We start from the raw sequence: 288,358 nt of genomic DNA on the forward strand, positions 1-288,358 counted from the left end.
CTGACGTTGGCTTGGTAAATGCTGCCACCACCCAAATGCAAAAACCCCCCTTTGAACCGAGGAAAGAGCACCTGGGAATTTCTCCCTGTGGGGTACTCTCAAGCCCTTTCATCCCCGCTCCCCTCCGGGGAAGAGCTGACAAAGAAAACAAAGGAAATTAGCTGTGGCTATCAGCTAATCAAACAACATGCACAAACCTCTTAGGACACCAAAAATCCAATTCTGTTCTTAAAAAAGCTAAATTTTATTAAAAATAAAAAGGAAAAAAATACACCTGGAACTTAGGCTTTTTGCTAGATCTTAAAAGAAACAATTACAAAAAATAACCACCCAAACTAGCTTTCTTGGGGGTTCAGCTTAAAGGTTACAAGCAAACAAAAGCATCAGGGGTTAGCACAGAGGAGATCCACAAGCCAAAATAAAAAGTAAACCTGATTGTGTGTAACTAAACATTCCCTATCCAAATAAATTTTTCTAGGTATGGAAGATGATTTATTTGGGGATTGGTCCTGCTTTGAGCAGGGGGTTGGACTAGATGACCTCCTGAGGTCCCTTCCAACCCTGATATTCTATGATTCTATGAATTTTCATAGCTGGTTCAAACCTTACACAGCACTCCTGCTTATAGCATTGCTGCTCTGTCCCTGCTTCTCCGGAGAACAACAGACAAAGGGAAAGTTTCTTTCCCAAATTTAAAAGTCCTAGCCTTCCCATAGGCTCTTTTGGTCAGGTGGCCACTCCTTTTCTTTTACTTGTGGGCTTGTTAACCCTTTACAGGTAAAGCAAGCAGAGAACAGACACCAAGAGGGATTTTACAGCTAACTGGCTGGCTGGGTGTTCATAAATGGGGGCTGCTTCCCCTTCATTTATCAGAGTGGTCATTTACAGTTAATACATTGTTTCTCCTTCCCCCTCCCACCCCCACTGTTCCTCCTGTACTCACCAAATGTCCTGTCCCACCCTCGACAATTTCCCTACTTCCTCTTCTTCCCCTTGCCTAAATCCATCCTAACACCTCACTTTCCCACTGCTGACCTTCTCACCTCTCCACTGCTCTATTGTGTCCCATCCAAAGCTGATAAAAATCACACAAAAATACCAATAGGCAGAGTTTATTTACCAAAGTCGGAAATGGAGAGATTTGTATAATATATTCCACACTATTTTTTAACAGACTATTCACAGATTATGAGGCCCAAAGGGACCCCTGTGATCATTTGGTCTGACCACTAGTACAACATAGGCCATGAAGTTCCCTGAATTAATTCCTGTTTGAACTAGAGCGGGAATTGGCAACCTTTGGCACGCAACCAATCAGTGAAAGCCGCTGGCGGTCCGGGACAGTTTGTTTACCTGCAGCTCAGTTCGGCCAATTGCAGCTCCCACTGACCACGGTTCGCTATCTCAGGCCAATGTGGAGCTGCAATTGGCCGAACCCACAGCCCCCATTGGCCTGGAGCGGTGAACTGCGGCCAGTGGGAGCTGCGATTGGCTGCAGGTAAACAAACCGTCCCGGCCGGCCAGCGGATTTTCCTGACAGGCCATGTGCCAAAGGTTGCCGATCCCTGAAGTAGAGCATATCTTTTAGAAAAACATCCAAAGTTGATTTAAAAATTGTGAATAATGGGAAATCCACCATAAAACTTACCGTTCCAATGGTTAATTACCCTTCTCTGTTAAAAATATATACTTTTTTTCTAGTCTGAATTTGTCCGGCTTCAGCTTCCAGCCTTTGGATTTTTTTAGACCTTGGTCTGCTAGACAAAGGAGTCCCTTATCAAATTTTTGTTCCCCATGTACATACTTATAAAGTGTGTAAATACATTATTGTACTAGGGCTTCCCTCATTTACCTTTACACTGCCTTCCTTTGTTTCCTCCGGTCTTAAAGTAAATTGTGAATTATTAGGGGCAGGGATTGTATTTTAGTTCTGTATTTGTACATCATCTAGCACAAAGAGGCCCTAATCTGTATTGATTAGGACCATCAGAGTAACAGCAATAATCTGTGTATTATTGAGTTTAGAATTGTGGTCTGTTATATCTACAAATGTGTATTGAGTTATACTTCCTATTGTGAAATTTTAAAATTAGGTGAAATTCCCAGTACTTAAGATTGGAAATTTTGTGGTTTTGTAAAAGAAATAAAAATTAATACACTTTAATGGACTTGGAATCCTTGTGTTTTCTGCATGCAGGCCACGGCAGAGTTGGTTGCTCCTGTCCCCATTTCAGTCTTCTCATCTAAAAAATGTTCACCATTTCTACCAGGTATAATTACATATTTTTCTGTTACTTTGATCTCTCAGGAAAACACCTAGGATTCACTGGGCCAGATCCTCAGCCATTGTAAAGCTGTGGCTCTGGCCCATTAGCCCTCTCTCTTTCTCTATTCCTTGATCTATAGATATACGATATACCATATACAGATCATGAACCCTTTGTACAATATAAAACCATTCTCAGGAGCCAAGTTGTTTGTGTTTTCTCAAGAGGTACTGTGATAACAAGGGTAATAATGATAAGACTACCTAGTACATTAAACTTTATAGGACTCTTTTATGATGTCAAAATCTCTGACAGAGAGAGATGCACTGTGAGGGGATACTAATAATGTTTAGCTGTTAGGTGTTTATACTGGGTAGGTTTGAGCAGAGAACTTCCTGAATAGGTGCAGTCTTTGGAAAGTCTAAAATCTGGAGCTGATTTTATGGATGGAGAGACACCTTTTATAAATCTTTGGAGCATGAGCTGGCTACACTAAAAGTAAGTTTAGAAGAAATTGAATACGAGTTGAGAATAAACCTTCTACAAATAGCTTCAATAATAAAGAAAAATATAATTAGCCAATGTAGCTTAATCTCTGATTTATGGATATTTTATCTCATCTCCAAAAGCTAATGGCAGAATCTCTTATTATGATCTGCAGTGTTCTTGGATACAAAGGGTAATATTGTCAAGAAATACTTATTGTTGGGGGTAATTGCCAAAAAGAGGAAAGTAGAACAGAAGGATAGAGATGAAGAGAGAAGGTATTGGTAAACCTTATACTTATGAGAAACATTATACTTCAGAATAAGTGTTTGTAACACAATAGCCTAGTGATTCAAGATACAAGATTCAGTCATTTTAAACCCTCTTATTCATGAGATAAGCAGTATCTTTAGGCTTGAAACATATGTTAACAGAGACAGTTTTAACATGAGATATTGTCATTGTAAGGTAGTGATTTTTATGTCAAAAAAGTCATTATCCTCCAAAGATATATAGACCTTTGAGGGAGGACTCAAAATATTGAATGAACTTAAAAGCTTTCTTGTACTACTCTGTGTTTTTGCATGCATTGCTTTATCTTAGAAATTCATTGCCAGTAAAAAAGCCCTTCATTTTGTATTAGATTAAAAAATCATCATTACAATTTTAGTTGTTGTTTCTGCTGTGTTTTTTAAAAAAATGTAATCAGTAATGCATAAATACATAAAAATTATAAATGGTGAAGGTAGCAATGCCTGTGGTAAAGGCTGCTTGACACTTCCCATTATAAGACCCTTTTTCAGTTGTTTATAACTTTGCCAAACTTAAACCATCTGGGCTGAAATTTTCAGTGATGTGCCTCAGGCTGATTTTTTTAAAAAAATATTTCAGTAAAAATAGTTCAGCCATATCCAAGAACAAGATTGGGGAAAATGTGTCATTTTGTTCATCTTAAAAATAATAATAATAATAATAATAATAAAAAAAATCTTACAACTGTTTTGCTGAGAAGCTCTAGTGACTCCATGCTTTGGAGCAAAGGTTTTGAAATTTGGCAGAGGGCTCACCTTACTGCTGGGAAACCATCTTTTGCCAACCTTATGAAAATTTGCCCACATTAAAAAAGCTTTTAAAAATAAAATTAATCATAGTTTGTACATGATTAGTAAAGACTTGTTAGAATTTGGCACCTAAATTGTCTGAAGCTTCCAGCTGTGATGAACATGCTCCTTCCCCTCACAGCCGTGCTGACCAGACTGCACATATGCCATCTCCACAGAGTGACTCAGCATGCTCTGTCCTCGGACTGCAGGGCTGAGCTGGACTTCCCCTGAAATTGCTGCTGCTAGACTCCAGGGTCACAGGGTAGCTGAATTAAGGGTTGCACCTTAATTTTGGCATTTCCAAACTTTCAAGTGCTTGACAATGTTCTTTTAACGTATTTTTTGGATATAATAATAATAGAAAATATACAATGAGAAAATACTGGTAATTTGAGGCTTGAAATGCTTCAGAAATAAGTAATTGTCATAAACCATTATCATGTTTATATGGGGCTCTGGATATCATGACAGAGTCTAAAAAGACAATGCTTTTAGGTTTTCATCCCCCAAAGATTTAAGCACGTGCATAAATCTTTTCAGGATCTTGGCCTTAGTTAATTCCATGTGCTGACATTAGAAGAAAATGTTTCTTTTAGAGGTGGGGGAACATACAGAAAGACTATTTGAGAGGAATTTGGTGCATTAGATACTGAATATCAATTCAACATGAGTGGCATGACTTTCTGTATTTTTTTTTTTTTTTTTGTGAACATGCATTTGAGCAAGGTTTCTTCACATGAATGCTCATGGAAAACACATTTTAGGCCACTGCCCATGATAAAACAACTTTTGTTTCAGAGAGAAGGGGAAGTAGCACAGAAGCCATCTAGATGAGGGCCCATAAATTAAATTACATAAATATATAAAGCAGATGAGGAAGGAGAAGCAATGTCATTCCCCTTATACCATATACAGGACATCACAGTCTTCCGTTTTTCATATGCTACATCCTCCTTAGCTGCTATTCCAATGTGGCCAGCCCGGTAAGGTAGACTAACAAATTGTCCTAATCCCAGCATAGTGCAGACATTCAAAGGAATGGTCATACAATCTGATTACCTACAGCTCATCTGTGCTATAAAATACATGGAAAATAAACTAAATCTGCTAAATAGATGTGAAATGTGGCTACTCCTAGGCGCCCGTTAACCGATTCTATACACATACAAAGAAAGAATAAAAGAGACAGACAGACGGACACAGATTTGCAAAGTGTGCAAAGTAGAAAGGTCAGGTTGTGAGGATGAAGCTGTGTTGAAATAATTCTTGTTCGTCTTGTCCCCTGGTATATGCACAGAGCTCAGATACAAATTTCTTACTCCCCTTTTCCTGCCTCTCTTGTTTACTGTGCATGCTGATGACAGCAAAGACACCTACAAATAGAACAAAGGTTAATTAACACAAAAGAAGGACAAAAACTTATTCAAATGTTCTGCCAGACTAGGACATGGAGATATTATGAGAATTTGACTGCACCCTTCCTGACTATGACAATGTACATACATTCATGCTGAAATTACTAATTTTTTGTGAGAATTACTGTGGGAAATAATGGCATGAGAAGTAACTGAAGACCAGTAAATACACTAGATAATATGCGTGAAATGTTTAAAAAACTAAACAGGATGGGGAGAGAATATGTTGCCAATTCCCCAGACCTGGAGCTAGCTAATTTAAATGCGAGGCAATGTATATGAGGCACTCTTTACAATAGGACCACACAACTCCCCCAACCAGAGTCCTGACACACAGATACTTAAATAAGTCGAGCTAGAACCTGCTCACAGACTTCATAGCCAGGACTCTGCATGAATAGTTATGCTCAGTTACTTTTTATAAATATGCTGAGACAAAATTAAATTTTAATTCTGACTGACACAAACCAATAATATTACAATAGCCTAATTTTTCTAGCAGTGATTTCTCAGGCAAGGCCTATTCAGGTAACCTAGAAAGAAAATTCCTAATCTGGCTGGCCAAAGGCTTCCCAATTTCAGAAACTCCAGCTCTTTCTGAGACAGTGAATGACCCAGTGAATTGTCCTCTTGCTCTTTGTTAGCGTCACCCGGCCAGCCAGGGACCAGAAACAATACCACATGATTAAAGTGACTAACCACATAGTGGAAATGAATGAGTAGCAAATAATATAATGAACACAAAATACACGAATAATGTAAAAGCAGAAAAAGGCCCAGATTCATTGTGTAACTTATTCACTATGAATAGTTTGCTTTGTTTTGTCTCTTGTTCTTTTTCTTTGTTGTGAAATTAATGGTGGACAAACTGATTTGGATGAAATAGGATTGACGCCAAATGAGAATTGGGCAAATAACTGATTTTTCTCTTCAGTGGCAGTTCCAAAAAACTGGAAAAAAAAAAAAGAAAAAAAATTGGTTTGGGTTGAACTGAACATGAAGTTTTCCAGAATTTTTGGTGAATTGAAAAAGTCTGTTTGGGGACTGTTCCACAGTGGGGATTCAAACCTGAGTCTCCCACTTTCTCATTGAGCATCCTAACAGCTGGGCTAAATGTTGCGGCGAGGGGGCAGTATCATCATCATCACCATCCCCATCATCTTCCCCTCTGGTCATTTTGTGAATGGTTGAAACTATTTTTGTCAAATTTGCAAATAGTTTTGGGCCAACCGAAGGAGCTATTTTTAAACCATTTGTTCAAAAATTTTTGCCGGCTTTTCTCCAAACACTTCACTCAGTTTTAGAACCAACCCCAAACTGAATCAAAGTTTCTGAAATGTGCAGAAAAGTGATTTTTTTCACTTGTAGTTTATGGTGGGGTCTGGAAACAGAAGCATCAACATATCATGAAAAATGATGTTCTCTCAATTCTGCCAACCAGGGCCAGAAGTGCCAGAAATCTTGCAAGAAAGCCTGTTGTCTTGAAATGTGTCCTTGTTGCCAAGAAGGCTAGTGGCATATTGGGCTGCATTAGTAGGAGCATTGCCAGCAGATCAAAGGAAGTGATTATTCCCCTCTATTCGGCACTGGTGAGGTCACATCTGAAGTACTGTGTCCAGTTTTGGGCCCCCCCACTACAGAAAGATGTGGACAAATTGGAGAGAGTCCAGCAGAGGGCAATGAAAATTATTAGGGGGCTGGGGCACATGACTTATGAGGAGAGGTTGAGGGAACTGGGTTTATTTAGTCTGCAGAAGAGTGAGGGGGGATTTGATAGCAGCCTTCAACTACCTTAAGTGGGGTTCCAAAGAGGATGGAGCTAGGCTGTTCTCAGTAGTGGCAGATGACAGAACAAGGAGCGATGGTCTCAAGTTGCAGTGGGGGAGGTCTATGTTGGGTATTAGGAAAAACTATTTCACTAGTAGGGTGGTGAAGTACTGAAATGGATTACCCTAGGGAGGTGGTGGAATCTCCATCCTTAGAGGTTTTTAAGGCCCGACTTGACAAAGCCCTGGCTGGGATGATTTAGTTGGAGCTGGTCCTGCTTTGAGCAGGGAATTGGGCTAGATGACCTCCTGAGGTCTCTTCCAACTCTAATCTTCTTTGATTCTGTGATACAATAGAGATATATAAAATCATGAATGGTATTGAGAAAGTGTTATTTACCCCTTCACATAACACAAGGACCAGAGGTCACTCAATGATATTAATACACAGAGGTTTAAAACAAACATAGAATCATAGACTGGCAGGGACCTTAATAGATCATCTTGTCCAGGCCCCTGCTCTCTTGTCAGGACTAAGTATTATCTAGACCATCCCTGAGAGGTGTTTGTCTAAAAATCTCCAATGATGGAGATTCTACAACCTCCCTAGGCAATTTATTCTAGTGCTAAGCCATCCTGACAGTTAGCAAGTTTTTCTAATGTCCATCCTAAACTGCCTTTGCTGCAATTTAAGCCCACTGCTTCTTGTCCTATCCTCAGAGGCTAAGGGGAACAATTTTTCTCCCTCCTCCTTTTAATAACTTTTATGTACTTGAAAATGGTTATCATATCCCCTCTCAGTCTCTCTTCTCCAGTCTAAACAAAACAAGTTTTTTCAATCTTCCCTCATAGGTCATGTTTTCTAGACCTTTAATAATTTTTGTTGCTCTTCTCTGGACTTTCTCCAATTTGTCCACATCTTTCCCGAAATGTGGCTCCCAGAATTGGACAGAATACTCCAGTTGAGGCCTAATCAGTGCAGAGTAAAGCAGAAGAATTACTTCTTGTGTCTTGCTTACAACACTCCTGCTAATACATCCCAGAATGATGTTTGCTTTTTTTTTTTGCAATAGTATTACACTGTTCAGTCATATTTAACTTGTGATCAATATAATTAACATAAGGAAGTGCTACTCCATACAATACAACACAAGTCAACCCATGGAACTTGTTGCCTGGGGATGTTGTGAAGACCAAAATAACAACTTGGTTAAAAAAAAGAATTACACAAATTCTTAGAGGTTAGGTCCCTCACTGGCTATTAGCTAAGATGCTCAGGGATGCAACCCCATGCTCTGGGTGTCCCTGAACTTCTGACTGCCAGAACCTGGAGCTGGATGAAAGGGATAGATCACTCTATAATTGCCATGTTCTTTTCATTCCCTCTGGGGCATCTGGCACTGGGTACTGTTGAAAGACAGGACACTGGGATAGACGGACCATTGGTCTGACACAGTATGGCCATTCTTTTGTTCTTATGCACATAGCCTCATTTATCAAAGAAGCAACTGGTAACACTTAACCGATATTTGGCTTTCCTAACATTTTGCTCATTTCTTTGAATTACTTGGAACTTCATCAAAAACCTTACACATTTTAGCAAAAATAATGAGGAGTCCTTTTGGCATCTTAGAGACTACCAAATTTATTTGGGAATAAGCTTTTGTGGGCTAAAACCCACTTCATCAGATGCATGGAGTGAAAAATACAGTAGACCTATATACCATTAAATTTATATATAAACCATTAAAATTAAATTCCACTATCCTTCCCCATATCTTTCAAAGTATACCAATTAGATTTTAGAGTGGAAAGATCATCTTGTTCATCGTGCATTTAAGGAAGAAGTTAGGTGCTTTGCTGACTCAGGTCCTAAGGCACTGTTCTGGGGCTCAGGACTTATAGGTTCAATTCCCACCTATGCCACAGACTTTCTGTATGACATCAACAAATCACTTTAAAATGGGGATAATAAAAAATGTCCATTCTCCCACCCTTTGCCTCTTTAGACTGTAAGCTCATCAGATCAGAGACTCTCTTACAATGTGTAAATACATACAGAGTTCAGGGCAATGGGACTGTACTGGTATCACGGTCATCCCTCCCACTCTAGGTCAGAGGGAGGCCACACTGCCTCTCTATGTCACCAGGATCATGGCCTAGTGTCAGGGAAATTAGCAGAGTAGGCATTATTGTCCTGACCTTCGTAACAAGGTGGAACCCTAAACAGTCAATAGGCCCTGGACCTTCAGGCAGGGCTGGGCTAACAAGTAGTCTATCGGCTCTAGCCCTCAGGGGTGGGGTGCCAGGGGTAGGGGGACGCAGGCCCAGCCCACTCCACTGCATCCCAGCCCAAGGCCCTAAAAGGGGGGGGTGTCCCGCCACTGGGTCAGTGGGGATCCTCCCGCAACACACTGATCAGCTGTTAAGTCACAATCCCACCAAACTGAAGTCTGGTTTCCCTAGGCTACTTCCTACCAGAGTTCCAGATCAGGCTCCGTGGTCTCAGGATCCTCTGCTTCGTCCAGTACTCAGCCGCCGGCAGTCCCACCAGCCCCTGCCCAGCCTCAGTCCTCTCTGAGTCCAGGGTGCCGCCCGGTTTGGCCGCAGATTTGGCGGGGCTGCAGCCAGCAAGGCACGTCTGTCTCCTTTTTGTACTTTCTGCCCCGCCTCTCAACTTCTAGTGGGATGGCTAAGCCCGGCTTGACTCTGCCCACCTGGGCAGAGAGAGTGGTTCCTCCACCTATGGCTCAGAGGCCACACCACCTCACTACAGGGCCCCTAATCTGAGCTAGGGATAGTAGATACTACTGTTATGCAACTAAATAATATTTTCTACTTGTCTGTTGTCAATAGTGATACTTTCAGGCCTTTTTATTTTTTTTTCTATTCAGGATAAATTGTTTATTTATTTTTTCTGAAAAAGGGGAAACCACAAAGAACACCTAGGCCAAATGATGGCTTGCAATACCACATCCATTCTTCACAGTAGTAATGTTTTAATTGTTAGAGAACTTCTTGTTAGAGAACTGACTGAACTTCTAGAGGCTAGCTATAAATGAAGTTCAGTCAGTCATAAAACTACATGCCAGCTCACAAAGTAAATTATGCCGAGACACACCTTAGATGATTTTTATCCAGTTTGCCTTTAGTACCATAGGAGGGTATTATAGTGGGGATTACTGTTGTAGTAAGGTTTTGTTGTGGAGATTTAGAGACGGTCTTGTTTTATTAAAATATTTGTTAATGGCTCTCTCTTATTGGGGGCTGAGCTATATTTGATATTCCTGAATAATTTAATGTTACACATTTATATTTTTAAGATCCGACAAAGGGACCCTTGATTGCTCATACTGAGTAACACTTACCCCTCTAGTACTCCAAATGAATAAGGGCTTCAGAATTGGGTCCAATATATGTCATACCCCATGCACACCACTACTTAAAAAGTAAAGAAAGACTCCATATGTAATCACTGTGACTTTCACAATTTAGAAAGCCTGGACATGAGGGTGTTGAAGCACAGAAGACTTCCAGGGAATCAAGAAGAATGTAATAACCTGATCCAGTAAGTAGCATTGAATAAACTCCTCTTTGAATGACGCAGAGATAATTTCAAGGTAGTTTTAAGGAGAATCTTCCAAGTGGGTTAGTTTGAGGTAAAAGTAAATAGTGTTACTTAGTACTGCTTTCCCATTTTATAGTTATTAGAGGCCAGTTAGCCCTCCTTTTGGTCTGTGAAATGTCATGCATGCACATGGTACAGTAGAGATAAAACAGGAGTATGGTCAATTATACTTTTAGTAATAATATGTTATTATATTACCTCTTACAATATGTATGATATTTCTGCTTAAACATGTATCTTCAAATTGGAGGGATTACTAGTAGTTCATCATTAACTTTTTGGAAGAGCAATGCTCTTGGAGTAGAAGGTATATCATCATCATCATCATCAATAAAGATGCTACCATTTGCTGCCTCTGTAGTTTTCTACATTTGGAGACTCCTCAAAATTTAATCTCGAGTCAGTGAGATAACCTTTATTTGGAGTGACAGCTGCTCTTAAATCTCACAGAGCATGTGACCTCTGAGAGAAGATTGAAAAAACTGGGTTTGTTTAGTCTGGAGCAGAGAAGACTGAGAGGGGACATGATAACAGTTTTCAAGTATATAAAAGGTTGTTATAAGGAGGAGGAAGAAAAATTGTTGTTCTGAACCTCTGAGCATAGGCGCCGACTCCGTGGGTGCTCCGGGGCTGGAGCACCCACGGGGAAAAATTGGTGGGTGCTCTGCACCCACCGGCAGCTCCTCGCCCCGCCCCAGCTCACCTCCACCTCCACCTCCTCTCCTGAGCACAGCGCAGCGTCCTGCTTCTCCCCCCACCCTCCCAGCGCTTGCTGCGCAAAACAGCTGTTTTACTGTGCAAGCGCTGGAAGGGAGGGGGGAGGAGGAGGAACACGGTGCGCTGAGGGAAAGAGGCAGGGCCGGGGCGCGGATTTGGGGAGGGGTCCAATAGGGGCATGGAGGGGGTGGAGTCGGGGCGGGGCCGGGGGTGGGGGAGCCTGTGCCTCTGAGAATAGGACAAGAAGCAATGAGCTTACATTGCAGGAAGGGAGGTTTACGTTGGACATTAGGAAAAACTTCCTAACTGTGAGGGTGGTTAAGCACTGGAATAAATTGCCTAGGGAGGTTGTGGAATCTCCATCATTGGAGGTTTTTAAGAGCAGGTTAGACAAACACCTGTCAGGAATGGTCTAGATAATGCTTAGTCCTGATACAAGTGCAGGGGACTGGACTACATGAGGGGGGATTTGATAGCTGCTTTCAACTACCTGAAAGGGGGTTCCAAAGAGGATGGATCTAGACTGTTCTCAGTGGTAGCAGATGACAGAACAAGGAGTAATGGTCTCAAGTTGCAGTGGGGGAGGTTTAGGTTGGATATTGGGAAAAACTTTTTCACTAGGAGAGTGGTGAAACACTGGAGTGCATTACATAGGGAGGTGGTGGAATCTTCTTCCTTAGCAGTTTTTAAGGTCAGGCTTGACAAAGCCATGGCTGGGATGATTTAGTTGGGGATTGGTCCTGCTTTGAGCAGGGAGTTGGACTAGATGACCTCCTGAGGTCCCTTCCAACCCTGATATTCTATGATTCTATGATTCTATGATACATGAACTATCAAGGTCCCTTCCAGTTCTGTGATTCTATGAGTGCTGTTGAACAACAGAAACATCATTGGAAGTAGAATTCTAAAACCTTTCTTGGAAGTTTCTAGAATATTTAAGAGGAGAAACCTAGCCTGTCCTTGGATGCATAAATAACAAACTGCATAAAAACTGTTGAAAATACCATTAAACAACTATTATTTTGCTCGTATAGGACATATTGGCCTCAGAACCTAGATGAAGTTGGTATGGCAAAGTTGCCTCCATGGCAAAGGGGGTCTAACTGTAGGAATGGGTCCACTAAAAAAAAAGGGGTGGGGGAATTCTCTCTGTCTTCCAACCTAAATCTTTGTCCAGAACCCACATCCAGCCTGAACAGAAATTTTTGCAAGATTCAAAAAGGTACCTTAGTTAGGATTTTCTCCCTGTTGGCTTTTGTTTTTAAATGTTACTGCTTTTAAAAACTTGCTACCTTTCTGAGCCTAGGTAATTTAACAGAATCTCATATAGATGTCTGTTTTTATGAGATTTCCAGCACAAGTTCAATTTCACAATTTGCATTTTCCAAAGGAAATTGTAGTAGAATATAACATAACAATATTAACATAATAACCATTTCCAAAACAATATGGTTCAGTTATTTTCAGTTAAATAAGTGACTATTTGGATGCTTATCGCAATCAGTCTGACTTCCTGAGGTCACCCACCACTTGCTTTTATTAGGGTGAATAGAATTGTGCTGATTTTGCAAACTGATCTGTGTATACAATTTGGAAAGTAAATAATTTCAGAAAAAAAAGTATGTCCACATTCAGACAGTGCACTGACTTGCTGATGCACATCATGATTACTGTGCATGTGGGTTTTTAAAATGCCAATATCCATTTTTAGAAGTACAATGCTGTCATAAATATAAAGGGAAGGGTAAACACTTTTAAATCCCTCCTGGCCAGAGGAAAAATCCTTTCATGTGTAGAGGGTTAAGAAGCTAGGATAACCTCACTGGCACGTGACCAAAATGACCAATGAGGAGACAGGTCAGAACTCCTGTAAAGGGTTAATCAGCAATCTAGTTAGATATGCGTTAGATTCTATTTTGTTTAAATGGATGATAAAATAAGTTGTGGTGAATGGAATGTATATTCCTGTTTTTGTGTCTTTTTGTAACTTAAGGTTTTGCCTAGAGGGATTCTCTATGTTTTGAATCTGATTTGTCTGTAAGGTATTTACCATCCTGATTTTACAGAGGTGATTCTTTTACTTTTTCTTTAATTAAAATTCTTTTAAGAACCTGATTGCTTTTTCCTTGTTCTTAAGATCCAAGGGTTTGGGTCTGTGTTCACCTATGCAAATTGGTGAGGATTTTTATCAAGCCTTCCCCAGGAAAGGGGGTGTAGGGTTTGGGAGGATTTTGGGGGGAAAGACGTTTCCAAGCAGGCTCTTACCCTGTATATCTGTTAGATGCTTGGTGGTGGCAGCAATAAAGTCCAAGGGCAAAAGGTAAAATAGTTTGTACCTTGGGGAAGTCTTAACCTAAGCTGGTAAAAATAAGCTTAGAGGGTTTTTCATGCAGGTCCCCACATCTGTACCCTAGAGTTCAGAGAGGGGAAGGAACCTTGACAAATGCACTTATTTCATTTCAGAACATGATTTATCATAAGAAAAAATAAACATGAAAAAAAGACATCCCTTCTTAAAAATCTGTTTTAGTTGATGAGTCCTGTCATTCTGAAGTCATATAAGCTGATTTTTCACCCTTCCAATACACAGATATTTGGGGGCAGGGGAGACAGCGGGAACGTACAGTTTTAGCCTGGCTTTCAGAGAGTTTTTACAAAGGTTTGCTCTTTCCAGGGAGGGGTAAATGCTAATTCCTTTTTAGGGTGGTCTCTAAACTGGATTTCAATTTGTGGTTAGTGCAAAAATACAGTGTCTCTCACAGGTGGCTTGCAGTTGCCTATGTATATGCCTTTATTGCAAAACCATTAAGACCACCAATAGAGAAGACATATACAGGCCTTCCCCTGGGAAGCTGTCAGCATAATTGCTGTGTTGGCATATGCTGAAGACTCAGCTGTCTTTCCATTCACCTATATCAATATATTCCTCCCAGGCTCCTGGACCCCCCGGCTACTAACTTGCAGCTTCCCTTGCAGTCTATCCTTCAGGGGCTGATACTGAAAATCAACCCTGCTGCTTTTAAAGATAGCATCTCTCCTGAAGGCAAATGATCACCATGAGCTGCATCCGATACTGGAGAAACGAAAGAAAAAAACTCTCCAAAATGAGTTCATCTATTTGCAGGCTCCAATCACCTCTGCAGATCCTGAGATCAAATGTACACAGCTTTTTATGCCTGCAAATCAATCTCTTTTCAGGGAGATTCAAATTAGAGTCCATGAACAGTCAGGGAGACCAGGCAGAAGCATCTGAGCATTCAGTTCTTATTGCTTATCTCTTTTCTGTCATTTGAATTTCTCAGCCTTTACTTGGCTGTGAAGCTGAACCCCAAATACTCTGCTTGTTTGTTTTCAAACAGCAGAAAAGGCACCTTAGTAGTGGTACAGTGCCTCCATTTCATTTTGGGTTAATACGTTCCCTATTATACTTATTGTTCTACATTTACTCTATTGCCTGGTACTGTAATACACTGCTCTCAGTATTCTAATGGGATTTCATGGGGTTGCCATCACTAACTTGATTTGTAACAGGAAGCTAGGACAATAAAGGCTTTGAGAAGATTAATGTGAGAAATGCATGCTTCTGTAGAGGGGCATCAATGCAAAATGAAAAACAACACTGTCTCCCATTGCTTGTTACTGCCATCTCATTTTCACCAGTAAATAACTAGTGCATTTCGCTCCACAATGAACACAAACAAAGGGAAGACAGCCTCTATCAACAATGAATGCACTATAAGAGGAGAGAGAGAGGGCAGCATTCCTTTGGGGCATTTAATATTCACCTATCAACTCTACCCTCTCCCTAGACTTATATGTTTAAAGAAATGTCCTAATTTTGTATCCAAGGAAACACCCTTCTCCCCCTAAAAATCAGCAACTTTCTATCAGAAAATGCACAGCATGTTGTAATTGGTCTAACAAAAGATTGGGCAATTTAGCAGCAGGTTACAATTGTAAGCTCATGTACATACTCTGCTGAAACCACTTTGTCTCCCAACATAGCTTGGATGAGAAATTGCATTTGGTAGCACAGCGTGCACAACTGTGTTGTTGACCTGAAAGCAAATAGCCAGCCCCAGAACAAAGTGGCCCCGAGAAAGCAGCCTCTTGTCTTTCGCCGGGTATAAATTATGGTTATGCATGATGCACACTAATAGAAAGTCATTGGGTGTTTTTAGGGTTTCTTAGTTAGTGTCTCTGAAGGTCTTTGAAAATGTAAAGTGCTATATAATTTCCAAGAATTATTAATTATTATCAATTAGAATTTCAGCTATGGTATTACTTCTGGACAAAAAGAGAGGGTGGGGGACAGAGAAAGGGGAGAGATGATACATTTACTATTGTTTTATAGGAAAAGTCTCTGTGGGTATGCAGAAATCATCATGATTACAGTTCAGATCATCGCCTGCAGTGTCACACCAACCCCAGGGTGACCTTCTGTAACTTCTCCTTGAGAAACAAGAAAAAAAAGTTTTCACACCAACAGAATAGTTGACTGGTAACAGACTGATCAATCTGGGCTACCATTGAGCCAGCTCAGAACAGAGCTGATTACTTCTCTGTGGAAGCAGCCACGCCCTTGTTACCTCCAGGTTAGACTACTGCAATGCAATTCACTTGGAGCAACCCTGGAAAAAACTGGGAATTTTCAGCTAATGTAGCCCACCTGCTCAGCAGTGTAAGTTGTACTGAACATATTGCTCCACTTACTTTTTATCTGCTTCTGAGTGCATTTCCAAGTGCTGGCTTTAATCTATAAAAGCCTGTGGGTATGTCTATATTACAAGTGCTAGAGTGGCAAAGGGCTTTTCTTTCACTATAGTAAAACCACCTCTCAGAGGCCATAGGTAGGTCAACAAAAGAGTTCTTCCATTGATCTAGCTTAATCTACATCAGGGGTTAGGTTGACCAAATTATGTTGCATATTTTTCCACGGCCCTGAGCTAGGTGAACCTATGGCTAGGTGAACTTAAATTTTAGGTTTACACAAGGCTTCCAGAATTTGGGTTCAGGCTAATAAGAAGGTCACACCTTTTCCTGTGTGCCATTTCTACCACTGAGATATGTATGGATGCTTCTGTTGATCATCCTTGAATCAGACTCTGGGAATCTGGAGGCAAGACATACTCAATAGAGAATCCTCTTGCTTTCCACTGGTTCACCAAAGTCGGAGTTTATTAACCCATGGTACAAGAGTCATGTTTGCTCAAGTATTTGTTTGAGGGTGGGTTGGATTACGTATCAATTGGATCCTCTGAAAAGTTTATATGATGGCTGTATGCTCATAAATTTCAGTGTAAATAAATAAATGATGGGGAATTCAGAGAGCAGAGAAACTTTTGCCTTCTGAATGCCAGGTGGCAATGGATGCTGGGAAAAGCATTGTAGGTCCACTCACTAATTACACCAACACTGAGGTATGTGCAGATACCATATTTCTTATGCACCCTGTACAAGTGTTCCCCATCACCACACCCATAATATCTTGTTATGAAAGCAACAACAAACAAGCTGCTTTGTGATACATTCCTTTCCTGAAGTCAGCTAGAGGGATCCTAAATTGATTTAGGTATAACTTGGTCTTTAACTGGATTAAAGTCTGCACTCCATTAAAAACCAATCAACTGATATGCCTTGCAGGAATTTTACTTTATGAACTGTACTCTGCTTTAGAGCCCGCATTTTCCAAAAGACTGATTTTGTCCCGTTTTTTTCCTCATCAGTTTCCTACCATCGAATGAGGGCATCAGTAAATTACAGAAATCCTCTTGGCTATTTCATTGTTTTTCTGTGTGGAGCAGAATTCACTGCATATTGCACAGGTGTGCTAATGCAAATTGCAGTTGATTGGTATAGTCCTAGGAAAGTTTTGGTTAATAGAACATCATCAATAACCCTTTGAGGGCCTGACCCTGAACCCAATGAAGTCAGTGGAAAAACTCCTGATGACTTCAGTGGACTATAGCTCAGCCTCTTAAATGCCTTGCTTCTGATACAAATTTGGGGGGGGGGGGGACAAAAAACAAACAAACAAAAAACAACAACAAACAAACAAAACAACAAAAAAGCCTATAGCAATACAGAACCCAAAATAGACTGAATTTTAAAGGACATTTAGAACTGTTTGTTGATTGGAAACCTATAACAATAGTTGATTTTGTAAAGCAGAAGGTTCTTTGAGGGGGCAGTGTTTGTACAAGCTTAAAATACAACTGAATTCAGAAATGCAGCTCCTCGGTGAACTCTGAGTGTATATACTTGAAAGTGTTAAGTAGAGCATTCCAGAGGAATCAGAAATTGAAAAATTGTCATATACCTGATTTTTTGTGTGTGTGGGAGGACGGACCAAAATAAATAAATATCCATCTAGTCCTTTCATTAGCAGGTGGTTTTTACCAAGCAGCAGTTAGAATGAATTTAAGGTTGCATTAATTGCACTGTCATGTGCTTTAGACTGTTCTGGTCGGTTGCCAATTTGTTGCCAAGTGATACTTTGAAGTATGCCTAGCCCGGAAATGATAACAAATAGAACTCCAATGTTTCCCTGTTCCTTTTTTACAGTATTTTTATTGGAAAGTTATTTTTAATTTATTAGTTTTTATTTCTGTAGTTTCTATTTTGCTTGGTAAATAAAGTACATCTTCCAGAACTGAAAAAATTTAAATACAAAAGCCTTGGAAAGAATAAATGGTTTGCATACAATTTCAGGGAGACAATTTCAGGAATTTTCTGTTGAAGGGGAGCACTTCTCTACTACCTTTCATTTTCTACATGGAATAAGATCTTTGTACACCTAACTGTACCTTTGTTTACAGCACTTTTCTTGATTACATTGTTTTAATGGAGGAAAAGAAATTTGTATCCAGAAAACCTTCTTCTGCAGTTAAAAAGAGTGGTCAGAAATATATCACATTACAAAGGGAAGAAGACTACTCTGTGTGTTGCTTTGGACCACAATCCTCCAGGTTGCATATACCTATCTACCTAGGTCCACGTATGGCCCCCCACCACCACAGCATCTGAGTGCCTCACAGACATTCATGAATGTATCCTCACAAGATGCCTTTGAGGCAGCAAACTGAGGAACAGACACATTAAAGGCAACATTTTCTAAAAGACCTATGTGATTTAGGAGCCTAGGGCCCCATTTTTGAAAGAGATTTACGCACCTAAGATTCTATATCCTACTGAAAGTCAGGCCAAGTGCCTAAGTCACCTTTGAAAATAGGACGTAGGCTCCTAAGTCGTGTGTGTGCTTTTGAAAATGTTACCTAAGTGACTTACCCAAGGTCACATAGGAAGTCTGCCGAGGAGCCAGAAGAGCTGGGTTCTGTTCCTGAGTGCCAGTCCAGTTCCTTTCTAACTAAGTAATTCATTGTATTGCACAGGTGTTATAATGCTGCCATGCATCCCCTTCTCCCATTTATCCTTTCCTATATGAATAACCCTATGTACTTGTGTATACAGGGGTTCTCACTATTCTGGAAGGGTACAGGCCTCAGCATGAATATCAAACATACCCACAGGGATTTCTGGAGCAGAGGCTGTGTGTGAGCCTGGTTATACAGCACACTCCCAAACGGCCTGGAGGACATCTTAAAGTTTTGGATAACTGGATGTTCGGATAAATGGAAGTGCTATTAACTATCATAGGGTTACATGTGGGACACACTGGATCTGGATAACTAGGATTTTTGGATCAAGGGAATTTGGATAACTGGAATTATACTATATATGCAAAGTAGATTTTCATCTGATATTTCACCCCCACCCCCTTTTTTTTCTCAGTCTCAGACTTTAAATAGTGACCTCCAGAGGCGGTGCTAGCCTATTTGGGGCCCTAAGCAGGAATATTTTTTGGCCCACAATACATCGTAAAAAAAGCAAATGGGGGTGGGGGTAGGGGGTGGCCTTGAGTGGCTCAGGGCCCTGAGCAATTGCTCTGATGACCTCTTGTCTGGTCAGGCAGCACCTGGAATATCAGTGGTAAGAATGAAGCACTGCTCTATTTGGAGAGCCTAACTAAAATCCTTTGTGCCAAGAAGGGATCATATGTCTTTCCTGGGTATATTGAACAGTGCTCTAATTACTATACATTTTGCATACATTCACAAGTTCTGAAAAGCCTTGATTGGTTTCTCAGGATAGTTCTCAAACTGAAAGCAACTTCATATTGAGAGAACCTGGCCCTGTCATACAGACAATCTGTTATCATTTTTTTACATGCCTCACAAATCTGGGGGATTAATTTTTTTAAACTCTGTGATACAGCAGTTTTAATGAACATGAACTAAAAAAATAAATAAATTAAACCACTAAAAGCCATTGGCATTCTCATGTACTCAGAATGCTTTGATAGTGCCTCTGATCTACCAAGGGGATTATATATACCAAGAGTGTATGGTCTAACTGCACTTTTAAGAGTGCACGGATTATTCATATCTATAGACTTGAGTCTCCTTTCACAATGCTGACATAAATCAGCAGTTACTCCACTGATGTCAATCAAGGTACACAGATGTAAAACCCATTTTAAATGAGAGGAAAATAACGCTCATATACATCTGCATACCTACAAATATATTAGGTCTGATTCTCCTTTCACTTATTCTGGTTTTATGCTAGAGCAAGTCCATTGGCTTCAGTGGAATTTCTCCTCATTTACACTGGGATAAATTAGGGGAGAATCAGGCCTCTTCTGTTAAACTCACAAGAACAGATTCTTTGCCATTGCTCCGCTCCATTTGTACTGCTCACATGGTGCAACCAGGAGTGCAGACTGACTGCAGCCCTCCAGCTGGGGATACCCTTGGCACGAGGATGACTCCTGTACATAGTGATCCAGCATAACTAGCTCCTATGTCTCCCTTCCTACTTCCCCATTACCAGGGTAATTAGGGGTGTGTGAAGGGGCATGCTGGGGGCAGGAAGGAGGAATGGCTAGAGTGATGTGGTCCATCAGTCCCAGCCATGGGGACCATAGACAGCTGCCACAGGCTACAGTAAATCCCAAGCTACTCAAGCCTGTGTCTGGGGCTAAGGAGAGAATCAAGGGGTAATAGTTAGTTCCCCCATGGTCTCTCTTCACCGTTTCGCTAAATATAAGCCAGAGGCCAGAGAGACTCTGACCTATACTCTCTGAAAATATGGCTTTATAACTGGAAATATTGGCTCTATTTTAACTATAGCAGTGTGTAGTGTGAACAGTATCACTGCAATATATAAGGTTAAATATCTCATTAATGCACAGCTCAAGTTTTGTCACTTTTAATAATAGAGGACCTAAATTGGGACCTTGTAGCTTTACCGTGCTAAAATGATCAGATTTTTGTTCTGTCTTGACTGTTTTCGGCCTTGCTGTGTGTCCAGAGTATAACTGTTTCTCTGAGATACTCTACTTGTTCAACTGATGGAATTGAGCAGTTGCGAGATCAGTATATACTAGCTAGGCTTCAGATGCCTGAGGATGTGGCAGTGCATTACTTTAACTGCTCCTTTTGTTAATTAGCATTCTTCAGGGAACGATTGCTAGGTGTGTTGTGAAAGAATCAGAGATTTTGTAATTAAAAAATACCAACAACTAAACCAGCTCTTTCATTTCTGTGAAAGGCTGGAGCTAAGAAGTCAGCTAGCTATGGGCAAGTGAATGTCCTTCACTTAAGTTAATCACACAGGGACAGATTCTGATAGTTTTACTCACATTAAATTGTACCCTGTTCTGGGACACACACCACTGATTGCAACCAGACTGCTTGAGGAGAAAGGAAACAGTCTGAGTAAGGATATCAGAATCTGTCCCTTAATACTTCTTTGTGGTATATAAACATATTGGGCCTGGTTCACCCTTGGGTTACTTGAGTTTTATGTCAGAATAACTCCACTGAAGTCAATGGAATTACACCAGCATAAAACTTGGGTAACATAGGGCTGAATCAGGCCTAGTAAATCTGGAAGTTGGTTTCTTTCCTTCCTTTTAAATGTAGTGGCTTGTGAAAGCAACCAGCCTGACAGCTTTGGACACTGTGGATTAGATCCTCCACTTGTGTATATTGGCCTAAGTCCATTGACTCCAACAGAGCTAGGCTGATTTACCCCAGCTGAGGCTCTGGTCGCCTGAAATTCTAATTATCCAGCATGGACTCTAGAGGGACCACCTTTGATGCTGAGGTTCAGCCTCAATCTCATTTCTGTCCTTACTTTCTGCCAAGAGTGTAAAGAAGAGTGCACCAAAGCTACCACGTCGTTTCCCATACTGTAAGCCACCAGACAGCCACTGATACTATCTGAAAGTTAGTACTATCAGGTAAAAGGCTCTGTATCCCATTACCCATTCCTGGAGCCATCCAGTCCCTCCATCATGCAGTTTTCTCTAAACTCATGTTTGCACATACATGCCGCTATATAATGTATATTCCACATTAGCTTTTAGTTTAATCCATCAAATATGTCTCAAGGTCTGGTGCTTTTTGCCTCTCTGTAAAATTGTGCATATATTAGAGACGTATCCCTAGGTTCAAATCATGCTTTTTCAAGAACTCTAGCAAGTTTTGTTTTCAGACTATCACGTTTCTGTCCTACTTTCTTCCTTCCTAATTTCACCTAATTAACATCACTACCAAACTTACAAATAATGTAGAAAGCTTAGCAACATGAGGGGTCAGATTTCTTCTTGGTCTTCAGTTTCTGAATTTTTAATACTCAGTTCCTGCTTGAACAGAAAGCTTTAATCTTTCCAGTCCAATAGTAAAGTGACTTATTTTTTTTTTCAGGTACATAATTTGAGAAAAGAATCATTCCCACTGCTGATGACTAGCACATAATCTAGAACTAGGAGAATTAAAACATGTATTATGATAAATTTAACTAGCAGTTTGAGTACTGTTTTATTTCAGGCCTTGTCTATGCAAAGTTTTTGTAGGAATGTAAATAGTTTAGTTAGGGGTGCGATTTTCTACCAAACTAGCTGAATCAGTACATCCCCTAGTATGGGCACAGTTACATGAGTCTAAAGGTGCTTTATGCTGGTATAGTTTATTCTCCTTCCATTATGAGAATAACCCATACAGGTATAAGTACTGTATAGTAGTACAACAGCCAGTCGAGTTAAAGCAGCATGATTTTTGTGTGTAGACAAAGCCTTAGTTTTCTCTTGGTCTCTTTTTCTCTCACATACACAATACTAACTAACATTATATATGGCATACATATAAGCTTAATTAAAATGCAGCGATATCCTGTTAAAAGGAATTTTTAAAAGAAAAAATAAAATAAAATGGAAGTTTAATTTTAAATCAACTAGCAAACAGGAGCTATGTTTGTATAGGAAGCCTGCTAAACAACCAGTGGGACCATTGGACGATTGAGATGCTAAAGGAGCACTCAAGGATGATAAGGCCATTGTGGAGAAACTAAATGAATTCTTTGCATTGGACTTCACGGCTGAGGATGTGAGGAAGATTCCCAAACCAGAGCCATTCTTTTTAGGTGACAAATCTGAGTAACTGTCCCAGATTGAGGGGTCAGAGGAGGTTTTGGAACAAATTGATAAACTAAACAGTAATAAGTCACCAGGACCAGATGGTTTTCACCCAAGAGTTCTGAAGGAACTCAAATGTGAAACTGCAGGACTACTAATGTCGTCTGTAACCTATCCTTTAAATCAGTTTCTGTACCAGATGACTGGAGGATAGCTAATGTGACACCAATTTTTAAAAAGGGCTCCAGAGATGATCCCGGCAATTACAGGCCAGTAAGCCTGACTTCAATACTGGGCAAACTGGTTGAAACTATAGTAAAGAACAGAACTGTCAGACACATAGATGAACATAATTTGTTGGGGAAGAGTCAATATGGTTTTTGTAAAGGGAAATCATGCCTCACCAATCTACTAGAATTCTTTGACGGGGTCAACAAGCATGTGGACAAGGGGGATCCAGTGGATATAGCATATTTAGATTTTCAGAAAGCCTTTGACAAGGTCCCTCACCAAAGGGTCTTAAGCAAAGTAAGCAGTCATAAGGATAAGAGGGAAGGTTCTCTCACGGATTGGTAACTGGTTTAAAGATAGGAAACAAAGGGTAGGAATAAATGGTCAGTTTTCAGAATGGAGAGAGGTAAAGAGTGGTGTCCCCCAAGGGTCTGTACCGGGCCCAGTCCTATTTAACATATTCATAAATGATCTGGAAAAAGGGGTACACAGTGAGATGGCAACATTTGCAGATGATAACTATCTTGAGTAGTTTTGTAAGTCTTAGGCAGATTGCGAAGAGCTACCAAAGGATCTCTCAAAACTGGGTGACTGGGCAACAAAATGGCAGATGAAATTCAATGTTGATAAATGCAAGGTAATGCACTTTGGAAAAAATAATCCCAATTATACATATAAAATGATGGGGTCTAAATTAGCTATTACCACTCAAGAAAGATCTTGGAGTCATTGTGCATAGTTCTCTGAAAACATCCACTCACAATGCAGCAGCAGTCAAAAAAGCAAACAGAATGTTGGGAATCATTAAGAAAGGGATAGATAATAAGACAGAAAATATATTGCCTCTATATAAATCCTTGATATGCCCGCACAATGAATACTGTGTGCAGATATGGTCGCTCCGTCTCAAAAAAGATATATTGGACTTGGAAAAGGTTCAGAAAAGGGCAACAAAAATTATTAGCTATATGGAATGGCTGCCATATGAGGAGAGATTAATAAGACTGGGACTTTTCAGCTTGGAAAAGAGACAACTATGGGTCGATATGATAGAGGTCTATAAAATCAGGATGGGTGTGGAGAAAGTAAATAAGGAAATGTTATTTACTCCTTCTCATAACACAAGAACTAGGGGTCATCAAATGAAATTAATAGGCAGCAGATTTAAAACAAACAAAAGGAAGTATTTTTTCATACAACGCACAGTCAACCTGTGGAACTCCTTGCCAGAGATGTTGTGGAGGCCAAGACTACAACAGGGTTCAAAAAAGAGCTAGATAAGATCTTGGAGGATAGGTCCATCAATGGCTATTAGCCAGGATGGGCAGCAATGGTGTCCCTAGCGTCTGTTTGCCACCAGCTGGGAATGGGCGACAGGGGATGGATCGCTTGATGATTACCTGTTCTGTTCATTCCCTCTGGGGCACCTGGCATTGGCCACTGTCAGAAGACAGGATACTGGGCTGGATGGACCTTTGATCTGACGCAGTATGGCCATTCTTATGTAGTTTATTGACTTAAAAAAAATACTTCAGCCAGCTTTGTACTCCAGATCTGAGGTGCACAGCAGCTAAAAGGATATGGGCGATAAGACTCTAACCTACATTTTTGGCATGGGCAATAGACCAGCTCCCAATGACCTCATACTGTGACAAGACTCATACAGAGAAACACATAGGCCCCAAACTGTTCCCCAACTGTATAAGTCATCAAAGCAATTTTAAAATCAATTTGATGTTTGACAAAGAGCCAATGCAGCTCCTTCAAGATTAGTGACCGCAGCATTTTGACAGTGCTGGAAGCTATGCAGCATTTTCTCAGGAAAGCCATAAAGTAAAGCAGTATAATAGTCTATTTTTTAAGAGATCAGAGACACATGCACTACATCAGTCTGTGATGATAGCATTGGCTAAATTCCAGCTGTGTTCTGTGAGTGACAAACTAGCCAGATAGAACAGTCTGTAGCACAACCTTGCCCACATTTTAAACAGCAGAAGGAAGAATATGATCAATTTCAACAAATTGTTTATATTGGGGCCCTCCATTTAGTCATGCTATATGTAGGGAGCTGGAAAAATAAGAATAATTTTGATCACCAATTCAAGCCCAAATCCTTTTCCATATTCCTATTGGATTGGTAGTTTGGATAAATATAACTCTATGCCAGCAAAGCACAATTCTTTCCATAATGACTCTGTACTTATGCCAATACCCTGCAGTTTCCATTGCAGCATCTGAGCAAATCTGATATCAGCTAGTCCAGTAGAGATTACATCATGTGATAATATTACAGAATCACTAAAAGCTGCTCCCTTCTAACACTGAAGAAGGAATTTTTATTAGAATAAGGAAACAAAAAGCAGTGTAATTGCTCTGTCTGCTTTACTGTACACACAGCATCTGCTTAGAACCTTCCCCAGCTTCTTCCTCATTAGCTTTGTGTTACAGTTTTAAATGAACAGTACACATCCTCACTGCTATTTTCAGATCTCATAGGCTCAGAGTTTTCTGCAGTAAAAGCTACGTCAGAATCATTATGCACCTCTGACCAGGGAGACAGCTCAGAGAATGAGTGTTTAGAAATACAAGGGTCACATACTTGTGCTGGCCAGCTGCATATGAAATAAACAAGGGAAGGCCAGTAAAAGAAATTTCTTCTCCATTAAACCTAGGCAAATAACTGCAGACACGTTTTTGTGAATATCTGCTTGACTTTCTTCAATGAACTCAGCCTTGGCCATGTTTGTAGCCCATTCTGAATTTGCTTTTCATGAACATTCATGCAAAATTTTTTGTCTGTTGAGACCAGACAATAAAGTATTTTTAAAAAATTGTAAAAAATATTGTGAACTATTAATACTGTTGAGAAAATCATGATATTCTCACCAATAATCCAGAAGCTAAAAAAAAAATATTGAAGCTGCAAATTATTTCTCTGCTCACATACATGTTCTAGACTTCCCAGGAGGATTCTATAATCAACTGTGTTAAATGCCGCTGACACCACTCAAACCAATACGAGTCAGAGATAACAGCACTTCCTCAGTATTTTGTGCTCATTGCTATTCTACACTTCTGAGAATTCAGTTCAGAATTTTCCAGCCTGGATTTAATCTGATGAACCTCATTTTTAAAAGAGCATTACTTTTTCTTCCACCCTTGTTCCCATATTTATAAATTCAGATATTCTGCAATACTAAAGCTTTATGAGACACATTCATATGGATTCTCCAAACAGTATGATGGCTTGTTCAGAATATGAAAAATGCAGTTTTGAGAGTTAATTATCAGTGTTATTCAGAGAATGTTTGAAAGCATTATTCTAGGCTGGCATCGTGGTAAAGAGGTAGGGCTGGTTGAGATCCATAGTCAGAACTGCCAATTATTTTTAAGCATTAAGAAGATGGATAGCAGGAGACTAACTAAATTGAAGTATAAAACAGTAAGAGTGAAGTAAACATGATAAGAAAGTGATCAGCAAATCTATACGCAACACAAATTAATAGAAGCAGAACCAAATATCAAAATCATTTCAAGCCTATCCAGCGTGTAGCGTGTAAGGCGAATGGGGAACATCATGTGAAATCAAGCCATTTCATAAATAAAGTGAAGTATTTTGACAACAAAGTTGTGTTATGTGTCAACATGAAAGATGCAATATTTTAGTACTGAAAGAGTAGAAGACTTCATAGCATTCATGGGAATAAAATCTGATTATTTTTATATGACTCCTAAAGGACTTTAGAGGGTGTGTCATGGAAGGTTAAAGGCGACAGGAAGTTATTAAATATTCAAAGAGCATGTGAGGAAGATGCACAGTAGAAATAATAATTGTAATAACTTTACAATAAAAACAATCACAATCTATGCAAAAAATACAGGCAAGTAGAACATGTCAGATAAAAGGAAGATCATTAAACGACAGTCTAGTTGTTTGAGTGTAATCATTTATCAGTAAAAAAATTTTTTGATCTAGTGCTAGGCAATATCAGACTAGTCTTAATGGTGATTAAACAGGAGGATGAAACTCCATGGCCAGGCAGGGGTCTATGGTGAACTCTCAAGTACTCAAAGGACAAGCAGTATAAATTATTGCAGAGAGAATCTTCCTTCTATGTGTCATAGAATCATAGAATAACAGAGTTGGAAGGGACCTTTGGAAGCCATCTAGTCCAACCCCCTGCCCAGAGCAGGACCAATCCCAACTAAATCACCCCAGCCAGGGCTTTGTCAAGCCTGACCTTAAAAACTTCTAAGGAAGGGGATTTCACCACCTCCCTAGGTAACGCATTCAGGTGTTTCACCACCCTCCTAGTGAAAAAGTTTTTCCTAATATCCAACCTAAATCTCCCCCACTGCAACTTGAGACCATTACTCCTTGTCCTGTCATCTGCTATCACTGAGAATAGTCTAGATCCATCCTCTTTGGATCCACCTTTCAGGTAGTTAAAAGCAGCTATCAAATCCCCCCTCATTCTTCTCTTCCATAGACTAAACAATCCCAGTTCCCTCAGCCTCTCCTCATAAGTCATGTGTTCCAGACCCCTAATCATTTTTGTTGCCCTTCGCTGGACTCTCTCCAATTTCTCCACATCCTTCTTGTAGTGTGGGGCCCAAAACTGGACACAGTACTCCAGATGAGGCCTCACCAGTGTCGAATAGAGGGGAACGATCACGTCCCTCGATCTGCTGGCACGAACGATCACGTCATGTCATGTTTTCCCCCTTGAGGATTCTTCCCAAGTCAGGTTGGAGAGCTCTTGACAACATGTCTTCTGGGAGAACCGTGCTCTCTTTGGCAGCCAAGGCCAGGCGGCAATGCAGAGGTAAAGGGTCCAGTTCAGAAACCCGTTGCCTCTTGGGGTTCTGCAGTCGGGGTGGGGGGGAGAAACTGCCCCAGTACTTCTGCTAGATGAGAGAGAAGGCAAGCACCTTCTCCCAAATGAAGGAATCCCCATGATTTGAAACCCAGGGAAGGTTGGGGCCTTAAATTACTAGAGATATCTATTAGAAATATTATTGTAGCCTTTCCTAAGGAGAAAGGCTGGGGTGGAGGAATAGCATCATATGTAAATCCATAGAATCTGAATAAGATTCTGAATCTGGAACTATGTCTCTGCCCATCTACACCAGAAAAATGGGTAAAGCACAATGATAAACTGTGTATGTCAGCCCTTGCCGTCAGAGAGTTGCTGGATGTCTGCTTTGTAGGGTTGGGGGAGGGGAGGGGGGAGAACCAACAACCCACCAAGCCCACAGAAAGGCCCCAGGGTTGGGGGCGGAAAGATGTTGGAATTTGATATTTAGTATGGAAACCCAAGGAAACTTAGCTAACATGTGTGTCAGAACAAGAAATCCTCCACTCATTTCAATTACTCAAAATCTTGGTTAGCCATTGAAAGTGCATTTTTGAAACTTATGTAATTAAAAGGAGAGCAAGAGCCAAAAGGGAAATTACAAAAACTTGTAAGCCGAATTGAGAAACTAAAATCATGATTCCTTTACATATCTTGCCACCATCTTATACAGATTTAGACAATAAGAAGAGAGCTTTTGATGGGCCAGATTTAGACCAATGTAAAACTGCACTAATTCTATAGGTTTCAGAAAACTTTACTTTGCACTTACACTACATACCTCACATCATAATCTGCCCCATTGTTAGTAGAGTGCTTTGAACATGTAAAGCATTATATAAATGCTCAGTTTTACTAAACTGGAAACACAGATCAGGCCTGTTGAAAGGTTTGTTAAGGTTTACAGACTTTTAGGGGTGAATCTGTACAGCACATTGGGAAATGCGGAGACAGTAAGACAGGGCTTACCACACGCCTTTCTGCCCTCTCCAATATTGGGAGCAGCTGCGAGTCCTGTTAGCCATGTCAGAGTTGCTCTGAATTGTGCCATCTTGTATCATTCCCTCAAGGACTATCAAGCTGGTGGAGACTCCTTGAGCACAATGCACTGCATCTGTGCTTTGACCCCTTTCCAACACTGCCACTATGTTGGGGGGCTGGGAGAAATCTTCAGCCTCTCACTAAGAGCAGTTTTGATTCTTCTGTCTGACAAAAGGGACTCCGCGGGGCCTAGTATCTCGTGAACCTCTGGGAAGGTTGAGTGAATCTGGGCTGAGTTATAGTTTTATGGAAAGTTGCCACTGTGACAGTATTTAGCCTTGAAACTTTGGGTTAGTTTGAAACCCGCCTGAATTGAAAGGGAAGAAACAATTCTGCTGACATTCTGCAAACAGAACCACAGAAGTTCACTCATAAGTTTACCTAGAAGTCACACTTACAGGCAAAACTACAGTGTTCCCACAAGGAAGAATATTCTTTATATTCTTCTACTAAAAGTGCAAGAGAAAAACTGTACCAAGTTCTTCACATAAGACTGTCACCCTTTATGCACTGATAATTACATCAGCTGAAAATTAAAAATCTAGATTACTAAAAGCACGTTTTCCTCTGCTGTTTTCAGTGGAAGGGTTTGATTTCTTTCTGGCTTTGCAGCATTTCATATTTGTTTATAGAATTAGTAGAAATGACAGACCTCTCTCTTTTTCCATAAATAAAATTAATTAGTAAATGTAACTTGCAGAACAAACAAACAAAGACTCATTTTGGGTAAATATGAGAAGAAGGGGGGAGAGAGAGCTAAGTGGTCTCACCAAGCACTGTGTACAAGCAGAAATGATAAGATGCATTTTATATCACACAATGAAAGCTCTCCAGTTTACACACAGTATTTATTGTTTGAGTTTCTGTTGGTGAAATGGACTGCTATTTTTTTTTCTAGTTCATATCTATTTGATTGCTATTTTGTTTAGTTGCAGTTTCAGTGCATTTGGTGATTAAATCTTCCTGTAGGATGTGTTTTCCAAATGCAAACAGGCTAGCGAGGCTATCTTTGTGTGTTAATTTAGATTTCGTATATTTTGGCAGGTGGCAGTTTTATGTATTATTACTGTATATAATGAAAAGACTGTCTGGACTGTAGATTGGGAGAATTACTGGGTCAAGTTGTCTGCTGCTATAAATAATCAATAGAATTACGCCCAAGGGAGAATATGGTGTGTTGAGTCCGAGGGCCTTATTCTATCTCACTTACCCTTCAGTCTGCAGAAACTTAGCTGAGTCAAAAGAGTTACACTGGGTAAAACTGAGGAAAATGAGATCAGATTCAGGCCCTAAGTGCAGTAAAATCAGCTTCCAATTATGGAGCGCACCCATTCACAAAAGAGCAAAATTTAGCTTTTACCATGTGGAGTCAGAGATGGGAGGAATGGATCAGTGTTGACTAGTTGTTAGACCTCAGAACCATCTTTCCTGTGCAGAGCACTCATTATATGTCACTGAGCATGGGGATGGGAATTAGGAGGGCAAGGGGGAAACGAGGCAGTCAACATGATGTGAAGTACAGCTTACCTTTTAAAATAATCAGTGTGTACAACTGCCTGGTGTTTGCTGCACACTATAGCATGCATGCAGGGGAGCTGATCCTTCACCCTCTCAAACACCTGGCTTCACCAGCCAGGCAGTAGCCACTCTCTCCCCCTAGTGTTTGATGGTAAACCTGATACGTTCCTGAATAGGGTTGGTGGGGGTGGAAAGTGGCTCCCTTCACCCTCTTCCTCAATTAGGGCACCCATGCATCAGAGGACTGGGACGTGCCATTACTGTTAGGAGAATTACAAAGAGCTCCTTCATAATTCAGGTATATTATAATATACAATTATATATCATTAAAATGGTATCATTTCATTTTAAAGTGCAGGAGTTATCATGTAATTAATCTGGGATAATATGGAATAAATTGTAGGTTAATATCCTAGGGCTTTATTGACCAGGACATTTTTCCATTCTTTCTTGGACTGATACCTGTACAGTATGACACCGTTTCAGGAAATAATGGGCTTTCTTTAGGGTGAGCACAGAGGTCTTGCCTTTTCTACTCTCCCTTCTCGCTCAGGTTGGCTGTGCAAATCTGCTTCTAGCTGTTAGGTTTTCCAGACAAAAGAGCTACTATGTACCTTCAGTCCGAATGCCACTTATCTTAAAGAGGAACAACAAAACAAGATGGATCAAGTGGAGCTGCACCACCGTGTATCAGCTGAGGATCTGGGCTAAAGTCTCTTTGTATGGGTCCTCTCTGCAACTGGGCGCATATGAGCTGAACACAAAATGGCAGAAAATCATAACAATTACAAAGCTATCTACATCACACTCATTAATTAAAAAAAACTTACAGAGCCAGTAGCAATGCATTATTGAGTGATTTGCAATTAATTTTACAATATACTTCTCTATACATGCAGCCAGATATACCTCTCAAGCTTGAGTGTTGTCAGGTTTCAACCCATGCAGACTCAGGCCAGGTAAATGTTTGCATAGGGACAACTTCTAGGAGAAACACAGTGGCTGGAGGAAGTGGTGGTAGTGACTCAGTGGGAAGTACTCTTCCCTACAAGGTGGGGCATTAGTTAAAAGCTTTCGTGGTGGTTGGAGGTATCAGGGATGGCTACAGCAAATGGGTCAACCAAACATTCAATAACTATTTTAATTTATTAACTTTTTAGTACCTGTTTGTAGGTGTTACATACCGTGGGCTCAGTTCTCAGCTGCCCCTAATCAGATCTGACACAGATGAGGAAGGGAAGCTGTGAAGGTGATTGTGCTGTTCCCTGATCTTGCAGCTGGTTCTACTCTGTCCACATGCCCAGCATATTTTTACTGGCCTCAAGGCTGATCTCATCAGGTGGGGTTTGCCAGAGAGCAGTGGTGCTCCTGCTACAATCCCTTTCTTCCTGGTTATATGCCCAACACATGCCATAAGGGGATTACTGAAAAATGCTTGATTGTGCAGGATGATTTTCTGACCCTGTTGTGTTACTGGAGCAGTGAAATGGGTGGGAGCAGGACCCTGAGGATCTGACCTAGCATTTGCCAGTTTGCCTAGAACATAGAACCCCTGCAGCTGACACAATGGTGTTTGTTTTTGTATGAGTCATAAAACTGTGACCCTGACTACTTGTGGTAATTAAAATCCAATGATTGAAGAGCCCAAAGATCCTTACAAACTTCTTCTTTCTGAAGGAAGCACTTAAATGTAGACATCTCTGGAGCAAAATGCACCAGCCCGTCGAAGGTCGGCTCTGACTCCCATTGACTGGGTTTTGGATCAGGTCCAAAGCAATGCTGTTCCTCAGTTGTGGACAGGAAATGAAGAACACCATATCCTATTAAAATTTCAGGGGAAATTTACTGGAAGTGGGCAGAACATAATTACCCAAACTGGAATTCAACTATGGCACTAGGATGAAAGCCTCTACTTTTGTCAAAAATGCCACGGGATTTTAAGTAACCACAAGTGTTCAAGACCTCTGTTTTACCTCTCATCCAAAAAACAGCACCACTATGCCAGCTATAGGAATTCTGCTTCCCTAGGCAGTCTGGCAAACACGTAGCTACCACAACTGGCCAACAGTCTCCCACAGCATTAGTGAATGCTCCAATGATTCCGAGAGTCAGCATCCCACCCCTTTAGTTACCATCTGAGGGGGGGAGAGCCATAGCTCAGGTTACAGCTTTATGTGACATCACTATGGACAGTTCCAAGAGATTCCCAGAATACCTCCAGCAGAGAGAGAAATACGGATCAAATATTTCTCATGGAAAATGCAAACAGAAATGTTTTAAAAAAAACATACTTTGCCCAGCCTCTATACATGTTAAAGAAATAACAAAGGAAAAATTTATTTATAAAAAATTTATTAATAAATTTAATAAAAAATTTATTTTGCATTGCATTTCACTCTTAAAACTTGAAAGCTGCAGAGAACCTTAAAGTTTATATGAAGCCTTTTATAGTGACAGTATATTTATTATGAGTGAGCCAGATTCTTTGTTGGTGTAAACTAATGTAGCTTCATTAAAGCCAATGAACTATGCCAATTTGCACTAGCTGAGGATCTGGCCTATTATTTGTTGATAATGCTCAAAATGGACATGGTACTGTCCACCTGCACCAGAAGACACAATCCATGGCCCAAACAGTTTACAATCTAAGGCCCCAGTCTACACTCTGAGCTGAATGAATGGACTTTTGCATCTGTGGGTAGGGTCCTTGACTTCCGTGGAACTCTGTCTGTGCACAATGGTCTGACCGTATGGATCAGATTGTGGAACTGGGGTCTAAGAAGAGAGAGAACATATGGAGATTGGTGGGAAAGACAAAGTCAAAATATATATCCATATTTTATATGCATTAAATACGTTTTATGTACATTGTTGGCCTGATTTTCAGAGGTGCTAAACACCACAGTTCCCATTGACTTCACTTGGAGTTTTGGGTAGTCAGCACCTTTGACAGTCAGGCTCTACATAAAGTTTTTTGACTAAATCAATTTGCATGAGCTATATCTTACAGCCTCCCACCAAGATAATTATTACAGCATTACAATTTTGTGTACCCCTCACAGAAAGAGTGGATCTGAAAAAGCTGTTAATTTACATACACCAGTAAAAATAGAAACATACCAAATAAACCGTCATCCTGATTAGCAGAGGTTCACAGACTGCATTGTGCTGTTAGATGCTCACTCTTATTTCATTAATTGTTTTAAAGATACACATAGTTGAAATCAATTAAAAATAAATGTTTATGTAAAATCAGCAACAAGTCAGTCATAGCATGATTTAGCAGCCACAACTGAACTAAAAAGCAGCATAGAATCATAAGGCCTAATTCACCACTGAGTAACTCATTTCATGCTACTGTAACTCCACTGACTGAAGTCAAGAGGGTTACAACGGCACAAAAGTAGACTAAGAGAGTGGTGAATAAGGCCCATAGAATCATTTAGGATACAAAGAGACCTCTAAAAGACTAGTTCATTCCCTACCTTGTTGCAGGATCCTAATATCCCTTAAATCATCTGGATCAGCTGATCAGAAGGGTCTTGATATGAAGACTTCCACTGATGATTATTTCAACATTTCTTTTTCAACCCTTCCATACCCTAACTAATCCTCTGGTCCTAAAGCAATGATGTGCTGAAGAGGTGGGGAGAGGGGTGTCCTCAGGGCTCCTTGCTAAAATGTTACCACCAAATAAAAGGTGAAATTTCCCTGCGTAATTTCCTGATTCTAATAGAGTTTATCTTCAGTTACTACTAAATTATCCTTGATAAGGAGAGAACATTGTGATATTGCACCACATATTCTTCACAGTGATATTATGATATGATTATAGCATAATTATGATATATTTTATGCAAGATGGGTTGTGTGAGGTGTCATTGGAAAAGTTATGATTTGTTGAATATGATTTTCCTATTTGTATGCATGTATCATTTTTGTATCTGAAGTTATGATATTGACTAGGGATCTGTAATTCAAATGGTCTTACTCTGGAAAACACCCACAGCCAGCCTTTCAGGGACAACAGTGAAGCCAGATGGAGCTGATGGCCCATCAGCAAAGACAATGGACTGTGGAATAGCTTAATCTGCCTGTGGGCATTTTGACCAGCCTGTAAGGAATGGCTGCTATAACTCTACAAGGATACGTGGCCAGGTCACGTGATGCTGCACTCCATCTTGGAATGTCAGTATTTTTTCACAAACTGGTCTGGGAACCAAAGGGTTCCCGCCATATGGTAAAGCTGTATAAGGCAGGGAGTGACATCATCTGTTGTTCTTCACTTCACCCACAAGAGGACTCCTGGAAACACCTGACAAATAAAGACTGAACTAGGGAAAGTGCTGGGCCCAGGCTAAAGGAATTTCTAGCCTGTGTATGAGGACCTGAGAAACCCAAGCTGTAACGCTAATGCAGCTTGCGCCTTAAGAATCTACAAGTCTGCCCGTACCATCAATTAGGGTGAAAATCTGCTAATTCATATCCAATCTATCTAGTATATTAAGCTTAGTTTGCATTTTTGTCTATTTGCTAGGTAATCTGCTTTGATCTGTCTATCACTTATAATCACTTAAGATCTATCCTTTGTAGTTAATAAATTTATTTTATGTTTTAATCTAAATCAGGGAGTTTGGAGTCAAGTGTGTGGGAGTCTTAGCTCAGAGGGGCGGTTGCACTTCCTCTCCACATTGAGGGGGGTGAACTCTAGGAGCTTGCGCTGTACAGTTGTGCAGTGCGCGACAGCATTGTGACATTCTGTATCTTGGGGGAACACCTAGCACCCCCATGTTCATCCTTATAATATGATTGTGTGGTATCTAATGCAAAGTTTGTCATGTCGGGTGTCTTCAGAAGGCTCATGATTCACTGAACATTGTTGTTATAGTAATGTTATAGGTTGTAATTTCATGTATATAGTTATGAGGCGATATACATAAGGGGCAGTTCACACCTCATCAGGGCATGTATGGGACAAACCCACCCCAGCCTCACAGAAACAAAGGATACTGGCCTAGGCAACAATAAAGGATCTATTGGACTCTCGAGTGAGTCACCCCCCTTCCTTTGGTCAGTTTGGGACTGTGATGAGGTAATGCTCACCTGACTCTGAAGGGGGGAGAGAGGGCAAAGCCAAGAGTGAAGAAAGGACATGATAAAATGGAGAGATGTTTGCCATGCTCTTCCTCTCTCTTCCACCTACTTCTACAGACATCACCACCAAGCAACTGAAGCGCTGATCAAAGGGGAGAGCCTGGCTGAAGGGGCAACCAGCTAGCTTGTGGTGAGAAGCATCTAAGTTTGTAAGGGCATTGAAAGTCTTAAGATCAGCTTAGAATGCATTTTGCTTTTATTTCATTTGACCAAATCTGACTTGTTATGCTTTGACTTAAAATCTATCTTTGTAGTTAATAAATTTGTTTGTTTATTCTACCTGAAGCAGTGCGTTTGGTTTAAAGCATGTCAGAGACTCCCCTTGGGATAAAAAGCCTGGTGCATATCAATTTCTTTGTTAAATTGACAAACTCATATAAGCTTGCAGTGTCCAGTGGGCACAACTGGACACTGCAAGATAGAGGTTCCTAGGGTTGTGTCTGGGACCAGAGATATTGGCTAGTGTCATTTGGTTGCCCAATCCAAGGAGCAGCTTACATGCCAGAGGCTGTGCGTGAACAGCCCAGGAGTGGGGGTTCTCACAGCAGAGCAGGGTAAGGCTGGCTCCCAGAGTCAAGGATTGGAGTGACCTAGCAGATCACTGGCCCAGATAACACCAGGGGAACATCACAAGTATAATTTTGGGTTTATGCTCCAGAGAGGGTGCATGCTTGAGGAGCTGAGAGTTACCTTGGCTTTAACCTTTCTGCTGTTAGTCCTAGGCTGGAAATCTGGTGGTTATTTTGGCGGTAGCCTCTCTATTGTTGGTTCGTGCAGAGGCTGGTCAGAGAGCCTGCTTGTAACTCCACCTGGGTGTGTCCCTACCTGTGTGTATGCTGGTGAAAGTGTAAGAGTATGTCTACACTATGAAATTAAGTTGAATTTATAGAAGTCAATTTTTAGGAAGGGATTTTATACAGTCGATTGTGTATGTCCCCACTAAGCACATTAAGTTGGTGGAGTGCATCCACAGTACTGTGGCTAGCATTGAAGTTCGGAGTGTTGCACTGCGGGTAGCTATCCCACAGGTCCCGCAGTCTCCGCTGCCCATTGGAATTCTGGGTTGAGCTCCCAATACCTGATGGGGCAAAAACATTGTCGCGGGTGGTTTTGGGTACATGTCATCAGTCACCCCTCCCTCCATGAAAGCAAGGGCAGACAATCATTTTGTGCCTTTTTTCTGTGCAGATGCCATACTGCTGTCAGCAGACGGTGCAGTAAGACTACTAACCGTCATCATCCACCGCTTCCACTGCAACTCTGCTCTCCTGGTGCCATGAATCCACCTTGCAGGTCCTCTCGTTGTTCTGTATAAATATCTATTCTCATGGCATCCTTCGTCATCCACTGCTTCTGCTGCAACTCTGCTCTCCTGCAGACGCCATACCATGGCAAGCCTGGAGCCTGCTCAGCTCACCACTGCTGTTGTGAGCATTGTAAACACCTCGCACATTATCCTGCAGTATGCACAGAACCTGCAAAAGCAGGCGAGGAGGCGACATCAGCGCGATTATGATAGTGATGAGGACATGGACACAGACTTGTCTCAAAGCATGGGCCCTGGCAATTTGGACATCATGGTGGTAATGGGGCAGGTTCATGCCGTGGAACGCTGATTCTGGGCCCGGGAAACAAGCACAGATTGGTGGGACTGCATAGTGTTGCAGGTATGGGATGAGTCACAGTGGCTGCAAAACTTTCATATGCATAAGGGTACTTTCATGGGACTTTATGACTTGCTTTCCCCTGCCCTGAAGTGCAAGAATACCAAGATGAGAGCAGCCCTCACAGTTGAGAAGTGAGTGGCAAGAGCCCTCTGGAAGCTTGCAACGCCAGACAGCTACTGGTCAGTCAGGAATCAATTTGGAGTGGGTAAATCTACTGTGGGGGCTGCTCTGGTGCAAGTCACCAACGTACTCACTGAGCTGCTGCTATCAAGGGTAGTGACTCTGGGAAATGTGAAGGTCATAGTGGATGACTTTGCTGCAATGGGGTTCCCTAACTGTGGTGGGGCGATAAACGGAATGCATATCCCTATCTTGGGACCGGACCACCTTGGCAGCCAGTATGTAAAATGCCAGGGGTACTTTTCAATGGTGCTGCAAGCACTGGTGGATCACAAGGGACATTTCACAGACATCAACGTGGGATGGCTGGGAAAGGTGCATGAGGCTCGCATCTTCAGGAACTCTGGTCTGTTTGAACAGCTGCAGGAAGGAACTTACTTCCTAGACCAGAAAATAACCATTGTAGATGTTGAAATGCCTATAGTTATCCTTCAGGACCCAGCCTACGCTTTAATGCCATACACAGGCACCCTGGACAGTAGTAAGGAGCGGTTCAGCTATAGGCTTAGCAAGTGCAGAATGATGGTAGAATGTGCATTTGGACGTTTAAAAGCTCACTGGCGCAGTTTACTGACTAGGTTAGACCTCAGCGAAACCACTATTCCCATTGTTATTGCTGCTTGCTGTGTGCTCCACAATATCTGTGAGAGTAAGGGGGAGACGTTTATGGCGGGGTAGGAGGTTGAGACAAATTGCCTGGTGGCCGATTATGTGCAGCCAGATACCAGGGCGATTAGAAGAGCACAGCTGGGCGCCCTGCGCATAAGAGAAGCTTTGAAGTTTCGTGACTGGCCAGGCTACAGTGTGACAGTTCTGTTTGTATCTCCTTGATGAAAACCTGCCTGCTTGGTTGACTCTACATCCCTGTAAGCCAACCGACCTCCCCTCTTCGATCACCACTTTCAGAGGCAATAAAGTCATTATTGTTTCAAAATCATGCATTCTTTATTAATTCATCACACACATAGGTGGAAAATTCGCAAGGTAGATTGGGAGGGGTGGGTGAGGAGGGAAGCACCAGGTGAGGTGGTGAATGAGGGGAGGAGGGAAGGACAAGGCCACACTACAGTTCAAAACTTATTGAATGCCAGCATTCTATTGCTTAGGCAATCCTCTGGGGTGGAGTGGCTGGGTGCCTGTAGCCTCCCACCCCATGTTCTTGGGCGTCTGGGTGAGGAGGATAGGGAACTTGGGGAGGAGGGCAGGGAGTTGTACAGTGGAGGTCTGTGCTCCTGCTGCCTTTCCTGCAGCTCCACCAGACACCTGAGCATGTCAGTTTCCCCCCCATTAGCTCAGCATTGCATCCTGCCTCCTCTAAGTGTGCTCCTCCCTCCTCTCATCGTGTTCATTTAACGCTTTCCTGGATTCTGCCATTGTTTGCCTCCACTCATTCTGATGAGCTCTTTCAGTGAGGGAGGACTGCATGAGCTCTGAGAACATGTCATCGCGAGTGCGTTTTTTTGCCTTCCAATCTGTGCTAGCCTCTGAGACGGAGATGATAGGGGGAGTGTAGAAACATTTGCAGCTGTGGGAGGAAAAAAAGGGAGAGTAGTATTTAAAAAGATACATTTTATAGAGAACAAAGGGAAGACTATTTCACACTGAATCAAGTGATTCACATTACATAGCATATGTGCTTTTGCTACAAGGTCGCATTTTGCTTCTTATATTGAGTGCCTGCCGGTTTGGTGTGAGACATCACACATGCTCAGCTGGGCAACAGAATTCAGCTTGCAGGCAGCCATGGTAAGGCAAAGGTTTCGGCTTCTTCAACCTTCATAACAGCAGAGCCCTCCTTTCCCATACCAAGCAAAGCCCGTTGGGTTGACCATTTAAAAGGAGGAATTGCAGTTTTAGGGTGAATGTGCAGCACAATCCAAACCGCCTCCCCCTCAATTCTCTGGGATGATTGCCTCCCCGTCCCTCCCCCCCGCACTGTGTGGCTAGTATCATGGAAGATCCCTGTCAGCCAAATGCGAACAGCTCAGCATGAACGGGCCTCTCCCCACCGCGTGTCTAACAGCGGGGATGATTTCTTTTCAGCCAAAGGCAAACAGCCCAGCAGGAACGGGCACCTCTGAATGTCCCCTTAAACAAATTTCCCATATTTCAACCAGGTGACCATGAATGATATCACTCTCCTGAGACTAACACAGAGAGATAAAGGACGGATGTTGCTTGAATGCCCGGGCCCATTTGCTGCAATGCTTTGTTCTGCAGTGATTCCAGACTACTTGCTACTGGCTTGGCGTGGTAAAGTGTCCTACCATGGAGGACGGAATAAGGCTGCCCTCCCCAGAAACCTTCTGCAAAAGCTTTTAGAGTACCTTCAGGAGAGCTTCATGGAGATGTCCCTGGAGGATTTCCACTCCATCCCCAGACACGTTAACAGACTTTTCCAGTAGCTGTACTGGCCGCAAATGCATCCCAAGTCTTTAGGGCAAATCAATCATTAAACACGCTTGCTTTTAAACCCTGTATTATATTTACAAAAAGGTACACTCACCAAAGGTGGCTTCTCTGGCTTCATGGTCTGGGAGCCTGCCTTGGGACGGTTGGGAGGGTATTGGCTCCAGTCTGATGAACAGTTCCTGGCTGCTGGGGAGAAGGGATTCTCCGCTTGCCTGCTGTGCACTATCCTCAACCTCCTCCTCATTTTCCTCCTCCAAAAAATCCTCGTCCCTGTTGTGTGAGATTCCCCCCTTGCAAGTGTCCATGGATAGTGGTGGGGAAGTGGCAGAGGCCCCCCCGAGAATTGCATGCAGCTCATCATAGAAGCAGCAGGTATGGGGCTCTGACCTGGAGCGACCGTTTGCATTCTTTGTTTTTTGGTAGGCTTGCCTCAGCTCCTTAACTTTCATGCGGCACTGCTGTGTGTCCCTGTTGTAGCCTCCGTCCATCATGCCCTTGCAGATTTTGGCAAATATACTGGCATTTCGTCTTTTGGAACGGAGTTCTGCCTGCACGGATTCTTCTCCCCATACAGCGATCAGATCCAGTACCTCCCGTTTGGTCCATGCTGGAGCTCTTTTGCAATTCTGGGACTCCATGATTACCTGTGCTGATGAGCTCTGCATGGTCACCTGTACTGATCAGCTCGCCACGCTGGGCAAACAGGAAATGAAATTCAAAAGTTCCAGGGGCTTTTCCTGTCTGCGTGGCCAGTGCATCTGAGTTGAGAGTGCTGTCCAGAGCGGTCACACACTACCCCTAATTTGAGCCAGCAAGGTCAATTTTAGCGCTAAACCCCTCGCCAGGGCGGAGTACAGAAATCAATTTTAAGAGCCCTTTATTCAACAGAACAGGCTTGGTCATGTGGACGGGTGCAGGATTAAATTGACCTAACGCTGCTAAATTCGACCTAAACTCGTAGTGTAGACCAGGACTGAGAGTGGATCTGCAGCTTGAACAGCAGCAGAGTGAGAAAGGGATCCCAGGCTGGTAGGTCAGACGGCTCAGCAGTACCCCAGTTCCAGGTGGCACCCTGGGGGAACCCATCACAAACATCTCTGGAATTAAAGTATATCTGGATAAGTTTCTTGCAGTTGGGATGATCAGCTTTGGCCAAATGGAAGATCTATTTCCAAGTATTTCAAGTCCCTCTTATAATACACTCAGTCCCTCCTATAAGCTCTTCATTCAACCCATTCTCTTAATTTCACAAGTTGAACGCTGTGCAATATCCTCAGTATATCATTCAGGAATAAAGTATAACCTTTTCCAGGATGTGATGCTCAGGGTTAAATTTTCAAAAAAAAAGGTTTTTTTGGTGTGACAAGCAACTGTCCCTCAGGACACCTTCTTGTGATATGTTGTGGCCCTTCTGATGCACTGCCCTCTACTCCCCCATTTGGATTTTGTAAAATCACTTCCAGAGCAGAATTCCTCCTGTGAGTTCTCTCATTTATTAAGTCTCTTACACCATAACAATTAATCTTTTGCCCTTCAAATTCAGCCCTTGGTCCTCTCTGGACTCAGGGCTCCCATAGCCCTCCTTCTGGGTCTGTGTGATACTCAGAGAAGATTCCCTTCCCCTTAAGCAAGAGCCCCACCACCCTGCTCCATTGGCCTTCATTGTAACTGAGGCTGACTGCAGCCTTGGATCAGCTTCTCTGAGCTGGTCCCTTTTAATTCTATCCTTCTCCCTAGGCAGCCCTCTTTCAAGCTATCTGCTCACTCTCTCCTGGTTGGCTTTCTAGGGGCTCCTTTATTACCAGGCCTGGACTACCTGTCATGTGGCTGTGATAACTTTCATCACTCCAGGGAGGAGAGCTGAGCGAGGTACAGTGGGGCTGGACCCACTACCTTTCAAAGGGGCCAGTCACCCTGTGACAAGGTGTGAAAATTGTTAATTGCAAAACTAAGTAGCAATCAGAACACTCCTACCTCTCAGTACCTGAGCCATGCCTTTAGTTAGGTAGACAAAGGGCAGTTCCTCTGATTTGCTCTTGCATTTGAAGTGCAGGTCCAAATTCCTCTCTCAGTTCAAAATGTGGGAGAAAACAGTGGGCTCAAATTAGGCAAAGTCAAACTGCTCCCATAAAGGAAGGCTGGGGCTTTTGAAAATTGGCACTTGAATGTGTTTGTTTGCCAAGTGGTATTGTCTTAGTTATGAGAAAGCATTTCTCCATGGCCAAATTGAGACAAGATTTTCATGAGAGTTCATCATGTCAGAGGCTGAGTTTTTTTCAAAATGTGACTATAAGTATTACAAATGCACTGCTGGCTACTGGGCGGTTTTGAAAAACTGACCATTTTTTTGGTGCCTCATTGATAGCTGAGCTCTTTTGAAAATCTGGGCTTGATTGTACAGGCTGAGCTCTCGTAAAAATCTAATACTGTGCTTCTTTGAAAATCTAGTGCCCATCAGCAGTATCAAAGCTTCAGAAATTTGATACCAATGTGCACTCCTCAAGTTCACTTGGAGGCATCGTGAAGTTATTTTGCTCTGAGCTAGTGACAATGTAAGCTTCTGTAATGGCATGAGGGTATTTGTATTTGCAATACAACAATTGTACCCAGTTATGTTAGCCTAAAAGTACTGGATTTTGGTCCTGTACCTCTCTAACTACTTAAATATTTGCATAAGAAAACCAAAAAAGTATTTTCTGAGAGATTTGAAGGCCCATTGTTGTCATCCTTACTCATGAGTAGTCAGTTGGAAGTCAATAGAACTACAGGCATTGTAAGTTACTACGCAATTTTAGTAAGGCTGGCAGAATTGGGCCCAGAGAGATTATATGGTTAATTGTAGTCTGTAATCAAGTATTATCCACCTTCTGCAAGATTAGGATTGCACAGAATTTACATAGAATTCCGCAGTAATCCCCAATAAATTGTCAATTTTACAGGAATTGCAGATATATGTCAGTTACTGGCTAATTAAAGAGAAGGGGCATCTGTGTATAGTACTATAATGCTATATCACATATTCATTGAAGTTCAATGATGTGCTGTCTGACTTGTTTCCCATAAGACTCTTAAAGAGAGAAGATATTGTGGAAAACATTTTCAGTGCATCTTCATTGTCAGCTAATTTATAACATATGGGGTGAGGGAGCTACATATATGGCGAGTAGGATCTCTTCCCTGCCCCCTCTCCCCCCAGCTGCATTTTCAGCCTGTTGAAAAAAATCAAGCCCACAGCAGGGTTTAAGTCATTAATACATTTATTAGAATATATCTCCTATTTGAATGGTTATAAATCAAACCTTGGAAAAAACAGGGAAACTGAAAATGGGCACATAGAGTTTCATTCTTTCTGTATTCACAACTAAATGTATACTGTAATCTAAGTCAGGATTTAAATAGCTGATTGTTGCTGGGTGTGTTTCCTTTTGCTATCACTATCTATATGGATTTCAGAACTATATAGTGTGAAATTTATGGGGCTGAAAACAATCAATAGCTGTTTGTTTTAGAAAAGACCAATATACAATAAAAAGAGCTTCCTCGTTGAACGTTAACCACTTCTGTCCAATGGAGGAGAACTAATACAGTCCTACATATACACACTAATCCAACATCACCCTAATTTTGAAAGGTATGGATTGGTGCTAAGGGCAGAAGAAAGGGTTTAAGATGAAATAACTATTAATTTATTTTTACCATTGTGAAAGTGGCCACCAGACTTCTAGGAACTGAGCAGAGCAAAACAAAACAAAATTCTGTGATCTCCATTTATTAGAGGAGTAGCAAGGGCATGTGAAAGGCATCCTAGAAACACTCCATACCATAGTTCTGACTCCTAATAAAACGTGTTACCCTCACCCTAGCTGGCACAGCATTTAACAATACATGAGGAGAAAGATGCAGAAACAGGTTTCTTGGCTGATTTCTCAGTTTTTCATTCATTCACTGTGGTCCGAACAATGGCCTTGTCACTTCATGCAACTGTATGGCCCACACAGCCTATGCCATGTGCTTTGGATTGCAGGAAGGATTTAAGACTAGAATGTGCTGTGTGTGTGGCAAGCATAGCAGTTTACAATTCATGAGTGGTTGAAAATCTCTTGCTTGCCAAAAATGCTGTGCCTTTGTTTGAGACTGCCAAAGGGGATACTACTGATTCAAGGGTCACTAGCTCAGCAAGGAGCAAATACTTGCTTCAACAATAAAATAAATACATGATTATAAAATGCATTATCTTTACTGCACACTGTGTTGTAATGTTGCAGCCTGCCAATAATTTGTGGTCCCTTACCTCACATTCATAGGAGATGTAGCAGCTGAGTGGTTCAGGTGCTTGGGTACAATCCTGGATGTTGTAGGTTCAAGTCTTGCTGATCTTATGCAGAAGGACAGACAGTCTCCTTTGTGTACTTGTGGCTTTAGAAGCCAGCATGCCTTAACATTATCAGCCCCGTGAACTGCATGGGACAGACTGACTTTATGACCTCATGTTCTTGTCACTTCATGAGGTACCATGTATTACAGGGTGTAATGGCATGCCTTTCGGGTGGCTCAGTGAGGAAATGTCTGCGTTGCTTGTATTCTAAAAAGCATCAGAGTACTGCTGCCACAAGTCATCTGTTCCTACATGACATTTGTTTCACTAAATAAAAGCTGTAGATGAGCAGTAGGGCATTATTGATACCTGAAACAACATGGTAACAAGTAAACCCCCCGCCCTTAAGAAAAAAACGCCCACCCTATTATTCTCCATGAAGTGCCTTGCCAGAACTCACTGAAGTCAATAGGAATCTTTCCATTGACTTAATGGCTTTGAATCAGGTCCTATTTGCACAAAACATTACAGTGAAATACAGCTTTACTTTGTCAAGTGTCATTCCTATGAATTATATCCCACAAATGATTACAGATTCAATAAATCAATTACAGAGATAAATATTACCAAAGGGGGAGAGAAATGAAGAGTTACAGACAAAGGAGGAAAGAGACTTTCAAATCTCAGCTAAAACTAAGGCCTTGTCTACATGCAAATTTGGCAGGTTAAGAACAAAAGAACAGCCATACTGGGTCAGACCAAAGGTCCATCTAGCCTAATATCCTGTCTTTCAACAGTGGCCAATACCAGGTGCCCCAGAGGGAATGAACAGAACAGGTAATCATCAAGTGATCCATCCCCTTTCGCCCATTCCCAGCTGGTGGCAAACAGAGGCTAGAGACACCATCCCTGCCCATCCTGACTAACAGCCATTGATGGACCTATCCTCCAAGAACTTATCTAGTTCTTTTTTGAACCCATTTTGAGGTTTGGGGGGGTGGGGAGAAAACCTGGATTTGTGCTGGAAATGGCCCACCTTGATTATCATACACATTGTAAGGAGAGAGTGATCACTTTAGATAAGCTATTACCAGCAGGAGAGTGGGGTGGGGGGAGAGAAAACCTTTTGTAGTGGTAAACAACCATTTTTTCATGGTCTGTGTGTATAAAAACATCTTCTATATGTTCTACAGTATGCATCCGATGAAGTGAGCTGTAGCTCACAAAAGCTTATGCTCAAATAAATTGGTTAGTCTCTAAGGTGCCACAAGTACTCCTTTTCTTATTAGGTACCTAGGTACTTTTGAAAATAGCACTAGGTACCTCTCTGTCCCTTTAGGCACAGTCATCAAGCTATTGCCTGGTGGGACAGGATGACCTGACCACTGTAGGAAAAAAAAAAAAAAGAGAGATAGGAGGAAGGAAAAGTAGAAATAAGGTAGATACTTATAAAAGAGTATATCAATTTTTAGTTTGTCATCTACACCCAAAGTCTTTAGTCATTTCCCCACAAATTCTCTTTCCTCTCAGGCAAGTCCACACTTTTCTAGGGAAGCAGGCCCCACTTGATGTCCCACCCTCCCTAAACTCAGTACCTTCATCCCAAGACAATGAGCTCTCCCAGTGCTCTAAGAAAACCACCTCCACAAGGGGTGTAGCTCCCAGCGCTGGAGTACGGTCTACACTGGCGCTTCACAGCGCTGAAACTTGCTGTGCGGGGGGGGGGGGGGGGGCTTCGCACCCCTGAGTGAGAAAGTTGCAGTGCTGTAAAGTGCCAGTGTAGACAAATAGTCTTGGTTATAGTTATCACATGGCTGCCTTCTGGGAGGTTCTACACCCTCCTGATACATCTAGTGCTTTCTACTGTCAGAAACAAGATACTGGACTCAATGGCATTTGAGTCTGGACCAGTATGACAATTCCTAAATTAAACTGATTTAATTAATCTGGCACTAGTTTGTGTGTAAACACCCTTATTTCAGTTTAAGAAGAGTATATTTTGGTTTAGCTTAATTAGTACAGGAACCAATTTAAAAGTGACACCCTTGATCAAAAACACTCACAGACCTTAATTTACGTTAATTTAAACCACACAAACTCAAATAATAATGTCTACACACAAACTTGCACTGGCTTAACTAAATCAGTTTAAAAATATACCTTTAGTTTGTATGTCAACAGCCCTTGGGGTTAATGAGGTTGAGATGTACTTAGATTGTGAGCTCCTTGTGGCAGGACCTATCTTTTTTGTTACACTTTAGTGCCTTGCTAAATCGGGTCACAGTCAATGATTGGGGTCCCTATGTGCTTCTGCAATACAAATAAATTCTTCTTCATAATAAAAATATTAAAGGGATTCTCAGATGACAAGAAATGCAGAAGCAAAGGCTCTTGCACTGCCAGTGGCCAGATTACACAGTGACAGAGAGGAAGCCAATGGCAAACGTATAGTGGGATGTGGAAGGGAAGTAGAGAGAAGGACTGGGAATTCCCCCCACCCTTTAAATTAAGAATAAATTATATTAAATTGGATCCTGCAATCAATGAGAAGCCACTAAATGTGTCAGGGGATGGGAGTCATATGGTCATGCTTACTTGCATGTGTGAAAATGCTACTAGAAGCGATTCACCACATGCTGGTCAGTGGAAATATGAGAGAAGAGAGAGATTTTTAATAGCTCAGGTAAAATCATATGGTTTTACTAAGTGTACTACCTCAGTTCCTTAATCTGTAAAATCGGGATAATAATACTTACTCCCCTATGTGACAGGGATTAATTAATGTATGTAGTGTTGTTGCTTCCAGACTATTAAAGAAATAAGGTGGATGAGGTAATAGCTTTTATTGGACCAACGTCTTCTGGAGAGGGAGGGAGAGAGAGACACAAGCTTTTGAGCTTACATAGAGCTCTTCAGGTCTGTGAAGAGCAGCTCTGTATAACCTCAAAAATTTGTCTCTCACCAACAGAAGCTGGTCCAATAACAGGGATTAATGAGTGTTTCAAAAGTGCTTTTAAAAGGAAAAGATGATGCTATAAAGTGGTAAGGATTATTATTATAGCTTTATTAAGTATTATTTTTAAAAATAAGTGAATCTTTTTGTGAGCCAGAGCTTCCAAAAGCCTGAAATCTCTACATTAAGAGTGAACCAAATGGAATCAGCTTGAAAGTACAACAGTTAAATAAGCAAAATTTCTACCCCCATAAAAATGCCTTGTAACAAACAGTAAAAGTCTTATGTAAGCATAAAGCATCAGCTGTATGTCTTGTTTAAAAGGAGGCAGTTGCCAAGGCAAATACTCTGCATTTGTGTGTTGACGTTCATTTTCCACGTCAGCTCTAGCCCATAAAAAAGTATGTTGACTACTATTTGTGAGCAGCTCATTAAAAAGAATAGTTCTCAACTCAATAAGGAGGAGCTTGTAAAGTTTACAGAGTCCAAAAAGCCTTCATGGGCCAAGCTGAATGTTGGGAAAGTAATTAATTGCAGGGCAGCTTGAATACCCTGTCCCTTTTGTCCAGACAGTTTGGTTGTGTTCTGTCCCAGAACATGGAATGGTACAATCATCATCTATGGCCTGATGCTTCTGTGCCTTCTTGACTCTTGAATGTTTTACATTGCTAATACAACTTTAATGCAATATAATTAATTAGACAAGGACCACCGGAGTGAGTGGTTACAGCAGCTCAGGTGGAGGAGTGACTTCCCCTCTCCTTCCCCACCATCTCTCTCACTTTCAGTCCTGGATTTTAATTATGCTACAACACCTTGCACAGAGATGTGAAAATGCTATAAAACCCCTATGCTTGCAAATAAAGTTAACCAGACACAGTAATTAAGGAGAGGAGAATAGCTGCAATGTGTGTGTTTTCCAGGGGTTAGGGCTCATGTGTGGGGAAAAAAGAAAAAAAGATCACCCCCCCCCCCAAAAAAAAAAAAAACAGACAAAAAAAAAAAAACCTCACGCACCCAACCAGGATTGCATTTAATTATCCTGTGATCCCAGGTGGCCTTCACTTTTCCATGCCTGTTAGCCACTGAGTGCTATCAGAACTGCTTAGCTGAAAGCTCCCTTTTGCATGTTTGATGGGCATTGCAAATCCTCCTGCAGAGTTCCTTTTCATGTCAAGACAATAGCAAGCACGGTGAAACATCACCGTATGTCCTTAACTCTACTTCCCCCTTTGCTTTGCAGATTATAGTCATCACTCTTAACTATGACCAATGATCGATTTGCTTGATTTGGCTTATGCCCAGCAGCTTCCCTGGTGAACTCTGCATGTGTGTAAAAAGAACAAGGAGTACTTATGGCACCTTAGAGACTAACAAATTTATTTGAGCATAAGCTTCCATGGACTAAAACCCACTTCATTAGATGCATGCAGTGTAAAATACAGTAGGAAGTATATATATAGATAGATAGATATTATATAGTGACAGGGTTGGGAAGATGACTACAGGAGAGTAATAGAAGGCAGATATATTAGCCCCAGGATAAGTAGGTCCCTTTTCCCTGGGTAAGGTAACAGGGAAGGTTCCAGAACAATCAGGAACCTTCTGGAGACAATTAAGACAGGCTGATTAGAACATCTGCAGCCAATCAAGCAGCAGCTAGAATCAATTAAGGCAGGCTAATCAGGGCACCTGGGTTTTAAAAATGAGCTCACTTCAGTTTGTGCTGTGCGTGTGAGGAGCTGGGAGCAAGAGGCACTAGGAACTGAGAGTGAGAATGCAGACTGTTGGAGGACTGAGGTGTACAAGCATTATCACACACCAGGAGGAAGGTCCTATGGTGAGGATAAAGAAGGTGTTGGGAGGAGGCCATGGGGAAGTAGCCCAGGGAGTTGTAGCTCTCGCATAGCTGTTCCTGGAGACACTCTAGACAGCTGCATTCCACGGGGCCCTGGGCTGGAACCCGGAGTAGAGGGCGGGCCCGGGTTCCCCCCAAATCCTCCCAACTCCTGATCAGACACAGGAGGAGTCGACCTGGACTGTGGGTTCAGAAAAACGGCCAAGCTGAGGGCTGCTGTGAAGCTCCAAGGTGAGCAAATCCGCCAATAAGCGCAAAACCCACCAAGGTAGAGCAGGAACTTTGTGTGTGTATATATATATATATATATATATATATACACACACACACACACACACACACACAGAGAGAGAGAACATGAAAAAATGGGTGTTGCCATACACACTATAATGAGAGTGATCAATTAAGGTGAGCTATTATCAGCAGGAGAAAAAAACCTTTTGTAGTGATAATAAGGATGGCCCATTTCCAACAGTTGACAAGAAGGTGAGAGTAACAGTGCGGGGGGGGGGGGAGGATAAGGGGGCTCCCCCCCCCCACTGTCAGAGGCTCGTTCACCTGCACATCTACCAACGTGATATATACCATCATGTGCCAGCAATGCCCCTCTGCCATGTACATCGGCCAAATTGGACAGTCTGTACGTAAAAGAATAAATGGACACAAATCAGACGTCAAGAATTAGAACATTCAAAAACCAGTCAGAGAACATTACAGACCTAAAAGTCGCAATATTACAACAGAAAAACTTCAAAAACAGACTCCAATGAGAGACTGCTGAATTGGAATTAATTTGCAAACTGGACACCATTAAATTAGGCTTGAATAAAGACGGGGAGTGGATGGGTCATTACACAAAGTAAAACTAAACTATTTCCCCTTGCTTATTTCCCCCATCCCCCCCGCACTGTTACTCTCACCTTCTTGTCAACTGTTGGAAATGGGCCATCCTGATTCTCACTACAGAAGTTTTTTCTTTAAGGTGCCACAAGTACTCCTCGTTCTTTTTGCTGATACAGACTAACACAGCTACCACTCTGAACTCTGTATGTGTGTGTTTGTCTACACATGAAATAGCGAGTGGGGGTGGGGCTGCTCACAGCCTTAATTCAAGATCCTCCTTTTTATCAGAAGAGGATAGCAACATCTGCTACTTTGAAAATTAGAGTAGGCACTCAGTGGACAATGTCATTCCTTTCTACTTTATTAATATTTATATCTTTAGATACAAAAAAAGTGATCTCAAAGCAAAACAGCTATTTTCCACCTTATTTTTCTTTTACTTCTGGTTATCATGTGTCATCATCATCTTGTTTCATGACAACAAGAATTATTGTATTATCATCCCATATACCCTGACTCCTTTGGGGGTGGGGTACCTATATTCACCAAGCAAAAGGCAAATTAAAACAACTTACAATCCATGATTTATAGTCCAATTCTTATTAACCTGATCTAATTTTGGACTGTGAAAATCTTCTACAAACTATAATTTTGTGTTAATACTGGATTTATAAAGATTAGGGGGAGAAAAATCCACTTGGGAGCAGTTACTACTGCCACTGGAATTGTGCTGAATTTCTCATTTCTGTCCATTTGATTGGAAATTTAAATCATCTTGCATTTCAGGATATTGGTAGCTTCATAAGATACAGAATCTGACAGTTTATGGCCTCAGTCTATATCTTGCTGTCTTTAAAGGAAAGGTAGTAAAAATGAAATTACAGAAAACAGATAAATGCCAAAATCCTTTGATGGTGTATCTTGTAATTATCACATCTGCTGCAAAGCATCTGAAAAATGGCTCTGGAAGCCTGCCATGCTCCAAAACAACTCACACAATGAAGGGGATCAGGACAGTAAAGGACAACTGATAATGAGTTTTTTAAATGAAAGTTTAACCTTGTAGCAGTAGGTCTTGCTTGCTCCCTCTTTTGTTGTTGCTTCTGTTGGATTTTCAACTAAAATCCATGATCGCCCCCCCCCCCCCACACACACACTTTGCAATGCCATCTGATGGCATGTTTAGGAAATGTAGCATGGGAGCAAATTCATCCTTGAAGAGGATGATGGGCTGGTGGGGGAAGAGAATGAGCTTTGTCTTTTCATTCCCCTAAGCTGCATTTTTCAATATTATAAACTCATCTGTAAAGCTGGAATCTGGCTGAAACTTCTCTGCAGTAATTTTTTAAATTTTTTGTTAGATGTAGTTTAGATTGGCTAAGTGTGTGCGTGCGTGCGTGTATGTATGGGGGGGGGGAACGGGACGATGATTTAAACATTATGTGATTTAGAGTCTGCAGTAAGAACAGCCATTTTGGGTCAGACCAGTGGTCCATCTAGCCCAGTGTCCTGTCTTCCAACAACGGCCACTGCCAGATACTTCAGAGGAAGTGAACAGAATAGAGTAATTATTGAGTGAAGCCATTATTAGTGTATATGCTGTTTCAATAAGCAGATTTTGGGGAAAGATTTGGAACATTCTACTTTTGTGTTCTTGTGTTTTGTCTCCATTTGCATATTTGCTTGTTTTATTACATTTCAAAATATGACTAAAATATTAATATGTAGATTAAACACTAGGTGTGACACTCTGTACTTCAAAGTAGCACCCTGGAATCCCCATATTCACCGCTGTCATATAATTATGATGTTTTGTACAAAGTATGCCTCGTGAGGTATCATTTTAAAAGTATTTATCTGTTAAACATTAATATCCTGGTGGATTTTATGTGCTATCATTATATGTGGACTTATGAAACATTACTATATGTGCTACTGAAATATGAGAGAGGCTGGGAGATGTCCACAGCCAACCTTTCAATTGCAACAAAGGAGCAGCCAGACACCTGCTGATGGCTCATGCAAGGGAAACCACTCTCCTAATGGCCATTCCAGAGACTTCTCAGAGAAAGCATGTATGCAATGGAGACTGCTTGACCAATGGGGACTGCCTGATCCCCACATCACAGCAGAGACCTTTCCAGCAAGCTGGAAGAAAATATGAAAGAGGAGAAGTAATATCATCACTTGGTTTCACTCCCCTCTGGAAGAAAGAGACTTTGAACTGGTACCAGGCTGGAAAAAGAGTCCCAGTCTGTGTACTGAGGAACTGCAACCTACTTGTGCCATCTGTCAGGGTGAGACACTGCTTGATTCAAATTCTGTTTGGTTTGAAGAAATAAAAATAAATTCACAGTCTAAGTTCTAAAGTAACCAACTTTGATCTCTATGCTTGCTTATAATGGCTTAAAATCTTTCTATAGTTAATAAATCTGCTTTATATTTTACCTAAAAACTGCGTTTTGATGGAAGTGCTTGGGAAATCTCAGCTTACAAAGGTTGGTGCATGTCCACTTTCCTTTGAAGGAGTGGCAATCTAGGTAATGAGCTTACACCGGCAAGGTTTCTGACCAATGCAAGACAGTACAGTTCTGGGGTGCAAGACTGGGGAGCTCAGAGGAATTAGCTGGAGCTTCTCTATTGATCATTCATATAACACAGTTGGGTGTGTCCCTGCCTTTGGATGTCTGTGTAAGTGCAGTGCCCGTCAGAGGTTTGTAGCTTGACATCCGCATCACAGTGTGAGAGGCAGGCCAGGTTGGCGGGTTTGGAGGGCTCAGCAGTCTCACAGTCCAGGTTGCACCCTGGGGGCCCATCACACGAGGGGGTCTGATTTTGAACTCGTTATACTGATGTAAATCTGGAATAAGTGCACTAATGACAGTGGAGTTACTCTGTATTTACACCAATAAAACAGATGTGTATGACAGCTGGACAGATCCTTTCTTTGAAATTGAAGCCATTGCATTCTCAATGGGGGAATAATGTTGTTCATAATAAGGTGCCATACACTATCTCAAAGACAATTTTCCTCCCTATTTCTTTTGTACAACTCTTTCTCCTCTCCCAAATGAGATTAGACACAAAAGACCAGATAATGCTATCCTTATAATGGGAACTTGCAGAGTTGAATGCTACCGAGCATGCTACTGGGCTCAGAATCTGCCCCAAAACAGAGTGGTGAAATAGCCTTATAGGCATTCTGTGAAAGGCAGGAAGCTTATGTTTACAGGGTCTTTCTATTTCCTAGCCTTTCATGCAGAAGTGCTGCAGGAATCAAAGAAAACACTGTTCTTCCATACCATATGTTACAGCACAACACCTTCTGCCGTGCCACGGCTGCAATGGTGTGAGCACAAGAAGGCAGGAGAGCCATAACTGTGAATTAATTGGCTGTGTGCAGAGGTAAACCAGACAACATTTAGCAGCTTTTCCCCATGCTTAATTATAGATACAGAATAGGCATGGCAACATCAAGCAGCATAGCTCAACACAAGGGAAAGAGTGTGTGTTATCAACTGTGTGTGGCAATTTGGGGGTCAGGGACTGTTTATATTTCATGTGTGTGAAGTGCTTAGCACAGCGCGGCCCCGCTCATTCACTGAGGCTTCTAAGCATTACAATACAAATAAATGATAATGCTAATTGGAGCTGGGCAGTAACATTAATGCTGTTTTAGCAAAGGCCAAAGTTGAATAGTAAAATCAGGATGTTCCAGGGCTGGTAGTGTAGGAGGGTTTATTTTCTGCAGTAACAGTTGTGGTAAAAGTGTATTTTTGCTGCTCCTTCAACTTTTTATGAGAAATCCTAAAAGCCACATCTCCAAAGCTAGAGACTTGGCAGCATGACAAGAGAGAATGTTGCCCCATTCTCATCCAAGTGGTTTCTGAGAAGATGGCCAAGGGAATCATTGTGCATGATAAAGGAGTCAGCCTTCTGATTTTAATGTGGTAAGTAAAAATCCTAGAATGAAATAAAGATGTCTGTATCTCTCTTCCACCATTTGCTTTCGGGAAACACTGAGCACCTGCTTGTAAACGATCCTGAGTTTATACAGCTGACAAAGGAAAAAAAAAAAAAAAAAAAAAAAAAAAGGTGTTCAACTAATTCTTTTAATTGATGCAGTACAGACAGCACAGGCACCCTTTATGAAGCCTGAAGTGAATAGTCAGGATGTTTTTAGAACCTATTCTCCCCCCTTGTTTTTCCACTCGAGAGGCTTGGTGAAGATGCATCTAGTGACATCAGAATGCTCTCAGAAAAGCTGATAGTGGTGTAGCAATGAAAACCTGCTTGAAATCATTCCTTGATAGGTCCACTCGGGCTTCAGAGTTCCCATTGTAACATTAATCATAGTGGTGTTTTCTTTAGCGTACCAAAGAAAGCCAATCTGATAGGAAAGCAACACTGATGTTGTATTTGGTTGCAAAACAATAATCAAGGTAGAAATAGAAAATAAATCACTTCCTCCCCACAAATATGTGGCAAGCTTTGTACTTTTACCATTTTGCATTTAAGTTGTTTGTCTCTCATCTATCTAGATAGAGAGATCTTTGGGAAGGACTCAAGGGGCTAGATTTTTAGATGCCTAAAAATGCAGATAGGCATTTAGTGGAATTTTCAACAGGAGAGTGGGTTTTGGGGGTGGGGAGAAAACCTGGATTTGTGCTGGAAATGGCCCACCTTGATTATCATACACATTGTAAGGAGAGAGTGATCACTTTAGATAAGCTATTACCAGCAGGAGAGTGGGGTGGGGGGAGAGAAAACCTTTTGTAGTGGTAAACACCCATTTTTTCATGGTTTGTATGTATAAGAACATCTTCTGTATTTTCCACAGTATGCATCCGATGAAGTGAGCTGTAGCTCACAAAAGCTTATGCTCAAATAAATTGGTTAGTCTCTAAGGTGCCACAAGTACTCCTTTTCTTATTAGGTACCTAGGTACTTTTGAAAATAGCACTAGGTACCTCTCTGTCCCTTTAGGCACAGTCATCAAGCTATTGCCTGGTGGGACAGGATGACCTGACCACTGTAGGAAAAAAAAAAAAAAAAAGAGAGATAGGAGGAAGGAAAAGTAGAAATAAGGTAGATACTTATAAAAGAGTATATCAATTTTTAGTTTGTCATCTACACCCAAAGTCTTTAGTCATTTCCCCACAAATTCTCTTGCCTCTCAGGCAAGTCCACACTTTTTTAGGGAAGCAGGCCCCACTTGATGTCCCACCCTCCCTAAACTCAGTACCTTCATCCCAAGACAATGAGCTCTTCTCCTTCCTCTTTCTGGAGCTACCCACCTTCACACTTCCTAGGGCTCCCAGTTTTCTTGAGTGTCACTCATCTTGCTCTCTCCCTTTGAAATGAGCTGGATCTTATTTATTTGGGTTCAGACCCTTCTCATTCCCAGCAGCCTCGGTGAGGACTGGCTAATTGAAATCAGCTGCTTAGGGACTGGTTTTCTCTCCCCCACCCTCATGTGACAGTTCACTGAGTCATACCTGTAGCAATCTGGCCCCTACCTGACAATCGGTCCTGAGTGCATAGTTGCACTGCCCCCCAAGCAAAACAGATTTAGTCACGCTTCAACCCCAGCTTCTCCCATACTCCAGAAGAGAAGTAAAACTACATGAGCTCTTTTCCTGGCACAGCTCACTTCCTCCTGTTGCTTGTCTCAGCTGCATAAGGTAGTTTGGTAGGGGTTGAGCTAAGTCTCAGCTCTCTACCACCCCTGCTCTCCCACTCATTGCACACCTGTTCAGGGCAGTGCTTAGCAGCCCAGTGGCAGCTCCCTTCCCCACTGCCTTACCACTCGTGATACAAGTAGCCTATGCAGGGGAGTGAAGTGGCTCCTTATATTCACAGCTTCCTCTGCACAGGAATGCAGCCAGGGTTACATTCTGCCCCTGTGTTTGTACAATGCCTAGCATATGCTAACTGCTACCCCATAATATTGATCAGAGACTATGTGTAATAGTTTGATTACTAGAGTTTCCTGTAGATGAGAATGTTGTATCTCTTCGGGCATGGCTACACTGGAAACTTTAAAGCGTTGTCGTGGGTGCGCTCCCATGGCAGCACTTTGAAGTGCGGGTGTGGTCACGCTCGAGCGCTGGGAGAGAGCTCCTGGTAGTCCACCCCCACTAGGGGATCAGCTCCGAGCACTGGGAGCCTGGCTCCCACCGCTCGGAGCCTGTCTACACTAGCGCTTTAAAGTGCTCTGACTTGATACACTCAGGAGGGTGATTTTTCACCCCCCTGAGCCAGCAAGTTAGAGCGCTATAAAATGTAAGTGTAGCCAAGCCCTTAATATCAGTTAACTAACCTATGACTCTTCTGAGAAGGAATTTGCAAATGAACTTTAGAAATTTCAGAGGAGGTGATAACAAGCAAGATGTGAGCACAGTGGCATTTATTGTATATTTGTATAATCAGCATTTAAAGAGCACATCTAATTGCACAGCTTCACCTACTAGGCAGGTCTGATCAGAAGGCGAACAGATGGATTTTTCCAGATTGTGGGTGCACCCTGGAGTGGCATGGAGTGGGGTTATTGCAAAGAGACATCTGCCCCCTTACACACTGTGCAAGAAGCAAGCAGAATTGCACTCTCTGAGCTGAGGAGAGTGGCATCTCACAGCCAGGAGACAAACACTGAGTGTAGGGGGATGCAAAGGTGCTGGGGAGAGATCTCCTTTTCCCAAGAAGCCAGGAGATATGGCCAGGTTCTGCCCCCTTTTACATCCTTGAGAAGTGAGAAAGAGAGTTGTGGGCTGGGGAAAGGTGGTGTGTACAGCCCATGCTTAAAGTGGTCTGTAAGGAGTGATTGTGTGTGTGTGTTTGTATGGAGCCCGGGGGGAGGGGGGAAAGAGAGGGGTTCTCTCATAATCTAGGAGCAGTGACATTGGTAAAACAATGCTTAAAGTACACTCCCAGCTCAATTAATAAGGTTCCTTTGCCCCATGTCTGCAACTCCCTGTGACACCCTCTTTTACTATTTCCTCACCCCTCACAAACTGAAAGTGCTGGGAACAGCAGCCATGCACCAGAAAGTTGAGAGGATCAGACTTCTGCCTTCCTGCAGGGGACAAGGAGTGACAAAGTTCATCGTCCTTGCAGGCAGCCAAGGAAACATGGGGGAAGACAGAAAAAGTGATCAGACATTTATTCATTAAAACCAATACATTAGATGGAGTCTCTGGGCAAAGTCAGGACAGCCCTCCCGGTGGGAATCCCAGTGTTTCTCTCCCAGAAACTGGAATTTTTCACCAGAGCTCTGCCCCTGAACTCAACTGGTGGAGCTCCCGTCTTTCATATCTGCTAGGCTACTAGGCTTGGGGTCCAGGTGTGTAAGCCTGAGTTCCAGGGTTATTCCTTACTTACATGAGTAGTTGCATTGAGATGGAGTCCCATGGGGGCTACTCATGTGAGTAAGGGTACCAGGACTTGCACCAGGAAAGTTTCTCAGGCCCTGTCAATAGGAAATATAAATGCCTTTTCTTTGTAAAAATTAGGAAGGTGAAAAATGTCTTCTTACTAATTTACTCACCTTATATATCCTTTTCACAATATTTCATAATTAAACTCTCCAGTAAGGAACAATGTTCCAACATTTAAGCAAACACTTTGCAAACCAATGTATTTCTCCAGAAAATGGACAAGAGAGGTGTTGTGAGATGCTGTGAATAAGAAACAACCTTCATGACAGTGGCAATAGAGTGGACATTTAAGAGGACTGGATGGCTCAGGAGACTGGTAATAGACCGTACAGCCTTTCAGCTTCAAGACTGGGATTCAAATTCAAGCTAAATTAGAAGTGACAGTGCTTGGTTGTTTGCTAACCTTTATGAAATGAGTTCTGTGGTCTCAAGCCAATTTCCAGTAGTCAATGGCCTGGTCCAAAATACGTAAAAGATCCTCACTGACTTCTTTGGGCTTGACTAACAAATAATATTGTGTCCTGTTCCCTAGTTAGGTGAACTAACATTATCAGAAAGGTGGCAGCATGCTCAGCTCAGCAGGCCTTTGAGGGGGGAAGTTGGGAGGACTTCAGGAAGACAGAGAAAGGAGGAGGAGATGAGACTTGGGGATTTTAGGAAATTTTAAAATCCTCATCATCCACCTTGAAGCCTTAACATTTTGTTGCTTATTTGAACCCTTCATTTTAATATACTTGGATTCCTTCCTTACCCTGGGAGATATAAACCTCTTTATACTGACTGGTAAGCAGGTAGAGTTTTAATATTCAATTTTTCTCTTGTCACACATCAAGTGGTTGCACTGTGTTTATGTGTGCATAATCTCATTTGCAAGAGTGCTCTGCAGCTCACTATAGCTCTCTCTGAGTTGATACATTGTCCCAGGAACTGTTTCTGGGGGCAGAACTGGTGTGTTGTGTTCTATCCCCATCCTACAACAATGGAGTATTCCCGTGAAGTTCAGTGACTGAAAGACTGATCTCCATTTCCTGTCACCACTCACTGCCATCATTTTTATGTAGTGTAGTAGTCACATGTATGAGTGTGGTCCTATCTGCAAAAAGCATGGGGATCAAATGAATTTATAGTGTTTATTTTTTAAAAATACCTTTTTTGCAGTGTTTGTTCAAGTTTATCCAATGGAGACAAAGAACTTAGCAAGCTTCAAAAAAGTAGACATTTATATGTATAAAAATAATATCCACACTTACACTGGGGGGGGGGGCGGTGTCAAAGATTATAAAGTAGAATCAGTCCTCTTGCTTTAGGAGATCAAACATAAGAGATTAGGCTTAGAAATAATAGATTTCCCCTCTGGCACATTATTGCCCAACTGTCTCTTACACCTTTCCCTAAAGTATCTGGTACCAACCTCTCTTGGACACAGGCTACCAGATAAGATAAATCATTGGCCTCATCTGGCATGGAAACTCTTATGTTCTTAGCTCCTGACAGGCTGAAGTCCAGAAAGGAAGAGTGGAGCAGGGGTGCTGGAAGAATTTGTATAGTGGGGGTGCTGAGAGCTATTGACCCAAACTTCAAACCCCTTATATGATGGAAACCACTTCAAGCCAGGGTTGTGTGGCACTTTTCACCAGTGCTAAGTTTACACCATTGAAAAAAAATAAATGAAGAGTTGACATACTACATAGGGAACATTTAATATGGTGCAGTTAAGTGAACACTGTCATTTGGGATTTGTGCACAGGACACACAAACCTACATTTTCAAAAGTGACTCGTAATTTTGCAGGCTCAGATTGAGACACATTAAAGAGACTTAATTTTCAGAAAGTGCTGAACACCTGTACACTGAAAAACATCTGGCCTTTTTTATGATGTCTCAAATCAAGCACAAAAAAACAGGAGCACCCAAAATTACTGTTCACTTTTGAAACTCTAGACCTTTAATATGCTTGCATTCCTAGGGACTTCATCTGTCACTATAGCTGAATCATGACAATGAAATCTCCTCACAAAGGAAACAATTTCAAGAGGATAACCAGGAACAGTTTATTGTGTTCTGAAGCTGATGCTCCTGCACTTGCATCAAAAGCCCCTAATGAGCATGCTGGCTGGAGGGTATCCTCTCACGGCCACCTGTGAAAGATTAATGGAATCAACTGATGCAGCAAAAATGTCATCACCAAACCTTATGCTTTTACTACTCAGTATCATTTAACCCCCCCAAAAATGTGAATGAATAAACAAACCCTTCTTCCTCTGCCTAACTTAACACAACAGTTTGAACCAAATCCCTTATCCTTTATTTTAAATATTAAAGAATCTGATTTTCAGGCTTATTTTCTTCATTATAGCAAAAGAAAATAATTGCTTATTTGATTCGTAAACTGTTTGTGTCACTGCTCCAGTTTTATTTTTATATATTATATATATGAAAAAATAAGTTAGTGCAGTAGTGCACACAAATCAAATAAGCAATTATTTTCCTTTGCTATAATGAGGAAAATGTAGTGTATAGATGGCGAGAGAGTTTAGGCAACAGATATGTGTGCATGTCCTATGCTCTGCCATCTATACAATTAATCAATACACATACAGGCATTGTCAGAACAAAAGAGAAATGGTTTGACATGCTAGATTCCAGAGTCAGGATCCGTTCATTAATTTTAGGAATACTTTAAAAAACCTCCCTTCACAGAAAACCAGGACATCATGGCTGGCAGACACTTTAACCCTTTTTATTGTTGAAAGTGTATTTCACACTAAAGGTCACTTAACCCCATGCCCCCAGGTTCTTTATGTTTAGATGTTGACTCTCTCTTTAGAGGTTCTTCATTAACCTGTTTCTCATCTTGAGTTAAATCTCCCAATGAGAAAGCCAAGAAAAAAAGGCTAAAAACCCCATGATGACCTCTATGTTGGTCGGAGTGTGCACAGTCTGTCTTTCGCAAAAAGAAAAGGAGTACTTGTGGCACCTTAGAGACTAACCAATTTATTTGAGCATAAGCTTTCGGACAGCTCACGAAAGCTTATGCTCAAATAAATTGGTTAGTCTCTAAGGTGCCACAAGTACTCCTTTTCTTTTTGCGAATACAGACTAACATGGCTGTTACTCTGAAGTCTGTCTTTGGTGATCCTATTTCTTCCTCGTGTTGGAAAGAGGCTATGAGAGTGCACTCAGCAATAAACATCCACATAAACTTGTGTATCAGCATAACGCAAAAGCTCTGACTCCCTTTCCCATTTTGCTGCACTGTGTATCCTGTATGGCAATTTAATTTTGTCACTCAGTACTATATTTAATATGTAATCCCTTTCTGTGGAAGTTTATCAACCTTGGCAGACTTATATGAGAAGCCTTTTGGCAACTTTTGGTCCTGTGCTAGCTCTGAAGACATGTCAATATTGTACAAAGCATTTCTCAGGATATGTCGTGACCAGCCATACCCAATTAGCTACCAGCTGAAAAGCCTCAGAGTAATGAATTGGCTAATCAAGATGAAACTTCAGAGAAACTCTCACTTAGGTTAATTGTCATCAATATAACTCTTTCAAATGACTTGTTCATTGTCCTGCTTCACATTGATTAATGCATCCCCAAATGAATTAGTCTGAGACACCTTTTACTTGGATTTTCTCCCATGTACTGTACCCATTCTCTAATATGTCTCTGTTTACACACTAGGAATAACTGGGTGATGTTCTACTTGCTACACTTTCAACACATTTCCATTTAAATGTAAACCCAGCTGCCTAAATACATTAATTAACTTGAAAGCAAACTGGAAACCCAAAAGCTAGAAGTCAATTAATGAACTTCAGTTTCATTCAATGCATGGGAATATTAGAAAAGCACTTAAAGACATCATGGTCTGCCAAAACAAACCCTTTGAATCCATATACATGTTCTTCTTCATGACAAGCAGACCTATTGTTAATGGGTACTATCCCCTCAATTTATAAATGCAGCAAAAGATTCTTTTCAAAGCATTCCCCTTTGCAAGATGAATATTCCATCCCCTTTTCAACTAGGTATAATTATCTTAGGGAATGTTTACTACTAACTCTCAGAACACATTTTTAAAAGGAATGGAAGGCAAACAGTTAAATGTCTTAACTTCTCCAGTTTCACTCATATCACCCCACTTATACATATACTTCTTGAACAAAAGGAGCGCCAAAAGGTATCCCTACAGAGAGTCAATCTGTCCCAGCTTCTCTAAGCAGACAGGGGACTGGAACAATGAAAAGGTTACCATAAGTCAACATATGGGATAGAAAATAAATAATTAAGAGACCTTTTAAGCTTCATAGTACTTTAGTGTGAATAAGCCAGTGAACCAACAAAGCAGGCCCCACAGCACCTGGAAAAAGGAAATCCCTCTGGGACGGTCTACTATGGCCAGTTTAATGTCTCCTTCAAAGTGAAAAAAATCTGCTCACTGTGAAAAAACATTTAATATGCAGTTGTGCTTCCTTAAAAGTGCATGATGAATAAACTTTAAAACAGTTTCCATTAGTTGATTTCTTTCACCTTACTTTAGAGGATATATACAGACAGCTTAATACAAATCAGCAATCAATGCATTTTGCTAAAATGTGGGTGCACTACCATATATTTAATTTACAAGTATCTCTTAAAAGCATGATTAGTAGTTAGATTGTTTTTTGTTGGCAGTACAGAATAGGTGTTAGCATGACTCTGTATGCTTTCTGCCCCTGGATGTCATAGGTTCCTGTTGCATAACAGGATTTGGGTTCATACCCAGAGTTTATGCTGCCCTACAGTACTAGAGGGGTGCCAAGCTCTTTGTTGAGAAAAGACAATGTTTACTGAAGAAACCACCCATGCATTTATGACAGTCAGCGTGATCTGGGGAAGCTAGAAATGCACTGAAGTCAATAGCAATGGTAGTTGATAATTTATTCAGGTGCCTAAACATTGGTTTAGGAGCCTAACTTTAGGTATCCAAGTTCAGAAATTCTGGACCTCACCATTTCTTTGCAAAGATAACCTGGAAAATGCAAACCAGATTAAAATGATATATATCAATTACAAGGTCTGAAAGAACAGTAGCTTGTCTCCACTTTTTGATGAGGAGGAAGAGGGGGACCTAAGGATCCCATGCACATGCACACTGTCTTTAAGATGGATCAGTTAACTTTGGTATCTATCCCCTAATAATCATCTCACTGATTCTCTGCATAATTCTTAGTCTAGTTTTATGCATAGCAATATGATGATGGTGGACAGGCAGGGGTGACATTTGGAGATGGACAACAAAAATACGGTTTCACAGGCTGTCCAAAAATGCTAAGGGGAGCTCTGTAGATTAGCATATCTAATTACCACAATAGCATGCACAAAACATATATTTATATTGCACATTGGGATTTAAGTGTTTAAAAACCCTTTGAACATGTAAATACCCAATGAGCATATTCAGTTATGTTAACTATATGTGAAAATATAAGTGCAAATGCACCTTTCACCTCTATAGTACATTAAAAATACCAGCCCTTAACTTCTCTGTCCCAGCTTCCCCATTGGTAAAACAGAGATAAAACATACTTTATCACAAAGGTTTGGGGCCCGACTGGGAACCTTTTACTTTCATGCCCATAAGTAGTCCTATTGGAGGTAAAATGACTCATTGTGGGAATAAAATTGTTCACTTTAGGGAGTAGGGGTTTCACAGTCTTTGTGAGGATTAATGCATTGTTTGTAAAGTGTTTTAAAGATATTCAGCTTTGCATAAGTGCTTTATTACTGACGATGATATGCCCTGCAGTTTCCCCTGGCTCTGCCACACAATTAATTGCATGCATACTTTAAGCCCCTGTCCCCTCATCCGTGGTGCTTGTCAGTTGAAAGACAAAGATCCAATTGCTATTTTCTAAATGGACTGGTGACAGCACCACAACCCTGGCCAATGTTCTTTCTCTCAATAAAAGCAGTTTCTAATGTCAGTGTCTAATGTGTGAGCTATTGTTGAGTACATAATGACTGCTGCGTTTTGCTTGCATAGTCACCGCACTTTTAAGGCCTAATTCTGATCTCACTTTCAGCAGTACACAGTGACTTAATTCCATAGAAGTAATCTGTAGTACACCTGATTTACATACCAGTAAACAAGGAAAAAGGCCTATAATATTTAACTCATCATTTTGGAAAGCAGTATATAAAACCTGTCTATTTTCTTCTCTTCTACTATGTCACTGCGTGATATCTATTAGTATTTTAGATGAGAATGAAAATTTTAATGGTCAATAAAGGTGCCCAGAACATGAAATGAGTTTTATTGATTGAATGCATTGTTTACAAATCAAAATAACTAACTCAATAATTCAGTAGAAACTGATAAATATTTAAAGGTAATTTTTTAATTTGATTTATGGAGGAGATTTACATGAATAAATCCACAAGCAACCACATCAGATTATATACTGCACAGGTCTGTGCAAAACTTTGGTAAAGAAACTTCTGCTTTTCATCGTGAAAGTGGATTTTGCTGAGGTTCAACAAAAGGCCTATTGAACTTGTACTAACTATTAAGCAAACTTTATGGAGCTTCACACCAGGCCCATACAGAAAAATAGGTGAGTTTTACCTGGTTAGATTTAGACCTAGCCAGCCTGGGATCCCAGCATACGTTTGTTTCTCAGCTCTAACAGTTAGCAGGCAACTAAGCCTGCCTACTCCGAAAATGGGAAAAGGTAAGAGGAAAAGTCAAGGCCTGTTACGTGTAAGGAATAAGACTTGTGACTCAAGTCTTCTTACCCCATGTTGTGGACTGGGATATAGGTGGTCAACAGCAGTGGTCAAAGTAGGATTTGGGAGCCAGGAGTCTCCCACTGGAGTCAGGGGTCAGCCATAGGAGCACAGATATGGAACAAATCAGAAGGGCAGGACGCATGAACCAGGAAGAGAACAGAACTGGAAGGCAGAAATCAGGAACAAGGCAGGTCTCGAGAGTCAGGCAAGAAAACAGGATCCAATGTAGCAGCCAGACAGGAATTTAACTACTTGCTCAGACAACTTCCTGTGCCTCCTTCTGGCACAAATAGTGAATCTGAGCCAGAGAGGCTGGGTGTCTCCCCAAATTATGAGCTTCATGGGTGGTGTCTCTTGTGAGCTAGGGTCTACCAGCTGACGCTCCCTGCTGGTACCAGCAAGCTGCCAGGTGGTGGCTGCGATTTGAGGACTGCCTAGGGACCTGTGATCCCTCACTCCCCAGCCCCTTTGTGGGTCTTCTCCTCTGTTCCTGTTGATGGCTGGTCAGGGCTGTTGTGGATGATAAAAACCAAGAAAAACATGGTGGTTTTGGTTAATTAATACAATACAATAAGAATAATGGGAATGAAGATCATATTAACAGTGGGGATAATCAAATATTGCAACAATTTACAGAGGGATATGGTAGATTCTCCATTGCTTGAATTCTTTAAATCAAGACCTGATTTCTTTCTAAAAAATATGCTGTAGCTCAAACAGAAGTTATTGGCTCGATGCAGAAATTACTAGGTGAGGTTCTTTGGCTTGTTTTATGAAGAGGGTCAGACTAGATGTCAAAATAGTCCCTTCTGGCTTTAAATGCCATGAATTGCAATTTAAAAATGTTGGGTACTTTTGAACTGGAAAAAAAAAATGAATTGAACCCAATATAAAGGAAACAACATCATTTTCCCCAGCTGTAATTCTATCCATCAAGGTTCTGTCTATGGACAACTCAAGAACTTTACACAATGGGTTTCTAGTATAATGTGACCATAAGAAATGTAATATCCACAAGTACATCCAGACCTGCTATTCCTAGTCACCATCCCTATGAGCTCTGTCTAACTTTGCTCCTGATGAATGAGAGTACACACTTTAAAAGGAGAAACAGGTTGTAAATGTGACTCTCCCTGCTCTCATGAACATGGGATGCTCGGCGAACAACCACCCTTACCTTCTTTCTCCTTTCAGTCCCATGCTGATCTCTGCTCTGTAGGACCTGAGGATTGGTGCCAGATTGCTCATTAGTATTATCCTTGTTTCCATGTCATATTCTGAAATTCATAAGCCGAATAATCATAGAGAAACTGCTTAGATACTGACACTATTTTGGAATAATGGTGCCATATATCCCACATAAAAGGGAGATTTGTGTTTTACTAATTAATTCATCAGTGGAAGTGTGCTTTGATGACAGATTTTTTGGATGAGGTTCAATGGCTCACTAGCATTAACCATATTAACCTAGTGCATTTATTTATATCAGGCAGAATAAAGTGTGACACTAGATCACAGGAAAGTCTTCAGGAAGAAGGACATCTTTTAGGAGGAAAATGAACCTGGACTTCTCTGATATTGCCTCTTCTTGCTAGTTAAATAGCATGATGCAATAAACAAACCAAGAAGAAATCACCATCCATGCCTCTTAGGGTTTGTCAAGAAGCAGCTACATAAAACCAGCATTGAGGCTGAGAGTTCTGACCTCCCACTTTCTGAAAGATAATAGTTAAACCTTATTGGATTACCTTAAAAGTAGACACTCACATATTTAATTTTGGTCTAGATACAGCGTACAGCTGACATCAGGGCTCTGGACCTCAGCATCTAAGAGTCAGTACTCACGAGCCAAATCCAGTGTGCTTATGAATTTTGCCCACACCCCCAATAGGTCCAGTAAATCATCTACTTGGGGTATGGAGTAAGGATCAGGCTGGGTGATAGCACTTAGCTTCCTGTAATCTACACAAAAGGTTTTGTCCTTTTTAGGTATCATCACAATAGGAGACATCCAGGGGCTTTTTGACTTAGTGATTAGCCCCATTTTCAGCATGCTTTCAGCCTCCTCCTGGATCTGCTTCTGCATTTCCCCTTTGGCCCACTATGCTCTGCTAGGAGCAGGGGCAGGGCCCAGTGGTTTGAATGGAGTGTAGAATCCTGTTAGTCAAATCTGGCCAATTGGAAAATACCTCTGCATTGTGCTTTAAAGGGGCCAACATTTCCTGCTTTGGGGTTAGAGTTAATCCCTTCCCAAACTCAATGCTTTCCAGAGGAGTTTCTCCCCTGCTCTCTTTGACTGAATAAATTAAAGGGGTGGAGAGGTTTCCTCATCAGCACAACATATCATGTTTACTGCTATCTCCCTTTAGTGGTAAGCTTTTAATCTATTGAGATGCACTGTTTGCACAGATACTCTGGCAATAATCGGCAAACGCTTCTGATGTAAATCACAACTTTTGCAGTAATTTTTTACTGTTTCAAACATAGGAGGCCAATAGAATTCTGCTTCAGCCTGTCTTAGGTTTTTTCCACTACCAGCTGTCCTGTGAATGGGCTATTTGGGCCAATTCTCTCCTATATGCCTCAGGCACAACTACTTGCTTGCAAATCTCACTCTTCTTCCCCACAGGGGCTTCTCAATACAACAAACCTTCTTGCATAGAAAGAAAAAATCTACCCTTTCCTTCCCCAGCTGGGGTATCATTCTGCGCTGCACATCTCTCACGTTCCAAAGTAGGATGAGTTTGCTGAGCAGACACAAATTCCCTTTGTGCTTCACTTAAGTCCAGAGCTGATTCTGGCACAACAGAAGAACTTTACAATTCCTTCTCAGCAGGAAACTGCTATTCTCAACAGACAAAGGCTTGAGGGGATTTTGCTCCCCTTCACAGCCTTCTTCGCTGACCACAGAGAAAGCAGGTGTTTCCCTGGGACCTGGTTATAAAACATTAATATGTTTAGACATTGCTAAAATGTTATTACCTAAGATAGCAAATTCCTAATGCCAACCACAACATCACCCTTAAAATCTTCCCACTCAACATGGCTTTAGCTGGAGGAACAGTCACAGAAAATTCAGCCAAAGCTAAAATATTCTGACTTGCCAGGTAGTCTGTCTTCTTCCCTCACAAAACTTTTCTTAATTAAAGTGACTTGAGAGGCAGTGTCCCTCCACCCAGTACACTCCATGCCATTTACTCTCACACTCTTAATAAATTCTTCACTACCACCCCAAGACTCAGTTCTAATACAGTTTATGAGGTCACCCTCCTACTCCACAATTTCCTCTGGGATCAAGGTGGTAGCATTGGCACTTATGGTGAGGGTTGGGGGTGCAGACTGTGGGGTCATTAAGTTTGAGGCAATTTGGTTTTATATGGCCAGGAACGCCAGAATGATGGCCGATTGTCTGTTTTCCCTTAGAATAAGAGGTTCTAAAAAATCTGGATTTCCTTGAGGTATTTTAACAAAGTTGGGGTTTGAGAATAAACCTTTCATCCCTTCTAATCTGGAGAACAGAGGGATTACCCTTCCCCTTAGGTTTGCAGCCCTCCCAAGTTCTTGAATCAACCTATTCACAAGCAATTTCTGCTGCCACCAAAACCCTGGAAGGTTTTTTGTCACAGGGCATGTCTATACTGGCAGAGTTACATTGCTGCCAGTTACAGCGCCGCTCAGAGCGCGCTGAAGGGAAACCGCTTTTGTGGGTTCACACTATCAGCTGCCTGCGCAATAGCGTCTCACTTGCGGCACTAATCGGAGCGGTGCACTATGGGCAGCTATCCTACAGAGCACCTCTTTCTCTTCTGCCGCTAAGACTTGTGGGAAGGTGGAGGGGGTCGCGGGGCATCCTGGGTCCTGTCCCAACGACCCGTGATGCATTGCTTCGCATCCCAGCAATCCCTGTGCTTCTGGCTGAATTTGGCGCCATATTTCAACGATTTGTGTACTGCGCGCTCTGCCTCTTCGGTCTGCAGGAATGGATCCCAAACTGCTGACCAGTATGCTGCTCGCTCTGACCAACACATCACGAGCGGCAGTGGAGTTATTCCTTAAGCTACAAAGGCAAGAGGAGTGCGACATTGATCTCGCTATGCATAGTAGCTATGACATGAGATTGCTTGTGGCATTCACGGAGGTGCTGATCACAGTGGAATGCCGCTTTTGGGCTCGGGAAACAAGCACTGAGTGGCGAGATCACATCGTGATGCACGTCTGGGACGACGAGTGTGGCTGCAGAACTTTCAGATGAGGAAAGCCACATTCCTGGGACTGTGTGATGAGGTCGCCCCAGCCCTGCGGTGCAAGGACGTGAGAATGAGAGCAGCCCTGCCGTTAGAATCAACCAGGGGCCGTTCTCCTTCTGACCTGCTGCTTACAAACAGGGAAGAATTGGTAGGGGAAGTGGAAGTGGGTGGCAATCTGGGCAGCAGTGACCATGAGATGGTTAAGTTCAGGATCCTCACAAAAAGAAGAAAGGAGAGTAGCAAAATACAGACCCTGGACTTCAGAAAAGCAGACTGACTCCCTTAGGGAGCTGATGGGAAGGATCCCCTGGGAGGCTAATATGAGGGGGAAAAGGAGACCAGGAAAGCTGGCTGTATTTTAAAGAAGCCTTATTGAGGGCACAGGAACAAACCATACCGATGTGCAGAAAGAACAAGTATGGCAGGCGACCAGCTTGCTTAACAGTAAAAGTTTTGGTGAGCTTAAACTCAAAAAGGAAGCTTACAAGAAGTGGAAAACTTGGTTAGATGACTAGGGAGGAGTAAAAAGATATTGCTCGAGCATGCAAGGGTGTAATCAGGAAGGCCAAAACACAACCGGAGTTACAGCTAGCAAGGGATTGGAAGGGTAACAAGAACTGTTTCTACAGGTATGTTAGCAACAACAACAACAAAAAAAGGTCAGGAAAAGTGTGGGACCCTTTATGAATGGGGGAGACAACCTAGTGACAGATGATGTGGAAAAAGCTGAAGTACTCAATGCTTTTTTTTGCCTCTGTCTTCACAGACAAGGTCAGCTCCCACACTGCTGTCCTGGGAAACACAGTATGGGAAGGAGGTGAGCAGCCCTCAGTGGTGAAAGAACAGGTTAAGGACTATTTAGAAAAGCTGGACATGCACAAGTCCATGGGTGCAGATCAAATGCATCCAAGGGTGCTGAGGGAATTGACCGATATTTATTGCTATGCTCAGGAATGCAGTACTTGTAATGCTAGGAGGTGATTGTGATTGGTGCAGATGATGCACTATGAAGGTTTAAGAAAATTGCCTGTTGCTTTGCAGGAGTCTGTTTGCTTTCAAACCAAAACAATTTTATTAAAAATGCCACAACCAACAACTGGAAGAGACAGAGAGAGAGAGAAACAAAAACAAAAAACACATCAGCACTGTGGGGAATGGGGGAAGGGAGGGTCCCAGGAGGAGGTGGGGGTCTCGGGATGGTTAAAGATTTGTATATGTCCAGTACCATATGCAACCTTCTCCTCTGGAGTACAGTACAGCAGGTACTGTACTTCAGCAGGGCTAAACTGCAGTGGGTGCTGGGAGTCCGCAGGGCTGGAGTGTGATGGGGCAGGAGTGGAATGCAGCGGGTACAGACTGGAGCCAGGAGGTTGATAAGAGTATGTTGGTGGTGTCTGGTGGGTGCATGAGAAAGAGTTTTGCGACAGCAGCTGCACGGGAAGGCAGGCGCGGAGCTGCTTGGTTTGCAGTGCTAGTAGCGCCTGGAGCACGTCCACTCGGCTCTCCATAATATTTAAGAGCTGCTCTGTGGCTTTGTTCTGGTGTGCCGCGTTCTCCTTTTGGTCCCTCTTCTTACTGTCCCGCAATTCCTTCAATTATTGTTTTTCGGATGCGGAGTGCATCATGACATCATGCAGAAAGTCCTCTTTAATTCTTCGTGGCCACTTTCTAATTCTGCACAGCCGTTCAGCCGGCAACAACAAAGATGGAGGCTGGGCTCCCAAAGTCATATCTGTGAAGCCAAAATGCAACATTTTACAGAAGCAGTATTGTTTGCAGACAGACCGACCACTGGTTCAGTGATTTAAAACACAGCCACTATTCACACACACCTGTCACTAACTGGCTGACCCCAAGCAAGCACGCATGAGCCACAAGACCCCAAAATGGTGAGTAACTGCAGGGGCAGGGGAGATCAGTGTTCCAGGACTGCACTGGACACGTGGTTCTTAGAGAGAGCCAACACTGTAGGATGGGCCTGATAATCATAACTGTTCCCATCTTTTCCACAGGCTGTGTTCATTATGGAAGATATCTTGCTGCTGAGGGTGAGCAGGGAATCCAAGGAGGGTCTTCTCCAAGACTACAGCTTCTGCCCTGGCCCTTATGCAGCTTGCTTGTGTGCTGCAATGGTTTCCCCCCTTCCCCACACAGTGATGGCAGAGCGGTGCGGGAAAGTCATCCTTAATGGGGCAAGAAACAAAACATCTCTGCCAAAGAACCTGTGGCAGCAAATTGCCCAGTATCTCCATGAGAGTTTTGTGGCGATCTGAGGCAGGTTCCCGTGAAGCGAGGGAGTAAAAACACCCTGTTCTGCCACTCAGACTAGACATGTGGTTGTACGTGCATCATATAGACACAAGCCTGCTTTCTGCAACCCTCTTGCCCCCCAAAAACTTGCTTCAACTTGCTTCCCAAATTCAAAACTACTTACCAGGGGCCTCCTCTCCTGTTTAAGCTTCGCTAAGCTCCGACAGCTGTGACTGGCTAGACTCCTCCGGGATAGAGAAGAGCTCCTGGATGCACGCATCTCTGACCTCTGAGTCATCCTCTGCGTCTGGTCCCCCTCCACATCCTCGTCCAAGATTTCCTCCTCCTGGCTTGGTCCACTCTCGACTGGCACACAAGCCACTGAAGTATCCACAGTAGCCTTTGCAGTGGAGGTGGGGTTGTCACCAAGTATCACTTCCAGCTCTTTGTAGAACCAGCAGCTCATGGGCACAGCACTGGAGCAGTGGCTTGCCTCCTGCACTTTGTGGTAGGCGTTCCGCAGCTCCTTCACTTTGACACTGGACTGCACTGTGTCCCAGTCATGGCCCCTTTCTGTCATGCATCATGAAATCTGTCCTTAGGTATCATAATTCCTATGGCTGGAGCGCAGCTGGGACTGCACAGCCTCCTCTCCCCAAATGCTGATGAGGTCCAGCAGCTTGGCATTACTCCAAGTGGGGGAATCACCTGGTGCTTGGAGCAGGCATCACCACCTGCAAAGATGCACTGAGACCACTGCACACGTCACTGAGCAAACAGGAAGGGGACTTTCAAAATTCCCAAGGAATTCAAGGGGGGCTCATTGTTGGTCACCCAAGGGCAAGGCAGTAGAGTTCAAACTGATGACCAGAGAGGCGAGAACAGGCATTGTGGGACACCTGCCGGAGGCCAATTGCAGCGCTGTAGTCGACCAGGGTGTCTACACTGGCACCATGGCACTGTAGCCCTGGCGCAGAAAGCTGTATGCCTCTCATCAGGGTGGTTTTTTTACAGTGCTGCAACTGTGCAGTTTCTGCGCACTGAGTGGCTTGGCAGTGTGTGCACCTCGGGAGTTACACTGCAGAAAGCTGCTTTACTGCACAGAAACTTACCAGTGTAGACAAGACCATAGATGGCCACTTTTACTTCATCAGTGACCACCAATAATAATTGCTGTCTCACCAAATCTAACAGCTTGTCAAAGCTACCATCAGCCCCTGTCTGAATCATCCATTTTTTAAAAACATAACTACACACTTAATGCACATATTCCATGAGTATGTGCAGTTATGAGATTTTGCTGTATGGTTGTTTACTGAAATATGTTGTAAGTTTGAGAGTCTATTACTAGGTAGTGATTCACTCCCAGGAGGGTGTTAAGTGACCATTAATCAGCAGGGGAGCTGTAAAAAGGGATTTTCAAAACTTTAAAGAGGGCTGCACAAGCACCACACAATGGGGGATTGCTCAACTGTGACTCGGTAAAGTCACAGTAAAGTCAGTAAAGACATGTCTGGGCTACAGTCTTCCAGACTAAAGCTATAGAATAGGGGACAGTGGCATCATGCGTTGGGCTTTCTCCTCCCCCACCTACAATGGAAGCAACAACAATGCTGGGAAGACAAAGACTTGAACTGAGGACACTGACCTGTTCACTTCATTCTAAAAGTAGCAGCAGTGTGACCATACATTCCACATTCTGCACCTGTTACATGTTTGGAATGCAAAGGGGAAGGTATGTGTACAGAAGGTGAGATCATGACTGGCCCTTACGTGGCCATGTAGGGGGGGGCGGGACTGAGTAAGGAGCTTCTCACCCCATTAGCATGGTCTATGTGAGGGTCAGCTAGAATTGCAGCCCCTATGCTCAAGGGAGGCCTGGGATTGCTGTCTAGATATTCCCACCAAAGGGCAACTCAGCTGGAAGGTAGCAGGAGGGAATGGAGAATGGAGAGAAGTAGGCAGAGCAATGGCTCTGTTCCCCCCATGCAAGCAGTATCATAATGTAACCCTTAAAGACGTGTAGTCGTCTGTGTACTCCGCTCACACACTGGGAAAGTTCTCAGAGACTAGGGTTACCATACGTCCATGTTTTTAGTTCTTAAACCACCATCTGGGAGCAATTTTTAAATATCTCAAACGTCCGGGATTTTGCCACATTGGTCGGGACGCCCTTTGTCCTGACATCGGGGACCGCTCACCTCACCGCATGCACCAAAGTCCGGGACTGGCGGCACTTCGTGGGGCAGCTACTGGCACCCGCCCACTGGCAAGAGCCTGCAGTATGGGTGACCCCTAGGCAGAGAGTGTCTCTGCATGCTGCACCAGTTCCCTCCTGCCCAATCAGAGCTGCGTGGGCGGTGCTGGCAGTTCACAGAGAGCCCTACACCCCCCTGCCACAACCCAACCCTAGGAGGAGCCAGAGGGACCTGCCAGATGCTTCCTGGGAGCTGCCCCAGGTAAGCACTGCCAGGACTCCCCACCTTGCCCCCCGGCAGGTCCCTCTGGCTGTTAGGGTCAGGTCGGATGTGGGGGTTGGGGGGGCGGAGGGCTCTCTGCGCACTGCCGGCCTGCAAGCCCCGCTCCGCGGCTCTGGCAGCTCCCATTGGTGCTTTCCCCGTCCAATGGGAGCATGGAGCTCACACTTTTGGTGGGAGCAGCACATGGAGACCCCTTGGATGCCCCTGATCCTAGGAGCCAGAGGGACCTGTGGCAGGAGGGGTGAGTAGGTGAGTGGGGTGGGGTGAAGAGGTGAGCGATGAGCCAGCAGTGAGCCGGAGGCGGTGGGGTGGAGAAGAGGCAAGCGGCAAGAGAGCCAGTGGTTGGCTGGCAGACAGGCGGGGAGGCAAGTGGCGTGTGGGGAGGGTGAAGAGGCGAGCGGCAAAGGAGCCAGCAGTGGGTAGGGTCCAATGGGGCAGGGAGGGGGTGGAGACTTTGGGGAAGGAGTTGCAATGGGGGCAGGGGCATATGAGAAAATACCAACCCCCTGGAGTGTCCTCTTTTTTGAATGTTCAAATATGGTAAGAGACAAAATGCCTCATGGTGCTCCTCCCATGCACTTTCTGCAAGGCAGAGTAGTGGCTAAATGCTACAATATTACCCCAAACAATACAAAATATGCCACAGACCTCTGCAATGTATTTGAGAAGGGACTAAGGACTTGATTTTACCAGACTTGCTCATACGGAGAAGTCCCCTATTCTGTGAAAGGTCACATTGAATTAGGTACTATTCATGCATCGGGGCAGCAGAGTGAGACCTAACATTTGAATTGTTTAGTTATCCAACATTAAGCATTAGTCTGCAGGGTAGCAGTGTTCAATGACCTTTATAATCAGTTTTTCATTCCTCTGAGCGCTAAAGTTGGGCTTCTTTATGTTTGGGCTGCAAAGACCCAAACAGAGACAAATGTTGTGCAGGCCTGCACTGAGGGAGAGCAAAAACAGCAGGAAGCTTAGAAACAATGGAAAGCAATAGCTAGACCAGGCTGCAGAACTGAACTCTTATGTGAGAATGCTTTGAGCAGTGCCAGTTCAAGTGCTCTAAAAGGGTAACTAAATGAAGAGAAAAGATATTTCATAGAAAGATTTGTGCCCAGTATTATAAGTTTACCTTACTGATGCTTTGTCTTACCTATATTTTATTGATTTGGCACAATCACTAGTTAACTGCTTTCAGCTTTACATGTCTCCCTCAGCAGCAGAAATGTCAAGGAATTCTGAAAAAATGGGCATGGCAAGAAACAAACCAGTTTTCTCCAATGCACTCAAGCATGATCTGCTTTTCTTCCCTGCAAATCTTACCCCTCACGATATACGAAGGGCCTGATTCTCACCTTCTGTATGTTGGTGTAGGTCAGTCGTGACTCTGTCGAGGTAAAACTAGGGTACACGTTGGGAGTTTCTCAGTGGTATTGATTCTAAGTAGATACAGGTGTGGTAAGTTTTGACATGTTAAAATGAAAAGAAAAAATCCTTTACGAAAAAATGTGAGGCTCTTTCATGATATTCTGTCATTCCTTGTTTAGATCCTAACGGCAGTGCACAGTCCTCAAAGGAGAGGGGCTGGAAAGGGCAAGAGTGCATCTAAAACTACCTCTACACCTCCCCCAGTCCTGGTGCTGGTGGTGATTGAAGCTGGTGGTGATGCAAGCCACAGGGCCATTCTAAGATAGAATAGATAGAAGACGGTTTCACTGGCCATGGTTGGGTGGAACACATTGTGATTCAGCTCTGCCTCTTTTCACGTCCAGAAAATACCCACTTGATCCTGAGTGGCCCTGACATCTCAACAGCGGTGGAGGCAGTAGGGACTACATATATATAGTCAGCTCTACCAGCTTTTGACAGCTTCCTTAGGAGGAGACAAGCATAGTGAGGGATGGCACTCAGAGGGAAATGGACCTGCCCAACATTGTTTGGGGGTGTCCTCAGCTGCCCTTTGAGAGCAGCTTTAGCTGAGTAGAGAATCTGACTTGGCGTTTTTGTCCATTACGACTGCTTACAAGTGGGTTTCTTTTCATCCTCATGAACGGTCAATGGGCCACCGGTCTGTAGTGTCTGAGCAGCAGTCACTCTCTCCCACACACAATAGGTCCTATAAAGGTCTTGTCTTCACTTCTAAAAAAAGGTTTGTAATAGTTACCCTGAGGTAAAAAAATACACGAGACAATGAAAACCAGGCAGTTTAGTTTTACCATGAGGTAAATTCATTGAGGTCAACCCCTGGAGGAGTAGAGGGCTTTTTACCTCAACATAAAACTAAAGTGCCTGGTCTTCATTGTATTTTTTAATGTCTGAATAGCTCATACAGGTTAGTTGTCCCAAGCTGTGGGGTGGGGGAGAAGAAGAGAAAAATCACACCTTTTTAAATCAGTGAAGACAAGGCCTAAGACTTTGACCTGGTGGGACCTATTTTAGTGAAATTTCTCTTTCTAGCAGAGAGAGAGAGAGAGTTTACTGAGACTGAAGATGTTCCATACACCCAAAAGCTCAAAGAATTTGGCATGTGCAGCACAATTATTAAAATGCCCAGAATAATCATAAAGACAACCATTATCACCCCTAACTGTGAAACCTGAATCTCCTACTGGTTCACCAGCATAGCCATTTTCTGCAGGCAGTTGCTCTTTTCCAACTTGCATCCTTATAACAGGGTGGGCTGTTTAATCCGGGGGCCTAGTGTTCCAGGCCTGACTCCAGTATGTCATATTGTCACAGGGTGCTTTAGTCAGCTGGCAGGCCCGCTGGCCTTGGCGTCCGACTCCAGCCCTCCTATTAGTCTGAAGCAGGGTTGCTTGGGTGGTCAGCAGGCCCTTTGGTCTGGGCCTCCAACTCCAGCCTTTAGTTCATGGTATCCCCATCCACGGCATGAAATCTTAGGTGGACTGGCCTCTTTGATGGGAACCCCCAGCCCATTCCTCCTTGGGACCAGAGCTGTAGTTCTAGGCTGGGTAGGGGGACCTGGGCCCTTCCTCTCCACCAGGTCCTGGCCCAGCGCCCCGAAAGTCAATCTGCATGCACCAGCCTAAGTTCAGATGGTCCACTTAGTCACCTTCCCTTGGGCCACTTCCAACCACCCCTGCATCTCAGTTTGGGGGGTGGTCACAGTGCACTTCCAACCCTCCCAAACTATGGCTGATGCCTGCAGCCTTCTCCAACTCCTGCCCTTGACTCTTCCTCCCTCTTGAGGAATGTCTAGGAGGATGTGGGAAACTCACAGTCAGGTCCCCACGATAGAAGCTTACTCTCCTGTTGCTACAGAGCAGAACTCCTCCAGGAAAGGGCCACCACTACCTGGGAAAAAGATTTGGGGGTCATGGTGGATAATCAGCTGAACAGAAGCTCCCCATGTGACACCAGCCAAATGAGCTAATGTGATCCTGGTTGCATAAAGAGGGGTGTCTCAGTTAGAAGTTAAGATGTTCTTTTACCTCTGCATTTGGCACTGATGTGATTGCTGCTGAAATACTGTGTCCAATTGTGCTGTCCAGAGTTCAAGAAGGATGATGACGATGAGTTGGAGAGTGTTCAGAGAAGAGCCATGAGAATGATAGATGGTATAGAAAAAACATACCTTCTAGTGATAGACGCAAGGAGCAATCTATTTAGCTTAACAAAGAGATGGCTCGGGGTGACTTGATTAAAGTCCATCAGTATCTACATGGGGAACAATTTGATAATGGGCTTTTCAATCTAGGATTATGTTGTTACACCTTTCTTTACAATGGTTGGAAGCTGAAACTACACAAATTCACCCTGGAGATAAGGCCTAAATTTTTAAGTGCGGGTAATTTACTCTTGGAGCAATTTCCATCACTGACAATTTTTAAACCAAGATTGGATGTGTTTCTAAAAGATCTGCTCAAGGAATTATTTGGGGGAAATTCTATGGCCTTGGTTATACAGGAGGTCAGACTAGATGATTACAGTGGTCCCATCTGGCCTTGGAACCTGTGAAGAGGTTAGAATTGTATTAGGGATAACGCCTCATGCTTCAAGGCACGTTCAAGCAGGCTTCTAAACTTGCTCCACCAAATGTTGTGTGCTTATTCAGGCAAACAGGGGGGTATATGAGTTTAGAGGCTCATCTGAAAATCTGGTACTTACTGTCTATTTTAGTATGTTTCACTAAAGCACTCAGCAGCTTTCATGATGGGTTTCACAGCTTCTGTCTCAGAATGTGATCAACAGTCCAGATGCTACCTCCAAGCAGAGAGAAAAGGTAATTGTTCTTAGGGTAGGCTGGGAGCAAGTTCTGATTTGCATGAATATAACTGCAATCAGAGTCTAGCCTTGTGTTTGATAGATGGGGCCTGATCCTAAAATGTGCTGAGGAACTGTAAAATTTGAGAGAGCTCAGAACCAGTCTGGATTGGTCTTCATATGACTACAGAGTCACTCCCTCACAGATGTTGGCAAGGAAGTTTCTTTTTAGATCCATCCTCTTTACCATCCTAACAGGCACACATCTTTGTGAAAGATGTTTTCTTCATGGGAAAATAGCATTTAATTTGTGAACTTTGACAGGATTGTTTTCCACAGTTTGCTGTAGAGGTGAACAGTTCACTGAAGCTTTGATGCTCACCCAAACACAATTATGCGGATTACTAACAGCAATTCTTAATTTTGAATTGTGTGCACACAAACCGTGCATTCATGTTTCACCATAGATCCAAGACAGAGAATAACAGAAATTTTTCAGATCCATGAAGCCCATGCAGGGTTGGAAAGGTCAGAAAAAGCTAGATTTTTTTCCCCACACAGCAGATTCAGATTGACTGTAAAAGAGGTGGATTTACTACAATGACAAAAGGACCCCTTCCATTGATGTAGTGTTTTACACTACAATGGCACAGCTACAATGCAGCTGTTGTAGCATTTCTAGTGTAGACATGCCCAAGAAATTTACAGTCTAAGATGCCCAAACTTGCACTTTGATCCCTGTGTTTAGATCCCTGTGTCTACATAGAATCCCACTGTGGTTAATGGGGCTGCAGGGGTCAGGCTTTTTGGATTAGATTGCAGAATTGGGAAGTGTGTCAGACAAGAGGCCGTGGAGGGGTACAAAAAATGATGTGAAGCAGTTATGGGAGAAAGTATAAGAGCTAAAACAATGAGGTTAACAGAAGCTAGCATGGTGGGACACAATTTTTTTTTTAAAAAAGATCTAAAACGCCTTTGTTGACTCATTACTTGTGGGTATCATGGCAAACAAAAGTGAGTGTAGCAAACATACTTGAATGAGGAGTGCATAGTGGGAAGAGGGCAGGGACGCTAGTTAACAGATAACTTTTGCTCCTTGTATTGGACTACAGTGCAGAATGAAGAGTCACTACATACTTTCTGGGAAACACCCTTTTCCTTACAGATTATAATTGAATAAAATACTTTTATTGCTTCATCTTAAACTATCCATGATTGAAACTGACTGCATAAGTATCCATTTTAATCCAAACAATTACCTTTTTCAAATTAAAAATTGCCAATATATTTAGCAATATCTTCATACTAAGAATATCTATGTGGCTAAAGTGATCTGCCACATCAATGTTTAATATGTGTGTGTTTATCAGAAGTACATCTTTTGGTTTACAGTATCTTTCCTTATTATTAGTATATTGCCTAATTGCATATGATTGATTTTATTGTCCTAGGTTATGCAAGGCATCAAGGACAGGAAGACAGGCTGTGACTCTAAACTACTCCCATAACTATGCATGGACAGACAGCTGTAGCTCAGTTACAGCTCAATTGGATGTCATCATTAATTGAAGCTGAGAAAACAGATTATCAGCAGAAACAATTATAAATAGAGAGACTTAACATAAATTCCTTAAATATTTTGTGTTATACTACACAAACTAATTGGCAGGAGCACACACACACACAACTAAATTTAGAAAAGCACAGAAACCAAGTGATTTACAGCTTGTGTGTGTGCACAAACAAGTCCCAGATTCTGCCCTGAGTTATAATATTAGGTTTCAGAGTAACAGCCATGTTAGTCTGTATTCGCAAAAAGAAAAGGAGTACTTGTGGCACCTTAGAGACTAACCAATTTATTTATGCTCAAATAAATTGGTTAGTCTCTAAGGCGCCACAAGTACTCCTTTTCTAGTTATAATATGGTGATTCCTTGACTTCAATGGAGCTCACTTTCTCTCCCTTTCCTCCTGGGTCTCAGACCCACTCTTTCTCCTTGCAATCACAAGTTGGTCAGCTCCCCACTCCCTTTGCCTCTACTTTCTCCCAGTTGAACCCCACTGCTGCTCCAGAGGTGTGAGCAGAGAACTATACTGGGGCTGTGCTTGCACCATCACTCCTTGGGGATACCCCCTGATTCTGCCCCAAAGAGGAATGAGAAGGCAGCCAATGTGCATGTGCAACTCTTAGCACTACTGTATACTTTCAACAGAGGGAGGAGCTCTCAGGGACTGGAGTGTACTAGTCCTACTTGCTCCTCCATTCATGGACTGCATTTTATGGTACTAGTATATTGGATATGCTAGGAGAGGAAGTCAGCCCCTCCTTGTCCGACTGCATTCTGTGGGACATATTGAAGGGGCTAGAATCTGTCATTCCTCCTTCCACCCTTTGTTGTACTGCTGGTGAGGAGAAAGGAGCAAATTGTCACCAAGGGGTTTTCTTTAAAGAAATAAAAGGGACTGGATTTAACAAGTGGGGCTTAGCTCCTTGTTACAAACCACCACCACCACCGAAAGGGGTGAATTTCACCCTTTAAGGTGTATTGTGGTGATGCAACCATGTTGGTAAAAATATCAGAATACTTTTTGCAGACCGAGTGACACTGAAAAGCCCCTCACCAGGTTTCTTACACCACGGTGGTCACAGTAGACTCAAAGCAGTGAAAAAATATTTCAGTCAAAACAATTCATTAAAGTTGCTTATGAAAAACATCCAGTTATTAGGCTCAATATAAGGCAAGTGAGTGCTATTCTATGGCCTATATCAGAGTAGATTATCTAATAGTCCCTTCTGGACTCTGGTATAGGCATCTCTTAATCTCTTCATTGACTATGATGTTTTACACCAGCTGATGATTTGCCCCTTTGCCTTTGATAGAGCTGAGCAAATAATTTCTTGGTTTCATTTCCCCTTTGTCTGTGAAGAGTCGAGAAGCACCTTATGATGGTCTCAGATTTATTTGCTAGTCAGTCAGATCAGAGCTAAGTTTATTCTTGAACTGGTACGCTGTACTGTGAGCATTTAATATTCAGGAGCAGAGCTGAGTGGCTGGTCACCTACATCACATGGTAGGCACCTGATCAGAATTTAAGATTTGCCTTTTGTGATCATTTTCCAAGAATTGTTTAGTTGTCTATTTCCACGAATATTCCTGCCAGCAGACTTATTCACTAGAATATTTTCAGAAAATGAACATAAAAGGGATGTGTACACCCCCAAAAGTGAATCTCTTGAAAAGTATGAATATATGCTTAGCTCTAGCTTTATGCTAACGATGGTCTCATGTTAAGGTACTAGTAGCTGAAAGCCTGTGCTGTTGCTTGGTTGTGGCAGTTGGGCCAAGTAATCCACCATTTCCCTCATACAACCAATGAATTCATTGCATGCAAGTTAGCTATAGAGTAAGGGTGGTGATTGATTGAGTTACCGCCGATATCAGAAGGGTCTAGAACTCTTGGCATGGAATAGATTCCTGCGTTACAGAAGTACACCATGGTGGTGTAATTTGAAAGCAAAAATGAGAGTGTTAAAATTGGATGGCAATAGATAAATCCCAGTAATGATCGAACCCGGTGATATTCTGAACAAAGAGCTCTTAACCATGCTTATACCCGTTTCCCTTACTTCACAGACTCCGACATTCTAGGCTTCAGAGTGACACACAGACAGGTATAGAGTCTATTAGGAATATTTCTCCTTTTATTATAGGCAGAACTATTAGAGACACCTGTAATGAAGGCTGCCCTACACTTCCATCATAAGACACTTTTCAGTTGCTTACAACTTTTGCCAGAATGTAACCATTTGGGCTGCATAAGGGGCACCATCCTCAAGTGTGCCCTCTTATGGCCCTGAAGGCTTGCTGCTCTCAGCTCCCTCTTGGCACCTGCAATCCTTTACTCAGAACCAAGAACAAGAGGCCCCCTTTGTGAGTGCTAATTTATTAGCTCCTTTCACAGAATACAAGACCTCCTAAGTCCCTTTTTCTGTCCCTAGGCAAGTGACAAGTTCAGGAATCTCTAGATTTCTGCCTGGAACTAGGTTATTATCCAAAGTCTCACTCTCCATAATAATCATGAGTGCCCAGATCTGAATGATGCTTCAGACCAGCGATAGCACCCAGTCAGCTGCTTCCTAACCAACCTCTTTTTACTCACTCTTTTTGCCTGTCAGCTTGGCAAGGGGCAGGGGAATAAGCCTCCAGATTCTCTGCGAGCTCCTGTCCTTAAGAGCACTTCTCTCTTAACTGAGCACTGGTGCTCTTGAATAGGTCCAGGTGCTTGTTAATCAATTAACTGCCAATCAGCCACTTAGTCAATAAGTTGTTTACAAGTGGACCAAGATGCACTTGTTCCTCTTAATTTAGCCCATCACAAGTAGACTGGGCCCTCGCTTCTCTTAAGGGGGTCAGCCACCTGGTGGCAGGCTGAAATTGTTCATGCTGATGTCTACCTTAGGCTGGGGTTTTCTGGAAAGTTTCAGTAAAAAAATCCAGACATTTCTGAGTGAGAATGGTGGGAAAAAATTTTGTTTTGCCCATGTTAACATTTTGTTTTTATAATACTTTGATTGATAAACTCTAGCAACTCTGTGCTTTGGAGCAAGGATTTGAAATTTGGCAGAATGGTCCCCCTGGTGCCTTTTGCTGTTTCTATGAAAAACTGCCTAAATAGAGACAAGTTAAAAGCCTTTGAAAAATCACAGTTCACATATGCTCAGCAGAGACTGTTTAGGGTTTGGCAGTTAAATTCTTGGAAAATTCCATCTGTACTGACCATACTCCAGCCCGGGGCTGTAGGGGCTAAGCAGCACTCTGTGCCATTATTGTTCCTAGCAGCCATTGTGGCATTAGGCACCAGGACACAGAGCAGTGAGGCTGTTTCTCCATACTCCCACTGCTGGCATCCAGGCAGTGAGGAGGAGGAGGAAACACCCTGATTCAGCTCTTGACCTGATGCAGGGGAGAAACTGGGACTGAGAGCTGGTGGGTTGGGGGTGGAGTCTGGGACTGGGAGCCAAGAGGTGAGAAAACAGGGGAAAGGAAGGCTAAGATCGGAGGAGGACTCCTCTAGGGTCAGAGGAGGAGAGTGGGACTGGCTGGGCTAAGAGACTGGGAGAAGGATCCTGGTGAGGAGACAGGGACAAAGAGTTGGGGCATGGAGACAGGATGAGGAGCCTGGGTGGAGGGAGGGAAGAGACTTGGACTGGCTGGGCAAGGAAACTGGAACATCGAGTTTTTTGGGGGGCAGACTGTGTGAGGGAGGGGTGGAAGGATAGCTCAGTAGTTTGAGCATTGGCCCGCTAAACCCAGGGTTGAGAGTTCAATCCTTGAGGGGGCCATTTAGGGATCCGGGGAAAAAAATTGGTGATTGGTCCTGCTTTGAGCAGGGGGTTGAACTCGATGATCTCCTGAGGTCCCTTCCAACCCTGATATTCTATGATGTAGACTGGAATAAGAAGCCAGGGTGAAAAGAGATTGGGATTCAGATGGAGAGCACTGGAGGGAGAATGGGAGTGGCTGGGCAAGGAGGCTGAAAGTGGAACAAGAAGCCTGTGGGATGGAGACTGGGACTGGCTAGGTGAGGGTACTGGGACTTGGAGCCACGTGGGTAGGGGGAAAGAGACAGGAATGGGACATGAACAGGTTGGAGGGAACAGGGACAGAAGGGTCTGTGGTCATGAAAGAACACTTCCTTCCTGAACCTGGAATGGAAACCAAGATTTCTGACTCTCACTATTTCTCTGCTGTGAGCAAATATTGATGAAATACACTGGCAAACAGTGGGTCTCATGGCCATCTAATGGCTGGTCCACACAGAGGATGACAATCAATTACTTTGTTAAAGTGCTTCCAACTGGTGATTTTATCTTGTGTTGTGATACTTGTTTTTGTTAAAGCCTCAGATATAGTAGTCATGGCATTACCTAAGAATCTCAGCTTTCACTTTAAAAAAAAAAATTGTGGTTTTCCCTCCCAGTTATATAGAAAAGCTTGGAAACATGACCTGAGTGCCCTGCAAAGGCTCAGAAAACAGAAGTCAAATGAAAAGAACCCCAAATGCATTTAAAAAAAACAAACACAAAACGTGAATTTAGGACAATCTCTTGATTTTTTGGGGCCCTGACTCATGCCTTTTGAACACTTGAGGATGGCAATTCTGCCATTAGCTTGGTACCAGAGGTCTGACCTGTGGATCTAAAATTCCAGTCCTGCTGATGACCAGTGTGGGTATCATGCCACATAATGGCATTTCTGTTTGCTTTTCTAAAAACCTAGAAAATTATGTCCAAAAAAACTACATTGAAAGAATTGTAAAGTTTCTAAGTCAAGCATTCAAAAGTGAGGAAATGCCAGCATTAAAGGTTGTCCATGCATATGCATCAACATACAGTCTTTAATTACATGATCATAGTTTATTTTCATAGGACTCTGCCTAGCTCAGGATGGACCCGCTGTGGGGACGAATCAGAGTTATGTAGTGAAGGAGGCTGTTGTCTGTAGGACTTCTGCCTCCTTTGTTGCATAAGTTGGAAGGTTTCTAGTGAATGAGCCAGGAGAATGCAGGAAGGGAAAGGATGGTCCCCTGGTTAAAGCAAATGATGGCACCTGGATAATTGCCCAGGAAATGCCAGAACTAGTTGCCCATCTTTGAAACATTGACTTTGCAACCTTACTATTTTAACATAGTTTTCTGGGTGTAATTGAGATATACACTGGGGCTGATTCTGCTCTCACACTGATATAAAATACTCTTAAAGTTACAGTATGTTATTCCACAGTGAGAATGGAGTAAATTAGATTAAGATTATATTATACAAACATCTCATAGACCCAGTTCTCCCTTGCAGCTTGTTCCAAGTGAATGCAGGGTAAATGGAAAACACTAACACTGGTGTGAGGTGAAAATTTTGGTTTGGTAGATTTACACCCAGGTGCAAATGACTACATAGTGTGTGGGGCAGTGAAGGTTCGAGGCCAGAAAGAGCATCTGGTTAGGAGAGCATGCTCCTTCTTCTTCGAATGATTCATGTCAATGTTTTTCTTGCTAGAGTCAGTAAAAAGCTGTTTGTTTTTACCCTAGTTTCTGCCAAACTTCTTTTCCTGTCTCCTGCCGTGACTTTAGTTCAATGTTTTGCTTCTGTCTGCTGTTCCAGCTGGTAGGCTGCAGTTACCTCAATGAAAGAGGCTCTCTTCATACGCACATTACCTACACCCACACCACTTTCCATGCACACACATGCTGTGGAACACAATAGTTTTACGTACAGGATGCTCTGCATCAAGAGGGCAGGTCACACAACCAAGGGCCTGGCAGAATCAAGTGTATTGCATGTTTTAAGGAGTAAGTTAGTTGCTATCAGTAAAAATCAGTATCCTGGAAAAGGAAACCATAGTCCCTACTTCAGCAGCAGGAAGGAATCTCCCATCCTGAGGAAGAAAGATTACATTCTCTCTGTGTATGATGCCCTGGAACAACTTCCCAAATTACAACGCATGAAAAGTTCCCAATTTAGTATGTTATCAGGGTAAGACTATTGAGCTGCATGCAGAATAAAGAACTCACATTCATTATTATTAAGAAGTCTAATTTTAGTAACAACTATTCTACGTGAATCAAAGGCAGAGCTATGTTAAAATTGGATAGAAAACTGAAGAAAGGTCATACCTACCTATGCTTCTTTAGATATAATACACTGTAATAACAATGTGATTAAATATTAAAATGGCCTGTGTTGATGGAACTGGGAGTTGAGTACATTTCTCTCTCTCTCTCTATATATATATATATAGATGAACACACTAATGTGCACATGTCTGTTTATGATTGAATTTTACAGGATATTTTGATGACTCTCAGTCTTGTCGATGATTAAGTCATGTATGAGGAAGGTAGAGACACCAGCCTCCTCTTTGGTAGATAAGAGTCAGAAACCCCAGCTGTCCAGGCTGTGGAGGTTGTTGAGAGAATAATCATGGAGAATAATCTTGGGAGAATTGTTCTGGACAGGCACCGAAAATAAAAATATAGAAACAAAGGACCACATGATATGAAACTCAATGGCGCTTCTGAGAAGATATTTAGGGGGATGTAATCTGGCTCACCATTTTTAAAGGTGTCTTCCCAGGTTTTGTATTGTCATTAGGCCTAAGTAAAACAAAGAATTCCCCCTCCCTCTCCCCACTGTTCCTCAGACGTTCTTGTCAACTGCTGGAAATGGCCCACCTTGATTATCCCTACAAAAGGTTCCCCCCCGCCCTCCTGCTGGTAATAGCTCACCTTACCTGATCAGCCTCCTTACAGTGTGTATGGTAACTCCCATTGTATCATGTTCTCTTTGTATATAAATCTCCCCACTGTATTTTCCACTGAATGCATACGATGAAGTGAGCTGTAGCTCACGAAAGCTTATGCTCAAATAAATGTGTTAGTCTCTAAGGTGCCACAAGGCCTCCTTTTCTTTTTTCTGCTACAAGAGCTCAAAATCTTTCATATAGTCTTTCCTTCATTACAGAAATTGTCTACTCTTTCTGCCTAATTTGAGAATGTTAAGTCAAGCACTTGAAGATGGAAGGTATATACCTACTGCTTGTAACAAAGCCAATGACTATTAAGGTTGGCTGATTAAAGCCATGGTTCTTGATGATAAATGGCTTGGAGTGTGAGATAAAGCAAAGGTACTTCCAGTGAAATCTTTCATGCCATAGAAGAGGAAGCAAGATTGGCAAATTTTAGAGAGGACATAAATGATTGTTATTGGATGCTATTTATAACCAATGGCACAGGAAGCTAATTAGTTGCTTTTCATTTGCACTCAGTAAGCTGAATCTGATAAGACATACGTTCATACAAGGTTTTCTCAAAAGATAAATAGAAAAAGGAAGCATCATCATCACCGACATGTACACTACCTCTAATGTCAATACTGAGTGAAGTCAGAAAGGGAAATGAATTCAGTTGCCACAAACTATGCAAATATCTATTGGAAAAATCACTGCATTTCATTACCTTCGGAAAAGAAATGTGTTCTATGTAGGAAAAAAAAATCATATATTGGATTCAAGGTACCCTGCAATATCAAATGAAAAAAATTGGACTTTCCAGAAGAGGCAGTGATTATACACTGTTGTAGGAGAAGAAAAAAATAGATTCAAAATTTTTACTTATGATATGAAATGAGAGACTGGAATAGAAATGCTATAGCAAGATGAATGAGAAGAGGTGCAAAAAGCTTAGATAGGAGACTTTCTTACAGTTTCATGCATCAAATTACATTTTCTGCTTATATAATATTATGTATGAATGAATGCAATGAAGGTAACATACATCTGTTGAGTATATTTGATTCTTCACTGCCTGGTGCCATGCATTGTCATTTACATCTATGCAGAGTTTGCATAAAATGCTATCTAGTGCAAATTCTCCACTCACTCCCATCATCAGTAGCATTTTGTACCTACTATGAGTAGGTGTAAATGACTACACAGGATTCAAGGTGGTAGATAATCAAGCCCACATCTTCTCTTGTCCTTCTTGTTTTATATTAGACTAGTGCTTAGGAAGAATTTTCGTTACTGGAAAATGGAGGCTATCTTCCCTGCGAGTTGGTGTATGCTCCTGAAGTAGTTCTGTTCTTTATGAGAGAGTGGGTCACAAGCCCTGGTCAAGATTTTCACTGAATATGGAATGCATCTCTACAGAGAATTTCAGTCTTATTTCTCTAGGCAGCTGTCAAGAGAAATGCAGCCACAGCGTGTCCCAAACAAATCAATGCAAAGCATTTTCCTCAAATTTCAACTGATTTATGAATGCATCAGTGAATTTTTAATGTCATTAAAGATTTCAGATGAGAGAAGTCATTCAATAAATCAGAACAACAAAACGATTCAAATGAGAACATTTTGGCTCAAAAAAATGTTATTGCTTTTGATGAGATTACATTTTAGCCTTTCACTTCAGCTAACATTACATTTTATTCACCAGGATTCTATAAACAAAATGCATTCAGTTAGGATGATGACTAAAATGTAATATTTAAATCAGCACAATCTATAACAGATCCCCCATAATAAAATATATTATCCATCTCCTTTAGCAATATGCAGAAGCCAACATAAAGCAGCTGCAAGAATTAATTTTCTGAGTTGGTTGACATTTCTGAGCTGACTGCCTCTTGGAGAAAATGATCTCATTCTCCAGCAGACTAATGACAATTGCCAGACTGACAAAACACACTCTGGTAAGATTCATTGCCCACCCAGCCCTTCCCTTTTTGTTGCAGTTAGAAACTGACCCAAACAAAATCCTGCATCAGAATATCAAAATCTGTGAAAATTCATACTTGGACTTACATTTTGGGACTATTTCTAGTGACAGTCAGTGGAGATACTGGTAGATTTCAGTGGAACGCATTAGCATTTGTGTTGCTTTTTTACAGGAGAGAATTTCACTATGTAGAGGGCCCACACCATGGCTATGCACTATTTAAGGGCTTGTCTACACAGTCAGTTAGAGCACAACATCCAGGGTGCATATCTACAGTGCTCGAGCCTGCCACGGCCTAACTAGTCATGTGAAACCTGCTAATGCGCCCTAAAAGTTCTGTAGCGTGCTTGGACTTACTGCTGTTTCAAAGAGCAGGACGTCAAAATGCACTACAGAATTTTTAGTGCATCATAGCAGGGACACCGACTTACTGTATGGCAAGCTAGTCTGCTATGCAGTTCAAAGGAAGCTACAGTGTGACTAAGTCTCCATGTGGAGAAGCCCTCTGTGCCGTTTACATCCTCAAAAAGGGGCTTGTGTAGGAAATAAAGTGGCGCATAGGCCTTATTAACAGGAGTGGATTGCATTCTTACTGCACCATGAAAGGGACAACAATTTGTGTGGGGAAATCAGCATAAAATATTTTTCTTGTGTTCCAGACAATTTTATTCCCCTAAAATTTTGCTTTTCTGCAAATTTTGAGGAGGTTACTCTTTTGCTTGGTAACAGGCAAAAAGCTATTTTCCACTGAATTTTGTGCTTGTGTAATTTTGTGTGAAAGTGGCTTATTTTTTAGTTCTCTTTTATAGGGATTCATGAAAACAAGTTTACAATGAGCACACAGGACACTAGGTAGACAAAGCCCCCCATCAGACACCACGCTGTTTCTTAAGGCATGTGTACACTACAAACTTAAGTCGGCCTGTGTTAGGTCTACTTACAGTCACTACAGTTGTTCATGTCCATGCTGCCTTCCTTCTGTCAGTGGTGCATGTCCTCATGAGGAGCACTTCCACCGAATTAAGAAGGGCAATGTGGGGGGACTGAGGGCCCAGGCCCTCAGCTCTGTGCAGCTCCCTGCCGGCAGCCTGGTTCCCTCTCCTCCCCACAGGCTCTCGGCTCCCTGCAGGAGCCCAGCAGCTGCCTGGGTTCCCGATGGGAAGCTCCGAGTCTGGGCACAGGGAATCAGGAGCCTGAGGGGCAGCTGGTCTCTAGCTGGAGCCTACCCCAGGGTGATAGCCCAAGCTGTAAGTGGCTTTCTTGTTAATTTCATGGCTCCAGCATGAAGGTATGAAATTGATAGCTACCAGCAGTTGTAAGTAACCCCCAGTGTCTACATGGACACTGTGTCGCCCTAACTACATTGACAGAAGCCCTACACCTCTCATGGAAATGGAGTTATGTCAGTGTAGTACGGCACTTACATCAGCAGGAGCATGGCTGTAGTGTGTACACTGACATAATTAAGTCTACGTAAACTGCCTATGTTGACCTAACTGTAGTGTAGACCAGGCCTTACTTTGTGGCCTAAGGTCACAAACTCAGGGAACAGTGAGTAACTGGTCAACCATGCATCTGTTGTCTCACTCAGCTCATGCAACAGATTACATGAAATGGGCCAGATTGTCCCTAATCAGAGGCCTGCATTAGGGATTGTGTGGATCGGTACAATCCCAGTAGGAGCTGGGCAGGGTTGTGTTTTAGGAGACAATAATCCCTCCCTGACATGGGTGGCGCAGAGAGCACTATCTCAGAGAATGGTGTGAATTGTACCCCTCACTTTGAAGCCAGCCAGATCCACTGACCGATCTGGAGGATAATCAGAGATGTAAGGCTGGAAGTGACCTTGAGAAGTCATCAAGTCCAGGCCCCTCTGCTGTGGCAAGACTAAGTAAACCTAGACCATCCCTGACAGGTGTTTGTTTAGCCGGTTATTGAACACCTCTAGTGTTGGGGATTCCACAGCTTCCCTTGGAATCCTTTTCCAGAACTCTACCACCCTTGTGGTTAGAAAGTTTTTCTAATATCTAACCTAAATGGCCCTTGCTGCAGATTACACCCATTACTTGTCCTTCCTTCAGTGAACATGGAAAACAATTGATTACCAATCTCTTTATAACAGCCTTTAATATATTTGGAGACTTATCAGGTCCCTCTCTGCTGTTATACTCAGCTGGCTAACTCCCTTAGTCTCCCAGCTGCCTTTGTCTCACCAGCCACATGTCTGGTGGCCCCAATTCCTCTCATCTCCCTGTTTTCCTTGAGTTGGAGTATGTCCTCTGTGGGACAAGTGAAATCTTTGCACTCCCATGAGTGCAGTAACTGTGATTATACACCTGGACCTTGCCTGGCAGGGTGCATGAAGTGGAATGGGTTCCTTGTGCCATACTCTTCTCCCTCCTTTGCCCTACAACCAGTGGCCAAGCATAATCACATAGAAAATGTACAGTGAGGCCTTGTGACAGGGTTGGGGCTCACCACCACGGCACCTCCCGTTGATAACTCTGGGAATTAACTCAGTCCATGTGGAGCGCCCTCCACTGGTGGTGTGCAGTCTCTTGCCCTCTGTCGGCATCCAGACCCACGTTGCTCCCTTCTTGTGGCATCCTCTTCAGGACACTGCCCTCCGGTAGTGCCCCCTAGTCCATGCTCACCCCCTTCCGGGGGTGGGGTTAACAGCAGACTTTTTGCTTTACCCCAGCTGCAGTGGTCAACCACATCCCCAAAGTCTAACCCCTCCTATCAGGGGTCGGGTGCAGTCCGCTATGGCCACTTCTAACAGACAGCTGTAGTACAAGGGGGTAGGGGGGAAGACCCAGACCCACTCTCTACTCAGGGTCCCGGCCCAGGGACCCTCTGGCAGCAGCCTCCCTGCCCTCCTTTGCTCCCCTTGTCCGCCTCTCCTCCCCGGACTGCTTCCCCTTCAGCCCCCTTGCACCTTGTGGGCCCCGGCCCCTTCACTCAGGAGACTCCCTTGAAGGTGTAAGAGAGACTGCCTGCCTCTTGCCTGGGCAGCCTTTATATAGGGCCTAGCCTGGCCCTGATTGGCTGCCTCTTGCTCAGCCCTGATTGGCTCCCCACAGGCCCTCTCTGACTGCCTGCGCAGCTGCTCTGGCCTGCTGTAGCACAATCTGGCCTGGGGGTGGGCACCGCCCCACCACAGGCCTCCTGCTGAATATTGCTGCTGTTGCATTATGGCAGTAGTACCCCTTCTCCCTGTTCAAATTTCAGCTCTGAAATCTGGCCCTGTGGCTGCTGACACATACAAGATTAGAAATCATCCAACAACCAGCCCATATGCTAGGGTTGTGAAGTGAATTTCCCCCCACCCAACCCTTCCTACATCAACAAATAAAGATGGCAGTAAATTGAATGCCAACATTCCTGTTGGTCTGCCAATAAACACAGGGTCCTGCACAGGGTCCTGATTGGGTATAATGGAATTAAGATCAGGCAAGACATAGTGATCAATAGGATAGCTCTGCTGCAGACAGCAGCTCCAGAAGGATGAAAAGAGCATGCAGAAATTACATGAGAAGACATATGTACAGTTTCACAGACTGAACCAGAGCAGCTCTTCAGGGAAGTGGCTATGTCTTTGTATATGTTTGTACAGTGGGGCTGTAGGCTGCTGGCATGTATCTCTAGCCCAGGAAGGATTAAAAGCTCCTCCTAGATCTCTTTCAGGCCCTTCCTGGAGGATACAATTCAAACAAAAACCCTCACAAAGTAACACAAAGCAAAGCTATTCTGTCCTGACCCACACAGGCTCCAAGGGCCCAGAGGCCTTTCACTCTGCCCAACGAGTAGAGAGATAGGCACAACCTCCCTCCTGCAGCTCTCTTCCCACTGTCTTCTTTCAGTCCCTTATAGGGATGTTGTGAGCCCTACCCAGCTGGGTCTGACAACTGGATAGGGCTCACTGGCCCCAGCCCTTAAGGGGCATACCACTCTGTTACAGGGCGCTGTTCCTGAATGGGGCCTTTGGGCATTATTGCAATAACTATAATAAGTACCAGGAGGGTTGGACCCTCCCAGCATTGTCCTGATGAAAGATCGCACTCTTAATGGAAGCATCAGTGACCTGTGCTTGGCACTCGGTGAGTGGAATGAACAGCTGCCACTACATCAGCAATGATTCTCTGCTTTTCATTCTCAGAAAGAGAAATGGCAGCAGTAATGTCATCAACACGTGTTTGAAGGATGTGATGCTGCTGGTGCAGTTTTTGCTCTGCCTTCTCAGTAATGGACGTGTCTGCTGTGACATACAACATCTGGGTAAGATAGATTCAGCTCTACACCACCTTTTTTATGGGTCCCAACTCCTCACTGTCTCCCTCCTCCTCCATCTGAACAGCCCTTGCACCCCCATTTTTCATATTAGTCCTGAACCCTCAAAGGAGATACTATCCAGCTTTCCAAGGAAGGAGACTGGAAAAAAGACGCCATGAAGACCTATCAATCAGTATTACTCTAGAGTTGGCCACATGGATATTCTCTATTCCTCAGGAGCAGAGTGCATTGCCAGAGTACTCCAAACCACTTTCAGCCAGTCAGAGAGCAACCAAACTCAGATCTCCTGAGCCATAACTAGACCACCAGACTGACAAAATGGTATGGGCCTTTAAGAAAAAAAATAAGAGGAACTCACTTGCACGTTTAGGGTAGAGGAAAACAAGGTTGTTTATAGCAATTGTGTCAGAGAAGATATTAGACTAGACTGTTTCAGCTGGAAGTCCCATTGTGCACCAGGAAACCCTCATGTATGATGAATACTGAACATTTGCACTCCTGAATCCTTTACACAAGATCAGTAATTTTCCTTGTAACTTACTTAAAAGTCAAGCTGTTTATAAATGTTGATATAGCGCCTTTCACAAGCATCAAGGCCCTTTACAGAATGACAGAATGTATCTGTCTATGCAGTTTTTACTATGCTCATCACCTTGGTATCTGAACATCTTATAAATCCAAAAGATGCTATAAATGACCTCTGAAACAGGGATTGTGGTACTCATTTCATCCACTGCTAATGCCACTAGCATGGTGGGAGGCAGGGTGGCTAGGTGTCCGGTTTTTGACCAGAAAGGATGGTCAAAAAGGGGAACTGACAGAGTCTAGTCAGATCGACTCACCAGACAGGCAGGCATCACCTGCACCAGCCTCTGCTAAGCTGGGGCAACCTCTTACCTGTGTCAGGCAGCTGCAGCTCACAGCCCTGGCTCCGCAGGCAAATCCCTCCTGACCCAGACAGAGGGGAGGGAGGGGGAGAAGAGAAAAGCAGTGAGTGAATGGGGTGGGGGGGAGAAGAGAAAGAAAGGAGAGAGAAGAATGAATGTGGGGCAGGGACTTCGGGGCGGGGGGGGGGGGGGGGGAAGAGGTGGCCTGCTGGAGTGGCAGGTTTTTGAATATTACAAAGTTGGCAACCCTAGAGGGGGCAGCCATTATAACAGCTTCAGCAATACTACATAAATTAAGGACAGGAAGTGAAGAAATATCTTCTCCAGTTAATGTGACAGAGGAATTTAGGTTGGCAGAATGTATTTATTTATAAAGGGGGCAGAAGTCATTCACCCCTCTCCTTCTGCCCCATACGGTTGCACCTCCACTGTCCACACACTTCTCATTTCCCAGGAGACCTATAAGTATTGGATGGACAACCTTCATTGAGAAAGATTTCTTTGGTGCAAGAAAGTCTAGCACACAAGAACAGGAAAACTTGAAGCTGTTTCAAGGACAGGTGGAAATTCTGATCTTATAGTATTCAGTAACTCTAAGAATATCCTTCACTCAATAAAACAGCAGAGCTTCCTTTCTCTCTGATTAAAGGAAAGGTTTTAAATTGCTCAGGTAAAAAGAACTATAGTGATGCCTTCCTAATCATAGATAAGTATCAGCTACTTCTGATCTGCTATATTGTCAGCTAAGTAATGACTCATTTTGTGCATTGTTCTCCCAGTACTGAAGACAGCAGAAGAGTAAACCTTATCCACAGGCTTCTGTTACACTTAGACATTCCTCTCAATCAGAGGCAGGCATTACGAAACCACAGTTACTGCATTCACAAATTAAAAGGAGAGAAACAGTGAACATTTACATAGGCTCTTGATATACCTATCTGATTGTCCCATTAAACTTCAAGGCTGTATTGGAACATTTGGTTGGCTTTAAAAAAAAAAAAAAAAGAGGGCAAACCTAGGAGACAGATGTATTAAGTGGGCCTGCAAGCCACATTAGTGACTGGAAACTATTTTTCATTTTAAGCCTGGTCCCATCCCCTTTTTTTGTAGATATAACCTGCACCTTTTTTTAGGGTGGGCAGGATATAATTTTTTGCAACCTCATGTTGCTAATGCCATTCATATGCTGCTGAAAGATCAGAGAGGTCAATAGCAGGTGAACCTTCTTGTGAACCATAGACCACTCAGACTGCATACATCACTTTTATGCTACTCAGACAGAATCCCCACCAGCCAGAGAAATGGGAGCACAAATTGTGGCTCAGTCACCATGATTTCCCAGTACCCATGGCCACAGTGGTCACTATTAAAGAGTCAGCATTTGCCACTGGTTACCACACACTTCCATCGGAGATACCACAATTCCCCTCTGCACTTAGAATGGGAAATCTCATCATCTCCCCAAAAGGGCTATACATAAGATTCTCCTCATGGCTCTTCCCTGACCCAGAGAGATGAAGTAGGAGCGGTCCAATAAACTGGTGATCTGTGGCTAGGGAGAGGGAGGCTGAGGAATTAGATGGGTAACCAGAATTCCACTCTGCTTCGGAGACTCCCTAGAAGGGGGCTTTGGGGGCAGCCACTGGTTTAGAAGACCCTAACAATGGTGTTTGAATGGACTTGTGGTGACCAGGAGCAGGAGGGCCCTTGAAGTATTGCAAGAAGCAGCACCTCTAGGTATATGGCTCTGAGCTCCTGAAGAAGCCATTGGACCTGTGAGCCTTGAGGGCTGAACTGCTCCCCATTTGGAGAGGGCAAATCTCTCTTCCAAAATGGAATGATTCAGTGAAAATTCCATGTGGAATGCCTGAAGAGCCCCTCCCCCCAGTTCTATTGCAGGGATATTTCCTCAGGAAGGGGTGATTTAAGTCTATGGTAACTGTGTGGGAGTTATTGGCAAATGCCAAGTTTTTAATAGCTACTGTATATATAGTAGCACTGGTTCAGCCTCCTCTACACAAACTCCTTATATTTTGAAGCATGCTCAAACATGAGCTCTTCCTAACTGGAAAAGAGTGGTTCATAGTTCTACCCAATCCTTTAATTTCTTACATTTGAAACCAGAACTGATGTCACATCATCTGCTAAATTACAGGATTAGATTTCAGGTTTCCCACTGCTCAACTCCATTTCCACTCTCTGCACTGGAATAACACAGGAACCAGATATACCAGATTACAAAAATCTGTATGTGTGTCATTCTCACTTTGCTGTCACATTGCATTTTACCCCCGGGTTATAATACATATCCTGTTTAAGATGAATTGGTTCCTTAGTGTGTTCATTTTCAGAGATTCACAGCTAACTAAACAAACTGCTGAATCTTGTTCTGCAAGTTTAACATGGTAACTGCTATCTCTTGCTTATACTGCATAAAAAAAAGTTTTTAAATGTCTTGTTCCACAGGATAAAAAAAAGAGGCAGAGCAGTTTTGAAGCTACTGTGTTACTAGTGCTCTCTATGCTGCCAACTAGAGTATGCTTTACTGGCAAGAAAACAGGTTATGGTTATTTATATGCAAACATTCATTTATTTTCATTTCAGAACTGCAAACAATTTAGATAACCAGTAGTGAAAGCAAGTAAATTTCCACCTCAATAGTTTTCTTCTACCTGAGAAGAAACTCAAGCAATTTTGATAATGCATTATGTGTCTACTGAAGTAATTTCTCAGTTCCTGGCTTTCAAAGAAGATTTGTAATTAAATAACTGTGGAGGAAAGTATTGAAGGGAAAACATAGCAAAGAGTAGAACATGTATTTGGTATATGAATGCCAGTATGGATGGTCACTCAGGCAGCAATGCCTAATCCTGCTTTATAACATGGCATCTGTACACTGTCCAGGTTTCGCATGCATACATCAGAGTTGGCAACACAATGGCTTTGTAGACCTTCAGTTTTGTTTGACAACTAATGCCTCTGCACTCTCACATTTGCACGTAGTCTGCCATAGGCCACACTTACTTTGGCAATTCTGGAATTGGTTTAATCGTCGGTCCGAACTGCACCTGACAGCATACTGCCAAGGTAAGTGAACTTGTCCACTGCCTGGAGGGTTTGACCATTCACTGTGATAGGCTCTACATAAGGCTTTCCTGGTTCAGGCTGGTACATCACTTCTGTCTTCTTGATGTTGATTGTGAGACCAAAAAAAAGTGTCACAAGCTGAAGAGAAATAGTCCATGCTCCTCTGCATGTCAAACTCTACTCCTTGGACCTTTACCTTGTTATGGTGGAGAGGCATGTGTATCCCAATGACCCTCAGAATTTAGTCATCTGGAGTCTTGTACTCCTGGTGGGTCCACCCTTGATGAACAGGTCTGAGGTGTGATTCCAGATGAAGCACAGTTCAAACTTCTCAAGACAGGTCAGGCTATGCCTGCTACCATAACAGTAGACAGTAGACAGTACTACCTGCGACTTTTGACCAGAGTGGACAGCTACACCTGGCTCCCTCTAGAAAGATTTCTCTGATGGACCAAGCAATCAAGCAGATATGCTTATCTCCCCAGCTATGAAAGTGGATGGTAAGAACTGTGTAGCCAGCCTAGGGCATCAGTTCAGGTGCAGTAGGACTTGATGGCCTCCTACCGCATCCAGACCTGTCTCCAGCCGTCTTGACATTGTTGTGCCAGTGGATTCAGACAGGCCTGGATGAGAGAGAGGGCGAGACTGTAGAACTTTGTCACTTAAATCCAATTCACATGCTAGTCATGACATCAAACTACTAGACACCTACAAGTCTCTGACTTCAGGATTGGGTCCTAAAACAGCTAAACAATCAGACTTCAGTTTCTGAAGGTGATATTACCAGATAGTAGTAGTAGCACTGTGTGGGGTTACACAATCTGCTATTTTTCCCACGAGTGGCCTGATCCTATAGCCCTTAATCACGTGAGTAATCCCATTTAAGCTATTCACCATTTGAATGAGCGCTGCGGAAAATTGTTTATGGAAGCAAAACTCCTATGCATGTATTTATGCAGGCAAAACATCCCATGGGAGTTCCTTGGGTGCCATTCACCTCTGTGCAGAGGCTCAGCACAAGCCTTATGCAATACTTAAGGACTCAGTTGGGATTTGAACAGTGCATAGGCTGTGTGTTCAGAGATGAACTGCACCCAGTATGCCCATGGACTGCAGGATTGGTTCTGTCTGATTAAACAATGTACAAAACCAAATCAGAAAGATCAAGGAAATATTTTTTTAAAAAGAAAAATTCTCCATTTTTTTCTCCTTTTTGGGGGGGAGGGGAGCTACAATGTAGTTGTAAAGATTAAAAATGAAGCAGTCATAAAATTATTTTACTTAAAAAAGATTTTGATTAGATTTTAAGAAAAGTTTCCTTTGAACAAACAAATCAGGAGAGGGAAATACATTAAACATTTGAAAAATATGCACCTAAAATTCCACTTCCTTCTGACTTTGTTTTGCATGTATCATTAAGAAAAGGGCTATAAATGAATAGGAGACTCATTCATAATGAAATATGATCAAAACTAGATTTATTACAAATGATGCAAAAGCTCAGGAAGCCATCATTAGGGTGTGCAAATTGAGGCCTGCCATTCTATTGAACTGGTGAGGAGTGTTCCATTCAGCAGAAAGGTAGGGAGGCAGAACTCTGTCTAGCACACCAACAATCATTCTTATCCTCATTATAAGATGACCCAAGGCTTAGCACAAAACTTTTTTTGCCCCAGAACATAATGAGCTTTGTACCATAATGAAAGTGCTTGAAATTGATTTGACTGCAAATGTTAAAGTATCAGATCAAAGAAATCAGCAAACACCCCAAAATGGGGTTAAAATGTACTTTCAAAATGGGAAGGTGTGGTGCTATTAAAAAAAAGTAGGAAATATATCCCATCATGCATGTTGATCCTATTGTGTTTATTGTGGCTAACTGTATAACACTCACAAACTACCAGAGAGTGCCAGGTGAATCCAAGGATCATTAGCGAGAGGAATATTCTGAATCCTGATTCCATTTCAATCTCATTCCATAGTGCTTTTGCATTGGTCCTCTATCCATGTCATGGGGTGCACCCCTCCTCCCTGCCATGCTAATTTGTAAAACAAATTTTACTGAATGCCATCTAATCGTATTGCCATAGTTACAACCAAGAAATCGAAGATTGCTGCACTGAGCTGAAAATAGCTGACTTTATACAAGAAAAAGGACTAATTCTTATGCAAAGCTCTGTACTCAAATACAATCTCTTATTCAAAGAACAATGGGAAGTTTGCTCTTTGGAAGCATGACCTTCTAATGTCTTTTCTTTCTCCAACACTATGCTGCAAAAAGGGCTGAATGAAATGTGTAAAAATGATGGGAGGTGTGTATCTCTGAAGCCCAATGTTCAGAATACATATTATTCAATCATGAAAAAAATTAAAGCAACAGTAGCACCTGCCTTTATAAGGGACAGAGTTTAACCATTCAATTCCTAGTGACTTTAATGGGTGTCAGATAGCTAAAAACCTTGCACGATGCTTTAAACAACTAGGGATAAGGGGCTGATTTAAGCCTATAAAAGTCCAGAAATTCAGCATTTAGGCTGACGTTCAGTTCTTATTCCATTTCTTCAGACTTTTGTATTGCAGTAGTTTTAGTACATTATGAAGAGGATGGAAAAATGGTGCTGCATATTATTCAAATTATCCTTGATTCCAGTGGTTGAAGTTCCAGAGAAGAAAGGGCCAAATTACCCCACTCTGTGCAAAACTTGTTTTGAAAGCTCTGTGTGTAGAGATTCTTTGGGGAGACAAATGTGGGAGAAGAAGTACTCTCCCCCAGGCTATGAAGTGCTAGTGGAGTACCTGGGACTGCAGCCAAGGGACTATTGTAGTTTCTGCAGTCACTGTAGCCCCCCACTAAGTAGGGGATTTGGTCCATGGATCCAACCCCTGAATGCAACCAAAAGCTTGCATATAATAAGGGAGGAAAAAATAATGAAAGGAAACTGAGCAGAGAGGAAAAGAAGCGGCTGAAGGGCAAGGCAAAACTCAGAATAAAATATGTCTTGAAGAGAAGAGAGGAATAAATACTCTTAAAGAAAAAAGATTTAAACAATTCCTTTAACATTAAACATTTTAGATAGATAATAAAATAAGTAAAAAATATCTAGCATTTATTTAGATCTTTTAGACCTCAAAGTGCTTTACAAAGGTGGTCAGTATTTGTGAGTAAAGCGAGCCACCAAAAGAAGGAGCCTTCCCTCACCTGAGGATAAGGTAGATCTAGGAGTAAAGAAAACAGATAGTACTGTTGCCTATATAAGTGTAAGATTTTAAAATCCCCTTTATATTTTATCATCATAAACAATACTATTTTCTTGTCGGAAGAAATCTGGTTACACTATGTGGAATAATCTAACAGCTAACTGAAATGTTACTGTAGCCAGTTTAGAAAATTATGGGTTCAATTCAGCAAGAGGCTGAGCACTTCCTGAAGACAATGGGAGTTGAGGGCTCTGGGAAGGAGATCAGCACCTCACAGGATCAAGACCAAAGCTAGAAAATTGTCTCAGTTTTATTCAGTGCAGTAGCACATCACCACCCTCAAGTTCTATATTTTTGTGCTAATAGCACCACACTTCATGTTTTAAATCGCTTTCATAGTTCCAAGAATCCCACACAGCAAAAGGAAAAGAGACCAAAAGTTGTGAGGCGCAGGCATTCCTTTAAATGTGTGACGCAGTACGCCAAACTTTCAAACTAAATTGCTTTGTGCCCAGCCTGAGTGTGTGTCCCTAAAGGGGTATTTCTGAGTATAAAAGGAGTTGATTGTGCCCCTATGGGTTACTTTGGCCATACAAATCCCTTTTAATGTGCACCAATGTATATTTTTGAGTACAAATGTAAGATATCAGAGTGGAATTATGGGTAGCTTGGACTCAGTAGATCAAGAAAAATAAATCATAAAATCATGCAGTAGTGATAGTAAAATCATAGGCATAAAGCTATTTTTAATGAAAAGGGTGCACTGCACCGAAATGATTATTTGGTGAGAATATATAGTACCATTCTGTACATTCCTTGGGAAACTATTGCATGGTATGTATTAGACTGTGTTTATATGGGAAAGTTACACTGCTTTAACTTAAATTGGTTTTTAAACTGGTTTAGTTAAACTGAAATAAAAGTATCCACAGAGGGATTTAAGAGTGGCTTACTTAATGCTTTAGCTTAAACTGATTCCTACTTGGTTAAGCTAACCTGAAATAAACCTGTTTTAAACTGAAATAAGAATGGGCCAGTTTAAATCAGTTCAAAAACAATGCCACTTTGTCAGGCAGAAAAGGCCTTAGAAATCTGTCTGTAGTTACACGTAATATGAAATGCTACATAACATGAAATTCCAAGGCAATGACAAAGGTTATAACAGTTATTGCCATTGTAGGCAGTATCAACCAGTGTTTGGATAGCTGTGCCTTGCATATTCACATCGAGATAACATAATGACTAGCCAGGTGTTGACTTCAATTTCCCAGGTCTAAATGAAGTCATCCTCATGATATTGATTTCAAGTAGCTTTGGTTTGTTGATGACTGCTGTCATTAATTTATTCACAGGGGTGAAATTCTTCCTCACACGGAACCCAACCAAATGAGTTTTGTGCTGGGAATTAAGCAGGTGACGGGAGAGGAATAAATGGAATCCCACCTTCTCCACCCCCAGCCCACCTCCCAGTCTGCTGCATGGTGCAGGGCTGCAGCACAACCCACTGACTTAGTTTCAGACTTTTGGCAAGAATTGTGGCTGCTGCCCTTCAGAACTCCCAATAGGGGATTTCACTGTAAGCATAAATCCAGTGGCCTGTTTGCAACCTCCATCCATGTTGGCCAATTTCAAGCCTTCAGAACACAAGGGCTGCGGAAACTCCCTTGTGCATCTACTTCATTTTTGCCACTTCAATTAAGGCAGCTGGGGGGCTCCCATGGCATAAGGATAATGTGGAAGGGGGTGAAGTTTCCTCAGGAGGTATTAGTGAAAGCCCCTAAAACAAATAAGAGCTGCTTAGAAATGTTGTTGCATTTGATGGATGGATTAAAAATGGACTAAGATTGCTTTAATTTCATGAAAAATTAGCTGGAAGCTCTAATTCCACAGATGTTTACATTTATGAAGATAAAACAAACTATAATATGACATTCAAAGCATTGGGCGGGGGGGGACAGTGAGTCTCTTTATATTTTATTAGTCAAAACAAAAATTATGAAACTAATCTTTGAGAATGTGATAAGATTTATCACATTATGTAGCTCACCCCTTCAGGATAATTAAATAGCTTCATTTAGGTTTTACATATCAGAGCTATGGGAGAGAGTGAAACAGATGTTTGGATAACAACGGGTAGCTATGCAGGCTCTTCAAACATTGAGCCAATTATTCATGAATTTTTAGTAGCACTTTGTATTGTAGAGACTTTAATTACACTGTTACTGCTCTGACTAGCATTACATACACATGTGTATGAAGGAAGGGAGAAGGGGCATTAAACTGAGGAATAAGACAGAGTGAAGATTAATTCTTTACCACAATATTCTGTCCTGAATCACATAGTTAGAAATAAAATCTTATCCTCCCCTCTCCCCATCTTGGCTCAAAAAGGAAGGAAATCTCTATTTTAGACATTGTGTTCTCTGTATTTATATAGTTTTTATTTAGAAACTGAGAGATTAATTTTTTTTAAATACAGACTCCCCTAAGACACCAATCCTGAAAACATTTAATCACGTGTTTAACTTTTCACAGCTGAGTACTCCTGTTGAAGTCAATGGGATATTCACATGTTTATAATTAAGCACATACAAGAATGTGTGCAGGATCAGATCTAAGGGCCTATTAATAACTAGCTCGTATGAGGGGTAAGCTTAGTTTTCATTATGTGTGGACAAAGCTGCCTCTGACAAGTAATAGGTGGATTTTCACTTAACGGCTTTCTTCCTTTGCATGCTCTGTGTCTTCTCCTGTAAATGACAGGCATTCTATACTTGCAGTCAAAATAGACTTTTTAAAGATTACGAGTCTTCAATCCCTTCAATAGGTCCGGATATGCAGTTCTAACACCTGCCGATTGCTGCCATTTTAATATGGGGTCTATGTAATCCTACTAATAATAAACCTTTTGACTCTTAAAGACTTAAGGAGCTATATGTCTGGTCTCATAACCATTGTGAAAATGCTTGGAGCAACCATTAGCAATATCATTGCACTCCATTGTTACAGGAGTCATTTCAGAGAGAATGTTAGGAATCACTTGTAACTGAGTGCATGGAGACGCTGAGGAAGGCTTTACTTGAGTCCATATTTGCTAGGAAAGTCCTTTTGCAAATAGTACTGCAGGCCTGGTTCTCATTTACACTAAAGCCTCTTTATATGTTGCAGCAGTATAAAGTAGCTTAGTGTAAGTGAGACCCAGATCCAGGGACTTAGGTCTTTGGGATTCCCCATGAAAAACAGCTGGGTAGTTTTGAATTAGTTTGGAGGTTTTATGTTTAAAAGAGGTGAAAGCCCTCAGTGGACTTGCAAACTATTAAACTGGTGTTTATCAACTTCTCTGAGGGCTTGTCTACACTGCGAAGTTGTCGACAAAACTTTTGTCTTTCCCGGGTACTTAAAAAAGCCCCCCCACGAAAGACAAAAAAGTTTTGCCAACGCAAGTGGCAGTGTGAACGTGGCTTTGTCGGCAGGAGCGCTCTCCTGCTGACAAAGCTAACACTGCTTGCAGGGTTGGAAGTATTTGGTCGGCAAAAGTACCAACAAAGTATTTATACACGCTGACGTTTAGCGACAAGGCTGTGTCGACACAGCCTTGTCGCTAAAAGCCGCATGGTGTAGAGAAGCCCTGAGTATCACTTTTGAGTTTCAACTTACCATGTCTACACTTACAGCACTTCAGTGGCATAGATGTACCAATAGTGGTGAAGACACTATGCTGATGGGAGAGAGTGTCAGCATAAGAAAAAAAAAAAACCACACATTCCAGTGAGCGGCATAAGCTATGTCGGCGAGAGAAGCTCTCCTGCTGACATAGCACTGTGCACACTAGCACTTAGGTTGGTGTAACTTATGTTGCTCAGGGGGTGGAATATTCACACCCCTGACTGACATAAGTTTTGCCAGAATAGGCGGTAGTGTAGACATAGCCTCAGTCTCTGAAGATATTCTCCTTTAGAAGGCTGTGTGTGTCTTAGTTTATTTGAGAAAGCAGGAATTTGCAGGGCCAGAGACTCAAAATTGGGCCAGTATATGGAAGCAAAAGAGGCAAATTAAGCTATTGTACTGCCCTCATAACCAGGGAGTTCTTCAAAACAGAACTGGTCTCAATTGAATGTTTCTTTTTTGTTCATGCTTAAAGAGTTGCAATATCATAATCTGATTAGATATTTGACATTGGCTGTTTGAGATGTGCTGGCCAGATAAATCACATGGTATTTGCTTCTGTTCTGAGCATAAAGTGACTTCAAATTTGAATATCTATGTGTGTGATTTTTAAATTCAGTTTCTATAAATACTAACATGTGACTGAAATTTCCTTTTCACAAATATCCAGGTCAGTAAAACTTCTGTGTTTGAATGTTTGCAGAGAACACACACAAAGAGTATGTCTTCACTGCAATTAAACATCTGTGGCTAGCTCTTGTCAGCTGAATTGGGTTTGTGAGGTTAAGGAGCTGTTTATTGCAGTGTAGACATTCGGGCTTGGGCTGGAGCACAAGCTCTGGAACCCTCCCCCCTCACAGGGTCCCAGAGCCTGGGGTCCAGTCGGACCCCAAACATCTACACTTCCAATTAAGCAGCCCCTGAGCTCAAGCTCAAGTCAGCTAACACCAGCCAGCCACAGGTTTTTAATTGCAGCATAAACATACCCTAAAGGAGCATTATTGATGTGATTTATTTTTAAAATTTGAATGAAGATTTGTGAGAAACTGCTTGCATAATATAGGTATGTGGGAACAGGGACTTATCTTCCTTCATGTTTGTCCTGAGCGAGCAGATTATGGCACTAATGTATTGTAAATTATTATTATTCCCCCAACTGTAAACATCAGCACAAAGTGGTTTGACAGTGATATGAAGCATAGATGTTTTATCTAGCACTATTGGAGAACGGATGAACTATTTTTGGGTCCTGAGCCAATGCCCATTGAAATTAATGGACAAACTCCCATGGAGTTAAATGGACTTTGGATCAGCCCCTTCATAATTAATAAACTATACAATCTGTTAAGATTTGCTTTGCTTCCTTATATGATCAAAAGGAGATTCCTTCTGCCAGCATTATAAATGCCTATGTATAGGGTCAGGCAAAGCCAGCCCCGTTGCTGCTATGGTGCCACATATTTTGGGACTTCAGGGGATGAATATAGTGTTGCCAACACATCCATCTGTCCAAACCGAAGAATCATGTAAAAATGAAGTTCCACCCACATAAGTGATATGTTGATGAGCAGGGTCCTAAGTGTTGTTGAAACAGAATTTCACAGGGCAATTGAAAGAGGGAATTATTTATACAAAGCGGCTTGTATTTGCAATAAAAATATTTGTGCTCTCTTGTCGCATTGCCCACTTCCTGTAAATGTGTGTTTACTGCTGTTATTTCACACTGAAGGAAAAAAGGTCACCCAATGCATGCTGTGCTTTTTATCCTATTAGTTCTGTCATGGAGATGCAATAGACTAAAACAAATCAAAGATGTACAGCCCAAGCATTTGAAGGGTATTCAGTGAATTTAGGAGTGAGCAGGTGTTAGTTACAGTGATGTCGCGGGCACATTAAAAACCTTTTGTTAAGCAATTAACTTGACATCCTCTAGTAGCATGAAATATGGACAGGTTTCCAGTATTTTGTAATGGTTCCTTTGTAGGGAAGCAGAATTATCTGAACTGTAGTGCAGTCACTCAACTCTAATGATTACAAGGGATATTACATCTCATGCTTCAGGGCCTAAGCCAATCTCTATTAGAGATCAGAATAAAGACTGGATGTGGGAGGCAGATTACCCCACACCTGCCTACCACTGGGTAGTTACATCTTCCTCTGAAGTATAGGATACTTGCCACAGTCAGAGATAGGGTACTGTGTAGATGCATTTCTGATCTCATTCAGGACCGCATGTCTGATGTTCCTATGTTTCTATATTATATGGAAAAATAGACCTAAGAATAAGATATTTATATTAGCACGAGGCAAATATTGGAAAGATATCCTGAAAATATTCCCTTCCCTTTTTAAAGGAATTCACTTTGACTATGTTCATGCCCTTGTTGTGACTATTGGAGGCTATTAGTGAGAAGCACATTTGAAATGATCTTTTTGAAGAGAATTCAAACAGGAAATCAGACTCAGAGTCAAGCTCATCCAATCAAGGAGCAGAAACTTGATGCAGGTGACCAATCATACAGCTCACATTTTAAATATCAAATTCTTTCAACAAAGGGCTTGCAAATGAATTATAGACCAAAAATTATTCACAGAAATTTGGTGAACAATTTCAAATAATGAATAAGTGAGGGGAAAAAGAAATCACTCTCCACTCATGGTCAATTTGCAATTGCAACTTGAAAAAAATGCAAGTTTTGTTGATTACATTATTGTGAACTATTCATTTAGCTCAAATTCAGATATGCGGTAGGCACACACTTTATCTATGCATATGCACATGGGTAAAGAGAATGAAAGTGCCCCTTCTTAAATGAATTTATGACAAAGGAATAAAAGAACCCTAGGAATTTGTTCACTCAGGTAAGTGCTCAAATCATATGGACTTGCTCAAGCAATAAACTTGATAAATGTTGCCTTTTACTGACCATGAAAGTTCTTTTTCAGCATCTGTGTTATAGATAGAAGAGCTTTCAGCTTTGAAACATATATGCTTGCTGGCTGGTTTAAAAACAGACAAAACACTAAAGCTTAAGATTTTTATGAATGAATTTCCCACAGCAGATAAAAGCAAGAGTCCTGACAGTGATCTACAGAAACAGACACAGAAGGATGAAGAAAAGGGATCAACTTATATCACATGAAGATTGAGTAGCTGCAGCCTGATGATTGCACAATATGAAGTTTACCAAGCCGTATTGGAGCAAATAATGCAACCAGAGACCAGTGCTGCTTGGAAGAAATTATGCCAGGAGCATACTACTGGCTCAAGGAAGTCAGGGTTTTCTTGATGACCCACTGGTGATGGTAAAAAGATAAAAGCATTTGGGTTCAGCTGGAAAGTCTAGAGTCCTGACAGCTAGATTACCCAAATTCAAAAAGAGTGCTCTGCAGATACCCCAGGAAGAACCAGTTTATTCTCTGATCAGTCCAGGAAGAAACAATCCTTTGAAGTCACTACCAAGATGGTAAGAGTTCAAGGGCTATTAGGAGAAAACTTTTAGGACTGACTTTGGGGTGTGTGTGTGTGTGTGGGGGGGGGTGTTAGGTTTTTGGGGCTTGCCATCTTCAGGAGTTGCGCTTTAGATAAAAATATTTTAGGAACCATCATTGTCCTCTCTTCCCCAACACTTCTAATTCAAATGTCTGAGTTGCTTATTGCTACATATTATCATGGTATAGTTGTAAAATGCAGTACAGAAAATTTGTCCCCTGCATTTCCCTAGCAGGGATACTTGGTGGTATATTTTTTAAGTCTTTGTGTGAATGTGTGTGTGTTTTTAAAATCAAGAATAAAGTGCTCCATGATGCAAAGAATGATTTCTTCCTCTACTTCCTCCCCTCTTGCTCTTGGGCTGCAGAGCCAAAGGAGAGCTATATATCTTGAGGAACTTAAGGAATTGATGCCTTAAATAAAGGGAAAAGAAGAAATGTGTTTGTGAACTTGATTTCACTGAAAAATTGAGAGACAATTTAATTTAAGAGAGCCATCATTATAGATTCATTGGCTATACTGCTGGTCATAATGAATTTGTTTAGTATTCATGAGATGCTATATTCATTTCCACAGATTATACGCTTGTGAGACATAGCCTCACTTAACTATTGGCTATTCCTAGCTAGAATGTTAGAGTAAACAGTTTCATCAAATGGTGAATTCCATCTATTGCCAAGTGTTTAGAGTGCAATTGTTCTGTTCAGATAGCCAGAAATTTAGCTTCTTTCTGCTATGGAAGTGAGTGACCTCCCACACAAACATACGATTAACCTAAGGCTATCAACAAATGAGCAGGGTTGACCTTTTTAAAAAAACAACAAAAACAAAAACAAAAAAACCCCTCAATTATTTAAGAATTTTGGCTATATTTAAAATCACTGATTATGTCATCCTGACAACCTAGCATGCACAGATGCTAGAGCTGGATTGCTTAATGCTGTTACTGAGGAAGTCAAGTGGTGCTCCTTGCCATCAACTCCCCAGTCTTCTCACGTGCAACATAGCGACGTCGACACTCTTCTCTATCACTGTGATAGTACTGCCCCACCATGTGAGTTTCTCTGGAGTTGGAGGATTTTTTCCATGAGACAGGGAACTTGTACTGTGTGTCTTACTTGCTTGATAGATTTGTATACCAGTCCAATCAGCTAGGGCTCACTCCCCAGTCCTGGACGTAGTGCACAGAAGCTGGAAGGCTGCCCTTAAAGAGTAGCAGATGATTCCTCAAGTCTTGACAAAGAGGAATTCTCAGGCAAAGTAGAGCTGATGTTAGTTATAGCAACCCGTGAAGGACTTTTCTGTCCCCTGGCCAGGCCACAGGTGGCTTAAAGCCCCTTTCCCCACACCAATTCTCTTCAGCGGCACCAAGAATCAAGTCAACCCAACTGAGGACTGTGTGCCTAGAGTAGCAAAAGAATGAAAGCACCAAGGGTAATTGTAAGCTAGACCTTGACAACTGTCAGGAACAAGGGCTTGCACATTAACCTGGGACCAGCTAGCTTAGTCTCCAGCAGCAGATGATCACAAGTTCCTTGATGATGACACCTGCAGTTGAAATCATTCCTATGCTTGCCTTGTTTCCAGCCTTGCTCCAGGCATTCTCCTGATTCCAGCTATGAGCCATGGCTCCAGTTACTGGCTTCTGATTCTGGCTCTGACCTTTGGCTCCAATTTCTGGTTCCTGGCCCTGGCTCTGGCTCTAACCTCTAGGCAGGACTCCAGCTCTAATCACTAGTGCAGACAATCCACATCCTGCTTGTGAACAGCACCTGAATATGCTGATGCCCCATCCTGTGAAGGCAAGCCCCCTCCATTCTCACTGACTTCACTAGGAGCAGAGAGCATTTAGCATTTCTCAGAAAGTTCTCAGCACCTCACAGGATCAGGCCCATCATGAGTATTTTGAATGCCTCTTCTTCCTAAGTCTTTACAATAGACCACCTGCTATAACTACATCCTTGTTTTCTTTCTTAATGCTCAATGTTTACAGTTGGGTTGCAAGTTCAGATATGCTGTTGAAAGTACACTTTTGTGGAAGTACTGTTTTGTTCTCATTGTGTTTGTCCCTTATCTGTAGGCTATTTTCTCCACCCAGTCACCCTTAAATTCACCAAGAATATTCCACTGATTGATATAGGCTTCCTTTCAAAGACAGGAAGCCTATCAGTAGTTTACTAGTAGGAAATGGACCATAGGTGTCTTACTGCTTAAGGGCCAGTTCCTGAGACTGAGAAGTCATTAGACTCATGAGCTCAACTGAACTACTTATGTGAGTCGGTGGTACTTAAAGGCAGCATAGGCTACATCATCAGGCCCTGAAACTTTAAACTTAATTTCATGTGTGTTAATGAATAAAAGTCTAATCCTCTATGGACCAGATGTCTTAAATCCCCTACTCCTTATTTTAAATACTGCTGCATGAATGACTGTTGTCTAGGTAGTGCTTGTCTACCTACCTATGTATTTATCACTGCCCTATATGAGCATCCTACAGAAGAGACAGGAAGGTAACAGGAATTCCCCCACTAAGTGCTGATGGCCCAGTGATTTATGTTTGGGAGGTGATCAGCCATCATGCTACTCTCACACTGCACTAGTACCCTAGTTTAGAAATTTGTATGTGAGCAACCATCATAATTTCAGTCCTGAGTAGTGGATTCATAGTAATTACCTTGGGTGAAATTCATTCCACCGGCATAAGGTCAGAATAATCAGGCTCACTCTGTATGAGAGTGAAATGAGAAGATTTAGGGTGGTGAAATCCACACTTCAGGACAGTTTCAGTGAGAAGCCCTGGCCTGGAATAGCAGTCATAACACCACTGTACCAGCTGCATGGGGTACTGGGGTCTTAGAATCCATGTTTACATGGATCCTGCAGCCCCTCCCTACAAAAAGGTAACTCACCTCCATCATGGCCTTGTACTTCCTGCCCCTTTCCGTTGCATGTGCAGGAGGAGCACCACTTACTGCTGCCTAGCTACTCCTCATATATGCCACTGAATAGCCCCTCTTTGGGATTAAGTGATGTGTAGGGCTTTGCTCTGGCCTTTTACATCACAGAGATATTTCGCTTCTTGATTTTATGCTTATTAATGAAAATATAAAATACTGGAGTCCAGTCTCCTGCCCTCCACACTTTCCCGTGTTTGTGTACAGAGACTGGTGTATATTTAGAGAAAGTTACATTAACCCTATCTTTAGGCAACTTAAAGAAACTGGTTGCTTAAGACAGATTCTCTAATACAGTTGGAACAAACTTTGTCCAGCAGCAGCCTCTTCCTCCCCAGTTTTAGCAGAGCAAGACTGGAAGTTTTAATACATTCACCTACTGTCACCATGCTTCTCTAAAGAAGATTAGTGTGACCAGTTATTGGTTTAACTACGACAGCATCTCTCTGCCAATAAGATCAACTGGCAAAACAAAGGGGATACCTTTGATGGCAGCTGTGAGGCTGGTAGACCACGTGCCAGCTCTTGCCAAATCTGTAGGTTTCAGCTGAGCACTGACAGATTCATAGCTGGAAACCAGACCAGCTCACCTATATGCTAGTATTGTTCAAGGTAGGTTTTAGATTTATAAGGATGTGTTTAGACTCTATAAAATGCCTGTAAGTTGCTGCATGCATTAATCTTCCTTGTAATGTCTGTACCCTTTGATAAATTAATATGTAAATTTTGCTTTATAACTAAATATGACTGCTCTGACCTGGCGAACCCATTCAGGAAGAGGGGATCCCCCACCCCCCAAGAAGGGCTATCAAAATTAAATGGGCCATTGTGGAACATCATGATACAAAGTCTTGGTTAATGGCCCTTTCACATGCATCAAGGTGCTACTTGCAAGAGAGCCCATCCCATCAACTTGAATACTGGAGGAAGGGGATAAAACGTGGACACAAGAAAATCCCCTCTCTCTTTTGATGTTTGGACTGTGACAGGGCCAGAGACACTAAACTGAAGCATAAATCCCCACGGTTTCCTTGGGTCTGCCCTGAAAGACATTTTGAATTGGCAGATTACAACTGTCACTTTTTAAAACAATAGATTAACTTGTTTGCGTATAGATGTTGCCTTCTTTAACCTGTAAATAAGATTTCTTTTTCCTAGTTAATAAATCCTTAATTTACTATAGGATTGGCTACAAGTGTTTTTGATGAGACATCTGACATTCAAATTGACCTGGGGGAGGTAACTAGTCTCTTGGGACTGGAAGCAACCTGAATCTTTTGTGATCTTTACAGACATGCCAAACCCATGGGGACACCCCCCCACACACACAGAATTTGGGCTTGTTTTTGGTTTATGAGTTGCTTGTTGGCTAGTTTGTAGCTTGTAGCATGTTTGGTTTGCAGCTTGTTGTAGGTTGCTGATTCTGTTTTTTTGGATCAGCTCCCAAAAGCAAGGGCAAGGCGGGGGAGTCAGGGGTGCACAGCAGGCCCATCGCAGTCCCAGACTACACACTGGGGGGTGGGGGGAGATCTAGTCACACAGAGTGTTGGGGTTCTTAGAGATTGGCTTGTTTTGAAATGGGATTAGCTTGATTTTTGGCTTATTGTGAAAGTCAGGATGCTTATTGACTACATTAAAGGTGGCAACTGTGGATCTTTGGTGTATGCCAACCAACTATTACTAAGTGCAGCTTGCTTGGATAACAAGATAGACGGGAGTGCCCAATGAGACTGTGTGACACCATGGTAAAACTGTTACAGTGCTTCAGGAGTTCACATTTGTTACTGGGTTGGTGCAAATCTAATTATAGAACATAAAACCAGTTTGCCCTGCTTTTTGGCAGTCTGCCGTGAGGTTGGCACTCATGGTTGTGAGCCACTCCAGACATCGTGACAGTGACTTCTGGCAGGTAGTCGCAAGCTAACAGTGGTCCATATTACGAGTCTGTCTATTCATGTTAATGATTGATCCACATTAGAAAGAGCTTTATTACTACTCTGTTGTATTGCCAACTGGTGGGCATGGCTTTTAGTCCAATTCTCAGTTTATAGAAAACCCTGGACACCATGGCACTATTCGCTCAACCCTTCATTTTTCCAAGGTAGACTGTGTTGTGCCTTACAATTTTCTTTGGGGGTGGAGGGAGAAGTCTTTCAGATGAGACTTTAACGGCCAGGCTCAGTTCTCTGTTTCTGGACATTAAGATTGCCCATGACACTTTTCATAAGAATAAGTTTATCCTGATATGTTTGGGCAACTTCAGGGATGTTGCTGAAAAACTCAGGCAAGCAAGAGCCCATTTTATCCCTGCAGGTAGATTACTCACCATATAAACCTTAAACAATAAGTCCTTAAACTTTATCCTTTAATGATTTTGCACAGACCCAATTACTCTCAATTCCACAGTCACTTTAATTGGTGCCACCTTTTAGCTATAAATATCTCCAGAAATGTTGGGAAATCATTCTTCATCTCAATTTTTCTAATTAAATAAAACACAGATTAATTCAATTTATTAAATTTTGTACACACAGAAGAACAAACTAAGGAATATTCTTTATTTGAATGCAGCACTTATTTGATTTATTAAATTTCCCTATAATTTTCAATATTCTCTTTAGGATGATACCTCTATATATCCCTATGGCTGTTAGCTGTGCAATACTGAGCAGTCTAGTGGATAAAGCGACCCTATATATTACAGTGCTCTTACAACTGGGGCAGCTGCATCTTTATTAGACTTTTCGTTATCAAACTATACTTCATTTGCCAAAATAGGCTGTTAAGGGCCAAATCTTGCTCCCATTGAAGTCAGTAGCTAAATTTCCATTGGCTTAAATTGGACTAAGATTTGTCCCTTAATAAAAATCTTCAAACATTTTTCTTCAGGCAAAACTGACTATTCTTGCAAGTTTAACTTTCATGACATTTTCTATGCACTTAGATCTTTATATGAATTAGGGAATAGGCTTTGTTTGAACTGTGTCGTTCTTATATTTGATTTCTTAATGATTTTTAACTTGTTATACTCTAAAGATTGGTTATAATGAGGGAATGTAGGTGCAGCTAGCATACCACCCAAAAGCTCTTCGAGATAGGATAAAAGACTATGTAGCCATGTGGATAACATACCTGTTTCCTATTTCTAAGGTGGAAGTTCAGAATTGCAGTTGTACTTTTATTAAATCTTGTATGAATTTTGTTTCCATCTAGGCCGTTGTAGATTAATCTCTGCCACTACTGAAAAATTGCTCATTTGCATTTAGGGTTGGGTAAGAGTTTTTGTACATAAATTAGAAGAAAAAAATAGAAGCAGGCAGTATATCTACATTTGGATCCAAGCATAAAACAATGCAATTATTTAACAGAAAGAATAAAGCAACAAACTGATTTCTAGGTGTTGTAGATTTTAGTACAACAGCCTGAAAAGTAGAAATTCATCCTAGCTGAGTATTCATGGACTTGCTGCTCCCCTTCTCTTTATGCTTATATAGGGAACTAATGTGTAATGTATAGTAGGGGTGGTAGCAGCAGATCTGCAGGGAAAGGAAGCTGCGATTCTCCATCATACTCTGTCCCCTTATCTGTAGCAGCCCCTTGACATTAAAGACCTGATTTTCAGGGATGCTGAGCACCCCTACCTCCACTTGTATTGGAGCTGTAGCTGCACAGCACCTCTGAAAATCAGTCCTTAATGGTTGGTTGTGTTCGAGCCTGGAGCATAGTCAGTAGAAAGAGTCAGAGCTAGATAGTGTAAGCAGCTTGCCCTCCTGGGAAAAATGCTATATCTGTGGAAGATTGTAGCAGACAATGCTGGTTGGGCTGGAATTAACGCTTTTGCTGTGTCATTAATTTACCGCAGTGGGGACTGCATTATACAACTGCAACAGGGGAGCATATGGCAGCATAGCTTGGGAGCTGGACCCGTGGGGCCAAGGGTTGTCTGACACAGCTTCAGGAGTCATCAAGCATTTGCTGTTTGAACCTGATTTTACAGCAGATTCCCCACCTAAGCCTCCCTATCTCTAGCCTGAGGCTATCATCAACTCATATCTGAAGGAATGGTGCAGAAGACAAGACATGATGAAGCACTCATTTTTAGGGTGACTAGATGTCCCGATTTTGGGGGGCTTTGTCTTATATAGGTGCCTATTACCCCCACCCCAATTTTTCACACTTGCTGTCTAGTCACCCTACTCATTTTAAAAATATCCCCACCCCACATTCTGTGGTAGTTGTTTTAGGGGCAGCGCTATTCTACTTAACAAAGGTATTAAGATGCAAATACAGATATATACTGCTGGAGAATACACTACATAATTCCACTAAAAATAAAAATTAAGTTCTTTTGCAGAGCAGAACATGCTGTATCAATGATCAGAAGTTATAGAGCACAGGCATGCTTTGCTATCCAGTATTCTCCAAGAGACAGATGTTTTCCAAGGGTTCAAGACTTAGTCTCAGTGGAGAAAATTGCCTGTCAAAAACAATAGACACAATACACTTTGCTGCTCTATATGGAATCCATGTGTTTTTGATGAAGACTATTTTCATGTTGTACAACCTACTTTGAGTTCAGATGACCAGGACTGATATGCAATATAAACCCAGGTTAAGGTTTAGTGTTAATATGTCTAGTACATGTACTATTTTTCCTAAATAAAAGCAGACCCAGAATATTTAATATGCAAAACAGATTCAAATTAGAGGTAGATCAGTTCAGTTATATCAATATGTGATCATTGCGACAGCCCCTTGCAAGAGTAAATGGTCAAGTTAATGTGACAAAGTTAGAGATAAGAGAATTAAATAAGTTAAGGACAGTGCCAAAGCCCCTGGAAGTTAATGGGAGTTTTGCTACTGATTTCTAGGACAGTTGGGCTGAGTCTTGAGGCCCTGATCCAAATATTACTGAAGTCAATGGGAACCTAGTCATTAACTTTTAGGGGAGTTGGACTGGATCCGTAGAGTTTAAAAGCCCACATGTTAGAGGGAAACACATTAGCATGAACGGTGTTTTGATTACAGAGCTTGTAAAGTGTACCTGTTTTTAACCAGTTAGATGTTTACCTTCTAATTTCTATACATAGTGCTCTATTAAAGATCACTTAGTTTAAAATGCCTCCAGTTCTTATGATTTAAGTATAAGACAATATAAATGCCCCATTTTGCTAATTTACACTTGTGTGTGAAAGATTTTAGATGTTTTATTGAATATATAATTTTCTCTTACACACATTCAGAAATTAGATAATACCTAAGTTAGTATAACTAGTAATCAGCTTTGAGAGATCTTGTGAAAGGATCAGTCTTTTTCTTATGTCTTCCTATATTTTCAGCCCACTGGAAACCTACAGGGTTTTTTGTGATTCCCCCCCCATTTTGGCTGACTAATAAGAGACAGTTCTCTTAGTGGTATTGATTGAGTGTCACTTTTATAGCATTTAAGAATTTGAACTCAATCTTTGATCCAATTCCACCTATATTTAACTTGGTTGCTCTAACCATGAAGGAGTCCTCCCCCACCAGCTATTGGCCTGGTATGTGCTACCACAGTCTCTCAAACAGGTTTATTCTCTTTCTCAAGCACATAAAACAAACAAACAGAAACTCACTCTTTGCTGTCAGGACCACTCATCCCAGGGGTCTCCAGCATCCTGCTCCTGGAACCTTCCCAGTTCTGCTCCCTTCCTGGAGCAGTTGCACTAGGGCTGCCTCCCTAGACACCTAGCCCTTGCTTTAGGATCTCTCCCTTATGGCTTTTTCCTTTTCCAGATATAGATTAGCCCTATCACTTACTGCCTCTAATGCCCTTTATAGGTTCAGGTGTAGCCCCTTTTAATTGGTTGGATTGGTCTCACCTGCTCTGACACAGGGTGTGAGTCCAGTCTACTCACAGGGGCTAGCTACCCTGTGAAAGTTGCACAAAAGTATAACCACAGCTTAGTCAACGCTTGTTGTCCATTTTTCTTCAAGAACTGTAATGACATCCTGGTGCATGACTGCAATACAAATAATACATAATGCTGTTTCATATGACTCTTGAGATGTGCTTATCAGTTAAGTCTATCTATTTCTGGGGTCTTTGTAGTACTCTGTATAGTTTACTCTTGAAAGAACTTTCATTTTGAATGCTTGTCTGCTACCTAGTAAAATTAAGAAAAGAACATCCTGTCTATTTGAATCATTGTTTATTTTTAGGGATAATTTACTGTAATTTTGCTCAATGTGAATTCCTTTAGACTCTTTTAATTGGCTCATAATATAAATATCCTCTGGATTCCTGCCACTTAGAACCATACATTGTCTTTGTTTAATTTATCTTCCTGTCTATCCAGAAATGTAGCCATAGCTTTATTGTTTTTAACAGTCCTGGGTCTCAGCAGAAGCAGGCAACTCCGTCCGAAAGGGATCTTCCTTCCCAATGGAGTCTTAGTTCGTGGGGGATAGGCTGAGTCACAACCAAGTAGCAGCTCTTGGCCTAACTACTGGATTTTTGGGGTCTTTTATTTTTATCATCACTCCGTGTATTTGTTGCTTCTTAAGAATGATGCAAAATGATGGACTTCAATAGGAGTTGGGGATGCTCAGTACTTTTGAGAATTGGGTTATATATCATCTCACATTGTCATATTCAAAACATGCACCTGTCCCAGTCCACTGAACAGCTCAGACGTGGTAAACAAAGATAGTGGCCAATCCTGCAGTGTAGTCTCTTATGCACCTAACTAAACCTTACTCAAGCAAGCGATTTCACTGACCTCCAGGAATGACGAGGATAATGTGAAATAAGAGTGTCAGGGTTGGGCCCTATCTTTACTTAGCCTGTCCGAGTTGTTTAGTTTTTAATACTAAGAAAATCAGTTGACTCTGAAGGGACACCCTTCTTTCTCCCTAAGTATGTGCTGCTGCGGTTAGGTTCACACCTTGTTGAGCTGCACACTTGCAGTGGCTTGAGTGTCAGATTGCTGCATCAAGCCCATAAATCTTCACATTTGTCTTTCTATAAAAAAACCTGGACACAATCTGCAGGGACAAATGGATGAAAGTTAGCTGAAAACAAACTACAAAGTCTTCTACTTTTTCTGCAGCACTCATTGAAGTGCACAATGAATTTCCTTTCATCCTATTTTGAGCCAATTCCTGACAAAAATATCAGCCTCCAGTTTCTTTAATAGGCTTTATTTATGGTTTTTTAATGTTAAATAAAATAGAATTATTTTTAAAGTGCCAGTTTATAGTTGTGTTTAAAACAAAGTAAAGTGATTCTGGAGTAGCTGAAAACCATTGGCATTTTCTTTTAAATGTTTCAAGACTAAATGTTCAGGAGTGACAGGAGATACAGAAATGTTCACAACTCTCAGATATTCCCTCTCTCTTTTTAAGTTGTTCAAGTACAGTAGTTGACACAATTTCATATAACATGTCTTGAAAACACTTTGGATACATGTGACTGTGTACTGCAAATAGGAAGATTTCACAATAAGGGAGGCAAATATTTGGCTGGAATACAGCTATCCTTGCTTTCTCTGACTCAATTAGGAGACAACCAATGAGCTTTGTTTCAGTGTAGCCATACATTTTCTTACTCGCTTCCTGCCTGAATTAATATTACATTAAAAACTGTTTGTTCCCTGGATAGGAAATTTACTCACATTGGGCTTAGAAGTACAAATTGGTTGTTGGATCTGGAGACAAAGATGAAGAACACTTCAGTTAGCTCCAGGAAAATATGAAGGAAACTAATTTTGTCATATGATGAGTACAACGGATACCACAGTGAACATTGAAGAGTTAATGCAGAACTCTTCACGAGCCAAGGCTGCAATGCCACAAGGCTGGTTAGAACCAGCTCTGCTAAGTAAAACCATAAAGGCTATCTCTTCCCATCTGTTTACTTTTACTTATCACACAGAACTTTAAGAAAGGGAAGAGACTAGCAGGCACAGCACAGATTGTGACAGAAGAGCGAAAGAGGCTAGAAGCATAAAAATACTGAAAAGAGCTTCATCAAAATAGTTGGAAAATGCCACTTTGATGAAAATGAATTTTTCCCATGAACTTGTACAGATTTTGACATTTTGTTTTGAAAAAAAATGGAAAAAATATTTTGAACTCATCAAAAAAGTCTCATTTCAACATTTCAGAATGAAATGTTTTGATTTTCTGTTTCAAAAGTTTTATATAATCTTGAGATAGATGCTTTGCGGGAGGAAAAAACATTTTTCCAACCAGCTCTACTTAAGATGCTCCTGAGCACTTATCGGCTGAGCGTAAATGCACTGTGCCTTCCATGCCTTCTCAGTCCTATTTATCCTTATGTAGTCATGTATAGCCAAACTGTGTCATGCTGTTCTGCAGGTGCCCAGGACAAGGGAAGGGCACAAAGCGATTCTGTCAGGTTGCACTGATTGGCAGCAGGGCACATTAACAGTCCCCGTGCTTCCTGGAATGCAGGGAGTACTCCCTCTGTGTACTCCTTGGGGTTCAAGATGTCTCAGGAGTGGAGGAGCCATTGCTCCAACCCCTACACATCAGCCAGAAAAGCTAGGTAGTCACACAAGAAGGAGTGTTTTGCACCTGCTGACTGGGTTTAAGAGAGTGCCTCCTCCCTCTGTGCACCAGAAGCTCAGGAATCAACCTCCTTGAGAAATAATTCCTGCAAGAGCTCCCCCTGAGATGGCACATCTCTCTACCAACCCCGAGTGCTAGGCACTGGAAAATTTGATCCTGAATGCTTTTGAAAATCTTGCCCCCAAGGTACAATTAGGCCCTTAATTATTATTATTAATCATAATTAATTGTTTCTCCCCATAATCTAAAATGGTACTAATTATTTATAGGGTTTCAACATATTGAGGACAAACCAGAGAATTAAGCACAGTGAAGTCTCCTAAAAATAAGTTTTTTAAAAAATTATACACCATAATACCAGAGGGTTTAACTTCCACAGCTCTTAGTAATAGGACTATTTTTATAACCCAGAAGCTGCTCCAAGGATTAGAAATGAAAGAAATTTCAGTGACACAAAGACTTGCCGTGAATTTTTTTTTTCCAAAAATGTGCATTGATTTTTTTCATGAACCATCCAAACTATGGGCTATTAAACAAAGTCCTGAATTTCTCAGGGAGTCTGCCTAGGACTTGCACTACATTCTGTATTCCAGGCCGTAGCTATTTTTTAGAATTTGTTAGACCCTGAAATGTTGAGAGTCACTTTTACTAACATTTGTTTTTAAAAGAGCAAGGATCATCCATCTACTTCAGGGTTCGTTTGGTGAACTTTTAAGTAGTGATGGATGAAGCTACAACAGATTTAGAGGTTTTGGTATGAATTGGAGGAACCCCTGAAAAATTTAGATACTTTCTATGGATGTGAGATAGTATTTACTATCCTGAATTTAGGATGATTGTAATACTCACAAAAGCTGAAGCTGTGACTGAGTTATGAAGGTCATTCAAATTGGTATTGATAAATTATTTCTCTCACAGCATTAATTTTTGTCATACTTTAAAAAAGAAGTTATTTTTGAAATGTTTAGGGAATTAAAATATATTGGGTTTAGGTTTTTTTTATCCCTCCACTTGTAAAGCAAATACCTTAGCACTCAGTATAAACGAACTGTAGAAACAGAGGGAGGAAAAGTGAATAATAATATTTAAATTCTAAAAGTGATATAAAATAGCTGAATTATCTCATGACTGATGAGGGCTAGAAACCAATCACTGCTCAGCATGGAATTTCAGCTCCCAAATAGGATAATTAGGTAGATGTTTCTAGCTGGAACGGTTTACAAGATGTCAGACCCGTTTCAAATTTCAGTAGGTCTATGGTTGAGTTTTTTCAAAATCAGCCTGGGGAAGAAGGGATATTCCAATCTTGGGAGAAAGGAAGATTTTGCTTGGTTCTTTTTATCAAACACAGTAGCAGCTGTTTTAAGTTGTCTAGAGGTTTGAATTTTAGTATCATAGAAATGTATGTCTGGAAAATACCTCATGATGTCATCTAGTCCATCCCTCTGCACTGAGGCAGGACCAAGTATACCTAGATCATCTCTGACATGTGTTTGTCTAACCCATTCTAAAACACCTTTAGTGATGGAAATTCCACAGCCTCCCTTGGTAACTTATTCCGGTACTTAACTATCCTTATAGTTAGAAAGTTTTTCCTAATGTCTAATCTAAATCTCCCTTGCTGTAGGTTAAGCCCATTACTTTTTATCCTACTTTCAGTGGACATAGAGAACAACTGATCATCATCCTCTTTATAACAGCCCCTAATATATTTGAAAACTGTTACCAGGTCCCCCCATGTCTTCTTTTTCCTGGATTAAACATGCCCAGTTTTTCTTAATCTTTCTTGATACGTCAGGTTTTCTAAATCTTTTATCATTTTTCTTGTTGTCCTCTTGACTTTCTCCAATTTGTCCACGTCTTTCTTAGAGTGTGGCACCTAAAACTGAACACAATACTCCATCTGAGGCCTCGCCAGGGCTGAATAGAGTGGAATAATTACGTCACCTGTCCCCCATACTCCTCCTCCTCTTCCTTGTCCAACACCTCCTCACTGATCACTTCGGGGGCATGATTCCAGCTCACCTGAAGTATCCATGGGGCTCTTTGGGGTAGTGGTGGGGTCGCCGAGGAGGATGGCATGAAGCTCTTTATAAAAGCAGCATGTCTTTGGCTCTGCACCAGAGCAACTGTTAGCTTTCCTTACCTTCTGGTATGCATGCTGCAGCTCCTTGATTTTGATGTGGCACTACTGCATGTCCCCTTCTCCATCATGCCACAAGCTAGCTGTTTGTAGATATCTACGTTTCTGTGGCTGGATCGGTGGTGTCTGCACAGCCTCTTCCCCCCACAGACCCACGAGATCTACCACCTCCTGTGTACTCCAGGCAGAGCACGTCTTCAGTGTGGAGCCAGCACGGTCAGTTGGGCAGTTGCTAGGTGAGTGCTCCATGTCAAGCAAACAGGAAATGGAATTTCAAAAAATTGCAGTGCTTTAAAAGGGGAGGGGCATGTACCTGTGTACCTGGCCATTGGGCAGCGGAGTTCAAAATGGTAACCAGAGTGGTCACGGTGGGGCATTGTGGGACAGCTCCTGGAGGTCACAAAAGTCGATGCAAGTAACAGTGTCTACACCAGGGGTGGACAAACTTTTTGGCCCAAGGGCCACATCAGGGTGCAAAACTGTATGGAGGGCTGGGTATGGAAGGCTGTGCCCCGCAAACAGCTTGGCCCCCTGCCCCCTATCTGCTCCCTCCCACTTCCTGCACCCTGACTGTCCCCCTCAGAACCCCCGACCCATCCAACGCCCCCCCTGCTCCTTGTCCCCTGACCACACCCTCCCAGGCCCCCCTGTCCCAAACTGCCCCCCCAGGATCCCATCCCCTATTCAACCCCCCCTTCTCCCTGTCCCTTGACTGCCTTGACCCCTATCCACACCCCCGCCCCCTGACAGGCCCCCCCCGGGACTCCCACACCCTATCCAACCCCCCTGTTCCCTGTTGCCTGACTGCCCCACCCGAACCTCCGCCCCATCCAACCGCCCATGGCTCCCTGTCTCCTGACTGCCCCCTGGGACCCCCTGCCCCTTATCCAACCACCGCCACCTCCGCCCCCTTACCATGCTGCTCAGAGCAACAGGACCTCGCAGTCCCACTGCCCGGACAGAGCAAGCTGTGCTGGCTGCGCAGGAGTGCGGCTGCGGGGGAGGGGGGACAGCAGGGAAGGGCCTGGGGGCTAGCCTGCCCGGCCGGGAGCTCAAGGGCTGGGCAGGACGGTCCCGCAGGCCATAGTTTGCCCACCTCTGGTCTACACTGACACTGAGTCACCCTGACTGTGTCAACCTAAGTGCAATGCCTTTTGTGTAGATGGAATATTAAGTCAGTGTAGTGGGCAAGTTACATCAGTGGGAGCAACATTTTAGAGTTGACGCTTACGGAGTTAGGTCAACGTAAACTGCTTTGTATTGACCTAACTCTGTAGTGTAGACCAGAGATCTGACTTTCCTGTTAATGAAACCCAAAAGGTCATTTGCCTTTTTTGCAGCTTAATCACACTGTTGGCTCAATTTGTGATCCACTATAACCACAAGATTATATTCTTTCAAAGTGCTTGAATCCCCAGACTCCGAAGCATGGTGTCATCTAAAAATTTTATAAGTATACTCTTCATTCTATTACCCAAGCCACTAATGAAAATATATAATGGTACCAGATACATGTGGGAGTCTATTAGAAATCTCCTCCGATTTGGACAGTGAAATATTGATACATACTCTCTAAGTATGTTTTTTCAACCAGTTGTGCATCCACTTTATAGTAGTTTTAACTTGACCACATTTCCCTAATTTGCTTATGAGAATGTCATGAGGCACTGCATCCAAATCTTTACTAAAATCAGGAGAAATCATGAAGAAACTCCAATTGATGAATAGACGGAGTGCAGGTGAGGAGGTGCAAAACAAATGGAATTTAGCTCATGATATCATGAGCACGTGTGCAGTATGTACAGTATAGTTAATCGGTGCGGTTGTGTGATATATAGACTGCATTGTATGTGAACTTACAAGTTTTACCTGCTCACCAGCTGTACTAATTTTTGTAAAGACAGAAACCCTCTGTGTGCTCCTGTAGATTTAGTGATAAATACATTGAGAGGCAGCAAAGAATAGCGAACAGAGCATGGGACTGGGAGTCAGGAACCCTTGAGTTGTAATGACTGCACTGGCATTGACTTGCTGTGTGGTCTTGGGTAAACTCACCTGTCAGTGACTCTGTCTCCCTCTCTGTAAAACTGGGACAAATATACCTCACAGGGCTACTTTGTTTGAAAGTGCCAAGCCCTATAGCACTGGATAGTAATTCCATGCTCTAATAAGAATATAACAGTAGGGATCTATTATCAACCACCTGACCAGGACAGTGATAGTGACTATGAAACTCTAAGGGAGATTAGAGAGGCTATCAAAATAAAAAACTCAATAATAGTGGGGGATTTCAAAAAGGCATTAGAAAAGGTTCAGAAAAGGGCAACTAAAATGATTAGGGGTTTGGAACGGGTCCCATATGAGGAGAGATTAGTCCTACAGAGGCTAGGACTTTTCAGCTTGGAAAAGAGGAGACTAAGGGAGGTGATAGAGGTATATAAAATCTTAAGTGGTGTGGAGAAAGTGAATAAGGAAAAGTTATTTACTTGTTCCCATAATATGAGAACTAGGGGCCACCAAATTAAATTAATGGGTAGCAGGTTTAAAACAAATAAAAGGAAGTTCTTCACTTAACGCACAGTCAACTTGTGGAACTCCTTGCCTGAGGAGGTTGTGAAGGCTAGGACTATAACAGGGTTTAAAAGAGAAGTGGATAAATTCATGGAGGTTAAGTCCATTAATGGCTATTAGCCAGGATGGGTAAGGAATGGTGTCCTTAGCCTCCGTTTGTCAGAGGGTGGAGATGGATGGCAGGAGAGGGATCACTAGATCACTACCTGTTAGGTTCACTCCCTCTGGGGCACCTGGCATTGGCTACTGTCGGTAGACTGGATACTGGGCTGCATGGACCTTTGGTCTGACCCAGTATGGCCATTCTTATGTTCTTATAGCCTAGTATAATTAGTCATCAGTATTATTAATGGAGTATTTGTCTCCTTGCCTGTCCTCTTCCCCTCTGGCAGCAGCATTGATGGCAGATTTGAGGGGAACCTTTAGAGATATGCTTTTTCCACTCTGTTCTCATAATACTGCCAATATCTACTACTTTTATTTTTTCTTCACCGTCACAAGGTCCTCCTACCCTGCTCCCACACCATCCGCACTCTCACTGTTTCTACAACCACCCAGCATCTTAGGCTCTCCAATGACCGACCCCACAGACCATTCCTTGCTTGGTTGGCTTACTGGACTCATTATGAAGGACCAGAACTTCAGAAGACATTATTTTCTTTTAAGTGAAGACTTTCACAAGCCTGACAGGAGTTCAATGGGTACATGGATGTCCGGACCCTGGATATTTTTTTTAGGAGAGGGCTGTTCAGAGTTTGAAGGAAATCTCACTGCAGCTTTAAATTTAAATCAAATTACCCCTTTGTTATTTATAGTTTGCACCAATTAGGGCAAACCTAATTGCAGCTTGCAGAGACAGGTACTTTTGTGAAAAAAAAGTAATGTGCTAAACTATGCTTAATATATACAACTGCATGTGAAAACATTTAGTAAAATAGAGGCCACAGGCCACATTAGTTTGTAATTGGATCAGTCATACTGTAAACATGAGCTTAATTTAAAAATGTACCAAAAGCCACAGATGGAGACCCAGATTCTTGGCTGTGCTGTGGCTGCTTCATGCTGACAGACCAGCACAGGGGAGCCATAAGCCCAGCAGATCCCACCAGTGGAGAGTTCCTTCCTGAAAGGGCAATCCTCAGGCGATATGGGGCTGCCATAACAACTCCTATGGTGCCCCTTCTCCCACTCTCTGGTATAAAAATGTATAGTGAGGGGAAAAAGGCATGTCTGGGTTGCCTGAATGGGTTATGGAAGCCACTGGAAGCTGGCATAAAGTAAAGAGCTGTGAAGCTGCTTTTCCCTGCTCTCAGTACTGGACCAGCAGTCAGTCAGCACCAGTATTGCGTGGTGTTGAGCACAGATTGGACTCAGCCCAGAATCTGGACCAGACTCTTTATTTTATAGAGTAAATAAGATTTTCTCCTTAATATAAGCTATTGGCAATCATTCCCCATCATAAAATCAGAGTCACAGGAATTAAAATAGCTGATTACATCTCAGCTAAGTGATATCAGTCAAAACCCTCAAAGAGATCTGTACTAATTATTGTGCTCACTGTCTTCCCACAACAAAATGAGAATAATCAGACCAAGCATCCCCCAGATTCAATCAACTTACTGATTTATTTATTTATTTTTGGTCATGGCTTAATATGTTCCTACAGGACACACATGTAGGTGCTTCATTGATGTCTTTCATTTCCTTCACTGAATTTAAGACCTTAAAAACCAACTTATTTAATGAGGCCTTCAGTAAGTAATTTTATAATTAAAAAACACATCTATAGCTCCCTGACCTCTGGATATCCTCGAGTCCCTTCCTTTTAGATTGTAAGTGCTTTGGGAAGGGACAGTATTTTCGTGTAGCGTATAATGCTAAACATGTTGTCCTAACAAGTAATAAAGAATAAGTAACTTGCTGTTTTGAGATTACATTTTTGACATTTCATGACCTATAAAATGTAAAACAAAGAACAGAAATGAGTGACTCAGTACAAGCGAGCAGAGAAGGAAGCTTGTAATTAGGTGGGATTCTTTTTTCAAAGTGCAAGAATATTTCTATAATTTGGCATTTGTTCTCCATTTACAGCGATAGATAGTCAGACAAGACTAGTTGGGAGGGGTGAAGAGAAATTTCAGTCTAAAATGAATCATTGTTAGATGTTCAGCAGTATGTCCACACATGCCAGTTGTAAGGAAAAGGTGTACACAGGATTAGATACATTTTTATACAGTACTCTTTATTTCTAAGTTAGAATCTACTAGTGAAATGCATTTATTGGCAAAACACTATCCAATAGATGTTCATACAGAGGTGTGCACATTAATAGGTGCATTGTGTCTTGTACTACACATCTGCTCAGGAGAATACCCCCCAACCTCACCCATACCTCTTAGGCCCCAGTGTAGGCTACCTGGACTTTAGTTCTGGTGGCATGCGGTAAAAAAGAGTGCCAGATATCTGCTTACTCCCTCCATTGGGCAAGCAGAGCAGTAGGTTGATGGTCAGGCAATGAGTGAAGCCAGGACTCCACCCTCCTGTACTTGCTGGCCAGTGCAACTGCGTTGGCACAGTAATGGTCATAATGTGCTCAGGGTTGTGCCTAAAGTCACATCTAGCTCTTAGAACTTGACCTGAAGGAGGACAGATGTTGGTTAGCAGAGACGAGCATTGAGCCACTAGTAGAGTTGCTACTGTGCATGGACTAGGCTCTTTAGAACCGTCAGTGAAGAAAGATCGTGTGTATCCATATAGTGTGTGAAGTTTCAGCAAGAATATTGCAGCCCTGCCCAATGTGGCAGATGCCATAAAGCTTTCCAGTGTTTTGAGACATTCACTACCAAAGTTGCTAAAAGCTGCTGGGTAGTATTTTGCACATTTTGAAATAAAGTGTTCAGCAGAGCTGAAATTTACAAATGTTGAATACTTAGCCATCTGGAGCATTAGATACTTAATTACAGTAGAAAGAGTTGTGAATGAACAATAAGAGACAGTTTCCACTTTACATTGCAGGTTACTGATTAGTTTTGAGCCTTTTATGCCTTATTAAAAAAACAAACTATGCAAGTGATCATGTTTTGCTACTCTTAAGACTTTTGTGCTTCTTTTTCTTTTCACGAAAGCTTAGGTTAAAAAAACCTATCTAACAGTGCTAAAATGCTCTCTTTTTACAAAGCAGTGAAGACTAACAATCACATATACATGGATTTGGAACAATAGTCAAAGAAAGGTATTTTGTTTCTTGGTTGTAATTACACTTCATGTAATTCTTCCGCCCACCCCACACTCCCACCCCCATTGTAAATTACTTGCTTTTTTGTGCTTTCACCATTTTCAACTATGGGCTTGTCTTCACTACCTAAGGGTAAGTCAATCTAAGTTACACTACTCCAGCTACATGAATAATGTAGCTGGAATCGATGTCGCCTAGGTTGACTTACCATGGTGTCCTCACTGCCCTGCGTCAATGGCAGACACTCTCCGGTCAACTTACCTTCCTCTTCTTGGAGAACTGAAGTACCAAGGTCGACAGGAGAGCATTCCGCCATCGATTGAGTGGGTCTTCACTAGACCTGCTAAATTGACCCCTGCTGCATTGATTGCAGCAGCGTGGATCTTCCCGTAGTAGTGTAGACAAGCTCTATTTTTCATCCCTGGGCCAAACTCTTGAAACAATATCAAATTAATGAGTTTACTCTGATTGAAATAAGGAAGACTTTGTCCCATATACCCTAGGCAAGTCAAAGTATCATACCCTTCCCTTGTTTGTCCATGTGGGACAACAATTAGGCCTAACGCATTCAAACATGACATTTGAAATAGAAGGAGCATTGAGGTGTATGAACTATGCACTGTAACTACAGATAGTTCTTTACAATACAGAGATAAATTTACAAGTTGTTGCTTCAACCAAGCACTTGTCATGGTTGTTTTTCTTTTGTCATTATTTTGTAATAAAGAATGAAACCTACAAGTTGCTTACAGCAATTTTTAGTGTTTAGTATGGGTGAGTGAAATTTACAAGTTGCTTATTCAGGACTGCCATACAAAGCATACTGGCTTTTCTTGGTTTTCAGAAAGTGAATTTTACTAAATATCTTACAAACTTCTTTTATTTTCAGTGTGATCATACAGTGCCGATTATTGGACTCTCCCACAGTGGCCCAGGGCATATCTTGGGACTATGAAACAGTCCCCTGCCTGCATTTTGATAAATGGGGAACACTGCTAAAACAAAAAGAAAAGGAGTACTTGTGGCACCTTAGAGACTAACCAATTTATTTGAGCATAAGCTTTCGTGAGCTACAGCTCACTTCATCAGATGAAGTGAGCTGTAGCTCACGAAAGCTTATGCTCAAATAAATTGGTTAGTCTCTAAGGTGCCACAAGTACTCCTTTTCTTTTTGCAAATACAGACTAACACGGCTGTTACTCTGGAACACTGCTAAAATAGGTTTTTCCTGAAGAAAAGTTGTCTGATAAAGCAGATTCCTCTAACCTTCAGTGCAGAGTTTCAATCCAAGAGTCCCAAAATGGTGATGCATTTATTTTGTGGTGTCCAAAACATAATATTTGAAGTGGCATAAGCTGCCCACAACCCCCACTGTACTGGGGCATCAGGAACCGGCAGACCCAATCCAAAATAAACTGAGGCCAGACTGGCCAGATGATGCACTGATTCTGCACATCTATTGGGGAACACTGAACATAAATTAAGCTCCCTTGGAAGAATATGAGGGAAAGGTTTGGTAGTACTGCCATCTGGCCTCTCCCAAGCATGAATATCCCCACTAGGCAGCTGCTTCATCTGTTTGCAGACCTCCCATCTATGCTACTAGGAGTGCCGTAATCTGGATCAGTGGTACTGTGTAGACTATAATAATATTAGCAGGGAAGTGATAGTTCAGTATGGTAAGGACATCTAGTTGACAAAAATGAAGCATATAACTAAATACTCTTTTTATGTATCGGAAATGGTCCACAGGCCATTTTTCCCCCTTCAAGAGACAAAACCACATACTGTATATTTTTTAAAAAGCAGTGCAAGTATTCCAGTGGTACGCAGAGAAACATACTTTTGCTCTAGTTTTTGGCCATTCACTGATAGAGAGGGGGGTCTGGGGGTAATACTTAACTTTATAAATCACTCTACAAATAGGGAAAAGTAAGAGATGTAAAGTGACCAACCTTATTCAAACCACTCAGCTGGTCACTGGCAGAAGCAGAGGTATAATTTAGATGTTTCCTATTCTCCGTCCTGTGCACAAACTACTAGTCCAGGCTGACTCATATCTCTCTATCTAACAAATCTCACAGAATCTTCTATGTTCTCTTCTGTGGCAAAAGATTCTTACTGGATTAAAAAAGCTATATGGTGTGAGATATTAGATTACACTTTTTTGTTAGCTATTAGGTATTAGTACAAAGGCAGTGTCTTCTGATAATGGTAAAATGGTTTTGTTATATTTGCACATTGCACAAATTGAGGGAATATATTTTTTACTGCCATCACCCTAAATCCTGAGATACAAATTGTGTGCTAACTGCCTTGGGCAGGATAGTGCAAAAATTTAATTTGCACTCACTAGCCTGAAACAAGGGGAGTGCAAAATATACTTGTCATACCAATTTCACATTTTACAGTAATTCACCCAGCATGACTTCCTGGAATTGAACCAATTGTCTTAAAACATTCAGAACTAATGCCACAGCATACAGTAACAGACAAACTCCCTAGCAACACAAGAGACCTCTAAGAGAAGACAAGAGTTTCTTAAAGGCCACTGAAGAGTTCTCTAACAGATCTCTGAAATAAAACATTGTAACGGGCATATGACATGTTATGACAAATATTTAACAGATACAAACATTTTAGGTGCCAGATATCCAGCAACAATCTGAGTTTTGCCAGGCATCCTGAAGGTATGGTTGGGAGTATGGTGGGGAGAGAGAAAGAAACCCGACATTTAATTGACTGACTATTAGCCACATTCAGGGCATGAGCCCCCTTCCCTCACTTTATACCTTTTCATTTGCTACCCTTCCCTACAACTGCCTTCAAGTTGAATCATATGATCAAATATTAAAAAATGGAGGCACAAAGTCCATGTACAACAAAACTGCCCCTGTAATTGCATGCGTGGCTTCTGTCAGTATAAGTGCAAATGGGGCAAACGAGCATGTAAAATGCTAGTTCAGCACTTCTCACCCAGTGAAGCATTTAAGCACATGCTTATTTTTAAGCATGTGAGAAATCCTGAAGTCAAGCGATATTAAAGTCAATGGGACTACTCTCATATCTAAAGTTAAGTACATGCTTAAGTGCTTTACTGGATTAAGTACCTAACCAGCAATTTGTCCCACTTGCTTAATCACCCACATTTTTTTTTTTTTGCACACTGATTTTGTGTTTATGAAAGATGTAACCATAGTGCTTAATGCTGCCACTTTGTAATACCTGAGAGTTCTTTAGCTCTTGAATTTCCTCAGTGTGGTTTTGGTCTATTTTTTAAAACTAGTTCATTTGGTTGTGCAGGAGAGGAAAAAGAAAGGGAGAGTGTTTGTATTACTCAGCAGTCTCTTTGGTTTTTTTAGACTGGCAAACAATGCGACTGCTAAGCTTTTCTTCAGCATGTGTCATTTTGCTGGATATTGCCCAAGTGAGAGTGGAAATAGCAGTAACAGCAGGAGAGGTTTAGCAGCAATAGGATTACCAGATTTTCCATGACAGTTTCTGGGGGCTGATCTTTCCATTGTGTTCCAGGAGAAGAGAGCTGTGACCTGCTCAGGAAAGTCTCAATTTCAATTTCTCTTCATCAGTGTCCTGGTTTTTCTTTCAGTGTGGCACAGATTGCCATGTTTTCCTTCCCACCTGCTTCACTCTTGCATGAATCATTTCCCTTATTCTGGTGCTGGCACACACATTGTTTTATCTCTTGGATTATTATGCTGTGTTCTCTCACTCTCCATTTAGAATATGTTGCTGAGTGCTTAAAGTAGTCTGAAACGTGACATGTCTATCATCACTCCCACATCTCCCAGTCCCTCTGGCCAGCAATTAACTCCTGCCCTCCAAAGCCCAAATCAGTCCCTGAATCACTGCTGCTCCCTCATCAATTCTGTTCCTCTAGCCTCACTTCTGCTCATTCTTAGATTCTTCATTCCCCTTTCCCAGGCCGGGGGTGGTTGCAGCAGGATCTCTCTCCCCTCCCAGGCTGCGTGTTGCAGGAGGGAGGAACAGAGGAGTTGTCCCAGTGCTAACAAGTAGGGACAGGGAGAAGGGAGGGAGCCACCTTCTTTCTGCTTCTCCTCCACTCCTGTGAGAATGGTGTCCATTCCAGAAGGAAGGGAGAGAGAGCACTGTCTAGTATCAGAGGGGTAGCCATGTTAGTCTGTATCCACAAAAACAATGAGGAGTCCAGTGGCACCTTAAAGACTAACAGATTTATTTGGACCAAGAAGCCACCGACTACAGAACAGGCCCAACAAGGAAAACAACAAACCACCACTGGCCATCACGTACAGCTTCAAGCTAAAACCTCTCCAGCACATCATCAACGATCTACAATCTATCCTGGAAAATGATCTCTCACTCTCACAGACCTTGGGAGGCAGGCCAGTCCTTGCTTACAGACAGCCCCCCAACCTGAAGCAAATACCAGCAACTACACACCACACCACAGAAACACTAACCCAGGAACCAAACCCTGTAACAAACCTCGTTACCTACTCTGTCCCCATATCTACTCTAGTGACACCATCAGAGGACCCAACCACATGAGCCACACCATCAGGGGCTCGTTCACCTGCACATCTACTAATGGGATATATGCCATCATGTGCCAGCAATGCCCCTCTGCCATGTACATTGGCCAAACCAGACAGTCTCTACATAAAAGAATAAATGGACACAAATCAGACACCAGGAATGGTAACATACAAAAGCCAGGAGGAGAACACGTCAATCTCCCTGGAAATTCTATAACAGATTTAAAAGTAGCCATACTTCAACAAAAAAACTTCAAAAACAGACTTCAAAGAGAAACTGCTGAGCTACAATTCATTTGCAAATTTAACACCATTAATTTGGGCTTCAATAGGGACTGGGAGTGGCTGGCTCACTACAAAAGCAATTTTCCCTCTCTTGGTATTGACAGCTCCTCATCAACTATTGGGAGTGGACTACATCCACCCTGATTGAATTGGCCCTGTCAACACTGGCTCTCCACTTGTGAGGTAACTCCCGTCTCTTCATGTGTCACTACAGTTATGCCTGCATCTGTAATTTTCACTCCATGCATCTGAAGAAATGGGTTTTTTTTACCCACGAACGCTTATGCCCAAATAAAATTGTTAGTCTTTAAGGTGCCACTGGAGAGCTCTGTCAGTTTTCTACAGCACCTCTTATTAGTTGCTCTTCTCCAGGAGGCTGGCAAGTGTGGAAAGCAGCCAATCAGAGGGGGTTTTCCTCCAAGTGGTGCTAAAAATGGGTGCCTCTCAATGACCTGGCTCCAGTGGCACCCACAGCTATATGCAAGTTACACACAGTGTATACAATAGGCAGGGGCAGAGCTAGGGAGGGCAGCAGCTTTTCCTGCTCTCTTGAGGATACTTAGTGGCTGCAGAGTTGCTCAGGGACAGAGCACTTGGGCAGGCAGGGCTGGAAGGAGGGGCTGACTGTGGCATGGACTCAGGTGGTAAGGTGCTGGGGCTAGCAGTTGCAGCAGGGATGGCTCCACAGGGATTGGCTCTCATTCCTGGGATCTCCCCGGCTCCCCCATGCAAGGCTTGGGAACTGCTCAGGGGGTGGGTGACTCCATTTTGTTTCCTTGCTCTGGGTGGGAGTTTTGTGGGAGAAGAAACTTTGGGCTATAACCCCTGGAAGTTCCATGTGTTGTGCGTACCATATGAAAAATTTCTGGACAAGGCCTTGCCTGGCTTACTACTTGGACATTTGATTTCCCAGGTCAGTGGCACTGACATTTCCACATCTGCCATCTTGCTGAAACGTGACATCATGTGAACAGCCAATGCCCTTGACTACCATATTTTCTTTCCCACCAAGAGAACATCTTTATGTGGAAATTGTCTTACTGGTCTCATCCAAGTTCTGTTTCCAGATTTTCCAAACTACTAATGGCTGATCAGTGAATAGCAACATGCCCCCAAATACCCCAATTAAACATCACCTTACCTAAACTTTTCTAAACTTGTTCCACCTGCCTATTTTTGCTTAGACAACTCAGACTGCTTGGTGTCTTTTTCAGCATTATCAGTTCTGAAACATTACCCTTCCTGTTTTTTGGAGTGATATCTGAATGTGAGTTTTGACATTTGAAGCATAAACACAGTTTTAAGCCTTTGGCATCTGGAGAAAAAACTTCCCATGCAATATGCTAATGTAAAGGGAATGACTAGTGCACTAGCAGTGGAAATGAACTTCCGTTTGACTCAACCGTTGCCACTTCCAATGTGATTTTATTTAATAGCAAACTATAATTTGGCATTAAAACCTAAAATTAGAGGGACAGGGAAAGGAAGTCATGCTTTAATTCTGAGCAATGTCCAAGACTACATAATCCTGATATCACCCCCGAAACAGTGGAACAAAAAGGCTGATCCCTATATTGACTTAATCTCCATGGGTCTGTGGCTAAGAATTCCATATCCATGCTATTCCACTTACTATGACAGATTATTTGGATTTTTTTTAAAAATTGCTGTTGTTAAAAACAGTCTCTGGATGATTGCCTCAAGAGGTTACTCAATTATTTATGATGCTGATGCAGAAAAGCAATATATCCTGAAGATGACATACCATTAATTAATGTATCTTTGTGCTTATCACTGCCTTTTTCACATTTTAATCCCATTGTCAAGCCTGTTCTAATTCAATAACAATATGTTTTACCTCATTCCAGAACAGCAACATTTATTGTCTGGTATAAAAATAAAAGTGACTGGTAAATTATCTCAGTTTGAGGAAGAGTCATCGTTTTAACTTGATGGCATATGCCATTACACCCTCTGCAGTCTTTCTTCCTGTTAGTTGGGTATTTATCTTGACATACAGTGGTAGGTTAGACTTAAGCAGTGGTTCCATGACATTGTACATGCTGGAGAGAAATAAGGCTGGAATAAGTCCTCTGCCTATATTGTAACCTTTTTTTCTTTAGGGAATTGCATTATTGATGGCCCTCCCTTTCCCTAAGTCACAAATCATTCATTTCATTCAGATCTGCAATCGTATTGCCCAGACTAATCAGTCCCAAACCGCCAATTCAATCAGTGATGCTGAGATAAACTCATTGCCCTTGTGTGCTGAGCCAACCGTTTCACCAGCTTGCATTTGATTTGTGGCTCCCTAAAATGTTTAGAAAGTTGAAAATGTAACGTTTCCACTTGACATTTTATATATTAAGAAAATGTCAATTGTCCCTTTTAGCTACTTAATCTGTGTTAATTTAAATGGGGATAAAAAGCTGCCAGCCACCTGAGGGCAATAACAGACTCTATGCAGAGATGTCTTCATCCTATTCCATAAACAATGCACAGTGGACTCAGACCCAAATGAAACAGCATTTAGGACATTAAAATGAAAAGAGACAGCATGTTTTGGGCCAAACTTTTTGCAAGTGCGCCAGAGGATGAATAAGGATGGCAGAATCTGGCCTTTTCATTTTTTTTTATTCATCCAGATAATCCCTAAGACTGTACAAAAATTTTTACTTGGAAAAATAAAATGCTCCAGATACAATGGGTCAAATTCTGTTCCCCACTGCAACCCCTTCAAATCCCCCCCTTCATAATGGAATACAGGAGAATATTATGGTATATTTTCTGGTGCTAAGAATTCTACAAAAAAACCAATTTCCCCACACAGAGTTTCTATTCTCTTTCAGGATAGAGCCACAGGATCTATGCTGCATAGAGAAGAGGAAGCAGATAAAAGAGTCCTGTGGTAGTGCAGAAACACAGGGCTTCTCTCCAGATCCTGAGGGGGCAAACTACTTATTCATGCCATGCTAATGCAGACCCTGTTCATTAAGGAAATAATCCGAAGGAAACTCTGCAAGTGGAAGCTCATGGAGTTCTCTGTCAAATATGTCATTCCTGCCTAGGGAATGATCTAGATCAGTGTTCCCTGAACTCATTTTTTAAATGGACTGAGAATAACACAGGTTTAAATGTTTAGTTTGTAGACAAGACAGCAAATGTACATTAAACCTATTTTGATATCATCAGGATAGCACCCAGCAAAACACCATATGCCGAAGAATAGCCTGATTGAAAGACCCTGCTTTCACTGATACCAGTCCTTTAAATTTATTCAGGCCACAGTATTATAACCTCCTCACGCACAATTTCTTCCCTGAGCTTTCCTTTGGCCTCAGGGTCCTAAGGGCCCAAACAATCTGCTGATCATTCTGGCACAGTGCAATATAATGGCCCCATTGGAACAGTTACAGTCTAACATATCAAGGCCTTGTTGGGGACATTTTAATTCCCGTATTAATGACACAATCGGTTGTAACTGTTCTTATGGAGCCATTAAGATCTACTGTGTCAGACTGTCATGTATTAGCCTTAACTCTGTGTACTCAGAGCCATTTTATGTTCCCAATTAAAATAAATAAATAAATAAATAAATAAATAACATTACTGGGCATGAAGTGTAGCTGCTTTTCCAAATGAAGTAACCTGATCAATTTTAATTTATTTCCCAAAGTAGGAAAACCAATTAGTTTCCCATGGAACCAATCACCTGCAAAATTCCATTAAAAAAACCCCAAACAAACCCATTCCCCCCCAACTGTTTTCAAGTTTTCTCAGCACAAAAAGCACCTGAAACCATAAAACTTTCACAGAGTTCAAAAATAGGCCAAAGAGATTTAAACTCAGTTCATAAAAGAATATTTCATTCACCTACAGAAACCATGGGTTCAATTGTCTCCTCAGTGATGTTTAGTATGACTTGATCACAAATATAAATGGGAGGAGATGCATAACTACAACAATCCTTTCAGAAATGCACAGAGTTAACCTGATTTTCAAATTTGGGATTGGAAAGAAATTTCTCTCCCAGCCACATTGGCATGGGCTTTATTTTTTCTCTATTCTCCTTTGGAGCAAAAGGTAGAGATTAGGTCAATATATCCCTCAGAGTCAATTTCCTGCATTTACAGGGGGATGTGAACCCTCCTGGCCCTTGGCCCTTCCTGTTTTTTTCTTCTATATCTCCAGTGAGAGTCATGTGTACATATCAAAGGGATCATATTTTAATATGCACTTTTGCATGCCAAAGCTGAGCCTCAAGCAAATTTTTATGATTGTAACCCCTGAAAATAAGCAATTCTGATGGAAATGCTGACAGACCCTTACTTGTAGCATCATGAAAGGGTGGGGTTTATGGCAATATTTTTAGCACAGTGCTTGGGAAATAATTAGACCATTTCTCCCATAATCACTTCTGATACTTTCAACTGAGACACACCTTTCTTTCCTCTAGGGGTGAGAATGGTATATTAACATCTCTTCTAATACAGGGATTACAGGAGTTTTGAATACAATAGTAAAATCATCTGGGTCTGTTTCCTGTATTTATTCCCTGTTAAAGACCAGGTGGCTAAACTATAAACTGGATAGCATGAAAATCCAAGATGATGATTGAAAAATAATTATAATATAGGTTAGTACAGTCTCACTAAATACAAACTGCAGACTTTCTCTCTCTTGATTCAGTTTGTCTTACGGCTCACCTATGCTTTTCATATTCTATGCTCAAACAGTCCCAGCATGCATGCAATGCAGTTAATCCTTGGCTACTATCAAATGTATTTCTGGAACATTTCACTTCTACTCAAAACATATAGTTTTTTGTTGTTGTTGTTGTTTAAATCTTGAGTGCTTTCTAAAGTTTGCAGCTTGGTGTTAGTACTAGAGCTTTAATTAGCTGCATTTTTTTGGCACTTATTAAATGAGTCTTTTTACTCATCACAGCATGATGGGCTGCTGCACCATCTCTTCGGCATATGCAAAACCATGCATCACAAGAGATTGTAAATTGCTTTTCCCAACTACCCTAACAGAATTGCAGCTTGACATTTTCTGTTATCAGAAAGGCAGCTCCATTGAGCTAGAGGTCAGGAGAAAGTATGTACATAGACTTGGGACCCTGCCCTATCTACCTCAACCCATTGCTCTTCCAGTAGTTGCTTATTTAAATGTATATTTGGAGCATCAGACTCATATGTGCATGTATCTATGACTTAGTATTGCTAGAAATAGAATTTTCCTCAGTTGTTTCGTTCTGATTCTAAGAGGGATGACTGCTTTTTTCTCTATAATCTTTGGACTTAATCTATGACGGTCTGTGTTTGGCAATGCAAGAGGGAACAATATCAACTAAAACACCTCCAAACCACCCCAAATATCTTGTAATTTGAGCATTTTGAGCTATTTACAGTAGTAGTCATATCACTCCCACTCAGACAGCATCGATATGTCCCTCAAAAGGCAAGAAAACATGTTAAAGTTTCTCTATATGGTTTGTATTCCCTATTTTCAATGTGTATAAAACACTGGCACCCAGGCCTATCCATTTAGTGACAGCAGATTGTGCTTTCATATGATGTGAATTTGGATTCTGAGCATGGTCCCTTATTCCTGATGCTATAAAGAAGCTCTGTGGAAGCAAAGTGATTAGCCCTGAGGATGAGGCAGGCTCTCTGTCTGGATGCTCTCAAGTGACCCTTTCTGACTGATCCAGGAGCAGTTTAACAGGCTATGAAGACACACAATTAGTGGCCAATTATCCCTATTGTTTCCCCACAGGATCACTGCCTCATTCAGAGCACAGGATGGACTGTGATCACGATGTGTAACTATTCAATATTACTTTTTGTATTCATCAATGTGGGCTCCATCTCTAGAGTACTTAAGGCATATCATCCAAACCCTGCACTGAATACAGAATTGTTATTTTCCTCATGGGCTTTCCTATGGTGCTTATCGCTCTAGAGCACCTGAGTGATTCCCAAACATTAATAACTTTATCTTCGCAACACCTGGTACAGGATGTGGTTTTATTTCCCTCATTTTACACCCAGGAAACTAAGGCACAGTGATATTAAGGCGAAAGTTGTCAAAAATGTTCACTAATTTTGGGTGCCCATTTTGAGATGCAAGGGGCCTGATTTTTCAGAGTACTTAGCATCATTAGCACTTTACATTTCAGAGCCAAGCTTCCATTGACTTTGCTGGCAGTTGTGAGTGCTCAGCACTTCTTAAAATCTGACCCTACATATTTCAAGTCAGGCACCCATTAAAACAAGGAATACACAATTAGTGGCTACCCGTGAAAAGTTTTGATTTATGTGACTTGCCCAGCATCACATAAGGACTTTCTGTGTCAGAGGCAGGGATGGATTCCAGTTCTCTAGAACAGCATTCCACTTGAATGGGACAGGAACTAGCTTTTCCATTTTGCAAGAAATTCCAGAGTTTGAATCCCCTCCTCCCCAATTTTGTGTGAAAAGAAATTCTGGAAAAATATTCATTTGGGGTTGATCAAAGCATTTTGTTTCAATAAAAGCACCGAATATTGTTCAATCATCCCTGTAAGAGAAGCCTTATCCCTGAGGCTCATTAAAATAATTCTTCAGAACACACAAGTATTGGCAGGTATTTAAAAAAAATAAAGTGGGAGAATACATTTAGACCCACAGATCCATCGTTAAAGTTCACAAATTAAATGCTGTGCTAGAATGTCAATACAGTCAGTCGATTTTTCAAGAACAAGATATAAACATTTTCAGCATGTGGCACTTAATGTTTTCCAAGTGGCACTTTTGACTTCTTTTGTAATGAGATAGGAGTTTTGTTTAAATTAACAGATATGCACTACTGGTCACAGGGAAAATGTATGGTAACCCTTGTTAAAATACCTGCACTTCATCTCTGCAGTACTGGTGCACTAAGGAGAAGTGGTAATGACATCTTAAGGTTGCACACTGGAAAGTGTAGGATCCAGAATAATATTTTTGGATTTTTCCCCTTGAAGCAGTGTTTACTCTGAGCCCAGAGATAAATTAAATGATTCCAAGATAGCTCCAGAAGTTCTCATAACAAATTTCAAAGATGAATGAAAAATATGAGAAATATGGATACTAAAAACAAAATCATCCCTCCCAAAGAGAAACAAATATTTGCTTAGGACTGTGTCTCAAAAGAGCATCTGGGGAATTTTGATGATCTTTGATGAGAAAAGTCGGGCACACTAAAGATTTTAGCCATCTTAGTGCCAGAGTTTTTTCTTACCACTCTCAAATCCCTCTTTAATACAAAATCCGCCACACACTAATTCTGGAACCAGAAAAAGCAGTAGATTGGATGGATTTTCCGAGGAGAAAGGGATAAAAAGCAGTAAGTAGCCTATTGGGGGAAAAGCCATAGACTTGGGAGGTCTGTGTAACAGTAACACTATCCACTAGAATCAGTGGATGCTGACCTCTGCCATACAGCAGTGGTATAAACTTGTCATGTGATTGGGGTTAGCGAAATAAAGACTAGTCTCTTACCAGCACTCCTGTCTCTTTCACTCTTACAGGGGCGGTGAGTTATATGGGCCCATGGTGCCCGTGCTCCAGCAATATTCAGGGCATGGGGGCTCTGCTCCACCAATGTTCGGGGCTGGGTCTCTCCCCCGGCCCTGCCTGCTGCCCCTGCGCGCCACCCCCAAGCATCCCTGCCTGCACCCTGGGTAGCGGGCAGCTGTCCTTGCGCTCCACACTGAGGTCTATTCTGCCGGCTCCTGGCATCAACTGCTGCCGCAGGGTCCTAGCGCTTCCCAACCACTCATGCCAGGGCAGGCTGCCCCGGGCTGCCCCTGCCCCTGCCCTTCTGCCTCGGACAGACGGGCCCTTCCATTTTCTGGCGGGACCCTCCACCAGCACACGGGCCCCCCTGCTTGTAGTCACCACTGCCCCACACTAGGCAAGGGGCAGCCCCATCCTCTACCCCCAGTGAGGCTACAGTGAGGGGCAGCAGCAGGGGAGGAGGTGCACACATGATGGCAGCCCCCCCCACCCACACTCACCACAGGGGAGGTGAGGGGGCTTCCTGGACCTGAGAGGGGCTCTAGGATCACACGCAGTGATAGTGGTGTGAGGTGAGTGTGTTGCCGGGCGGAGAGGGGGGTCTCTTCCCCGGAGCTCGCTGCTGCCGGCAGCAGAGTGCTAGGGGTAGTCCTCCTCTCTGACCCCAGCTGGGGACAGCCTGCCTGCACCCCAAACTCCTCATGCCAGGCTCCGCCCCACCCCACAGCCCGCACTCCCACCCTCTGCCCCAGACCTGAGCCCTCTCCTGCACCATGAACCCCTCATCTCTGGCCCCACCCCGCAGCCCTCATCCCCACACCCCAACCGTCTGATCAAACCCCTCCCACACTCTAAAACTAAAGCCCATCCCAGAGCCCTCACATTTTTACATTATTTTAAAAAATATATAATGGCTTACAAGGCAGGTGTGTGGGGGCAGGACTTGGACCTTGCACCCTTATAATGGATGGAATACCTCTGGAATCATTGAAACCCAAAACTTAAAGCAAAATGTGAAGGTGAAAGAGACGGGTGCTGCAAATCCACAAGCATAAGAAAGGAAGAAAACACTGGCAAGTTTACAATGCTGGACTCAGAAGGACCCTGAGGTTCTTATAGCTGTCAGTAGCTTGCTGAACTTGCTTCTGGTACATGCCACAAGCTAAACTACTGTTTCCTTAATATATCTTTGAAAATAACTCAGCTACGAATGAAGATTCTCTTAAAAAAATGAATAGTAATACTGTTTTTTTCTTTCATCCTATAAAAGCTTCCTCCCTTTACTTATTGCTCAGGTTAACTTCGATAGTTACTTACTTTTAAATAAGAAAAGAACAATGGTTCTGGTATGTAGCCAAGTTTACTGGAGGCTTTAGGATCCTCAGGGTCCTGTGGCCTCCAGTGCATTTAAATTAATTTTAAATATTTAAATACCATTAAAAATTCAAATATATGAACATATGTGTTCTCATTAAACCAGATCATTTTATAAAATATACAAATGTTCAGAACATTTTTAAAGCAGATATTTTACGTTTTCAGAGACCTACTCTATATTAAAAACAAAACATAGCAAACAAACAGCATTATTCAAGATATGAGGCACTGGGTTTTTATCTTGTACTTTGCAGTACACTCAAGGAATATTTATACTATATTCAAACTTCATTTATCTCAAAATGTAATGTGTAGGGTTAATCTGTAATATGATGTATATGAATGCCCTTAACTCAAAGGCCACTGAAATTAATGGAAAGGCTCACATCAATTTCAATTCAATGTTGGGTCAGGTCCTAAAGACTTACAAAGTCCTATGCTTACCTGAAGTCTTATTTATCTGAATTAGTGTGAACTCAATTTTTGTTTCATGTACTGCATGATAGTTATAATATGAAATAACTCCACACTGGTAAAACTAAACTGGCTCTTTATTAAGAGAACTGTTTACAGAAGTGCTGGAAATAGAGCTAACATTCCAACCATGTGTACACAGACTGACTTTCTGTTGTCTTCTCCAAACTCTTCCCTTCTGCAGTCTGTGCTTCTCCCTCCAAGTTCCATGCAGCTTGCTACATCTTTCCCTTTAACAATGTTTCTTGTTATGTCTTTTGCGCAATGAATTGCTGACTTTCTGGGGCCTGCAGTTACTATTATATAGCCCACCGTACTATGACTTGTTAGACCTTATATTCCTTCAACACAATACTGCTCTTCGAACCAGTCTCCCACTTCCTGTCTGTGTTACTGCCATTCATGGGGGACTTGCTTCCACCCAGTTACTGCCTTTTTTCTGTTGGATGGTGTCCTGTTGGTCCTCTGTGTTACTCATACCTTGTTTTAATTACTCTACTACATCAGGCCAGCTGATGGCTGAGGCTCTTTCTATGTCCTCTTGGTCCTGGCCTTGACCCTGACCCCAACTGTCTGGATGTGCCAACTGTCTGACACTACTCCACAGCTGTCCTCAGTTTAATCTATACTGCTGTCCTGAATCTGTAGCTACCTCATATGCCCCATGTCCCACTGCAGCCTGGACTGTTGCCTTTTGTTATTACTTTGTGTGGCTATTTGATAGTTGGACCCAGACCTGCTCACCTGGGTTTAGCAGCCTCAGGTCCTTGGTTCCCTTTGTTGTAGCAGACCGCCTGCTTAGCTTGGCGCCTTTGCTTCTGTGTACTACCTGTCATTCCACCAATGGGCTGCAGCAGACTACCCCTCATGGGAAATAGAGTCTTGGTTCTCAAACCAAACAGTGTCTGTGTTGGGCTACTTTCTAGTCCCTGGGAGGGCATGTTGCAATGGTCTTAGAGCTTACAGTCTCTTACAGTCTGTTTCATCTTTGTCATCAGTCTCTTGGCTGTCATTACTGCCAGCTCTGCCCTCCCATTGCTTTGTGGGTACCCAGGGGAAACCACCTTGTGCTCAAATTTCCATGTGGTGCTGGATCATTTGAATTCTGCAGCAGTGCACTTTGTACAGCATGTCAGGTTTGTCAGACCTTGCAAAATATGCATTCAGTTTTCTGATCAAAATTCTTACCTGAGTTTCCTGCAGATAGTCCATCTTCCAGAAACTGGAGCAATAATCTACTGAGACCATGTAGTTCCAGTTAATTAAAAGTGAACAGTTCTGTTCTGATATTTTCCAAGGATTGGGTAGGTATTTAATGAGGTCATAGAGGATCCTGTCACTATACTCTTTGCACACCTCACACTGCTCCATGTATGCTCTCAACTGGGCCTGGCCAGCAGATACACTTTCTGGTTTATCTCAAGCATGCCACTGTTGCCAGGTGTGATGTGTGTATCCATCTCATAATGTCACCTCTTAAATCTGTTTGGATTACTGCTTAGTTCCCTTTAAACAAGATTATATCTTGCCCATACAGTTCATCCCTTACCTGGTAATAGGGGGTAAATGCATATGGCATTTGCTTCTTGAGATCTGGCCAGCCTGGGGTATGAACTATTTTACTACCTTGTATCACTTCATCCTGTTTGGTAATTTGTTGGATTTCCTGGAGCCTCCCATCAGAGCTATAAAAGTATTGTAGCATACTGATAGACTAGCTTTTGTCCCACAGAACCATCTGTGTAGGACTCTGGAAGGTATGCACAGTTCAGTGTAACTGTTACCAGTATTGACTTTCCTTGGCAATACCATACCCTCACCTCAGAGTGATGGCATCTCAATAACGTGTTGTGGTCCCTTGTGTGCTCTCAGCAGGGGCTCCTTCATGATGCTTTCCAATGGCTTGTGATATGACTGCACGTCCGCCTCCTACCCAAAGATGAACTGATGGAATTGTTCCATTCCAAAGAGCACAGCCAGTAGCTTGTTTTCCTATCTGTGCATATCCCCTTTCTTTGTCTGTCAGGGACCTAGTAAGAAATGCTACGGGCTGCCAACTTTTACATGTGTGTTGCTCTGAGGCATCATGCTGTAGCTCTAGCTGCTCTGCAGGGCTGTAGTATTTTATATCTGGTGCCTCACTTATGATTTTCTTTACTCTTCCAATACCTGTTTTTGGATCTCTGACCATTCCCATACTGTATCATTGTGTTTTAACTTTATCAAGGATTCACAGGCTTCTGATAGGTGTTTGAAGAATCTGGAAAGATAGTTGGCTATCCCTATAAATTGTTGGACTTCGTTCATACCCTTTGGTCTGGGCACTTTCTTAATAGCTTTCAGGTTCTCTGGGTCCATTCAAAGTCCCACAGAAGTCAGACATCTGATGTAGGGAACCTCAGTTCTCCTCAGCTTCAGCTTGTTGCATTCAGCCTAATATTCCACACGCAGCACCTGTTTAGGAGTTGCCACTTGATAACCTGCCCCTTGCATTGCTCTTCTGTGAAATCACCTTCTCCTACAGTAAGAATATCATCAGCTACAATGTTGATGTCACTCAGGGAGGCCCTATTGTCCCTGGTTCAGTTTACACTGGAACACCTCTGGGGCCAGAGTAATGCCCATAGACATTTGCATCCAGTGGTACCGGCATAAAGGTGTGGCAAAGATTGTCATGTGGTTAGATGGATCATCTAGCTCAATTTACTAGAACCTATCCTTGCCATCAAACCTATCCTTGCCCTGCAAAATCATGTAGTATGTTCTCAATCAATAGTGACAGGTAGTGACTTCTTGTCAATGCTCTCTTCAGTGGTTTGGATCAATGCATATCCCAAGTTTAACTGAAGGTTTTCTCACCGTTACTAGGCTGCTGATCCACTCCACACTAGTTTCCACAGGTGTAACGATGCCTCTTCATTGCAGACTTGCAAGTTCCTTCTTTAACAGCTCCCCCAGGGCTAATAGAACTCTACTTTTCACTAATCACACAGGCTGTATGTGGAGATCTGCTTCTAAGTTCAGTTTCCCCTGTAGGTGTCCTCTCCTTGGACTATGTCCATATATTCTGTTATAATGCTGGTCAGGACCACATTGACTGTCCTCCCTGCTCTCTCACTTTGGGGATATTCTGCAGTTGTACTGTCATGTAATTCATGACTTGTACTGTCCCACTGCCCGGGTTGCCATAAGTACTGATAAAAAGGACTTAAGTTCCAAGCACACCATTGCAGACATACTTAAAAGTATAAGTATGCTGTGGAAATAGTACTTATGTATTTATAAGTAAAAGTACAAGCACAAGTACTTCCCACTCCTGTATTCCCTGCAATTGTCTGGTGAATACATGGACAACTACCTAAATAATATAAGCACATAGTGGAAGAGAAAGAAAAAGAGCAGCAATGAAAGGCAGCAGGAGACTAAGCAATTCCTTAGGCCCTGATTTCCCAACAGCCCCTTTAGCACTGGAGTGTGTCTAGTGACTGATAGCTATTTCTTATCCTACCCTGCAGAGGGTGCAGCTGCTGAACTTATTCCCTCAATGCTGGACACAGAGTTATGGGCTGGGCTGGGCAACAAGCCTCTCTGCTGCCAGTTGCAGTGACCATTCAGAACTGAAGGGGGCGGGGCGACCAGTCTCCCTTGCTGGTGCAACCACAGGGCCAACAGAAAATAACTCTAGCAGCCAGAATCATAGAAATGTAGGACTGGAAGGGACCTAGAGAAGTCATCAAGTCCACCTTCCCATGCTGTGGCATGACCAAGTAAACCTAAACCATCCATGAGAGGTGCTTGTCCAGCTTGCTTTTAAATGCTTCCAGTGATGGGGACTCCATAACCTCCCTTGGTAGCCTATTCCAGAGTTTCATTACATTATAGCTAGAAAGTTTTTCCTAATATATAACCTAAATCTTCCTTGCTGCAGATTAAGCCCATTACTTCTTGTCCTACCTTCAGTGGATGTGATCACCATTCTGTTTATAACAGCACTTAACATATTGGAAGACGTGTCAGGTCCCCACTCAGTCTTCTTTTCTCAAGACTGAACAGGTCCAGTGTTTTCAACCTTTCCTCTGAGGTCAGGTTTTCTAAACCTGTATAATTTTTGTTGCTCTCCTCTAGACTCTTCAATTTGTCCACATCTTTCCTAGCTTGTGGTGCTCAGAAGTGGACACAGAACTCTAGCTAGGGCCTCACCAGTCGTGAGTAGACTGGGACAATTACCTCCTGTGTCTTACATACAGCACTTCTGTTAATACACCCCAGAATCATATTAGCCTTATTGCAGCTGAATCACATTGATGACTCATATTCAGTTTGTGATCCATTATAACCCCCAGATCCTTTTCAGCAGTACTACCATCTAGACCAGGGGTCTCCAAACTTTACTAGATTTTAAAAGGGGCTTCGCCGGCCGAAGCAACTGTGAAAGAAATTAAATATATGCAAAATATATGCAAAACCGTTAAAAAAACAACACTCCTCTACTCTGTGTCAGTGTTGCATTAAATCAGGTAGAAAAGTTAATCGATGCAGGTACTGTGAAATCACACAAAGTATTTGTCAATACATTAAAAATCATTTCACATTATTTTTTTTTATTTTATTGCTAAAAACTCACACATTTGTGAGTTACTACGAATACTGCCCGTTTGCTTTTTCCTGTACCTGCTCGGCTGCAGCAGCAACTCTCCCCTAAGTTGGCTCCCCTTTTGGGGGGACACTGGCTCCTGGGGGCACTCACTCCTCCACACAACTCAGCTGAGCTACCCCCCTCCCTCCTCCCACAGGCACGAGCTGCTGCCGGCAGCCACTCCCCGTGCCTGCTTGGCGTGCCTACTCAGCTGCAGCCTGCCTGCTTTGTGCTGATGGGTATCTATGCCTGCCTGTTTGCTTCTCCTGCTCGGCTGCAGCAACGACTCTCCCCTAAGTTGGCTCCCCTTTTGCGGGGACACTGGCTCCCAGAGGCACTCACCCCTCCGTACAGCTCAGCTGTGCTGCCACCCCGCATGAGCTGCTGCAGGCGGCCCCTCCCACTGCCTGCTCGGCGTGCCTACTCAGCGGTTTGCCACTTCTCCCCTATTGGTTGGAGGGCCGGTCAAATGGAAACCCTGGGCCAGATCCGGCCCACGGGCCGTAATTTGGAGACCCCTGACCTAGACAGTTATTCTCCATTTTGTAGGTGTACATTTTATTTTTCCTTCCTAAGTGAAGTACTTTGCACATGTCTTTACTGAATTTCAACTTGTTGAATTTAGATCAATTCTTCAATTTGTCAGGGTCATTCAAAGTGCTTGCAATCCCTCCCAGTTTGGCGTCATCTGCAACTTTTATAAGCCGACTCACTATTCTATTATCCAAGTCATTAATGAAAATATTGAAGAGTACCAGACCCAGATTGATTCCTGTGGGACCGCACTAGATTCGCCCTCCCAATTTGACAGCGAATCATTGACAATTACTTTTTGAGTACGGTCTTTGAACCAGTGTGCACCCACCTTGAAGACCTCATTTCCCTAGTTTACTTATGAGAAAGTCATGTGGAACTGTGTCAAAAGCCTTACTAAAATTAAGGTTTCCCCCTATGCAGTAGGTCTACTGTTTCCCCACTATGCAGTAGGTCACCCTATTATCCTCTCGGTGTTTACAAATCGATTGTTTAATAATTTGCTCCAGTATCTTTCCAGGTATTGAATTTCAGCTGACTGGTCTATAATTCACCAGGTCTTCCTTTTTCCCTGAAGCCTTTAAGCTGGTACAGAGGGTTCTGGGGGATGTACCAGAATCCAGGACAGTTAGGAGGGATGTGAAAAAGCTTTTGCAGATAAACTTATGTACTTAAGGTAAACAAATGTACTTAAGTTCATGGGAACACAGCCTGCTGCCCAGCAGTGCATGGTACTCATGTGTCAACAACTATAAACACCAAGCAATAATGTCTCATTTCATGGTTTTCTTATTAACAGCTGGCATTTGCCTACTGGCCTCAGAGTGGGGTTTTTTTGTACATCACTGGCCCCTAGCCACATTTCTCCAGTCTAATATTGCTGTTTATCAGTGTTACTGTAGTCCAGCTGGAATTTAATTAGTCTCTAATATCATAGCTGTGAATATGGCAGTTTAATGGGTGGCAGCCTTCTTTTGCAGTGTGTGCACATTAAGCATCTTTGGATCTGCTGAATTCACACTGCAGGGATCCTCTACACTGGAAGTCTCTATATCGTCAATTATTGCAGATACTACTGCTTTTTATTTCCTGGGATAGTTAAAGCACTGGGACAAATTCCCACAATCCTTGTACCTGTGCCCATAGGCTGGGCATTTTTCTTTCTGCCTTTCATGCTGCTTTTCACAGTATACACACTGGACCAGGATGCCTGCTTTCTCAGTAAGTCTCTCGCTGTCCTGCTGCCTGGGTTCCTTTAGGTTATCCATATGTATTTGTTATGCACTAGTGGCTGTTTTTATTTTTACCCTCTCCCTTTACCAGTTCACCTGCCCTTGCTATTTGGAGGGGTTTCTCTCAGTTTCTCCTGTAAGCAAGAATCAGCCTCTCTTTAATTTGGAAATCTTTCATACTTCTAAAGTTGCATGTGAATTCCAGAGTTCTAAGCTCTGTAATGTAAGTATTTATTCCCTCTTTCTATTCTTTGTTTTGGTAACACCCCCCACTTCCCCAAAACAGTATCTCGCTACAGTACCATTCTGTCTTGTGGGTAACAGTCTTCAAACACCTTTATCAGCTATTGCAATGTCTAGGGCATTATTCTTGGCCCTAGAGTCTCACTCACTTTTCATTTTTTTACGCAATAAGATAATAAAACAGTTTTATCTTCATTGTCTCATATTTATCCCATTTTGTTATCTCTGTTTAGACTACATTCTTGCTTCCATGTTTATGTAATGTCTTGTCTGGAAATCCAGTATTCCTGGTGATCTCTGTTCCTCATGCTACCTGTTTGCTCTGTTTCTGGGGGTGCTTTGTTTGCCTATTAATCACATTTTCTTCCTTGCTGAGAGTCTCACTACACTGACTGCTGCAACCATATTTCAGGTGCTGCATAAAAACATGACAGGTGTGTCTGCTTCCAAAACTAAACTGGCCCTTTATTAAGAGAACTACTGACAAAAATAGTACAACTACAGCTAATATTCAAGTCATGTCCCAGTAGAGTTCTTGGTACCTCCTTGAAACTCTTCCATCCTGCTACCTATGCTCTTCCCTTCAACTGCCATGAAAGTTCTCTCAGTCTGGGGCTTATCGACAGGGTTTTCAGTTGAGTTTTCAGTTTTCAGTTGCATTGAGAAATGCAATGGTATTCATTCAACAGATGTCACTTGCCATGCCAACATTCCCAGAATTGCCTAGGTTTGACACCCTCTCTTCTCATCTACCCACTGCTGATATGAAAAGAAGGGAGCTTTGTATTCTCTTGGCTACTGTTTGTAGCTGGAGGAGGAAGTGGGAGATTTTCCTCATTTCTCCTGCAGTTTTGAGTGCTGGGAGATGAGGAAGCAGTTTCTTTCTCCATCTTCTTTCTCCTTGCTGTCTGCCTGTGTGTGGCATCTCTCTCTCCCCCCACCCCACTTCACTTCTTGAGCTGTTCATGGCTCTGAGGGTGGGAGGTGCACATGGGTACTCCATCCTACAGGTGGGAGTGGAGTGAATGATTCTCATATGTTTAAATCAATGCTATGCACAGTGTGCCTGAAAGGAAAGGGGTTGTTCTAGTGATAGGTATTGTGCTTGTGACCGATCAGCAGAGCTCTCCCCTGTACTGCATTAGGAGGTACATGCTGCACTGGAGCCAGTCCAGCTTCCCTGCACTGTTCTGAACAGATGGGAAGCTGCTGTCTGGGAGTAGATGGCTCTGCTGCTGCAGCTTTTCTGAACTCCCTCCTACTCTCTCCCCCTTAAGAGGAGTGGGAAGAAGCCTGGGGGCTGACAATATTTCAGGTAAGGCAAAGGAGGGGCCAGCCAACATTCATCAGGGGGAATGTGGAGAAGGAAGCAAGATGGCTCTGAGCTCTTATTAATCCCCCTTTGCAAAAATCAGCCCAGCAGACATGCTCTCTTCCTCACCTTAAATTTACTTTTGGTTCCTGAGCACCTCCCCTCTTTTTCTGCCAGGTCTCTCTCTCTTTGCAGGAGGGAGATGGGCAGGTAGCCAAGAGTTACTGCAGCAGCAGCTCCTTCTTCCTGGAGAGGGACAGGATCCCTGAGCTGCAGGCTGTAGTAGAAAGAGCAGCAGCTGCAAATATGGGGCCCCAGTCTGCCCTACAGCAAGCCTAAGACGGGGGGATAGAGGCAGCCAGTATTTACTGTGTGTATGCAATGTGCGGGAGGGGAGAGGGATTGTGGATAGAGGCAGCCCATTTTCATGAAAGGCTGCAGGGAGGCTGGGGCCAGCAGCTATTATTCATTCGGGGATGGGGTAGTTAATAGTATTAATTGTACTGGGTGTCAGAGACATTTCATGGGGTAGGCCTGCATGAAGTGAGGTTGAGGGAAACTGTATCAGGGCCCATCCTTCTCACCCCTTGCACGCTCTCTCCAGTGTACGAGCAGAAGCATGGGCATGGACCCTCCCTCACCCATCTTCCTTAGTGGCCGAACTGGGGGAGAGGAATATTTTGTTGCACATCAGGCTATGAATGACGGTGTAATAGATATTAAATGATACAACCTCATTTATAAGGATGGCCTCACTAGGTGTATGAAAGAAATCAGTTTAGCAATCAGTAACAGGCACCCCACCCCACAAATAACCTGGCCCAGTTTACAAAACTGCTTTCTTTCATTCATACATGGAAAAAAACATTTAGAAACAGGTTTTATACTTGCATTGCACCATAACTGGCAGATTAAAATGCTTTTTAATAGACACGTTCCACATTTGGGTAATTTGTCACATGTTGCAATGTTTTCTGTTACACAGTGGCAGGTTTGAAAGTTAAGTGGTATGCTTGTCAGTATTCACCCAACAGCTCACGAAGAAATGCCCATGCCTTGGGAGAGAGGCAGGGAGTAATCCACAAATTAAACCTATTAACTCAAAGGGCAGTTTCTGGGATGGCAGGTGGGTATCAGTATTTTATTGCTAAACTACCGACGGTGCTCAACAGAATAGAAACATCTAACCAGGAGTGTTCTAGGGACTTAGCTAGGATACCTTGCTTCTGACCAGTTCCAGTTATTAAAGGTAGGTCTACTCTACAATGCTACATGCTGTTGTAGCATAGACATTTCCTACAATCGATAGAAGAGGTTTTTCCATCAGTGTAAGTAATCCCCTGCTCCAAGAGGCGGTACTAGGCTGCTAGAAGAGTCCTTCCATTGGCCGAGTTGTGTCTACACCTACTGTGCTTAGGACACATTTTTTAACAGCTCTGAGTAATGAGTGACATTGACATACGTTTTAGGTATAGCCCAGACCTATGAAGGTAACTTCTAGAGCTGGTCAAAAGTCTTGTCAATTTGTTTCAAACACAAAATGGCTTTTTTTCTTAACAAAAAAAAAAAAACAAAAAAAACCCAACAACCCACACCTGACATTTTTGCAGTGAAAGGCAGTTATTGAAAAATTTTGGGTTTTCAATTAATTCACCCCTCCTTTCCCCCTCAAAAAAAATGAAAACTAATTCTTTGCCAACATTTTTCATGGGGAATTTTTTTCTAAATAGTTCTATTAATTTATCAATTTATGGTAATACAATACATATTTATAGAGCTGTACAATGACAGCACTTTACAAATCCAAAGTAATATGTTTTCTACCACTAAGACTCTAGAATATAAAGATGGAATACCGCTGTCTTTCGAATCTTCATCTACTTTAAAGCCTAGAGGGGAAATTAGCACGTGTTAAAGGCAGTGTGCATTGTCTACCCATGACTTTTCAAGGATGTTCGCTAACACCACACCTTTTTTCCCGAAGCCAGACAAAGCCATTTACATAAGCCTTATAGTGGGGAACTATATATAATAAATAATTTGCACTCATACATTTGTCACAATGCCACTGAGAGATAGGTTTGTTTTTCCATCTTTTGGCAGATGAAGTGGGGGCAAGCAAAGTAAAACCCACCCTCTTGAAAGAGCCTACACCAATCCTACTATACGCCACTTGAGTCCCATGCACAGCCTGTGTGTGGCTCTGCAAACCAGCCAGAGTTCACTACATGAAAGCAGGAATTAAATGCACATCTCCTGCCTCCCAGTCCTGGGCTTGAACCACTAACATGCTCTAATCTCTACCATACTCTCTGCTGTTTAGTACAGAGATCTGAGGATCAGCCTTGCCAACTAGGGAGGGAATGTAATGTTTACAATGCGTACTGTCATATCTGATGAATCTGAATGGTATTTGTACATCAAGCAATCAAAAATATAGTTGTTTATTCATTCCACTATTCTGTAAAAATAGTCAATTTAACTTAAAGAGCTGAGATAAATGACATTAGCTGTGACATGTGTGTGACTACGTGTGGATCATAGAAGGCATATGGCAGAAGCTAGAAGTTTGGCTCGCAGTTCAAAGGTTAGAAATCCTTGTGCAGACTCACAGAGCATTCACATTAATTACATTTCAAACATCTGAATGTTAGCTGGAAATTTACTTGTGGGACTGAAACTTTTTTAAAAAAAAATTGTTTTATGACCACAGCTCATTTAAATGTCAGAAGAGCTTTAATATGAGCGCTAACTTGTACTAAACTCCAATGAAAGCATGGGTAGTTCCTTGAGAACAAAAAATAACCCCAAACCACTCCTTTCTCTCTTCCCCCCACCCCTTCTGGAGCACATACCCATTGTGGAGTTACCAGGATCAGCATGGGAGATTTTATGGCACATAATAAGGTGGAGTGATTAGCTCTGCTGTAGGGAAGGAGAATGGTGAGGACAGAATTGGTTTTGTGGAGGACAAAGAAAACAACCTTGATATGTGAGAGTGAGGAAAGAAGGAGATAAAGGAATGTCATAGATGGGAAGGAAAGTTAGAAAGAGGGGGGCTCTAAATCCAATGGGAATGGTCTCTGGAAGTAGGGCTCATACTGAGCCATGGACATGACAATTGAAATGAATATTTATTAATTTGGGCCTGATCCTGATCTCACTTCCTCTGGTTTTCTACTGGAGTCTATTGATTTCAGTGGGATTACTCCTTATTTATAGCAGTTAAGTGAAATTAGAGTCATTTATCTCAGACATATGAAAATATGGTCCTTGTCCCAAAGAACTTACAAAATCCACAAAGAAGCACGCATGAAACTAAGATCAATTTACCTTGGTACCTCAGAGTCCTTAATTGTGGGTATTTTCAATAATCAACCCAAGAAATATTTTGGGAGTACAAAGTGAAAATAAGCGGCATTAAAGACAAATAACTTGCTTGCGGTAGATTTGGTTTTAGATACTAGTTTGAACCAGAGTATTAATGATCTGAATGTCCTTTTAGAAACTTAGTATCCCTCCATAGCACTAGACTGTTTCAGTAAGAAGTGAAAAATTGAATTAGGGTCTTCTAGAGGACGGTACAGAATGTCACCCCAATTAGCAGGGAGCAGAAGTTGGTCCACAATAAATATTTGGATATCAGTTTAAACAGTCTAAGCAGTAACAGGGGTTACTGTATATGCTGTGTTGGTGAGTTAATAGTCATGGCCTGCCTGGGCCTGCAAAATATTTCCACCATTCCCCACCAAAAAATGTAACCTATTCCTGTCCACAGTTCCCGTACTCCCCCACAAAAATGTGACGTATTCCAGTTCATACAGCATATGGCCAGCCTAAGGACTTGGAGAGGTTCTTGGGAAGATTCTTTGGGATGCACTCCAGATTTAACTAACTCCTCTTTAAAAAGTGTGTTTATTCTATAGGACCCTATCCACCCACCTGCTATAAAAATAGATTCCAAACAGCTTGTTTCTTTCAATTCTAGTTATAAGGGTGGTATTTAACTGGTTTACATTTCTGAATATCTCAGCAAGAAAAAGGGCTAGGGCTGTATTTTTTTCATGACAGCAGAGATTTCTCTTTATGTTTCTAGTCCTCTATTCCACAAAGGAAACTGTGCAGGCAGACCCTTTGCAGCATCAGTGTCCCTCTTACCCCCAAAATTAGAGGGTTCCACCATCATAGGTTTCATGGTGTAATAGTGTTTAATGGTAGTACATTATTCATCTGCTAGATGCTATGTGCTGTATAGAATTCCAGGTAGGCCGTGGTCTCTGGTAAACAGCAGAGACAAAACTGTGTGAAATCTGTAGCTGTTTTCTTTAATACACTTTCTGTTTAAGATTAGTGATTCCATATACAATTAGAAGGCAAACTGTGGTGTTCGTCTTAATTTTTTCTTCATTTCTTGAAATGTATGTTTAAAGTTGTATCCCTCATGTTGCATTAATATTGTCTCTGTATTATCCCAGATTCAGGATTGTGCAGAAATACATTCCGTTATCACTGCTGTATCACAGTTCTGATAATCTGGAACATTGCAAAAATGAAAATCAAAATTTTATACCACATCCTATATGATCCAAAGGGACTGACTTTTAAAAAAGGAAACAAATCATTCATTTAGAAATTAGAGACCAAAATCATTGTCTATTTTTCTAAGTATTACTTAAGATCTTCTATAAACCCGAGTCATTTGTTTTTCTTGCTGGCTTCCTGTTGCTTTGGTCTTTGTTTAGGTTCACCATATGTACTTCATTATTACACTTCCAAATCCCCAGCAAGATTCCTGATACAAAGGGTTGCCAACCCTCCAGGATTGTCCTGCAGTCTTCAGGAATTAAAGATTAGTCTTTAATTAAAGTTTGTCATGTGATGAAACCTCCAGGAATATGTCCAATCTAAACTGACAACTCTACTGATAGAGTCTACGTTAAATATACTCAGTTTCTCTGTTTTATGAGAGCAAGCTTTCTGTTTTACCCTGCGGGGTGGGGAAGATAGTTATCACCATTTTGTGAAATTCAGAAAACTTGAACTGTTCATTGTGGAATATGCAATAAGCAAAGAAATACCAAGGGGAAAGGGATTAAGTTTTGAAACAATAAGTCCAAGAAATAATCCTACATTTTAAAGAGTTGTCTGAGATTTATCATCATCAGCCAGCCATATACTATACAGTCTAGTCTGCACAGTGCAAGCTTTCTTAGTCTATTTGCATCCTCAGAATACACTGAAAGTAGGATGACAAAAGAAATCAAGGGTAATATTTTTATCTTTAAGAAACCATATGGCAATGTTTGCAACATGAAGTATTCAAGCTGAGAAAGCAAGAGAGTGGCATGAGAGAAAACATTGCATAGTTGAGATAACTGCTACATAAAGTAGGTGGGTATAAACCCCTATGCTTAGAGAAGTGTGATTTAGAGACCAGCTCTGCGTCATTGAAGTAAAAGGAGAGTTTTTTCATGGAGCTCAGGGAATCATGATCAGGTCTTTGCTGTGGGTATGTTTGTGATCAGTCAGGATTACCAACTGCATAAATCACCACTCTACATAACACAGTTATATAGTCCTCCCCCCATATATTTGTTCTAGGTTTGATCAGATACATTTTATCTAAATGTGTGTATACATTCTATGGCATATCCAGCTAATCATGGCAGAGTGTTTAAAATATATAGTAACTGTACATTTTCTAATCAATAATATGCCTCTTTATATTCAGAAATGATTGGCCTGAGTCTCTATTTGCTTTCTAACCACCCAGCACTCTTGTGGAATGAATTGAAAGACTGTGTATATTTTCTAATTAAAAACCCCATTAGATCATTACCATTTATTTTCATTAAAACTTGAAATTAATCTTGCAGTAAAATGCCTAGGGACAGCTTGGAAACCATTGGACGTTTGCTTTTCCCAATCACTCATTTAGCCTCTGATCCTGGCAGATGCTGAGCACCTCCCATGAAGTGCTGAGCACTCTCCATTCCCTTTGACTTTCCTGGGAGTTGATGGAGCATAGCACCATTGAGGAGGCCCTCAGCACCTGGCAAAATTGTACCCTAAATAGTAAATTTGCATTTGAGTTTTTATCCACAGCAGATTTTTTTTTAATCTCCATGTGGCTGCAAATATGATTTACTTCACATCCAAACTACATCGTAACCAGATACCAGAGGAACAGAATTTTGCCTCTCAATGAGAATGTGCACATACCCTAGGGCAGTGTCTGGATTTAAAAACAAAAGCAAACAGCAAGCTTTGTTTTCTAGTGGTTATAAATATTTTCTTGCATTAGACCAAGTTCTGTTCACCTTACTCATGTTGAAAGCAATGGGGTCAAGTCAGTCGAGGAGGGTTTGGTTTTATGACTACACAATCAGTTTTTAAAATCAAAGATCATGGGGGGAAAAACATGGGCTATCTTTGGAAGATCTAGTCCCATACCCAGCAATCTGACAATCGGATTTCCCTTTGCTAAAATTCCTCCCCGAAACAGGAAGAAGGTTGGGGTAATTTCCCTGGCTCTGACTGAGCTGACTCCACTCTGGCTACTAGATAATTCCTGCAAGAGGTGAATTATCTTTGGAGTTTATTATAATACTTCTGAAGAGCATATTCTCTAGTTTGGAATCAGTTTTCACCAAATTATTGATCAAGCACCCAAACGTGCAATAGGCAATTGACAAGTATAAATACAGACAGATTGTTGCCCGGAAGATAGAGCAGATGGTATTATTCAGGGGGGAATTGTACCTTTTCACCTCACCCCATCCTCCTCCAGTGTTTGCAAATCTACAGAATAAGCTAGATGGTCAACATATCTAGTGTACCTTTTTAGGAACAAAGTCTGAATGTTTACAATAAGTGGCACCTAAGGTATGGGTATGCCCAGCGATGCAGTCTGCTTCCTTGGTTGTAAGCCAGTGAATGTTTTGTATATGAATAGATTCTCCAGTCATGCATCCAAGTAAATGGGGTTTGTCAGAGTCTTAGAGGAAGGAGTGGTGGGAACCACTTGCAAAGCGAGTGCTATCTGATCAGATGATTTAAGATCAAAATTCTTTGCTCCATATTGTGGGGGTCACATTACAAACATTGAAAGATTCCATTCTTTAAAAAAATAAAGTTAATTTATTGTTAAAAAAGAATTGGAAGGAGATTGACCTTTTGATTGTGCCACGAGTGAGGTAGGATTTGCCGCCTCCCCACTTGCAGTACAAGAAGTGGCTTTACCCCCTAAAGAGCTATGAAATCGGCACTACCATGGGGCGGGGGGAATCTGCTTGAGGCACAAGACTGTGCACAAGGAAGCCCTGTTCTTCCACATCAGCTCAGGGCTTCCCAGCGCCTCTTCCTGCTCCCTGGCAATACAACTCCACTGGATCAGCCAGTGAATATTCCAGGAAACACTCTCAATGGTATCAGAAGCCCCTCCCGCACCAAAGTTAGTGTCCTCTCAAAGTGGTTTCTGAAGGGGATATAGGGAATAATTTACATATTGCTCCATCCCTTGTCTCCTTTTCCAGTGTGCATCTCCAGGCCTATAGAAGTTGTTGATGGACTTCCATTTATACCACAAGTGAAGGCAGGGGTGGGAAAGGAGATCTACACATACAGGATCATTTCCACATAGAGATTCTTGGGAATAAATCTCCCCTTTCCCCCCAAAACACTCTGTTTAAGGGACCTGTTATTTATTTTATGCAATTAGGGGCAATTTCAGGATTGGCAAGTAAAAGATGAATGTGCTATAAAGGTGAAATACTTAGTCTTTGGGTTAATGCCAGCTTTATCTCTGTAGAAATCCTTCACTGAAATGCTTGGATTTTGAGTCCTTTGAAAGGTCTGTAAAAACAGGCAACATCAAGGCAAGACACAGGTAATAAATATGGGTAAAAGATGACATAGGCACATGAATATTTTATGTAAGAAGTGGAATGTGTTTTAGACATGTTCATATAATTAATACAATCAAGTACAGTGTTTATGCCATTGCTTTGTTTGTAACATTGCAAAAATCTGTTCTACTTAAAAATAGAATTATGATGATGTGTTCCTGTCTTATAAAGGTATCAACCATAAAAATTTTGGCACTATATGTAGGAGCACTTCTGAAGCTGCTGTTACCAAAAACCAGACTGGCTCATTTGTCAAGATGCATGAGAGAGAAGCAAATGAGCAAAGTGAAATAGCACTTTTTTAATGTTTACACTGACTATTCAAAGTGATCCAAGATAGTTTGCTCAGCATGGAAGACAATTAGAATTTCTGTCTTTAAAATCGAGTAAAGTAAGCTCTCAACAAAGACGAGAAAGATTGCTATTTTTCAAAGTATGTATAACCCATTCATCAAAATTAAGCCCCAACAATGACTGAGCCCAATCAAATAGAAGGGGTGAGCAAAACCACGTATCTTTTCAATCTCCAAGTCAAATGTATATAAATACAGCACATGCTATCTTTAATGCTTTTGAAATATAACTAAAGATTATTGTAGGCCTGCAGTATATACTTTGCAATTCTACAGCACCGGTTCATAACAGTGAACCCATCTAAAAAATATATACATAATGCTCACATATTCTATTTTTATTTTATATTTTTGCCTCTGCTGATAGTGTGAACACTAATGCACAGCCAAGCATGAAGCCTTTGTTTTCAGGAGAATCAGGATCCTCTGAAGTCTCATCATGACTAACTATTTGTCCTGTGACAGCACTCCAACCCCCCCATTCGAGATTGGAGCCCCATCATACTAGGTGCTGTATACATAGCAAGACATGGTACCTGCTCCAAAGAGTTTACAGTCTAACAACTGTGTCCCAGAATAGGACTTTTACATTTGAAGTCGTGGACTAGAGTAGCCAAGCCAAGTCATGTAGAGACATTGCCTCATATCACTCTGCCGTAACCCCACTAGCTGATTCACAGGCTCCAGGGGGAACTGCATTCAACACTCCTCTTCAATAGTAAAGATGGTCACTATGATCTGGGGTCACAAGAAGGGGAATCAAAGCAAACTCGGGTGTGATCCTTGAGCGTGCAAGATAAAGTGGAGTATTTAGGGAAGAGGAGACTGGTTAGGAAACAGGTAGAGGAAAGAGCTGTATAATGCCCATCCCTTGATATGATCTCACTGTTACCTTGTACTCTCCCAGTTTGTTGTATCCACACATCTTTTATCAGATTTTTAGATAGTCCTAGTGCCTAAAATTATTAATCTTATATGTATGAACAGCACCTAGCACAATGGGGCCCCAGTCTCTGATTGGGCCACTGAGGAGCTACTGTAGTAATACAATAATAAAAATAATTGCTTTTATCTAGCCTTCATAGTTTAAAAAATAATTTTATTTAAAACCTATTGCTGAAAGGAGTAGCCAGTCTTCCCTTTAAAAGTAAATCATGTGGAGTATGGTTACCACCAGCAGAGCGGATCTTTTGGGGCTACCCATGAAATAAGGCTTTTTAATACCTATCAATTTTTAATGCGGATGGATATTGCTTTAATACACAATATATCAAACTAGTAATTGCCCAGTACTTGACTGACAGTCTGGCAGGTGAGGACTAATTTGTTCAACTCGAAACACCTGACAACTTTTATGGTTGTTGAGACATTGCATTTGTTTGGCTAGAGCGCCAAACACACAGTATGAATGATGCCAAAAGCCAAATGTGAGACAAAAGAACCACCCTGCAAAGAAAAACATTGAAAAGGAATGTTTGTAATCTCTACTGTTTGAATAATTTTAAGGTCTTGATAATACCACAGGCTATGAATGCTTTTCAACTGAAGTATATATAACAAAAGGTTATAGATATGCAAGTTATCTCTGCTGGATCTCTATACTAATTCCTTATGAAAGATAAAGTATTGTGGGATCACTCAAGCTATTTTTAATCAGTGAACTTGGATATTATGACAATATTCAAATTATGTAGTTTTATTAAAGGGTTTATCCCAGCACAAGGGGCCTGCTCAAGACTTAAAAACACCAAATAAGCTGTTCAAGAAATATCTTTCTTCCCATCTCTCCTAGTATACAGAGTTATATCACTTATACTGGTCATAATTGAAATGGCTAGTACATACATGTCAGATATCATACAACTAATTAGACTGAGATTTTTGGACCAGATCCTCAGCTAATGTAGTTAGGCATAAATTGAGGTCAATGGAGCTATGCTGCTTTTCCCCAGCTAATGAGCTGCCATTCTATTTCCACTGTGATTTCACAAAAATCTCGTTATATCTAAGCTTCCTGACAACTTCACTTACACTTCAGAATTGTAGTACTTTGTTCCGAGCCTGGTTTTGATTTCACAGCGTTCTATTCCCTTCAAGGTTTAAGTCCAGCGTTGTAGATGTTGACATCAGAAGGTTACTCTCTCGTGCACTAAAACAAGTCTTTATCTCCTTGACATGTGACGACCCCAAGGTTGCACCTTGAAACTCGTGCCTAAATACATTCAATGGCAATGGCAGCACCAGATGTGGCAGCAGCTGGCGAAGCCTTTGTTCATATTTGAAACTGATGTTCAAGTACATGTTCAGCCAGACACCTTGAGACAAACGTGAATTTTTGATGATGCCTTTGACTGTGCACTAAAATAATCTTTCTATCTATCATTGATGCCTGCCATTGAAGTAAGCACCCACTGCAAAGAAGAATTTGATAAAAAATGAAAACATACAATTGTATACAGATGTTTTGATCTACCATGACCTGGAACCACTAAGTGTGTCATATTGTGCTAGTGCAAATTAGCTGGTATAAAAGGCTACCGAAGCGTTCCCTTAACATAAAAGGACTTCACTTCCAAGATGATATAGAACCAGCATAATGGCTCTTTGTCGTCATCCCCCACACAACCCTTGGTGGAGGGTGGGAAAAAGGGATCCCCAGCTCACTGCTGAAATGGCTCTTTGGGGGATACTACAGCTGGACAGAACAGAGCAGCTCTAAGTAGTGCCAAACTAGTCCCTGGCCAGCCCCAGGATCAGGTATACACAAAGGCAGCCCAAATAAAGATTTAGCCCAAGGAGTTCAAGGCTTTATTTATTCCCCCCCCCCCCTTTTTTTTAAAGTATAAAGTTTTTATACTTAAACATACAGTGGTACACAATTTTACTGACTGAGCAAGTTGGGCAAAACCTGTATGATGAAGCCTCATTTTACATGAGCAAACAAAATGGTTGGAAAACAAAGGACAAAAAAAACCCCAACCCTTTAACAGCTGGCACTGACACAGACCCCCAGGGAACGGACAAAAATGCCATCATGCTTTTATGCATCAAGGATCTGTATGCTCCCCCACACCCAATCCTAGAAGTAGCTAAGGGCTAGTTCTAATTTTTGGCCAACTGCAATGCACTTAGAGCTAATTTTGGTAGCATGGCTCCCCTTTCCCAGCTGTGCACCATACACTTTGGGATCCCTTTAGCTGGTGAAATTCTACTGGTTTCTGTTTTTGCTGCAATTCCCTAAACTAGGCAAAGATTTCTGGAAGGCCACCATGTTTTGAGTAGCACTGGGGTAGGACCAAACAAACCATGTATGATAGTGAGGTTACATGAGAGGCTGCCCTTTGAGCAGGCAGGAGATTCTGAAGGTGGTGTCTGATAGAATTGGTTTAATATTTTGTTCTGAGATTGAGATAGGTTGGGCAAAGAATCCTGTAAAAAAAAAATCTCATAAATGCTTGTCTGCTAAGATCCAGCATTTGAGAATTCAGGAAGCAAGATATTTGAGCACATTCTACTTTCTGGTAAAGATTTTACATTTGTTTATTCCTCCCTATTTTCTTTTTTAAAAAGCAACAATTATGAAAGATTAGGCTTACTGCTGGAACACCTCCTTGTAGCCACGGGTAGTATAACAACTGTCTTCCTATCTGGTGCCACCTGCCAATGGCTGCCCTGGTCCTCCAATAGTCCACCTCTTCTCCTGACTCAGCCCTCCAGCCAGGTCACAATTTAAGTGTACCCTTCCAGGATAACACAGAGTCCAACAGAAAATAGTCCAACCATCCTCACACAACATCTGTGGCTCCAGCTCTGGGCCCCAGGGATCTCAGCTTTCTAACATTCTTATCTCCTGTCAGGATAGCTGCATGCCACCTTCTCTGGTGGTTACTAGAGGAACCTGGACCCTCCCACTACAGTGGGTTCCAGCCCAGGGACCCTATAATCAGCAACGAAGTCAGTTCCTTTCAACTCCTTGCTGCTACCTCCCTGGGCATCTTCCTACAGTGGCCTATCTGAGGCCTTCTCCCACACGACCTTTCTAGTTTCACACTTCCCTCAAGGCCCTCTCCTAGAATCCCCCCCAACAAAGTCCCAAACTAAAAGTACAAACCACAACCAACCTTTGCTCTCCTCTGGCTTGCTCTTTTAATCATCTGTACTACTTTGTTTTACCCAGCTTTGTTTCTCAACCAAACTCCTATGACTCCTTGGAAGGCCCTAAGTCTCTCCCAGCCTCTTAATAGACTTCCCTACTGAGGATAGGATCTCAGGGCTAACTCTCTTCCCCCGCAGGACTTCCTCCTCAGAGCCTCTTTAATCCCAGAAAGTAATTACAGAATTTCTCTGCTCCCTACAGCCCCCTCCTGTTCTCATTTTCCTTATCTTATAGTCCTCTCCCAGCCTCTCCTTATCTGAGCTTCATTGTCTGTTAAGGCTGGCCCATCCTTTAGGTGCAGCCTTGTATGTTAATTGGCCTCTCAGGCCCATATTAATTGATTCAGGGCATGTGCAGGTACGCACCCCATCACAGTAATCTTAACTGAAAATCTATGGTTTGTTCTCTATTTATGGGAAACACAGAAGATACCTACTTTCTTAAAAATATGTTTTTTTAACTTTTGTATATTTGCAACACTACTAGAGCCTTAAGTATAGCAATTGTGACTACAAGTTTACGGCTGTAATAATTACAGATTAAATCTTGGTTCCAATGAATTCAATTGCAAAACTCCCACTGACTTCAATGGGGCTGGGATTTCACTGTGCCTTCTCTGATCCCCAGACTTTCATGGTCATAGTCGGTGTAAGAGGCCAGACAGTGCAGCAATTAGTCACATTAGGAATGAAGCCAGCACATAATTTTTGGCAGCTCAACGCCTAACAAATTGGAAAGCCCTTCCCAAAGCTTAGAGTCTACACAGAAACAATCCATGCTGTCTTTCGTCCTCCTCCTGCTGCTGCTGCAGCGGTGGTCGTGGTGTTATATTACCCTGGGACTTCAGGTACCTGGGGCCAATTAGACGTGTCCACATTTCCAAAGGCTGCCCTGATATCCTATTAAGATGAAGTGATTCATTGCATCTACAGCTGCACATGCAGCTACAGGTCTTCTGGCTGTTAATGACATGTAATTAACACCTTCCTTTCCAGATATCATGCCAGAGTACACCCCACTGAATCAAGTTAAAAAAAATGAGAGTCAGAGACTTGGTTTTATATCCAGTGTTGCCACTGACTTGCTGTGTGACCAAGGACAAGTTACCTAATCTTTCTGTGCTTCAGTTTCTTCATCTATAAAATGGTGCTAGTGGTGCTTACCATACTTTGTAAAACACTTTGAGGTCCTAGGAATAAAAGTGCTGTAAAAGAGCCAAGGGTGAAATCCTGGTCCAATAGAAGTCAATGGGATTTTGGCCACTGACTGCCACAGAACCAGGATTTCAACCCAGTTGGTTTCATTAGTGTATTATAACAGGGATACTCAACTCATGGTTGTCACAGTCTGTATGCAGGTTTTATGCGTGAAACATCTCTACATGTGCAGAATTCTGGAATCATGCATTTTACGCCTTCAAAATAAACAAAATCAGTGATGGAACCACAGCCTACTCAACAACTTTTGCCTTCCCCTCTGGGATTCTAAAGCCATCTTTAGAAGTGTTCAGCTTTCTTCGTTCAAGATGGATGCTTACAACAGAGGAAATCTTTCCCAGGGGTGAAACAACAGAGTCATTCATATGAAAGGCAGCTTTCCATTTCATTTGGTCAGCTTTCTGAGTTTTCATAGTGGAATCTGTGACAAAGCTCTGTCCTTGCCTCCGTGGGTCCCACGTTTCCTGGCGGATTTCGCTAGACTCAGAGGCTCACTGTGACCCTCCACATAACCCTTCTTTCTCTAGAGACAAGGGCCACAGTCTACTGAGCCATTTTCATCATAAGCCAGCAAGGGAGGTGAGGAGAAATTATCCTTCCTTGCACAGTCTCTGTTGTCTCCCAGTCTCAGTGATTAATCAGGGGGGCAAAAGTGTGTGTGTGGGGGGAACCCGGGCCCACCCTCTACTCCAGGCTCCAGCCCAGGGACCCTAATAGTATCAGCTATGGTAGCTAGCCTTTTAGAAACATGACATGTACAATTCCCTGGGCTACTTCCCCCACAGCAGCCCTCACTTCCTCAAGCTCCACTTCACCCTTACCTCAGGGCTTCCTTCCTTGTGCCTGATATGGTGTGTACTACTCAGCCTCTCCAATAGCACAACTTCCTCCCACAGCTCCTGACATGCACACCCACCTGACTAACTGGGAGGCTTTTAACTAGTTTCAGCCAGCCCCTGATTGGCTTCAGGTGTCCCAATCAACCTAGTATTCTCCCTGCCTTCTGGAAAGTTCTTGATTGGCCCCAGGTGTCTTAATTGACCTGGAGCAGCTTCCATTTCACTTAACCTGGTACCAGGGATTTGTTTAGCCTGGAGCTAATATATCTATCTCCCACTACTTTTCTATAGCCATCTGGCCTTGCCCCGTCACAAATCTTAAACCTGGTTAAATGGTGCTGGTTTCCATTTTTGTTGCAAATTCCCCAAATCAAGCAGAGATCTGAGTTACACTGGGTCAAACTTAAAGCACATCTGGGCTGAGTTTCTAGTCAACTTGGCACTACGTATGGTTTATGGTAGAAATAAAACTAACGCATTTTGCACAGGTCAGACTCCAAACCAGACAGGATACAGCATTTTTGGCTGTTTGGAATTGTATATTAATGCATTACTTTAAATTTCTAGCATTTAAGAAAAATTGGTCCTTGCAAAGCCTTTGTGAGGCAGAGAAGTATTATTCTTGTCAATTATTATTCCTATCTTGCCAATCAGGAAACTGAGGCACATAGAGGTTGTGACTTAACCACAGGCCATATGACAAGGCAGTCTTAGGATATGCACAATGTGCCTTGGGTGGCACATGACCAGGATTCACCACTGAATTTGGTCTGCTGGTTGGATTATTAGCTTTTCCAGCTTGGGCCGGGTGTTGATGGGGAGTGCATCATGAATGCTAATCCATGCCTGAGGGTGGTGCCTTAAATAAAACCCAGAACTCCTAATTTATTGTCCCATATTCTAATCCTTTGATTATATTCCCTTCTTTTTCATTTGACCTTTCTCTTAAAATCCAAAGTGAAACTCATGTACACACCTATGAAGACAAAAAGCAAACAAAGGTTCATGCAAGCCCTGTGTCAGCTAAGAGTTCCACATAAATCTTTACTCCTGTATGCAAGGATTTCTCACATAAATAAGGATTTACACAATCTGCCTCTTAGTATTTCCCCACTCCCCTGATATAACATAGACAATGAGCCTTTTGATCAAGAAATAAAGTTTAAATCTTTGAGTAAAAAAAGGCCCAACACTGGACACTGGCATCCATGTTCCAAATGTAATATAAATTAGACGTAATAGATACGAAAGCTATTGTGTGATACGCTTCAGTAAGGTAGTCATCAGTGCAGTCAATGGGGTATTGCAGTGCCAGGATTCATTATCACTCTTTCCAACAAGCAGAGGCTTTTTCGAAGATGCATGTTTTTATTTCTGTAGGAAAATGGGGGGCAAAACACATCTCTCAAGGGAGAAACATCTCTGCGGAGAACTGCATAGGATATGCAAAGATAAAAGAGTTCAGATAAACTCTGTGTAAGCGGTTCAACAAGAACGCTGTTTTAGTGCTGTAAACTCATTTGTCAAGTGGAGGAGGAGATGCAAGTTTGTTTCCTCCATGAGTGACCCTTATGTCCTCTCATTATCCCTGAGTGATTAAACAGCAAAAAGTTTAGCATATGCCAAGGAAATATCTCAACACGTTATGGGTCATACATATATACATGTGGCGATTCCAGATCTTTCGGTCACATTGTTTTCATAGTTGTTACTATAATAATTTCTGATGTCTGAACTGCTGGGGGGAAAAGAAATTCAAAGAATTATCTTCAGTCATGTTTGTGCTGTGATCTCAACTACTTATCTATATATAGCAGATAAAATGGGTTAACAATGGATATGCAAATAAGCTGATTCTACTCTGGCATAAATCCATTGACTTCACTGGAATTATTTCTGATTTACATGGATGGAAGTGAGAAAAGTATCAGGCCCAGTGTAATCATTTATACAAATGCAAAGGGATTTACAGAGAAGAAAGAAGAGCTCATAATCCCATGTGTGCTGGGGTTCTCTGATTCTGGAACTTTCTGGGAACTGAATTGGTCCCTGCCATATATCGGAACAAGCTAACAGCTGTTCTAATTTATGCTGGATGTCAGCAGCCAGTGATGACCGGATATCATATGACATGTTTACTTTGTGAAGCAACAGCAATAATGTTGACCATGTGTCATACTTCTTACCTCTAATTTTTTGTGGTGTCCATACTATATTATGTAGCAACATACATTACCTCCTGCATTATTGTGATAAGGTAAGCCCACAGTCCAGCAGGCCAGCTTCATTTGTCATTGCTATGATTTCCTATAAATACAATACATTTCCATGGAGGTGCTGCTGGATATGACTGGCATACCATTGGCACCAGTGCTACAGGGGTCATTTTGGAAGCACAGACTCTCCAAAGCTACATATTGAAAGAGTTTAAATGGGAGCTACATATTGAAAGAGTTTAAATTGCAGGTGACAGGGCTGGAGACAGCTTGGTCTCACTGGGGTCCAATATTGGAATATCCCAAAGGAGAAGGACAAGACATGTGATTGTTCTAGCCTAGTACAAACCTAGGAGGTACCTTCATGCCCCTTTGGTACTTGCAATGCATGTGTTCAGAACAAAGAGATAAGGGGTACACCATGGTACCAGAAGAACAAGGTAGAAAGCTGATTGGTTAAATCTAGTTTCAGATGACGTACTCAGTACCTTTTACTTGTAAAGAGTAGAGTATACGAAGATAGCTTTAGGGGTGTAACTTTGAGAGCACACCTACTACTTAAGGGGAATGTAATAATGCTGCAAGAGACGGCTTCCTGGAGACTGGTGTCATATAGAACCCTTTTTCCTGTAGTCTGTTGTTGGCTTACAGCAATCAACCTGACTGACAGTGGTTACTTGGTCTCTTGAATATATTTCATAATGAATCAAAATGTGGTAAAGCAATTGACTATACAATATATCAACATGTGTATACATAAAACCTACTGCTGTTTAAGGGACGAACTGCACAGTTGAGGGGAGGACTGAGTCCTGCATTGGCAGTTTATTTTGGTCAACACTTTTGTCCTTGCTATTTTTAATTATAGTTTTAATTATTGGAAAACAGTACAAAGACAAAATAAATTAAATTAACTTTTTTATTTTGCACATTCTATTACATTCTATTTCTATTACCTAAGAGTTATCAAATAGGAGATGATAGCTCTAATTACCTTTTCAATGTATTTGTCACATTGGATTTAGTTTTCTTGGCGGTTTTGCCCTTAATACAACGGATCAAGAAAATGAGGCAACTCTGGCTACTTTAACATGCCTCTGAATCCTATGGGTAACTGAAACATTGTTTGGGTGCCTGTAATGGTAATTACAGATAAAGTGATGATATGTGCAAAACTTGTGTAAGAGAAATTATAGGTCAATGTTGTTTATGTCATGCCATTTCCACAGTGATGAAAGAAATTGCAGTTAATTACCAGATTATTAGTATATTTACTTCTGATAATTCTAGGCTATCAAAACAATATTTGGAAACACAAATCATTATTTTGTTCTTCCAGCAAGGTGGCAGTACTGTTCCTATATCACTAGCTCTAAGAGTGCTGTCATTTTTGTTAATGAATTAATTTTTCTTCCTTATAGCTGCTATTCACAGATTAAAAATTTGCCTTGAGAAGTTAAACAGTTCCCATCTGAGTGATTTACTGATTCGCATATGCATATTTTGTCTTGAAAGCATCACTTCTAAGTTTCAGTGTAGTTATTGCTCTTCTGGCTACATTCTTTGGGATTGATACTGCAGAGTGGGAGTTGGCAATATTCATCAACTATCAGGCAGAATTAGGCTTCTGTCGCTACCAAGAGGTATAGCGCCAAGTCTAGAAATAGAAAATTTCCTTCACGCTGTTGTTGGGAAGATAGAGCTATGACACAAGAGTAGTACTGGGAAATGGATCAAAATAACTCATTTTTCATTATGACCTAATTCAAGAAAGCATCTCTATTCACCAAAGCACATACTTAACTTTAAGCACCTGCAGCCAGACAGGGGGAAGTTGTACTCAGGACTGGGAGGGGGCAGGCCAGGGGGAGCTGGAGATAGGAGAGAGTATGCCAGAGGTGTGTTGAGTGTTAAAAAGATTTTGCAAGGCTCCAGACTGTCAACCAGCCCATAGACAGCCCAGTAGAGGAAGGGAGAGAGGTGCGTCTGTAAATACTATTTTTGCTACATGAACCACAATGGCAGAAAAGCTTGAACATTGGTAGAGAAATTTGCCCCAAATAATTCATTAAATGTGAAAGTGAAATAAAAGATATTAAATACTTTTTGCCCAAAGTGGGATGTGACATAAGCATTACCTTGTGCTGGGGATTCAGTATTTTATGTTGAATGATCATGTGGCTCTGACTCAGGTAAGGAGGACATATTCAAGAGTACCTAAGAGATTTAGGAACACAATGAGCTTTGTATCCCTAACGTACTCTTGAAAGTCTCATCTGAGACAGGGCCCAAACTCACAAGGTGAGATTCTGAGGAGATTTAGAGCCATAGAGTTTAAGACCAGAAGGGACCATCAGATCATCTAGTCTGTCTTTCTATATAACACAGGCCACCAACACCACCCACACACTAAACCCAACAACCAAACTTAGGCCACCAGAGACTAGACTATTATGTGCCACAGGCAGAGGCCCCTGCAGTTTCAGGAGGTGCAGCATAGAATATGCAACCCAGTGAGAGTGGAGCGGGGGGATTTCAAGCCAGAATCTCAACCTGCATGTTTGGGGTTTCTTTACCTAGGGGATTTAGGAGCATAAATTCCAGTGACTTTCAAAAGTGGAACCAACCCAGGGTGCTACAATTAAAAGGAACAATTTTAAACTTGTCAGGTGTTGCCGAAGAATGTTTTGAGCCACAATTGCAAATTGATTACGAGGACCTACTGTATAGCAGGTGACAGAAACCAAAACTTTCTCTAATATGTATCTGTGGTGGTTGTGTCTATTATTAGTTCTTCTATTACTATTACTTTGCACTTATATGGTCTTTTAATCTGAAGGTCAGGAAGTTCTTCACTGTAAATATTATTATCTCTGCTATGCTGATGGGAAAACTGAAACACAAGGACGTTAGGCAGTGACCTTGTCCAGGTCACACCGGAAGGCTGTAACAAAGCTGGATGTAGAGTCCTGATCTGCTATTTGAATATCGACACTGCAAGTGAGAAGTGTGGTTGTAGCACACAGACATATCAACATTAGGTTTAGAGTAGCTAGTGGAGGTAACAACAGAAGTTCAGATATGGGGCAAGAGCTTCAGCATTGGCTTGCAACATGGGTACATACCCAGGATCTCAGGGCTTGTACTTGGGTTGCTAGCCCATGCTGAATCCCTCACCACTATGTCTACACTGCTATTGATATCCATGTTAGCTAGAGTAAAACTGGCATGGCTATGCCTATGCGTGCTACAGTCACACCTTTCACTTGACATAGACATAATCAGTTCAGTCTATTGAAGTCAATGGGAGTCTTTCCATTACTTTCGTTGGGTTTTAAATTAAGTCTGAATGGGGTAGGCTGCCTCAGATAGAGAATCTACAGCAGAACGTAAACGTTAGTTAGAGAATCCTCAGCAGAATATAAATGAAGCTTCTGTCCACAGATACATTTTAAAGGCAATAATAAAACACAGAAAATACAGTTTTTAGTTTGTGGAAAGTTAGTGCAAGGCACAATAATTCCCTTAGTTTACTACTTCTGGAATAATATCTTATTGTTGATCTTTTTTTTTTCAAAAACCAAGAGTTTTCTACTATAAACCCCACTCACATGTCACATTAGAAAATAAAGTGAGTGACACTTCCTTAAATACTGCCATAAACCCGAGCTCTACCCACTCATGATGCCAACATGAGATGCCACTAACAGGATGATTCTGGTATTAGAAGAATAAAAAAATTGCCCCTCTTCTGTCTTCTATGCTTTGATCAACAGTGAAACGAGTTAACAGTCATGACATCTGAATTTATCCATTAGGTTTCAGAGTTAACATGTAGTTGACTTACACATGGAAAGTTCACACTTCTCAGAGCTATTTTTCCAGGTTGACATCACACTCAAGCAAACATCACTGCACCAGTTTTCATCCAGTTCAGATTTTTCTCCCAGCATAAAGCTGAAATATCATTTTTAAATTATAGTTTAGATTCTGGATCATAAAATGAATCCTTTAGAGGAAACTTAGGCACCACTGACCGGCCAACTCACCCCTCAATTTATTCCAAACATTCTATATAGGTAGTGATTTTTACTGTATTATACAGAAGAAAATTTTAAACACTTAACAGGGACTGAAAAAAATTATTAGCTGACAAGAAAAAGCAAACCTAGAGAAATAATTAATCACTGAGAATTTTTTGTGTGTGTGTGGTAGTAGCAGAAAAGTTAAAAGCTGGCTAACATACAGTGAAAATACTTCAGATTAAATTTCCATCATTAGAGATGATTTTTGTACCCTTCTTGCATCTCATCAGAAAATGGTGAGAGATGTGAGTTATATCCCTTGAGTAAAATATTAAAATTATATATTCCGTCTTCTGGTGGGTTTGAAACAGACATGTGAAATCCTCTATTATTGTTTGAAAGGAGTAAGGGATAACTACCAGAGTGCCCTTGTTTATATTCCCTCTGAGTTAATAGCACTATAGATTAATGTAGATTGCACTAAAACAAATGATCCTCACTATAAGTGGGCACTTGCTGAATATGCATTGGTTGCTGCATGGGTTTCCATGCAATCAATTCATATCAGACTAAAAATACCCACAAAGTGCTTTGAGATGCAGTATATGAAAAGCACTATAATACTGCAAGCCAGAACCATATATTATACTTTCCAGTCTTTAATTCTTGAATGATTGAGATCAGTCCAGTACCTCACAGTGAAAACACACAAGCTTAAGGCCACTCTTGTTTCAATGTACCATGCATGCAGGCTCCTTGCAAAGTTGTCATTGTTACACCTCTGCTAACAGAATGATGAATTGACTTACATGAGTTGGAAATCAGTTTCTTCAAGTGTCAGTGCTCCAACAGCCAGTATAGTTATTTTTCATCATTTTGCTAGAAGTTTAATTCAATTCTAAGATATTTTGTCATGGTTTACAGTTGGGTCTTAACTCTTAGTTGCATCTTTTTGTGACTCTCTCTCTTCTATTCATTTGTGATTTCCATTTATTTTCATTCTGTATTCTTTCTGGTAATTATCCAGCATGCACATGAATTAGAGTTCTTTGGGTGCACAGGGTTAATAAAAAGGTCATGAAAATTACACAGATGATTTGTTGATTGTCCATAACTGAATTTTTATACAAATCAGCATTTACACTATCCAGATAATCTGGTCTCTTCTGGAAATACAGTTTTCCATCTGTGTTACAAAATTATAACTATGATTAAATGTATTGAGCCCAGTCTACCTGCAGTTCACATGAGAAGGGGACCCTCCATGGATGTTTTCCCCCGCAAAACAAAAGTGCAAACGTCTGTTCATCACTTCCCAGAATCTTGTGAGATCAATTGCAGTTGGACCATAAAGGGTGAGGGGGATTGGGCAAACTGCGGGTGCATGGCCCTATATGAAGTGGTGATGGAATGTCCCATGCTATGTTTCCCACAGCTTCCATCTACAGTGGGTGGTCCCCATAGTAGCCTTAGCTTTCTATTACAAGGTCTATATAAGAAGCTAATTAGATTGATAGCCCATGACAGTGCTCAGTGCAGGGATGGCGGGTGGAGGGGTAGCATTGGAAGTAAAGATCTGGTGTAGAGACAGAAATTCTACCTGGAGGACCTGACTTCCCAGCATCTGTAGCATTTAGGGGTGATCCCTGTGGTCTATTTCACGAGGCATACTTCACAGTAATTTCCTGTCCCTGTGCTCCATCCGGGACATGGATTTTAATAACAATCAAACGTAAGTTCCCAGAATGATGTATAAATTGTAAAAAAAAATTATTTCATCTGATATTAACAAAATTACTAAAGAAACCCATAGGGTTATAACAGGTTACAACTGTTACATGTTCTCAGTGGTAACTACATAATTAATAATAAATAGAACCATAGAATCGTAGAATGGTAAGGGACCTCGAGAGGTTATTTAGTCCAGTCCCCTGCACTCAAGGCAGGGCTAAGTATTATCTAGACCATCCCTGACAGGTGTTTGTCCAAACTGCTCTTAAAAATCCCCAATGATGGAGATTCCAAAACCTCCCTAGGCAATTTATTCCAGTGATTAACCACTCTGACAGTGAGGAAGTTTTTCCTACTGTCCAACCTAAACCTCCCTTGCTGCAATTTAAGCCCATTGCTTCTTGTCCTATCCTCTGAGGGTAAGAAGAACAATTTTTCTCTCTCCTCCTTGTAGCAACCTTTTATGTACTTGAAAACTGTTATCATGTCCCCTGTCAGTCTTCTCTTCTCCTGACTAAACAAACCCATTTTTTTTCAATCTTCCCTCAGAAGTCATGTTTTCTAGACCTTTAATCATTTTTGTTGCTCTTCTCTGGAATTTCTCCAATTTGTCCACATCTTTCCTGAAATGTGGCGCCCAGAACTGGACATAATACTCCAGTTGATGCATAATCAGCACGGAGCAGAGTGGAAGAATTACTTCTTGTGTCTTCTAACAATACTCCTGCTAATACATCCCAGAAAGATGTTTGGTTTTTTTTTGCAAGTGTTACACTATTGACTCATATTTAGCTTGTGATATACTATGACCCCCAGATCCCTTTCTGCAATACTCCTTCCTAGGCAGTCATTTCCCATTTTGTATGTGTGCAGCTGATTGTTCCTTCCTAAGTGAAGTACTTTACATTTGTCCTTACTAAATTTCATCCTATTTACTTCATACCATTTCTCCAGATCATTCTGAATTTTAATCCTATCCTCCAGAGCGCTTGCAACCCCTTCCAGCTTGGTATCGTCCACAAACTTTATAAGTGTACTCTCTATGCCATTATCTAAATCATTGATGAAAATATTGAACAGAACCGGACCCAGAACCGATCCCTGAGGGACCCCACTTGTTATATCCTTCCAGCATGACTGTGAACCACTGATAACTACTCTCTGGGAACAATTTTCCAAATACATAATAAATAAGTAATATTTCCTAACAGAGTGCTCTACTTTCCATTTTCAAACTGCTTTAAAAACATTAGGCGCCCTACTCCACTTAGAGATGTTGGGTGGGAGGAAAGGAGAACTAAACCCAAGAATGTATGAAGACCAGGCTAACCAGAGCTCTCTCTTCAGGAAGGAAAGGTTTGTAGCTTCACAGAAGAGGCACAGTGGTGTTTTTCCAAGGCATTGAGCTTAAAGCTATGCATCATTCTTGTGCATCTCTGACTATTAGCATAGAAAATCAGTGTCTTCATGCAGTGTCCTGCTGCCTAGATCGTCAACATGTCTGGCTCTGTGGCAAGCTGCAGTTGGCTCCACAATCTGCAGCTATATGCTATCCTTTCTCTGTGAAAGGTGAAGCATTACCACCCACTGGAAATTCCAACAGAAAAGCCTCACCTCTCTTCTAGCCAACCCAAACCTGCGGTGCTCATTTATTTTAAGAATATAAATAGTCGGGCTTTGTGAAATATTTGCTTTGGAACATGAAGTGCTCAGCATTTGAGATTTTCACATTTTATTTTGTGTTCACAAAAATAATCCATTTTTAATGTATATCAGACATGCTTCCTAAGTTTTACTCAAAAATAGAAGTAACCATTTTTGAATGCTAATGAACTATTGGTTCTCAAAAATGGCCCTGTACTAGACCAAAATCCTAATTTCAAAATTTTGTTTTGAGAAAGGCTAATTTTTATATTGAAATGCAAAGCCTTTCTAAATCTTGCATGTTTTGACATGAAACTACTATTTTGACAAACAAAAACCAAAAAAAACAAAAGTGAAATCTTTGAGCTGCAAAATGGTCTAGAATAAAACACTGAGGGGGAGGGGCAGGGAAAAGAGGGGCCATGCCATTTTGCTGTTACCATGTAGGTTTGATTAATGTATATTATCTGGAAAGGAGTGAGGCCCACAACCTTCCCAACACACACATTGGGTTAAATCCTGGCCCAGCCAAAGTGAAGGGCAAAGCTCCAACTGCCTTCAGTGGTACCAGGATTTCACCCATTAACTTTATGCATGCGAGTAGTGCCACTGAATTCTTATAACTTCAAGGCTTTACTGTTTTCTCGTTCTTTGCAAATATATTTTGTAACTTGACAGCGATATAAAACCTCAGATATCTGACGTATGTGTAACTAATGGGAAAACCTCAGAAAGATACTGTCCTGAAGCCAGGCAGAGCTTTTGACTTAATTAATTAAATTAATTTTAAAGCCAATGACATGAACAAATTCATTACAGAACTTCTAAAGGAATAGAAGCGGAATTTATGGCCCTCACTGGTCAAAGACCTAAACGAGTGCTTAATTTTACACTTATGGTTAGTCTCATTGGTTTCAATGAGCCTGCTCACATGCATAAATGTAAGCACATGCATAAATCATTGCAGGATTGAGGCCTACTATTTTTACAGGCCTACTGTAAAAGATGTTATGAAGAATCTTAGCTCATTGAATATATACTGGAAATAAGGTGCACATTTTTAAAACCAAGACTGGATGTTTTTGTAAAAGATATGCTCTAGTCCAAATAGGAGTTATTCTGGGGAAGTTGTATGGCCTGTGTTATATAGGACATCAGACAGATGATCACAGTGTTCCCTTTGGCCTTAGAATCTATGACTCTGTGAATTATTACATGATGGCAGAGAGTGTAACTAAACACATATGTCAAAAAACAATTTTTTTGAAGGTGTTGGGTTAAAATCTCGGCATCACTGAAGTCAATGGCAAAACTCCTATTGACTTCAGTGAGGCCAGAATTTCAAACTTTGAAAAAACAGTCCCCCAATCCTGTTTCTATTGAAGGCAATGAACTCTAAAAGCTTGATCCAGACAGTTTGTGTCAAATATTGTATCACTCAATTTAGTCACATGGGTAGTCCCAGTTGAAATCAGTGCGACAACTCACATGAGTAAGGGTATGTCTACACTACAAAAGAAGGTTGATTTTATAGAAGTTGATTTTTAGTAATCGATTTTATACAGTCGATTGTGCATGTCCCCACTAAGCGCATGAAGTCGGTGGAGTGTGTCCTCAATACCATGGCCAGCATCAACTTACGGAGTGGTGCACTGTGGGTAGCTATCCCGCAGTTCCCACAGTCTCCGCCACCCATTGGAATTCTGGGTTCAGCTCCCAATGCCTGATGGGGCAAAAACATTGCCGAGGGTGGTTTTGGGTAAATGTCGTCAGTTGCCCCTCCCTCTTTCCCTCCGTGAAAGCAATGGCGGACAATCATTTCGCGCCTTTTTTCCTGGGTTACCAGTGCAGATGCCATACCACAGCAAGCATGGAGCCCGCTCAGCTCACCGCTGCTGTTGTGAGCATTGTAAACACATCACGCATTATCCTGGAGTATGTGCAGAGACGCCAGGATGAGGATGATTGCGAGGAGGACATGGACACAGACGTTCCTGAAAGCACGGGCTGTGGCAATTGGGACATCATGGCAGCAGTAGGACTTGTTGATACAGTGGAACGCTGATTCTGGGCCCGGCGAACAAGCACAGCCTGGTGGGACTGCATAGTGTTGCAGGTCTGGGATGATTCACAGTGGCTGCGAAACTTTCGCATGCATAAGGCCACTTTCCTTGAACTTTGTGAGTTGCTTTCCCCCTCCCTGAAGCACAGGAATACCAAGATGAGAGTGCCCTGACAGTTGAGAAGCGAGTGGCAATAGCCCTGTGGAAGCTTGCAATGCCTGACTGCTACTGGTCAGTCAGGAATCAATTTGGAGTGGGCAAGTCTACTGTGGGGAGCTGTAGCTCACGAAAGCTCATGCTCAAATAAATTGGTTAGTCTCTAAGGTGCCACAAGTACTCCTTTTCTTTTTGCGAATACAGACTAACACGGCTGCTACTCTGAAACCTGTGGGGTCTGCTGTGATCCAAGTAGCCAGCGCAATCACTGACATTCTGCTATCAAGGGTAGTGACTCTGGGAAATGTGCAGGTCATACTGGATGGCTTTGCTGCAATGGAGCTCCCTAACTGTGGTGGGGCGATAGAACACATATCTCTATCTTGGCACCGGACCACCTTGCCAACCAATATATAAACCGCAAGGGGTACTTCTCAATGGTGCTGCAAGCACTGGTGGATCATAAGGGACGTTTCACTGACATCAACGTGGGATGGCTGCTTGCTGTGTGCTCCATCATATCTGTGAGAGTAAGGGGGAGGCGTTTATGGCGGAGAAGTAGGTTGAAGCAAATCGCCTGGTGGCCGATTTTGAGCAGCCAGACACCAGGGCTATTAGAAGAGCACAGCTAGGCACACTGCGCATCAGAGAGGCTTTGAAAACCAGTTTCATGACTGGCCAGGCTATGGTGTGACAGCTGTGTGTGTTTCTCCTTGCTGCAAACCTGCCCCCTTTGTTGATTTTAATTCCCTGTAAGCCAACCACCCTCCCCCCTTCGATCACAGTTGGCAAAGGAAATAAAGTCACTATTGTTTTGAAACCATGCATTCTTTCTTTATTAATTAAAAAAAAAGTGAGATAACTGACAAGGTAGCCTGGGTGGGGTGGGAGGAGGGAAGGACAAGGCCACATTTTTGATTTGTAGTGTGGCTGCAATAAGCACTGTTTGAATGACGGCCTTCTGTTGTTTGGGCCATCCTTTGGAGTGGAGTGGCTGGGTGCCCAGAGCCTCCCCCACCGTGTTCTTGGGCATCTGGGTGAGGAGGATATGGAACTTGGGGAGGAGGGCAGACGGTTACACAACGGATGCAGCGGTGGTCTGTGCTCTTGTTGGCTTTCCTGCAGCTCCAACAGATGCTTCATCATGTCCGTTTGCTCCCCCATTAACGTCAGCATCACCTCCTGCCTCTGCTCTTCACGCTCACTTCATACTTTCCTGGCCTCCGCCACTGAATGCCTCCATGCATTAAGCTGAGCCCTATCAGTGTGGCAGGACTGCATGAGCTCAGAAAACATGTCATTGCGAGTAAGTTTTTTTTTGCCTTCTAATCTGCGATAACCTCAGGGACAGAGATGATAGGGAGAGCATAGAAACATTTGCACCTGGGGGGAGATAAAAAGGGAGAGTAAAATTTAAGATGATACATTTCTGAGAACAAAAGGGAGACTATTTCACAGTGAATCAAGCAATTCACAGCACACAGCCCATGTGCTTTAGGTACAAGGTTGCATTTTGCCTTTTACATTGAGCACCTGATGGTATGGTGACACATCACACACGGCTGGGCAACAGAATTCAGTTTCCAGGCAGCCATGGTAAGCCTTTTGGTATGCTGGGTTGGCTTCTTCCACCTTCATAACATGTAGGAATGGTTTTAAACTTCAGCGCCATCCTTTCCCATAGCAAGCAATGCCGGTTGGGTTTCACATTTAAAAGGAGGGGCTGCGGTTTTCGGGTGGATGTGCAGCACACACCTCCCCACACCCCACCGCATGGCTATTCTCTGGGAAGATCCCTTCACCCCTCCCCCCGCTGCATCGCTATTCTCCGGGATGATCCCTTTTAGCCAAGCACAAACAACCCAGCATGAACGGGGTCCTTTTACTGCTCCCTTACAAAAATTCCCCTATTTCAAACAGGTGCCCATGAATGATATCACTCTCCTGAGGCTAACACAGAAAGATAAAGACCGAATGTTGCTTGACTGCGACCAAAACCCAGGACCATTCACTGCCATGCTTTGTGCTGCAATGATTCCAGACTACTTGCTACTGGCTTGGCGTGGTAAAGTGTCCTACCGTGGAGGACGAAATAAGGCAGCCCTCCCCAGAAACCTTCTGCAAAGGCTTTCAGAGTACCTCCAGGAGAGCTTCATGGAGATGTCCCTGGAGGATTCCCGCTCCATCCCCAGACATGTTAACAGACTTTTCCAGTAGCTGTACTGGCCGCGAATGCATCCCAATTCTTCAGGGCAAATCAAACATGAAACACTATTGCTTTTAAACCCTGTACTGTAGTTACAAAAGTGCACTCACCGGAGCTGCCTTCTCCGGCTTCAGGGTCGGGGATCCCACCTTGGGAGGGTATTGGCTCCAGGGTGAGGAAAAGGTCCTGGCTGCCGGGGAGAATGGATACACCGCTTGTCTGCTGCATATTCTCCTCCTCCTCCTCTTCCTTATCCTCAAAATCCTCCTCCCTGCTGCATGAGACTCCCCCCTTGCAGATGTCCACGGACAGTGGCGGTGTAGTGATAGGGTCTCCCCCTAGAATGCCATGCAGCTGATCATAGAAGCGGCGTGTATGGGGTTCTGACCTGGAGCGACCATTTGCCTCCTTTGTCTTTTGGTAGGCTTGCCTGAGCTCCTTAACTTTAACGCGGCACTGCTGTGTGTCCCTGTTGTAGCCTCTCTCCACCATGCCCTGTGCGATTTTGGCATATATATTAGCATTTCTTCTTTTTGATCGGAGTTCAGTCTCCACAGATTCTTCTCCCCCTACAGCAATCAGATCCAGTGTCTCCTTTTTGGTCCATGCTGGAGCTCGTTTGTGATTCTAGGGGGACTGCATGGTCATCTGTGCTGCTGAGCTGGCCACGTTGACCAAACAGGAAATGAAATTCAAAATTTCCTCGTGCTTTTCCTGTGTACCTGGCTATTGCATCAGAGTTCAAAGCGCTGTCCAGAGTGGTCACATTGGAGCACTCTGGGATAGCTCTCGGAGGCCAATACTGTCGAATTGCGTTTGCACTACCCCAAATTTGACCCAGCAAAGTTGATTTTAGCACTACTCCCCTCGCCGGGGACGAGTACAGAAGTTGATTTTAAGAGCCCTTTAGGTTGATGGAACGAGGTTGGTTGTGTAGATGCATTCATTTTAAAATCAACCTAACGCAGGTAAATTTGACCTAACTCCATAGTGTAGACCAGGGCTAAGAGAAGTAGGGTTTGGGTCTTTGTTCCTAAAACTCTGTTGCCAAGCAGTGAAAGAGAAACTGTCAAAAATATTACAAATTGAAAATCTGGTTAAAAATGATCTATACTTTTCCTTTACTGGAAAAGTCTGAAAAAATACTGCTAGTGTTTTATGTTTCCATTATCTGGCTAAAAAGTTCATTTTATTGCATACCAAATGGCCACCGTTTACCTTTCCATACATTCACAAGTTATTTTTCAGCTTTTATGTCTGATTTATAATCATTTCCATGTGCTTAAATAAAATTAACTATTTTTCTAGCTCTAACCAATTTGCAAAAAAAAATCTGTACAGTCACACAGAAATAGTTTTTCACTTCTAAATACTTTGATTGTGTCTTTTAGGGAAGATAAAAAGAGTCTGAGCCAAATGGCTGTCAATGACTGTGTGCAATTACATCACCTGTTGTGGCTAATTTGTCTCCAGAACTGACAGTGAATATTTTCAAAAACTGAGCTTTTTGTTCATTACAATGATGACAATGTATCTTGACACAAAGACCATAATTTCAGGAGAGACGGCCCCATCAAGCAATGCACTACTCCTACAAGTAATGCAATGAGCTTCAATGGGAGTATTTGCATGAATAAGGACTACTCCTTACATGAATAATGATCGCACAATGAGACCCATAACCTCTCCAACTACTGACATATTGAATAGGGATTTTTATAAGGGAGAGTTCTGTTTCATCCTCCTACTAATACATTAAACATAATTTAGTGGCCTGTAATTCTACAAGTAGACGACTGTAGGGATGAGATCTTCACCCCCTACTCAGGCCCTTTAAGCTGGGTAAAAAGGGCCAGAGTGGCATAAATGGCCCTAAAAGCTCCCTGTGCAGGTGAAGGAAGATTCCCCTAGTGCAGGCACTGTGGAAGACAGCTATAAGGCTGATTCCTGAGGACACTTCTGTAATCCACAACATAGAGGGCATGCTCCGTGGTCTGGAGGCAAGAGTGGTGTGACAGTACTGCAGCCCACAGGGCATTTATATATTAGACAGCCTAATTAGGGGTGTTTAAGTTATGCCAGAGCCTTCTGAGCAGCCCAGGATTGGGAGGGTGCAAAAGTGGTTTAAAGCCAATTTAGTGCCTCCTCCCTCCCTCGGCTGCGAGTTCTGTGCTGCACATCTAGGAGGCGCAGCACAGAATCTCACCCTTGAGAAATGCATCCTGGAAACTATTTAATTCAGGTTCACCTAAGTGAAAAACAACAGCAGTAAAAATTAATAACTATTTCATTGAAATAGAAAAAACTATGGCCTTATATATTCAGAAAATGTTACAACTGCACACTTAAACATTTAAGAAATGGAAAAGTTAAGCTTAGGTTTCTTGCCTCAGGAGGTCTACAGGAAAAGTGCAACCTCTACTTATTCTGTGGAGCATAGATGCTCTGCAGGAGCCCTCTCTTATCTCCTTACGCAGTGCATATGGGCTGAAGCAAGAGCTCCTAAAGAGCCAAGCACACCTTCAAATCTCTCTTTGAGATGCCACTAAATAACCCATCTATGGATTTGCCCTGCTACATTTCATAGCAGGTGAATTTACAGGCTTAGCAAGAAATTCCATTCAGAACCTACTGCACAAGTGCCAAGTGCAATTTTCAGTGGCTTATTGCTCACTGATATCCAAACTAATTTTCATGTAAGCACTTAAAGACGCTTCTCCCCAGTGAGCGCTATTTTCGGTCTGTCCATACAACCCCACGCTGGCTGCTGCAGGCTCTACCTCACCACACCTACAAGGCATTCGGATAAGGCTTTTAAATGGGGAGCACAACAGCTCACCTATGGGACAAGGAGGGAACGGAACAGACCTTCAGCTCTCAGATTCCAAGGAAAGGGCTGACTGAAGGCAGGAGCTTCCCAGGCAGCTACTGCCTGAGGTAAGGGGGGGACCTGATTCTGAGAGGGTGGCCTTTGCCTGCCACTCCGCCCCTTCATTAACTCAGTTTGCGTGTGTTAATCCACCTTCCCTTTTATTTCTGGACGGCCCTGGAAGGGGAGAGACTTTGAAGTGACCTGGCCAGAGGGCCAAGTCATAGGAAGAGGCAGGCCACTGCAGAGGCACAACAGCCAGCAGCAGCAAACCTCAGTGAAGAGAGAGCTGCCATATTGTGACCACCCATGAGGAAGTGCCAGAAGTGAGTCACCCCCTTCACACCACCCCAATGATCCATATTGAGCAATTCATTAGATATGTGAGTTCCCACCTACTGGATGTGGATGGATACAGAAACAAAGGAAAGAATGATAGAGCCCTGAGTTATTAGCTCTTGAAGCTTGCCTACTACGTTTTAATTTACCTGCCTTTGCAGTGTCTGTACAAGCAAACCTACAAAACAATGGGATTTTTTACCTATGTTACGATGGCAGGTTATTCATATGTTTCTTGTCACAGCGGAAGTGTCACAGTGCATTTTCTCAATAGTGAAATAGTTACATGTTACAAAAACATTAATTCCTGGATATTGTGCCCTGTGGTGTATGTCCTGACAATCCTGGAATATTGCATTCAGTTCTGGGCACTACATTGTCAGAAAAATATTGACAAACTGCAGGGAATTCAGAAAAGAGGGGGGCGGGAAATGGATCAAGTGGCTGGAGAATGTGGCTTTCAAGTGGCTTTCTGATGGGAAGAAATTAAAGAGCTACATATCTAGTTTTATTAAAATGGTGATTAAGAGCAGTAGGAGGCAGAATAACAGACTACACATATTTGAAGGATATATGCACCAAGGAAGGTCCTGATTGTTTTCTCCCTCAGATCTACCTGTAAAAAAGGACATTTATAGATTGGATTGGGGCCTAAGGCTTTAAAACAATTCCACAGGGGGCTGTTGTGGACACCCTGGTGCTTGTGGCTTTTAGGACTACCCTAGACAAAATGATAGAAAATGAACTGTAGGTAAAACCCTAGTACCAGCATGCAGTGCAGGGTAGTCTAATGCGTCTTTGCGATCTCTTACTTCTGTGCTTCTACAGAGTGATGTGATTCTAATTAGCAATCATCACAGTATAGAAAATATGGCATACGTCACAGTGAAATGTCATTGAAATAATTGGAAACATACCAGCTGTGATCATTATGGTCCACAGAGGATATTTCTAACATTTCCACTGAAATCATGTTTCACTGTTAATACATATTAGTTTGAGTATGCAAAACCATTACATAATAAATCAGTAAAACCATACTAAAAGTACCAAAAACTAGAATCTACATGGACTTACGTCCCTGCACACACTGACGTCAATGTGGTTGCACAGGCTGTAAATCAGTGAACATTTTGGCCTTACAATGTGGCAAAAGATTACAATGACAACTGACTGTACCTCATTAATCTGATAAATAAGAATGTGAGATTTTTTTCCTTATTTATTTTAACTTTGGAAATTAAAATTAAGCACTAAAAGCAAAATAAAATCAACATGAAGGTTCATGACCTTATTGCAAAGAAAGACCAGTAAATTAACAACAGTTGGGAAAGGATTTTGAGCCTGATCCGGAAGTCAATGGTAGTCTTTCATTGGGCTTTGGATCAAACATGGCATGTGTACACTGCAATAAAACAGCTGTGGCTGGCCCAGGTCAGCTGACTTGGGTTCATTGAGCTATAAAATTGAAGCATAGCTGTTCGGGCTCAAACTGGAGCCCAAACTCTGTGATCCTGCCCACTCATGGGGTCTCAGAGCCCAAGCTCCAGGAGAAACCCAAACATCTACCCTGCAATTTTATAGCTCCATAGCTCAAGCCCTGCAAGCCTGAGTCAACTGACCAAGGCCAGCTGTGGGTATTTTATTGCAATGTAGACATATCCTCACATACTCCAAACTCTGCTTCCATTGAAGTCAAATGCAAAACCCCCTTTGACTACAGTGGCCACAGGATTGGGTCCTTATTGATAAATAACTCTTAGACTATTGTGGGAGTAAACTCATACTTGTTGATTTGGGCTGAACAGATTTTTGGGGACAGTGGGGGGGTTGAGGGAAAGATTTTATTTGATATTTTGGGTCATTAACAATAAGACATTACAATTACATTGTCTTGACACATATAGGGACAGATCATACAGCATTAACAATATTAAGCAACATATTGTATATTGACCATATTTTGTTATGTCATTAATGTTTCCCTTTTTTCCTCTCCAAAATTATTTAGACCTTAACAAGGGGTAGGGTTAGTGTGTGTGATATAACCTTTTCAGGTGTTTTGCAGTAAGCTGAATGTTATCTGGGCCCGATAGGGGAGAGGAAGTCCAGAGAATAAAATGAAAGGAAAGCTAAGGGAAGGAGGAGGGATGTAATTCAATTATTTTCCTCTGTGTAAAAACAACAAGGAGTCGTTGTGGCACCTTTGAGACTAACAAATTTATTTGGGCATAAGCTTTCGTGGGCTAAAACCCTTTGCCACAAGGACTCCTGGTTGTTTTTGCTGATACAGACTAACACGGCTACCACTCTGAAACCTATCCTCTGTGAGTATCCTTCTTGACTATACTATAATATGGGATAACTGTGTCTAAATCAAAGATTCTCAATTATTTTAGTATTTCTACTGTATTGTTTTCCTGTGCAACGTATGCTATTACATTTATCCTTTTGTGTGTGTGCGCGCGCGCGCGCATGTGTGACCTTCTTTAGCATTGTTCTTACAAAATGTGTTAAGTCTTCCATTACAAAGATATTCTATTAATAGCTTTCTCCAGTAGGATTTGTTGTCTGTGTCCACAATTTAAGACTGTAGCATAAAAGCAAAGAGCGCAATCCTTATTCTTGGTTTGAATCATTTTAAGAGGCCAACACCCAATACATTTCTTTCAATCCTGTTCAAGTTCTCCTTCTTTATTTCTTTCATTCAGGCTGGTTTAAAAAAAAAACAAACGATCCAGCAATCCCATATCATGTGTATAAAAGAGGGCCTGACTGTTTTGCATTTGTGGGATAATACTATGTATTTTGTTATATAGAGACGGAGAAACGTGCATTCTGCAAACTAAAAAGTACGGAAATTGTACTACTTGTGTAATATTAGAGCCAATATAAATCAACTGCATTATCTGATTCCATTCATTGGCTGTTATTTCATATTTACAGTCTGCTCTCCATCACTTAATAACTTTGTCCTTTAAAACACAGTCATGAGATCACACATTCTAGACATAACCTTGACTGCTGAAATTTAAAGCAGTTTTCAAATACAGATGGGAACCAACTAAACATTCTTCTCTGAAAGTGTTTTTTTTTAAATAAAGTAAGCAATTTGTATTAGCTTATATTGTGCATGCTTTCTCTTTTTAAATACATCAGCTACATCTGTTTGTTTTAAAGGGTTGACCACCCCTAAATAAATCCTTCCACTTATTTTATTGATATTTACCTTGTTGTAGGGCAGGGTTCCCTCACCTTGCTCCAAACAGTCATGCACATCAGTGGCAAGTTCAACAACACCATGTGCTTGATTTTCAATGGGCTTTACAAGTGTTTGTTCCTCACAGCATATGGCTTTTCTCCAAGTAGTAGGCTTTTATCTACTACCAGAGCACAGGGCAGGAGGGGGAGCGCAAAATCTCACCTGTCTGAGATCCCCCCAATCTTTTGTCTTTTCTTGTCTCTTACCCGTCAGCAGCTGAGGGAGTTGAATCCCATTGTTGAGTGGTTAATCACTTGTTACTTAAACAATTATCATAATTTTGGCTCATTTGGGGACACTTAGCAAGTGCAGTCAGCCTTAGGCTACTCACACTCTGGCACATGCCCCAACATCTAAAATCTTCCTTACTCAGTCTCAAAGCACTATTACTTCTGATTTTTGATATCACTAACCTATGTTCTTTTTATTTGGGTGCCGGAATGTTGGAATATGAGTCCAGCATTCAATTATATAGTGAGATCAGGTTTGCCACTTTCTGTTTTATCAGTATCCATGATGGATTCTCTCTATTAGAAATGCATTGCAGTACCAGTCTAATTTGTGCCAACCTATAGTATCTCCTGAAGTCTGGTAGGTCTCCCATCTCAACTGGATGTTCCATTCATTCCATTTTGATTCTCAGTTTCTGATTTGATTATAGGAATCTTTGAATAGTTTTTTTAAAATTTCTTCAAGAAATTTTTGGGGGGTGTAAAGGAAATCATGGAAAAAAGATACAAGACCCTGGGCAGGACATTCATTCTCCAGCCATGCTGGATGAAAGACAAGAGGCAATGGATGTGGTTTAATTAGGATGCAACTTTATTCACTTAAAATTTCTGGGAGTCCCCGGCAATAAATTGCACAGTACAGGTCATCATCTTTTCCCTAATAATTTCCACATAATACCCAACCTGGTCCCAGCCAACCCATTGCTGGGATGCCACCAACCTTTTCTTGTATGAGGATTAAAGGTGGCTGGATAAGGAGATGGGATTGGCTCACCACTGTGCCAGGTGCAGGAGACCTGGACCCCACTTCCTTAGCACCCTTAAGGGATGCTTTCCTTTAAATCCTTCTCTGAGCCATTTTATCCGATAACCTTATTGCAGCCATGAGTACCTGTACTGGACACCTGCCATGAGTTTTACATACTAAGTTGCAACATTATAACCCAGAGGTGGGCAAACTATGGCCCGCAGAACCATCCTGCCTGGCCCTGGAGCTCCTGGCCAGGGAGGCTAGCCCCCAGCCCCTCCCCTGCTGTCCCCCCTCCTCTGCAGCCATGCCGCCAGTGCTCTGGGCGGTGGGGCTGCGCACTCCTGCAGAGCAGCACGGCAGTGTGTCTGGCTCCGGCCAGCCACGCAGCTCCAGACAGGCTGCTCTGAGCCGCATGGTAAGGGGGCCAGGGCCAGCAGGTCCTGGGGGGCAGTCAGGGGGCAGGGAGCAGTTAGATAGGTGTGGGAGTCCCGGGGGACCTGTCAGGGGATGGTTGGATGAGGTAGAGGTTCTGAGGGGGCGGTCAGGGGACAGGGAACAAGGGAGGTTGGATAAGCATGGGAGTCCCAGGGGGCCTGTCAGCAGGCGGGGGTGTGGATAGGGGTCATGGCAGTTAGGGAGCGAGTGGGTTGGATAGGGGGTGCGAGTCCCGGGGTGGCCTGTCAGGGGCCGGTGGGTCCCGGGATGGGGCAGTCAGGGGACAAGGAGCAGAGGGGATTGGATGGGTTGGGGATTCTAAGGGGGGCAGTCAGGGGGCGGGAAGTGGGAGGGGGCGGATAGGGGGCGGGAGCCAAGCTGTTTGGGGAGGCACAGCCTTCCCTACCCAGCCCTCCATACAGTTTTGCACCCCAATGTGGCCCTCGGGCCAAAACGTTTGCCCACCTCTGTTATAACCCCTGTTATAACCTAACTCCCACCCCTCCTCACTGATTTCAGGCAGGTTTGTACTTGGCATAGCTCAGCCATGCCTCCACTGCTGCTATCTGTGCTACTGTGGCTACACTATTTGTTCTCGTACTAGCTTGGTGAGACCTAGTGTAAGTTTGTGTACGCAAGCAGGGAAACCACACCCCTAGCTCATAGTGAAGACATAGCCTTAGAGTAGTTTAGTCTTTACCTTGATTCCTGACCAAACACTTCAATTATTTCTTGAAATACTGGGAAACTTTTATTTACATCTTGTATAAAAAGCATAAAGGTGTCAGCATATAATGAAGGCTGAATAGAATTACTTGATCACATGGATAATGTTTGTCATGATGATGCTTCATATAATCTAATATTGTCCTTAAAAACAAACCTGTGCTATGAAGCCTTCCAGTCAGAATGACCATGAGGTGCTTATTCAATTCAGTATTGTTTCCACACTTCTTCAGAAAAGAGGTTCTCAGGATAAATTGTTCGTTTGCCTCAGAGTGCGGCCCCCCAACTCTTGCTGGTGACCACTCCCCCACTTTTCCCTAAAATACTTAATTAGCTTTAGGAAAATCATTCATGTACACACATCCAAATCACTGTAATTTATTTATTGCTAACTAGAAAGTCTGTTGTGAAAAGTGATATTAACAAACATGCAAGTATCACTTTTTACAGCAGACTTACTCAGCCCTGCTAAGCCTGGGGACAAATTAAGCCCTGGATTGGGGGTCGGGGGAGGCAGCTGGGGCCAGGGGCAATGGAGGTTGGTCGGTGGGGAGTTGGGGGAGGCAGTGGGGGGGCTGGAGCCCGAAGCCCCACAGCCAGATCCCAAAGCCCCGTGGCTGGAGCCTGGGGTCTGCCACCGTACAGCCACAGCCTGGGGCTGGAGCCCTAAGCCCCTTGGCCAGAACCTGCCACCCTTCCACGCCAGGGCAGAAACCCGAAGCCTGAGCCCCACTTCCCCGGGAAGGTGGAGAATTCACTTGCTGCCTGCTCCTCCAGAGTTGTGTCCTAGGTGTCTCTAGAGCGGGGTGGCCCCGGCAATCAACACTAAGGCTGTGCATCCAGGAGCAACAGGGAGGGAGGGGGCCAATATTTTGCCACTCATCCCCACCCCATCACAGCCCATGAGGCTGAGGCTGCAAGAAAAGCCCCTAGTGGCCACATGCAGACATGGTGGCCGCATTTGAGAAATGCTGCTTTAGACTGTAATCTGTCTGGGCAGGGACCCACTATTTTACAGCACCATCTATATGGTTGGGGCTACTTAAGGTCCATATGTGGTAGGGGTATCGATGGGAAGGGGTGGGTGATAGGCAGCGGCTAGCATATCAGGGAACATACGTTGCATCAGATAAAAGGCTGGAGCAGTGTATGTTCCTATTCTGTTGCAGAGAGGTAGGACTGTGAAATTATGCACTGCCTCATACACAAGTCTTCTGTCAAAGCTACGTTGTATCTCCAAATAAAGAAAAATGATACTCCTGAATCATCATTGGCATTTTAAAATATTAGTGTGTTTTTTATAATACACTACAATGTATACAGGGAATTTGAAGCGAAGTATCATTTGATTCTGTATGCTTCAGTGAGACAGAGGAAGGTGAAAAAACAGATGACAGTGCAGCACAAAGTATTAGAAAGATTATTACACTTTTAAGACTCTTGTAGTATCTAGAAACAAGTGAATGAAGTAAAGACGGGGCCTGATTCTGATCTCATATATAATAGTGTGGATCCTAACTATAGCCATTGACTTCCATGGAGTTACTCTGGGACTGAACTGGTGTAGCTGAGATCAGAATTTGGTCTTAGGTGTTCATTGCTAATTGTTTTTAAATTAAGAAAGTCACACTTAATTTTTTTGATCAGCCATCTCTGTAACTTCTATTTTTCGTCACGATTTGATGAGCTAAGAAACAGCCTCATGTGTCCTTGAAAATAGAAATGCTGATAGTGTGTTTTTCTTTTTCTGTTTTTTTTTTAAATGAAGATTGTTATGATCATCATTGCTTAAATGTCAGGATGTATTTAACCAAGTGCAAACATGTAGCCTGGGACACCCTAGCAGATAAAAATATTTTAAATTGGAATACACACACACACACACACACACACACACGTAACCACACTTTTAACTGTGACACTGGGAACTTTGCTTCTAAGTCAATAAAAGTTCTTACAGAAATAAGTAGTCTGTGATTTTAATACCATTTGAAACAAAGGGGACAAGGAACGAAGGGTCATAGCAAAAACTAATAACAAAATTTAAAATTTTTGTCAGATGCTGGAGTTTTGACTGAACCCCTTTGGCGTTTCCTTTGAAAGTTTAATTTTGACATTCCACTGATATGGATTTTTTTTAAAGTACTCCATAGCTGAGTAAAGCTCACATGAACATCTGTTCACTGTCGTAGAAGTTTATAGTGACCCGTGAATCTGAATTTTAAATCAGATACCATTTCAGGCTATAACTTTTAGATTAGAAAGAAACAGCATTACATTTTAAATGAACCAATGTTGGCAGAACAATTTTTAACATAACTACCTTTTTACCTTAAAACAAAAAGCATATGGGCTTGATGTTAGCCAATGTCACTTTCTTTTTGATACAATTATATACATCTGTTATTGCAATAAAGAAAATGGTCCTTCAGCAATACACATCTGCTGGCAGGAAATTTTCCAAACTACTATTAAACATGTAAGACCTGCTCTTCTGCTAATATTTTTCAAAAGTCATGTATTTTTTTTCAAAAGAGGATGTCCTCTTCATATTTCAAATGTCCTCTTCGTATTTTCCTCCATTTTGCTGCTGATGATTTCTCTAAGTGTGAACTGTACAGCACTAACTCCTGCTCACTTCACTCACACAAATAGTCCCATTTGGCGTCCAATATAGACTGAGGCCATGTCTTCACTGCCCCCCAAAAAAGCGAGTTTTACAGTGAGATAACTATGCATGATAGCTATCTCACAGTAAAATCCTAGTAGAGACAAGGCAGAGGGAGTTTTTACCAAAATGTAGGTAGGTGAGCTCAGGATATACTGTTGACCTTGCCTAGCTACCTAAATGGAAAAACTGCCTATGCCTTTTCTCCAGTAGAATTCAAAGTGGGAAAACTAATTCATGGTAGTTATCCCAATGTAAAAACCACACTTTTTTTTGGCAGTGAAGGCAAAAGTTAAAAGTTATATTTTCATTTCCCAGGCTGATATACAATAGTGATTCTTTTACCATGTCAAATCACTGAGTGTCACATAGTCCTGAATCTCCGGGCCTCTCAATGAGGGGCATCATTCATTTTAGTCCTGAAGTTACTTATATGCCATACAGATTAGGGGTTCCCTCTCTTTTATGGTTCATAATTACATGGGAGATAGAGAATCATGAGACTGAAGGTATAGAAAAAGCCATTTACACCAAAGGAAGGAAACCCACATCATTTTATGTCTTCTGCACAGATACACTTTCTGTGCCCCTCATTTGGGGTTTTTGCCCCATATTGAGTCCCACGTTTGGGCCTTGGCAGGTTGGGGAGAGCAGAGTCTGCATTGCTTCGAAGCTGCTGCTGTAAATGCTGACCCATGATTTCATTAGTTTATGCTCTACAGTTTGGCATTGTTTCATCTGGACCACTGACAAACTTTATTGCCCACATATATCATTTTCATGTAGCCTTCGTTAGTGTAAAACTTTTCAACAAACCAGGAAGCACCCATCTTATAACAGATAATTCTAGGTATTTCATATCTGGAATAAATCATGGCATTTTCTTTGTCATTTAAGTTATTATTACACAATTTGTTAAATAATCTTCAGCCCTAACATTTTTACAGCTAGTCTTTCACTCCACTACAAAATAAACCCTGTTTATCTAATGGCATTTTTATAAGACATGTATTTTGCACCTTCAAATGTACCATTGATTTATATATATATATATAGTTAAATAGTGGATACAATTATTTACTGAAAAATATATTTAATATGTTTTTCAATGGACATTTTTCATCCAGCTCTTCAGCTAGTCAAAAAACCCCAAAACTTATTTATCCAATATATTTCTTGACAAGTAGTATTCAGCCTGATTTAATTCTGTGTGACAGTCTGTCATTTGGCATCACATGATTTTGTAAGTGTGCATCAGTGAAACATTATTCTGAAGCCTGTGAAATGTAGATCTGCCTTTTAAGTTGCACTGCAATTGTTTTTTCTAACTTTTAAAAACATCTTTTTATATTTTCAATGGGTTTAACTTTTCCATTTAGGATCCACTACTCAGTATGTGTAGGTGTGTAGGTGTGCATACAGAGTGGTAGCAGTGCTGAGGTGTTCGGGTAGTGGGGGAAGGGCGGTGTGGCTATTCCTGGAAATAATCTATTTTCCTGTAATTTTCATATAATAATGAGTGCACACATCTTCACAATCAATGTTCTGGAACGACAGGATTTCACTGTGCCTGGTTCCACATATAGCTAGTCTTGAACGAACTAAGCTTGGGGCTGTCTAGGTACTCTTCAAGCATCCAAGATTTTTGCACTATGGGGAATATGCACTAAAATAGTTGTTTTCCTATTACTAATTCTCAAAAGCTGAAATTCACCCCTTCCCTGAACAGAACCCAAATAAGAAGGTTTTGTACATAGAAAGCATCAGTACTAAGATGGACAGATCTACCCCTGAAAACTCACAGACAGTGTATGAGGCTACTGTGCAGCTTTGCTGATTGTTAATTTTTTCATGGCTTGTCACGACATCCTAGGATTTGCTGAAGGTTCTGTTGTCCTAATTATGTGCTACTCAAACCTATGTAACCCAAAGAAAATAGAAGCAAACTTTAGGGCAAAATGATAGTGTGTAGTGCCGTATGTGAAATTATTTGGCCTATATATCTGAGGTTGATTCAGAGGGCTCATGAGAACCTAGAGGGGCATTTGTAAAAAAGGAGTTATAAAAAACAATCATATTTTATGTTATTCCAGGAATGCTACTGGTTCCTTATCAGACATGAAGCCATTACATCATTTGTAATTGGGGGCTTGATGTATAAGGGTGGAGAGCTCCAGCACATAATTACTGCAATAGCACTTTCAAGTCATCTGATCTTGTCTGAAGATTTATTTGACCTTGTTTAGACTCTGCATTAATTCTGTTTGTTTACTTTTAGCATTAGCAGCCTAATCTTCCATTAACACCTGTATGCTGCACCAAAACCCACAAAGTTGTACATTGACAGTGCATTGTAATAAGGTACAGAGCTTCTTACTATATAAATCCTGACAAATGGAACTATTAAGACTTCTGTACAGAGCAAATTGTTAGGGAATAACAAATAATAATGATGAAATGAAGAAAGTGTAATGAAAAAATAAATTTTAACTTTCTTTGTCATTATTATTTATGTGCAAATAACAAATCTTCCTTCAAAATGGAAGGACATATGAAAATAAAGTTCACGGATAATCACTCATGCAGACACATGATAAGAAGTCCTGAAACAACAAATAGAAAATATAGTTATCTACATATGACAGAGTTCCTAGCTTTCAATTGGAAGATAATTTGTCTTCTTGTAAACCTTTTCAAAAAATGGTAGACTATATTTTTGGAAGCTTTCCAGAAATAGTAGACTTTTTCAATAATAAAAGGAGCAGCCAAAGGATTATAAGATGCACCACCAGTATTTCAGCAGAGATAAATCAAGCATCCCATCAATGCGCTCTAACTAACTTTCTGTGAAGAAACAAATAGTCTTGCAATTCTGAACAATCCATTTTTAGTGATCTGTGAGCCTGTACAAATACTCATTATGTATATTATATATACTCACACATACACGCTATAGGAACACTGCACTGTATATCTATCTATAGATATACATGGCTATGATACAGTGAATTTGTCTCACTATATTAAATAATAAATGAATGCATAATTTACACTGGCTGCCATGTCAACGCTAAAATTTATGATAAAGTTCAGATGGACTCTAAAGATTCATGACAGTAAAATATAAACTATGGAAAATTTATTTCAACCTGAGGGAGCAAGCCCTGGTAAAGGCCTTGAAGAAGATTGTTCAGACTTTTTTTTTAAGTGAATGAGTGTTTGCACATTTGACAGATAAGGCAATAGCCCTACAGTCTCCCTTCCCAGAGCATTGCATGTGACTTCAATGTGATCTTCAGGAAATACAGTCCTTCCAGTCATCTCATCCCTTAGTTTCTGCCATGAAAAGACCATTGTTGCTAATTGTGCAGTATTGTATTTGAATATTTTGTAAGGTGGATATTTAACATACCATATATAGGCCAAATGCTGCTCCTATTTACACAAGTGTAAAGCCTAAGAAACTCAAAAGTAGAATGTTTCCATGTAGCCTTTTCAGTACTGCTTAACAAAAACTGATGGTCCAAATTCAGCTCTGATGTAACTTCATCCCACTCCCTAGTCAATAATAAAATCACATTGAGTTAAAAAAAATGTGATGATCCTGTTGTTTCTATGAGAAAATAAAGTTTAGGGGGAAAAAGGCTATAAAACTCCAGCAACAGGAATTGTGATGTTTTAAGTGGTCTTATTGATGTTTGAAATTCAGTAGGCTGTGTAAAATCCGTTTACATAATTTGTAAGTGACTGGTTTCAATTTCTTTCACAAAAATAACCCAAGAATACAGTTTGGTTACATTTCCACTGTATAAACTTGAAAAAGAAAAAGAAAGGAAATAATTTGCTGAGTACTTTCCCCTATGAAAGCATATAGGAAAACAGAAACTTATATAAAGGTTGGGGAGAGTATGTGGAAAAGCTAGACCATCCCTTTTTTGATGAAAATAAGAGGGGAGGCCATTGGCTAAATCTTAGGCCCTTTTCTGATGGCAGCACAAAGTCACTAGAAAACTGCTCTAAAGGAGCAGCTAAGGATTCACCATGACCTAGGGGACTCCTCAGAGGCAGCAAAGATGGCATGGAAGAGAGTTTGAGGAGTGGGAGTGGGGGTGGAGGGGCAGGAAAGCACACAGTGTTCCATAGATACTCAGATTGGGAAACTGCTGGCTGTAGCTGGGGTAATTTAGAGCAGCCTCAGAGCCACTTCAGCTCCCAGTCAGACTGGGATTGGGAGAGTGGAAAGGTGTTTTAGAGCTACTTTTCCACTTCCACCTTCTCAACTGCACTGAGTCTGACAACACCCTGTGCCATGTGTTATAAAGAATAGGAGCGTCAACTCGCAGCAGCTGAGGAGTGAGCCCCACATTTCTAGATTGGAAGTGAATGGAGTCATATACCTGTGCGTATTTGGTGCAAGATGCTGAGCACCTTCAGTGTCATGGAGTTGAGGGAACTTGCAGATTCAAGCCCTTATAACCCACATCTGCACTCTGAATGCACATGCCATTAGTGTCCTAAGAGTTTCAACATAAAAAAAAGAAGAAATGTGTGCTTTGGTTAAAATACGCCTAGCTACAAAGCCAATGAGCTCTGAAAGATGTGCATTACAGCAAAGGAAACCAAACAAGGTGATTGTTATTCCTGTTGTTAACAGAGCTAAGATAAATGACTGAGTATTACCACTTTGAACAATTATTAGAGGAGCTGTAGAAAACTCTGCAGGATAAATCCATATTAAAAACAAAGGAAGCTTCTAGCCCAAGAAAAATTAACAGAAGAGTTTGGATGTTTATGAGCTGTGAGACTGTAGAGAATCAGGCTAATGATTTAAAATGTACAGTGCCTAATTCATGAGGTAAACTAACACAAGTAAAATGTTGTCACTGAAGCAAACAAAAATACCCATGTGATGTATGTTGTTATACAAATGCAAAATGTCATGGGATTGGACACTTTAGGTGAACACACAAAAAAAGCAAATCAGCACAGAAAATAAATAAATGCCAGCTAGGAAGAAAGAAACAAAGCAAGTTTATAAAACAAACAAAAAACAAACAAACAAACAAAAACATCAAGGTATCCAAACTAAAACAAGTACAGACTAATAGCAAGAGTAAAGAAACTTGCTGAGAAAAGGGATTCAGTGAACTGTCTACTCCTATTTTGAAGACTGTAAAATCAAAAGGTTACACAAGTTATTACTGAAGATAGAACAGAGAGCCAGCCCACTATTATGGAATTGGACACAGGAACATTTGCATCATTCCTTCTTGAAAAACTGTATAAGAAAAGTTTAAGAAAATGCCACTTCAAGACTTGAATGACAAGCTAAAAATGTTTATAGTTCCAGCAGTGTCTGAGATTGGAAAACTAGAGGTGGCAGTGACCTTCCACACTGATATGACAAGGTTGCCATGACAAATAATGCATTGGCCCTGTTAGAGCCAATTTCTGCCTATCTTCTAGTTATATCATCAGAAGGTTAAATCTCTATATAGAAAATATTGCTCGGCAGATACTATTGGAGAAATCTTGGCCCTACAGAAATTAATGTAAGCTTTGTCATTGACTTCATTGGGTCCATGATTTCACCCCATGTTTTGCACAATAAATTGAATACTGTTAGTACATTTCAGTATGTAAAATACTGTAGAAGTACATCAAGGAAATATTCCAAATTGTTTAAAACCATACTCTGTGCCATATGTTCTAAAAAATAATAGAGCAAAACAGCTGAGAAGGCTGAAAAAGTTCAGATGTCACAGGGAAAGCAGGTTATTCAGAGTGGGCTATACAAACAGTACTAGTCCATACTACACTGGTCCACTCATTTATGTAGTGACTATAAAGTGCATCAGCCTGGACCTGGAAGTGCATCAAAATCTATATCCACACGAGAGGAAGTGTTTATGGGGGACAGAAGTCCTCTGATTTAAACGCTCATGTTTTTTTTTTATATATATAAAATCAATAATGATTGAAAAAATCCACAGATACTGGTGACATAAACATTCATATAGATCTATATCACTGTTTATATCACAGACTACCCTATGGTGTGGCTTTGTTTTCCTGTTTTCCACTTATTAATAGATAAGATTCTGAAAGGTCTTCCAGTGAGATGCTACATTGGTCATTTTAATGGTTGCTGAACAAAATGAACAAAATGGTTGCTGAACAAAAGCACTTCAAAAATTTGGAGGTAGCTTAAAAACATTTATGTAAGTATGAAAATAATTATTTTAAAAGTCCAACTGCCTTTCTACAAAACTGTTGAATATCCTTGATTCATTGGCAGTTCACAAGAAAACCACCCAGCGTCATCTTCCGCAGAGGTTGTTGCAAACCCCAATCATTGTGAAATATTGAGGGCTGTGAGAATGCAGGGCTGAGCCACTCGTAGTGCTATGGAACATAATGCTTTGTTCCTCATGAACCAATAAGATGAAGTAAACTGAGGGAAAATGGCACTGAAGTCTGGTAAGACAAATGGAGTATTGTGTTGGCTTACGTCATGAGTCACTGAGCTGCTGGATGTGAGAAGTTCTGTGATGCAACAATGGTCAATTTTAAATGCAGTGTTTAGGCTAGTTGTCAGTGCTTTTGAAAATCCCACCCCATGGCTTTTTAAAAAAAAAATATGGCATTTAGTTCTGACAAGAGAGTGGATTTTGACATATTACAGAAACCAAGATTTGGGGAGGAAGAAGTTAAACGTTAGGAGAATCAGCAGCGGTTTTGGCACTGCAGGTTGACTTTGGTAAAAGAAAACAGTTAAATAGAATTCAATTCAATTGAAACAGACAGTTCTGACATTTAAATGAAATTTCCAAAGCATGTACTGTAGCTAAACAAGCAGGGTGGCTAGTTTCCAGATACATATGGTAATTGTGAGGAAGCAGTTTTATTGATGACAATCTAAGCTGGCAGGAGAATTGCTGGGCCCAGGAAGAAAAAGAAGAAAAAGCCAGGACCCCTGTACATAATCTACATCCTCTGCCTTTCTCCTTCAATATCTTCCCCTTCCCCTTACTTTTCATCCCTATCCTTCCTGTAACACTCCCATGCTCTTCTTTCTATTGCTTCCCTCTCCCATTCCTTGTATTTTGCTTACTCCACATCATTCTCTGTCCCTCACTCGTTCCACTATTCCCCCTGACATTTCTCCAGCCCTGCTGGAAATGCTGATGACCTGGAATGCATTAGCACAATATGTAGGAAAGATCATCTGAATCTTAATGGGATCACCATACTTGATGAAGACGGAGGTAAAAGAAAATCACATGTTTAACAGCGGCAATCAATCAGACATATGTCACCAGGAGCAGATTGATTTTATTTCTACCTGCAGCACTGAGCCTTTTCTTCAAGCACACACGGTTCAGGAAAGTGTCATGTGACACAACTGCTTAAAGATCAGTGTTGCCACACAAAGAGCAAATGTAACGAGCAATGTTCGACTGCATTTGGAGACTCATTTGTAACTAGTTATTTTACTCTATTATGTATTTCTTTTCCTCCTATTCCTTTCTGTGATGGCAATCAGCGTAGTATGTGGGCTTCCTGTCTATGATACTGAAACACAGAAATTCTCCACCATGGTGGAACGTGAGCACTTCCTCCTAATCTTTGTTTAAAACTTCTTATGTGGAAAACAGAACAAAACATGATAGCATCCGATAGCATTGGCAGGGCCACTCTAAAATGCAAGAAGGGGAAAGATAGAGCAAAGAGATGAGTCTTTTATTCTATCTTACACTTCTGCTCAGATGGATCTCCAGCTGGAGTGAATTCTAGTCAGTGGGGTGCATGTGCATCCTGCCCCTGCAAATTCTGCCTTCAGAATCAAAGCCAAATCCTCCTTAGGAGAGTGGAAGGAGACAGGCAGGGCCAGATTTAGGGGCAGGCGACCCAGGCGACTGCCTGGGGTGCTGTAAGATATTCAAAAGTTAAACAAATGGAAGGAGGGGCACCAAAGACGCTTCTCACCTGGGGCGCCATTTGATCTAGGGCCAGCCCTGGAGACAAACATTGTGAGACAGTCATCTGTATAGCCCTAAAGACCTAACACCAGAACTTAGAATTAAACACTGAATTGAACTGGCAGTCAGTGGAGAGTACAGAGCACTGGGAAGATGTGGTCTCATTGATCTGCCCTGACTAGAAGGAAAGCTGCTGTATTCTGAAACTGCAACAGTTTCTAGGCAGACTTACAGGTAGCACTGGCTAGGATGTTGTACTGTGGTGTAGTCTGGAAGTGAAAAGGGTATGGATCTTTATTGCTAGATTTCAAGTAGAGAGCCAGTCTTTTTGCTATCTGAAGTTGGGAAGAGCGGTAGTTGGGGGAGGCATTCTTAGCCCATGTTGCTACCTGTGAATTCCAGGAGCAGAAGGGAGTCTAATAGCACCTTGAGCTTACTCACCATCTTCACAAGGGGAAAACAAATACCCTAAAGCTGAGTGTGAAGCCAGAATTCCTGTCAGTTCTTCAAAATGCTTCCCCATGCTGGCCAGCATCACTTTAGTCATACCTAGACCGAATCTGAACCAACTGTCCAATCCCTTCTTCACTCAGATACTGAGACAGAAAGCAAGCAGGGATACCATTGCTTGGCAAGGATCACCATATTATATAAAATAAAAATGTGTGTATCTTATTACCTAATTGTGACTTTTTTCCAGATAACATTTGGTAACAAGTAAAGTGATATATAATTTCAATCTCCTCTTGGAACATTGATGCCTGTACCAAACTGGATTCTGATAAAGAGAGGATACAGCTTCAATGAAACGGAAGCAGATTCAGCTGGGAGAGACTATTATGAATGAAGTAGAAATAGATGCACACCATTCAATGAACTCTGAATACTTCTGTAACTGGGGATATAGAGGAGTCTGTGAGAAGGACAGGTATTTAGCTACCAAGCAAATAGGTCAAACTTGCCATGAAATGATTACAGAAAAGACGAACTTTACATATCCCCCCTTATTTCTGCATCTGTGGAGTTTTTCTGTGATGTCCTGGAAACTCTTGCTAAGTTTGTCTATGATTGTGAGACAAGTAATCATATTACGCTTATGTTGGTGTGTTAAACATGGCCAGGCCATCCTGACCCAAATCCAATCTCAAGCTGATCTCCTTGGAAAGCTACATGTCAAGATTGAAATCTCTGATCAGGCAGAAGCAGAATTTAGAACCTCTAGCCCTGGTAGTCTATGGCTTTACCTACAAACCCAATAGCTCTCTCCAGAAAATTAAATCCAGGCTTCAGTCTGCATTGCCACATGAGACTAGAGAATATCTTCCAAATATCATTTTATTTTTTACCCATATTCACAATTAGAATGTTACTTTCAGGAAAGGTTGTCTGGGCACTGCTGTCTATTGAATGTAATCTACACTCATAAACCATGGTCATCACAGTGTCTGTGTGCTTCAAAAAATTATAACGTGCAGACCTGCTCAGATGTGTCTCTGCAAACTCTCATGCCACTTCAAATGAAGGAAGAGATTCTCTTACTTATCCTTTACCTCTGTTCATTTGGGGAAGTAATAGCTGAGCTGTATCTCTGCTTGTGACTGAAAAATCCCAAGTGACCCTGTTGTAGAGTAAAATGATGACTATCAAGTCTTAGGCAACGGGGGTGGGGGGGAGCAATTAAATAAGGTACATAAAAGTGCTGATAGCAAATAAGCATGCTCTGATAATCTGATATTTAAAACTATGGTCTGATATTTAAATATAAGGCATCAACTTAAATAAAATTGCTGCAACTCTCCTTATCTTTTCCTAAACCTGTCCTGCCCGGTTTATATGGATGACAACCAATACTGTAAAACTGCACAAACCTTGTGTGAGGCAGATAGGCCTGCATATAAAAATTGAATCCTGATATAGAGTGGTTGGGAGGAAAAGACTTTTTACTCCAATAAGGTATAGTCCAACATTTCACCCAGACTTCTGGTTTAAAAATTGTGTTCAAAATTGAGTCAAAGTTGGTATTTGGGAATCAAAATATAAAAGAAAGTTTTATGTATTGATTATGTATTGATTATATGTATCAATTTATTTAGTTTACCAAAGAGAAGGTCTTCACCTTCTTAACCTCCTTTAGGGTGACAATTACAATCTTTAAGTACCGATATGGGCAATAAATATTTGCTAGTGGGCTCTTCAGTCTAGCAGAGTAAGGTATAACAAAATCCAATGGCTAGAAGTTGGAGTTAGTCAGATTCAGACTGGAAATGAGGCATAAATTTTGTTTTAATAGTGAGAGTAATTACCCACTGGAACATACCAATGGTTGTGGTGTCAAGATTGGATTTTTTTTTAAAAGATCTGCTCTAGGAATTATATCGGGGAAGTTCTATGGCCTTTGCTATACAGGAGGTCAGGCTAGATGATCACACTATCCCTTCTGGCCTTGGAACCTATGAAACTGGTGCCCAAATGGGAACACAGTTTGTTTTGGCAGGAAAGTTGATTTATGAATCAATCAGTTTGTTCAAAAAACAACATGGGTTGCATAATCTCAGAGGGACTGGGCTGGAGGAGACTAGCTAATCAATCCAAAGGCTTACTAGTTCCCTATAATAAGACTATGCTTCTCACAGTTGGAGTATTTATCTTCCTGGTGGTCTTCTGCTCCTTTTTTTCTGCTCCTGGCAACAGAAGATGGTGATATCCTGATAAAACATCCTCATTGTTTCTTTTTAAAACATACATTATTGTGCTGTGTGCTCAAAGTGATATGAAATTGCACTTAACTTGCCCTCCAGAGCCATGCATTTTCTTTATGATGATGACCATCTCATGAAGGCTAATAGGCCAAAATGTTGATTATAGCCATTATCTCCACAGAGAGCAGAGTTCATGCTAATTACCTTTCTTCCTCCTGTTTGAAGGATTCTCATTGTTAATATGTTAAATCTTTAATTGCCCACAGCTGGAAGTTCCCTTAGGTAATTATGGGACTTTTTCTTGCTTTGTCTGGTTGATTGTCTTCTCTGCAAACATAGTACTCTAACATATTTCTCAACCTTCTAAAGCTCAAATGTGTGACAAAGACCCACAATGTAGGCACAAAAATGTATTCACATAGAAAACGTAAAAATAGAATCCTATCTATACCTATTCTTATAGCCACATTTTCTGATGTAAATATTTTTCAGCAATCAACAAGAGGGGTCATCAGATTTCTGTGTGATGCAGGTAACTTTGGGACTAAAGTGTGTAATGATGGCCCTTGAAATGAGGCACAGTTGAGAGTTATGCATCCTAACATACACATTCATGAGTAGAGCTGACCCATGTCACTATATTCTTCCTCAGACTATCTTCTCCATAAAAACTAAGTAAGTTTATGGAGCTGCATGGAAGAAAGCAACACCATTACGTTCTCATCACCACAGGTATGTGAACTAGCTCTCAAACAGTCAGTATCTTTCTCTGCTGTAGTACAGAGGACAAGATGCCCTGCATAGTTTTTAAAAAGCAAAGTTTCAAGAAATATATAGCAGGGTGAATTAAATATTTTTCAGGGTTGGGGATTCACAGAAATGAAATTAATGCCAGGATTGGTACATTGGTTGTATTCGATCCTCAGGTTTCCGAGGTTGTGCTTTATTTTCAAAGGCAATAATGTCAATGTAATACAATATACAGTAAGTAATGGTGGCTATGTATTAAAAGGATGGAACTAGACAACACAGCAAATTGTCTACCCTACATCCAGATGCCTCCGAACTAACACTTGGTAGTAATTAGTTACCCAAATGGCACAACAACAGACAGGGGATGGGTGTTCAATAATAGAAATTAATATAGAAGCACAAAAATCCTTCAGCTGACATGAATAATTCTTTCTTACGTAGCTTCTATTACAGTAAGAGAGAAAGCATCCTCCTAACCTCTCCAAGTGGTCCTAGTTCAATATTTGACCTCTTTCACTACTCAGCACTTGTACTTTTTATGGGAAACATGTGCATGAATTGGGAGCTTCTTCAAAGGTTAGTAAAAGCCTTGTTCTCTCGTGCTCTTTCCACCTCTTAAATATGCATACAAAATCCCATCAAAATGAATGAGGCCATTATTCTGTGTATCGGGTCACGTAGCATTGTACCAGCCAACCCTAAAGGGAACACCAGACTCAAGCCATGTGCTTGGAGTTTAGTGTTCTGCCATCATTCCAGAAAGAGAAATTAATCATAAGTAATGCCTATGCATATTTTACTTGAAAGCCCCCTTCTCCTCTCCTGATAGGTTAATTTGATTATACTTGTCACATCTCGATCGGATATGGAGATAGACGGGCTGACTCATTTACTTAATTTTTTTATATAGTTTTATAAATATTTTAATGTGTCATTTTCTCATGTGGGTCATTTTGATATTTTGTTAGAAGAAGAAAAATTGAAAAATACAAATTTGAATTTGCATGGTTACTTGAAGTACATAGTATAAGGCAGAGCTATCAAACTATTCATTATGAATGATATTCGCTATGGATGTTGCACCTTAATATAGTTAAATCATTTCACAGGTGATCTTGATGTTCTTTGAATATATTTTTTATTTGTGAGTATTCAGCAAAGTTTGGGTGACTAATTTCCCATTAGGATAAGTCTGTGGACTGGTCATGTTGGCTGGTCACTATTTATTTGTTGTGCATGATTGGTTGCTCAAGTCACATGACACTATTTCTTCTCTGTAGGTGAATGACACATTTTTGAAAGAAGAACAGCAAATAAAACACTACTAGTACGAATTTTGGAGAGAATAGTCATTAGTGCTAAACTTTGCAAAACTTTCAGGGTTTGCTAACATTTTTACAGCTAGCTGATTGCTGTCCGAGTACTTCCAATTAATGAATAATGTGATCCCACCAATCACAAAAGGCTGGTTGTTACTATCCAGATGAGATATTTAATTAGTATTTAGGAGTATTATTAAATGTCTGTTTACTTAAGATGGGTCCAAATCAAAACCACAGACTGGAACACCTCTGAAATTTGGAAAAGTTTAGATCTGGTTCAAATTTTGCACCTCAGAACTACCTCTGGTATTGACAGAGCTGTTGGTTAATAATATGATAAACAATTTAAAATACAAGACACTATTTTCTCTATTAGCTAGACTCCTGTTCCCATTGGGTTGAATTTCAGACAGATGGCATTAACAGCTGGGAAGTTAGCCAGTGAGGAAATATTACAGACCCTGCAGCTATGTTTTCAATAACTTATGGTCATTTCAGTGGTAAAGCATGCATGGATAGATTCCTGATGGTGAGTTAAAAGGCACCACTTTAAAAAAAATCATATATGAGAGGACAGTCTGCAATGGAAACTACTGATTGATATGAGAGGAATGGCAAATTTCTTCTTTATTCCATTTAAAAGAGCTAGATGACTTATTGTTTTCTTTCTTTCTTTTCCTTCTTTTTAAAGAAGAGCTATTGCTGACCTCATTATCAGTGGTCTTGAAGCATAACAGACAGTCACTACTCAATCCGCTGTTGATAATACTTGTGCTTTCCCCTTTCACTTGATCCTGTAATCCAAATTCTCATGTTGCATAGCACTTTACTCCAAGGGTAGTCACATTGAACTTGCTGCCTGAAAAGTGAAGTATTATTCAATCTGAGTATGGACATCAGAATCCAGCCCTTAGACAAAACTATAGAATTGATTCCTTTAGAGGTTTTCTAAAGTAAAATGTAATATACTAAAGAAATTATATCTATATGACAAAGAAAACATCAAAATGTGACAGAGAGAATTGCATAGAACCACAAACCCAGCACCCAAGAATTTGTTTAACTTAACAGACCATGGATAATTTATTTATGAATAGATCTGCAAGGATACTCAGGTAAACAATCCAAAATAGTCATGAGGCATTTATTAACTCTGCAATTCTGATGGAATGTCTTAGAGTCAGTAAACAGTATAATGAAGAAATGCTGTATACAAGGTACATGAGACAGTGAGATATGGAAGTGTGGTGAGAAAGAGGGCCCCTTTAAATAGCTCAAGCATGATTTACATCTTTAGAGCTGTGGGTGTAGTAATAGAAGGTGTCGAGCAGTCATTAGTCAATTCCATGATAGTTCAGTACAGGCCTAGACGTAAGGGGATCTTGCATGGTGATCCTAGGAACCACACACACTTACTCAACCTGAGAGCCAGAGAAAATTGCAGAGTTTCAGGCAGTGTCCATTACCCTAAAGAGTCACAATCACATTCACTATAATGGAGTCCTATTTTTCTTCTCTGCCACAAGGTGTGCATGTGTGGTGGGGGTATGGGAAGGAGGGAAGGTGCACAGCTGTATTTTGAGTGTATATATATTAAAAATAGCATAGCCATCATTAATCATTAAAGGTAAAAAGCAAGACTTAATTATATGACTGAGTAGTGAGAGACCTTCCTAAAGGAACAGAGAACCATTCCAAAAATGTAAAAAGAAAAGTTCAATTAGGAATTACACCTGACAGGTAAATAAGCCAAAAATACCCATTAACTATTTTATCTGTGTAGCCTTTTCCCAAGTGAGCTCATTAAAGATAACACATTTTCAGCCCATGCTTTGGCAGTTCAATTAAACTTTTAACTCTAAATATTTAATATAATGTTTATGAAGGGTGCCTAACTGATAGTGTTGACAAGTAAAGTCCTTTATATATGCACAAAACAGGTACAACATTGCTGGCATTGGGACAAGCTTTCCCACATCACCTTACCAATGTACCACAGTCCTAACTGACAGGCAACAGAATATTTGAGTTTCCAATGCCCATTTGATCCTTCACTTCTTCACAGAGAATGCCAATAAAGTTGCCATTTGTGATGTGGATTCCTGTCTCCTAAAAACTGGACTGAGACTAAAATATTATGCTACTCAGGTCACTAATCAGCCATCATATGTATCATCAAAAAATGGTAACAAGTTTGTCGTTATTGACTGTGTCCTCATTTTGGCAAATTGACTTGTAGGGGAAAGGTTTTTGTTTGTTCGTTTTTGTTGTCTCTCCCCCCCCATCTCTTTAGCAATTCCCTGAGCCATAAATTAAATTTATCAACTAGCCCAAATACTGCAGTATATGTGCCACTGCGTTAATGCCACAGTTGAACCAGCTTCTTAAGGATATAAAGGTCATAAGTTGGTGTTCTCTCTTTTTTCTTATGTAATCACTTTGATTTTTGGATCTAAAATTTAAAACCAAGAGACTGTACAAAGAAGCATAAGGCTCTGTAAAATTCACGAGTGACTAGTTTGTTCAGTTCTACAGGGAAAATGTATCAAAATATTTTTTCAGAAGTCTAGGGAGCGCCTCAGAGCAAATGTTAAAAACAAAAGTGGGGAGGAGTCTTTGAAAATACTAAAGTCAATACAGAAGAGACTGAACTCTTTTTTTTATTTTATTTTTTCCCTCCAGGGTCAAGAGCAGGTGGTTCTTTTGATCACACAAAATTAAGCTCTCTTTTCTTTTACCACTGAATATAGGTGAGGAAATAATCTTCAACAAAGCTTGTACCTTGCTAGATTAGGTATTAGACATTTGGATGTGTGTTTTCACTTTTGTCTGCTTGTAACCCTTTCTAACTTTATTTCTTATACTTGAATTCACTTAAAACCCTATATTCTTTTGTTAATAAATTTGTTTTACTATTAATCTAAACCACCAGCACTGCGTTTGAATTGAAGTAAATGTTAACTCCAGTTAATGTGGCAAGCTGGTGGGTTGTGTGTCTTTAGAGGAACAAACAAATCTTATTATTTCTCAGAACTTCCTAGGAGAGGGCTGGAAACTACAGAGCTCACAGCTTAGGGAAAATTCAGGACCGGGAGTGTGCAGGGGTCACCCTACAAGTAGTCACCAAGGGTGGTGGAAGTCAGAGTGGGGCTGTAGGGTTGTAGACAGGCTGCTGGGGTCAGGGCTGCCTAGCCTCACAGACACTCAGGCCTGCATGCTTGTAGGCTGGCTGAGAGCATCTCAGGTTGGAAGCTACAGCAGCAAGGTATTGTGAGGCACCCAGGGCTGTGGAATAGGCAGTGATTCAACCCCTCACTGGTCTGGAGTGTTCCACTGAATACTGTGACAAGCTCACAAAAGGAGAGATAGGAAAAAAGTCAAAGAGAAATTATTAACTTGAGCATTGTTTTGCTGAAAACATTTTTTTCAGGTGAAACTTTCCAAATTGATAGTGATTTTCAACAGCTCCCACATTTTAAAATGCACAGAGATCACTTGGCTTGTGTTTATTTCTAATAATAAGAGATACAATTCCCAATAAGTGGAGATAATTTTTCAATTCTACAGTACCCATAGCTTTTTCATAGCTATTAAGGAACAAGGAACATCTGTTTCCTGGTATAAATCTGTCATGCAACCAGTAAATCCCAACAAGATGACATTACCAGTTTATAACTCAAAACACCGCAGTTGCATAGATAAAAACAATATATCCTGCGGAACAGCTATCATGTCGCCTCTAGTTTATTTGAAAATATGACAGCTGAATAAAACTCTTACCTTTCTCATTTGCAAGAGTTAAATTCTGCTGCAGATACTGTATATAAGCAGATTTCAGAGTATCAGCCGTGTTAGTCTGTATTCGCAATGCATCCGATGAAGTGAGCTGTAGCTCACGAAAGCTTATGCTCAAATAAATTTGTTAGTCTCTAAGGTGCCACAAGTACTCCTTTTCTTTTTGTATATAAGCAGGCGGTCTTATACCATAGTTAAGAGGCTGTACTTAGTCACTAGCTACTACAATTCCAATATTTTAAAGGGAGCTACCAGTTTAACGCAGTCATGTATTACCATCAGTTTACTTGTCAAAGATGGAGGTGACCAGATGTCCTGATTATAGGGATAGTCCTGATATTCGGGCCTTTTTCTTCTATAGGCTCCTATTAATCCTCACCCCTGTCCCAATTTTTCACACTTGCTATCTGGTCACCGTATTTCTGCTTGCACAACTGGGGGCCTAGGTTTTGTTATTTTATTATTTATTTTGTTATTTTTGTTATTATTTGTGTCTAGTACCGGCATCATTTTTAATGCAACCTATTCATAACCTCTGAAAAATACTATGAAAATGCTCTCCAGGATCTCTAAGGCATTTGCTTCCAAAAATTACATAAAATTGGACAAAACCAAGATTTTCCATGTAGGCAGTTCAGTATATTCTCCCTTACATGAAAAAGAGCTAAAGAAAATTTGTTTGGTGGTCAGAACAAAGTAAAAACTGTCTTTCATAATCTCTTATTCCTTGATTTATCTTCTCATATGGTACCACATACAGTGCTTGAATCGTATTTAATTACAACAATATATGAGTAGTCTGTGGCCTTAATCACTGGTTAGTATGGGGGATGCAGTGGAAAAATGGTTCTGCCTAACATATCTGATTCACAGTTGTAATGTCACATGAAAAACATAAATTAAAGTAGGACTGTAGCGGGGTAGTCACCCGCTCCTGCCCCAAAGGGCTTGAAATCAGCCCTGGGAGAGGGCTGATGCTGGGAGCAAGCAATTCCCAGGCTGACTGGGGGAAGCAGGCTCAGCTGTGGCCGCCTCAATCAGGGCTCAGCTGGCCCTTATAAGACGGCAATGGGCCAGGAGCAGACAGAGTCTCCTCTAGCTGTGAAGGGAGATGGTCCTGGCTTCTGGGGAGCTTGAAATGGTACCTGGAGTGGAGCAGGGCTGGGGAAGGTCAAAGGAGCTGGGAGGCTCCAGACTGGAAAAGCCCCAGGCTGCAGGCCTGTCAGATGGCCTAAAAAAGGGTACTGGGGTTGCAGGGGGCAGCCCACGGGTAGGCAGAGGCAGCAGGTCCAAACCCTCCTTGCCTTTGATGATTGGCTTATACACTGCAGTCTGCCCCAGTGTGCAGGGGCTCAGTGGTGACTGGCAGTAGCCAAAGACTGAGGGGAGGTGGGGATAGTGGGTGGGGGTTCCCTGGGGAGGGGAGATCCAGAGACTGGGGGGGGGTACTGCCAGGGGGCAGCACTGTGGGTAAAAGGGGCACCATGGTCCAGGAGGGACACGGGGGCCAGCGGCAAGTCGGACACTGGCCTGCAGAGGATGCTCCGGAGGCTGGAACACTAATTCCCCGGATGACCAGCAGGAGGAGCTGCAGGGGTGAGTCCTGCCCTGTGACATTGACTAATGAAGTTTAAGCAATCTTTAACACATCATTTAGATGAGTGGTGTTATATTTACCTGAATGTTGCGGAAATACATATTGGAAATACTCATTGGGCTAAACCATCTCTTACTCATTTTTCTGGCTAGACTCATGGTAAACTCTCCTCTCAGGAAGATCAAAAAGTGTACTCAGAAATAAAAATGCTATTTAGGGAAACCTGTATTTGTAACAAGTTTTCATGAACTGGATGGGGAGGGAGAATTTATCTGATGAGAAACATCCAGGAACTTAATGTGGGTATTTGTTTACTCTTTAATTTGGGAGTACTTCTATACCTCTCTCTTTTTTTTTTTTTTTTTTCTTGGATGAATCAATGAAATTCAAGAGAACTGGGGACATTTATTCCAGTGGAACTGTTTATTCCATTAATTCTAGTGGTGGCTTCAGCACGGGATTGCTAAATTGCCAAAAGATTGCACAAACAAGCTCTTGTCTGTGCTCTGGATTTGTTTATGTTAAGTTTTAAAATTTATGGTTATTTTCAGCTGTGACAGTTAGATCTATCGCTGATTGATTACTTAAGATGTTTCTGAGGTTAGTAAGTATAGAACTCTCTCTGGTATTGTAACATGCTGCCTCTGGAAACCATTTGTCCTTGAAGCACCATTCATAGTAGAGAATATATTCTCTGTTGCACGTGTGAGAATAAGGAACTATGCAATGTCTGAGATTCCAGTACACAGAAGTCAAATTTATCTTTTACATAGCTATTGCAATTGTGAACGCTGACAGTCAAATTAGAAATTTGTTCATGCTTCTACATTTCTTGTATGTTTATGTACAAAGAGAACAACAGGAAAAATACGTCAAGAATGCCATTTACTACCCATTGTTGTTTTCTCATTTTCACTGTACTAAATTTACAAAGTATTTAATATAACCAAGTAGCAATATAACTTTGCTCCCTTCCCACCCCACCCCGCAACAAAAACATAGCAAAAGTACAAAGTGGTTCCCGAGCCACTGTTGATCAAACACAAGGTATGATTAACTTTATTCAGCTCAATGATAATCATAAATATTAATAGCATTTGTACCACTCTACAGGAATTCAGCTTAAATTACTGAAATTGACCTACCAAGTACTTAAAGCATGGTTTTGCTAAGCCTATCGATGCAACCACAGGTAGTCAGAGTGTACTTGAAAGCATGGGGTTCCTCAATTGTGTAGAGAGAGGGCTGCTGTTTGTCACAGCAGCTTGTAACATCACTGTTCAGATTCTTCAAACATCATGCCAATTTCCACACACAATAGCAGAAATTTGCTTTCTTCTTATTGCGCATGTAATGGAAGAAAAAATGATTAATGATGTTGAAATCCCTCTTTATACATCATAACTGATAAGTAATGGACAGAAACAAAAAACTCTTGCATTCTAGTTTATTGTATTAAGGAAAAACAAACCAGGTCACTTTTTTGTGTGTATTATTTCTTTTATACAAACATTTAGTCTGTTAACAAATTTCAATGTTAATGAATTTCAAACATATACAGATTTTTTTTAGAAGTGAACATAGAAAGTACTTAATACATAACTTTGTGGTATCTTCTCCCCATTTTGTACATGCACCATAGTACTTACTCAACAGAGTAGGTATGACACTATTCTTCTCATGCTCTGGAGGTTCTAAGGGAAGACAATGTTACATATCAGCTACGCTACAATATTTCAGTTGCTGTGAGATTTCTGGTGATGGAGGTGAAGTATTAACAACATAACCATATTCCATCCTCAGTAGATACACAGAATGCATCACTGTCTCAGAAGAGAAAGTTCTCTTCTTCCCACTAGTCCTCTACCTCTTTGAGGCACTAAATTCTTTGACTTGTTAGTACATTGCTCACGTTAATAGTTTAAAATAGCTTGAGTTGGACTCTCTAGTACGCGAAGGCCACCACTCATGATATAGCAGCATACAGCAGCCTTAAACCAGCTGAAGAGCCAGTGGAAAATTCTTCTTCACAGGAGAACTCTCAAGGCAGAATGATTTCTGTCTAGATGTGTTCTCTCTCTAAACCAGGAAGGGCCAGGCCTTCCTGTCACAGAGTCTGTTAGGATTTCTTCTGCCTTGCCCTGGTGATTGGGAAGCTATTGTAATGAGTATTAATTAGGGGAATTCCCTTATTTTTTTTCTCTAACATTGGGAATAGATGTTCTGATTTTACCTAATACAAAGCATACAGTAGTATTTTTTCAGACTTTTTTTTAGTGTTTTAAATTGGGATATAGTTTCTTAATGGAAAGTTTGAGAAAGTCTTGAGTGCAAAAAGAAACAAAACTTTTCATTCAGATATGACAATGTAATAAGATTATAAACACTCAATAACCCATACTTCAAGTTGTTTTTTCCTGAATTCCCTTACTAAAAAGTGGGATGGGAGGCCATTAAGATAAACAATAGTTATCTTCTCCTGTCCTTCACTAACAACTTCCACATGTACCATGTTGACATATGTATTTGTACCTTAGAACAAGGTTGGCTGCTAGATGGCTTTAGGGAACATTCCCCACTGCTGGAAATTGAACAATAGAATTGGAAGGACTGCAAGTTTTGAAATATATATATATATTTTTTTCTCAGGTGCCAATATACATAATGCTACAAAGTTAAATTAATCAGATTTGGACAGAGCTTCAATATAATAGTCAACAATTCATAATCTATATTTTCGTTATTAGATGACTGGCAAGCCAGAGACAACAGTTGCAAATGAAATAGCTTGTAGCCAGCAGGCTGGCATATGGTATGATCTAAGTTAGCCAAGTTCTTGTAACCACTGAGTGTGCCAAAGCAATAAGTAGTGCTTAGTCAATGGAGATAGGGGATATTAATGGCCCTGATCTAATCAATCACTGTTTTATTCACCAGAAGTCTCAATACTACCAGTCTCTCTGGGTTTATTTTTCTTTTGCAATGTGTGTTTTTTTTGTTTGTTTGTTTTTGGTAATGTAAGACCTACCATGTGGCAGGGTCTGACACACAGGCCTCTGCACCTGCTTGAACAAAAGATTTCTCTACAGGAATAACAGCATCTCACCACGGGCATAGGTCATTGGCTGACATCAAGGATAAAGGAGGGCCTTTTCTCAATTATTAAGTTTAGTGATACCATGGGTGCTTCAAATATCACTGTGCTGACATTTAAAGGTTCAAATTAAAAGTGTGGAAAAAAGAGGGTTTACTTACTACATCAAGGGGTTGCTGGCAATTCTCTATACTGTATGCAAGAGGGATCTAAACTCCAATCATCCCAAAACAACTCAATGAAATAACAATCAGATCTACTGCAATCTGACAAGAAAATGCTAAAACAAGAAAAGGCATAATAAGTTCATACAAGAAATTGCAATTTTGAACTTTAAAACAAGAAAAATCAGATCACTTCACTAGCAAGCTATGTGTATTATAACTGCTTCAATCTCTATCAATAATAACCCCTTAAAGCTTACATTTTTTGGTGTGCAACTGACTGGTTTTGATATTATTCATATTAGAATGAGAAATACAACAAATATATGGTAAATGTAATTCATAGAGCTGGTAAATGTCCATTTTTGGACAGTCAACTGTAAATGCTCTCTACTCAATATAGCGTTTTATGTCTTGTTAATAGTAATGAGAGACATCTTAGTGACTAGTGGAAAGCAGGCTTCTGTGTTTTTGTCAGATTATATCCTGTTCTGACACACCAGATCATGGGGTAGTAAAAATTTGTTAAAATCACCATAAAGTTTGATGCATAGCAGAAATACTGTACATACAGACACATGATGACACTTTGTGATATTTATTTATCAGTAGAAATAGACTTAATAAAGGATTTGTCTTCAGAAATAACAGTTTAATTATAAAAATTTAAAAGTTTAAATGCAAAGGCTTTATCTCCAAACTACAGAATAAAATGGGATCCCTAAATCAACAAACATGTATCAGGCTTGCTATTATTTGCATGATTTCACAATGTGAGAGAGAAGAAAACAGGAACAACTGTTAACATGACTCTCAGTAGCTTTCAAGATGTAAGCATGATAGACGTGGTAAGGTAGAAAACCACATGGTTGATTCTGCTTTTGTTATGCCAGTGTTTCTCCACTGGGCTTCAGTTTCTTAAGTCTCTCTGTCATATGAGCTTAATGTAGTGGAGATTCAGACCCAAGAAAAGTCAGGATACAAATTAAAATGATTTGGCAATATAGTTGCCAAATTGAGACATCTGAAAAGCCTTTGAGTTTCTTTCTACCTATGAAGGTTTGTTCCCTGCAAAGTGAAAAGCCAAAACACGTTTGCGGTCCTCGAACAGGACGCTACCACAATGTTCTCCGTCTGCATGGAACACAGCAGTAGCAGTTAGCAAGAAGAGGGGAGAGAACGCTGATGAAAGTTTGGTGTTTATGAAGGAATCCTTAAAGAGAAATGTCACAGAGCCAAAGAAACACAGGGCCAGATCCTCACCATTTATACCAGTTGAGGATCTGCTTCACACTGTTAAAAAATACAACAACAAATAAATGTGAATAAAAACCAGGGTTAAAGAGAGGTAGATGGTGATGTATGTAGGAGGAAAAATTTGGGGAGGAGAAGGATCGTACCAGAAATAGACCTAGAGAAAACATCTGCAACAAGCTGTGCCAGTTTAAAGGACTGAAAGGAATGCCACAGAGGATATAGGAAAAGTAGCAGCATTGGGGTAGAATGGTTTTTTTCATCTTTAAATCATTACTACAATCAGAAACACAATCTCTTTATTTCTGTAGAAAACGTGCCAGAAAAGTGAAGGAGGGCCTGCTACACACAGGAACACTGTCTGCTCCAAGAAGTCATTCAAATGAGAACCCCCATACAGGGGTGGGTGTGTGTGAGAGACAAACAGCTGTAGAGTACATAATCAGAAGCAGGAATAATGGGGTTGGAACATAAGGAGGGTGAAAATGAGACTAGAAGTATCTCAGAAGGGAGCAAGCTGCATATGCCTTCTTGAGCTCCTGCATTTGCAATACACCAAACTTACTTTTCCATTAAAGAGATGTCAGAATTCTACAAAAGCCCTGCCAGCAGGGCTTAGAACATTTCAGAGGCTCATGTATGCACTGGCACAGTTGCTTTAAGAGGTTCGTAGAGCCATGGCTCTCAGGAAATTCTGCAACACAGGAAAAGAGGTACTTACAGTACATGGCCATTACTAGAGGGTGCACATCATTTCACGAGGGTGCTTTACCTCTGGTACAGCAAAAGGTGATGGCAGTTCCTCGGGTCATATCAAAATACTATACCTAGCATATGAGGCAGAACCTCGTGGCATTTTGTCCCTCACAGCTGGGTACAATGCTTATCTGTCAAATGATAAGGCAAATTTTGTTCTATGTACATTTAAAATACATATTTAAATATAGATCACAGGACATTCCATGCATGATAAATGGCACAACAGAAGTGCAAAGATGGTTGTAGGAGGCGTAGACAAAGACCACTGAGGATGGCAACATCAGCTGAGTTAAAGGGGCACTGCTGTTTTTATATTTTTTGATGTTGTTCAAATATTTACCTTTATTGGCAAGATCCTTGGCCCTTGATCCAGATGCTCCGTGCTATTGATGTATAGCCAGCTCTATGCCACCTGTTCTGACCCTCAGTGTAGGAGTTACGGAAAGTACATGGAGAAGGTGAGAGGAAGCCATTGTCACGGACATAACTCAGAACAACCTAAAGATCCAGACCTACCCCAGGATTGGGTGGGGAGATGGGTGGATCTAAGCAACCTTCCTCCAACCCTTCCTCAGCTGCTGTCCAGTGTAAGCATGACTGAGCTGAGAACTGAGGCCTATGGGAATGTATTTTCACATAGTTTTTCTGTTTAAATCTTTGTGAATATAAACTTTGGAGTCTGCCTTCTCCTAGACCCCATCCTATAAGATTTGTGAACAGGCATTTAGGAAAAAGTAAACACCTGTTTTTGATCTTTGCAGAGACTTATTTTAAAATTTGCCTACAGATGGTAAAACCCACTGCCAAGTCTGAGTGCAGATAATTTTATGGGATAATTACCAACCTTACTAAAGTTTTTAGAGGCTAGTTATGAGGAGACTAAAGAAGTCTGAATTATAACTAACCACCTAAAATGGACAGGTAACTCCTTTCGACATTGGATCAGATTCTGGGCTGCATCTGAACTGTGCTTGGCTCAGCTTAAAAGGAGCAAGAGGAAGGAAACATTTTCCCCTACCTCAGTCCTTGGATGAGCCAGATGCTGGGTTGCTCTCCTGTCCTCTGTAAAGTAGAGCAGCATCAAGGTTGAGCTGTTCTATGCCAGTTGCTAGAGATCCCTGAAGGGCCATTCCAGCAGCTGATGATTACTGGGGCCAGGGATACCCCAGCCACACCTATTTCCCCATAGGTGCTCTCTTCACAGGGGAGCTGGAAGAGAAGGTGCAGGAAGGGTAGTTGAGGGGAGAGTCACTATGGCAGTCCTATGGTACAGGAAGATTTCCATATACAGGGGAGATCTTTCACTGGCTGGGTTTGCAAGTTTACAGATGTCTTGCTCTGGTAGACAGGCACAAAATGGCCCCAGTGCAGCTGGGAATCTGAGCTTTTATTCTGATCTGCAAATTCATCATCATCATCATTATCACTCCCATAACTGTATTGGTCACTGGGGCATCATCACTGATGAGCAATCAACCAATTGTCTCCACTCCTGATGATGGTGACTCAGTGCTTGAGTCTCTGTGAAGTCCATTCCTATGCACTCTTTTATGTTGTCAATCCATCTCTTCTTCTGCCTACCTCTTCTTCTCTTCCTCTGTACTGTCCCTTGGATGATCTTGGATAGGCCAGATCTTGTTACATGGCCATATCACTTCAGCTTGCACTTCTTCACGATTGTCAGAACGTCTTCATATGACCCCGAGCATGGGGTAATAATGTTGTGGACCTCTTCATTAGTGATGTGGTCAAAGTAATAGATGCCAAGGATTTTTACGGAAGCATTCATCTCTACTACCTGTATTTTCCATTCAAGTTATGCTGTAAGGGTCCATGTCTCACATGCATACAGAAAAATGGAGAGGAACAATGCGTGCAGCAGTTTCAGTTTGGATTCCAGGGAGATATTCTTATTCCTCCAAATTGGCTTTAGCTTTGCCGCTGCTGCTGCTGTTTGTGCAGTTCTTGCCCGAATTTCTGCCTTGGATCCTTCATCAGTGGTGATTGCCCCCAAATACTTGAACTGTTTCACTGTCTCCAGCTCCTATCCATTGATAGTGATATGTGAGCTGATCCCATCATGTTTGTCATCAGCTTGGTTTTCTCTGCACTGATTTCCACACCATATTTTGCAGCTAAAAGGCAAATTATTTTGACAATTGCAGGTTGCCTTTCTTTGACAGAGTGGTGATTAGTGACTGTGTCCACGTGGAGGGACACTCACCGGTCTGCCAGATCTTGTTGCAGATCTTGGTGAGTACATCTATTAATAATCCTCCAAATGTCATCAGTTTGGCTGGGATTGTTGGAAATACCTGTAGCCTTTCTGTTCTTGAGTGATTTCACAGCTGTCTCCACTTCTTCATGTAGTATTGGAAAGTCATTCTCTGTTGAATCTGGGCCGTCTAAGACACTAGGATCTCCATTTGTCTGGTGGCTGTATAGATCAGAGCAGTAGTTTATCCACCTATTGATGATATCCCTTTCTTCTGTAAGACTGTTCCCTTCTTTGTCTTGAATTGCATTAGTTTTGGTCCATCTTTCCTTTGTCAGATCTTTTACAACCTCAAAGGCTCATTTGCTATTTTTATTATTGATACACTCTTCAATTTTAGAGCATTGTTTTTCAATCCATATCTCCTTGGCCACCTTCATACCTTTTTTGATCTTTCTGCCAATAACACTGTATTTATCAGCTCCCTCATTGCTGTTCTTGTCTCTCAAGTTCTCTTCTAATGTCACACATTTGTAATATTTCATTTGTGACCCATGGTTCTGTTTTACCATGTTTCCAAGGATGTCCATTGCTACCTCATTCATTACAGCATTGAAATTGTTGGTCATTGTTTCTATGACTTCCTCTAGAGCAAGCAGCAGGGCAAATTTTCCGCCGATCATTGCTTGGAATGTCTCTGCAATGTTTCGGTCTCTGAGTCTTTCTAAGTCAAACTTAATTCTGGTGGACTTTGGCCTGACGATTTTCCTTAGCCGCAGCCAAAAATTTTGCATCACAAGGTCATGAACACTTCCAATATCAGCACCGTGGAAGCTCCTTGTTTTAGCTCTGTTAATCCCAGAACGAAATTGTGGTGCAAAACCAATGTAGTCAATCTGGTTGTGATGTAGACCATTAGGTGCGTGCCATGTTGATCATCTGGATGCTTTGTGCTCCAAATGTATTTGCAAGAACCAGATCGTTATAGCAGGCAAACTCAAAGTCTCAATCCTCTCTCATTGGTTACCACATTACAGAAAGGGCCACAATAATCTCGCCAATCTGCCTGTGCATTGGTACCCACTTTAACACTCCAATCTCCTTGTACAATCAGGATATCTTTCTTGTGTACTGTATCGATGATGTCTTGGAGCTGACTGTAAAAGTCTTCAATTTGTTCATCATCATAGTCTGTTGTAGGGGCGTAGACTTGTACCACTGTGATATTAAATGGTACTGCCTTTAGACAGATGGAAATAAGCCTGCTGGACACTGGGCATCATCCTAATACTGAATTCTTGATATCTTTATGCACAAGAAATCCTACACGGTTGACATGTTTGTCCTCTCCATTGTAATAGAGTACATGGCCTTCTTCTGTTAGTGCCTCCAAAGTTCTTTCATCTGACTTCAGAGATTCCTAGGAGATGCCAGGTGTATTGTTTCATTTCGTACATGAGTTCTTTCAACCTCCCTATTTGTCTCAATGTCCTTACATTCCATGTGGCTATGGTGATATCTCTTCCATGGATCCTCTGTGGTGGGGTTACACCAGTAGTATACTTGTCGTGTCCGCCCTGGTGGGAGATAGATGGCGCGGCCGTTATTAACCCGGGCTGCGATCAATCCGGTATGGACATCCTTGAATTGCTCATCACATGGTGTGTCTTGGGTAAATTTCTAACCTGGAAGAGCCCATCCCTCTCCAGGTAGCCCCCTTTTAGTCACAATAATTTGCAAATTATTTCCTTGTTAAGAAGAAAAAACTTCAGAAAGGATCAAGTCACACATTCATTTACAACAGTTAAAACCATTTCCTTTTTGGACACAACAAGCTCTTGTTACTGTGAACAGTTCTTATCTCTGAACAGTTTTGAAGTATTCAGTTCTCTAAATAAAACGTGCTTTTTTAAATATAGCAAACAATCATTTGCAAGTGCATTTGTTCCATTAAGTGAATCAAAAATATTTTCCCTTCTCTCTTCCTCAGGTTTAAAACCTTTGGTGCAATATACAAGAAGCATTTTAAACTAGTCCTATGAGTCTAACCATTTAAAACCATTACAAAGTCTGCCTCTGACTTAATTATTTATCTGATTTAGATTATTTCAGAATAGGTGACTAATTCTCAGCTATTAACATTAATAACTCTTCCAAACTAATTAACATTGAAACTGCCTGGTTATCCCCAAATAATCCAACTCTCCATTAGAATCCTTCCAAAATAATCTGCATTGACTTTGACAGGGCTTTTTGTTATTTTGAAAATATAATGTGAGGCAAGATTTCTTTTCAGAAGTATTGACAATAAGGACTTCAGTTCTTTCACTGAAGGTTGATACAAAGGCTGAGATTGAAAGCAGTCTCCAAACAGTACAGAACGTTGTTTTTTTACAAATTAAGTGGTTATTCTGCTTTGCAAAGTCTTCTGATGGAGATGTTCAGCTGACATTTAAGGGTCAGCTGGCAACTAGAGCCGCGGATTTGTGTAGCAGATATGAGATTGGAGCTATATCATTTCTAGTTGTCCCCCTGATTTCTCAGTCTGAACACTTATCTCTGTCCCTCTCAAAGATTGTCTGGGATGATCTCTGGCACTCCATATTCTGGCTTTCTTCTCATCCTCAGACATTTTGAGCCTTTGTCATGCCAAGGATATGCCTCCCAGAACTCAGACCACCTCTTTGCCAGTCACATCTGACTACACATCTGCCTCTTGTACCATACTCCACCACTGGAGTCCACTCTGAAACTACACTCTTAGAATGCCACAAGAGGCTAATCTTTGATTCACTCAGAACTCCTCAGGTTAACATGTGCTTGTTTAGGAGTCTTTCTTTCCAATTTCTGGCAATTTCTCAGAAGCATACACTGTTTTTCTTGCTACACCTATATTCCTCTTAAGTTTATTTACATGTTCAGTCAATCAAATTTCTTTGCCATTTTCTCAAATATCCTTTAACTGTTTTCCCTTTATGTATTATAATGTTAACCTGGCACCTCGGGATTCTAGTCCATGACTAGGGCTCCTCTGTGCTAGGTGCTGTACAAAGACAGAACAAAAAGACAGGCTCTGCCTCAGAGAGCTGACAATGCAAGTATAAGACAACAGGTGGATACAGAAAGACCAGGGAGTACAAAGAAACAACAAGACAACATTAGACTGCACGATAGGCAGTGGTATCTGTACACCAGCAGCCTAATCGTAATTTTTGTAGGACTTATGGCGAAGAAGAAAAATGAAGTGGCTTTGCAGATGTTTACAGGGTGCTTCTGCCAAATATGAGGGGCAGCAGGAGAGAAACCACGAAAGTGCTTTTTTGAAAACGTAACCAATGGGCAATAGAAGTTGGCATTATTGGCCAGTCAAAGACTGGGAACTGCTCTCTCAATAGTGAATGAGACATGATAAGTAGGGTGGGACTGGGGATAGGACATGAAGGCCTTTGAACTTGAAGACAAGGGGGCAGTGGAGGGATGCAGAGAGGGTGTCATGGTCAAAGGAATGGTCTAGGAAAATAATCTTGGCAGCAGCATTTGTCAAGGCTAGAGAAAAGGATGTTGCATTAATCAAGGTGATGGCAGCCTGACAAGAGTTTCAGCTGTGTAGCTGGATAGGAAAGGCCGTATCTTTGAGGTGTTATGCAGATGGAATCTGCAATATTTAGTCATAGCCTCAATGTGAGGAGTTAGAGGTTTGAGTTGAAGATGATGTCTAGGTTACAGACCTGAGTGACTGGCAGGATGGTGGTGTTGTCTTTTAGTCTTTAAATCCAGCCCAAGTCATCACACTACCATTTACATAAACTGTTATAGAGCAAGATGTTACTGATGACGATGATTTGAGCATCTCTCTTTTTTCTTCACTGGTCACCTCTGGTTTGCTGCTAACCTTATCTGAGTCCATTTTAGCCTCCTCTCTGTGAAGAGATGGGCTAACAAACAAGACTCTTGCTGCTGACCTTCTCTTTCTTTATTTCATTATGTTCCTTTCTTCTCTACCTAGTGCACCATAACACATACTTTCTCCAGGCTTCCATATATTATTACAATTTATTTGTATTAGAGTAGCACCCAGAGGTCCAATGAGGTTGGGGACCATATGTGTTAGGCACAGTAGAAATAGTGAGTGCCTCTGGTCTGTATTTCCTTCTGTAGCCGATATCTATAGGGTCAAATTCTGCCTTCATGTATGTACACATAAATCCTTTTGTATACAAGGGAAGCTGAATGCTTAACTAGGGCAGGGTTTCACCCATAGTACATATTTCATGGCATAATGTCTGTATTTCATTACTAAAAGTAAGTATTTTATTATAATGTGACTATAATTTCCATATGCTATCTATGAATTCCCCAAAAGCATCTCAGACTTTTCTCAGCTGAAATATCATACTCTACCAAAATAACTAGAAATTCAGAGCAGCTGGCTTGTTTGCAGAAAAAGATGCTTCATGTTGAATTTTTGAATGAAACACAGCCTCAGAAACATGTAGAAGTGTTTCACTTGCATTTTAATACTGTGGCTAATATACAGCTGTGATGTGTCTCAACTCCAATCTCACCACAAAATTCCTGAAAACAGTTTTACAGAAATTTTAACACCTTCTAGCACTTGTACAATTTTCCGGTGATTTGGAAAAGTATCAAATACTCTCTCAAGCCTCTGAAGCATTCCAGAGGAACTCCGAATACAGTATGAAGAAAAGTATATTTCAGCCATTGTGTCCACCAAAGAAGGACAAAACACTGAATATGGATTTTCCCCCTAAACCAGAGCTCATAAGGACATATGCTATTTTGCCATTAAAACTAAACACATGGGGCCAGATTTTGGCCCCCACTAAGCTTTCTGTATGCTGCTCTAAGGCTGGCAGAAAGCTAGCTTAACCAACTCCTTGGAGATTTCCTCACTGTAGGGAATAGAATGTAGCCAATGAATTGCAGGTGAAGGAGGCATGACCGGAGCACTAATCTCTAGCTACTGGAATGGTCTCTTGGACTGCTTTAAATGACACTGGGAGGTGAACTGGCTTCTGCCAAGATTTGGGGGTGGGGGAAATCAGTGGGATGTAAAGGTATCCTTAAACCACATTTTGCCCTCACTCTTCAGCTGAATGACAGGTTTCAGAGTAACAGCCGTGTTAGTCTGTATTCGCAAAAAGAAAAGGAGTACTTGTGGCACCTTAGAGACTAACCAATTCATTTGAGCATGAGCTTTCGTGAGCTACAGCTCACTTCATCGGATGCATGCTGTGGAAATTGCAAAGACATTATATACACAGACACCACTTTAGATAAGCTATTACCAGCAGGAGAGTGGGGTGGGGTGAATTGTTTCATGGTGTCTGTGTATATAATGTCTTCTGCAATTTCCACAGCATGCATCTGATGAAGTGAGCTGTAGCTCACGAAAGCTCATGCTCAAATAAATTGGTTAGTCTCTAAGGTGCCACAAGTCCTCCTTTTCTTTTTGCGAATACAGACTAACACGGCTGCTACTCTGAAACAAGTAGGAAAGTCAATGATCTAGTATCAAAGCCATGTGCTACTTGTATCTCTAAATTGTTTAGACTACTAATATGTTTACATGGAAAAATATTTTTTACTTTATCAGGACTATGCACATGTGGTTGTATGGAATGGGCCCTGGATTAATCAGAAATATACTATTCCTTAATGCCCAAGGCTATAGTATGTAGGAACTACAGTGAGCAAGATTAGCACTCATATATGATGTGTATCAATATGAAATATTCATATTTTAATACGTTACCAGTGTCTTAGCAACTTTTCTGGCCCCTTTATTAGCTCATACAATGCCAGTATGATATAGATCTTTTCCTTGTCACTTTCACCATACTGCTGCACTAGACAGGTATAGTAGTAAGCAATTTATACAAGTAAAGAGCCATATCATGCTAATATTTTGATAGTAAATTAGTAAAGCTTTATGCAACTGATTCAAGAGTGAGGAAAAAATGGTAATTCAATAATTTATTTGATTGATCAAAACCACCCAACTGTGCTGCTGTTAGCATAAGGGTTGTTTGTTGAAAAGATGTTGGAAGAAATCTGGCTGGGGAGTAGCTTAATTACCTTGAATGGCAAGACAGATTTTTCCCTGGCTGGCTCTCTGAAACTGCCAACACCTTGGAGTGAATGCACTAACTTGTCACCAGTGGTGACCTGGTTTTAAATCCATTTCAAGTGAAATGGTTTGGGAGGTCTCAATCTATCCCCTCCTGTCATATTTATCCACATCCTAAAACCACATACCAATCTGGAACAGTAGACAGGACCTGCTGTAGGTAAGGAGTAAGATAAAGGGTAGGAAAGGTAAGGTGCACTTACAGAGATGTGGGGGGAAAGTTGCACAATGCCATAACCTGCTCTCTGCCTCTGATTTTCAATAACACCACAATATAGTTTAATAATATTAAGGAGATTCTGGACATAGTGCTCTATCATATCTACAAGCATTTCATTGTATTCTATTATACTACTGAATCATGTTCGTAATAAATACAGCTTGGAAAATGACTGTTGTATTTTACAAAAATATGTATGTACAAGAAGTAGTACAGGAGCCACTTGGATAATTAAAGTACAGATGTTCTTTTTCTGTTACTTTAGCAACTGTCATATTTTGCTGATAAAGTTAATCTTATTGTCCCTTTAGCAAGTTATTTTTTTTAACAGACCTCAATCTTCCTTTCCTACTGTGTTAAAATGGAGGTTTCCTTTTGTGCATACAATCATGTAGTCAAACAGCTTGGCTCACACTTGGATGTGCGAGAAGAATATACATACAATCCTTGAGTGTAGAGACGAAAATAGCTTCTTGAATCCAATACGCTTCCCACACCTACTGATGAACCAGTCCCATGGCAGGCAGGCCTTTCTGGGGCTGTGGAGAAAGTGGCGGGCTCTTTCTCAGAGGAAGTAGGGCTAGAAAATACCACTTTGATTAACCTGGATTTTACACGCTTGCTCACTCCATCATTCCCATTAGTGGTACATTTAAGGTTTTTTGTTTTTTTGTTTGTTTTCTTGAAAATTTCCATTGAAGGTGTCTGTCCCCCCTTCCTTAGTCAGTCTGTTCTGTTGTGCTGAAAATATCCTTAATATCTGGGGTGATCATATTTTCCCAAAGGGAAAACAACACTGCAAAGGGCTGGCCTGAGGACCTCTCTCCCCGCCATGCTCGGCGTTTGCCCTAGCCCCTCTGCCGCCCACCTGCATGGGGCCAGCCTGAGGTTCCCTTCTCCCCCGGCCCCTCCCCATGCTTGGGCCTGGCCTGAGCTCCCATGCTGCCCCATCCACATGGGGCTGGTGTTGTTGCTTCCCCCAACATGTTCCTTCGCACCCTGCTAAGGGTTGCACCCCACTTTTTTGACAAAACTGTGCATTTCTCCAGTTTGCTTTTGCCAACTGATGATCAACTGGCAAGAGTAAATGGGACAAATGCCCAGTTTTGCCAAGGAATTTAGGCTGAATTTAACCTTGAAGGAATTTAAGCTGTGATCACATGGACCCTGGGCCTTCTTTTTTCTAGACTATAAAAATTTAGTGTCTTCGGTCTTTCATCTTATGACATTCTTTGAGCACTAGAACATCTCTGTTGCCTTTCCTTGTATTTTTCTTGTTACTTTTATAGCTCCATTCAGACTAGTGCGGATCTGGACAGCAGTGTCTCGTCTGGCCAGTTCTTGGATACTAATTCTCCAAGGAAAGCACAGGTGGGATCCTTTAAGATGAATGGCAATATATAAATGTAAACTATAATTATCTCCTCATTTTTATTCGTGGTGATCCCCTATTGATACTTTTGAGAGCAACGCTGGCCTTTTTTTTTTTTTTTTTTGCAATGATTTTTGCATTGCAAGATTGTTAATCCGAGTCCTCAAAGTCAATGCATTCACTCCATGATAACTTTTTATAGTATTTCTAACTGGCAGCAGAAGCCCAAATTCTAAGGCTATGTCTATACTACAAAGATAAGTCGAACTATGGTAGGTCAACTTATGGTCACCAATTAGTGGAGTAGCTGATGTCTACATTACCCTCCTGTCAGTGATGTGCATCCTCAACGGAAGAGGGCAGTGTGGGGGGCTGAAAGCCAGGCCTTTCAGCTCCACACAGCTCCCCACCGGGAGCCCAGCTTCCCCTCAGGGTTTCTCGCTTCTGGGGTGGAGCTCCATACCGGGAGTCAGGTCCGCTGCCGTGCTCCAAGCAGGGAGGCGGGACCTTGGGGGCAGCAGGGCTCCCAGTGGGGAGCCCAAGTGGCAGCTCAAACTTGGAGATTGGACGGCCACCCAGCTTGAGGCAGACAGCGGGTGGCAGCCCGGGAGCCGGCTTTCTTGTCAATTTCACTGCTCCAATGGAACTCTTAAATTGACAAGAATGACAGCCAACAGCCCATGTAAGTAACACAGTGTCTACACAGATACTGCATCACCCTATCTACACCGACATAAGCCCTACACCTCTCATCGAGGTGGTTTTATTATGTCAGCATAATAGGGAGTTACATCAGCAGGAGGAGGGTTTCAGCATGTACACCTTTGCTGCTCAGTGGACAAAACCTTTTGTTAACAAAGCCCACCTTTCCTCTCCTCTCTCCTTTTCTGATGGGCTTTTTATTACATTGCCCAGTTGCTGACTGATGTATGAGGCTTTGAGTTATTTCCTTCCTCCAGAAGCAAAATACATTGAAAACAGACTCTGTAACAAAATGACCCCCCCCCCCCCACTACTCAGTCCTTGATGTATGTAGGTGTTGGGGCTGAGTTCTGAATGGTTAACTAGATCTTGCCTAACTAGCCTGTACAGCCTCACACTCTCAGCTTCCAGATGCAAAAAGCCAATTTACTTGTCGTGGCTTTGTCCTGAACCCCCTGTAAGTGCCTTCTAATGACAGCTTGACAGTTTTAGTAGTATTTTTAAATTGCTAAAAACAGGCCAAGTCTGTCTAAACATAGCCTATTCACCAGCTCTCGTCAAAACAATTCCGTTTTTTTCTACATGGCGATCCAGCAGACCATGGAAACCGGCTACACAGATTCTATTTATTTTAGTCCAAAACTGGGCCCTCAGGCTAAGAGCTAGTCTACCAGGCAGTGGTCACATTAAATACTGTTTCACTGTCTCATACAGAAACAGGGCCTCTCTTTGAGAGGGAAATTGTCAGCAAAAGCAACACAGTCAGATGCCATGGAGCAGACTATAAAACATTACAGGCCAGATCTCCTACTATAGCTGAGGATTGCTTGTGTAGCCAAGTATGGAGGGGTGCCAAGGTGTCTGTAATCTATTTTTGCCCCCTCCCACAATCCTCCTGTAGCCTGTCTGCACTCCATTAATGTTCTGGTGCAAGTTAGAGCAGCCTAAAAGGCAGTTGCCCACAAGAGTTGTATACACTTTAGTTCAAGCTATTTCTTCTAGTCTCCCTGCAAAGGAAAGGGAATGAAAAAGGAGACCTCTATTAAGAAAAGTGGAATAGAACATACAAATGTATTATTGCGTTAGTGCTGGTCAGGAGAACCTCATGTAACCAGGACCCTCCTTTGTGCAGGGGAATGGAATCGTGGTTTAATATTAAGAACTAAATTGTCAGATGTTCTGTACATGTGGGAAGCACAAGAACAGGCTGCCCTCAGGAGCAGCCTTGCCTCGCTGTTCCTTCCCTGTTCTGGAGAGTTGACATATGCTGGGCCAACCCTATAACTATCTCAGTGTGTACCCCCACACTCACGATGGGGTGAAGTCAAGGCTCTGCCTATTCCTCACTCCTTCCTCTCACTCACAAGCATGGGGGTGAGATGAGGTAGTAGAACTCTATGGAAGCTGTTTCCCCCATGCATCTCTCTGCAATGTTAGTAGCTGGCGTAACACAGTAAGGAAGCACCATATGCCCCTATACTATCCAGCATGGGCACCCAGCACAGGCCATGATCTGGCCCTAAGGGAACATCTGGGTTATTTTCTCGCTCACTGCAGCTTTTAATAGTATATGTTAGTAGCTCCAAGTGGCAACAATGGACATATGTTGAGGAAAAAAATAAGGCCTGAGATCTAGATGAAAGACCATGTGCACAATTGCATACTTATATATTTTAGGCAAATACCACAAGTGTGCATGCAAATACATCTTAGATATCTGATAGGTATGGGAGGCTTTGAGCAACTTCTTCTAAAAGGATACTGTTATTTTATGGATTATGTTATACTCCTTTTATGAAGCACCAAGAGTTGGAGACCAATTTTCTAAATCAATTAATAGCAAAGACCAGTCTTCCTGTCTGCATTCAAACTGAGCAACTTTTCCTCACAGTATCTGATGCACATAGTTATATATAACCACCTGAGAGCTCACCAATCCAGCACCAATAAAATAAAGGAAGCTTTGCCTTTGAATTGCATGGGAGCAGGATCAAATACAAAATGTCCATGTGTGAGTACTTTGTCTAATCCATAATTGGCTATGCAATTATTAGGTGTAAAATTGTGTGTATATCACAGATTTTTTCCCCAAAATGGCTAGAAATGATTACAAAACCTCCTATTATTAGTAAGTAAAAATGAATGCTCGAAGTTAGAGATAAAATAGACATGCTTGGCCATTGCCTTCTTCCCTTTGCCAATTCATTTTGTTGGTGGAGGATAGGGAAATGATAACATTTGCCAGGAGAAATAACTTCCAACCCAGACTGGAAAGCATGCTTGCTGTTTCACTAGGTTCTAGAAAAGAGAATCAAGGAGAAGCCTCACAAAAATCATAAGGAAAAGCATGAGATCCCAAAGGAAGTGACTCCCAGGAAAAGTTGAAGAGTCTGCACATAAATATAGTGGAAGGGTAGACTAGACTGAAGTCTAATACAGCACAATACAATATTAATTTTATACAGATGAAAAGCACTAATATAAGAGATATTGGAATCATACCTATCAGAGAATAAGTAAAGAAAGCCAAAATGTAAATGAATTTCATTGTTTTAATTATTTCAAATTACTTTCACGACAATGGAGACCCATTAAAATTAGTGGAGCAGTTGACCCATTGCACAAAGCATTTTTGTGAACATCTTGTGGTTTTACAATGAAACTCTAATATGGGAGTTGGTAGCAATAAATACAATAGACACATTGATTATATCCACTCTAACTGAAGCACATAGGTGGGATTGGCTGCATAGTTCTGTGTGTAGAGATCAGCTCGAGGCACAGATGAACATTCCGCGCTCTTGGCTGGAATTTTATTTACCATTTTTCCATGCTCTCCTGCCAAATAACAGGACTAAACTGGAGGAATGGCTGACTCATATGTGGGTTGCATGCTGCCCTTGTCAAAGATCACTGAAGCAGTGCAGGGTAATTAGAAGTAAAATAAAGCAAAAAATTATTTCCAGAGGAGGACTCAGTTTTCAATGAATTGGCTTTATCTTTTACACCCTGTGATCAGGGAACTCCTTTTGACATCAGTTGGAATTCTGCATGTGCACACATTCCGAGACCCCACTCCCAATGCCTACTATGTGCATTCCTCCCAAAAAATCTTATTTCCTTAAACACAACTAAAATGACTAATGCAGCTGAAAATAATAGGCCAGTCCTGCTTTAACTGCTCTTGTCCCTGTTCTGATGAATACCCAGGTGGCATAAAGCTGCTGTAGCAATTCACTAATGTCTGACTGACGCATTGTATTGTACTTGTGTGTACGTAAAATTGAGAATATGGCATTCTCTATAGATTACTGTTGTTGCTTTTATTCTGACCTCAGATGAGTTACTTTCATCATTCAGATACAGTGACCAGAGGATGTGAAAACACACACACGCTTCCTTATAAGGAACAACAGTTAGAGGCTGCACATTGTTTAGGTGCACAGTTTTGTTCAATATCATACCCTCCTTAACCCTGAAAAATGTAACCCAAGAATTCTTAGTAAAAACTTGAATAGAGTTTTTTTCTCTTAAAAATACTTTTGATCTTTTCCTTTCCCATATCCATGTATCTGGATTCCATTCAATAGACATTCAACTTTTATACTATAGATGCTTTAAAAAACAAACAAACCCTGGGAAATACATGATTTTCAAATACAGTTGTGGGGGCACAGGTCCATAAAGCAAGAAGTGTGCAAAATCCAGATGGTGGTCATGTTACAAGGAATGAAAGGAAAGCATAAAAAGCAAATGCTAATATTTTCTCCTTCCTCCCTCCCCATTCAGAAGAACAGGTACATTGTGCTGTGAAAAGGCTTACTGAAGCATGCAACTTGATAATGCTTTAGGCAATACATCAAGTTCATTGAGAATTCTTTATAAAGCACAGCATTCAAAAACACTTCCTTTTTTGTCTTCAATGTTTTTGGTTTTATTTGTAAATCTGTCTCAAAGCAACTAGAGATGGGTTCAGGTTGCTGGAGATCCAAAATATTCCCCAGTTCCCCCAGACTTTGGGAAAGTTTGCATCTGCATCCAAACTTGGCAGTTAGGGCACATCTTTAAAATTAAGATTTCTAAAATAGTTACTAAATTCCGACAAAAGTTACATTTTATGTCATGTGTTTTAATTGGCTCAATCTTTCAAGACCCTGGCCTATTCTGTCCCCAGTCCAGCAAAACACTTAAGTTCATGCATAACTTTAAGCACATCTCAGCACCTTGTAGAAACAAGCCCTGTGACTCCAAAAGTCTCTCAATAATTTGTCAGAAGAGATTACTTCCATCAGTTTGTCTCCTTGATGATCTAGGGCTATATTCTCCGATGCATACTTACACTGAAACCAATAAACCTAGTAGTGGTGGAGTAAGATAGACTCAAGAAGTCAGTAAAGGTGGTAGATTCTGGCCCTTAAGAAAAGTACTGTTGCTATATCCCTGTTGCTATTGAAGTGTTTCCTTCACAACTAGTTTGTGAGCTCACTGCTGTTAGCTGATTAGGCTTGCTCTTTTCTTTATTAGTTAGATTGTGGAAGCAGCCAAAAATATGCTGTCACTTTCCAAACACAGATGTTGACAGAGTCCCTGCCCTGATGAGCATTCTGTCCAAAATGACAAGACACAGAAGGCTGGGAAAAAGGGATACATCATCTAAGCAAGGTGATCAGGGTGCAGAAACTGGTAGGAACACATGATCTCAATTATGAGTGGGATTTTCAAAAATACCTGAAAGAATTGTGTCCTACAAGACAATGGGAGTTGGGTGACTAACTTCCTTAGTTGATTTTGAAAATCTCTCCTTATGTGATTGCTTGTTGTTTTTATTTTCAAATAGATACAGGAAATTCCCTTCTACATCTGAAGTCTAAAAGTACCAATGTGGCTTACCATTAAATTTGGATTGTCAGGAAATTGAGACTGACACCACTCTGGTTTATCTCATAATTTTTCTTTTTAAAGAGTATCTGGCCTTGCTGGATCTCATTAGAAAGAGTGAAGGTCATTTAGGGTCCAAACCAGCTTCACCTAGAGTTAATGGAAAGGACTCCTATTGATTTCAAGGAGAGTCTGACCCAAATGCAGCCCCTGGAATTTGAAAATCCAGCCCAATCCTTTGGGACTGGAGCAAAGACACAGAAATACACAAGGCTGAATCACACTAATCTAGCATAGAGGGAGTCAGGCTCATAGAATCACTGAAATTGGAGAGAGAAACAAACAGTCATCTTGTCCATTCCCTGCCTATATAGGATTGTTCCCTCTAACATATGTTTGAGCGCTTGTCTGTTCCAGTTTTAAAATGTTTCAGGTAATGTCACTTCCACCAAATCTCTCGGAAAACTACTACAGTTTCATACAGCTCACTATTTTGAAACATTTCCTCATAGCCTAACTTTTGCTCAGATTCTTTCAAATATTCCTAAGCAACTTATTTACTATCTTGGCCTTTTCACCCTTCAAATTACTTGTACACACTTAAAAGCTGAAATTATCTTGCTCTTTCTTTCTTTCCTCAAGAGTTCCCCCCACACACAGTGACTATTATTTCTTTTGCCTGAATTCCCCAAAGGTTGAACATACCTTGCTGGTGCCCTGGACTGCTGTATTCTAGGTACAGTGACACCTGCTGGATCCACCTCTGACAAATCAGTAGGGAAGAGCAAGCAGGGGGGACCAAGTGGAATCTTTTCAAGTCTTTCCAAAAGGGTTCTGGGCGGGTGAGAAATTGACAGGTGAGGACTGAACCTCAACTCAGCATTTTTAATGCTTTTTTGACATGGTAATTTCTTTGCAAAGAAGATACCAGGCAGGGAGAGAAAAGGATTGAACTATTTAACACAGTTTGTAGAAGCACCACATACAACTACTTCCCTCCCTCCCCTGGTCAGGGGGTTAGTTTTGTTATATCCATCGTTAATCAAGGAGAGGAAAGACTTATGGAAGCCTAATAAACAATATTTATATTTATTTACCTACCTGATTTTCTTTATTCTTGTCCTAGCCCATTCCCTATCTCCATGAGCAAGGTGATGGTCAGAAACCACTTAGATGTTAGAGTACAGCCAGGATTTGCATAAACACCAAGCCTCACTGTTGAAATTCCCTGTTCCTCAGTGGGTGATTTGTTAGGGTTTCATAATACATGTAAATGGAGAGTCTTCTCTAGTCTGGCCTATAGATTCCAAGTCTTTTCCAGGATTCTTACTTTTATCACAAGACTGAAGGATGAAGCTCTCTATGCACAATCACTGCCCTGACTCCACATGTACCTTGCTTAACATAAATGCTGTTCACAGTGCTACTGTGGTTAACTTCCCACGAAGGGCCAAATCTTTCCTCTGGCAGACTCCCACTGAAGTCATTGGGAACTTGCCTGAGTAAGGACTCAGGAAAACCTGAAAGAGAACCTCGGAGTCTGGTCCAACATGAAGGGATGGTCCTTAGCTTCCTAAAAGGCACAATAATTGATAGAAATTAATTGTCACAAATGCCAACTGGCACCTGGCCCTTCTGGACTTATTACAAACAGGCTGATTTTTTTTGTACACGTATAGATTATTTCTTGCTGTCCTAGTGTTTTCTTACTTTTAATTTTTAGTCTGATTTTAATAAAACTCACTAAGCAGGTTTTCCCAAGTTACCATAGCGGTAGTAATAACTTTCCTCAGTCTACAAGGCAAATCTATACTATACTTCCTATGGCACTCCTGGGGAATGAGACTATATGGATAGAAGCTGGTTCACAGCATGACTGAATTGAAGGTCTCTGATTTCAGTTGCCACAAGTACAGAAAAGGGTACCAATTTCCCTTAAAGTTTAGTTCATGACCTGACCTATTTTTACTTGTTATACCAGTACATCCACATAAAAACATTCACCTCCAAAATGGTTGGTCAGCAAATAATATAAGATTATATTACATTATATACATTAATAAAGAGTATTTAATCAACCCCTGATGTGGGTTTACATTTGGATAAATAATTGGGATATTCAGCTGAACACAAATTAACATTCTTGCCTTTCATAGTTTTAGCTGTAATGTGCATATTGATATTATAATTTCATCTTTTTATATTTGAGATCTTTCAAACCATTGCTAAGTTGGATAAATCAAATGTATACGTATACCGCAGGGTCTCAGTGTTTCTTTCATAGGGGAATGTTCTTTCCAAAGTTCCCTTTTTAGAAGCTGAAAAGTTACCCCAATGTTTTGCTCTGCTTTACTGCCACCCATCCGCTAACATCCTGCATCATAACCATTGTCTTTCTAGTCCAAGAAAAGTCACCAGATCCCCTTTGAAACCTGTAAACTAGGTACCATACCTAAACAATAGCAACATGAGGGTTTCCTTCCACACAACAAAACTGTATCACATCAGAATTTAGCTATAAAGAGTCAAGATAACTTACATGATGCTGACCAGGACTTAGTGCTCATTGCAGTGAAGGATAAATTGGGTTCAACAAGCATCATGTCAACTAGATTAAACCTGAGTTTTACCATGACTAGCTGACACAATGTTGTACATGACTAGTCCTTGTTGGCACTAAACACAAATTCATGTTAATTAATTCATCTCTTCACAGTTGTGTTCTAACATCGAGGTCCCAAAGGGCTGGAGAAGGGTAAACATAGTTCCTATCTTTAAAAAAAGGGAACATACAGGACCCAGAGAATTGTAGACCAGTCAGCCTAACACCAATACTCAGAAAGATACTGGAGCAAAATTAAACAATCATTTGCAATACCTAGAGGATAGCAGGATGATCAGTAATAGTCAACATGAATTTGTCAAGAGTAAATCATGCCATATTAAACTAATTTGTTTCTTGACAGGGTTACTGGCCTAGTTGGGTGGGGGAGAAGCAGGATACATGATGTATCTTAATTTTAGTAAGGCTTTTGAAACATGATATTCTCAACCAAACTAGGGAAATGTGGTCTAGATGAATTGGGGGTGCATTACTGGTTGACAAAAAAAACACACAGAATAATTATCAATAGTTTGCTGTCAAAATTGGAGGACGTTTCTAGCAGAGATCCATGTGGGTCTGGTACCATGCAATATTTTTATTAATGGATCTTGGAGTGGAGAGTGTGCTTGAAAAATCTGTGGATGACACTAAGTTGGGAGGAGTTATAAGCACTTTGGGGGACAGGATTAGAATTTAAAATAACCTTGACCAGTTATCCAAGAAGAATTCAGTGAAAACAATTGCACAGTACTACACTTAGAAAGAAAAAAAAATGCACAAATACAAAATGGGGAATAACTGGCAAGGTAGTAGTTCTGCTGAAAATGATCTAAGGGTTACAGCGGATCACAAATTGAGTTTGAGTCAGAAATGTTATGCTGTTGCAAAAAAGGCAAAATACACTCTAGTATAATAGGAGTGCTGTATGTAGGGCATGGGAGGTAATTCTTCTAGTCTACTCAGCACTTCTGAGGCCTCAGCTAGAGTATTGCAGTTTGAGTGTTGCACTTCAGGAAAGACATCACTATAGGGAGGCTGCCTCCAAAGTGACCCCTCATAATCTCAGAGTGGCCCAGCAAGTGGCCCCCGCCTTGATTTCCCTCTTCTAGGGCACTCACAGTTCCCCTCTTCTTAATTGGGGAACACCTACCTGAATTTTCCACCATATGTGAAAAGGCGACCCCACCTGGAACAGCCTCTAGCATCTGGCTGTGGCAGAACAGTTCTGCCTCAGTTTCCCTGCACGTGGAGTCCCCAGTAAATCTGTGTAAGCTTCCTAAATATAAATAGCCTGTTGTGGGGTTAATTTTATGAATTGTGGTTCTAGGATTTTTGTAATAATTCTCAGTAAAGTCCAAACAGTACATTCAATCTTTCCAGTCTCAAAAGTCCATCAACATCACGTACAGCTCTGGCATCTCACGCCTCACTTCTCACATACAGCTCTAGTATCTGTCACTATGCATCACCTCAAGCCCCCTAGCTGGGGTGCATCTTTGCTCCCTTTCATTCTCAGGTCTGGCGCTAGCCCTCACCTGGAGACATCAGTGGGTTCACCACTCTATCATTCAACCCTCTCTGGCCCTCTGACTTCAGCTCTTTGGCTCAGAGAAACAGCATGGATCCACCTCTACTGCTTTCAGCCCTCTCTGGCCATGGCTGTCTGGCCTGGGAAAGTTTGTAGGTGACGCCCTGACTACCTTCTGCTTTCACCAGCCTGACCTGGATCCACTGTTTAGCTAGGGAACTCTCACCTTTCCCTCCTTCAGGGACATCCCTTTCCTGAAGCTCTCGGCCCAGCTCTGCTCCTGAGCTCGCTCTCTCTCTCTCTCTGCTTCTCTAGATATCCGCATCTCTTCTCTTGCCCTCTCTGGACTCTTGCTTCTGGGTGGTCTCTCATTGATAATTCCCAGGGACAGCCCTGTCCTCCTCTTTATACCAAACTAAGGCACACCTGGATTGCAACAAGAGAGCCGAACCCAATTTTGTTTCAAGGGCCAGTTATGCTGTTGCTAAGGGGACAAATTGGAGAGAGGCCAAAAAGGACAGCAACAATATGATAAAAGGTTTAGAAAACCTGACATATGAGGAAAGGTTTAAAAAAATTGTACATGTGTGGTCTTGAGAAAAGAAGACTGCCATCAGGTCCCCACTCAATCTTTAAATATGTTAAGGGCTGTTATAAAGAGAAAGGTGATCATTGTCTCTGTCCATTGAAGATATTACTTCTTGTCCTTGGCTTAATCTGCAGCAAGGGAGATTTAGATTAAATGTTAGGAAAAACTTTCTAACTATAAGAATAGTTGGCCCTGGAATAGGTTATGGAGGGAGGTTGTGGAATCCCTGTCATTGGAGGGTTTTAAGAACAGGTTGGATAAACACCTGTCAGGGATGGTCAAGGTTTAGTGGTCCTGCCTCAGTGCAGGAGGATGGACTAGGTTATCTCTTGAGGTCCATTCTAGCTTTACATTTCTATGATTCTGTGCTGCACTTTGTAGTGGGAAAGAGGTCCCAGTAACTGAATTATATTTCTCCCCCTGTGAAACTTGCAGTCCCGCCCAGCCCAGAGAACAAGAGATGGGGACTGGGCAAGTAACTGACCTACATCAAATTGTTTTCAATGTTTAAACAATAATCCCTGTTGTTGGGGACTCTAGTTTCTATAATCTTTTAAAGTCCCTCAGAAGAAAGGGAGACCTTATTTTATCAGGTGGGGAGAAAGAATCTAAGGGATTGAAGTTTTGTCATCTTCAGTCCCTTCGTACACAAAATGGAAAATGAGTATATGCATTCTAGTAATCATCTTTTGAAAACTAGGCATCTTTAAGATGTCTCAAACTGGGCCCCCCGAGCTGAGACTCCCCAAATCATTAGTTACTTTTGAAAATGTGGAGGCCTCTCAGTCTGATATGGGTTAATACTGAACTTTTCCCTTTGAAGCAAACTATAATGAAGCAAAATCCCAATTACCCAAAGATCTCGGGGGAACCCAAAAGCTTCAGATTGGCTATTCTGATTATTCAAACCTCGGTCTATGTGTTAGTGGCCTGCTCCCTCAATTATTTATGATGGAAGGTGCCCAGAAAGATGAGTTTGGGAAACAGGGCCTTACCAAATCACACTTGGTACTCAGACTCCTTCTCTGCTTCCCAGCCCTTTTTCCTTGGGAATCTCTCCTGGCAGATAATTGGAAATTGGCCAGTAGGATTTCCTGGTTATTCGGATTTAACTTATCCAAAGCCCCCGTTGTCCAAAACAATGTCACATCCTCAGCTAACCCAAGAGAGCATGGCTCTGCTTCAGAGAACAAGTGTTATATGTGTGATTCACATAATCATGTTTGCGCTGTAACTAAACTGTTGCTTATGTGTACATAAGAGGGGGAGGATGAGGCAATACCAACTTTCAATTTCTATTGCAGCCTTAATTCCTCCACCCTGCGAGTGATAAGTCACAAAGTACTTCCTCTAAATCCAGCTTCTAACATGAACTAGCATTGACTAGATATGCACAGGGCCAAGTGGGTTTGGTTTCATTCCCAGAAGATGGAAGCATGAATCCTGCAAGAATCAAAGCAGTTCCCAAACTAATCCCTCTTCCCCTCTCTGCAGCCCATTGTGTGGTCCATCTGGTGGATATCAAGCTTTGGCAGATTTTTCACATTTTTAAAATATTAAACAAGCATTTCTGCAATAAATTGAATTTGATAATATGTGAGTACACTGGTGTATTTTGCAATGATGTTTTGGATTCATTCAATGACTAAAAATACATTGTGTACAATGCAGTTACATTTATTTTGTTCCTTTTGGGAGTCACCCCCGTTGGAACAGCTCACCTTAACCACAGTTTTTCCATCACTTTCATTTAATGTACAGTCTTTAATTTTACCTCATTTTGGCTAACCAGTGAGTATCTGGCATTCAAAAATGTTACCCACTATAAATAGAACATACATTTAATCTGCCATTTCTATTAAAGATGCTATTCTGTGCAGTGAATTACCAGTGAAGTATTACATCATAAACTTGAACCAGATGAAATATTTACTGCTTTCCTTAAACTTAAATGTTAGATCTCAATAGCAAATTAAGTTTGGGTTTTGCCAGATTAGAGATCTGATCTGTCCTAAAACTTAGAGCTGTGAGAGTTTCCAGATTTCATGATGATTTGACTAAAATATACTAAGCCCATTATCACAGTTCCTCCTTTATACATCTATTGATATTTCAAAGACTTTAGAAAATGTATATTTGTTCTCATTAACAAATTCTTCATTTTATTTTGATATTAAAGAAATAGTGGAGAGGGACTAATACTAAAATATCTTCTGTTTTAGTTTATCTGTGGTTATCACAAAAATAGCCCTGCATTCACCTTTTTTCAAATAGTGACATAATTTACAGAAACAGCCTATTCATTCTGGCCTACATAGTAATTTTCCTTTCAGAAATGGTATCTCCAGCTATGACATTTAAAGGAATTATATAGAAACATGGTGCTGGATACCAAGGTATTTAGAGACTGTGAATGTCCAAAGAACTGCTGTATCTAAGGGTAAAATCAATAGGTAAAATTGAGAACACCAAAATTTTAGAAGCATGTGTGCAATACTGTATCTCTAGGGAACAACTTGCAGATTTTTAAAATGCAGCATTTTAATATTTGTTGAACTGTGAAATATTGCAATCGCATTTCCTTTCTGCTTCTTACAACTAGTGTTGCATTTACCTTTTCTATGAATTTGTGCGCTGTAATGGGAGGGACTAAATCACAATGCTATCCTGTGAAGATGGCTGACTCCAGCTGTTTAGGCTGGCTGTAAGTTCAAACCCATCCGTTGCTAGATAGCTAAATGCTTTTTGGTGAATTTTTCTCTTGACCTTTCTTATGGCTCAGGATTAAGATTCAAGGGTTTGTATGCAGAAAGATCAATACTAGTGCTCCTGGAGCAATGAGCTGCAGAGCTACTGCACTGCCTATTTTAACTCCTAATTAGACACATTAAGCATCATTAAATAAGAATCCTCTGGCCTGATCAGCTAACACTTGAAAGTCATGTTAACGTTGGTTCATGAATTCTGGTGAATGTTTTGTAATTAATTCTGGGCATACCTAGTTGTGCTACATGAGCAGTGCACAAGTCCCTTAAGTAGAGCAAGGCAGAACGTGAACTTTTTTCTCATTTTCACCATTTCTTTGGTTGACACTCAAAGATTAAATTATGTCAGTCTTCTGAAGTGTTGTTATCCCTTAGAATCTAAAACCATCCTGTAAAGGTTTCCATTCGATGTATTATTTGTAAAGAGCTCATTTTCTTTAGAATGAATTTACAAGAATCTTGGATATTAATTCCAAACTCTAAAATACTTGTAAAAGAAATCATGTCAATCTTGCCTTGTATATAAAGAGTTCAAGTTCAGTCAGAGCAAAATTCATCTTCACATAAAGATTTGATGCTGGTATCTTGAAGGAGTTAGACTTTAAAAAAATGCTACTGGAAATCTGAAATGCAATCAATTAACAGAGAAGACACTATACGTAAGTCCAACAAAAGAAATATCAATATTGTAAGATAAAGGTATTTTATCAATTAAGTGTACAATTGTTATAAAAATGTATTCATAGGTCCCAACATAAATGCAGTAACAACCTATCTCTTTGTTCTCCTTAAATACGTTTAATAGGAATAGAAGTACCACTCTACAGTCTAATTCCTGAAAGAGCTTGACAGCAAGCATGGTAGTGAAGAGGATAGGTCCATCAAGGGATATTAGTCAGGATGGGCAGGGATGGTGTTTCTAGCTTCTGTTTGTCAGAAGCTGGGAATGGGCGATAGAGGATGGATCACTTGATGATTACCTGTTCTGTTCATTCCCTCTGAAGCACCTGGCATTGGCCACTGTCAGAAGACAGGATACTGGGTTAGATGGACCTTTGGTCTGACCCAGTATGGCTGTTCTTATATGGTGTTGTATTAAGAGAATACATTACTCTTTTGGCTAGCAAGGGGGAATGCTAAGGGACAGGTTACCTGTGAAAGCATAAAGGAAATTAGAAGAAACTTTGCAAGCTGAGGCTGAATCCACATAAAACCAAGATTATATTGGTAGACTGGAGGAAGATGTGGGGAAGATGTGCTGGGGGACATGGAGCTTTGTTACTGTAGTGAGTGGGTAATTATCACAGTGAGATAAGGAGATTATTATATTGTATCTTGAATTTGTTCAGCTATTAGGCCTGATCCAAAGTAATTAAAGTCAAAGAGAGCCTTTCTATTAACTTCAGTAGGCTTTGGATCAGGCCCATTGTGAGTTTTAAAAATGTAAAAGTACATACAGAGTTTGAGATGAACACGTAGGGCCAGATCCTAGTACACTTACTCATCACGTTGAGGGGTTCCGTACTCCACAAACAGTTTCTCTGAAGTCAGTGGGGCTACTTGGTGAACAAAGTAGTACTTAGTGTGAGTCAAAGTACAGAACTCTGACCCTAAATAAAAAACTTTGTGGAAGTACATGTGCAAGGTCTAAGGAAAGCTCTCTCTTTAAAACAAAAACCAAAAACCAAACAAAAAAACACCCCACTCACTGAATTAGATAGAGCAGCAGCAAAACTGCTGAAGATTTAGGTAAGAGTGTCCAAATTATTTTTACTTTAAGTTTGCCTGGAATCACTTTATCACTGTGCTTCATCATTTCACTTGGAAAGTTTGTCTGAGCCCAGGCATGATCTTAGGACTCAGGTTTTCCTAGCACGTGGAAGTAAATATGATGGTCATTGTGCAGGGTAATGATCTTATATTTCTTACAGCAGCTCCTGTGGCTTGCTAGTTCTTGGGAGTAAGTCATACATCCTGCCTTCTAGGCTGGAGGACATAATCTCAACATGCCAGTCATGAAAAATGACTGTCCTGTAAGGAATAAAGGTGTCTGATATTTAATTGTGTAGGGGCCTTAAAAGAACTGTACCAACTATGTGATTTATAGAGTAAAGTTAAGAATGTCCTTAGTGGACACACAATTTGTATGTGATTATAACTATATTTTCAAATATGATGTATGATGTTGTGCTGAACTTATGGGCAAGCTCTGATGTTTATATGCATAAAAATTGAGGACAGAGTATACAAGCGACTCTTTCTTTTCTCACAGTTTGGAAAAGGATAGACAACAGCGGATGACAAAAGCTGCATTTCAAAGGTGTTATGTTCCCTAAAATCAGACCAGAAGGAAACAAAACAACTTTTCTATAAATTCGGGAGTCACTTCCAGGATAAATTGGGAAAGAAGGGTGCACAGAGACACACAGCACTTGGGACATTTGATATGGAACTAACAGGACACAGATACTGAGGAGAGACAGCCTTACCTCTCAAGAAGATATAAATGATATTGCATCTAAGTTATAGGACTGTGATATCCATATCTGGTAAATTAAGGCTTTTGTCTGCTCCATGATATTAGTCTGAGGTTTGTTTATATTAACTAATTTTTATTTTAATTCTGCTTTGATTTCAAACAATCTGAATTTGAATTGGTGATTGTTAAGCTAGATGATATTCAGTGCTAGGCACTCCTGGAGGTCCTCGGTACAGTCCTCAGATGGGCTACACTCACACTTTGTGCAAGGAAAGGCAAAGATGCTGCTAAGCTTCATGTCTCCCCCAGTGCTTGTGACGGTGGTGCAAGGCAGAGCAGTCACAGGGTGCTCTAGTTCCTGACAACAAGAATGGCCCCTTAGGGACCATTCTGGCTGCAAGAGATCAGTCCTTGTGGAAGTGCAAAGCTAAGGATTTCCCCTTACTGGGGAAATCTTCAGCTGTCCTGATAGGGCAACTTTAAAGTCATTTTGCATCACACTGGTGGAATAAAGTAACATAAATAGAGGCTGAGGATGTGGCTCAGCATCTGTGATTCTCCACTGCCTTGCCCCTTGGGTAGTTTCTCTCCTCTGGGCAAAAAGTGCATGTAAGCTGCTACCAAAATGGTCTTAATTTTACAGTCAATTCTAGGGTGAAGGAACTATCTATCTGTGGGCACTATCCCCAACAGGAGCCACAAGGAAGATGGCATAAGCCACTATGTACATGGGGAAAGCTGTAAGGCTGAAAGAGTGGTAGGTTTGGAGAGATGACACATACTAAACTTTATTCCTATAAGTGACCTGATTTTCAAACATTTCTAATTTGCAATGTACTTAAACTATCTGACTAGTTTAGGCCAAATCCAAACTTTTAACAGTAAAGGCAAAGAGTGTTGAGAGGGTGATGTCTCAGCACCTGTAGAAGAGAGAGAGGGAGGTTTTAAGTGCACATCCTGCAACTTTTCACCATCTGCATATAGAGTAGCACAGCAATACTGGCTGAAGCTGTTTTCCCTTCAGTCTGCATGTAGAAAAGTGGACTCACCACAAGAGCACCTCCTCATGCGTGGACCTGGCATAGCAGCCTCTCTCCTCTTTAGCACCTCCAGCTGATGGCTACTCTGGAGTGATCTCTCGCCCTATAACTCAGCCTTCCAGCCAGGTCATGATTTAGTCCCACACCATTCAGATTAACAACATCCAACACATAAAAGTCCAAACATCCTTTCAAAAGGAGAATTGGTCCCCAACTTTGTGCCACATGGTCCTTATCCCCTCTTTGCTCAAGGTTTTCTCATGTTCTTAATGGTTTCAATCAGGGGACAGGAGGGACTTAACACCTTCCCTGATACTCGTACCAGGGAAGGTGTCTTGAGTCCCCTCCTGATATAAACCCAGGGACCCTGTAGTGAGCAGGCAAGGTCTTCTGTTCATATGAACCCTGCTACCTCTCTGGGCTTCTTCCCCTCATAGCTTTTTACCAGGCCTATTCCCCGCTACTTTTCTAGGTTTATCCTTGTCTCAGGGCCAGGACTCAACTGGAATTCCCCAGTAAATCTCCACCCAGAAATACAAACAAACTTCCTTCTGTGCTCCTCGGGTTTCACCTGTCATCCCTCTTAAGTTTCCCTTGAGCAGTTGCTCAGTTAACAACCTCCCAGGGCTCTTTCTCAGGAAGTCCTGATCCTATCCCTTTTATCAGGGCTTCCCACCAAAGCCTACTCCACTCCAATAGCTGCCTTGTCTTTCTCCTGGCGGCTTACTGGCATTCTGTATTCCAGAAAGGATCCCAAGTTTTACTCTTTCCCCTTGATTCTCCTGGTTTCCCTATTCTCTAGTCCTAGAGAGTGACTGCCAAGTTCTTCCCTTTCCTCTCTAGACTTCCTCACTTTAAACTAGCCACCCAGCTCCTTCTTCAACTCGGACTCAGCTTTCAATTAGTCCTGGCCCATGCTCCAGGTGCAACCTGGTAAGTTCACTGGCTTCTCAGGCCCACATTAACCCTTTTATTGCCTGTGCGGAGTAAACACCTCATCACACTGTAAAGTAAAACATACATGACAAGAGTTGTATAAGAAGGGCAGCTCTGTGTTGTGTAATGGTGCTTAGATGCCATGATTTGAATAGATTCATAGATTATAAAACTAGAAGGGAACACTGATCATCTAGTCTGACTTCCTGTTTAACACAGGCCGCAGAACTTCCCTGAATTAATTCCAAATTGAACTAGAGTGTAGCTAGTAGCAAAACGTTCAGTCTTGATTTTGAAGTGTTCAGTGGTAGAGAATCCATCACAGCCCTGGTAACTTTTTCCAATTGTTAATTACCATTAGATGTTAAAAATTTGCACCTTATTTCTAGTATAGATTTCTATAACTTCAATTTCCAAACATTGGATCTTGTTACACCATTGTCTGATAGTTTGAAAGCCTTCTATTATCAAATTTATGTTCCTCATGTAGGTATTTACAGACTATGATCAAGTCACCCCTTAATCTGGTCTTTCATAATTAAATAGATTGAGCTCCTTGAGTCTTTCAGTATAAAGCATATTTTCAAACCCTTTATCATTCTCATGGCTCTTCTCTGAACCATCTCCAATTTTTCAACATCCTTCCACCGGTGTTTGCACCAGTGCTAGATAAAGACACAGTAGAGCCTTTCTACTCCCTTCTTGATAGTCACCTGTTTATACATCCAAGGCTCATACCAGTCCTTTTGGCCACAACATTGCACTGGGAGCTCATGATCAGCTGATTATACACCAGGACTTCCAAGTCTCTTTTTCAGAATCACTGCTTCCTAGGATAGTGACTATCTTTTAAGTACAGCCTGCCTTATTTGTTCTTAGATGTGTGATGTAACATTTGGCTGAATTGAAACACATTGTTTGTTTGTGCCCAGTTTAGCAAGCAATCTAGATTGCTCTATATTATGGACTTGTCCACTTCATTATTTACCACTTCCTTAATATTTGTGTCGTCTTTAAACCTGATCAGTGATGGATTTCATAAAAGTGTTCAGTAGCAAAGAGCCAAGAACCAATCCCTTCAGGACCCCACTTACAATCATATTTTATGGCCTATCAGATAGTCCATTTTTAATCCATTTCATACGGGCCATATAGATTTTGTATTGTTCTAGTTTCTTAATTGAAAATGTCATGCAGTATAAAGTCAAATGCCTCACAGATATATATACACAAATAGCCCAGGAGAACGTGCTTCCATACAGGGGAAAAAAAAAAAACCCACTGACCCCATGCTCCTAGCCCCTCCCCTACCTAGAACCCATATGGAGTATCAAACAATTACAACCGATACCTGATGAGGACCACATCCCAAAAGAAATCTTTTCTGAACACCTTCTTCTGGCCTTAAAACAATCCCTGAACCTTGCCAAGCTCATCATCAGAAGCAAGTTCCCCACAAACCAGAGCAGACCAACTCAAAGAGGCATCCAGACCCTGTCAGAACAACAGATGCAAAACCTACAGACACATCTCCACTCCTGCAATGATCAATACCCATCCCAACACACCTTTCAAGATCCATGGGCCCTACACATGCCTGTCATAATATGTGTTGTACCTTGTCCAATGCATCAAATGTCTCAACAACTATGTGGGTGAATCAATCACTACACTCTTGAATGAATTCACACAGAAAAATGATTAAAAAAAAGACAAAACCCCTGTATTAGCCATGGGCATACACTTCCCCAAATGATCCCTCCACAACTGACCTATCATTCCTCATCCCCAAAGGAAACCTGCACAACACCTTCAAAAGATGAGCCTGGGCATTTAAATTCATAATTCTGCTGAACACAAAAAAGGACTTAACAGAAACACGGGTTTTATGGCCCATTACTACAACTTAGCTTTTAAGGTCAGAAGGGACCATTATGATTGTCTAGTCTGACCTCCTGCACAACGCAGCCCACAGAATCTCACCCACCCACCCACTCCTGTAACAAACCCCTAACCTATGTCTGAGCTATTGAAGTCCTCAAACCGTGGTTTAAGACTTCAAGGTGCAGAGAATCCTCCAACAAGTGGTGCATGCCCCATGCTGCAGAGGAAGGTGAAAAACCCCCAGGGCCTCTGCCAATCTGCCCTGGAGGAAAATTCCTTCCTGACCCCAAATATGGTGATCAGCAAAACCCTGAGCATGTGGGCAAGACTCACCAGCCAGACACCCAGGAAAGAATTATCTGTAGTAACTCAGATCCCACCCCATCTAACATCCCATCACAGGCCACTGGGCATATTTACCTCTAATAGTCAAAGATCAATTAATTGTCAAAATTAGGCTATCCCATCATACCATTTCCTCCATAAGCTTATCAAGCTTAGTCTTGAAACCAGATATATCTTTTTCCCCCACTGCTCCCCTTGGAAGGCTGTTCCAGAACTTCACTCCTCTGATGGTTAGAAACCTTCATCTAATTTCAAGTCTAAACTTCCTGGTGGCCAGTTTATATCCATTTATTCTTGTGTCCACTTGGTACTGAGCTTAAATAATTCCTCTCGCTCCCTGGTATTTATCCCTCTGATATATTTATAGAGAGCAATCATATCTCTTGTAACATGCTCTGCTGCCTACTAACCCTACATTGTCCTGTGACTCCCCATCTAGTTTCAGGGATAATTCTTCAGTGTTCACATTATTGAAATTACCTACTATATACTTTGTTTTTCCTTGGCTTATTCTGAGCCCATGACTCTCTAACACATTTCTCCATTTCTCAAGATCTTCTTCTAAACTATCTTTCTTCTCACTGCATAGAATGATGTAATCTGCAAACGACATGAACCAAGGTGCCTCCTTTTGTATGTTCCCTCTGAGGGTATCCAGATTGAGACAAGAAAGGGCTTAGTGCTGATGCACTCCCACCTTTACCAATAATTTGTCTGTTTCACCACTAGAAGTTCTGACTATTGACTTTGCACCTAAATACATGGTGTGAACAAACCACATGAAAAATACTGGTACCGTTTTCTCCCTTAAATACCACCAGATGACTTCTCTTGGAACTTGCTCAAAAGTCTTTTCCAGATCAGTGAACACCATGTGAATATTTTCCCCTTACTCTCTCTAAATCATAGTGACAAAATATCATAACCAAAATAATTCTGATAACGCTGCTTGAGTTTTAGAACATCTCAGATATATTCATGCCCTTTGTCCAGAAGCATACACCTTCCACGCAACATACATTTTGTAATCATTGCTTCCCCCCACCCCTCCACATGAAATGAAAGTAAGTTATATTACAGTTTAGATATGTCAGTTTTAACCTGGGTGCTCAACGCTTGCATATCCAAGCAGTTGAAAGCAACCCGGAACAATGTAATAATTCTTTTTAGAAAAATTGACTGGTTGCCACAGGGAATTTGTTTCTGTCATTTGAGGATATATGGAAAATAGCTGCAACCTGTTATAGCTTTCAGTTCAATGCAAGCCACACAGAACAGGCTGATTAGGTATTTACCACTGACTGAAAATAGTTATGTGCATATTCAGGACAACCAGCACAAAATTTATAAAGTATTAACATGGTGGTGGGAATGGTGAAGAAAGAGAAAATAAATCTGCTTCCAAATACCTTGCTGAATGCTTCTTGTTGAATTTTTGTCCTTACCATTCTGAGAAAAATAAATGACATCATCAATAAGGGACTCTTCACCAATGAATCCATTTCTAGATTGTTATGGTATTGTAGAAATATATGGAATATATTAGTCTTTTAGTCTGAATTCAGAGGTCACAAATCCCTCACCAATGTAATTACTCAGTAACTGGAAAGTTCTAATTCCACAGCTGCACCCGTCTGGCCAGAATGACCCGCCAACGACTGAATGAAGTGTCTGTCACAGTGTGAGACGGCTGCAGCTTCAGCATTAAAGGAGTTTGTTATGTGGCTTTTTGAGAAAGAATAAGAATTAAAGGGAAAATATATTGAAAGTCAGAGGCTAAGAGAAGCAATGTCTGAAACAGAAATATGCTATAGACACCACAAATGATATCTCCCCCCTCACACACTGCTCTGTTTATAGCTTGGTAAGAGAAAGTGAATCTGTGGCATGGAAATGAAACTGGCAGTCCTGTAGAACCAGAGAGATTTTCAGCTTCTAAAGAGAAAATATGATCAATTTAAAATATAAGTGCTAGTAAGTTTTATCCACAGTTTGGGATATTATGTTGGCAGTAGCCAGTGGCAGAATAAATTCAAGCATGTTAACTGGAATGAATATTTTCCCCTTCATCTGGAATGCAGGGAAATCCTTTACCACAAGGAATGAAAGGGAGGACATGCCTTACAAAAAGGGAAAGTTTCTGTGGATTTCACTGGGAACTGGAGAGTGAAAATAAGGAATTTCATACATCTCATGAGTACTGAATAGAAATATCATTATGTAATATGATGTCCAGCCTCTAAACCCAGCTGTTTAAATAAGGCTTATAATAGAACAGCAGTAAACTGTTTCCCAGCATGGTAAATTTAAGTGACCAAAGCATCCCACTTCCAGTTAGGTTGTCTGGTAGGTTCTCTATTTGTTGTTAACTTTAAGAAGTGCCATAGACTCCTTATGCATTGAACTGTTGGCTGAGAAAGGGTCCCATTCAGAGGAAGGATCATCTAGAGAGCCACAATGTACCTCAGGCAGTGTAGGTTCAATTCCATCTCATCCCAGTTCCCCATTTATAAAATAGGGATAACGCTTCCCTACCTCACTACTGTCTTGAGATGATAAAAATCAATTAATGATGTATATTCAGGGGATATACATAGAAACCTGCTGTAAATATGGTTACAGCTAAACTGATTTTGGCCAACTTCTGTGGATGAGGCGGAACCATATTAAAATGTGCTTTCCCCTAGGACCTTGGCTCAGCCACACCTGCTTATCTAAACCATGTAAAATGTAACGGAAATGTTGTTTAAATATGGCTCTCTAATCCAGTGAAGGGCCCCAATGCAGGTGGGGGGCGGAAGGGCTAAATAAATTGAGGAAGTTATACCTTATGAGGGATTTAAATATTCATAAGCACAGGAGGCAGTGGAAGAGCAGAAGAAACACAGAGGGTAATAACAATTAGAGCAGCCTTGCTGTGTCATGATTCCTGCTTCTGAATTAGAATGTGATTTATTTTGGTGACTGTGAAGTAAGCGGAGGCCAGAAGAACAGACTAGCAGAGGAAGATGGAACAGAGGGGAAGTATGTTTAACAAATGTACAATACAATACAAATTTTTGAAGTACATTCTTGTTTTATAATTATCTAAGATATAGAAAGAAAAAGAGGGAAAAGTGGGAAGCCCCCAAAACAGCCCTGTCAGTCTGATGGCCTCAGAGAGATTATTTTGTATAGGTTCTTATACTGCCCTAATCCTGGAATCTGAGTGCCTTGCAGTAGTGCAAAGTGACAAGACTAACATCTGTCATGAGTGGTTTGTCCTCTCTTCCCCCAAAAGAAAAACTGTGTGTGCAGTGGAGTGTATAGTTTTGGTAGGGTTTTAGTTTTTAAATGTACAAGCTGCTGTGTTTTAGATTAACTTGGGCTGTTTCAAGAAGTGTTATCATATGTGACTGGGATACAGAATGAGACAATTCCTTCCCCGTTCTGTCTTCTACTGAAACAATTACACAGAGCACTTCAGAGAGTGGGATATTTTTACTTTCTTTCAGCTGCTTTTAGCATGAGCAAAGCAGTATTGAGGAATAGTGCAGAGCATACATGGAGACAGACAACAACTTTGTGGAGGGAAAATCATATAGCAAAGGAGAAGGACAAGAGGAGGAGGGAGAGAGATAGACACAAACATACAAACGCAAAATGAGGGAAGAAGAAAAGATACAGAGAGAAAAAGGATTTTCCTCCCTTGAGTGGCTGAGCACAAACAACCCGCTCTCTTCCCCTATTTTGTCTCTGCCCACATCCCCATATCATGTTGTTCCTTCCTCCTCATCACAATGCTAGAATAATCCCCAGGCATCAATGTCTGACATAACCATCATTGTGAACCTAGATAAAAGGTTCTAATTGTATGGCAATTTTTAACCCCACAGATGTCATTCAGTCATTTTCTGGTTTGTCACTTGCTTGGAGGAGCACTTGCTGACAGTACTCCTGCTAATGACACTAAAATTCTCTTCCAACTTCCAATACAATACACTTCTGTTGACTTGTCACTGATCACATCAGCACTTTCAATCTTTTATGAAACATTATTACTCCTCTTATGAGGCATTCAGCATGAGATGTTTGGGTTCATTTCCTTAGAACTTAGTTGAAACATGCCAGGCTATTTTGATTACAATATATACATACCTCAAGGATCAAAAAGTAGGAAAGACAACAGCAATAATGACAGGTTTCAGAGTGGTAGCCATGTTAGTCTGTATCAGCAAAAAAAAAACAACCAAGGAGTACTTGTGGCATATTAGAGACTAACAAATGTATTTGGGCACAAGCTTTCGTGGGCTAAAACCCACTTCTTCGGATGCATGTAGTGGAAAATACAGTAGAAAGATATATATATACACAGAGAACATGAAAAAATGGGTGTTGCCATAACAACTGTAATGAGACCAAACCAATCAATTAAGGTGAGCTATTATCAGCAGGAGGGAAAAAAAAACTTTTGCAGTGGTAATCAGGATGGTCCATTTCAAACAGTTGACGAGAAGGAGTGAGTAACAGTAGGAGAAAAAAATTAGCATGGGGAAATAGTTTTTACTTTGTGTAATGACCCATCCACTCCCAGTCTTTATTCAAGCCTAATTTAATGGTGTCCAGTTTGCAAATTAATTCCAGTTCTGCAGTTTCTCATTGGAGTCTGTTTTTGAAGTTTTTTTGTTGGAGAATTGCGACTTTTAGGTCTGAAATTGAGTGACCAGGGAGGCTGAAGTATTCTTGGTGCCATGACTCGGATGTATTGCATCGGATAGGTGAGTGGCAGCCAGTAAGTCCCCCTCCACAACAGTCCGCACAGCTGCTTGGAGGGGGTATAGCGAACTCTCGTGATGGTAGTTGCAAGTTCTGGCAAGCCAGGGTAAAGGATTTTTTGGATAAATGAATAAAGAAGAACCAGGGCCCATACCAGGCGCAGGGGTCAACCTGGGTTGAGATTAAAAAGGAAATGGAGGCAGTGTTAGGGGACCTAGAGGGATGGGGGGTGGCTGAGGAGCCCACCCTCCTTTGGAATATGGGTAGTGGAAGAAGGTCCCTACCCATGAGGACTGGATGCCTTCCAGGGAAAAGAGGCACTTCAGACCTCTCACAAGTGGACTGAAGTAAGGGCAGCATTATGGGAAACTGCCAGGAATCTTTCAAGTTTGGTGCTTCAGCAAGGGCTGCTGAAGGGTTGTAAATTAGTTAGGGGTGGCTAAAGATGATTTGGCACAACAGGGTTTAGAGTCAAAGGCAGAGTTAACAGACTACCTTTAGAGACTGGAGCTGTGACTTGGTGCTGGGGGAGTGGAGAGAAAAAAAAGTTTCAAAGTTAAAAAATGGCAGGGTTTGCAGGAGCAGGTAACAACCCCCACTCTTCTCCCAGAGCCAGGATGAAAATCTGGGGCCTGGGGGTAAGGATTCCCAACTGTTTCAACCCAGGGAGCCTCCCCTTGGCTCAGAGCTACCTATATCCTTTTCTTCTTTTCCTCCTTCTTTTTCTCAGTTTACTTAATTTGCTGCTGGTAGCCTATACTTTAAACTGAACTGATAGGCGTAATTGGTTTCTTTACACCTTTTTCCCCCTGCTCTCCCCCTGCCTTTCCACCCTTTTGTTTTTCTGACGTTTTAATTGAGGGTACTTTGGATACTTATGTAGAATGTTTATGGTTATTTTGGACAAAGTATGATGGAGGTCTGCTGTATTCCACTGCAGTGGAAATAAAAAGTAAAAGATCCATGGGTAACCATGGAGACAAACGTTTTACTGCCTTTTTGAACTGTCTCAAGGTAAAGACAGCACAGGTTAAGGCAGCTGTGTAGCAATAATTGTACTTGGTGGCTAAGTTGTTACAGACAAATTGCACAACCTTAAAAAACTAAATGTAGGAGTAAGTGATTTAAAGAAGTGAGTGAAAAGTTACAAATACTTTTTGCAAAAAGTAATAATACAAAGTTTGGAGGAAAGTAAACATTTGGAAGTTGTGGAAATGGTAAAAGGTAACAGTTGTGGTGTGACAAGAAGGAAGTTTTTGTTTAATGATAAAACCTAGTTATATAAATGTAACTGTATGTGCAACTCTGTGCAGTCACATTGGATGGAAGCTTGATAGTTAAATTATCCAAGGGGGTCAGGTAGAGTGGCTACTACCACCACTATGCTTCTGTCCCCAGAAGCCTTTACAGCTATTCTGAGGGAAAATGGGCCCTTTTCCCACAGAAATGGTCTATAACGGACTGCTGCAGGCGGAGAGATAATCTGATCAGAATTATTTGACTATTGGGTAATGTAATCAAAATCACTAAAGGAATGTAAGGGGTTTCTATTGGAACTTAACTTGGCTGCCCATGGCTGTCTCTAGTTGTACAAGATGGGAGTGTAATCAGGGTACAGTTGTGTAAAAAAGAGTAATCGCAGTGCAAGGGATGTTAGGCAAAAGAGAATTTTGTGTTTGTGCACAGGAAAAAGAAAAGGAAAAGGGAAGCAACGATGGGAACACTGAGTCTTGTGGGGGATTGAACTGTCGCTTTGGTGGGGGTGCATGAAAACTCTGTGGGCACGGGGGAGGCAGTTACACCTTGTGTAAAATTAATATGACTAATATAATGTTATGGAGGTTAAACTATGGAAGGAATGTGCATTTTCCCAGGACGTGTGCAGTTTATATTGGAGAAGGGGTAAAAGAAACACAAACAAAACTTGGTACTTAATTAAAATCCTATTAGGGCCCCAAAAGGAGCCACAATAGGTTGTGCTTTCTTTTTCAGATCTCTGTGTGTTTTGGAGCAGGAGATGAAAGTGGAAAATAATCAGAACTCTGGTAGAAGTAAAATGTTTCCCTTTTAAGACAGTCTCTGAGCTGCTCATGGCTTTGGATCCAAAAGCAAGCCAGAAAGCCTCTGTGTGGATGCAATTACCTAGCTGATGGGGAAAGGGAAGAACTGCCCATAAGTAGCAGCACAAAGGACCTGCAAATAATAAATACATCTGATCAGCAAACCAGCTACTAGCTGTCTCTCAGCTATTACCTGAGAATAAACTTAAAGCTTGGTACAGCAGAGAAACTATTGCAAACCTGGTCTGTTGTACAAGAGGGGAAACTGAGGTACACCACCTCATGAATTTCATAAATGACCAGTGAATGGGGTAATTCTCTAGCCTGGAGGTAATTCTTCTAGTTTTCCTGCAATTAGCCAGGAGATTTGTAAAAGGAAGTGGTATTATTATTATTAAGCGATAATCTGTCCCCACTGGGGGGGTGGAAATTGTTTCTTTTGTTTTTCAGACACTCTACAAGCAAGCTGGCGCAGCGGAAGAATAACCTATAATACCATGGATCTATGTTTTGTGTTGTTTGTCTGTGGTGTTTGTCTTGTTGCTAGCATTGTTGTTTTAATGAACAGAAAACCTCATGATGTGGGTGGGGTGGCTTCAAAAGGCTGACCTTGCAGGGGAGATGTGTATGGGAATGCAAAATGCTCAACTAGGAGGCTAGCACCTGTGTAATAGCTACCGTGGTATGTGGAAATGGAACGGCAACTAAGGTGTTCCCCACAAGCCCTATGGGAATAATGAGAAGGGGAGGAGCTCACTGGGAATCAATGGAAGGGTGTGTAAAATGGTGTAAATCAAGAGAAGATGTTTGGATGTGCCCCTCTCCTATGACTATGGAGGAGCAGGATCAATGGCCTATGGCAAGGGGTGCACAATTGGGTGTACTGTGTATGAGGTGTTTTGCTGGGAATGTACATATTACTAGGGGGCACAATTACACCAGCCCATAACCAAACTACACACACCTAAACGTGGCTATCTGAACTTTGGTACACAAATGGATCTGTGAATCTTATTGCTTTAAATAATCAAACCAGTGCATACTGCCTGATTCCATACCAAGTGGTTAAGTTGGTTTGGACAATAACCCATTTCTCTGTGGACATTCAATTAAATTATGATATGGAAAAAAGCATGCAAAATCTGCAGGGGCAGCTTGTTGCAACTGCCAGCAACTGGACACATTAAGATCGTGACCCTGTTGAAGGAGGAGAGGCAGTGTTTTGGTGGTGGCTCGGATGTTGGACCATACTGCAGTGGTCAGAACTCTTGGTGTTGCTATGAATTATTATAGCAGCTGGTGTATTCTTAACTGTATTTGTATGTTACGTTGCATATGGAAACGATCAAGGGGGACCCAACCCCCTTGAGAACAGCCACTAATTATAACCTATAAGTAATGTAGTAAGCCCTCCCCACCCCACAGTGTACTAGACAACCCAGACCCAACCTTCTCGGGCCTAATATAATGGGAAGCCTGGAACACTAATTGGAATAGGCGTGGTATGCCCGTACGAGAGAAGGTGCAGGGCACGATACTACACAAGGGGCAGTGGGACAACTGGAATATCGACACCTTCCACCTTGATGCAATGACACATTCCATGTCTTTATCTTGATTTTAGGTGAAAAGGCACAGAAGTAAGCCATGCACTCACCATGGGCTTGGTCCCTCCCTGACTCTCTTTTCACTTGTTATAAGGAAGGAGTGGAAGTGTGTGAAAGGGTAATCGATGAGACATTAATTATATTTAGCACAATGAGAATGAGCATTATTCCATTAGCCTGATGTCTGTTGCCAACACTTTCTAACCTGCTCTTTGTAGGCAGGATATCTTGCAAGAAAATGTCCATCTCAGATTGAGATACCAAATTATTGGGCCATGATGAGCCAGCACTCTGGAATCTATAATTGGACGAGGTGGTCTCTGAGGCAGACCCAGGGGACACTGAATCCTACAAAAGAGTCTAACCATATGGAAGGAAAGTTGGTGTGAGTGGGGCCCCCCCGCATCACCACCTGAAGTTGTATCTTGCTCTCTTCTCTGGACTGGCCATCCAGAGGAAAAATGAAAGACCCTAACTCTGAAGCCCACAACTAAGAGAGAGAAGAGACCGATCACCTTCTGCATGTGAAACAAGATGATGATATTTGCAACATCAGGACTAATTTGCAGCTAAGACGAATCACAAGAGTTAGAGACTCCAAGAAAACATGAGTGTGCTTTTGCATTGTATTCAGAGCATTCTGAATTCACCGTTCCATTAGAAATGTATTTTTGTGTGTCACTCACCATTCCTCCAGCTAGACACTAACCCCGCCTCCCCCACAAATCAGTTATCTAATTAGTAAGAGATTAATTTGGGTTAATAGTGTGTTATTCCAAAGCTGCTATAACAGCCTGACTTCTGCATCTTTGTATGAGTTTCAGAATGATGCAGACATTGAATTAATGTGGGAAGGAGAATAAGCTAAGTAAACGGAGTCTAACAGAAATTGTAAGGTGGAACAAATTGCGAAGCTTTAAACTATTAAGAAGTCAGTCTAAGTGTTGTACTTCCTTAAAGCAAAGGCAAGAGTCAACTGCAGACTCTTAACCTAAATTAGATTAAAAGAAATATGTTCTTCCTTAACTTTCCTGTAAAGTATTAAAGTAATTCTTGTATTAACCTTATACATTGATTTAACTACTCATTGTAGTAACTAGTGAGCCAGATACATTGAACCTTTGATCTACTGATTCAATTTCAAATGTGCTGTTAATCTGATCATTGAATTGTGTTATTTGATTAGTTTAGGGAAATTAGAAGTAAATTAGTGTCATACTTGCTTTGCTTTATATTTGTTTGTTTATTCTTTTAATAAATCCATAAAAGCACACTATACTGGTTTCTCAAAAACTCAGTGTAGGAAAACAACCTAATTAGAGGTAAAGGTAAATACATTGAATAGCCGCTGGACCTGTTTTTTAATTATTTGATTAAAATCCTATTTCCATTATATACAGCAGTAGCTCCATCCCTCTTGTTAATTATAATCTTCCAGCCATTCTTGCTCATTACAGTCACAGACAGCAGGAGGGAGTACTTCACTGGATTGAAAGCCAAATGTTACACTGTAAGCTAAATTCTGCTTGTTTTCTTTTATTCAAGTGATATCCATAAGTTTTCAAAAACATTTGAATAAGACCATAAAACCGGCCATAGTACGTCAGACCAATGGTCCATCTAGCCCAGTACCCTGTCTCCCAACAGTGGCCCATGCTTCAAAGGGCATGAACAGAACAGGGCAATTATGAAGTGATCCATCCCTTGTCATCCAGTCCCAGCATCTGGCAGTCAGAGGCTTAGGGCCACTCAAAGTATGGGGTTACATCCCTAACCATCTTGGCTAATAGCTATTGATGGGCCTTTCCTTCATGAACTTGTCTAATTCTGTTTTGAATCCAATTATAGTTTTGGGCTTCACAACATCCCCTAGAAACAAGTTCCACAGGTTGACTGTGTGTTGTGTGAAGAAGTACTTCCTTTTAGTTGTTTCACTTAATAGGTTGGGCCTATTAATTTCATTGCATGACCCCTGGTTCTTGTTTTACATGAAAGGTATAAATAACACTTCCTTATTCACTTTTTCCACACCATTCATGATTTTATAGATCTCTATCATACCCTCCTTTAGTCATCTCCTTTCCAAGTTGAATATTCTCAGCCTTTTAAAATCTCTCCTCATGTGGAAGCTGTTCTATACCCTTAATCACTTTTGTTGCCTTTCTCTGTATGTTTTCCAATTCTAGTATATCTTTTTTGAGATGGGGCAACCAGAACAGCAGACAATATTCAAGATGAAGGCATACTATGGATTTATATAGTGGCATTATGATATTTTCTCTTATCTCTCCCTTAGTTACTAACATTGCTCGCTTTTTTTGATTGCTGGGCACACTGAGTGGAACCACATTGTGGATAGTTTTCAGAGAACTATCCGCAATGACTCAAAGACCTTTCTTGAGTGGTAACAGCTAATTTAGATCCCATCATTTGGTATGTATAGTTGGGACTGTGTTTCCCAATATGCATTTGTATGCACTTAACATTGAATTTCATCTTCCATTTTTTTGCCCATTCACACAGTTTTGTGAGATCCCTTGGTAACTCTTTGCAGTCTGCTTTGGACTTCTTTATTTTGTTGCATAATTTCTAACAGTGAGGCAAGGTTGTGCCTTGGGCTACGTGGCTGCTCAAGGGAGATAAGGTAATTAAGAACTCCTCTGATGCTCCTTCCCAGGCTACCTGGACTTTGGGTTTGGTTATTATATTTCTGCTTCCTGTTAACTCAGAGCACATGAGCAGAGAGTGGGAGGAACAGTGGAGAATAGCAGTGGAGCTCTGGATTCACTGCCCATTCTCCCAAGGCAGTACTTCTGAGGTGTTGCCAACAGCTTGATTAGGAGGCTCTGTATCTGTGAGACTGTTCACACATCTGGGCAGACCTCCATTGGGCAGCATCCACTGACTCCCTTGAATCTTTTTGGAGTGATAAATATTGTCTGGGATTCTCAGCACAGGCCCACTCCTGTCATGCCTCTGACCTCACTGCCAACCCTCTGTTTTTTAGTTTGCTCTGCAAACAGTTTACCTAGCATTCTCTTTGGTTTCTCCCCTCTTCTGAGACAGAGGGTATTGTTGTCTGTGTGGTACGGCCCTTTCCAGAGCCCTGCCACTGTCAGCTAGCGGTCAAATATACTGAGCTGGCAGAAGGGCAGGAGTGACCGTGCACATGTGCTAATTTACGGTTGGAATACGACAATAACAAATTACCACCCCCATCACAGAGAGAAGAAAGCAGGGGAGGAAGTGTGATTTACAGAGGGTGTCTCCAAGTTACAAAGCCTCCTGGGGCTACTTATGGAAGTTATACCTTATGATAGGATGCTCTAAGTATTGCTGGAGCAGTTTTAGCAGTTACACCCCATCAGTTTCTGCTCTGAAGCCCCTCTCTTGCTCTCAGGAACAGCAGCTATTCTCTGTGACTCAGCCATCCAGCCATGTCACTATTGTGGTTTCCCCTTGTGACATTATCTGATTAAAATATGACCGTGCAAAATCATGGTTGCTACCAATGTTATATAATTGCAACAAATCTTATATCAAGTGTGACACTTGGCCAGAAAGGGTTAAGCAGCTTGCAGGATAAATGGCCCAAAGTCAACCATTAGAGACATGTTAAAAAACATATATGAAAGGTAGGGCCATTCCATGCTAGATAGGATAGAACTTTGAAATGCAAACCTGTATTGTTAGAAAATTGGAGGTGATACTAATTGTATGTGTGTACTTATATCTTGTCTTATATCTTACATGTTAGCCATGTAAACAGACAGTCCCTGTCTGTCACTATAGCAATTGATTCAGAGATCAAAAGGACATATTAACATTTAGATGAACTGTAAACATAGTAACATCACTGTATTCATCTCTCTTTGAAATGTATAGCAAATCATCTGCAAATGGTGGGAAAATGGGCAACTGCCTTATGTTAATACATGTAGCTTATTACCAGTAATGTTTAGGAAATAGGTCCATTTCAAAGTACCCACGATTGCCTGTTGTTCGCCTAGGGACTCCGAGCTGTCAAGGAAGACCTGGAAGTGCATAAGAATGTCTGGGGTCTTGACCCTTTTTATCTCAGATCTGCTTGATGCTTCATGCAGGGGAAGGTTAAGCCCAAGATTGAGATCTCTAGTCCTAAAATGGAATATTCTGAATATGAACATTGGACTATAACCCATGGACTAAATCTGAAAGAACTCTATGGAACTACAAAGCACACCATCTCTACTATGAATCTGATCTCAAACTGTACTCATGTCTGTATGTATACTTATCTTTTAACCAATACTCTCTCTCTCTCCCTTTTTTTAAAAATAAATGTTAGTTTAGTTAATAAGAATTGGCTGTAAGTGTGTATTTGGGTAAGATCTGGAATATTCATTAACCTGAGAGGTAATGTGTCTGATCCTTTGGGGTTGGTAGAACTTTCTTATATGATGAATAAGATTTTCAGTAATCCTCATCATACTTGACTTCAGTGTCTGGGGGAGGCCTAAGGCTGGGTTGCTTTAAGGGAACTGTGTAGTTGGCTTCTGGGTAACCAGTAAGGTATTATAGAAGCTGTTTTGTGCTGGCTTGGTAAATCTAAGTATTGGAATATCCACCAGCTTTGGGGATTGTCTGCACCATTCTTTGCAGTTCATCCTAATTGAGTGACCTCAGTTGGCTCCCCTGGGACTCCGGGTACACCCCTTCTGGGGGGAGTGTATCAAGATTCCTGCTTTCCAGCAGCCTCCTGCTTCATGTTGCCATTTCCACAGTAGCTGGCAGGGGAACATATGCCCACCCCCTACTCTGGGTTCTGGCTCAGGAACCCTCTACACAGCATCTAAGATATATTCCCTGCACCTTGCTGCCTTTCTCTGAGCCAGTTCCATGCCTGCTAGCCTTCCTTACTCCTCTGGGTTTGCCAGTCTCTTCACTGCCTCCTCCCAGAGAGTAACTTTAGGCAAATTGTCTCTTTAGCCCCTCAAATACACCTCCCTTCTCCCAAGAAGTAACTACAGCCTTCTCCCTGCTACCCCCTTCCGTTTCCATTTTCCTGTCTTTTATAGGAGGCCTGCCTGTCTCTCACAGGTGAGTTTATCTCTAATTAGCTGCCTCCAGCCTAAAGCTCCCCCACCCATTACAGACAAATTAGCTGACCAGGCCTACCTGGTCCAACTCAGCTCTTACAGGGCCAGTATGGAGTGCACACCCCATCACATACCTGCTCAGGACTGGTCTAAAGTCACAATCTAGCCATTAGATTTTAACCTCTTCAGGGAAGGGACTTTGCCTTTTTCCTCATTCTGGAATATAGCTAGCACACTATTGGATACTTTAAAATTAAGACATAACAGTGGAAAGGAAGAATAGTGTGTGTTTAATTTTAAAGAATCAGCATTTACCAACAGCATTCACACAGTAGTGAACTGGTCACCCTTAAAAATGGCCAGACTTGATTTAAACATGTTTCCTCCTACAGAGGGGAATATATTATTTTTTAAATAGGGAATACCCAAACTACTGCAAACACTGAGATCAGGCTATTTAGCTAGAAAGGAAGGAGGGTCTGAGAGAGGAAGGCCAATCTTTTGGTTAAGGCCGTTGTAAAGATTCAAGAGATCTGGCTTCAGTTCCCATCAGTTATATACTAAAGATGCAGACAGATTCCCAGTGGGATTTCAAAAGTACTTAGGCACCTCACTCCCATTGATTGGGGTGGGGCAGGACATACTCTAAGTAAGAGTTTATAGAGCACATAGTGTCAATGGGTCTCAGGCTTGGCTGGAACCCACGGGTGCTGTTGCAATAAAAATAATAAATAGATTTGGACAAAAACAGACTAATGATTTTTGACCTTTTCAATGAAAATTGGGAGAATATGTTGGCTAAATTTTTGTTGCAAAAAATATTTCTTTTTTGACCATCTCCAATAATTATCTCAGGCATTATTTGGCAAGCGGCAAGTTTTTAATGGTGACAAATACAAGAGGGCCGGGGCTCACTGGTTCTATTGGGTATTGGGAAGTGGGTGGGCAGCAAGTTTCAGCTGGCCTGACCTGATCAGTGTGCTCCACTTCATTAATCACATAACTTGTATCTAAAGTGTGTCACATAAGATATCAATAGAAAGCTAATATCATATTGCTCATTAATATTTTGCCTGATGTATATACAGAGGAAAAGATCAAAATTACAAACATATTGGGAATTATGTTCTTAAGGCTTGTCTGCCAGGCAGGACTAAAGTTCCCCACCCTAGACAAAGGAATGTGGTTCTGCCACCTTAAAAGGTATTTCGCAGGTACATTAAAAGACAATGGTAATGCAATTTACCTAGAAGGTAAACAGGAACAGCATACCCACAACAGGAGGAAATAACCACTCAGCATCATGCCAGGGGGAAGAGATTTTAGGAAACAGATCATTTTGCATTTTAGCAAATACCAGCAGGGGAAGAAACCACCACGAAAACTTCCTTCATGAGCATACTCCATGTTACCTTCCTCACAGGTTGAATGAAATTGTGTGTGTGGTGGGGGGTAATCTTCAGAAGAATCCATTTCCAATGTTCATTGGACTATAAAAAGAGAGGGGCAAGGAATCTAAGATGACAAAGCAACCAAGCATTTTGGACTTTTTAGTGAGCCATATTGCTGGAAGATAGATTGTTAAGGAAACTGCCTTGAACAAAGGCTTATAACCATTTCTAAATCTACCCTTTATAGTTGAACTTACTTAAAATCCTATATTATTTTGTTAATAAACTTGTTTTACTTTTAATCTAACCCATGCCAGTGCTGTGTTTGACTTAAAGTGATTGCTATGATAGCTATGCATTTTGTCTCTTTAGAAACCTTATAATGCCACTAAATGGTCCTGGAAAGGGATGGATATTTCCCAGCACACCATTTTAGGAAAACTCAAGACTGTGAGTGTGTTGGGATCACCTCTGCATAAGGAAACTGGGTGACAGAGATTAGAGTGGGGTTGTTGTGTTGTAGACTGGATGCTGGAATCAGAGTTGCTGAGTCAGACCTTCTTAACACACTTAGTGCGTGCTTGTATACTGGCTGGCACAGCAAAACATTTTCAGACACTCAGGGTTACAGGACAAGTCGTGACAACTCCTCACTAATATGGAGAGTGTGACACCACTGTATATGAGATTACCATACATTTCCTTACATTTAGAATTAGATATATGTAGAACTTCTTTGGCAATGATTGGCAAATGTTGACACTTAAATAATTGTTGGGTTTTTTATGGAAATAGGATATTTACAGGAATACTTCTACCAAATCAGAAAACACATTGTTGCATTGACTTGCATTTTTTTATTTCTGACACATTTCTTTAGAAACTCAGCCATCAGTGATGATTTTTTTCTCTAAAATCTCCAGTGTATAAGAAATAGGATAAAAATACAAACAAATATAGTTATAACCACATAGAATCCAGATCAGCAAGGCTCCTTGTTATTTGTAAACCAAAGATAATGATACAATAGCATAATCATCAAATTAGTGAAGCTGAAAGAGTAGTTAATGTTATGGTAACATATGGACAAGCAGCCAAACAATTCATACCTTTCTACAGCACGCTGATTTAGCTTTGAGCCTAGAAATGGGGAAAGGGTGTTATTTTTAACACTGATTGTTAGCCTGGCATCAGCATCTCTGTCACCTCCACTACAATGACCACTACCACAAGTAAAGAAAGTACCTGCCACACACACTTAGGAAAAAATGGCTGTGCTCCAGGTAAAACATTTTCTGCAAATGCATACAGCTGATAGCATTCAAAACCAGCTGGAATGTCTGGCTACTGCTTTGGTCATCAGTCAAACCATTGTATTGTGGACTATAATAGCAATGTAACACACTCAGTGAGGACCTGATTCTGCAACACTTGTGTTGAGTACTACTTTTTATTCACATCAGTAAGCCAGTAAGATAAATAACACTATTTGTGTGAAAGCCAATGAACAAGAGTAAGGGTTACAAAATTGGGCTGTGGATGACTCTAACCAATGTCCATTGCTTTATCCATTACCTTTATTTGTCCATCAGTAGAACTGGTTGGGAATTTTACATTAATATTTTTCTCTACAGAAAATGTGGCTTATTGAAATTTTCTGGAGGAAAATGTTGGTTTTGTGTAATTCTTTCAATTTGCTACAGGGAAAATTAAAACTAAACCTTTTGTTTCAAGCCAAGTTGACCCAAATCAAAATATTTCAGTTGAGATCAGTTCAAATTAATCTGGGAATCTGATTGAGCAGCTACAGCCCCTCAGAGGAATGGTGATTTGTGTGCCTCATACACTTACTATGCCCAACTGGACTACATCTCCCAGGATGCACCAAAGAAATTCATCCAGAGGGAGAAACTGTGGTTTATCATGGAAGACATAGTCTGGCCAAGTAGTTTGATCTATAGTGGGTGCATGAGATATCTGAATTGCAACTTCCATAAGGCATTGTAATGACTTAAATGGATGCTGAGTAATCTCAAGCCAATCTCAAATGAAATGTTTCTTCATTTCCAATTTTTTTGTTCTCAATTTTTTTTTTTTAGACTTTCCATGCCACATTGGGAAAAGAAAACAAATCTCAAAAATATTGAATTTCCTGCAGGACTGGGATTTCATTTTTCACTTAGATCTAGTAATCTGTGATGTTCCTGACAGGGATGATAGAGGAGCATTATAATATGTGCAAGGATTTACTTTCTTTTTAACCCCTCAATGAAGGGCCATGAGAAAACTTTCCATAAGTCGGAAAGCAAGCTCTTTTACTTCAGCATCCCATTCTAGATATAAAAGCTAGTATAAATTCTACCTACTATGGTATATATTCAACTGCTATGTAAATTCAGCAAAATGTGATTAAATGTCACTCACCTGAAGTAGCAATAAATGACTGTATTATGACAGTATGAGGTAAAATTCCAAAGTGGGTAGACAGAATTATTTGTATCAGAACAGTTGGGGGAAAAGAAAATTCACACACACTAGAAGCTTTCATTAAAACAAGTTTAATTAAATTTATGTGGTCCCATGGGATAAGTCTTCACTGCAATCAGACACCCACAGCTGGCCTGTGACAGCTGAGGCTGGCTCATGCCAAGGGGCTGTTTAATTGTTTTGTAGACATCCAGGCTCAGGCTGAAGTCCAAGCCTTAGGACCCTCCTCCTTCACAGGGTCCCAGAGCTTGGGCTCTAGCCCAAGCCCAAATGTCTACACTGCAATTAAACAGCTCCTTCGCCCATGTCCTGAAAGCCAGAGTCAGCTGATCCAGGCTGGCCACAAGTTTTTAATTTTAGTGTAGACATACCCATGGTGTCCAAGTGTTGCTTAATAATCCTTCCACCAATGAGCCCCCCTATGAAGGGGGTAGCTATAATTGCCACAAGCAGGTGGTCCCCTAAGCACAAAGTTTGTTGAAGTCTAGCAAAGGGAAGCCCCCGTCTTCACCCAACTCCACACCTGGTAACAGAACAAAGTTGGTCTCCTAAGAAGGTAGGGCTTCAGTTACACCTTCTAGGCATTCCAAGAAGCATCATGCCTCCCTGCGGAACAATGCTTCCAAAAGTTCCCAGTGTGTCAATGCAGCTCTACATTGTCCACTACTACAGATTGTACCTTATTGGCACCCTGTGACCCAAAATAGAGATGAAAGGTCAACTAAGATGTGCTTAAAGAATGAGTTTGTTTTAAATGAAAATCTCAGATGAGTCTTCAAACATTTGTTAACTTTTATTGGTAAAGTACTTAAGAGTGACAAACATTTTAAGTATTTTTAGTCAATATTAAAGCACCTACATAAGCCTAGACTCCAGTGAGGACCTTGAAGTGCTGTGTGGATGGATAACCAGCTAGAAGGATGGTAAATGTTTTACTTCATTATTATTTTTAAAAAATTGCACAACTTTATGTATTTTATCTATTCTTTTTCTTAGAAGAAAAAGCTCAAACACTAAATCTCAGGCTTAAGCCATTTGAATCGTCATACAGTGAAATGGTAGAATAGCTCCGAGAAAATGTTTTATTTAAAATAGGTGATTGGTTTGGGTTTTTTTAAAAATCATATAGGATGTGTTAGACCATAACCCATTTTATTTGTTATTCTCAGAGCAGGCTGTTGACAGAGGAAGACTCCAATGTATGTTGAAATTGAAGGGCAAATTTTGTATGGACAATTGCCCATTATTAGGATATAGATATTCAGGCCTGTCTGCAAAGGCCTGTACTTTAAGAATTTAGGTGTATCACTTGGCTACTTAGAGGTATAAAAGAAAGAATCAAAATCACTGTCTGCCAGTGTAAGGTCCTTCTCTTACTGTGACAGTCTGAGGACCTGTTCTTAGGCTAAGGCCTTTGGCTAAGCAACAGAGGCAGCCATAAACTGGGAAGCGACCGGTCATATCCTCACATTCCAAACTAGTTACACATAAAGAAGGTGCTATTGGGCTGTTAGGAATACACTCCTGTCCTGATAATGCCTGTCACCTCCAGAGAAGGGGAAGTGCCTAGAAGATGTAAAAGGAAACTTCCTTTGATAGCATCCTGTCTGGCAAGAACTCACTTATCAATAGCTGGGATGTGAAATCCTCACTTCTGTATTGTTTTGTCATTATAGTTCCCACTTTGCTATTGTTTGTCTGTATAATCTCTGTCTGGTTCTGTGATTGTTTCTGTCTGCTGTATAATTAATTTTGCTGGGTGTAAACTAATTAAGGTGGTGGGATATAATTGGTTACATAATCATGTTACAATATGTTAGGATTGGTTAGTTAAATTTCAGGAAAATGATTGGTTAAGGTATAGCTAAGCAGAACTCAAGTTTTACTATATAGTCTGCAGTCAATCAGGAAGTGAGTGGGTGGGTGTGGGGAGGGAAAATGGGAACTGGGGATGGGGAAATTGGAACCATGTTTTGCTACAGGGGGAAATGGGAACAGGGAATGGGGGTTAGGAAATTGGAATCATGTTTGGCTAAGGGCAGGAATGGGAACAAGGACACAGGTGTAAGGCTCTGTGGTGTCAGAGCTGGGAAGGGGGACACTAAGGAAGGAAACTAGAATCATGCTTGCTGGAAGTTCACCCCAATAAATATTGAATTGTTTGCACCTTTGGACTTCAGGTATTGTTACTCTCTGTTCTTGCGAGAAGGACCAGGGAAGTAAGTGGGTGAAGGAATAAGCCCCCTAACACCCATTTTGTGCAAGCTCACCTGTATGTGAACTGAAAACCCAGTCTGTGCAAATGTAGATCTAGCTACTTGATTTACATGCATAAATACAAGTTGTGTGTTCAAACCCAAGCCCAGACTAACCACTGTGTAGTTGTTGCAGTAGATCATAATGACATGCACTCAAATTCGGCCTGACCCACTCTCTGTCATGACAGAGGAGCAACAGGGTCAAACCTGAATGGTGTGGGGCAGTGTGAATGTGGGAAGTCTGGGACTGAAAGGAGCCACCCTAACCTTGGATGGGTGTGGATCGCTGAGCAAGGTGAGTAGCCACGAAGGTGGCAGTGGGTAAGGAACTGGGAACATGTTGTTAGTGGGTTATGAAGTGAGAGGGGAGAGATATATGTCAGGGCTTCTGGGATACATGTGGGGCTGGTCTCCATAGTGCATAGAGCCCCAGAATTCTTTAAATTGGGCTTGTGCGACTCTCTACCTAATATCCAAATTAGGGCCAGATTTTCCTGCACATTGATCTAGATTGTGAAATGTTTGAACCTGGACAAACCTATAAGCCAATGGGTACAAGTTAGGATTTATTAATGAAATTCCAAACCAGACAAGTTTTATGTTTTGTTACAAAAGGCTTCCAGAGCTCTTGAAAATATCTTGTTGGAGTCTGGTGACATGATGACTGATGATGCACTATAAAGTGCATACATACACACCCGAAAAGAAAAGTCCTTCAAACAATTATACTTATGATTAAATTTGAGAAAGAAGGCCAAGCCACAATTTCAGACCCAGACTCTGATTTTGAATACCTATTATTTGAGGATGTTCAGATCTGGAGTTTTAGATTATAATAAGGCTCATTTGTAAAACTTGTAACTGAATCCAAATTTTGCTTTTAGTACTCCCAAAGTTTGCATATGCTGGGATCTGTGGTTCAGACCATGACCTATCTCTACTTAAAAAACAAAACAAAACAGGTGAGGGAATAGATGCTCAACGAAAAAAAACAAGCCACAGGACATTGAAACCCTCTTTAAAAGAGACAAAGGAAGCATCTTTGTGGTTTTGGATTCCTATTGAGTATGCCAGCTTTCAGGCAGTTTGGACAATGTGAGAATGTCCATTCTGGTTTAAGAAAGAAGTTTTGTTCTCAAAAAGAGAATTAAGGTACCAGGTCTCAAAAGAAAATACCCTGGGAAAAATTGTTCCAATATTTTTATTGGCAAGCAGATTAGAACAAAATTTGTTCTGGTTTATTTTGTTTTACTCCATAGGAGTTGGGGCTTCTCATTATAATCTAAGGGCAAGATTTTCCAGGGGTGTTTAGGTGCTTAAAAGACTGGGGAATTAGGCACTTCCACTAAGCACCTAAATACTGTAGAAAATTTGGCTGTAAGTAACGTTGCATGCTCCCATTTATAAGCTAATTCACATGGAAGCAATGCTTTTTTGATTATGGCATCAAAGTGCTTACAACTGAATCACCACAAATATATATATATAAAAGATGAAATGCTGGGCCCATGGAATTCAGTGGCAAAACTCAACAGGGCCAGAATTCCTCCCATAATGCATAAATCAAAGAAGAACTGGACATTGATCTCTATTTAAAATTAAGGAGTTGCAAAGCCGCTAGGCATTTCCCGTGGTGGCACAGCCCTTCAATGGTTTTAAAACAGTTACAAACTGACCAGTCAACCACACCCTCATTTGGAAATGGAAGTACACAATCAGACAGCCAGCAGCAGCAGAGACAAAAAAAAAAAAAGCACAATACTGTTAAATGTAACCTATTAAAAATAAAAGGGAAAGCAGCATTTTTGTTCTGCATACTAAAGTTTCAAAGTCGTATTAAGTCAATGTTCAGTTGTAAACATTTGAAAGAAGAACCATAATGTTTTGTTCAGAGTTACGAACAACCTCCGTTCCCAAGGTGTTCATAACTCTGTGGTTCGACTGGAGCTTTAAGCAGTACCTGTAGCTCTGTGTTATTTCAGGGCCAATAGTGGGTTTCCATGTATTAAATAATTATTCTCAAGTATGCATAAATTAAGGCTGTAATTCCATTTTTGTGGATGAACACTCTCTAGCATCTCCAACTTTTGTTTTATGATGTTTGAAGAACCCCTTGATGGTACTGGATGTTCACTGTATATGCTTTATAGTTATATGCTGTACATTTGAGATACACCTTATTCCTTGGGAATGGTAGTGTATTTAGTGAGAATTAGATTTAAAAATTGAAACTCTCAAGCCATCAAATTTTATTTGAAATGATAATGATGAGTAAAGTAACAAAAGGATCACTCCAGTATAAGAGAGAGTTTTCTGATGGGCCACATAGAATCTTCCACACTGTCATAAATATAAAGGGAAGGGTAAACACCTTTAAAATCCCTCCTGGCCAGAGGAAAAACCCTTTCACCTGTAAAGGGTTAAGAAGCTAGGATAACCTTGCTGGCACCTGACCAAAATGACCAATGAGGAGACTAAATTAAAACCCCACCATCCATGGCAACATCCCCTCCCTCTTTCTCTGAAGCTGTATGCAGGAGTGGAAAGGCCCCCCCCCCCCCCACTGGTCCCCATCACAATGTCAATTAAGTAAGCAGGTATGAATTTCAATTCAGAAGAGAAGGTGTTGCATAATGACTTAAAAAAAGTCCCTTTTCAGAGCAAAACTGCACTTTAAAAATCAATATGAAAAAGCAGGTAGTGAAGAAATTTAAGAGAATAATATGCCAATTTGCTTTAATATCAGGAAGAAATGCATGTGGCATTTCAAGCCAGTTACAACTCATATCTCTATGGAATAGCAGAATAGTGAGATTACAGACCCCAATCTCCAGAGAACACAAAACTATCTTCCTAATCTATTTTAGATAGCATATGTCCAAGCCACAAAGTAGTCAAAGGTAGTAAAATAAATCTGAATATTGTTTCAGTCTTGGAGGAAAGATACATTGAATATCTTTGATTTCTTTATTTTCAGCTTTGAAAATGAATTAAATAACTAAAAGCAATGAAGACAAAATATTTTCCTACAGACTGATTGTCAGATTGTAATTCCTCAGCTGCTACTTATGGCACTGTCTAGCTGTACACAAATAACTTCCTAGGTGTGGAATTACTTGTCTCTTGTCCAGTTTTTCAGGCATGCTCCTTGTCAGGGAGTTAAAATTCCCCCTTTCCCCCCCACAACCACTCCGGTGAGTAATCAATGTGTCTATAAAAATTAAGATCAGCAAAACATGTAAAAGCTTGCAATCGTATTTTAAAAGCCACTTGGTTAAAATATTGATGATGGTTTAGAATAATAGCCCTCTTGTGGTGAATTTTTATTGTCAAGCCTTATCCTTTGCTAGGTTAATCCATGTAGAATTGTAGAGTAATTCAGCAGCACTGGAAAACAAAACAAAACAAAATCTTATCTTCATTTCAATGTTTTTAGAAAGGTTTAATTCTTGTTTTTGTGATTATTTTTCTCTAAAAAGCTTTAAGAACAACCTGTGTGTGTGTGTCAGACATTAGAAAGTTTTGTTGAGAAGGGCAAAGAAGATGCCTCTTTACCTCAACTAGAATTTAGAAGAGGGCAAATGGGCAGCAACTTGAGGTTTTGATTCAGGAATATTGAACATTTCATTTTAATAGAAAATGTGTACAAGTTGGCCTACTTCTATTTCATTTCTTAGCTGAACATGTGGACAAGGGGGAATCCAGTGTACATAATGTAATTAGATTTCCAGAAAGCCTATGACAAGGTCCCTCACCAAAGGCTCTTACATAAATTAAGTTGTCATGGGATAAGAGGGAAGATCCTTTCATGGATTGATAACTGGTTAAAAGACAGGGAACAAAGGGTAGGAATAAATGGTAAATTTTCAAAATGGAGAGAGGTAACTAGTGGTCCCCAGGGGTCAGTCCTAGGACCAATCCTATTCAACTTATTCATAAATGCTCTGGAGAAAGGGGTAAACAGTGAGGTTGCAAAGTTTGCAGACAATACTAAACTGCTCAAGATAGTTAAGACCAAAGCAGACTGTGAAGAACTTCAAAAAGATCTCACCAAACTAAGTGATTGGGCAACGAAATGGCAAATGAAATTTAATGTGGATAAATGTAAAGTAATGCACATTGGAAAAAGAACCCCAATTATACATACAATATGATGGGGAGCTAATTTAGCTACAACTAATCAGGAGAAAGATCTTGGAGTCATTGTGGATAGTTCTCTGAAGACGTCCATGCAGTGTCCAGCGGCAGTCAAAAAAGCAAATGGGATGTTAGGAATTATTAAAAAAAGGGATAGAGAATAAGACAGAGAATATCTTATTGCCCTTATATAAATCCGTGGTACGCCCACATCTTGAATACTGCGTACAGATGTGGTCGCCTTATCTCAAAAAAGATATACTGGCATTAGAAAAGGTTCAGAAAAGGGCAACTAAAATGATTAGGGGTTTGGAACAGTTCCCATATGAGGAGAGATGAAAGAGGCTAGGACTTTTCAGCTTGGAAAAGAGGAGACTAAGGGGACATATGATAGAGGTATATAAAATCATGAGTGGTGTGGAGAAAGTGAATAAGGAAAAGTTATTTACTTGTTCCCATAATGTAAGAACTAGGGGCCACCAAATTAAATTAATGGGTAGCAGGTTTAAAACAAATAAAAGGAAGTTCTTCACTCAGTGCACAGTCAACCCGTGGAACTCGTTGCCTGAGGAGGTTGTGAAAGCTAGGACTATAACAGTGTTTAAAAGAGAACTGGATAAATTCAGGGAGGTTAAGTCCATTAATGGCTATTAGCCAGGATGGGTAAGGAATGGTGTCCCCAGTCTCTGTTTGTCAGAGGGTGGAGCTGGATGGCAGGAGAGAGATCACAAGATCATTACCTGTTAGGTTCACTCCCTCTGGGGCACCTAGCATTGGTCACTGTTGGTAGACAGGATACTGGGCTGGATGGACCTTTGGTCTGACCGAGTATGGCCATTCTTATGTTCTTAGGAACCAGTGGAGTTCTGGACTGATCAGCACAGCTTGACATGAGATGACTTCATAGGGCAGCAGAGGCAATTTGCAGGTTAAAAACTCACTGAAATAACTGATATTTTGTGAGCCTTGTAATGTTCTTGAAATTACCGTAAGAGTCTAAATCCTTAACCACACTTAATAAAAGTCAAGTTTCTGCCTCCTTTAGATAAGACTTAAGCCACAGTTGGTTTTGCTTAATATGTTGAACTGAAGTCAGACCAATGTTTTGATGATAAGAACAGACATTAGCGAAAAGTCCGCTGAACTCATGAGAGGTGTAGCTCAATCTGGCCATTTGAAAAGTGGCACACTTAATGAGTCAGCAGTGCAAATGTTTATGATATTGACAGAATCTGTATATAATCCTCACCTGTTTACTTCAGTGGAGTATTTTAGCTCTTTCACCATTTCTAAAAATTAAATCAGAATTTATTTTAGTATCTTGTATTACAGAATACATTAACTCTAAGTATGGACACAATACAGGTATCCTGGGCAGAGGAACTGCTATCCCTATTGCTATGAGAATTAACCCTGAAACTTTGTCCAAATCCTGAACTCAACCTTTGCTTTTTCATATCCGAAATTGTTTACTTTTAATGTAACATTTATTCCATTTTCCTTTGCCTGTATGCTTTCCTGTTCCGTCTGTGGCAGAAACTGACTGTTCCAAACTAATGTGAACCGCCATTATCATGGTGTGTCCAACCCAACCAAAGCCAGAGGTAGCCTTATTAAAATACAGCAACAACATTCTAATGTGACTTTCAAAATGGCTAGGACAAAAGAGCAACTTCCATCATCCTCTACATTTCAGGTCTGTCAGGGGTAGATTGTGACCCCCTCACAACGATGAACAATTACTTACAAAAATTAGCTATTTAAACCCATCCATTTAAATTAGGGTTTAAAAACAGTAAGTGACAGACTGAGCACCTACACACATTGGTGAGCTGTACCTCACATGGGTAATAACAGTCACCTTTTGACTGAGCAACAAGCACAATACAGACAAATCTGCACTGGAGATAACATACACCTGCACGTGTCAAGCAGCATCTATTCCAATGAGTACATGCTCTAGTATACACATCTTTTAATTTTTTTATGCAAGAGATACAAAGAATGGAAAGAATCTCATGAAGTAATAATAATAAAAAAAAGATCATCGCGGGACAGAAGATAAGAGAGACCATACTCCACAAATACCCATGTTCCCATTCCTTGTAATGACTGTAGGAAATTGGTCATGTGGAATGTGCCCACATCAATAGGTGATACTCATTCAAAGCAACAGGTAAGTCCTTTAAGTTACTTTCACACCTGAAAGCACCCCTTCTTTAACACAGAAGAAGCAAAGGATTGTCACCAACATACTGTTAACAATCATGCTCACTGAGTAGTAATAAATTAACTTACAACTTTCCAGTTTATTTGAATGGGAAACTGCAGGAGTCTCTGAGCTACAATCCACATGATCATCAATGCTGTTAATGTCTGTTACTGTATTTCTTTAAGTTGATTAAATGAATGAACCCGTGGTCTTTCCATGTTGTAAATTATGGATTCATTTACTGTGATGTTGCCTCTAACATTACTTTGGAATAGCATTGGCTTCTCGTTCAAATCTATTTTGCATTTTGTGATTTCACTGATGTGATCCAGTTTGATCACATTTTTATCCCAGTAAGTTCTATCTATTGTTATCTGTTAATTGCATAGCACAGTTAATAATAGGGTTCTCAGGTCAAGGGCCAGTGAAACAATAGGCATCTTCTTACTGACTTTTAAGAAACAATCAGGATATAGAACAAATCTCTTTGAAGAGATCTGGTTGCATTGTCCTCAATCATATGTGAAAAAGCCTTCTTGGGTGAAACAGTGCTACTTCACTTGGGCAGGGATTGGAAAACAAAAGTGAACATCAGTAACAATATTTACTTTTGATCATTTGATCATTGCACTGTGAGGATGCTGGGGCAAACTTATCACACTATTCCCACAAATGATTCTTTTACATAATGGGCGCTACTAACATCATTCTAGGCATATTTACTCTATTATAGATTAGCCTCCACTAAAAGAATGTGGGATAAATCATGTGACTAATCAAGCTAGGCAAATTTTTAAAAGTAATCATTTTATTTGAAAAATACTGTGTAATTTGCCAAATGTATATAATTACTAATCAACAAAGCTGGCAATAATACAGGGCAAATATTCATCCTGTGACCCATGTGACATAATTCACAGAAGTGTTATGTTGAAAGAGACACTTCTAGAATCATATTTCAACAAGGGTATTATAGATATACCATAGGTAGAAGTTTATACGTGGGGAAATAAATACCAAGACACCAGTAATCTAGACAGGTTGTCTTCAAAAAAGGAAAAGAAAATGAATTTGAACCAATCCTGCGGAGACCATCAAGCATTTTTTTTAAACCAAATAAAGCATGGGATCTGTTGAATAAAAAATTTCCTTCTGCTCCCTGTCACATAAATCCTTTCCAAACTTAACTTAATATTTTAAGCCACACACACAAAAAATTATCACAAGGTAATGGGACCTATTCATTTCAAAGATCATGCCCTCACCTGAATAATACTGTAGCCAATAACTGAAGTAGTATGTGAATGGAAGTACCATGAATATGAGAAAGGTCTGCAAAGCAGCCACAACATTATTTTAAATTTTAGAAATTGAAAATCAGAGTTAAAAGAAAAACAAAACCAAGAAGCAAGAACATGTAAGTTAAGATAAAAGTCTAATGGAAGAACAAAGATGCTTAAGGCGTACTTGAATGTAATAGGTCTTTTTCTCGCTCAGATTTTCTGACAAGGGTATGTAAAGGTTGCCATAGACTCTCACCTAAATCTGTCCAAATCCAAGGGCGCAAAAAAGAGACAAACAAGAAATGGAAAAGTCAGACTGAGGTAACCAAGCGCAGGTGTCTGGCATATTTATCTCCATTACCTCCTCACTTCTAGACTTTTCCTTACAGACACTAAACAAATGAGCAGTAAGTTTTAAAGAAGGTGTGAAAGTGAAGCAAGGAAGTACACTGGTTGCCATTTGGAAAGCTTGTTTTCAGACATGACCTACAAAGAATACAAGGCAAAAATATAACCCTGTAACAGATTGGTAGCTTGTGCACTTTGCTGGGCCTTGATAAGAGAGACTGGAACTGAACATTAAAAATGTACTTTCGCTGAGTACTTCACTGATGTAAGAACTGTACTGAAACATATTTCTTCTTCTACTACTGCTTTAAATGATAATCTCTTAAAGTGCCAGGGTTCAACAAATAGGAAAAAAGTTTACATGATGTACCAAATTTTCAAGAAGCCTTAAAACTCAACCTCTATTATTGTTTTAATTTGCACCCATGTTTCTGCACTTGCAAAAGAAACTGCAGGAGCAAATATGAGCACTTGTGTCTCTAACTACCCAAATTACAACCACGATCAGTTATTTAGATGTGCAAGTATTCAGATTTATGTCCACAATTCAACACTGGCTGCAAATTTGATGGATGAAAATGGTGTCTGCACAAATGGAGGCCTTTCTTTTAACAACTGATTCCCATCTGTCACTTTTTTTTGCAAGTGGAAACTGGACTGCACATTAAAGTCCCATGTCAATGAAGACAACACAATTTCATATGGCCCACAGTAATCTGTAACTGGGGTTTAGAGCAGAGCATTTCCTTAAACAATACAAAATGGCCTGCAAATAAGGATAGAAAACTGAGTGCAAACATGCTTTCTTTCTTACATAAATGTTTACCAGTTTGTATTAGCAATACACTAATGATTTAGATGGGTTTTTCCTCTCCTTTATATCAGAATGTCATTTTTGGGGCAGTGAACAAGGGACAAGGAAAATGTATTACATACAGATGTGTGGCCAAACTTCAGTGTCTCCTTTGGGTATTTAGTATTCTAGCCACAGCATGTTCCTTGACATTTCTGCTAACATCCCTTTGAATCATAATTTTTCTGAATATTGCTTGACATTTCAGGGGAGTTACAGTTGGGCCACAAGGTTGCATCAGCAGAGCTGGGAAAGTGATCTCGATAATAGTCTGGCTGCAGGAAAGGAAGGCGGAGGGCCAACATGGCTTTAAGCTACCTCTTTACCTCCTGAATTCTGGCCCTACCCACAGAACTTCTTAAAGCAGCACCAAGTCTGCTCTAAATTGTGCTGATCTGTAATGACCTCCTGTGGATCAACACTGCTGAGACTAGCCATAGTGCAAAGTGACCTGGTCATGCCCCCTACCACTCCAGCATACCATATACACCATTCCATCAGATTTGTGATGCAAGGAAATCCCTTTATTATGGGTGAGGGATGTGTCCCCTTTATATTGCTGGTGTGGTTTAAAGCTTTTCAGTGCATGGACTGTGTCCATATGTGCTTGTACAGAGTGACTGATGCTTTTTGAGAACTCTGGGAACTCCTGTAATGTCCTGTTATTTATCATATTTAATATTTATATTGCAGCAGTGCCTCGGGGCCTCCACCAGGTCAGGGATCCATCATGTACAAACATATAATAAGTGACAGTCCCTGCCTAAAGGAGCCTACAGTCTAAAAGACAAGCCATAACAAGGTGGATGAGACAAGTGGAAAGGAAGGCACAGAGTAGCAGTGAGAGTGATCTCAGGGCTTGTCTCCATACCAAATTAGCATGTGGCAAGCTAGAGTGTGAATCTACAGTACACAAGGTTGTCACACACAAACTTGCATCCAGAAAACTGTTATATGCCAAAAACTACTTGTGATCACTGCTGCTGACTGGCTAAGGCCTTGTCTACATAGCAAGTTAGTACACAGCAATCCATAGTGGGCATGAAATGTTCCCTAATGTGTTTTGATGTATTCCAGTTTGAAACTAGCTGTTGGCACAGTTTCTGGATGCACCATAGCAGAGGTGAATTTTTCCAGAGGATAAGGTGATGGCTTTATGGATTTTGAGTGGGAGCTTGTCTCACATATAAGGGGCAGGATGAGAGAAAGTGCAAAAGTGCTTGTGGGATAATTATAGAAATATTAAATAAAAGTAACAGTAGTAAAAAGCCTGTATTGGAAAGATTAGGGATCTATATGACTGTGAAAAATCAAAATGCCATATACAAAACAACGTTGATTGTTGATTTTAAAGAGACCCTGAAAATCTTGTTCATGTCTATTCTTACAACATTCATGGATATTTTGGACCTGATTTTTCTCTCACTTACACAGGTGAGAATCAATGGAATTACATCAGCATTAAAATATGTAAGTGGGATCAGAATCTGCCCCTTTCTACTAGGTAATGACCTTGATCTAGTTGTGTAACTGTATGGATGAAGTTATTTAATATAGAAGTCAGCCTTATTTTGAGTCATTTTGCTGGTCTTTCGGATGAATAATGAAAATTGAAAACAAAATGTAATAACATATTGTTTTTACCCCCAAACTAGATTAGAGAAATGCTGGAGACAAACTGATGGAGAGGGGGGAGAAGGAAATCCTGGAAGAGGAAATGGAAAAGGAAGAACAAATAATTCAGTTACTCAGTCCTGGATTCTCTGGATTCTCACTCATAGCTCCACATGTCCCTCATTTATCCTATGTGCTATGTGGAGAATGTTGTTTTATGAAGCTACAAATTGTAGGGAGGACACTCTGCCTCCTACATGCACACACAAAGGGCAGAGCAATACAATAATCAAAAGTGGGGAAGAGGTCTCCCTTCCATTGACTTGATGAGCATTGCAGTACTGTATATTTATGGCCACACTTCTGATTTGCATTTTTCCTTTACTCATTTTATGTGGAGATATTGTATCATTCAGCCCAATAAATCACTGGAGAAAAATACAGTGAGGAGCAGGACTGAGTTATGGACTCATTCAATTAAATATTCTGGAGGGTTTGATTGCTTTAGGCCTGAAATTGAACAACATCTTAGTAAAACTAAAGACATAAAGGAATGAACTCTGGTAATTGCTTATTAAATTTTCAAACCCCAATGACAACAACAAGTTTAAACTGATTGCTCAATATGTTTAAAATAGACATTGCTAAACATTCAACAAAACCACACCAGCACAGCTTACAACTAAACCTTATTGAATAGATAAGTATGACACTACTTTGTTACCTCTGGAGAGTTTAAGACAATTCAATAAGGCTGACTGGAACGGATCAGATTAAATTGCTCTGTGGCAAATGCATATAAGCTCAGTTTTTGTAGTGAACCTTAACTCACTTTAGTGTTTAGGTAGAATAATATAAAACCTAAAATCTCCCTATATGCACATTATGGCTTTTAACAAATGCAAATCAGTTTGAAAAGGCTCCCTACCTTATTTCCATTTTAAATACATGGTACAAGCTTTCAGATGACTTGCATTCTGTTAGCTATTGAGAGGAGCTGCTGCTTTCACTAGAACAGATTTCAGCATAGCAGGTGGGGCTGGGGGGGAGCGGGCAGTGGATCAAGGATAACTCCAAGCAAAGCATTTTAAAAATCACTTTGATGATGGGAGAAGGAGAAGACAGAAAGGCAGATGGAGGAGGAGTAAGAGGAGAAAATATATGGGAGAAGAGAAGAATGGAACTGAAAATAGATTGGAGGGAGATTTCAAAAAGCACCTTAGGGATTTAAAGCCCAAATTCCATTGAAGTCATTTAGGAGCACCAGTCCCATTGGTTAAGATGTCCCACTTCTCATCTGCAGGGAGATTTTCAAAATGCCTAAAAGAATAGGGGAGCAAAAGTCCCACTGGTTTTCAAAAGTACTTTTGCTCCTAACTCTCTTAGGCATTTTCAAAATCTCTCACCCAAGATGGGAAGAAGTGGTGAAATAAACAAGGAAAGAAGGAATTGAGAAAGAGGACAGGAAGACATATGAAACCATGCACGTTTCGATAATTAGGCACAAAGGGGAAGCTAGAGTGCTAGCCGTAACTACCGGTATTTTTTTTCTTGACATATCACAGCCTTAATGGAAATCAAATACAGTTTTCCTATAAGTAAGTAGTGTACAGACTCTCTGATCAAGCCTGTGAAGCTAAATACATTTGCTTGACTGTTCCTCACAGGACATGCTATATAAGACACTGTCCAATAAATATAACAAAAGATATGAAAGAAATAAACTTCAGCTCTGCCAAGTAAACCAAGCAGCTTGAAGACAAGAACCAACATGCACTCCATTGTCACAGCAGGAATACTTCCACTGCTTTGAACATACCAAGGACTGAATTATTTGGCAAGCAATGTGGGGAACTATAGCTTGTTGCCAACTGCTGAATTTAAGGCTGCTTTAGATTAGATTGCAGATGTACAGCATTTCAAGTTTATTGTTTAAACATGGATTCATGGATCACTTTAAAGGCAGCCCAAACTGTAAAGTTAAGAAGTGAATGTTGACTAAATTACAGATTAACTGGATGTCTAAAATACATCAGAAATTGCGTTGCATTGATAGTAAAGACAAAACCTTTTGAGCTTTTGCTTTACACTCTGGTTCCTGACAGATGACCCAGATGAGTTTTTATGTACAATGGTGGAATGAGTTGTCTGCAAGGATCATTCTCTCTTTTTAACTCTTTTGTATCAAGGAATGAATAAAATTGCTAGTATAGCTGTTTAGGAGAAATTAAACTTTCTGCACAGCGGAGAAAAGGTAACAGCCTTCTTATGTTTTTATTTTCCTCTGATAGGACTCCACATAGGAAGATTAGGATATTGATTTCAGTTTTTCATGGCTGACATATCAAGGGAATGTTCAGTTTGTTATTAGGCTGACATCTATTATTTTTGACATTACTGGTTGGAGAAAGAGCAAGTGGCAAGCATAAACTAGAATCAAAGTCTAATTTTTAAACATAAATTGAACTATTATTCTCACCCTCATGGGTCAGAATATAGATTTCAGTGTCTCAGTAGATCTGTATTTTATGTGCAGTTATTCAGCTACAGAATAGTTAGGAGCTTTCTTAGGTTATCCATGTAAATGTCTTTTAATCCTCTTCCTTTAATGACTCAGACCTTAAGTCCTTTACCAAGTTTCCTCCCTCCCCACATCTAAATAAGTCAATCTTTTCCTTGCAAAGCGGTAATTGTATCACACTGTTGCCAGCTCTCATAACACTGGATGTTTTACTTCAAGCCCCAGCTTGTGGAGATAAGTGATTACAAGAGAATTTCAATATTCATTTTTTTTAAAAGTAACTTTCTAGCCTTCATGGTTGTGGAAATAAGCTTGAAAGTGTGACCCTATTGCACCTTCAAGACCCAGAAACCAGAAGGCAAATAAAAAACCCAAAGTGTGTTTAAAAAGAAACAACCTTCCATGATTTTTAAACCAAACTCATGATTTTTTAATGTTAGCAATACTGTGTTATACGTATTTTGGGAATTGTACGTTCAGAATGTAACCCCCTCCCCCTTTCAGTTTTGCTTCCCACCACTGTCTTCCTCTGCCTTCAGAGCTGAGCTTCAGTGCCTATTGTCTGGTACACCGCAAGAAGGACAGAAGACACTTGTAATGGATTTTAATCAGGCCGCAACTTTATTACATAGATGTCTGGGACTACCTGGCAGATAAAGTGTACAGTGCAGCCAAATCCATGTTTATTCAAATCAATTCTCCGGGCTTTTCACCAGCCCCCCTTTGTTTCCATCCAGGTCCCCCAGCCGACCCATGGCTTGGACCTTTCCATCCACCACCCTCGTAAGAGGGTTAAGGTGGGCTATGAGAATGGGGAGGGTGGAAAAGGGGGTTGGCTCCGTGCCGTACCAGACTTGCCCCACCCAGGTTACGTACCTTTATGCCCTTCGGACCTCACATTCTTGGGGGAGGGGGGCGAGTCATTGCTGCAAAGCTAACCACCGAGCACCTTTTTTACAGCAGTTTCTGACCTCCTTTCTCCTCCCACCCCCATGCACCATAAAGCAGAGCTGTCCTTCCTGGGTAAGCCCCAGACAAACTCTGCCCCACCTCTGTTGTGGTGCAGTCACTCTCACCTTTCACTAGATTCCCGCCCCTTAATTTCACTTCCTTCCTATTTCTGTTTTGGGAAGGTAGCCTTTCTGCTTCCTGCTCCATAGTCATCTATCTTCTATCTCTTCCTGTCATGATGTGTGCTATTCCTTCCTATCACTTGACATAAAACACAAGCTTAAAGTCTCCTCATTTAACTTCTTTTTAGATATAAACTCAAATCACAATCCCAGATCTCAACGTCTCCCAAACTCTGGCTAATTTTTAATCTGAACTTCATGGCTCAGGTTAATCTCTGCTTTCTTTCTTGGACAATAGCACTGATCAGAGTGAAAACTCAACATCACACCTTTCTTAAGAATCAGAGAAATTCTCCCCACCCTTCCTTCTACAAATACTAAGCTACATAGAATATAGCTTCTCATCTCTACAGAAGAGGGAAGTTGTGTTTCAGTAGTACTCAAGAGTTTTTTATTTGCAATACCAAAAAAGGTGCAGTTCAATTGGCATTTAATACATAGAAAGGGGAAAACAAAAACCCCAAACCACACTGCTCTCATTTGATAACATACACAGGGACAACTCATTGTAAGCAACAGCAGGGGAGCTACCTCTCAGACTGAGTTATTTTGACAGTAGTCATGGCCTTTGAGAATAAAGAGTTTGAAAGAGTGAAGTAAAAATGGAACATACAGTAGTCAGGCCAAGAATGGAAAGCTGCATTTTGTTGTGTGCCTTTCAAATCTTAGGCCAATAGTATCTATAGAAATCTTTACTGGAACATTTTTCCAGAGTGGTATTGGCCTGAAGAGGATATTATTTTTATTACTCAATTTAGTTGGAAAGCTCCAAGTTGTGTCAGTGGCAGGTTAAGTCTGAATTAACTGATATAGCGGTGCTTCTCTCCTGGCTTAGCAGGTAAAAATGTGTTTCCTCCCTTCTTTCCTTGCTTTTGATTAGTATTTCCTCTCAGATCCAGAAAAAAATATTTCAGGATTCGGCACAGCTACTTATACTCTTAAGAATTTCCTCATTTATGATTGAAATCAGGATTTCCCTGAGTTGGATTCAGATTTTACATATGGTATATACTAACCTTAATTGTAGCAAGTGACTGGAAAGGATTAAGTATTTTCCATATCAAGGGTATTCCATAAGTGAAGTTCAAAACCAACCAAGCATTTTGTGCTAACATGAAGGATCTAATTTAAACCTATAAAATCAGGGAGAGTTAGTTATAAATGGTTTCAGAGTAGCAGCCGTGTTAGTCTATATTCGCAAAAAGAAAAGGAGTACTTGTGGCACCTTAGAGACTAAGCAATTTATTTGAGCATAAGCTTTCATGAGCTTTCATGTTAACACCCATTTTTTCATGTTCTGTGTGTATATAAATCTCCTCACTGTATTTTCCACTGAATGCATCCGATGAAGTGAGCTGTAGCTCACCAAAGCTTATGCTCAAATAAATTGGTTAGTCTCTAAGGTGCCACAAGTCCTCCTTTTCTTTTTGCGACTACTGACTAACACGGCTGCTACTCTGAAACCTGTCATTATGCAAGGCACTGCATTTAGCCGTACGGAGTGGAAATCTAACACCCATTTTTTCATGTTCTGTGTGTATATAAATCTCCTCACTGTATTTTCTACTGAATGCATCCGATGAAGTGAGCTGTAGCTCACCAAAGCTTATGCTCAAATAAATTGGTTAGTCTCTAAGGTGCCACAAATACTCCTTTTCTTTTTAGTTATAAATGAGACCCTATGCTTAACTCATTCCCCTGTGTCCCTTTTTAAAGAAATAAACGGTTTAAGAAAACATCAACAAAATTGGCATTGAAGGAAAGGTCTCACTATAGTAGATGACAACAGTTTGTTATAGGCTTTCATGTAATTTCATGAACTTCCTGAGATGATTGTTTACCTAATTACACATTGACAGTACACAGAGGCTTTTTAAAATATGGATTGTTGACACAATGGACAGTAATGGTTGTATAGTCTCGTGTATCCCTGCTGCTTACTTAGGGACTCTTTAATAAGACTACATTTCATTCCTTAGCTTTTGTACTATCAACTGATTATGAATACAGAGCAGCTGGTCTGGTTCATTGCATTAGTGAAATACTGTGCACATGCTACAAATACTCATGAAACATTTGTTGAAAACAAATAATTGGACATGGAATAAAATAAGGGTCACATTCAGCGAATCTCACTAACGCTTACTCAACGAGTAGCTCAATGGTGAGTTTTTAATCTTGTCCACAAGGCTATATGCTGAGTATTACCTCACTCCGAAAGAGTAATTGTGACAGGATCTACACAACACGAGTTAAGGTGCCAAAAGCCATACATTTCTAAGGGTTTTCCCCACCTATCCAAATGCACTGCATTTAATTGAGAGTGAAAGTAAAAACACCACAGACTGAACAATCTCATTTTAGCAAAGAGTCTTCCAGATCCTGAGATCGCTAGAATTAGGAACATGTTACGCTTATCTTTTCTGTCAAGCCTGCTTTTCTTTTCCTGGTGGGTGAATGGTTAATAGGGACAGGGTTAGTATTGCTACCCAGTATAGACAACTGAAAATGAATGTTTGTTTCTTTGTGATGCCTCCAGATGCCAAAGTGATGGGCACATTATAAGTGAGTCAGTAAATATATAAATGATAAGTGCCTTGCAAAATTTGACCGATAATCAAAGACATCAATACTTGGTTAAAAATAAATAGAACTTAAATGTAAGAGTTTTAAAAATGCCCTCTGGGAGTGAAGTCCCATCAATAACCTCAACTCATTTCCAGTATGGCAGAAAAATGTCTCCACTAAAACAGAAGAGCAAACATGAAAGTGGTAAACATTAAACCAATTTTACATAAATACTAGGTCCTTGAAGATCTTTTGCTTTTTAGGAGGATGGAGGTGCAACCCAGGTTGAAGTTGAGCCAGAAAATATAACAGTGTTTATTGTTCACAATTGTAACGATCGGGTTGCTGGTTTTCAAGGTTTCAGACATTAAAGGTACATTTCTAGGGCTCACCTTTCCTAATTATCTTTTAAGCAGCAGCCACTGAGCAGAAATAAAACTGACAGGTTTAAGAAACAGGTAAGTCCCAAGAAGGTCTCAGATTCATTCTTCAAAAGAAAAAAAGCAGTCCTTCAGGACAAGACTTACATAGCATGACCTTGTTTTCTATAATCCCCCATTATATATGCTGAAAATATTTTAGAAGTCTTTCATATGATGCAATAGACTGGCCCTGTGATCACTGGATGAAGGTCCTGATCCAAAGCAGATAAAAGTCAAAGGATAAGACTCATTAAACCTCATTGTCATCAATAAAGTAGTAATAAATAAGAATAATAATGCTCTTATACCATTCAGAATGCTGCTGCAAAGATTATTTTCCTAGCCTGAAGCTTCAACCATGTTACCTCTTTCTTGTCTCCCTCCAGTGGCTGCCTCTTCTCTACCATACTAATCATAAGCTACTTAGCTTCACTATCAGGGTTCTTCATGACTTAGCCTCACCCTACCTATCATCTCTCATTCACTATTGAAAGGTCAACTCTGGCCTCTGATCAGCCAACGATACCAGCCTCCATTGCCAACTTAAGTTTTCAAATAAGTACCTTTGTGCTTTCTCCCCGCTGCCCCTCATGCTTGAAAGGAGCTCTGCGTAAACATCCACAAAACTCACTCATTATGCACTGAGATCACTGCCTGTCAAGTTGACCAGTATTGTCTCACTGTTTGCTTATCCTCCCCTGTCTGTATCCATCTGTTCTCTCTTATCTGATACTTAGAGTATAAACTCTTTGGGGCAGGGACTGTCTTTTTGTTCTGTGTTTGTTCAGTAACTGCCAAGGTGGGGTCTGCTCCTGGGGCTTCTAGGTACTATGATGACAAGTGATCCTGTGCTTTCCATCCGTAGATCTCTAAACACTTTAAAAAGGAGTTCCATATCATTATTGCCATTTATACATGGGGAAAATGAGGTACAAAGAGGAAAAGTGATTTGCCTAAGGTCACTCAGACCACTGGAAGAGCTCAGAACAGAACCCACATATTCTGAATCCCAGTCTAATGCTCTATCCACTACGCAATGCTGCCAACAGGAGCCTAAGTCTCAAGCTCAGCTGCTCTGTTTTACACTGGCAAAATTGTCTATATTCATATCAATTATATCAAGAGAGTCTTAGAACTTAAGTTTCTGAAGAGCCTCCATGCTGTAATCTTCAGAACTACTTGAGGTACAATCTTTCCTCTGTGGAAAGCACTGAGTAAGTTTTCTTTAAGAGCATAATCCTTTCCAATTGCTGATTTTCTGATGGCTTTCAGGGGAACTGAGGGCACCCACTACTTGGAGAGTTGGGGACTGAAGTTATTTTCTGTTCTGTTACTCTCTTCTGTATTATATCAGGCAGGTCATTCAGAAAAAGTTGTGGAATTATAACTGGAACAAAGTAAGTATAAAATAAATGAGAGAACTGAATATTCAACTATCCAGATGCATTCATGGTCTTACAGCTATTAAGCTAGCAGGCTGAAAACTACGGTGGGTCAAAAATTTCCATTTAAACTTTTTCAAAGAAAAATTGAGTGGAAAAACTAATTTTTCATCAAAAACTTAACATGCAAAAAACCACCCCAAAATACTGTATATTTGGCTGATTTTTTTTTTTTTGGTGTTTGTATTTCTGCCTCTTCTCTCCCCCCAAATCAAAATTTTCCATAAAAAATGCAGATCAAAATCATTTTTGTTGTCACTAGCCACATTTTCCATGGATCAACAAAACCCAACATTTTTCTACCCGCTCTACTGAAAATAAAATGGGGTAAAGCCAATTCAATGTTCACACCCTTATAAATGTAATAAGAAGGTCAACATAATTTTAAAAATATTTCATTATTTTTAAAAAGTCACCTCAGAGACTGCACAAGTGGCAGAAGTTGGAGCTGCAGCTTGTCCTCCCCACCACCTCATTGTGTCTGAGCTCTGCTCACTAATAGTCAAGAATCTGGCCCACATGTATTTTACTAAATATTATGTTATTGAATTAATCATGTTTAAGTGATACCATCCTCAATAGTTTAATCTGGTTCAGTGGCTCTAAATATAGATTTGCTCCCTGTCTTGCAAGAGATAAGTGGAAGTTATCTACTGTCGCCCTTGTTTAATGTTCTGACTTCAAAGGACATAAAAAGGGATGCATAAGTCACTTGAGAGTGCTGTTGGAGAATCCCACTTGAAACATATTCATAAACCATGAATCATGTAACATAATCTTCAATGTGAACTTGGAAAACCATGCCACCAACCTCTGACTGATGGCAGACTAGACAGATTAGTTTATTTTCCACTGATCCACCCATGGAAGATACAGGATAGATATTTATATAGCACATATTGAAGTGTGCAAAATCTCAGATGCCACATTGTACATTCTCAAATAGCTTTATGCTTACAATCACTTTCCAGACCAACCCATTCTTCTTTATCTCTCTTGTCTCTTTCTCCAAGCACAAGAGTCTTCAAAGGCAACCACAACATCCTGTCATACAGCAGTTAAATAAAATGATACTGCACCATACTATAGATTCAGTGTGTATATTTGGGAGTCTCCTTTGGGTCTTGACAGCCTTTAGAATGGAAGGGCGACAATTATGTATGTAGCTAATGTTAAATGGGAAGAAACATTTCAAATTACCATGATGATATTAGTGCTTTATGTCATATACCTGGAAGGAGAACACAGATATGTGGTTTCACTCAGCTCCAGCCATATATCTCTAGCTATAAAGCTAAAGTGCTTTATTAGGCCTTGTCTACACTACGGGGGGAGATTGATCTAAGTTACACAACTTCAGCTACGTGAATAACGTAGCTGAAGTCAACGTACTTAGATCTACTTACTGCAGGGTTCACACTACGTGATGTCGATTGGAGACGCTCTCCCGTCGACTCCCCTTGTGCTTCTCATTCAGGTGGAGTACAGGAGTCGACGGGAGAGAGATCTGCAGTCGATTTAGCTAAATCAACCTCTGATGCATTGATTGCCACTCGTCGATCCCTTGGCAAGTGTAGACAAGCCTTTAGTAAGAAATAGGAAGGGACACAGAAGCATCAACATTACCTCCAGGTTTACTGAAGCCTACACTATTACCCATTTAAGGAACGCTTAATTTTGCCATGCAGTCATTTCAAACAAGACTCTTGCTACGACTCAGTCTCCTTTGCCTTCAGATATTTACATGGCTGCACTGCTAGCTATCACTACATCTATTAGGAATTATTTTATCTTCCTTACAAGTAACATAATTGAGAAGGGGGAAAAAAGCTGTTTTTTGTTATGATGAGAAAATAAGACAAGATAACTCAAAAGCTATGTCTGATTGCTTGCTGGATGTCTTTGTTCATTGCATGTCACATAGCAAGGATATATTGAAAGCAAGGAAGCTGTCATTAAAAGCACAGGCTCAGATCTGATAGGAACTTATTTCAAATAGGCTAAATGGGAATGGAGACTTTTTGCTAAAATGAAAATAACCAGTAGATTAAGATCACTGGTAATCTATTCAGGTGAAAAAGAAGTAATAACATAACAAAAAGGCCCAGATTTTGAAATCTGCCATGTACTGTATAAGATACACATAACTGTATGAAGTTGCAAGAAAGGATAGAAGCCTGTGAAAACCCATCTCTCCACTTATGTGATTGCATTAATTGGCGGAGTTCTCAAGTGTGATTGAACTTGTGTGAAAATATGTGGTCACTTTGTATTTCAATATAGCATAATGTAAATAGTGTATGATAACTCACTGCAATTCACTTCAGATTTCTTTCTAAGCAGAAACATGCTTGCCAGAATCTGCCAAAGTCAACATCTAAAAAAAGGGGGCAGGCTTTTACATATTAGACACATAGAAATATCACTTATTTATCTCTTTGACAATTAGAATGAGTAGCTCGAGCGATAGATTCCAAGTTTCTTCATGTGCTGAAAAACAATACTTAATAGATATAGATAATAGCACTGTTCAGCCTTTGCTATGCATTTTTTCCCTAAAATTATAGCTTGTATCTTATCTCTAAAATTAATTGAAGATAGAAGCTATGAATTCTACATTTGAATTAAATACACAATTTGTGATCCCTCTGAAAAATCCATTTCAGGCTTGACATGATAGTAAAATACATCTGAAGATAACAAAACCCAGGATCCTCTGAGGCTAGAGACATTGTACTTCGAAACTCACAAGCACTTCTCTTCTAGTTCTTAATTGTGTTATATAAATAACAAGGACACCTACGGTATGCAGAGTGACATCACATACAGTATGAAGAAAGGGTGATCACAGCATTACATTAAAACATGGCAAGTGTAATAAACAAGCACCTCAAAGCTATAAAGATACCCTTATTACACTACATAAAACAGATGCTACTGATGCTTTTAAGGGGTAATAAGATGTTCTGAGGAGAACACCACAAGAAAAGAGATGCAGTAAATATTTTGGCCTTTGTAAAATGATTACAAATATAAATTACTTTTTCCTGGTGAGTTATTATTTAATAACAGTTTTATGTCCATGGATGTGTGCTGACTACAAATCTGACCGCTTTCCATATACACTGTTGCTTTTGAAAATAGACATATTTGTGGAGATTTACACTATTAAAATTATGAAACTTTTCTATAAAAATCATCATAATTAATCTTGAGAGCAGCACATGGTTTTAAAGATCATGTGTAAAGTTCTTCTTAAAACCTGTAGTTCCCACTGATGTCATAAGAACATACATTGCCTTCTATGATGAGATAACTGGCTCTGTGGATATGGGGAAAGCAGTGATTGTGATATAACTTGACTTTAGCAAAGCTTTTGATATGGTCTCCCACAGTATTCTTGCCAGCAAGTTAAAGAAGTATGGGCTGGATGAATGGACTATAAGGAGGATAGAAAGCTGGCTAGATCGTTGGGCTCAATGGGTAGCGATCAATGGCTCCATGTCTAGTTGGCAGCCGGTATCAAGAGGAGTGCCCCAAGGCTTGGTCCTGGGGCCAGTTTTGTTCAATATCTTCATTAATGATCTGGAGGATGGCGTGGACTGCACCCTCAGCAAGTTTGCAGATGACACTAAACTGGAAGGAGTAGTAGATATGCTGGAGGGTAGGGATAGGATACAGAGGGACCTAGACAAATGAGAGGATTGGGCCAAAAGAAATCGGATGAGGTTCAACAAGGACAAGTGCAGAGAGTCCTGCACTTAGGATGGAAGAATCCCATGCCCTGCTACAGACTAGGGACCGAATGGCTAGACACGAGTCCTGCAGAAAAGGACCTAGGGGTTACAGTGGACAAGAAGCTGGATATGAGTCAGTGTGCCCTTGTGAACTAGGTCTTATTGTGATCTTATAATTCACTTTTGTGAGTGTTCCCACTAGTAAAGCCAAGTACTTGAATGTTTCCAGAAGGTAAACACAAAGAGACTGCAAATGTAGCCAAATAAAATGTTGCTATAGAACTACTCACAGAAGTTTCCATACCTATTTGTTGAATCCTAACAAAACACATAAATAGTGATTAGCTGCACATCTTGCCTTCTGCCTTCATTTATTTTCCAGGTCATATTTTCAACAGGAACTGGCTTTGACAGCAATGGTGTCGCACAAGCCTCCATAACTTCCCTCCAGTCCATCAGTGAGTGATTCACCATTTACCAAAAGCCCATACATCACATCTACCAAAAGCCCCTACATCATCACAGTTATTTCCTGTTCTAAGTCTGCTAGACTAATTCAAACACCAATGTTGTAATAGCTGGAAATGTTACTTTTCCCAGTCGCAAGCTTGGTAAGACTATGTCTTAAACCTACATCTTTCTCCCATGGAAGTCAACTGCAAATTTTCAACTGACTTCCGTAGGACAGGGTCAGGTTTAGGTGCAGGACCTATTAGGATCAGTGTTGAAAGGGCCATGAGTTTTTAATAACCAGAGGCTTGTGACAGACCAGAGGACTTTTACAGCAGGTCAAATACCAGGACAAAAAATATCTCTCTATACAATATTTAATAAATATTCTGTCATTCATTGACTAATTTATTCGACCAAGAGCACCTGTGCCACTATAAAGCTGGTTGAATATCACAAATAAAATTCTTTGAACAAATTATGTGTATAATACTGGCAACATTTGTGCTCTTCCATTGCTTTAGAAAGATAAGAAATCACGTAAAGTTGTTTTTAGAGCAATGGGGATCTCTTGTATTCACTGAGAAGCAGAGGTGTGCATGCAAAGGTTTAGTCACGCAAAGAGAATACCCGAAGAAGTTCTGGCTTATTATGATTTCTGCTTGGGTATGGAAATTTTTGCTATTAAAGCAGGGATTTTCAGATAATTCTGTAGAAGAAATCCTTTGCCTCTCACATATCCCTGATTTCAAACAAGATTTCAAAACTCTTTATGGCATGGTCTGTCAGATGAGATACAAGCATTCTGCCACCAGTGGTCTAGCCATCTCCCCTCCCACCTCAGTTGTCACAGATCTTCTGTAAACCAAAGTGACAAAGAAGATATTTAGGTGCCAATTTACTGATAAACTCATTATAGGGTCCTAACAACCCATTAAGAGAGTGAACAATGGAAAAAAAAGGTCTCCCTCTGAACATTCCAGAAACACTCTAGTTTTATTAATCTCCATGAATGGATCATCAAATCAGGCCCCTACCCATAAAAGGAGAGGCGTGCCCAACTCCAATGGCAGGAAATAGACTCATAGAATTTAAGGACAGAAGCAACCATTGTGATCATCTAGTCTAACCACCTGCACATTGCAAACTACAGAACCTCGCCCACCCACTTCTGTAATAGACCCCTAGCCTCTGGCTGAGTTTCTGAAGTCCTCAAATCATGGGGGGAAATTCCTTCCCGACCCCCAAATAGGGTGACCTGTTAGACCCACCAGCCAGACAGCTGGGAAAGAATTCTCTGTAGTAACTTAGAGTCCTCCCCATTTAGAATTCCTGGCCATAGGGCATCTTGGGAAATATAGTCTGGTTGGGAAACTGGCCCATAGAGGAGAGTAGGAGCATAAGGCACTCACATTACATCTCCCAGGAAGCACTATAGCAGCATTTCTGAATAATAATAAAAAGTCAGTTTTAGCTAAACCCCAAAACGGTGTTTTTCAGGTGTTTGGTATTTTTTTCTCTCCAGAAAGCAGACACGTCACGTACAAAATTAATGTAGTTTGTTTTAAACCCAATTATCTGTTAAAAACAGTTTTGATGGAAACTTTTCATCAAGTCCTAGAAGTTTGTTAGCTTCATGTTGAGAGTTACACACAATTTCTTTATTTCTTTAAGCTAAGCTTCTCCTTAATGCAGAGGCATTCAGAAAAGCAATAACGAACCAGCTTTTCCAACCTATTTATCAATATGCTTGCAGTTTCCATTTCAAGGTATTGTAGGCAAAGCAGTAATAAATCTTGGGCAAATCTTTACCCAAGGTATTTTGATAAAATATTTTTTAAAAATCAGTTCATACCCATTGACTCTTGCCAAATTTTGTTTCCATAATCTTTCTTTTGTTACTGAACACTTTGGTCTTGTGCCAAACAATACAAATGTTAAATGTGCATGATATCCTTTTGGCTTTTTTGCATCCTTACAGGTCATTATCTGAAGCCATCCATCAAAGGAGCAGAGATTTGTGCTTGTACTATAATGGGTGTAAACAAAAAACATGAATAAGAAGATTCTAAACTACCGAAGGAGCTTTTTTAAAATCTGAATCCAGGATCTGAATTTCACGATCAGTTGACTTAAAATCCGAGACTCAAACTGTCAGAAATTATGTGGAAGAGTCCACATGTAACTATTGCAGCCCAGGCCCATAACTAATTTTGAGTTTGTTGTGATGTGCAATTCCGGATTTTAAGCAAAACAAATACTATCAAGCTTGTGCATTTCTTAAAAGTGTAAGTGTCACATAAAAGTGCTTCACCTCCTGACACTCTTTTCTGTAGCTTCCTGGCCAGCTGATATGTTCTGCATTTCACATCTGTATTCTACATTTTACAGGTTCTAATCTATCTCTAGCAGTAAAACTGTTCAAGAAGTATTCACCTCTATTATCAAAGATACTGCACGTACCCTAGAAGCACTGTCTCGGGCAGGAATATTAAAACTTAGCCAGAGATTTTAAATAAAATTAAAAGAAAAAAAGCACTCCATAAATAACTGTAAATAAGACTGTAGAAGGTTCAGGACAATGGATTCACAAAGAAGGCTTACAGTATGAGCTACAGAATATGCCTCCTCTAGAGATTCCCTGACATTAGCTGTTTGTTTCTTTTTATTAGGAAGTTTTATGATGCATATACTTTGCTTGCTTTTTTTGCTACCTTATAATTACTACAGAGATTTCATTTTGGAGGATTCATTTTTTTGTGGCTCCCACTGTGTACTTAGGCTTCCTCCTTGGGTGGTATCATTCTGTTATATATTGATTCTGACCCGGCAGGATACTGTGGTATCTTGCTTCGGATTGGATTACATGTTAAAATGGATAATGTAATGCTGTAATGCCATTTAATCCATAAAAAGGATAAGCCAAGACAGAGAGAGATAAACATTTAAAGTAAGATAAAAAAAAGTTAACCTAAAGCAATTGAATGGCACCAACAAGCCATATACCGTCTAAAGCATCAACAAAAGTTCACAGGGGGAAAAAAGTGATTGAGTCCTAAACTATACACATGCCTCACTCTAAGCTCAAATGGATTTACCTGATTTAGCTAATTAGATAAGAAGAGCAAGCAGAAGTATGACAGCCAGCAAAAACATATCATTTGATTGCAACTGTTCTAAACAAGGCAATGGAATTCATTGCTTTCTAACAAAAGACTCTATATGAATCATAATGGTGGTATTGTAGATCTGCAGATGAGATATATCTTAGTAATCTGACCATGTTGTTATGTAACACCTTGTCATCCTTCAGGCCATTCGGCTGTCTCCATTCCGCTAGTTTGCCTTATAGCACCGTTTGGAAAGAAGGTCACAAACCCTTTCTCCTTTGACTATTCCTTCACTCTTGCTTCCACCCTCCTTAAGGTCAGAAGTAATTTTCTCCCTTTCTGAAGGATCCAATAGTGCTTATCCTTGCTTAGTTAATGTAGCCAAATCCAGGTATCTCAAATGCCAGAAGAGTTTAATGGGCATAGGAAAGAAAACAAAGGGAAAAAAACCCAAAGTGATAGTTCTAGTCAGATACTAGAAGAAACACACTGCTGGATGGGGACAAAGTCTGTGTTACAAAAGTCATTACTGTGAGCATAGATGAACAAAACAAAAAAATCTTACTCTGAAGACTGCCAGGACATTTCTCACACTGTCACCTTAGAGTGCCCCTGTGCTTTACACCTGAGCAAGGTACGTGTTATATGCTACAAAGGAAAGGTGCATCTCACCCCTCCCTTGAGATCTCATCCCATTCCATTTCACTGGATACGAAAGGCCAAACTGCAATTACTTTGTGTGTGGATGAAAAGTGTTGAGGAGTGCAAGGAGTCATCCGTCATCTTGCAGAGCAGTATCTATACCCAAAGGGGGTGTGGAGATGGCACAAAGCCTCTCCAGTCTCCCTTCGGGTCAGGGCAACTCTTACTTGGTAAATAGTTCAGGATAAATTGTGCCAGACACAGACCCTATTGTGGAGGGATGCCACTAAACCCTGCACAGTAATACAATGTGCTTCTTCCCGTTGTCCAGACACAGTTCACGTTACCTCACCAGTATTTCTCATGGGTTTTATATTATGTTCCTGTTCCAATATTTACAATAATACTGATTTGCACTGAATAAAAAATCCACTGTCACCCAGAGTTTTGTGTAAGGGAGAATGTCCAGCAGTTGGTTCACAAAATCTCATTAGCCTCTTCGATTTTTTTGACAAGTCTTGGAAGAGAACTGTTCGTTACCATGCAAATGTAGATAACCCCTATCTCTAGGCTAATTGTCATACAGTACTTCTTTTCATTCCAGTTAAATCTGGCAATTTTCAAGCCAAATCAATTTTCCAAGTCTCAGATGTAATGGACTAAAATAGACATTTAAATTGGAAGATGGCTGCAACCTTAACTACGAAGGTGCTACTGACTCTCCATGGAACAACTCCATAAAGAAGCTTATTTGTACATGTCTTTGCCCCAAAAGCCATACAGTTTAAGGGGGATAGGTGCTACTTAACAAGTTTAAATGTTACTCCCAAAGTACATTTATAGACTTCAGTGGGACTTCATGAAAAGTAAGCGTATCAGATCCTGGTTCTAAATAAGACATGACACAACAAAGAGATGACAATAAATACTAGATATTAGAGGACAAGCATTACAGTAGTGACAGATCATGAGTTGTGCTTAATATTATATATTTTTAAAAGTTTCTTTATAAAAATAGTCTATTATATTAGAGTTTGTGGATAGAAAAGGACAGAAGACAGACTATGATTCCTAATAAAGGTGTTGCACATAGCTTTTAACAGAAGGCATAGGAATGCAATTAACTGTTGCAAAAGATAATTTTCATATAGAAAACACTGATGCTGCCTATTTGCCAATTAGGAAGCTAAACTCTACTTTCCATGATCACTTGGGCAAGCAGATCATTTACATAAATGTTTGTGGAAAGTGAACACAAAAGGGATGTGCGTATGGCAAAAGCAATTTCATTTTTAATGTGAGTGAATGTTAATGGCATTTTTTTTGCAGTTTCCCTCACATAACTGTTACCACTGGGGCCATGATAAGTTCTGACTGTAAGGTATTTTCAATTCCTTTAGGATAAAAATCTCAGAAACCACAAGAAGGTCCTCAATGCAGCAGAATCACTGCATTTCCACTGCACAAGGGGACTAAGAAGTTCCA

General features: G+C 41.1%; 1 long non-coding RNA gene and 1 pseudogene across 1 annotated transcript; both read right to left on the reverse strand.

Moving 5' to 3' along the window:
* Positions 1-38,822: 38,822 nt before the first annotated feature.
* Positions 38,823-40,585, reverse strand: LOC141987952 (uncharacterized; annotated as a pseudogene).
* A 23,896-nt stretch (positions 40,586-64,481) lies between these two features.
* On the reverse strand, positions 64,482-242,277 carry LOC141988194 (uncharacterized). Its single transcript, XR_012639690.1, has 3 exons — positions 242,175-242,277; positions 65,280-65,379; positions 64,482-64,612 (listed from the first exon to the last, which is right to left on the reverse strand). It is a non-coding gene; the product is annotated as an uncharacterized LOC141988194 (long non-coding RNA).
* Positions 242,278-288,358: the final 46,081 nt, after the last annotated feature.

The sequence above is a fragment of the Natator depressus genome, chromosome 5 (genome assembly GCF_965152275.1).
Source record: "Natator depressus isolate rNatDep1 chromosome 5, rNatDep2.hap1, whole genome shotgun sequence".
Taxonomy (NCBI): Eukaryota; Metazoa; Chordata; order Testudines; family Cheloniidae; genus Natator; species Natator depressus.